Source organism: Aptenodytes patagonicus, chromosome 6 (genome assembly GCF_965638725.1).
Source record: "Aptenodytes patagonicus chromosome 6, bAptPat1.pri.cur, whole genome shotgun sequence".
In the NCBI taxonomy this organism is placed as follows: Eukaryota; Metazoa; Chordata; class Aves; order Sphenisciformes; family Spheniscidae; genus Aptenodytes; species Aptenodytes patagonicus.
Genome location: NC_134954.1, coordinates 49019072 through 49296431, shown reverse-complemented (window position 1 = coordinate 49296431; position 277360 = coordinate 49019072). Strand labels below are relative to the sequence as shown.

The window sequence follows — 277360 nt, the reverse complement described above, 5'->3', positions numbered from 1 at the left end:
TAAAATTAGTCATTTTGATTGTATATAAGCTGATTTCTTATACTGTAACAAATATTGATGAGTACCTTATTGCTTCAATAGTATCTTTCTTGTAATGGTAATAAAGGTGTTTAAATCTACTTCATTTTTCAGCACTAAGAGCTAAAGTTTAGTTACTTCTTAATACTTAACTGGTTTAGCTTCAGAGAGGCAGGAGTTGGTTGGACTCTTTCCTGCAGTCCCATGCAGGGTATGCAGCAGCTGACTCACAACTATCACGACAGCCTGTCTATACCTACCCATCAAATCCAGCCAGTCGATCTATGTGGTTTGTAGATCCTTTTACGGTGAGCTATTCAAGCTGCTATGCTTGTTCTCAGACTCTACAGAAAAGGAACAGCTATTTGCAACATCATACGCCTGCATCTTTCAGCAAAACTGTGGTGGTTCTATTCCTTTTCAGGTTTTGCAAAATTGTGTTTTGAGCTGGAGGAGGAAGCAGAATTTGTACCTAATAAAATGGACATCTGGAGCTAGGGCTTTGCAAGTTCCTTGCTTCTTTAGTGGATGTATTGCTTGCTAAGAGTTTGATACTATTACTGACTTTTATTGCTTATTTCTACACAGGCTCGCATTTCAGCATTTTTGAAACATTTGGTTTAACTGAATCACAAGTATATTTGTAACGTCGACATATTTGAAACAATGCAATAACTGCAGAGCTGTGAGATTGTTTTGCTTAAGCATTTTGCGAGGACTCCGCTAGTTTCCCATGATTTTATGAAATAATTGGTTTTCATTCATTCTTCTCCTAAATACTTTTTCATAGCTGACTGTTGCTATTTTTCATACTTTATCCATAAGTAAAACATGTGTGTCCTCTAGTTATAATCAGCAACTGGAACGAGACTACTGTTTGCCTTTTTATCCTAAAAGCGAATATTTTGATTATCATTTGCTGCCCTGTATTTATGAATGCCTGTATGATAAGAATCTGGAATAAAAAACCTATAGAAAGTTAGAATTCTCAGGACTGGCAAGAAACATTTGAGTTTTCCACGTCTTGACATTGCAGCAAATTGTCCTAATGAACCTTCCTGCTGAAAATTCATGAGCATACTAAGCACGTGCAGTCAGAAGCAGCATGCTTTTAAACCTTCCTTAGGATAAACAGGCCCCATCTGTTTTCATTGGCTTCTGTACCATCTAGGCCATCTATTACCCCTTCACAGAAACACGTCCTTACGCCCATCGGTTGTTGCCACCAGTGCTAGTGCCAACTCCTCCCCTATAGCTTCCTCACTAGGTCAAGTGAAGTCCTTTCCTGAACTCCAAACTTGCTGGCCTGTTTAGTGCCTAGAGTTTATCACTTCAGTGTGGTGCCATAAGGGAAATAAACAGCCTTCTCAGCTTTGCCTTCAGCTAACAGTAGAAACTTTGTTACGCATTTCTCTGTTTTGGTTTCCTCCCTGCTCTAAACATGTTTTGGGTTTAGCTCAAAATTCTCTTACTGCACCCATGCTGCCTGTCTACCCGTGCCTCTGTCACCCGGAAGATGGCACGTGTCTCTCCATCCTCCCACCTACAGGCAGGTTCTCCTCCCTGGCTGGTCATCTCAGGCCAGAGTTCGATAAGCCGTAACTTCATTTGCACCTGCCCCTCTTGCCACTGCCTTTTCATTGTGCGTTCTAATTTGTGCAGCTACACAGTGAGCCAGGCTGGAGAACTGACTAAGATCAAAACCAGCTTCTTTCCCTCCCTGCAAAGTTGGTTCAGCCAGCACTTCCACTGAAGGAAGCATTCATCAAACTCTACCTCGAGTTAAAAAGTAAATCCCTCTTGTTAAGTCACACATGCCCTTCCTTCTGAGTACTCGGTCAGTCCTTTGTGCCTTTCCTGGTATCAATCCTTGACTTCACTAGTCCTCTCTTCAAACATTTTGCTGTTGTCCAGCAAAGTTGATTAGCCAGGGTTTTCTAAGTTGCTGCTGTGCCATTCTTCAAGTGGCTTCCACTTGAGTGCAACCAGCAAAGTTCAGGGGCCCTCCAATATTCCAGTTCTTGAATGTGTGTCAACCTCTGGCAGCATGCAGCAGGTTACACATACGCTGTGATACTTAGTAATACAGAAACGTTTTGAGATCAGTCAGAATTTGTAAGCTGCGCAGAGATTCCCCAGGCCGTTATGTATGACTTCTTCCTTCATTCTTTTTAATTTTCAACCCAATGTAAGAAATTAAACCATATTTGCTAGAATGGGAAGAAAAAAGCCTTTTCATAATTCTTGTTCCAGTCCTGCTAAGCCTCATCAGTATAATTAGTGCTCTTGTATTTATAATTCAAGGTGACTACTCGTATACTAAGTTGCTTGTTTCAGTAAAATATCTGTAGAATTAGACATATTTTTTGCACTGGGGTGCAAATCTTGTAATCAGATCTGCGTAGGTAGCCACTACTGACAAGAAGACTTATTCATTTCAAACATTTCTGTAGCTCCACTGGCAGGACTGTGGTCTGGACTTTAGATCACATATAAACCATGTAAGTATATGAGCGATATAAAAGATTTAAAATCAGATTTCTAATTACCAGAAGTCTTTTGGAATAGCGCAATGAGCTTTTAGCTGCATGAAAGATGAGTCAAACTGACAAACCTGTCTTTGGATATCTCTGTTCTGTAAAGCAGACATTAGAGGCCAGACCCAAGTTGCTCTTAACAAAGGCAGTTAATCTCCCAGAGCCAGAGTGTACAGGATACATCCCAGATCATAACTGAAAATGCACAGCATTTCTTTGCTTCTCACAGGGAGCAGGACACAGATACACAGTTTTAAACATTTGCAGCAGCTAATCAGCAGCAAACCAAAACAGAAAGCAAACAAAACCCTAAAGTCTTTCTGTTGTTGTAGTTGGTAAGTAAAACATTCTATTTGGGTTTAATCCAGATTATGCCTCAAGATTTTCACCCTTGAATAGATTTCAAGTTTTTCTATTCTGCATATTCATTAATATTCTTATTTTTATCAGTGGCTGCCATGCATTTTTTTCGATTACATTTTTAAGCTTCCCTGGCAGAGCATGCCTTCAAAAGTCATTAATAAACTACAGTATCCTGAGTGCTGAGCCACTATACAATCTTTGAAAAATACAATCTGCGTTTCTAATTTCAGGTTTAAATGCAAAAGGGAAGATTTTTCTCTTTGCTTTGCAAAAATCTTTAAGACTCTCCTTTTAAAGAATCAAAAATAAATTTTTTAAAGTGTGCAAAATATTAACTGTTGCAGTAAAAGGATTGTACTTTTTAAATATTATCATATTCTCATTTTTATTATTTTATTAACAGTAAACACCAGCAATAATAAATTTTATATATATAGTAGTTAGGTATAACAAGGTTACATCCAATCATAAGGAAACTAAACAACCTAATAAAAGCATATGATTATTTTTACACTAGTAAATCAATAAATAAGCTCTGCTTATTGGTAATGGAAACAGGTTGCATGCAATTATTTTCCAAACAATTATAGGAATCATACTTCCTTTTTTTATTCTATTTACACATGACAGAACATGCACTTTCTTGCCAACAAATTTCACATCTATTTTACTGGGGAGGGAAATTATTTCACAGTGGTTTTGAAAGCTTAGATGTCTGTAAGCCATTCCAGTGAAAATTCACTTTCTTTTTATTGATCTAGAGGTTTTCAGTTGTTCAGAAAAAGCAGGAGGCTGCAAAAATGTTAGCACAGGAGGAAAGGGAAACAGCAGTTATGGTCACATTATTTATGAACTGCATAATAAAATAAGCCTGATGTTGGCTCAACTTTCACTTTGGCATTTCTTAAAAATAGCTATAAATGACAGTGCTGCAGAAACATCATGTAGGTTTTGTTTGGTTTTGGTTTTTTTTTTTTTTTAAAGAAGAATAAAAAATAAGTAGCTTTACAGTAAGAAAGCTGCAGTGGTGGAACCTTGTGCACAGGAGAGAGGAAAGCATGCTAATCAGCTTCATGTTGTACACTCAGATCCCTGATAGAGCAGAAAAGTGATAATCCTTTCCTGCGCAGCACAGAAAGATATCACTCTCAATCTGAACCTCAATATGAGAAGTATAATGACAATTCAGAGCCCGGCGCTGATAATTAGGAAGCTAGAGGGACTGATTTATGAGGAAATGGCATTGATTAAAATTTGCATTTAGAGCACTTTCTCACAGAGGATCACAACTGCTGTATTAGTGTTAGACCAACATTTTCAAAAGCAAGCGCTAAGGGGCTGCTGTACTCCCATGGCCTCCGGTACTCAGCAGATTTTCTGAGCAGGTGTTTAACAAAGCCTGCTGAACACCCTTGTGCTAAATACTCCATGAGGAAGTGGTGGGGATATAGCTGAAGCAATACACCCATTACTTTTATTTGTGAAAACACTCAAGACAGCCGCTTGCCTTTGTTTCCAGCCAGGTGCTCCTGATTTAAACAGCTCAAAGGCATAAATAAAGTGACAGGAGTGAAGGGTCATTAGGATTGTATAGACGCTACTGGTAATTCAGCAAACTACATACCTTGGAGCCTCTAACAGAAAAACAGAACAAAACAAGCTCTCTGCCACTACTTCCCCAAAAACCTCAGCCAAAAAAATTAAGTAAACTGACTGAATATGAATGGCACAGCAATAGATGAAAGCATGCAGAAGAAAGAAGTGGCCATTGAGAGGTTTGAGTGAAACCGGAGGGAACTGCAATTCAAAGGGTAGTTGCATCAGCACCGGCTGCAGAACACATCCACCTCTAAACGTACATGATGCAACCAAAAAGAAGAATATTGCAGAAAGGGGAGATGCAGTTATGTGATTAGATATAAGATATATCCACACCCTCAAAATGGAGAGTGGAAGCCACAGAGAACTTTCCATGATTTTACCAAAAACTATTGGGAAGACAAACTTATCGACAAAAAGGATGAGAAGGACCTGAAGAAGATCTGTAGGCAGAGATGTGATTTGGGAGTCCTAATAGTGTCACCATAACACTGAGTACACTAATTAACCACCAGAACTTAAGGAAAAAAAAAGGGGGAAAAATAATTCATTTAGGGAGCAGCCAGGCTTCTGACAGATTTATGCTGTACATGTCACGCTCCCATGGCTTCTCCTACCCTTGCTCTCCTCCCCCCACCAATAAATACCTCCAGTTCCTCCCCCTGTTCCTACCCTTGCTATGCAGAGAGTTGTAGTAGAAATGTTAAGATTGGGGTGAGTGGACAATGAACGGGAGTGCCTGCAACAAAGGGCAGGAGAGGATATAAGGGCCCACGTGTTGATGGCACCTAGATTAGCAGGTCATCAGGATCCCAGCAGCTTCTAAGCATACCCAAGTTAGGAGACAAAGGAGAGTGAGTAAATCCCCATGACTCACAGAGATGGGACAGGATGGAGAGGCTGACGACTGTCAGCTCCTAAAGGGTGTATAAAAGGCATACCCAAAATCAGCACATGGAGCTCATTGAGAGGAGTGGAGAAACTGCAGAAAAACTCAGCATGCTAATCCGCTCAGCTAACAGAGGCAAGGAAATACTCAATATCTGCTACAAAATTAAAAAGGGATTATAGAGCCTTTACATTGTTTTTCACGGCTTATTCTGTGGAATAAGTGATTTGTATTAGTGGAAATGAAGACATTGCAAAGCATTATGAAGTAACCTTGGAGAAGTAGAGCTCAGCCTCAACACACAAGTAGTTCTTTGCAGCGAGATGGGTCTTTAAGCCTTGATGTAGGACCGGGGGCAGCTGTAAGCAATTAAGGCATAAGCACATATATCAGAAGATCTAGCACATATGAAGAATTTGTGCTGCTGTTGCTGCCGGTGAATATACATTGCTTTTATTTTGAAACAGATTCATATAGGTCATTGCTCCAGTGAAATACATACTTCAGTAATAATTTTCAAATCTCTCAGGTTCTCATCATTTAACCATTGTTAATTATCTAGCAATTATGCTGATGAAAGGTTAAAAATGATCGCAGAGGCATTTCTTCAGTCAGAGGAAGGAGAAATGGTTTAAAATTAAATCCTTGCAGTTGGTGCTTAATGGTAATGACATGCTATTTTTATATTATTTGAAGTAACAGATGATTACTTAGAAACTTCGACATTGGAAAATGGGCTAGAAAAGTCTGGTGATCTAAATAACAGTCAAGCATTCTCTGCTGTGAGATTAGTACATGCTAGAGGCCTTTACAGAAATACAGCTTTACAAATTAATATCTTGATGACCACTGAAAACCACAAAGTGAGGTTTATGTGTCAAGGTCCAAATGTAAAGTAGGCAGAGACTACAGATAGGAGTGTTAAGAGTAACTTTGCCTTTCTAAGAAAGAACAAGGTATATTTTCACATATTCCTAATACAGTAGGTCATGCGTATTTAAATGAAAAATAAAATTTAAACCAATAGTGGGTGCAGTAGCTTTTTAAAATCATACCGGAACTACCAGTAACTTCTGTTAAGTTGCAAATTTTTTTCTCCTATTTTTTTTAAATTTAGCATAGTTTAAAGAACTTAACTACCACATCTGAATGTCCCATCAGCCATTTCAGACTGCAAAAATGAAAATGCAATCATCTATTTAATTTCTCCCACAAGCAATAGCTGGTATCCAGGGTAGCCACAGGAGCCTATATTTCATGCTTTGTTCCCCTCTTTAAAGGAAAGTTGGAACAAATGAGCCGAGCCTTATGCCTCAAAATGAGTAACTCTAGAATATTTCAGAGCAAGAGCAAGAAAGCATCTCAAAGCCTTCAGCAGTCCCTGTGAAGAATATCCTGCCAAGCACCCACACTTAGATTGAGGAAGGTGTATTATGAGCACCTCTACCAATTGCATCCCTGACCCCACAGGGAGGGAGGTGGGAGGAATGCAGCCTGCTCACACAAATTGATCTCAGGTTGTCAGTCACTTGGTGTCCTTCTGGTGCTTCGTTCTAGACATTACAAAGTCTTCACTGAAAGATGAGCCACTCTTTTGAGTATGGCAGAGGCATTTAACATAAAGCTGGGTGCTGTAAACAACTGTGAGAAAATTGATGACCTTATATTTGTGAGAAATAGCTAGAGCATGTATTCAAGCTGTAGTAAGAAGGGAGGCACGTATAATTTAAATAAGAACAAATTTGAAGAGTCAGTGATGCCCTGCAGTATATGGAAGTACATGGCAGCATATGGAACTTCTCACACTTTTCTGAATACTTATTGGGGCTTAATATCCAAACGTTAACTGCAAAATATTTCAGGAAATACCATATTTATGAAGATGGGGGAATACAACCCTTCTGTCAGGCTTTTACTGACAGCAAAAAGGGCTGGATTCAAACTTCAGGAGTTTCTAATAAACACCAGCTTAAATATATCCCCTGAAACTTGGAAATATAAAACTAAGTGGGCTAATTATTCCCACTTGTAAATGACAGATGAACTCAAATATTAGAACAGTATTTCACTGAAGGGGGGAGGAGGGAGTGGTAACAGAGAGATAGGGTAATATATAATACAAACCCACTCCTTTCCAGAAGTGCAAGTATATAATATATAGTCCTTCTCTTTCATCTCTTGTGCTGGGTCCTGTGGCTGTTTTTCTCATCCTATAGTAACACCTCAGTCTTGCAGGTTATGGCTGTTGGGTTGAGGGATGTGTTGCCCACACTGCTGAGGAGCAAGGCCTCCAGCTCCTGAAGCTCCACGGATCCAAGCTGGTCATCATTTGCTGTCTCTGCTGGTGCCTCCAGCCACTTGCTCCAGCTGCCCCATTGCTCCAAAGGGTCTTTGTAGTTCCATGCTCATGTGAGTAATCACTGCAGCTCTGCTAATGGTGCCAGCTCCTCAGTTCCCTCTGCTCTCCAGCAAGAGCGTGTGTAACACACAGGACTGCGCACAGGTCTTTGCTACTCAAAGGAAGCTTATTAAATAGACTTCCTATCCTGCCTTGTCAGTCTACAACTTTTGCACCCCAAATCGCATTTATGTGAGCTGATTTGCCACAACAGTATTGCAACTACACAATTTCACTCACATTATGATATGTCTGCTTATTGCAAAGAGAAATAGCTCACCTATAACACTGGCAGCAAACTGTGCGTCTCAGAGCCGACCCTTTGTACCTCTCCTGCCGTCAGATGTCAACACAGTCCTCCTCCTCTTCTGGCGGGAGGGCAGCTCTTCCCTTCAGGCCACAGCCATCAGGATTGCATTTGCCTAAAATGAGAGAAAATTTTAGCTGATCTTCCTGGTTCTTTCTTGAAACAGCAAAAGAGGAGAGAAAATAAATGGCTTGACTGAAACCTTATATGAACATAAATTGTGGTGTAGATTAAGAAGTCAGTTTGGTCATAATAGTAGGCAGAGCTTATCATTACATTTCATTTCTTTTAATGGACACTTTCTGCTACATTTATATGAACAGGGCCATTCCTTTTAAGCTGAATTGTATGTGTATTCCTCTGTGATTTAAAACATCCAGGGCTTCAGGGTGCATATATCCAAACTGCACCATACCCTTCCTTTTCTTTTCTTTTTTTTTTTTTAAATTGCTGCAGTGACCAAACTGTGATCTCTTACTGGTTCCAAGGCAATTATACCATGTCTTCTTATTTCAAGAGGACGAGTATGTTAGACACCCCAAAGTTCCGATAGATATTTTTTTAAGTTCCTCTCTGCTTCTTCTCACAGTGTTCATCAACTGTGAAGACATCCCTCATTCTTACTGACACTCAAAAAACTGCTACCCGTTTTCACTTTAGAAACCATTCCCATTTGTGGTTTTTTTTTTATTTCTTGTGGTATGGTTTGTTTGGGTTTTTTGAGATATGATATCTCTAGAATGGGAGCAATTTCCCATTATCTGGGAGACGTTATACATTCATAGCGGCTTGTAAGTAGCATTGTTCTTCTGGGATCATCTAAAGCACATGAAGCTGCACACAGCTATTTCTACTGAGGTTTTTACATTATTGAATTTATCTGTGTAACCCTGTGGTAGAAGTCATCTTCCAAACAACAAACCAGCAGTACCTGCTGAGAGGCTTCAAGGGTGAGATGACATAGCAAAAATGAACCCCACTTATAAGAGCACAGAAATGAATGAGCCCATAATTCAGGGACAAATAACCCTGTTGAGTCAAGTCACTCCCCACACCCTCATACCCTTCTCAGCTAGGTAAGAGCAGATCTGAAAGTATCCTCTTAGCCCCAAATTACTGTCTAAACACAAACTGCTAGTCAGCACTTTGAAAAAGGTGCTTTGTGCTGAGAGTGGCTTTTAATCTATTTCTCTCTCCCCATGCACTCTATTCAAACAACATTTTCTACTTGTCTCATAACACATAAAGCTTGGCAGTCTTCACAGTATAGAGTGGGGCTGAACTATTTCAAATGCCCACAGGACTTCAATTATCCTCCTTGCTCTTCTGCAATGATTAATGCTTTTGAAAACAAAGTCGCACTGGTATGGCTGGAGAAGGCATGCACGTACCCACGTGTCTGCAGACAGCTGTTACTGAAGGCAGGAGCAGAATCCCAATGCTCTGCTGACCACAGTGCCAAATCAATAATCGATGGCAAAAGCATCACAAGCTATACAATATATCAGGGGGGTTGACAGCTGGCAAGTGGCATTGCTAGCAGCAGGATGCCTCAATGCAAATCGGATTTTGGAGAATTTGGAATATTTGGAGGTTTGTTTTTCAAAGAACCTACTCGGTATCCACACAACAGAAATTAGAAAGAGAATTTGTTGGATGTAGTCATTTGTATTGCTCCACCTCCATAAAACTCTGTTTTTCCCAAAAGGAGAAACTGTGGAAATGAAATGATCTCTAGCTGAAAATAAACATGAACATATATTTCAATGTCATTAAAAGGATTAAAAAGGTACATAAGATTTTTCTACAACCTACAAGGAGTAAAATCATACGTGCCAGAAGACTTGTTAAACTGTATCTGCTAAATAAAAGTATGAATTACAGAGATGTAGTTATTTTGTAAGGGTCCTTCAGACTCATACATTTGTCACAAATCTGTGGTTTAGTAGCAGCCAAAGACAGATGGAAGAGAAAGAGAAATGCTTTTGGGGGCATCTAAAAGGTAGCCATGCACCCTCAAGCTGCATTTGGGGATCACAACATGGCAACACACCTGTTTGTAGGCAAAGCATTTTTCAGTTTGCTTACATGCAGCCTCATTTTACAAAGATCCACATTGCTGTGCATCAATGGCATATCAAGGCTTCATGGTTTATGATAATATAGTTTCATCAGAAAGCCTAAGACAAATAGTATAAAACATTCACTGAGTACAGTGTTAGGTATGGCTTTTATTCATTCCATAATTCTAGTTTGTTGATAATTTGTTTTTATTTTCTCATTTTCACATTTTTCTCTTTGGTCTCTTTTCTCATACCATTCTCTATTTGTCCTCCGCATGACTATATTTGTCCCTCTATGATCCAAACTTTTCCTCTGTTGCACAGTTGTTCTTTTCTTCTCTCCTATTCCTCTTTCTTTCTACATCTTTTCTCCAATTGCTTCCTTTATTGTTTCCACGTCTTCTTCCCTCACCCTGTGTTTTTTCTCCTTTGTTTTTTTTTTTCCTGCTTCCTAAGTCTCATAGAGTTGTATGCCTACTTCTTGAGTCCCTTTAAAAGTATTTCCTTTGCCAGCTATCTTTCTGCATGGGCCTCACCTAAATCTCATTGCTTAGATGATAATTCATTGTTAGGTTGTAGAGAGGCCAAGCACACTGATAAGTTGAATTCACATGTACAAACAAAGAAAACTCCAATTAGATTCTTTAGCTGTAACTGATAAATTAACACCACACTGATTAGGTTTTAAGGACGGACTCCTGATAAGCACAAAGAGTCTGTCTGGACATCCCTTCTATCAGTTACCATTTGCTTGTAGTCTCCCTACAGTGCTCAAAATCTTTTCTGGTAAGTGCATCATCTCTCTGAAACTACTGGCATTTCTACAAATACATTTGGTCATGGAATGACAGCCGCAAGCAATTCAGATAACACTCAATTAGCAGGAGACTGCAAATAATGTGCTTGTCAGACACCTCCCAGTCCCACTCTCTTTCTCTGAATGTTCAGGCCAGGGAATATATTTTTTCCTCCTCTACTTTTCTGTGATTTGCATTTTCATTTGCTAAGAGTATTACAATGTCCTATTTATCTTGGACTGCAGCATCAAGATCTTTGTGCATCTTATTCCCTCCAGGAATTTCCCAGGCAAGTATTTCCCCACTGCACCTATTTGTTAAACAAAGACAAAAGATTTCTCTAATGCAAAAAAGTAGAGACTGTCCTCAGAGAAAGCCAAAATCCTTCTGAAGAATAATTAATTTTCTGGATACAATTCAACAGAATGCCATTGTGTGTATGAACATGTGTTAGCAAGAAATAAAAACTTCAAATCGTATAAGCTCTCTCCTAGTTGATTGGAATAATCAGAAAAAGACCAGTTCAATGTATTTCAGGGTTCTTAGCATATACCTTTAGTTCAAGCCCTTAGCCAGAATTCCTAGAACCACTATATATATATATATATCCCCCTTCCAAGCACTGGATTCTTGGGGGTGGGAAGAGAGAGATTATCATTATTAGAGAAACACAGCTTCAACCTGAACACTGCCCCCAGCAATGTGTTTATGATGATAGATAATATATTCCCTTAAGCTAGTTTTAGAAGTAGTTCATTATTTTGATTCCTCACTCACTGGAAAGAGCATGCAGCAGGCATATATGCTGTTAGCCACCACTTCTCTGGCTGGTGTATGGTTTTCATTGTGTAGTACCGTCCAAGAGGGCTCGCAGAGAGGCTTCAGCCCCTTGGGAACGCTGCCCAACCCTGCCCTTTGGTTCAGCTAACAGTGGCCATTTCAGCTCGCTCTGTCTCTGGGAAAAAGGAGGCCCTCATGGAGCTAATCCAAATTTGCTATCACTCTCTTCAGCTTCTGGAAGAACCTTCACTTTGTTTGGAGACTTCTCCTGAAGAAGGACTCCAAACTGAACTCTACATTAAGTTCAGCTTCGCTATCCAAACCAGTTTTTAATTTGCTTCCTGTTATGATGGCTCGAAAGCATCAGTGGGGAAGTGCTGAGTTGAAAGTTGATGCAAATGAAGCTTTCTGATGGCTGACTTCTCCCTGTGTGCCAATAACTAAGAGCAGAGCGCACTTTATTCTCTGTGGTTTTACCCCATCAGGAGTTCTGTGTAAATAGTTTATGCAGATGAGTTAGCTCTCTGCCCATTATTCTCCCTTTCACTGAGAGATGAGAGTCCTGAAGATTCGGGGCATGGGGCTTAAATAAGGTTTATGAAATAGTATTTTTCTATTTTAGAATAATACCTGTCAGAAGAAAAAAAACAAAAAAAATGAAAGGAGTTAAGATTCCCACAGCTGCATCCAAGTATTTTTTAAAATCTCATTATCCCTCCAGACTTACCACAGTGTTGACGATACTGTGTGGAGGTGCAAAGTTCTTCAGCTGAATCACACTCTTATCAGATGCTATACACTCTATGAAAACAAAGAAGTTTCTGTTGATTCAAGGTCAGGCAAGTTCCATTAATACTTATCTCTTACTGACTGGTCCAGAAAGTGCCTCTAGGACTTAAGCTGGTCTACTACAGTTACATTTGAGTGTATTCTCTTCAATTTCCTCAAATATATATAAGTGCTTACTTTCCTTCCCTCGCTTCAGCATCCCCACAAGGCATGAGCCTGCCTCCTCAGCATCCTCCCCACCTTGGTCTGTATCACCACCTACAATGTCAAGAAGCAGGATCAGCTGGGGCATCCTGGGCTGACAAAACATACTCTCATCCCCCATTGCTTTGCACCTTTTAGTGGCACGCCTGTGAACAGTACTCGCCACATTTATTTAGGAAAAAAACCCATGATGATTCTGGTGGTTCTGCTTAGTGTCCTTCTGTGCTATATGATGCTCTTTTGTGTCCTTTCCACCCTTATTTTTTCAATCCAGTTTCGATTCTATGGCTTCTTCCCACAACATAAGGAATAAGCTTTTAATTGCAGGGGTGTCTTAAGCTCACTTATTCTAGGAATTTTCTACCAGGGCATGAAGTCTTTTTTCAGCTGTTATACTGCGTACATTCTCTTTCCCTCTTTGCAAAAATATTGAGATTACTAGTTGCTTTGTCTAACCTTATCTTTTCCAACCCACTAACTCTGTAATCAAAGGTATTTGAGAAAAAACTAAATGGAGTCCAGAAGCAGGGTATATTTGACTAGGGTTGGCACTGTGCAAATATAGCTGCACTCATTCTGGACCAGATCCAGACTGAGTCTTGTGGATTTACAGGCTCAGTTCAGCCTGGTGATGTTTGTACCATATTGTCTTGCACAATCTATAGACATATCCTCCCTCACCTAGGCAGTACTGCAGCTGTGCATAGTAGCCCTTTACTTGGACAGTAGACTCTCTGTGCTCCAGTTTCAGAGTTGCTTTTCTGTCATTGTCTCAATATGGTAGCCATCTCCATTCTTCTGTACTTTTAAAATTTGGACTGACTGTTAGCTCTGTATCTGTGAGCATTTCCTTCAGGCAACTCCTAGCCCAGGTTTCTTGTCTTTTCTGCTTTGCTCCCTTCCTGCACAGGGCAAGTGCTGCATGGGGTGGGACAGTCGGTCCCTCTTCCAGATGCAGCTGCGTAGCTCCTGCTGGGCTCCCTGACTGCTGCCTGGTTCTTACTCCACTGTCAGCAATAGGGGATGATTTTCCTTGGAAATATTCTTCACTGAATTTATTAAAAATGTCAACTACCACTAGCTATTAGTCGTGGCAGAAAGATGTACCTACACACTAATCTGAGCCATAGGAATTAATGAGAATACGAGTCCCCTGCTTAGCAGATTTATCATAATGGGAGCAATTTTAATCCCTCTTGAGCAAAACTGGATTTAAGCCAGTTTAACCAATACACAAAAGACCCTGTAGCTAATTAGCAGGTCTTTGTAGTATCCAGACCCCAATAAATATTAATGTGATGTCCTAAAGAATGAGCTTTATGTTCCTGAATCATACATTTATTAAGTCAAGATTTGACCTTTTTGGAGATTACACAGGCAAACTCCTTCACTCTCTGCAAACACAGGCAAAAATCAATCTCCTGCAGTCAGTGAACAACTGCATGCCACCCTGTGTGTGCCAAGGGGTGATGTGAAATGGGGCAGGATCTTGCTTGGTGTGGGGATTCCTGACTTCCAAGAGCCCAAGGGGATCTGCAGTGGTCAGGGAAATGAATTCAGAAAGGACAACTGTGACATTCGAATAACATATGTGCTACCTGCAAGGAGCCATGCAAACGAGTCAAGAGATTTTATTTTGCCATGATAGCCACCCACATTATGTTCCCATAAAACTTTGGCTAGCACTCTGGAGTACTGTACTGACAAAAGGAAAGGGGGACTTGTGAGCCTCCTTGGGCAGAAATATTAGATCTTGGTCAGTGATAGGACTCATGATCTACCTAGAAATGTTTGCAGAAACTGATAAAAATCAGAGTCCACAATCTTGCAACTTCTGGCCTACTCTGTTTTAGCTTGAGTATTCTGTGAAGAAAAGTCTCTCTCACCTCAGATGCAGCCAGGTGTGACAAGACTGCCTGTATGTCATATCTGATGAGTGTATAAATCTCTGGGGAGAGGTGGTCTTATGGTGGCTGATCCTACTAAAATAACCTGTTGGAGAATAATCCACTCCTCCCAAAAACTATTTCTACTATCAGCTGATGTAATGTATACATGGCTGCAAACATTTGGGATAATGGAAAGCATCTTTTATCAGGCCATCGTTACTTTCAAAATCATGTTTATTTTACTTAAAGATATTTTTTACTTAAAAAATAAAGACCACCATAGTAAACAGATATGCCTATCACACATCTGTAGCAATACTGCTACAGTTACTTAGCAACTAGTAAGATTTTTCTTTCCTGACAGAATTTAAAAAAAACCAATCATGTAAAGGAAGATAAAAATTGGAAGCAAGTTGAGTTTAATAAAAAAAAGCAAATATCATATTAACATTCAACGTGCATAATAACATGGAGATGTCTTTGCTGTATGCACCAGCAACTGTTGCACAGCATTAAGTCAGCTTCTGCTATTAAGATCAAAGACCAACCTAGCTTAAATTTTCCTACCACTAAGATGTTATTTATCATCTTATGACTATATCCTCTTCTCTGTTTCATATTACAGGTAGAAAGAGGCAACAAAAGGAAAAATGTTGTGTTGACTTAAAGTTTCTGTAGGTGAGTACCATCCCTTGTGCTGAGAAGGGAAAGCAACCTCAGCCGGAAGAATTTACAGGGAGAAAAATTCTGCTCCCTGTGTTCGGTAAGAATAACCACAAGTGTTCATGGGCCTTCTGCAGAATAAGAAACTTGGCTGCTGCAGAACAAAGCACAGAGACACGTCTGTACCCCCTGTCCTAGCTGGCCAGTGGGTTTCATGCACACTGTTAAAATCCGCTCAGACGGATGGACAAACAGATCTCCCCCTTCTCCCTTGACTGGATCGCTCTCCTTCCTCACTGCTCCCTACCAGCTCACGCAGGATTTAGAAGTTTCTTTGATTCACTATAAAAGGTGAAGATTTAATGTACGTTTTGGCATAGTGCGAACGTAATGAAATTTCTATACGTTGACCAATGAAATATAACTTTTTGGCCCGACTTTTATGATTTAGGAAGGAACGAATCATATTCTGAAGGAAATTACTGACTTAATTACTAAAAGTAATGATGCTATGAATAAACACTTAGGTTCTCAGCAGGAGGTAATTACGTTTATGGTAGTTTGGAAGATTTAGCACAGCAGTTTTCTTTATAAGACAGCAGTGTTTCACCAGGATGCCATAATATATATTACCTTCCAAGGCAATAAGGGTCTTAAGTATAAAATGCCAGAGACCAACATTCACTTCTGTACTTAATTATTACATTATTTTTTATGTTACATTACATCAAAGGTACTGGCAGGTACGATTTATTGAGCATTTTCTGTGGAATCAAATAGATCAAAAGGAAAAAAATAGTATTTTATTTCATGTTTTCCACTGAAATACTCTTTTGCCAATAAAACCCACAAACTTACTGGGCTTTGTTTTCATATTTGTTTGCAGGTAAAAACATTGCAGGACAAAACATCCCTCAAAATCTTTCTATTACTAGAATTTTTTTTTCAAAACCTTGGAACAAAAATCCAAAGGGTTCTCCCACAGTGTTTGGTGTGCTGCAGGTCTGCCACCATTGTATTCTACTTTTCTATAAAACAGGTTTTTCTTGTCAAATGCAAGAGAGAAATAAAAGGGTCTTTCTCAAGTATCAAAGAGAGAAAAGTAAAGTCAGAAAGTGGTTGTGAGCTGGGGTTTTGTTGATCTGAAATTTCAGTTAAGCATCAACCATTTTAAAGGGAAGCGTGTCCCCACAGAAAAGCCACGGTGGGTGGTGGCATCAGGAACACGATTGCTGTGCCTCGTTACCGAAGCCTGTTTTCCCCTAATTTATTTCATTTGATATCTCTTTGCTTGTACAGCAAATGTTTTATTGCACAATTTTTAATTTTTTTTTTTGTGTGGTGTTTGAAGTTTCTCAAGGGGACAATTCCCTTTTAAAACACAATAGACACAGTTATTGTTAGTGTGACTAATGCAGGTTTCAGGAGACCCATAAAAACTACAGGCTTTGTGAAGGGCATGGGGGCATCATTAGGAGAGGATGAAGTATTGGAGCCATGTCTTTGCCCCGACTGCTAAGTGAAGGCAGCTGATCTGAAGGACACTTATTCTACAGGGTATGATTTCTCCCTCTCTTGTTTCCAAACGTTCCAAAGTAAGGAAATACTTTATTTTGGCTGATGCTGAACGGTGTAAGAGCTGGCTTCATCTCAGCTCTGTGCAACCAGTCCGATCTGCGTGTTCATTTGCACTTTGCAGAAGGAACCCTCTCCACTATGAAGTACCCAGCATCAATGTCTGCTTGCTGCTCTTATCCCAGTCTGTCACTGCCAAAAGAGGCTCTCATTGCCATTGGACTTTAAAAATGACAGATTCCTCCACAGTTTGTCCTGGAGAGCAGGGAATGCCATACAAAGTTTCAGTGAGGTGGAAAGTTCTGATTTACAGTAAGCAGAGGAGCGGAACAAGACTGCAAAAGCTTAGATGAAGATATGAGCATTTTAAGAGGCTCAAATGAGGAGTATCAATGCATACCCATCTCTTTATTCAGCCTTTTGAACACTGCAAGAATTATCACTGTGGCCGTGTAGGTCTGAAAGGCTGCCTGCATGTTGTCTATAGCAATGGCAAACATGAAAGTATTACTGTCAGACTGAAAAGGGCAGGTTGAGTCCTTCACAATAGGCACGGCAGCTGACAGATTGACTTTCAGTGATGATCTTAGTCTCATAAACCTCTAGCCACTTGAGAGACAGATCTTTCTTATGTTTGCGTCTTTATTCATATCACACATTTGCTCTCCTTCCTAGATAATCATATGAAGTTTTTTTACAGAATTTCTATTTTCCCTTTTGTTACTTGCAGCTGGATTAATGTTTTATATAAATCCTGGAAGGCCTGAAATTCATTTGTAAGTAATTCCAAGAAAATAGAAATAGGCCTCCATATAAACAGGTAAATAAAGTACCAGCATCCTAGTGGGAACCAAGTGCTCTGCCTGGACTACTGAAGCATGGAGGATGGTTTGAGTTCCAGGCTGGTATTCTGCCAGTCATGTTTAAAGCCAAGACTACCCGCAGCTGGTTTTCCTCCCCTCTTTTAAGGAGAGAAGTTCATTATCTCTTCTTCGCATGTACAAGCCTCACTCCAAACCTTTAATTAAGGGAAGGATACAACAGATTGTTAAACTTCCGTACTTTAGACTTGCCTCTTCCCCTTCAGTGATTCATCATGTTAGTGAGACTTGCTTATAGAGCACATAACTCAGAGAGCACCTTTTCTGTGCAATTAGCTAAGCAGACTGACCTCTGTCATCAGGAAGGGATGAAAATGACCTTTAAAATAGCAGGCCAGATTCATAGTTACTTATGGCCATGCTGAGGTGGCTACGCCACACTGCAGGGAATACAGGACAAAGTGAGGGTCCTCCTTTGCTGAACAGGACAGGTGGAGGGACCATCTGTACTAACTCCTGCTTGGTAGGAAAATTGCTGCCTGTGAACCTGGCAACCTCTGACGGTGCTCAGAATTGCAGGATGGCAAGAAAGCAGACTGAACAGTGAAACCTCTACTGACTTATTTGGGCCCCTCTGGGGCCCTCAGGAGGAAGACAGACCTTCAAGCCTATCACCTAGACAAACATCTGTAGGCAAGTAGCAGCCAAAGCTAATTTCTAGACTGGCACCAAAACAGTCTCCCTCAGTCAAGCCAATCTATTTTTGTGCTATTTGCTTCTGGAGCCAAAAAAGGCAAGATAAGCAAATGATATTATAGCCTGGTAAGTAATAGTTACCAACTAAACTGTTGTGGTTTTACCCCAGCTGGCAAGTAAGGACCACACAGCCACTTGCTCACTCCCCCCCAGTGGGATGGGGAGAGAATCGGAAGAGTAAAAGTGAGAAAACTCGTGGGTTGAGATAAAGACAGTTTAACAGGTAAAGCAAAAGCCGTGCACGCAAGCAAAGCAAGACAAGGAATTCATTCACTGCTTCCCGTTGGCAGGCAGGTGTCCAGCCATCTCCAGGAAAGCAGGGCTCCATCATGTGTAACGGTTGCTTGGGAAGACAAAACGCCATCACTCCAAACGTGCCCCCCTTCCTTCTTCTTCCCCCAGCTTTATACGCTGAGCATGACGTCATATGGTGTGGAATATCCCTTTGGTCAGTTGGGGTCGGCTGTCCCGGCTGTGTCCCCTCCCAGCTTCTTGTGCACCCCCAGCCTGCTCACTGGTGGGGTGGGGTGAGAGGCAGAAAAGGCCTTGACCCTGTGTAAGCACTGCTCAGCAGTAACGAAAACATCCCTGTATTATCAACACTGTTTTTAGCACAAATCCAAAACATAGCCCCACACTAGCCACTATGAAGAAAATTAACTCTACCCCAGCCAAAACCAGCACATAAAAGTATTAAAAATTCAGTAGAGCTTTGCTACCCAGGAAGTATATACATTCAACAACAATGATGTGATTTCAGCTTCGTTACATCAAGAAAAAGGAAATTGCATGTGAATTATCACAATGAAAGATGTGTCCAAACAGCTTGACTTGGACCAAAACCCGGACAATAACTGAAGTGAGACTACTTCCCAAAGAACCAGCATAAAGACACATAAGCAGTATTATCAGATGTCATGTTTTATTTCTAACCAGCCCTGACTACGCTTCAAGCCAGAAGAGTCTACAGGAACGGACTTTTCCTATGGCACAGAGGCTCAGGCCTCAGGTCCATCCACAGAAATGCCCATTTTATGGTTTAGTTTGCAAGAATTCTGTAGGACAAGAATCACTTCTTCCTCTTTATATTGAGCTGACACCAAACCAGACAAGTCAATACTGATTAAAAAAAAAAAGTCAATAAAGTCCTGCTTTTTAACCCTCTGTTCAAATGATCTTTATAGTAAATATTGTTACTACTTTGGTGCATTTTCAGTCTGATCATGGTCAGAGTGAATAATACTCTCAAAGATGAAATGAAAGTACCAGAAATTTGAGGGTTGATTAGGCAGGGTTTTTTTTTTTCTCCACGGGCCTGAGTAATAACTTTCCTGCTTTCCTACAGCAGTGCCATGAGATAAAAAACACAAAAAGCAAACTGGCAATGTACCACTACTGTCTATGAAAGACACGACACTGATCAAACCATTATTCTGCCACAGGCAATGTGCCTGGGTAAAATGTTAGAGATCTCATGTCAGTTCAATGCAAAGAAGCACAACTCATTCAACTACTCATCAAATATGCATTAGACAAATGGAGAAGCTCTACCTTGCTTAGTAAGGATCCAGCTTTAGAGGTAATAATGTTCTTGACGGAAAACTATTCCGCTCTCGTAGCTGTAAATGAAGGCTCCTACCTGTAAGTGAAGGGCCATGTGGAGAGGTGGCAAGGGAACAGCAGAGAATCTGGTCTTCATAAAATCAATTATTGAGATCAATCTGATTTTGAAGCCTAATCCCAGTCGTGAAAGGTGAAAGAGCCTCTTCAGAACTGAAAAATAAAGAAAATGGTAAATGCTAAAATTGGTTCACAGTTTCAGAGCGAGGAAGACACATCTTGGGACAAGTGAGTGAAGATTCACAATGAGGGCATGACGTTGGAGGTACAATTCTTTACTATTTTGTATCTTATAAAGCACAATGCTAGAAAGCTTGGTGAGAGGGCTTTGTAAGCAAGTGAATGTAAGGTGCTGAGTCTTACAAAAAAGTCTACCCAGGCTGAGGACCAGCAGGAGTGCTGTGTGTTAAAGTAACCTGAACAATTATGGAAAAAGACCGAGAGCAAATGACAACTAAGAGCAAGAGGCACCAATTTCAACTAAGGGAAAATAATTATAAGATTTGATTACTCCAGAAGCCATAGGAAGGACACTCATCCCCAAAAGCTGGATGGGCAAAAGCAGGCAGGTCTTTCTGTGGAAGAAAGATGCGGTCGTGGTACAGTAGTTAAACGGAGTGCCGTTTCTATTATTATCTATTATCCATTATCCTCTATTCTTTTGTCCAATTAATTTCTCTCCAGAGGCCCAAAAGTAGTTTCTTACATCAATTTATTTGTCATATGCCTAAGCTGTAGGCTTTCTGGGGCAAGATTATCTTTTCTGTGTGCAAGCAGTAACGAGCACAGTGGAGGCCTGATTGCTGACTAAGATCATCTGAAATACTAGTAAGAAATACTCGGGGTGGGGAGGAGGAGGAAAGATTGAGGAGTGGCCTAGCCTAGTGTATAAAAGCTGATAATGGATGCTTGAGCCTCACACAGAAGTTTTGCTTTCCCAACACTGTACGTTAAAAACAAGAAAGCTTGCTAGGTTGGCATCTAAACTATTTTCAACCATTTTCTCATGTTGGTTGTGTTTAACTTAAGAGACTACATTTCTAGTTTGTTTAAGATAAGTTCACGTCAGTAGATCCAAAGTAGCGGTGTTTTGACCTTGGAGGAGAGGCTGAAATGCTTTGTTAGAGGCACACAGAACCATCTTCTTACCTGAAGGTATTTTACCTGCAATCATTGCCCATAAAGAGGAGAGTTGCAGAGCTAGAGACTCATAAGGTTAGGTTCTGATGGCCAGGTATCTTCAAAGTTAAGTTGCATGAAAAATATGCACCTGGGGTTTCAAAAAAGTGAAGTGTCAGGCAGAGGATGTTTTTAATCAACTGTCAACTCCTCTTGCCTAGCACAATAACTTTCAATGTATCTGTGACAGACACTGCATTTTGCAAAGCGCAAGTGACTTTTGGAAACCCTTTGGTATACAGCTAGGTGGGGATCGCTGCTGAACCCCATGGTCGTCTTAAAAATATGTCAACTCCAGTAACTATTCTTCTAGTGTCAGTTATTCTAAGCCTTGTTGTTGGTATTCAAAGGATGGTTAGTAAGTCCCCTGCATTCAAGATAGCTTTTTTGGCCAATACAAAAACTGCGTAACATAAATTTCTTTTCTTTGCAAGACTGACACTTATAAAGACTTCATGATTTAGTTCAGAACCATTCCATTTAGTGGACTGATGATTTAAGCCTTCCATAGCAGATGAATCCTAAATGCTGAAGGCTAACTCAGTTTTAGTTTTACTGTTGTGATAGGCATCTGCACTGAACAATCTATAAATAAAAGAATCCGAGCGACTATACCCCATAAATATTTATTTCCCAATTTATGTTTCCCTATCCATCAGACAGACCTGGGACTGAGGCCGAAAAATGTGACAAACCATTCTAGCAGTTGCAAAATGAGCAATGGGGACATCTCGGGGTCTTTATTAATTTAGAGGTAGTGGGAAAGTGGGACTTAAAACTGTGCCCCAGCAGCTTTCCTGACACATTTCACAACATGAGCTAGACAGCTATTCTCATCTTCTCTGGAGACAAAGTACAGATGACTTTTGATATCAGTGTAACTTCTCTTTCAGTTAACAAGCTGTTCCTCTAAGTTAAGAGCTGCCCTCGGTGGTCACTGTCTGTAACTCCACATCAATTCTGTGCTACCAGGTATGTGGCAGGAAAAGGAACAGAAAGGCTTCGAGAGGTTGATGGCCCTGGCAGACTATTAGACTGTTTGGCCGGGGAAAGCACTTCGCGGCTGTTAATATTAACTCGGGCACTCTGAAGTCTTGAATCACTAGGATTTTCCAGGAAAAAGTGAATCCTTGATGGAAATGCATTGATCTAACAGGAAGGCCACAAGCCCTCCTTGTTACGTGAGCAGTTGATGCTGTAATATCTTTCACGCTGCAGCCTTCTGGGAAAGAAGCAGCAAATATTTTACTCGTCGCTCTCAGTTTCTACTTTTTGCTGCAGCGTATTTTTAACAGCATTAATTATTGTTTGGCACTTGTACTTGAAGTGTTCTCTATGAGTCAGGCTAAAAGTTAACGCGCATTAAATAATAATACAGAAGCAGCCAATTAGTAAAAATACATCAAAGCACTCTGTAATGCAACCATACTAGCAGCTGATATAGGACTTTTGATGTAATTACTGGGGCTAAGATGTCAAATGATTGAACAAACCAGCAAATCAATGAACTGTGCATATACAGATTATTAAAATCTAGAGTGGCAGGGGATCTTAAGGTATCAGTCAACACATTACTCTGCAGTGAGTCATTTTTGGCAAAAGTTTGCTGAGAGGTTGTGAAATCTCCTGTTGTAGGTTTTAAGAACAAAGCCTAGGCAATCTATGCCAATGCTTACTCACCCAAACCATGAGAATTTTTTTCCTAACATCTAATTTAAATCTTCCTTCCTCAAATTAAGCTCGTTGCCTCTTCTGCTAGCCCCAGACAACATGAAGAACAGGTTGTTTCATTCTTTTCTGCTGCAGCCTTTCAACAGACTTGACATACAAGCAGATGTTGCATAGCATCGGGTGAGGGCTGCACCCTTCCCTTACACCATAGTGTGCAAACCGCTGGCCTTACAGCTCCTGTAGTGAGCCACAACAGGTCTGAATGGGGGGCTGCACCACTTCCAGGGGTGTAAATAGCTAGTTCAACCCTGAGGGCCAACGTAGCTTTGCATATCCTATCTCCGCTATCTAAGCCAAGACAGGGGCTCTCATTTATCCCATAGAAGAGAGCGCTAAAATCCAGGATTGCTGTCATTGCGTCTTGATAAGGTATTGGCCTTATATAGAACTTCTTTAAGTTGGAAATACATACTTAATTCCCTCCTTACTTGTAAGCACAAATAACTAACTCTTGCTTTAGCTAGAGCTTGGACACAGCCTTCACTTGCCTCTTGTGAGAATATTGATATTTTATTTCTTCTTCACCAATTTTTTTTGTTTGACCTATTTAAATCATATAATTAGAAAAAAACACATGAGCAGGACTGATATGTTATTCAATCTTGGGAAAAAATTTAAATGAGACAAAAAAGCCCCAAACTGGGCTTTTAAAGTTTGAGATATTGTCCCCACAGGGGAAAAATTACTGAGAGGAGGAGGGAAGTTTTTGAAAGTTTCCTGCTTGCTTTCTTTTCCAGCTTAGAGTCCTGAAACTGAAGTAGTTGCTGACCTCTAACTGTGATATTACAAAGTGAAAATGAGGACATTCTGATAGCAAAATGGAGCTCTGTGTGTCACTGTGCAAATCATTAATACTGGTGCCCTCAGATAATTGAATATTTCAACTCAGAGACCCATAATTTGGAGGAATAGTCTTTATCTTCTATAAAAAACCCAGAACAAACCAGCCCAAGATACAAGTTAAGGTAACAGAAAATATATGGAATCGGGAAAGAGGAGCCAGTCATGAAATTTTCAGAGATTTAAAACAAAGAAGAAAACCAACTATTTAATTTCACTGCTTCACTGTGAAGTATGAGTTATAACATTTGTATAATGAATGTTCAATTGACTGAGGAATCTCAAATTGGTAATTCAGCAATAACTGCAGCAGGCTGAATGCAGCCCCAGTGCCTCCATTACATGGCACACAGCGGGAGAGGATAATACGAACAGCAGGGTTACAGCAGCCTCCTTTTCTGTGTACACATCTCCCTATTTATACCATCTATTAGCAGACATCACAGGGGAACTAGAAGCTAAACTGAAGCTCCTTAGGTGATTTCAGGGCTGTTTCCATAAAGCAAACAGAAGATAGCACACAAACATGTGACACAGAACAGTTAAAAAGCAAGGTGCTGAAAACCTTTAGAGTGAAAGAAACTGTTGTGTGAGGTAGGGTAGAGATCTGGAGTATTTTGCAGGTCTGTAACAGCGGTGGCAGACTTCTGTCAGGAACTCGTCTGCAAGGTACAGGAGGAGTATGTTTGAAGAATGAAACAAAACAAAAAGCATTAAACCCTTTCTTCAGTGAAAGGGCTTTCTCAGGGCTCGTACCTGAGAACAGAAATGCTGGCGTTTCACTTTAACAGCCTCACAGATCCAGCCTGGCAATAAAAGAAATAAATAGGTAACATCCTCAAACAGCCTACCCGCAGCTCACTGAAGCTACGGAGGCTTGTGGCTTCTTCCCCTGCCGCTGCGGCAGGTCCCAGCGGTGCTGGCCTGGGGAGCACTGCCCTGGGCAGGCTCCCTTCTCTGCCCCCTTCCCCTCGCCTGCTGCAAGGTGTTTAAAGGCAAACCCCAAAACTTCTGCTCTGAAAAGAGATCTTTCCACATCAAGTTCACTTCGAATGTTTATCTGGAACACTGTATTTGTTACCCTGAAGCTTGTATTCCCAGTTATTTCACATGAACAATGGTGGAAGTTGCTTGAACAAGGAGACAACTTTACTGAACTAAACTGATTAATCTTATCTTATTGCTGTTTACAGTTGTTTTTAAATAGACAGTAACTGATCCCATAGAGCCCATTATAGCTCCTCTATATGGAACACTTTATAATATGTAACACATTTATCAGAGCTGGTTTTGCTTCTTAAAATAATGTTGTCAAGCTTCTCCATTTCATTCATAACACATTATTTTCCACTTCTTGCTGTCAGCCTCTAGTTCATATTATGTTCCCCCTGGATCTCATTTTACTTTAGTTTCAGTAACATTGATATCACCTATATGTGCTTTCTATTTCTGACGCATTATTCCAGTTTTGCCACGAGGTGTCAGCAAAATGCACACCAGCACCACGGCTCTCCACTTACTGCAAGATTTGGGAATTCTGGGGGAAAAAAAAGAGAAATTCTCTTTAGCTGCCAATAAATTGACACAGTAGTAAGGGGGCCACGCTTCTGATTTCCCCATGCCTTTCTCTGTTTAGCTAGACTTTTGTATTACAGCAACAAGATGTGAACAGCACCCTCCAAACCTTTGCACTGCGGGTGATTGACATCAGCTTACCTTTGGTTTCATTAAGAGGTATTCTAAAGTCTGCCCAGGTTTACAGTGCTCATCAGCATGCCTGGAAAAGTCTTCTCCTTGCATCAGGCCTTCCTGGCTTTTCAACAAGCCATTGGAGCTCCCAATTACATGACATCTACAAGATGAAAAAAAAAGCACGAATTGAAGAGGCATCAGATAGGACATACTCATTTATTCCAGGGTTTCACTTAAAAAGCATTTAAACACCGCCCCCCCTCCGATAGATTCTGAAGCAATTTCTTTTTCAAAGCAAATGTATCTCTTCCTCTTTGTCCTCCATCTCTCTCTCCCCAATTTTTTACTTTTTCAACAAAAAAGTTAAAAAAGTTAAATGCTGTTTCTACCTATCACGGTCTGACTGCCCAATGCTGTCACTTGTCCAGCTCTCCATTTCTACATTCATTTACTGCATAGGGGATTTCTTTTTTTTAAACCATCTGGACCAGAAGCTTGAATAAATTTACAGGCATTCACCAGGGCTGTTAATCAGATCCCTGATACAAAAACATTATCTGCCAAGTGCAGAAATAAACCTGCCCTGAATTCGCATAGACGGCCAGGCACTGTAGGACTGGCTGTGTGCACGGGGGAAAAGGAAACCCAGCCAAAGGTGTGCCAAGGTGGTACAACCACCAGACGCCGGGCACGGCCGGGCAGCGCCTGCGGGTCAGCCACCGCAGCGGCCCCATGGGCTGTGTCGTGCTGGCAATGTCCTGCAGCCAGTCGCTGCCAGCTCTGCCGAGCTGGTTTCGGTTTGTCTGGCACCAGCCAGGTGATTCACAAGAGCCGAACGCAAGGGGAGATTCACCCCTTCATTTTCTTAAATACCATCTATAAGCAAATTACAGAGAGCACGTTGCAGTAAAAAAGACCAGCGTCACCAAAGCTTCTCGTATCTTTCAGAAAAGCAAATCAGCTCCAATACACAAATAAACTACATATTTCCAAGTTTGTTATTTTGTTTCAGCTCACACGAGTCAAAACACTTTCACTGATTTATCATTCCTGCAAGGCCTAGTTTTTGGATTTTTACCTTTTGAGGTGGTTTAGCTGGACTGGCTGCTACCCAACGCCTTTTAGCTCAGCTGGCTTCTGGCTGTGTCAGCATGGGATCCTGCTTCCTTCTGGGATCCAAGGGAAACAACCCTATGTCTTCATTTGCAGTTATTCTTGTGTGAGGCAGATAGCAGAGCCTCCTTGACTCATTTAATTCCTTTGGGGGTTGAAAGAAAACTGATTAAACAAGGTTAAGGAGAATCTCAATCTAGAAACCCTCTGCTTCTTTCTGCACCCGTGATGCCCAGAATTGGTACAGAGGAGGGAAGCGCACCAGAGAGGAAGAGTCCAGGGTCAGTTTCAGGTATGTACAGAAGTCTGGGAAATTCTGGCCTATGCCTTTGTCTTGTGTGAGATGGCTACTTACATGAAACTCGGGCTTCACAGGATTCCACAAACTGAATTTACTGTTAAATAGAACCCCTACATTTCACACAGATGGGTTGTTATTAATATTCCATCTATTTGACCTAGATTCGGTAGACTGCAAAGTGCCACGTTTAAATTTAACTTCTAAAGAAAAAATAATTAAATTGAAAAATCAATCACTGGGCAATTTCACATTCAGTTCATTTAAGGTCAGATTGTTGCTGTCTCACGGAACATAAGTTATACTAGTTTAAGTTTTCTTAATGGACCAAGTTCAGAAGTGATGTGAAATTAGATTTAATTATAATTACATATATATATTAATTGTAATTATAATTACATATGGCTAATGAGTCTTAATTGGCATATAGCATACATATTGAGAGGTATGTACCCATTTACATCCCCTTTGACTCACTTATTAGTTGGACCCAAGAAGACAAGGGGCAGGAATTGCCACCAGGGGTTCCGGATGGTTCAAACGGTCATAGATGAAGAGGACAAGTACCTGCCTCCTTCCTGCACAGGCAGGCACTCGAGGCCAGGACTTGGCAGAGGGACCATAGGTTGCTTCCCAAGGGTATTTCTGCTGCTACGCAGGAGCTGCTGTGTTAGATGTGATCTGCTGTGGGTGACTGACCTTTGCAATCCATGTGGCACCATTTCGAGCATTCTGCACCTTTCTAGTATGGTTCTAGGGAAAACCCTAATCCAGGGTGAAAACCAACGTGTCCAACTTGCTACAAATTTTAGTCCTCTTCAATCATCAACTCTGAGTTATGTTTTGAATTTCGGTAGAAAATCTATAGTAATCCGGTTAGAGAGGTTCTTTGGTCTTACATCTAATTGGTTTTCCAGCTGGAGGTGCTTTGGGCTTCCATCTATTTTTTCAAACTGGAATAATTTCATTCAGCAGAACATTTTCAACAGAATTTCATAGTACTATGAAGTATGAAGATTTTCCAACTGCATCATGGTATATGCATCTCCATTGTTGAGAGACCTTAGCCCAGTGTAGTTTGGTTCTAGATTAAGATGTATAATTCCAGATTTAAGGGTTTGCATCTTTGGGTTTTGGACTTTTTTTTCTTTTTAAGTTTATGGGCTCTGACTAATTAAGTATAAAAGTGTTTGCCTATAAAAAAGGATCACTAGTATTTTTATTATAGCATGATAAATGTTAAGTTTTTAACGTGTCTTTAAAAGAAGTAAAATTTTATTGTATATTATATTTTTAAAATGCCTTGTTAGATTCTGTGGCAAACAATTTTATTGACTTGTAACAGTAAACTCTGAAGTAATCTAATTACTTTAGGAAAGTAATTTGGAAAGTACTTTAGAAAAGTGTCTTTTTCTTCTAATGATATATTTCTGATTAATCTGTGTTTTTAGAGAAGCAATGTTGGCACAACTGCTCTCCTAATAAAATCATTCTTTGAGGGTGAAGCATACGTGACATATTTTAAACAGGGCCTTGGTAAACTCAGTTTTGCAGACATGTAGAACTTCTGCAACTTAAAGCTGTAGTTCTAAAAACAAAAAAAGGAAAAAAGAAAGCTATTTGCAAGTTTAACTGCACTCAGAACAACAGCAGCTAGCCATAAGAAAATCCATCTATCATCTGCATTGCTTCCTTTACTCTGAGATGCAGCATAAATCAAATATCTCTAGTGCGACTCGACTGATAGCCAAGAGAGTTACACTTATATTCCTGAAGTTTTGCATTTCAAGGTAGCATGAAGCATCAGAATCACACATTGTTAGTCTTTATCTGCATATTAAGTCAGAATTTCTAATATAAAGATCCTTATTTTTCTTTTCAACAGGCATGCCTATGGGAGGAGCACAGCTGGGGAGACAGCTGCAGTGGGGTTGACTTCATGGAGGTTCCTGCAAGGGTTCTGCTCAACAGACTTACAGATTTTAGGGGTGCAGTTCTTTCCTATTTCCTTCTTTCCTGTTTTCTTCATTCCTGGGTTAGTGAAGAAAAGGAAATTCCTTAGATGAAACTCCTTTATGCAGAAGTTCTGTGACACTTTTGTCCACTGTATTTTTCCTTCAATGGGAAACCAAGCAAAGGAGAACAGAGGCCATGTCAGAACATGGAACTGAGCTGCGTACCTCAGTCACTAGGCTTTTTGTCACAGCCAAGGCTGTATCTCCAAGTGCAGGCACTGTGAAGATCAATAAAAGTATGGGAGGAATCTTTGAAAATACAATTAATTACAAATTCAAGTTCTAGCTAATTAAAAAGCTTGAAGAGTTCTTCTAACTTAGCTGTATCTTGAGAATATTAAAGATTATTTGCAGTACATTAAAATACATTTTAAAAAAAAAGGAAAACCAACAAGCATGATCAATGTGAAATTCTCAGGCAACAGTAAATCATCTTTTTTTTTCCTTTTCTTTCTTCTTTTTTTAAAAATTAACCTGAAAGCTTCTCAGCAGACCAAACTATTTCTATTATAAACCTACATTCAACTGTTCCAGGTGTGACAAGCTCTACTGAGCATTCTTCGGGGTCTGTTGTTGTCCTCCTGGTATGAAGACTCTGTGGGAACTTCAGAAATGCTTGGCATCAGCTCTCAATTTCTTTATAATGCCTACAGAGAGATTTCTTTGGAGGTACATATTTAACCTCTATACTTTCAGTCAGTGCCAAGGAGAAATGCATTTCTGCCGGGAAGTGGTGGTGTTAATTTTTTGACTTCTTTATCCTGTAAAGAGACTCTGGTCAGAGTCTGATTATTCCGAGATTTAACTCTGAAAATACAGAGTCCCAATACAGCAGAAGCATTTTGTTTGTTTACTTGTTTTAATGCTGCTAGAAATAAGAAGATCCTTCCCAGCAAATAGGGGGGAAAAAAAATCCCTCCACCAGCAGTATATGCAGACCAAATATCATGCCTTCTTAACAGTACACACAAATAAGAAAATGAGTCAGGCTGGTCTACTGTTATGAGATGTGTCAGATACAAATAACTTTGAAAATTGTTTTTTTCTCTTTACAATACCTGCACATACTTCCTCGAGATCAGCTTATAAATGGTTCCAGGTCCTCTACCATGACAAGGGAGCCCTGTCTGTGGGCTGGCTGCAGAGTCACAAGCTGCAGGATAAGTGCCAGAGATCAGAGAAGCCAAGCATTCAAGATTTCCAAAAGTTATGGCCAGGGGACTCGGTTGGTTGAAGAGAATGGTGTCACCCCTTCCTCCTTGCCATTTTAAGGCAAAGAACAGAACTGCAGTGTGACCTCCATTTTACTTTAAAAAAAGTAAAAAAAAAAAGCTCTTCCTCTTAATAATAGATAATGGGGGAGAGGCTAATTTCCCATCAGCACAGGGGCCTGGCAGCCTGTTTCACAGACTGCCTTGATTCAGTCCTGGCAGAACTGCCCGTGTTTTCCCCTTTTCAAAGAATCGCTAGCTGTTTTAAAGGTCCCGGTATTTCTTTTCATCAGCAGGCAATATAAAAAACTCCCTTTCTCTCAACTGCGTGTGAAAGAGACGCTCACAGAATTGAAAATTTTCTTATTTTAAATGAAATTAGAAAGTAAGTGGGTGATCTGTTGAAATGCATTGTTGTGTGAACTGCTTGTTGAAAGCATGCAGCCAAGCTTCGAGAAAAGGTGGGAACAATCACTGCTATCAGCCTTCCAAATACCAAGCAAAAAAAGTTTGATTTTCATCTTCTCTATCTGTCATGATGAGAAAAGACAATTCCTGTGACAATGTGGTGAAATATAGTTCTAAAATGAAACAGGATGATCGTAATTTTTTGATTCATATCTTCTTAAAAGAAACCTTATTTGCTATCTGGAGTCCATTTCTATTGACCTTATTCTCTGAAAACCTCTGCACGTATTTTGGAAGAATCAGATACTTTAAGACATGATCAAGGCAGGAATAAATTTTCCACATGAGAGGTTTTAAAGGATGTCTGGTCATGTCAATAGAGTCTTGAGAGGATTGCTGTTTGTAAAGCAGATATGCTGTATTTAAATTCTGTATTGTAACCACTTCAATGTTATTCCTATTTGATACATTGAAGAATATGAGCAGTTACCCCATTCAAACATTGTCATCAGTCCACTTGGTATTTGTATTAGCAGTGGAAGACAGCATCCAAACAATGTCACATAATTTAAGCCTCATGAACAGGTTTCAAATCAGACTAAGAACATGAGGCAAAAAAAGCAAAGGTATTTCTTCTTTATACCCATACTAATATGTCGAGAAGCCAACGTTTTGTCAATGACCTCAAGTTCTCTATCGCTGCCTCCTGAGGAACAACATGCAATAGCATTTTGTGTTTCTTCCTTATGCCAAGGTCAAACACCACCAATGAGTCATGATGAGAGACTTCCTTTCTCTCTCTTGCCAAGAAGAAAATTTCTTTTAGTGAAAACTAAACACTCACCAATATTTTTACTGAAATATTGGAAATATCTGACAAGTTCTATTAGTCTTAAAGTTCTACCTTCATTATCAATGTTCTTTGTTATTAGAGAAGTATGGAGTTGAATGTCTGCTTTAGAGTAAACACATGCAATGAGCATATGAACAGAAAGAAAAAACCATCACCATTCAAGTTTCTTCATTGCTTTCTGGTAACTCCTTGACTTGGAACATTTGCCAACTCTGGAGATGCTGACAGTAAATGTAAATGTTCAACCACCCCGATATCTGTTGGAGGGATAACATAGCAGAGCATAAGCAATCCGGGAGGTTCCTGGAATGCACTGATAACAACTTCCTTTTCCAAGTGGTAGAGGAGCCAACGAGGAGAGGTGCTACGCTGGACCTGGTTCTCACCAACAAGGAGGGGCTGGTGGGGAATGTGAAGCTCAAGGGCAGCCTGGGCTGCAGTGACCACGAAATGGTGGAGTTCAAGATCCTTAGGGCACTGAGGAGGGCGCACAGCAAGCTCACTACCCTGGACGTCAGGAGAGCAGACTTTGGCCTCTTCAGGGATCTGCTTGGTAGAGCGCCATGGGAGAAAGCCCTGGAGGGAAGAGGGGCCCAAGAAAGCTGGGTAATATTCAAGGATCACCTCCTTCAAGCTCAGGAGCGATGCATCCCAACAAAGAGGAAGTCAGGCAAAAACGCCAGGAGGCCTGCATGGATGAACAAGGAGCTCCTGGACAAACTCAAAGACAAAAAGGAAGCCTACAGAGGGTGGAAGCAAGGACAGGTGGCCTGGGAGGAATACAGAGAAATTGTCTGAGCAGCCAGGGATCAGGTTAGGAAAGCTAAAGCCCTGATAGAATTAAATCTGGCCAGGGACAGCAAGGGCAACAAGAAAAGTTTCTATAGCTATGTTGGTGATAAAAGGAAGACTAGGGAAAACGTGGGCCCTCTCCGGAACGAAATGGGAGACCCGGTTACCCGGGACATGGAGAAGGCTGAGGTACTCAATGACTTTTTTGCCTCGGTCTTTGCCGGCAAGTGCTCGAGCCTCACCACCCAAGTCACAGAAGGCAAAGGCAGGGACTGGGAGAATGAAGAGCCGCCCCCTGTGGGAGAAGATCGGGTTGGAGACCATCTAAGGCACCTGAAGGTGCACGAGTCCATGGGACCTGATGAGATGCATCTGCGGGTCCTGAGGGAACTGGCGGATGAAGTTGCTAAGCCACTATCCATCGTATTTGAGAAGTCGTGGCAGTCCAGTGAAGTTCCCACTGACTCAAAAAGGGGAAACATAACCCCCATTTTTAAGAAGGGAAAAACGGAAGACCCGGGGAACTACAGGCCAGTCAGTCGCACCTCTGTGCCCGACAAGGTCATGGAGCAGATCCTCCTGGAAACTATGCTAAGGCACATGGAAAATAAGGAGGTGATTGGTGACAGCCAACATGGCTTCACTAAGGGCAAATTGTGCCTAACAAATTAGGTGGCCTTCTACAACGGGGTTACAGCGTTGGTGGATAAGGGAAGAGCAACTGATGTCATCTACCTGGACTTGTGCAAAGCATTTGACACTGTCCTGCACGACATCCTTGTCTCTAAATTGGAGAGACATGGATTTGACAGATGGACCACTCAGTGGATAAGGAATTGGCTGGATGGTTGCACTCAAAGAGTTGTGGTCAACGGCTTGATGTCCAAGTGGAGACCAGTGATGAGTGGCGTTTCTCAGGGGTCAGTATTGGGACCAGTACTGTTTAAGATCTTTGTTGGTGACATGGACAGTGGGATTGAGTGCACCCTCAGCAAGTTTGCCGACGACACCAAGCTGTGTGGTGCGCTCAACACGCTGGAGGGAAGGGATGCCATCCAGAGGGACCTTGACAGGCTTGAGAGGTGGGCCCCAGTGAACGTCATGAAGATCAACAAGGCCAAATGCAATGTCCTGCACATGGGTCGGGGCAATCCCAAGCACATATACAAAGAGAATGGATTGAGAGCAGCCCTGAGGAGAAGGACTTGGGGGTGTTGGTTGATGAGAAGCTCAACAGGACCTGGAAATGTGCACTTGCAGCCCAGAAAGCCAATCGTACCCTGGGCTGCATCAAAAGAAGCGTGGCCAGCAGGTCGAGGGAGGTGATTCTCCCTCTCTACTCCACTCTCTTGAGACCCCACCTGGAGTACTGCGTCCAGCTCTGGGGCCTCCAACACAAGAAGGACATGGACCTGTTGGAGCGAGTCCAGAGGAGGGCCACAAAGATGATCAGAGGGCTGGAGCACCTCTCCTATGAAGAAAGGCTGAGAGACCTGGGATTGTTCAGCCTGGAGAAGAGAAGGCTCCGGGGAGATCTTATAGCAGCCTTGCAGTACCTGAAGGGGGCCTACAGGAAGGCTGGAGAGGGACTTTTTACAAGGGCATGCAGTGATAGGCCAAGGGGTAATGGCTTTAAACTGAAAGAGGGTAGATTCAGATGAGCCATAAGGAAGAAATTCTTCACTACGAGGGTGGTGAAGCACTGGCACAGGTTGCCCAGAGAAGTTGTGGGGGCCCCATCCCTGGAAGTATTCAAGGTCAGGTTGGATGGGGCTCTGAGCAACCTGGTCTAGTGGAAGGTGTCCCTGCCCATGGCAGGGGGGTTGGAACTAGATGATCTTTAAGGTCCCTTCCAACCCAAACCATTCTATGATTCTTTTGGAAAATGAATAGAACTTCTGAACCTATTGGACATCGGAGCTTTTTCAAGTCACAGAATCAAATTTGGCAGTTAAAATTGTAGTCCTAGGAAAAAAGAAGCTAAAAAAAAAATTAAGGGTTTTAGTGTGCAAATATATTTTATAGGTGATCAAGTCATGGTGCACAGAAAGAGAAATGCCAGTAGAGTGGGTTAGAGTGGCCAGGCGAAGTTCCTGGCACTGAATAGAGTCCTCTCCTCAATGGCCCACTTCATAAGATCTATCAAGCAGCTATCAAACAGCTTTTTAGTTTAAGTCTTTAGTTATATATTCTTTAAGTGACAACACAGAAGTGCATTTCAAATCACGACTGAATGCTTGCTCACTCACAATGTAAAACAAAAACCATCAGTCTGAAAACACACCTTCGCAAACATGTTTTCCTCCTTAAATGCCTGTGAGCGCATTGTACCTCTTAGTAGCTCACACACTATCCTGGTGCAGTGAGAGCTCCCTCTCCTCTTGCAGCCCACCTTGTCCACTCTTGTCTTGCTGCTTCTTCTCTGTACTGGTGGAGTGTCATCCTGGCATACGGCAAGCAGTCGCTACAGGATGCAAATTTAAATATAAAATATCTGAAATGTCCATTAATTACCTTTAAAAATAGATGTTAATAATGGCAGGCAACATATGTAAGGAGTTAAGTATTTTCAGGAAGAGGCTAAAACTGTTTAATGCTTTTTTTCCCCTGACAGGGGACTGCAGAGCAGGCCAGCTCCCATGATTTAGAAGGCACCAGAGCGTTCCCAGCATTCAGTCCCAGAGAGGGAACAGCAAGTCGTAACTTTTAAAATTAACTTTTGCAGTTGAAAATGTGGATGTAATTCTTATCACCCTCTACATTTGAACAGTTCTGGTGCCTTTGCTACCACTAATCAATATCTCCTGCACTAAATCATTTACAGAGAGCAACCACTGAAGCTGATTTACGAGCCTGGTGCCAGGTCTGGCACCACAAAGGGCTCAGGTGGTAGAAAGTATCTGTGCTTGCATGGTCCCCCCACCCCTTATGTATTCCAAAGATGGGTAGCAGAGAAGGGGGAGAATATAACTGGAGTGTGTTTAGCATCAGCAAGGAATTGGAGTCTGGGGTTTATGGTTTGGTAGCTGTCACAGGTGAAAAGCATTCACTAATGAAGTCCAGACTGGTGTCAGATAGACATTGTGTTCCTGTTCCCGTCTCCCTTTTCTTGGGGGCTGAATAATTCATCAGCAAACACTCACCTGTGAAAGTCACAGGTAAATCTCATACTGGACGGTTTTTATACATGAACTCTGATTGCCTCTCCACTGGGGGAGGGAGGCAGGAAGCCGAGACGCAGGAAACAGATCTCTGCCCCAGGGAAGGAGTGAGGCACAGACTCAAGGCACTCTGGAGGATTAACTTTTCAAGATATGGAAGGGGATTACTGTAGCCCTGGACTCAGGGGCAGATAGGCAACAGGAGACAGACCTCTTGTCCCTCTGATGCACGTCAGATTTTCAGCAGGAAAGGAAGTTAAAACCCAGCACACGTTATAAGGCATGCATGTGCCCTCCCATAATATGGCTACACTGCAAACAGTGCTGTCCTGCAGGGTGGGTGGACTTCAGCACAGGAGTGCACCTCTATGTGATCCCATCAGGAGTTATACAGACAAGAAAAAGCAAGGATGGAGCCAGTGTATTTGCTCTTATGTAAATCAACCCCCCACTATTTCCTTTGCCCTGTTTGGCAATGGGTAGGCTCACACTATTCTACCGTGAGAGCCTCAGAGCAGCTCCGCTGAAGTCAGGCAGTGAAGATCCATTTTTCATTCAGCCTTTGCAGAAAATGGTAGAGAACATTTCAAAATTTGAATTGCATGGGAAAACCTGATTTGGCACAGTTGAACATGAAAATTAGCTTTGAATGAAGCTACCACCTGCCTTCCTGAGGAGATAATATATCCCGAAAAGGAAGTGTTTGCAAGCATCACTGACCCTCTAAGGCAAGCATCAGATCTGCCAGAAAATGTGCTTAACACAGTCAAGGCTGACAAAGCTTAGACAGATAAAATGAGAAGGGTCATGGTTATGTTGTCCCCTATTGTTAGGCTTTCTTATGTGCTAAAATCTGACATCACAAAATCTCCTGCCAGTTTTACTCTCCCTGCAGGTGTTGTGGTGGTGGTTCTTTTTTTGGGGGAGGGGTGGGAGGTGGGTTTTTGCTGCTATAAGTGAGCTGTAGGGAAGATATTGAAGGTGGACTGTTCGGTGACTTTATAGTTTAGGGAGCTGCTTTCAAGTTCAAGGGCAGAATGGAAAAATCTCACCAGCACTTGCTGGAAAATGAAGGCAGACTTCACTCAGGAGATGGAGGAGGGAGCTGACATCTTGACAGGCTATGAGAACTGATACTTAAGAGGCTGATAGAGGGCCGGAGAAACAAGTGGCATGGTTTGATGTGGTCAAGGAAGGAGCTAGAGAGAGGATCAAAGAGTCAGCTGATATAATCAGAAGGCAAGGCAGGATGATGCTGCAAGAGGTTCAGACATGGGATGGCAAGAGCTTGGCTGGCAGAAATCGGTCCTTGAATAGTGGGAAAAACCTCCCTCTTACAGCTGGAGGAGAGGAGGTGACTAAATGGAAAAGTAATTTGGGTGGATGGCTCTGGGGAGAAGGCTTAACCAAAAATGACATCTTTTTATGAGCGAGAGACCTCCTGAAGGAAACACAAAATCCTGGGGAAATGAAATGGAAATTTCCCTTGCTGGACGAGAGCCGTGTTTGAGTCTGGGGTGCCGGAGAGGGTGCTCATTGCCTGAAGTATCTTGAAAGCCGTGGCTCAGATTTAGTACTCTGACAGCACCAACTGGCTGCTGCGCGTGTTGGGCATTTAAATCTGCTGAAATTACATCGTATATCTAAAGTGTAAACTGCAGTCTTTGAAAAAGAAGCCTGTGTGCCGTGGCTGCTCCTAGCCTAGGAAAATAGCTCACAGCAGCTAACACCTCCTAACAAATGTGTTTTTCAGCACCACTACAGTCAAATGCTTTCATGTAAGACTGACCTAAACTTGCTGGTCCCTTTCCTGATACAACTTGCTTCACAGGGCTAGATATGGCCATACTGGCACTTGTCCTGTCTGCATTTTGTGGTGGGGAGTCTGGCTACGCCTGTTCCTCTCAGTCCGTCTGATGGGGAAGGCATCCCTTTCCTCCAGGGTGCTTTAGGTCTTCTGTGCAAGAGGAAGCCGTCTGTTGTTTCTAAGTGGTTCCTGAACTAACAAATGCACTGCAGACGCCTACACCTACCCCATCTCCTGTAAAGGGACCGACCTGATTCTGTCCCTTCACGCAACACATTAAAATGTCTTATGTTGATGGAATATGTTTTATTACTTTTTTCTTCAGTCCCACCTAAGTCCTTAACATCTCTTTCCCTTTACAACTCATGGAATTTAGACAAATAGTGGAGGCACTTGAATACTTTTTAACAGTCAGTGAAAAATTGTTGCTAAGGTATGAACTCCACCTTTCAGTTTCGTTCCATTTTCATTTGGCTTGCACAATAAAAATCACAATATTTTCCCTACCTTTATTTCAGGGGGGAGAAAGGCGTAATTTTTGTTTATATGTTTGTATAGATCTGAATTTGTTTTCAGAGAGAAAAAAATCGTGTAGTGGATTTACATCTGACAGCACATCTCTGTTATGTGGATTTTGCTGGCCAGTTCTCCAGACATGGAAGTCTGCCTCCACTTTACCTAACCCTGCTTCTGAGATAGCAGGTGCCCTTTTTTCAGTCAGCATCTTAGCTGCATAAACCAGTGGATATTCATCAGATTCAGCCAACAGTAGCCTTACTGTCTGTTGCAGAGTATTTTTTTTTCCCTATTACAATCTCCCCTGTTGCTGCTACTTTGCTATATTGCCAACATTATCCTTAAACAGTCCATAATACTTTTCTAAAAAATATGACCAATTTTTGCACTGATCTTTCCTTTTTAAGTCTGATAGGGGGCAGAAGAAATATGCAATTCAAAACCCAAACAGTCCATTGCTCCAAAACACATATACCCAGAGACAAATGCAGAAGAGGTGTCAGCCGTGGTGCTTGATGCACTACTAGAAGTTGCTTGGCTGTGAACACAGGACATGAGCAAGATTGGTGAGAAGTTTTTTAGCCACTGAACTGGTTAAATGGTTTCAGATAATCTAAACAAATAACTCTGTGAAAACGTGTTTGTTTTAGCAAAACTCACCAAGGCCTGAAACACACCACATTGCAATTACTGCAAAGTCCTTTTTTTGGCCTGAAAAATACAACCTCAGCCCCTCCAAAATCCAGTCACAACATTGCAGCACAATGATTTCCCCTCCCCGTCACTTTGACTCTCTCACCTTTCCAGGTACATCCATCCTCCTTTCAGTTCCCCTTCTTCAGCCTATTACAGGTAAGATGCTTGTCTTCATTTTTTCAGGCTTTCATAGCAGGTGCCCACCATGTTATGAATAATCAGTCAGTATTTAGGGCTGCAAAGTTTCCTTCAGCTTCTAATTGCCCTGTAACACAATGATTACTTTTGATTTTTCAGCAGAAGACCTTTTTATCTTTTAGAATTATTGACTCATTTAAGATGCCGGGGTCTTCTGGAGGTCACCTAGTTCAGCCTCCTCCTCAAAGCATTCCGAGTTGGATCAGGTTGCTCATCTGGCTGCATATAAGAGCTTCCCCAAGGGTGGATATTGCAATAACCTTCCTGGGCAACCTGCTCCAGAACTTACCCACTTCTACTGGGAAAACTTTTTTCCTTATGTGCAGCCAGAATGTTCTTTCCTGCAGCTTCTGACTGTCGCCCCTCATCCTTTCGTGGGGCTTCTCTGAGAAACGTCTGTCTCTCTTCCCTGTAACCACCTGTCAGACACTTGAGGACAGCGGCCAGAACTGCCACAGCCTTCTTCAGGCTCAACAAACCCATCTCACTTTCCAGAACACAACGTGCTCATTTCCTAACCACCTTTGTGGCCTTCTCCCAGACTTGCTCCAGTTTGTCAAAATCTCGGGGGCCCCAAACTGGACACATCACTCCAGGTGCAGCTTCAAAAGTGCTGAACGGAGTAGTTTCACCACATCCCTTAACCCGCTGGCCATGGTGTTGCTAAAGCAGCACAGTGTTCAGTTAAGCTCTGCTGCCACAAGGGCGCACTGCAGACTTGTGTTCAATTTGTCCACCACAAAATTTAGGTGTCCCCCCGCCCCGCCCGGGTCCTTTCCTGCAAAGCTGCTTTTCTGGTGAGCGGGCCCAGTCTGCAATATTGCACGGGGTGGCTCCTTCCCAGACACAGGACTTGGCCTTTGTCTAAACCCCATGAGGTTCCTGTCAAACCACGTCTCCAGCTTGCTGAGGTCCTTCTGGACAGCAGCCTTACTTTCCAGCGTACCGCCTGGAAAAGCAGGCCCCCCCGTTTGGTATTAAAAGCCACACACTTGCTGAGTGCTCTCCATCCCGCTGTACAGGTCACTGGTGAGTACGTTAGGTGTTACTGACCCCTGAGGAACCGCACTCAACTGGCCGTCACAGACTGCAAATGGCTGCCCAGCGCTTGGAGCTCAGTGGCCCGGCCACTCTTACAGCCACCTTGTAGCCACCCACCCAGTCCATGCTGCCCCCATTTCCCTGCAGGGATTCTAGGAGAGGCTGTCAAAAGCTTGACTGAAGTCAGCGTAAGGGCACCCACTGCTCCCCCTTGTCTGCACAGACAGGCATCTCACCACAGAAACCACTCGGGCTGCTCAGGCACGATTTTGCCTTTGATAAACCCATGTTGGTGAATCCCAATCACCTGCTTGTTTTCATGTGCCCAGATCGTCTTTCTTGTCATTTTTGAAGACAGGCATAAAATTGTCCTTTTTCCAGCTACTGGGGACCTCCCTCAATTGCAGCCTTTCAACGGCGACAGGCTCGTTTCGGCCTCCTCCACTTCTGGTGCTTGGCAGGAGTTGGCTCTTGGCATTCAGCATCTAGCACAGTACAAATCAATACAAATGAATATGAATAGGAAACTAAACCAAATAGCAACATTTCTAAATCAATGTTACTTTAATCCACAAACATTATACCATCTAAGAATTCTAGATACTCCAAAACATATATATAGTTTTACCTGAAATGCTGGTCATTCCAGTAAATACTTGAGGATACTCAGGATGTCACTTGAAACAAGAATGTTAAGAAAAAATGGTTAAAAAAATATACTAGGCATAGTAAGAAAATCATCATGACCGCTGTGACAAGAAGGTGACAGCTGTGGAGATTTACTGTCCAACCAAGCATGAATAAATAGTACAGTACCTCACTTATTCAAGGTGACATGTTCAAAAGATATACAGTGAGGCTCACTGGGTTATTGCCAGATGCATAAAGATAGTGAAATACCTCCTGCGGAGCTTAAAACAACCATGCTCTCTTCTTTTCAGAAAAATGTGACAAATTCTTTTGCAAAACTTTTCTGAGCATAAAATTTATAGTCCAAGATCACAGAGAAAGGGAGTAAAAGAAGGAAATTAATTTTTAATGAAATAATCTCTTTCTTACGGGAAATGTTTATTAGTTTATCAGTAGATGGACCCAGTGTAACATTATCACAGGAGTTCAAGTGCTGATATGGACAGGGCAACGTGCATGCTAGCTTCTTCTTCCTTCTGCTATCTGACCAAAATCAGAGGGAAAGATTTTATTATCATTTTGACCTGCAGAAATGAGAGGCACACATCCTAGTATCCTGCAGTGGTCACAGAAGATTCTATTTTTATTATTTTTCTTAAAAGTATATGTTTATATAGACTACTGGACCATGTCCTCTGATACCCTTTATGGAAATCTTTTGCAGCACAGGGACCATGAGCCAGCCACACACACCAGCAGAAAGTACCTGCTGATGTGTCTGTGTCCAGTCTGGATCCTTTTTCTTCTGCTATGGAAAGATGGCAGCGCCAGGTGACAATCCCTGACCAACACAGCGCCCCTTATAACTTTTGACTTCTCGTACAGGAACAACTTGCAGTGAACAGACCTAGAATAATAGACGTACGAGAGAATGTGATCCTATTGCTTTAGCCTTATTACCTTAGTGGTTTGCACGTTCAATATATTTATTCAAAATGGTAACTGCATTGCAAATATTGTATTTCAGTACTAGTTCTTTGTTATAACAAATCCATGAATTTCATAGCCAGCTGTCTGTAAATGATATTACACCTCAGGAGAAAACATCCTAACATATAAAAAAAGCAGCTTAGCCTTTGTGCAAGTATGATACAAATTTTCCTTCTCATGTAGAGCTCGTTTCCAAAACACGAGATCCCAGCAGGCATAATGAGAGGGTTTGCCATTCACCATGTAATTATCATGTCAAATGCTCAGTCCTGCATGTCCTGGACAAAACTTTGGTGGCAAGTGGAGTTACAGTACACAAAATGTAAGTTAACGCAGCAAAGAGTACAAAGGGTGTTGGATATGAATCTGAACATGAGTCTTCCTTGGCTTTCAGTCACAGACTTTAGCTCCTTGTGTTTCACAGGTTAAGTAATTCCTCTTATTGCTGAATGACATGACCCATTCTTTCACGCTTAGCGACCTAAATATTTCCCCAGTGTAAGATGCTCTTTGAAATAATCAGCTGTCCAAGAAGTCTACACACTCTGGCCGGTCCCCTTTTTAGTACAGGTTTTCTGTATTTTATATGGGAACACTTTCAATTGCAGAAACTTGTAATTGCTTTAAATTTCTCATCACCAACAGTAGGTTATAAAAAGCAGGTAAAATAGTCTTTTAATACATAGACAACTCGTTTCCTGAAGAACCAATTAAAATACACAGTTCAGTAAAACCATCTCACATTGGACAGAAACAGGCTCCTCATGTAACTCCTCTGAAAGCACCTGAGCAGTTAAACCTGACTCCCTACAAGCATGAGTTACAAAATCAGACACAAACAGATGCACATGGAAGAGTGCCCACCCATACTACCTTCTAATTCTCACAGTCCACAGGATTAATACAACTGTACCTGCTTCCCCAGAGGATGCTAAAAGCCCGAGCTCCCTTACCTACCCCTTTGTAGGTGATTCTCCAGCAAATTATCCTCTCACAACACAGTCGACTGCTCCACTGAAGAGTGGAAATTGGGCAGAATTACACTTGCAGAATATGGTCTCTAATATGTTGCAACTATGAGGTATATGTTGGTCTGTAAATTCTCTATTATAAAGTTCCTGAAATTTTTATTCCTTAGTCTTTGTGGATTTGTAACAGCCCTGTTGGCTTTGTATTAACCCTACAGCCTTACAGTTGAGTCTTTTACTCTTGTACTCTTTACTTTTCACTTTGTATTAACAAAGAAAAGATTTTTACAGAACAGATCAAACTTTTCAGCAGGGAAAAAGATAATTTCAAAGCTTCCCCAAACACCTGCCTTCAAAAGCCTGCTGCATCAAGCAGCTGCCTCCTTTGCCCATGCTTCAGAGCAAGTCCTGGCTCCAAAGTGACCTGCTTCCAGTCTCAGGTATGCCCAGGCTGGTTCTGAAGTTAATCCTTAATCTCCATCAGAGATGGCATAACCATGTTGTAGCATTTTGGTGGTGCAATAATAAAACCATAATCACCCACCTGGCTCTACTGCTTCTTCCTCTGAATCTCCGACGTAGTGAATGTTTACAGTCTGACTGCAAAAAAGCCCCCGTAAAGGCTGTAACAGGATGTAGCAGGGAAAAGACGTTAAAACACAAGGGGAGTAAACGCAGGTTCTGTAATTATACTTTATTGCAACTCTAATGCTCTGCCTGCTCCTGAAGACTCCTTTAGCTAAATTTTTTTGTTCCAGGCTTTTTTTTTCTGTACCAATTAATAAACACAAGAAGCATCTATATTTTTCTTATTATTTTATTGAAAAGGTACATTTAAAAAAATACACAGACATTTTACTATTATGGATTGCAGATAAAGATGCTCTAAAAGTTAATTCTATTTTTTTTTTCCTTTCTTCCACCTGTTGTCCCTGTTATCACATAATGACTTCAGTCCGAGTACTGCATATTGATATCACCTTTATAAAAGGGTTGGGGAGGTAAGAAGATAGGTGGGGCATTACTGCAATATAGTCAGTAAACAGAGAATACGGTCAATTATAAATATTTTATGTTCTGTACATTATTGCATTAGGGAGCCACAATGTTATGCAGCATCGTTACAAAGGAAACTAGTTAGAAATGAAGAAAAAGGATATTACGTACAAATACACGGATCCATTGCCATCTTGAACAATGCATGTGAGCTGTGGTAATGTGCAATTGAAAAGCTTTTTTTTCTCTTTAAACATTGCTTAGCAACACCAGTGAGGAAACAACAAAAATAAGTTAAATGAAAGTAGCAAACAAGTAGTAATCTTAAGTATATGTTATATGGCTTTCTATTTTTAATTTCTCTAAATAAAGTGTGACACAAAAGAAATAATTAAAAGCTTCAGCGCTGCATTGCTTTCAAACATTTGCACAGAAACTAAAAATATTAAAATCAGACATGTGATACATCTTTAGTACTACACAAGATACACCAGTACTGGGGCCTAGGACAGTACACAATCCCTGTCAACAAGAGCACACTGAAAAGAAAAAGGACGCAAGTCATTTTTGAGATGTTATCCACAATCAAGCGTTTGGTTCATCTACCTTTTTTCCACATTAGATTATACCCCATTGGTTTTCAGAGAAGTATTTACATAAGTGTGAGCAAGGAAGACCCTAGTTTTCAAGTCTGTCAGGAAAATATTTTACGTTCCTTGATTCCAAGGTGCATCATACACATTGAAAAAAAAATAAAATGCATGAATCTTTAATGGTATAAATTTTATGAGCAATTACGTTTTTAGAAAATCACACTCTATTTGGATTAAAAAAGGAGAGACAGAGAGAGACTGAGAAAGAGTTGTCTAGACTCCAAAATGCAGTACCCTCAATGATGAATTTTATGGTGTGGGCGTTTGAGGTGTCACGCTGGATGGCATTTCAAAAGAGAAAGACATTTTAAAATCTCGACCCCTTTCCTGCTTTTCTTTTACCCTTTTACTGTCCATAGTTATCTCTTTTTCACATCAATAAATTAGTATGGTGCAAAAAGTATGGAGGCAGGTGTTGCACGGATGGGACCATGGCCTGGCCTGAGGAGAGCTGGTGGTATTGCAGGCGCCTGGAACAAGGAGGCAGAGGGACGGGGAGGAAGGGACAGAGCCGACGATACAGCTGCAGCCGCAGCAAGAGGAGATGAAAGGAAAGCAGGTGCCAGCGGCTTAATCATATCCTTCTGGAATGCGAGTTTTGCCTGGAATAAAACACACAAAAGCAATGTAAATACAGTTCTCCCCACACCCACTTTTACATGAGGGAAAAAATGAACCCTGACAAAGGGCACGCTGTGGTTTCTCACAGAAGCCTCATGTCAGCTGCTTAGAAATTTTACCCACATTGTCTTCTTACTCCCAAGGCAATTAAAGCAACCAAGTTGTATATTTAAAGATACATAAATCTCTTGAGTGTAGGGACAGTCACACTGATGTTTAGAAGGAAGCATAATTTTTAAGTGAACAACATTAAATTATATAAATCATAACTATGCAAGAAATATTAAAAAAACATGATTAAGACTGCAGCGTCAAAAGTCAAATTTTCCACTTGCAAAAATGAATTGCAGAAAAGTAGAGTGGCCGAGATGGGAAACTAGTATTAATCCAGTCAGCTTTTTACCTGCCAATGCAGAGCTGCTCTTTTCAAAATAGAAATATTTTTTAAGATCAATACCAGAAAGAATTCTTTCTGAAAGAATTATTACTCAGTTTATGATCTACAATGGTAGATGGTACAATGGTATGATCTGGTGCTTGTGGTGAAAAAGCTAACCAGAAATATATACATTACAGTCTCACTGAAAATGGTTTACACCACAATCACACATTTGTGGGGGCAAAGATACTCATGTCCTTCCTTTATTAGCGGAGGTCTCTCCTTACGCAATAGATTATAAAATGATGTATTACACAAGTGAAGAAGATTGGTGTGTGCAGAACCTATCAAATGGGGAGACTTACAGAAAGCCTGCAGCATTTTCATGTGCCTCTCTACAATTACAAAGGCATATTAATATTTCAGCTTTTAAAGGCTTTTCACATGCTTACTCTTGTGCACACACATTTGCATCTCTCTCTTTCCAACCTATAAATTGTTTTTGTGCCATAGGTGACATGCACTTTTCCCTAATGAATAAAATACAGGCTGAGTCATGAGCAAATAAACATACAATCTGTGCTGTGCTAGAGCCAGCCTGAACTCTGGCTGCAGCTGACTGGCAGAACCAGCTTGGGGAATTCCTGGAAACGCAGGTGGGTGTGAAAGGGGAACGGCTCGGGGCACAAAGGCAGGAGAGGTGTTTTGGTAGCCAGTGACAGACACAGCCCGAGCCTGCAGATAGGCAATCAATTCTCCTAAACAGCTGATAAATCTTTTGCATTAACATAATATGTCCACACAGCACTCTGTTTTGCTGTATGCAGAGAATGAGCATTAGTATTTTTATATCTTAGTATCTTATTTCCTTTTCCCCGACTGCATCCGTCATAACTGAGAGTTATCTCAGGTGCCCAGAAAGACAGAGTATGTACATTGCAGCCTTCAAGGAGCAGTGCACTAGCCCAGCAGAGCCAATACCTTTCCACAGGGCACACGGTTCACTCTCCATTCCACTGATTATTCCCTTCTTCCTAGCAGTAAATAACACTCGCAGTGCTGTCTGCGTGCCTTTGGCTGGGCAGACAGAATACATAACTACCTTCAAATCTGATCCCTGTGCAGATTCAGCCTGCAGGGGGAGAAACGCTGTGGAAGTGTCAGGTCTGTCATGTTCCTGTCTCTGTGCGGTGGGAGTCCCCAGGGTCACAAATTCACACAGACAGTGATGAGAAATAAAAATACTTACTGCTAAAATACTTGGGCTGCGCTGCAGTTTGTTGTAAGGACTATATTTAGGTTTCATAGGCTTTCCTGCAACTCTGTCCTTATGCCTTCGGCTGGAAATGTGCTGAAATAAATATCCTCACATTTAATTATCTGTTTAAACATTTCTCAGTTTTGAGTTTGAAATTGATTTATCAGCAGGATATGCCTAAGCCCCTGTTTGTAAGATAAAGTAGGTTCTTTAGAGAGAGCAAAGATGACTTTTGCTAAATTAAACATAACAATTTGGAGCACATCAAATAGAGAATCAGAAACTAATCAAATACAGTGAATTCCATGATCCGAGACAGGCTCTGCAAATTATTGATATTTTGGTTAGTATTTCCTTTTTCCAGTTGAGGAGCTTTGAACCAGGCAGAGCTGTAATCACTAGGTCATAGGGATACTCAGAAGTAGGAGGTAAATTTCAGTCTCGCTGATGCTGTTCAGGTGTATAAATAATTCAATATTAGCTGAAGGAAGAACCAATACCCAGGGATATGTCTATACCATGCAATTTAATACTATCTTAGAGATAACTGAAATAACAGGGAATGAGAGGACACATCCACACAGCACAGCACCATCCAGTTAGAGATTCCCTTTTGGGTATCAGAAACAACGCATTTGTATTGGCACAGCTCTGAACCAGGGCTAATTGGCTTGGACAGAGCAGAGCTGCACATTCATATTCATACAGCTACGCTGTTAATGATTACGTTGCTCTACACATTTCAGACATATCTACAGTATTACCTTCCTGCCAATTGTCCTAAACCAATAGATTCAGTCAATACTGGACACTCTCCTTCTCACATAGTATTAAAAAGTATCCCAGCAGATTGAAACAGCACCAGAAGAGGAATCCAGGGAACCTCAACCCAGAATTTCTTCCATTTGGGAGACCAAAGTTCAAATCTCTCTCTTGAGCCACAGCAAACTTTTAAACTAGACCTGCTATGTTATTCGTTGATACTGACACCTTGTCCACCTCTGCTTTACGACTCTCAAGCATTTTTTTCCCAGCTGAAACAATTAGGTGAACTTGACCTATGGTGAACTATTTAGAAATAGCTGTGGGATGACAGAAAAGAAATACTAAGTTAACTTTTTGCCAAAACATCTCCACACAGACCTACATCCCACCTACAATATTGCAATGCAACTAAAACCAACAAAGGAGCCCCAGATACATGCAAGCTACCTGTTTAAGTTGAATTTCTGAATTAACATGGACATCACAGATTTCACAATGAAACGTCTTGTTCTGCAGTCCTGAGCCTTTATTGCCGTTCTGCACTTTCAGCCGGGATCCAGGTCTAGGGTAAGACTTGATGGGACCAGCACCGTTCCGAGCCTCGACCATGGTCTTGTGCTTGGAGCCTGATGGGCAAGGAGACGCAGGTGAGTTAATGATCAGCAACATAGAACCATGTCCATTAGCCTTGGGACTTTTTGTAACACATTTATCTTCAAGACGGAATGGTTAAAGTCTCCACAGATCAGGATTAATGATGACTGGTTTTGGTCAGTGTAGTTCCCACTTCCTTGATCTAAAGGGAAGCCAGACAATGGAAGAAGGGTTTGTACAAAAAGGGAACGACAGGCACGCTGGACTGCTGCCTCTCTGTTTGGGGGCAGTGTGTGGCTGTATGGCCAAGGTGTTTGTCGCTTATTCTCCTGCCAAAATCCATATAGCTGGTGAATCACGAAAAAGGGCCAAGCCAAGAGTGGGAGAGGAACCACAGCAATCACTCAAAACTTGCCTAGGAACAGGAATACTTCAATAAGTATCCCTGATTTCGACAAAATGGCTGCTTTGGCCATTTCAAGAATGGATTACTGCTGTAAAACCAGCTTCAATGGTTTGTTAACAAGCTTTACATCACCAGCACATCACAGAGCAGCCAGAGCACATTAGGGATTGCTGCTTGTGGCCTTTTAAAGGGACCATATCTAATTCACGATAATCAAAAGATTCTAGGACATCTAGGAAATCTAAGGACCCCACCCTAAAATTATCAAAAATATTAAATAACAAAAATTACTGTAAGTTGTACCACCAAAAAACCAGACACCAGAGATAGTGGAATGAAATGTGAAAGAGAGAGAGAACTGACATTTTAGAAACCTTAGTGTTACAGAAACCACTATGATCATACTATGATCCTCACTATGGAGGTATGATGCAATCTGATTAGGTAAAATGAACTGTAGGGATTTTGTCAATTAAAAGCTTAGAGTACATGAAGGACAGTTCAAAAAAATTTAGAGAGCACTTTAATAAAATATCAAACACCACACATGAAATTGTCATTAACAGAAATGTTTCTGTAACTTGCCATGTAAGTTTTAACTAAAAGACTCTTCAGTGAAGTGTGGCTACCACAGTGTCAGAAAACCAGCTTGTCACACTGAATTTTAAAAATAATAACACACAACACTGATTTACACTGCATACTCACCTGTATTGTGGGCTTCTAGTTGTGACAGGGAATTCACAGCCACTTTGCATAATGAACAGTAAAGTAGTTTTTTGGCTTTTTCCTCTTCTGACTCAGAAACTGTGTTAAGAGCTCCATTCGTACTCTTGGAGGATGAGGCAGGTGTTACAAGTGCCACTGCTGCCACTCCAGGTTTGGGAAGAAAAGGACCCACTTCTGTACTGGACTGCTGACTTGCACTACTGGGTTTTGCTTTCCCTTTATCTTCTAAAAGAAGCAAAATACGTATGTCATAATATGCTGCACACAAAAAAATCCTACAGTAGTAGTCCTGTGGTTTTAGTGAACCTAACACAACACAGGCCTAATTCATCTCATTTTATAGAGGACCACAGCATCCTTGAAATCTTGTTAAAATCCTACCATGAAATGTGTGTAATTTGACAAAAGGGGTGATCTTCCTGTTTTTAAGGTTACCAGTGAATACCAATGACTTCAACAAATTCATGTCAGCTGTTGTTGCTGTCATGCTGCAGGTTTGGCCAGTTGAAACGAGCCCAAGAAAACCCAAAGGCAGCCAGGGTTAAGGACTGGAGAGCACTCAGAAACATGTGAGCCTTTGCACTGGGGATTACAAAAATATTTCTGAAAAGCAATATATTTGCCTTTGGAATGGCTCAAGTTTCTCAAAGCCACTAGGAGGACACTGAAAGGCTCCAGCACCATCTTGACATATGATATCCCCCATTTCAGTTACAGGAGTTGATTATGATACTACACTACACACATGAACACAGCTGCTAATATTTTTAAGTTTTTCCAAGAACAATTCCCCATATATCTGGAGATCAGATGGCTCTGATGTGCATTCAGTGCATTCCTGTATCACTTCACAAGCACGGGTCAATAACCTGTGCTCCTATGAGACAGGTAGGCAGGTATTACTTTATTTTACAGATGGCCATCGCAAGGTGAGAGATTAAATGTCCCAACTGTGCCTAAAGAGGAACTTTGTGCCAGAGCCAGTATTCAAATGCTCCTCGCCTACGTGTTGTCTACAAGAGCTCATTGCATTTTAAGCTATTCAACTGCAGTCCTTGTGACCACAAGCCATGGTAGTTGCCAGCAGTAAAACAAGCTCATCTATAAAGAATATGGAATGGGAGGAAGACAGTACAGCGGTTCTGGTATGAGCAACCCTGACAAAATGGACGTAAGAAATGATTGCGTAAGTGACCTGTTGTCACTTTGAACAACAGGAATCAAATTTTATTGCCTAAGCAAGTACAACATCTACATAACAGCAACCTCTTAAAAACTACTTATATTCCATTTGAAACCTATGGCACAGTTTCAAATAGTGTTGAACTGATTTGAAAAACTAGGTTCTATTTTGAGCACTTGGTTATTTCTAAGTATGGGCCCTTGCACTTTATGCTTACAGCTACCAGACTCTGTCTTAACATCACTCTGTGTATCAGGCCAATGCTGTGCTACCAAGAATTCTGAAAACAGGATTGTACCCCCTACAACAAACACTTGAGAGTGCATACGAACTATGAACAGGCGTCCTGAAACTACAACCCCACAGTTGTTGGCATATTTCCCAGAAGTGCATTGCAGTACATCAATTTTAGATTGTTAAAAACCAGGAGAAAGAAAATTCTAATAAAAGAATTATTATTTTTTAAAATAGGAAAAAGAAAATTCCAATAAAAGAATTATTATTTTTTAAAATAGCAATAAAAATACTTTGAAATGACACAATATGAACTGTATTAAACATTGAAAATGATCAAGAACAAAGATTACTATTAGGAGCAAATTAATGATAAAACCAGATTCTGAAGGTATTTTGATTGATAAAGTATGACAAAAGTGATGTTAAATCATAGTTCATAGACCATTCAATTTTAATGTCTCTATAGTAATGTCACATCTGCAAAAATCTAGAACGCATTATGACTTGCGAGTCTTCATAAAATACACCGTTTTAATAAATAGCATTTGCTAACATTCTAAATTAAAGAGTTTTCAGTATGGAAAGTTCTCAGAGGTGCTAACACCTACAAAGGAAACACGCCGAACTGCTGCCATTTGTGAATTCACATTACAGGAAAATAGGGTGGTGGTTGTTGTTCTATGCAAGCTGTATGTTAATATAGAGAGACTAAACTTCTAGTTTGGGGTTTTTTTATGTTGTTTCCCATGTATTTTTTTTAATGTAAGCATACAGATTTGGTGCTTTTGAAACGCTTCCTAGAGATAGAAATCATCTCCGCCTGTGAGGGAGAGAACAGGAGGGGGCCAGCACCAACGCCAGCTGATGCACGCCGGGGTGGACCCCCGGCCTGAGAGACTGCCTCGTGCAGCCAGCGCACCGTTCACACTCCTGCCTGCAGCCCCTGTCCTCGCTGTTCAAACCGTCTGCAACAAGAGGGAGCAGATTTTTATTTCTGCCATCAAGCGTCTGTGGAGTGAGATCCTGAGCAACGGAGTAAGATCCATTTTACACAGGCCACCAATTACCATCACAGACTGATGGTTTTCCATCGCTGAATTTAACAGATGACTGAAAAATGACAGATATCATTTCCCACTTCTCCTCACTTAGCCGGCCACCAGCTGATGTAGTACGTCAATTTTTAAACTATTCCCTAGATTTATGGTGTTTTCACTATTCATAATACAAAGCAATTCTAGAGTATATAATGCGTAACAAGAAAACTTCTAGAAAACTAGAGAGAAGTTACCAGCATCCAGCTGGGCTCAATTCTGCCAGTATCTCAGCTTTTGGAAAGAACCTCGGTTCACATAATAATACCATCATTTGGAAAGCTTCCTGACACAAATAAGCTCTTCATCCATGGAGATGTATGCGTATAAGGAGAGACACACGCCCCTCTATGAATTAATGTTTCCTTCCACCATTCTAAATGCTTAATGCAGAACATCTTCAAAGATCATAATTGTAAGGTTATTATACAGTTTAACTCCCACAGAAAGTACACTGAGCTAAGTGCATATTTGTTACTGCAGTGGGGCCAGAATTGGGTTTTCCTGGCTTCTAAAATCAGAAAATTGCACTTCTCCAAATGGGCTTTTGATAACAGCTTATTGTTTTCAATCCACAGAATTCAAAACACCATTACTTACAGTTTTATGTTTGAGACAGAAATGCCAAGTATTCAACTGTGTAAAGCACAGGAAATGCAAATTTCATGTATATATAAAGCACGAAGAAGATTACTCTTTTATTTGCACTTATAGCACAGAGCTAACAAATAAAATCTCCATGCAGAAATCAGAAATGTAACTGTTAATGCCTGCACACATATACACACTTCCAAACTGCAATCACCGTATAAAAGATACGTAGATAGTTAGATGCAGTGGTAGCATTATAGTCCTCTTGCTATTTCTGAAGGCAAGTATTATTGAGAATAGCCTCAAATTTGCTCTGATTTCCACCTGGGCCAAGCCCACGGAGCCAGGCAGAGGCCAAACAAGTGCATGAGTGAGTCCACCCTGCCCAGGATCAGGGCTGTACCGCTGGCTTCTGCTGTAGTGCTCAGCAGAGCACAGCTGGAAGCAGGAGATCACAGCAGTACCAACCTCCTCCCAGAAAACTGCAGCTGTGATTCAACCTGAGTCAGGGTCAGGTTGAAATGCTTACATCGTAACTCACATGGCAAGGGGTTCATTTAAAATCTAACCCATACTGTTGCACTGTATCTATGTTCTTTTTCCACATAGAAAGGCCATATTTCATCTGTGTTAAATTCCTGTCTTTAAATTCAGTCTCCCTTTTCCTCAAGACTCCAGAGAAGTAAATCAATGGTTCATTTCAAGTTCTTACTGAGGCCTGAATTTATTTTGAAATAGAGCCCAAGGAAAAAATAAAGCTAGCTAATTAAGTATTGCTTTGGGCTCAGTAATATCAATGCTCTTGTCGCCTACTTACATTATTTCAATTCTGCTTTGAAGTTGTTTTCACATATTTCTCGTTGTTTGCCTTACGTTTGTGTCAGCACCATGTTAGAATTCAAGACTTATTTATCCAATTAGTACTGCCTCATTTCAGCTGTATGTAGCAAAGTCAGGACACAGCACAGGATAACATCTGACAGGTTCAAATCAAACAGGTTCTAGCTCCCAGAGCAAGACCAGTTTAAGAGATTTACCAATCTTTGCAGGTCATGCCACTCTCACTACAGTTGCGATGGCATAATCTACAGGACCTACCTGTTAATGCTGAAATCCTAGTTCAGCTAAGTGAACGGGTTTTGCCCTAGCTCAAAAAGGGGCAAAAATGTTATCATGAAACTTCTTCCCTCTGACACTCAACCTGCATCTCTTCTTTTCAGTTGTTTTCTTTTCTAGTGAACAACTGAACACGAACGCCCTGTCCCTGCTCATCGTCCAGCAATCAATGCAGTCCATGCAGAAAGTAAAAAGAATATTCCCCCCCAACCATTCTGTTAAGCAGTTTGGTTTATAAGGTACCTTTAAGAGAGATCACTTGGTTTACTTTGTGATTTGTGTGTTGACTATTTTATAACATATATTTGCACATTATAAATTTATGTTTTAAAATTATATCTTACCATACTAAAATGTGCCTATAGGTATGGCTTTCTATCGCTAGGAAATAACTTTTTTTTTTTTCAGTGCAAGTGATGATTTTGGTGCATGTTAGGTAGAAGTTCTAATTTTGACTTCATGACGAACATATATATACTACTTTCAGTGGAAAAGTAACTTAAAATTCAGATTCTTAATTGAAAATTGAGATTCTTAATACAAATAAAAACAAGCAAATTCTAAAACTCCTGTGTAAATCTAGAAATTCAGCATTCACCTTCGCACCTGTCCTTGTGCCAGGTCCTTCACTGCATCCCCCAGCTGCAGGCACTGAACAGCAGCCATACGCAAAGTACTTACAACAGAAGGGCAGCACAGACATTGCAAAGTGGCCACCGCTGCTCTAGACAACCCTACACCAAAGCTCTTTTGAGAGATTTGCTAATTTCCCATCCGAGAAATGGAGATCTGTTTTTATAATTCTTCCACCTGCTCACACAACAGAACATATTGCCAGCTTAGAAAAGAGCATAATGGAAAACTGTTTTCGGCAGTCTAGATATTTGTGATTCTCCTTTGTAAAGGTAAGTAAATAGTAAATACTTGTGCTCCTTTTCTTCTTGAAAAACCTGAAGGAAAGAGCCATGCAATTTCTAATGCAATTTTCAGCCTAAACCAGCTACATTAGGAGAAACACAGCAACAAAATAATTTAATGTATAGCTGAATCACTGCATGGTTATCAACGCTATGCAACCCATGAGCAGAACTGATGCATGGTTAGGTGCAAATCCTTTGGTGCGATCAGCCTTGTTTACAGCAGTATGTTAAAATACCACACCACTACTGGAAGAACGACTTTTAAAAACATGGACAGCTTGATGACCCTGAACACCTTCAATTAATTTCTGACCATGCCACTTCCTATGGTAACCAAAACCAAAAGTGATTTCTGAAAGGAAGGGTTTGTGTTTTATTTATGGTTTATTAGAAATGTGGTGCAAAGATTGTCTTATAGATAGCCTTGAGTTCACATAAGTTGTGACACAGGGAACTGGTATTAGTCTGAAGTGTTGATTCTTGAGAGTAATTGAGACTTTGAGGTAAAGCAAGCATATCTCCCAAACCAGCAGAGCTGTACTGAGTGAAAACAATTTTCAGGTTCTCCCTATAATTTCAACAGCTCCAAATATGCCTATGAATATTGGGCTGCATTAAACAACCTTTGAAGCAGACAGTGATTACAGAACGGGAAGAGGAAATCAATCAGGTTGTCAGACTATTGTATAAAAACTCCTTCCCTGATCAACTCTGTAGCAAAGGTAAAATCAGTTACATTAATTACAGCCATATACAATCCAAGCAATTTTGCTGAAAAGCTTATCACTATAGCTAAATTAACATCAATAAAGACAAAGTAAAAACATGTTTTTTTAAAAAATAAAATTCTCAGTTAAAATTTGACATTTTAGATGCTTGGCACATCTGACATAAAACTAAAAAGTGACACTTATTTCTCACTACACTTTTTCTTCCTACACTTCTTTATAAAATATGCCCATTGACAATGCTGAAGAGAGGCGAGTTAGTTGATATTACTAAAATCTATCATTTGACCTCGCTGTTCTAAGCTTTCTGCAAACAGAACAATAAGGTGGTCCCCAGACCAACCAGTCACCAACACAGGCACCGGCGTGGCAGCCAGACTTCTCACAAGCTTTTTTCTGTTTTTCAGTCCATCACAGAGAAAGAGAAATTTTCAGAAGTGAGAGTAACAGAAGTAAGTTTGGCAGCTGTTTGCAGGGAGCTCTTCACAAACAGGACCAGGAAAAGCGGGAAGCTGTTTGGGAAGCTGGTTTCAATGGCTGATGGGTGGTAGGTGCAAGTCAGCATCTTGAAAGTACGTTACAAAAGACATACAAAGGTACGGAGAGCTTTGAAAGTAAAGGACATGAAGAATTTGGATAGAGAAAAATCAGTAGCTTTAGCTGTACCACAGAAATATTGTAACAAAATTTGCAGCATTTAAAACAAAAGCATGAAAGCAGAGAGATCACAGTCAAAGAGGTTACAAGCCTGACTGAAAGTAATTAAGGGAGATGTTAAAAAACCATGACAAAATAAAATCAAGGTGGGGAAAACTTATTTAGCCACACTGTACTTGAAGGACTGCCTAAACAAACCCTAGGATCTACCCTGGGACACAGGTCTGGGGCAGAGAGAGGAGCCACACGTCATCATATTGGAAACAATAGTTGCTGTACATCTCTTTGCCTGAAATAAGATACGGAGGGAGAAGAAGATCAATGACCAAATTAATAGAAGGACAAGAATAATTTGAATTCCTTCAATATATTAGCAGAAATGAATAGAAAAAGGTAATAGCAGGAAAGCAATTAAATCACTAGTGGTCACAACCTTTACAGCATTTGTAAGCACTCTGTCCTGCATCTCAGCATCACTCAAAAAAACCAACAAAGAGCATTAGATTATTTCTTGACACTCATTAAGACAGAGTTAGCTAACTTTGATAAGGGATTTCAAAATCTTTTTTGTTTTATCTCCACATTTGCTGAATAATGAGACTCTAATGGCTGTCAGACAAAATACCTACTTTCTCACCAGTTGTGCAGTCTACTGAGAAATGAGGCTGAAAAACCCGTAGGGCTCTGTTCTAGAAAAATTCCACTGCAAACCTACATGCAAATCAGACAGCACAGTGTATCTATTAACTCTTTGATTACCTTTAGTTTTGGTAAAGTATACTTTAGGCCTGTCTGAAAAACGGCTAGGTTTCATATAATGAAAGGTTGTTACATGAAATAAATCTGTTTGACTCACTCTAAAGAAAACCAATTTTGTTTCTATACAAAGACGAGAAACAAATGGAAGCTATAAATATAAAGCTTTTCATCTCAAACACAAATGTGCACTGAAATAAGCTACAACGTATTTTCTCAAGGTACTGAAGGTACATCAGGAAATGTCTCTGCAATATTGAGTGAACTCTGTAGCTACACTGATTATTTGATTAACTGCATCACTACTCTCCAACGGGCTGAGCCGAAGTATCTTTTTCATTTCAGAAATATTGCTTGGTTGGCAATGGTACAACAGCGATGTTGATACTTAATTTCTTAGATATTTTATTTCTGATTTGGCATACCAAAGACTGCAGGGAATTTTCTTGCAAAAGGAACCTGTCGTTTTTTCAGAGTACAAAATTATTGCAACTGATCAGATTAAAGATGTAATGTTACAAAAGTTTGGTTTTGAAATTTTGGATGGGTTTAATTTTTATGAAAGCAGACTGATGAGAATTAGAAAATATTCAGAAGTACACACAGTTCTGCAACTGTAAAATCTTGCCCTGCAAAATTTATTTCTGTACCTATTTGTACACCTTCCTGAACAGAGAGTGCCTGCTGTTCCAATTACTGGGGTGTGTGAGATGATCCCACTGTATTACCTATGATTTTTAGTCAATTCCTTGCATAGTTGGGGATTCTTGGAGAATTGTTTTTGGTTGGTCGGCTGGTGTATTAGATCTGTTTTACTGACCAAGATCAAGAAAAATCTGGGTGCACTCACTGGGGGTAAGACATTCATATTTCAAAAATCTCTTATTTAGTATTTCAACACAATGCAATTTCTCTGTGCAAAAGCAAGAGGAACAAGAAGAAGGGTTGATTCTGCACTGTTAGCCAAAATGCAGGAGTGTACATACTATGTCCAGAGCAAACAAACTAACGTCTAACACTCACTTGGAGCAACTTGTGCTGTGTCTCCATTTCACCTGCTTGTCTTCAATTCCGCTTTTTTACAGAATGCAGGTTATATCAGACTTCTCTTTTCCTCATTTGAAAAGAGATTAATACAATTTTTCCCCTCTTTTACAATTTTAGACTGAATAGGGTAAACGGGTAACTATGGTAAATGCAGGGCGTTGGTTCTGGAGAAAACCAGCTCGTCTACAAACACAAATACAGAGCAATTTCCTAGTGTACATTGCCAATATCTAATTTCTCAGTGACACATCACACCCCTGTTATAATAGGTCGGGAAAATTTTCACTAGAAGCTTGTTCATAAAACTCAGCAAGATCAGTAGCACTATGCTGCCAGCAGTTGAAAACAAGGTGGATCTAACCAGGGGACACGTAACAACACACAGCTAGCAAGGGTGGATGTTATTTAATGAGTATCCATAAATGAGACTATCCAACAGCTTAGTCTTCCTGGGTCCTGTTGCTGTATGTCTAGGCAAATTTACTTTAAATCTACCCTAACCTTTCATCTTTTCTGAGCTATGCCAGTCTGTATTGGCTGGAATGGAAAAATTTAAGAGTTGGAAAACTATAATACAGTCTGGGCAAAGTTTGAAATATAGTATAAGCTCTGTTATTACAAAATGTGACTCTCATCTGGGTGAAAGTAAATGGTTTTGCTGGTTAAACTTCTCTTTTTATGACACCAGACATCTATTATTTTGTAAATATTTTATACTCCCATTACAGACTGCCACATTTATTTTAGAGGTCCTGGAACGCAAACTTTCTATAGTACTGCATTGTCTTTTTAACATTTTAATAATGTAGGAATGCTTAGAAAAATAACATTCAAAGATTACAACAAACATACCGTATTCTGCCCAGACATCCTTCACTTCTGCTTAAAAATGACTTGGTTCATCTCCTCAACTATAAAAATAACATTGCCTCCTCCATCTATGAATCTGAAATTTATTACTAGAAACACATTTCTCTTGCCGTTTGTGGAAAAAAAAAATGTTAAAATTCTACCCACAGCTGCTAAAGTGCTTTGGAACTCAATACAAAATTTATGGGTGTCTAAATAAATGAATCAAGAAGAACTGACAATCTGCATGCAAGTACACTCTCACGGGCCTGTGTCTGAACTACTTACTTGGTACTTGCCCAGGCAGAACTGCCATTGAAGTCAACTATGAAACACTCATCTTCATTTCAGTTAAATGACATCTGTAATTGTGCATTCTCACTGATTTCTGTGGCAGGTTTGCCTGAGGACTGTGAGTATTTAGTCATGCCCTCAAGATTTGACCAATGAATTGCATTTCAAATATTACACCAAAATATTTTCACTCTCCTTGAAAACTAGTAACAAGGAAATAATACGTAACCTATTATTTGTATGTATAATTTTTATGCTATAGGAAATGTAGCATGTTTCTCATACGAAGTCAATAATGCAGCAACTGTAGAACTAAGGTGGAAGGATGATAAAGGAAGATTTTTTCAAAAGATCTATTTAAATGCCTGATGTGCCAGCCATGGATATTTTTGCTTTTGATTCAGGATCTCTGAACAATTCTGTATTAAAACCAACTCACCAACTTCTTGGTCTCACAATTACCTGCCATCCCGTACAACACGCATTTTTCCTTGTGTTCTAAATGCTGCTTGCATTTATGTTACAAAAATGAAGATAAGTATGAGTAAAAAGAACATTTACCAAAAAAACCCCAAATCAAGCCACTTTATTGATTGTGTGGATGTTGCTGCTAGACCAGCTTGTACTCTCAGAGGTCTTTTCCTTTACTTAAATAGTTGCTGAGAAATACGGAAAAAAGCCACTAGCAAGACTGTTTTCCCCAATCGTCAGTACATGTTTTCCAGAAAAAAGGTTAAAAAATAGAACATTTATCTCATTTAGAGGCAAAACCAAAGCATCCTGAAGCAACAGCATTGGGCCTGACACATTCTTTAACATTTGGAGACTAAATTCACTCAAAGGCTGAGAGAAAAGGAGGAAATTTAACTCAAATTTTACGGACTCAACACAATCTTTAACTTTGGCACAACTGGACACAGACTAAACTCCATTCAACTACCAATTGTATGAGTAATCACCAGCATTCTGTCATTTATTCTCTGATTATATGAGAAAACTAAATGTCTGGCATCAAAAGAATGGCCTTACTTCTTTAGCAATATATTTCTTTAATAAGCTTTGTGAAAGTAGTAGGTACAGATAAAGCTACTCCTCCCAGGCTTGTTAAAAAACCAACAAAACCAGCCACCACCTTGTTCGGGAGTTTTCCATTCTAATGGATTTAAAGGGCTCATTTCAGTCCTACATAAATAAAGAGAACTTCCACTGATTTGAATTTCTTAGTCATCTAAAAACAAACCTAGGGCTTTGTTCACAAATTAAATTTTTCTTAGGCAAATAATACTGTCATTCATCATCAAAATAATAACCATCTTAAGGTGATAGAAGGGGATATTTTATTTCTCTCATTTGCAATTTTTACAAAATCTCATTACATAACCCTCACTTTTTAGGATACTTCTGGATCATCTTTCTTCCTAAAAGAAAATTGCAAAGCAGATGAGTGACATTTGTATCTCAGTCTGAACTCTCTTTTTGCCAGCTATTTCTTTTTCATCCCACTTTCTCCCCTTCTCCATTTCCTCACCCGAAGACTCAAGAACTCTTGTAATAGTATGTTGTAAAGACAATGATGAGTAAAGAATGATGTGATACATAATAGTTCTGGTAGTGCCACCTCTCTGGTATTATGTCCTCTATGGAAATATACATACATACATTTGCTAGTAATTTTTGTTATTTCATATTCATCTTATTATCATTCCATTATCATCATCATCCTATAAAAAAAAATCTTTGGATATTCAATAGGCACATCATTAGCAGAACAAACAAGAAAAATAGATGCCTGATCTCACAATATAAAAGGGTTGCTGAAAGAGTCAACGTATATAAATGGATTCTTTACATTTCTGAAGGCTTATCTAAAAAATTTTATTGGAGCTATGTATACAAGCCATTCCTTTAAAATGGGTGGAAAACAAGGTGATAAATGGAAATAAATGTTAAGGTGAAAAGGGATTTTGTTAAGAGAACTGGTATCGTTTTTAGGATTACTCCAAGTACGGAGATGCATATGGTAAAGTTTAGAATTTAAGCACTGGCAGAAAGATTTTTAAAATAAGCAATGAAAGCAATACGACTAAGGGAGTGTCCTGATGGTGGACTTGCAAAATACACACTGAGCCCTCCCTTGGGACATTACACCTCATTGGTAGTTGGTGAATAAACAGCACTGGTAATTGGGACACGGGAGAAATCCAACCCATCGTAATCTTCCTGAGTAAATGTGATTCAACATGTTGCACTCTATTTTAGGAATAAAAGGAAAAAACACTCAGTTTTGTTGTCAAAGCACCCACAGAAAGCCCACAGACAAGACCTGAAGGTCAACTTTTCTAAGTCTGATAAAGCTTGGAGTTGCCAGTCCTGTCTAAGGGGCCAACTAATTACCATATGTCTACATGACATTTATTAGGTCCATCAACATGTCTAGGCTGTTTTCAAAATGTGAGCTAGCCCGTTCGGTGTCAGACACTGTACCGCACTCTAGCATGACAATGTTCCTCAGAACAACCTCCAGCTGGTTTTAGTTATACAGCTGTAATAACTGGAATAACTCTTACAGGGCCTGCTTAGGATTGAGAAGTTGGCAAACAACTTTCCAGTCGCATCCCTTTCCTGCCGTACTTGCCATACACAGCAGATCAGCATAGGACTGCTCATATGCTTGAATATCATCACCATAACCCTGTGAACTGCTTGTTGAGCTGCCCTGAGACACGGCTACAGAATACGGCAGTAGTAAGAGGGGTCAGGATTTGAAACACGGTCTAGAATTTGGCCTAGTTAGGTGCGTAATGTTGCCTATCCCTGTACCAGCTGAACAAAAAGGAGTTTTCATAGAGCATCCAAAGGGTTTATCTGTACCTACTAAGTCCCAAGTAGCAGAGCCTTCTCATCTTATTTGAATGACTGAACTTGAAATTGCCATACCTATCATTTCACAAAGAGCTCTCACTGGCACAAAGGAAATAGAGCACATACTGAATGGATCAAAGACAGAAAAAAATGACCTTACTTTCATAATCTGAAACCTGGTTTTGACTCTTTTGAGTCGTTTAGAACAGTTGCATTTACTTCCTGATTTTTGTATCAAAGAAAAATGCAAAGAAGGTGATACCACATCATCTGTCTGCTTCATTTTGAAGTATTTATTTTGATTTGGAAGTACGATCAAAGAATTCCTCTTTGCTTGATAAGTAAACAGTGACATTTCAATCCAGTTATTATCATATGCATTCCTAAAGGACTCATCACTGTAAGCATCTAGACTATGCTAACCTGGGATCACAGACACCGTCTTCTGTTGCATTCTCGGAGCTATATTTAAAACACACTCTAAATATTCTAAACTGTGTTATGTACTGATTGCTACCCCGCCCTTTTCTAAAGCAATGCCATGCATATATGCCATACATATATGTATACTTCTGTGTGAAGCCATCCTGAAAATCCTTGGCTTCCACAGGGAGGGAAGGGAATCTTTGTCCCACATGAAAGAGCAGCTCCCAGGGCTGTTAACTGCTGTTCTGTAACCATGCCTCAAAGCAGCTACAAAAAAGCTTGCAGTGTCACAGTAGTGATTTTCTAGCGTATGAAACTGTTCTATAGCTGTTACTAGACTTTTCTTGGGTGGTTAGAGAAACTGTGCGGGAAACAGGTTATGAAAGGGTCCCCTATGGACACCTCCAATCTGTAAATACCCATCAGGACAAGCAGACATGACCCAACAAGACGTACGAGAACAACCACCTTGTTACATATCATCTGTGGCTTTTTCTTCCTGTCTGCAGACATAGTGAACAGGATAAGATAGTGGTACTTACAAGTACCAATAAACAAGTATTTTCTAAATGGTGAAGAGTTGCGTGCTTAGAAAATAAGATCACATAGTAGTCTAATCATGTTAGGATGCAAAACTTGTGCAATCCAACCCATCAATATCCACTTACCTGAAGTTGCAGCTGACTCAGCATAACGGTACTACGGCTTTATTATTAAATGTTTGCTGATGATCAATTTACAAAAGTCATTTCTGAGTCATAATGTATTATTAACGTCAGCAGGGAAGACCACTGTCTCACAACTTGGGCATCGTTATGCTCAGACCAAGTTCCGGAGTCACCCCTTTCCATTCAGCTGAAGCCACTTGTGTCTGCAGGAGCCCACATTCTTCTGGAAACTTCCCAAAAGACCTTAAAGATTAATTTAACTTTTGTAGCTCTACCAGCAGCCACACTTCTCAAGTTGAAAGGAACAGCTATAGAGACCAGCGCATCATAGCTTTTGAAAAATAAGGACTGGATGAATTTGGGTTTTGCCTTTGACAGATTCATCACACAAGCTGAGCTAACGGTGAAATTATTTTTCCTGTTACTACTACAATAGTGAGTTCTGACGAATAAGTGTTTCAGCTCTCATGCTATGTCTGACCCACAGAAGACATGGCTCTGTAGCAAACTTAACTTGACATTTTAGTTCAATATATAGCAACTGTTCAGTCTGGAGAGCTCCAGATCATTCATCATTATGTCACTCAAAATGGCAGCACATCAAAAAGGCTGCTAGTCGTGCCTGTTGTGTCCTTTTATTAGCAGACCGATATAAGAGAATAGTAAATTCAGTTTATCAGTTTACTATGAGACTCCCTACCCATTCTGCACTAATACCAGTGGAAGTACAGCAGATAAAGGAACACAAGAACTTAAAACTGTCTTCTCTGTTTAGCTTCTTGCTCTCCTCTTCCATACTCAAGAAAAGGACACCAGGAATGACTTATTTCTTGATGAACATTTCTCAGCAACTTAGCAATCCTCCAAAGTACAACGGTTAAACAACAGCTCCACAAGGAGTGGAATTTAATTCCCTTCCTTGATTCCGTTTAGCCCCTACCTTATGTCCTTCTAATGCAATTGTTTCATACCTACACCACCGTACACACTGTCAAATCTCCCATCCTGAAGGCAAACATAGTGCCTGGCCTGTCAGCAGGCCAAGCAAAACAGAGCTCACACAGCAGCATCTCTCAGGATGGACCATAAGTTAAGGCTTCTCTTCTACCCAGGTGCCAATTTTCATCACACTTATAGGAGCTTCATTAAAACCTCTTCCATCTCATGAATTTTTTTGACATTAGGCAATACAGTCAAAGTTGTGAAGACAGGGCCAGAGAATAACAGAGATAAGGATAGATGATGTGACTGTAAGTCTCATTTCCTCAGGAAATCAGGATTAAAAAAACCAAGACCACAAATACACACATGAACTGAAACTCTTAGTATTAGAAATCTTTTAAAGAAACCTAAAATATACCTTTACAGCTCATATATAGTAATAATCCGTTTCTCAGAGAATGAAAGCTGTGTTAAAATATTCAGAAAAAATGGTATCAGTTAATTTCCTCCAAGGCAAAAAAAACCCCGCCACTGATTCCCAGAAGCAACATAGTGATTGCTCTAGCTGCAATAAGCATTATGTTAGAGCTAAACATATGTTAAAGAACAGATGAACAATAGTGTCTGTAAGGGAAAGTGTAGCTGAACAAAAATATTGTTTGGTTTCAAGTCCAGAGCCTGGTAAAAACCCCAATCTCCAAGCCGTTCCTCACCTCTGTGACCAGCATTCCCTGCGTATACAGAGAATTTGCCACTCCAGGTTCAGGTTTTTGTCCCCCCAAACATCCCACCCACAATCGCTTGCAGAGCAGTAACAGGCTCTGAGGAGCCTCCCCTTCACAGAGAATCCCACTGTTCTCCTAACGGGAAGAAAGCGTTTAACTAAATCGCCACTGTGATTTATTTTTAATGTAGAAACACTTGCAGTGGTATAATCCAACTGAGACAGATGGTAATCTGTCTAATTTGTGCAGAGTAATTAATAGCATAAAACAACACGCTGTCAAAACAGGGCAATAGAAAAATATCAAGAGCAGGTTTCTCCTGTCATTGGTTAGATTATTTTATCAAAAACTGAACGTAGAGGTGTGAATGATTTTAGGTACATTGCACAGAGAAGAAGAAAATTAAGTCAGGGACAGATCTCATAGTCTGGCAAAGGAAACACATGACAGATCCAGACTTATGGAAGAGATAATGGAGTTTGTAAACGATGCTGAAACTTTTGTTATTTGACCCTCAGCCTTTGGCATAGGCGGGGGAGGGCATTATACAATTACATTATCACAGAAAGCACTCTTAACATGTTAAATCCTCTAAAGTTTTAACAGATATCTTACTTAAGCAGTTGTTTGAGTTCTTACAGTGTACACCTGGAGCAGTAAGCTCCAAAGCTATTTTTGATATTTCAGAGAGTAAAATATTTATCAAATATTCTAAATCTCTTTCAATTCAATAGTCCACATTTTATTTAGATCAATGACAGTTTGCTACTGTTTTATAGTAACATGGCTTGTTTACCTGAAGATGCTACTTGGATTCATGTTATCTCTCTCAAACCTAAAATGTGATTTGCTAGGTGAATCAACCTCAAATTTGGGACCCATTGTCATTGCTAAGGACCCAAAGACAGTTTTGGTGCTGCCATGAAGAGAGCAGGATGACAAATAGCCACTGATACGGAATTTTTTTTTTTTTTGGTGTGTGTGTCAGAAAAGTGTCTGTGTCATTCATCTTATGGCATGTGAGTCAAGCTCAGCTCTGGTGAAGAGGATAATAAATGCCTACCGAGGCAGAAGCAAATTTATCAGAAGCAGTCCATTAAACCAACAGCTGGGTAACCCACAGAAAGTGCTTTCTCCTGGATAACAAGTACAGTATTTCAGACTGTCAGTGAGTTCAGGAAATTCTCCTGTTTCACTCAGTAACACAACACTGACAGAGCAGAAAGAGACTCAAGCAACTCCACTGCAATTAGCATTACTGATCTTCCTCAGATTACTAATATGGAGAAAAAAAAAAAAGAAGCGATGTTGAAGCACTAATGAGCTGTGGACATCAGGAAATATCCATGCCATGAGTCTTCATTTCTGTAGGTGTGTTTTCCTGTTTGAGCAATATTATCCTATTCAGAAAGGAAAAATTTCTTAAAAAGGTTTCTTGTGCTTCAGCTAAATACATACATCTAAAACTTGCCCCTCCACCCACATCCATCCATTATTATTGTTGTATGAACAACACCCATACTTTATAAGAGTAAATTTCACAAGTTTAAAAAAAATAGACTTTAGCATTCAGGGACACCACGTTTCACAGATGTGAAAAAGTACTTCGATAATATCAAAACCAATCAATTCTGTACAAGAAAGCATAATAAATAGTTTAGAAAACACAAGTCATGGATCACTGTCATGCAACCAGATTCTCTCGTACAAACACCAAAAAAAGGAGAAAATAAAGAATGCATAGAACAAAAAGGTTTCATTGACCTGATTTGTCAGAGATGTTGGCTGTGACTGGCGTGGTGGAGCAGCTTGTGTTAGCCTTTGCGCTGTCCTTGGAAGAACCAACTTTGGGTTTATTTTTCGTTGCCTCTAGTGCTTTGACCTTCTTGGCATGTTTACTTCCTTTGTAGTGGGCCTCGGCCTGGCTCTACAAAGGAGAACAAATCAGGCTCACTTTTTTCTGTAGTTCCATATAACACAATGGATGACAAGGCAGAAGAGTGACACTTTCAATAGTAGGCACCATATTATTCCACCTAGAAAAATTTAGTAGCTTTATACTAACAGTTTTCCTCGATGTACGTTCCTATATATTCAAATGACAGGATTTTAATGAACGGTACATGTTTTCAGTAACTCGGAAAAAGAGGCTTTGAGATTACATAAAGCTCTGTCACTCCTAATGTAATTCTTTGCTTCCATGGCGCTTAAAGATTTAAAGCACTATACAAATGTAAACACTTCCAACTGAGAAAGATGCTATTCAGTTTTCATGTACTGTTCCCTAGTCCTTATTGCTTGTAGTTAGAAAGATGTACCATGCTGTAACATGATTAAATAATCCATTTTTCCTTCTGTTTGATCTAGTACAAATGTCATAAATTATTTTCATCATTACACTAACAGCAATTGAAACAGGCATTAATGACATTACGACTTTACTATTAGATCAAGCAAGAAGGGTTAAAATGAAGAAACACCATACCTATAAACTTCAGTAGACCCAAGTAAAACACTGAAAACTAAATACTTATCAGTCTTGACTGTTTTATAAATGGCCTTGAATAATTTTTTCCAAAAACTAAGAAAATTGGAACCTAAAGGACAGGAATGAGAGGAGCTTATATTTATTATCTAGGGTTTTGGGGTTTTTTGGCTAACGTGCTTTGTATATAATGTACTCTTCTTGGTCTGCCCAAACAGAACAGTGGAAATATGTAGACATGTAATGTTACTTCACCTTTGTCTTAAAACTATCTTCAGAAACTAGGTCAGTGTTTTTGAAGTCGCACAGCTAAAGCTATACACATAAATAAATGCCCATTTTTTCAGTGATTTTGAGTCCCCATTATCATTCCTGACTCCACATAACCAGCTGCCATGACAAATCAGGCCACTTTGTTAGGTACAAAACTAAGAAACTACATGCTTAATACAAACTCCAAAGCTTGGAAATTTCAACTAATGAATTTAAACGTTTTTCTTGACTTCTTAAGGAATTAATTTACCAAAAATGGGTAAGAAACATAATTTTATACAAAACAGTCTATTTTCATAACATTATACTATTCAGCAATAGCTTTACGTTATTAGTATTTCCAAACATCATTTTTAAAAATTACTTCAGCCATACTACTAGGTGCCTCTATTGAAGGTTACATATTAACTAAAAAGTTAATATTGTAGTTTATTTCAAAGTAAAACACTCAGAGAAAGCATGCTTCATGTAACCAGATGACCATACCTTGGCACCTGGCATATAAAAACATCAGTGCAAGTAAACTTTTACTATGTTCATGCAAAAACACATTCTCTCTCTTCAATTGATTAGGACTATTTTATTTAGTTCACTGTGTTAAATGAAGCGAGCCATGAAACAAGTCACATGCTTTTTATAAAAAGCAACTATAACATCTAAGACCTTTGAATTCCATAAAGAGTGCTGCCATAATGAGGAAAATCATTTTAAGATCAGCAGAAATAGGCATTACAATACAGTCACCTTGGGACAGCATGTAATAACAGTTTTATCACATGGCAGAGTGTAAGTGAAGAGTATAAACAGATCGACCAGTCAAGAGAATAGACAGTGTGTTGGAGTCCTCACAAAAATTATATGCACCGTTAAAACTGATGGAGAACTGCCGCTAAAATAGAGGAGTGAAGTTCGTATATACTGAAGCTTCTGAAGTGATTATACACCCTGTGGAACACAGTGCTTTCCACCTCAAAAGGATAGCGTATGTGACGTTGTAGCTGCATCTTGTCTTTTATAGGAGATTTCAGTAAGCAAGCATTCAGTAAGAAAGGCTGCTAGATAAGTTTTACTTTGAATTCCTTTGAAATTGAAATTTAAAAAAAAAACTTTATTATAAAAACAGTAGCGAGTCTACTCATCAATTGCTAGTAAACTATTTCTTGATTTTAAAACCTTTGAAATATTAACGTGTACAAACACAATTTAAGGATTATAAAGAAAGAACTAAACAGCTATACCACTACTACTACGTGCACTACTTAAAGGGACACTTGTCAACTTCTGGGTTGGACCTCGTCAGTTCTGAATGTGGGTAGAGAAGCACAGATCTGTTTGCAGCCTGTTACGTCGATGGGTCTTATGCAGGCACAGGAGTCTCACCCTGTCTCTCTCCACCCTGGCTGGGTTTTGTCCATTTCTCTTAAGCTTTGCTGTTGCTACATGATGCACTAGAAGGAGTGTTCGCCATCAACAAAATCAAATAAACTATTCACATGTTACAGTATACAAAAAGTGAAGCTAGAATTGAGGTGTACATATGCCCTTTCTGTTCCAACACTTTTAACTTTTTAAGATTTTCCACTCAAGCATTCTCAAGTTGATGATGTCCCTTTAAATATTTGAACTCTATGCTCTGCGCATATGTGTGCTGTTGACAGGATCATATGCTGCCTGAGGCCAAAGCTATAACGAGACGTAAGTGCACTCAAGAGAAAGACTTAGTAAGTCAATTCCTTGATAATAAGCCTTTCTGCTGATATTTGCAATAATAATGCCTGCAATATCAGTAATAACCTGCTACAGTCTTTGATTCCCTTCAGTCAATCCTCATATAGTGTACATGAGACCTGTTGAGAACAAACAAGCCCAGCCAGAATTAAAATTAAGATTTCCATAAACACAAAGCCTCATGGAAACATGGTGAATGGACTCACTTTTGATTTAAGTTTTGTAATTATTATAATCTTTTTATTATCAAATTCATAGTTGTACATTATAAGGCCAAAAGATATTGCTATGACTGTCTAAGTAGGGCTTCTGAAAACACCAGCCTTTTCCAAAACTGTTTGAACTAGTCCATATTGCTTTGGGGAAAAAAATTGTCCAACCTTGATTTTAAAGTAGCTAGGGATGGAAAATCTACCTTTGGTAAATTGTTTCAGTGCTTCACTTTGTCAGTTAAGTACATACCATTTATTTCTACAGTGAATTTGTCTAGTTTCAACTTCAGGTGGCTGGATTTTGTTAAACCTTTGTTTTTTAGGCTCTTTCAACTCATCTCTGTTCTGTGAGTAGAAACACAGATACTCTTTTCAAACATGAAGTTAGAGGAGCATTCCTTGAGGTACTGAAGCAATGTTTCCTAGCCACATAAGCGCTATTTTCTAACCCTTTCAGATACACCTGAAGTTCAGAGTTTGCTTATTATCCACTGTGGGATAAATAATTTGATTCAGTTGCCTTTTGGTAACCGAAATGCAGTATCAACACAGAACTGTGTTCTCTGTAACTGTGTTGCAAAAACCATTGGAGTTTTCTGGAGTCATAGTAAGCAAAAGAAAAAAGGACGGCTGTGGGCATCTGAAATTGTAACGCAAGCTCTGATTATTACTGGTACCAATTAATCTGATTATTAATGTCCTGATCTAACCTATTTTTATAAAATATTTGCACAAGTACCACATTAAAGGCAAACATATTTGCTCCAAGTCCCATTTAATACTTGTTTCTGACACAAATACAGCAATACAGTACAGGTTACGAGCTTTGTAACATACATCATTGAAATACTAAACATATCTCTGAAATAAGCCATGACACATAAAAGTTTCATTTTTAGTTAAGACAAGAAGCTGAACATTTATTTTCATTTTCTCTGACAATCCAAATGAAGTTCTGTACACACAAGGTTTAAAAGTCACATGTATAAAAGAAAGATAATTTACTGGTTTTAATATAAAGCCCCAGTAAAATATAAAATGAAATTAAGAGTAAATATCTTAGGGATGCAATATTTTAAATGGATATTGAATGTACTTTTTGATCATCATTAACATTAACTAAGTACAACTAATTCATGCAAATTCCGTATCATCAAAGCAATATTTGAGAAAATAAAAAAAGTTAGGAAAAGCCAAAATAAAGATATGTAAACTTAACGAACCTCTCTGTACTCATGTACTGTGATGCTTTTTAATTGCATAATAATTTATTCCAGTGTATAGGGCTGCATTTACTGTAGGTATGAATCAATTCTACAGTCAAGTAATTCATCTGTGCCACAATTCAGTATTATTGGAATATTTAATTTTTTATTTCAAAAAGTTTAAGTTAAATTTATTGCTTATATAATCAAAATTAAATGTCACCACTGAACTATTATTATTATAAATTTTAAATTAAATGCTTACTAGGTTAAGAAGGACACTTTTTGAAAAAGTGGAATAAGAAAATATTTCATATGAAAGAACTCCCTACCTAAAAGAAAAATCTAATTTCTACTTAGTTCTAAAACTGACTGTGGTCTACTAGCTTGATATATACACATTGCAACATTTTAAAATGGAATCCCCTGACTTATTAGAAAGTATAGAAAGTCATCAAGTACTGGCCAGTAAGATTTAATGAACAGGAAAAACTTTAAGCTGCAATGTGATATTAAATGCCAGAATGCAAAAAACATCTTTGTACTGGCAGGCCAAATTCCACAAAAGTGTTTATGCATTTGCCTGGCATTACTTTTTGATCAACAGGATGCATATTTTAAGACACTAAACATATGTCTAAATCTTTAGAAGACCATGGCTTAGTGAAAAGCTGTATTTTTGAACTCAGTTGCAAATAATTAAAAACATCATTGACAGACAAATAAATATGCAATTTTATCCCATCGTTTTTCAAATTTCTACACCTTAAAATGGTGGGAGGATCTTGTCCTCTCTTTAAGCAATCTAGATTTTTAGTTCCATTCACAGTATTTAAGTAGCAATTAAAACCCCCCAACCAATTAAACCTTATGGTTTTTTTTTTAAGAAAGCCTTCTATGCTATAAGGATTAATGACTTGGTTATAAGAAAGGACAAGTTTTTCCTCTCTTAAAAATATATTTCATTGAGACACACATATGATCCAAATGTTACATTTTATTTAAAATCTAAAGTTAATTGCTACTTTCAACTCCAAAGTATTAAGTTTGAAATCTAAGCATCGGGATGTTAAACTGTGAGACTACATACAATATGTTAGCCTTATATACCAGATTGCATCTAATGAAACATGAACAATGCAAATCTTCATCTTCTACATGTAAACATGCTTTCTAAAATAAATGTATCATTAGCATATTATAGTGATTAAAATAACCTCAGTAGCTTTACTTTGCATAAACTTAAACGTGTATATGTATAGATATGTATATATAGAAAGATACAGAAAACCAAGAAATACACAGATCATACAGATTCATTGATAGTGTTACCTTTAAAAAAAAATTTGAAATTCAGGTAAGACTGCAGTACAAAAGATTACAGAAAATTATCCCTTTCAGGAGCAATGACTGACAGTATATTTGAAATCAGCACTATTCATTTTGACAGTTCACAAGTGACTGAGTTTTAGAATCTATTTGGTGTGTGAATGACTAATTAACTGAAATTACTACTACATAAAGAGACAAAATATTAACCTACCAGATCCCTTCAATGACAGCCTGATGCAAGGTTTGACTAAGTCTAATGGTTCAGCGTGTATGCGTATGATCAAGCTTTTTTCAGGTTTCTTCAGGATCAGCTGAAGTAGCCCTTCAATAGGGCTTGATGGAAATAAGACCATTGGACCGCCAACACTTAAGCTGAATGCTTGAATTTGCTACCACATTATCCAGTCTGACAATTAACATATAAGGTTAAATATATGTAGAGCAGCATGACATTAGGAAGGAGAAATACAGAAATAAAGGGAGACTCAAGTATCCCCATGGGAAGTCTGCGTTCATGCCTTAAGCTCTGCAATACCAGGTAAGTGCCACAACTAAATGGAACTGAACACGGTGGCTTGTATTTCTTCTCCCTTGCTACTGCATCTTTGTAAAGCAGGAATTCCGCCCTGCATGGGAAGTCTTCTCAACAGCAATTTTATCTCAAATGCTGTACTCATTTGGTGTCAATACAATGGTAATCTCCAATGAAAAATATTTTGTTGAAAATACCACAAAAGCTTCTGCCAATAACAGTTCAACCACATAGACAATTTACAACTGGAAAACTTAAGAGATATGTAATAATCCTGAAAACTTCTATTCTGCTCTGGAGTATCTACAAAGATAAATTCTTCCTGCATACCATAAAAAGTTTTACATAATTTTAAGCTACAAAAAAAAAAAAAATCTAACATGTCCTAAATATAGTCATAACATACACTGTAGAATGACCACCTCTCAACATCTGTGTACCTGCCCACTTTTATACATCAAGCTGATTCCAATTCCAGGGGGCATATCATTAATACAGAATTTCCTTATTTTATAATTATTTCCGAATATTTACAACATCCTCATAATATTCAGGTCTTTATCCTAAATTATCAATAGCTTGAATTACCCAAGCTTACTGTGAAATCAGTAGAATTTGTGTCTGAAAGATCTAAATAAGGCCTAAGTAGTGCTAGAAGATAAGTAATAGAATTCTTGTAAAAGCACGGACCTAAGCAAGGCCATGACTTCCAGAATTCCTGATAACTACAGAATTCTATCATAACTACATAGTCTCAAGTACAAAAAGATTCATTGTTTTTGCAGGTAAAGCTCTTAGTGTGGAAGTAGCTAGACTAACCATAACTGCATTCAATCAGGCAGTTAGGACAAGTGGTTTAATGAAGTGTGTGCAGCATCTGTATGAGACCTCTCCTGACATGGCTGCAATGGTGGTGGTCCTGTTAGAGAAGGCATCTAACGGTGCAAGACTGGAGGAGCACAGAAGGATTTATATCCATAACATATTGTCATTTTAATTCACAGCAGGTCCTAAACCACAAAGCTCCCTTTCTTAAAATAGTAAGAGGTTTACCAAACATTTGATCACATAGTTTACCTATTAGAACCATATTGTAAGAGTATGCATATTTATGCGAGTAGTATATAAATTAAGAATTTAGACTAGAATCATAACTTTAATAAAAATTACATGAACTAGTAAATTAGGAAGTGGTGCTGAAAAATTTAGTTTTATCTCATTTGATATTAATAATAGATGCAATTGAAGAAATCTGCAAAACTGAAGTCTTCATACATTTGTTATACCAAAGCTATGCATTATTTTTTCAATTCTGTTCTCAATGGATTTCTAAAACCTAATTGCTCCAAATAGTAAGGTAGGTTACTATTGAAAAGGACATAGAAAAATCAAAAAGCTGTGAAGATCAGCCATGTCATAAGAAGTCAACTCATATTTTAAATATCTAACCAAACTTAGTTAAAAGCTCTGTTAAATAGCTGTTATTTGAACAGAACTTTCAGCACGTTATAACCCTGTACCCTATAATCACGCAATATTTCTGTCATGTTGGAGCTAACAACTTCCATCATTTTGTCAGTTCTGCCTACAAAACAGAAAATTACCTTCACAAGTTCCTGAGATTTATGCTTTTAATTACCTCCTATCCGCTTCACTACCCTCCATACCCAAAGAATCAATATAAATAGTCTTATTTACACGGCAAATGTAAAACATTTGACAAAAGACGATGACAGTTCTGTAGATTTTCATTTGATGCTATTGATTATTTTGTGTGTTATCTTTTTGACAGCATGAGTGATTCATTCAAATTTGCAAAGTTAACATTTGGTAATACTTGCCTAAACTTCAAAAATTTGTCTTCTGGCTTTTTAATTTATCTTCACATCATTTTTATTAGCTATAAATGCATTCAACAATAAGATGTCCTTCAGCATCTCTTAATGCCCGTTACATCTGCTTTTTCTGATCTGCCTACAAGGTGTTTTTTCTCGATTTCTGAGTCTTCACAGGTGACACCAAAAAGCAGTACTGACTTGCAGTCATTACTCACAGAGCAACACACTGCGCAAACACAAGTTTATTTCAATCAAATGATATTCTATGAACAAGATGGTACCTGCCAGGCTGTATCACAGTCAAAGACCTTTCTACAAGAAACAGAAAGCGTGCAGAGGGAAGCAGATACTTCTTTTAGATGCGATCAACAGATGACAAACTCTTGATTTCCAAAACAAAAAAAAATGAACAAAAAACCATGTGGACTGCTGGCATAATGTATTCATGAGTTTGGAGTACAGAGAGGCCTGGCTGCTGAGGAAAGGGACTGGATTAGCACTGACATTATCGTATAGTGCCCAAGCTCCAAAAACTCTGTGGACTATCAATACAAATAACGAAGGAGAAGAGCAGAGAGAAGTTACTTGAACATAAGATGATGATTCACAGATATGGAGAAAAAAGCAATTCTGTTGAAGCCAAACAGGTATCCCTGCAACTGCAACTCGCTTTTCTCTTATGGCTGCAAGCTACCGTGTCAGACGCCACAACAGAATATAATAGACATATCGGGGACAGTCTGGCCAAAGCTCCACAGCTGCTGGAGGGACTTACTGCCACACAGCAGCTGCAGGAGATGCTGCAGATTCATCTGGCAGCCAGAAGGAATGAGAAAGAACAAGCCAAGAGTAGGCAAAGAAGGAATCTATGTGGGATAGAAGACAGCCATTTTTCCCTTTGCCCTGTTGCTACTGGACCCTCTTACGGGTATCATAAGGATTCAGCAAACTCACTCAAGCTGCTTTTTGTTTCTTCTAGAACGTCTGTAATATAAATAATTAATATCAACAAACCAGACCTATGTAATTAATATGAAAACTTATTTAGCAAAGCTTATCTATAGTCCACATAGATATATCATGGGTTTGGAACGAATCCCAGAATTCTTAAAAGGAAAAAAAAAAAAGATATTTTTTCAAAGGCTAAGCTAGATCTTTCTCAGCGTGTCTTGCTTCCTCTTGGTGGAATACAGTTACGTCCCTCACTCCGGTGGATTTTAAGGAAGCGTAAAATCTGACTCACTATCACAATCTGTTCCATTAAGAGAATTCTTCCTCTTCTGCTGCATGGTCTCTGGTGGTAGTAAATATAACTGAGATATTTCTCATTTTTTCTGAGCTCGATTATAACACAAGACCATAGCTTGAACTTTACTGACACACTAGTCATTGCTGCACTGGAACACATACTGTTTCAACATCATGTAGAAATTAAAAGATAAAATGGTGTTAACAGATATTTTGATGCAAAGATAGAAACACCTATGTTTATTCTAATATACTGGAGAAATCCAACTGTAACTATTAATGGATAGAATTGCCCTTTTTTTTTAAAAAAAACCAGTTTTTCATAGATGTATGTTCCTCTGCATAACAGAATAAAGTTTATGCAGGCTGGAATAAGTATCTCATTGACTATTCTGACTAATCAATCTCATCAACTACCAATCCTCATAACACTATTCTTCCTAAATTGAGATTTCCAACTTAATTCAACAGCAGTTGACTCCTGGTATCTACCATCATTAAAAATTAATTTAGGAAAAAGCCCTTTTCTCTATTCCCTCCCCACTTTTTTTGCCATTTAACTTCCCTTGAATTGTTGAGAGCTCTAACAACTTTCCAGTTTTCTGGTATCATAATCTTGAGGTCAGTTAACTTTCTCCTATTTCTTTTAATGGTTTTTCGCCTCACTAAATCCTGCTTTCCCCCTCATTTAAAAAAAGAAGGAAAAAAAAAAGAAAAGAAAGGAAAAAGAAAATAGAAGCAAACCTAATGAGTGGGGATTCAGTTCTAGAAACAGGCATCCAGTAAAATTTGGGATGTCATCAGGTGTCCTGCCTGACCTCCAACTGCAGGTCCTCTGTCAGGTCTACCAGCCTGGTGTGGATGTCCCAGATACTCAAACAACAAGACACTTAGGTTTAGGCACCTAATCCCACTCTAAGTACCAGCTAGAGCATCTTAACTAGAGCATCTTAACTAGATCATGTGATCATGTAAAAAATATTGTTGAAGCAACCTCAGTTATTACTGTTGTCAGGTCAATACTACTATTACAGATAAAATTCCAATTCAAGGACCTCAAATTTCAGGCTATTACAACAACTTTATTTTGGTGTTACTTCACAGAGATGGCATTTTATTTTTCTGTTTTCTGTTTCTCAGGACTTTGGACCATCCAATCATGAGAGGGCTTTAAACTAGGTTCGAAGGGGGAAGGGGATAAAACCAGGCTTGCTAGAGATGAGCCGAGGGGTGGCGTGCCGATGCCAGGGGCGAAATCGATAGCCCAGCGCAAGTGCATCTACACCAATGCACGCAGCATGGGCAGCAAACAGGAGGAGCTGGAAGCCATTGTGCAGCGGGACAGATATGACTTAGTCGCCATCACAGAAACATGGTGGGGTGACTCTCATGACTGGAGTGCTGCAATGGATGGCTATAGACTCTTCAGAAGGGACAGGTGAGGAAGGAGAGGTGGTGGGGTGGCCCTGTATGTTAGGGAGTGTTTTGATTGTATAGAGCTCAACGATTGTGATGATGGTACGGTTGAGTGTCTATGGGTAAGGATGAGGGGGAAGGCCAACGAGGCAGATATCCTGCTGGGAGTCTGTTATAGACCACCCAACCAGGATGAAGGGGTGGATGAAGCGTTCTATAAGCAGCTGGCAGAAATCTCTCAATCGCTAGCCCTTGTTCTCGTGGGGGACTTCAACTTCCCGGACGTCTGCTGGAAATACAACACAGCAGAGAGGAAGCAGTCTAGGAGGTTCCTGGAGTGTGTGGAAGACAACTTCCTGACACAGCTGGTAAGTGAGCCTGCCAGGGGAAGTGCCTCGCTCGACCTGCTGTTTACAAACAGAGAAGGACTGGTGGGAGATGTGGTGGTCGGAGGCCATCTTGGGCTTAGCGACCATGAAATGATAGAATTCTCCATTCTTGGTGAAGTAAGGAGGGGGGGCAGCAAAACCGCAACCATGGACTTCCGGAGGGCGGACTTTGGCCTGTTCAGGACGCTGGTTGAGAGAGTCTCTTGGGAGACAGTCCTGAAGGGCAAAGGGGTCCAGGAAGGCTGGACGTTCTTCAAGAAGGAAGTCTTAAAGGCGCAGGAGCAGGCTGTCCCTGTACGCCGTAAGAAGAATGGGCGGGGAAGACGACCAGCCTGGCTGAAGGGGGAGCTTTTGCCGGGACTCAGGAAAAAAGGAGAGTTTACCACTTGTGGAAGAAGGGGCAGGCGACTCAAGAAGAGTACAGGGATCTCGTTAGGTCGTGCAGAGAAGAAATGAGAAAGGCAAAAGCCCAGCTAGAACGCAATCTGGCCGCTGTCGTTAAAGACAACAAAAAAAGTTTTTACAAATATATTAATGACAAGAAGAGAGCCAAGGAGAATCTCCATCCTTTATTGGATGCAAGGGGGAACATTGTCACTGAGGATGAGGAAAAGGCTGAGGTACTCAATGCCTTCTTTGCCTCAGTCTTTAACAGGCAGACCAGTTATCCTCAGGGTACTCGGCCCCCCGAGCTGGAAGACGGGGACGGCGAGCAGGACGAACCCCCCGTAATCCAGGAGGAAGCAGTCAATGACCTGCTACGCCACCTGGACACTCACAAGTCTATGGGGCCGGATGGGATCCACCCGAGAGTGCTGAGGGAGCTGGCGGAGGTGCTCGCCAAGCCACTGTCCATCATTTATCAGCAGTCCTGGTTAACGGGGGAGGTCCCGGACGACTGGAGGCTTGCCAATGTGACGCCCATCTACAAGAAGGGCCGGAAGGAGGATCCGGGGAACTACAGGCCTGTCAGTCTGACCTCGGTGCCGGGGAAGATTATAGAGCGGTTCATCTTGAGGGCACTCACAAGGCATGAGCGGGACAACCAGGGGATCCGGCCTAGCCAGCACGGGTTCATGAAAGGCAGGTCCTGCTTGACCAACCTGATCTCCTTCTATGACCAGGTGACCCGCCTAGTGGACGAGGGAAAGGCTGTGGATGTGGTCTACCTGGACTTCAGCAAGGCCTTTGACACCGTCTCCCACAGCATTCTCCTAGAGAAGCTGGCGGCTCACGGCTTAGACAGGTGGACTCTGCGCTGGGTCAAAAACTGCCTGGACGGCCGGGCCCAGAGAGTTGTGGTGAATGGAGTTACATCCAGTTGGCGGCCGGTCACGAGCGGTGTTCCCCAGGGCTCAGTACTGGGGACGGTCTTGTTTAATATCTTTATCGATGATCTGGATGAGGGGATCGAGTGCACCCTCAGTACGTTTGCAGACGACACCAAGCTGGGTGGGAGTGTTGATCTGCTCGAGGGTAGGAAGGCTCTGCAGAGGGACCTGGACAGGCTGGACCGATGGGCCCAGGCCAACTGTGTGAGGTTCAACAAGGACAAGTGCCGGGTCCTGCACTTTGGCCACAACAACCCCATGCAGCGCTACAGGCTTGGGGAAGAGTGGCTGGAAAGCTGCCTGGCAGAGAAGGACCTGGGGGTGTTGGTCGACAGCCGGCTGAACGTGAGCTGGCAGTGTGCCCAGGCGGCCAAGAAGGCCAATGGCATCCTGGCCTGTATCAGAAATAGTGTGGTCAGCAGGAGTAGGGAAGTGATTGTGCCCCTGTACTCGGCACTGGTGAGGCCGCACCTCGAATACTGTGTTCAGTTTTGGGCCCCTCACTACAAGAAGGACGTCGAGGTGCTGGAGCGTGTCCAGAGAAGGGCAACGAAGCTGGTGAGGGGTCTGGAGAACAAGTCGTATGAGGAGCGGCTGAGGGAACTGGGGTTGTTTAGCCTGCAGAAAAGGAGGCTGAGGGGAGACCTCATTGCTCTCTACAACTACCTGAAAGGAGGTTGTAGCGAGGTGGGTGTCGGTCTCTTCTCCCAAGTAACAAGGGATAGGACGAGAGGAAATGGCCTCAAGTTGCGCCAGGGGAGGTTTAGATTGGATGTAAGGAAAAATTTCTTTACTGAAAGAGTGGTGAAACACTGGACCAGGCTGCCCAGGGAAGTGGTTGAGTCCCCATCCCTGGAGGTATTTAAAAGACGTGTAGATGAGGCACTTAGGGACATGGTTTAGTGGGCATGGTGGTGTTGGGTTGACGGTTGGACTTGATGATCTTAGAGGTCTTTTCCAACCTCAATGATTCTATGATTCTATGATTCTATGATCCCTTCTGTAGTACAGTTTCTCCTGGAGTTGACAGAGGTTGGAAGGGGTGGTCAATCTGTTTATGACAGAATTTATTAGCAGAAAAACACAATTTCCAAATTGACCAAACTGCAGCTAATGAATTGTAGAAAAGGACAGATAGAGTATGATGGCGAATGCCTATGAGTACAAGTCAAAACCCATCATTTCTTTTTTGGAAGAGGATAAACAGATCAGGCTAAAACTAGACCAAATTTTGAGTTTGTCTGCAATTTTCTTCATGTTGTACTTTTAAAAATTGTTTTAAGTACAGGAGACTGGGAGATCCTGAAGAATTCAGTTAGGAAACACTCTCTTCAAATTATAATATGGTAGAAGAAAAATAGCATCATCCTAGCAACTTCTATTTTTCAAAATACAGAAGGCATCACTTCAACATTAGATATGTTTACTCCCACATTGGAGACAACCTATTTTAAAATTTCCTTCCGTCCCTGATATCAGACTTTTTCTTCTTGCAGATAGCTGCAGATCCCTGCCTCTGAATCTGATGCCAGAACACTCACCAAAGCTAAACCTGCAGACACACTAGCAGAAGAAAACAGAAACCTTTGCAATTTACTGTATTAATTTAGTGGGAGGTTTGACAATTACAAATTGACTAGTCTGAATTTTTTCAGTCTATTGATCCAGACCAGTGAGTGTCCACAGTGTGAGAAAAAGATTGCAGGCAAGGAAACCAACTTTATTCTTCTCACAGCCAAATATCCACTGGTCTGTATGTTACTCATGCAATAGATAAAGCACTACTAGAATCGGGTCAGAATCTTCAAACACCATGCAACTGAAATTCATTTAGGAGAACAAAAGTAAGAAAACTACTTAATAGCTTACTTCTGTCATTTCTATTTCATTTGCTTGCATAATTTAGGTCAAAGGAAGTTCAAAGGAACAAATGTCCATCAACAACAAGGAGCATGTCAGCCTTGTAGAGCTAGAATAAACTGCAAGTGTGAAGTGGCTGTACTAAAAATCTCATTCTGCAATGTGCTGTGCTCAACGTTTTAATGCAGGTTATCACAGTTTGATGCCACCTGAAAGGCTCTCAATATATTCTTAGGATGTTACATGGTGGAAGTGATTCACTGAAAGATTCAACAGTTACAAGGTTCACAAATATCTGACTCCCTTTTCCCCAATCCGCAAACACAGGATAGATTGTAAAGACCATTCCACACCCTAAGCATAATTTCACATTATAAAGGGATCATAAAGAAAAATACAAGCAAAGAGTCCAGATTTTTATTTCTATGAAGGAGCTTTTAACAAGCTAAGAAAGAACTATGCATCATCTTTTCAAGGAATAACTGCCACAAGAAAATATTTGCCTATGCACGTTGTGTGTGTAAGAAAACTCCATCAAGGGCTTACAAAAGAGTCTGCAGAGCTCAGTTGAAAGGCCGTTAGCATTACCTCAGTGAAATTATGACAATACAGATTATGGGAGGGTGGTGGTGAGAATAATATCTGAATAAAAGAAGATCTCACTCTCTCAGACAAAAAAAAAGGCAACAAACACTTAGACAAATAACTCTCAAGGTCAAAAGACTGAACCTGGAGGAAAGATTTAACATCCTATGTAAGCTTTCCAGGAGAAGCTGAATAATCCGATGAAAGGCTAGATAGCTTTTAAAATAGAAGTGCTATACTATGAAAACTCATTCTCCAAATATTCCTGTATGCCGTGGTTATGAAGTATTTGTGAAACTTAAATTTATATTTAAGTATTTTCTAGTATTAATAACACTACTAGAATCTCAGCACATTCTAAAATCAAATTTCCAGGTTGTTTTTGAATGTCCTGGTAAAGCAAACTGCTGTAGAAAGGAAGGAACTGCATTTTATCACTAACAGCAGCGCAGTCATGATACTTCATCCTTTCTTACAACCATCCATTACAAAAGGATGATGATATTTTCTAGTAACTAGAACTGAGCATATTGATCACATTTAGAAAGAAAGGAGCACGATACTGTATGAATACACCCACCTCAGAAGAGGAAACAAGGCTATAATCTGCCATGCTTTTGTGATGTTACTACTGAAAGCAGAATACGATACGCACTTTTTGTTCTACTTTGTGACTAAGTCTAGATAGGAAAAATTGCTTGGCTGGAAGATGTACAGAGTGATACAATATTTCAGCTCTTTTTTTTGTTTTAAGCCACTAAGTTGTGACTCAATCAGTCTGCCTGAAGTGCTGTTTGTCTACCTGAATGCCAGTGCAGACAAAGTGAGCGACTCCTCTAGGGACAGGACCCATCATCAGAGGGACCCTGACCTCAGGAGAAGAAGGAAAAGCAGGAACAGGCTGAGCTGCCTTTCCTGGTGACGGAGTAAGGTCCTGCTCAGAAGCAAGATTCAGATCCATGGAGCCCAGGGAAATTTTCAAAAACTTTATTGGTTCCTTGTTTTAATCAGTAAAAGTAGGTATCTGGACTAAGTATCAGAGCAGAAAGATTTTTTTAACCTTAAATCTTAACCTTAAAGAGGAAAGACAAGTGACCTAAATTTTAAATAACGACTTTTGAAATCAGTTAACTAAGTAGATATTGCCACTTCAAAGAAAGTTTAATAAGCTTGTCAAAAGATGACAGATTTAGAAATCAATTTGAAGGTAAGATAGCACTGCTTCAAAATCCTTACCAGCCTAGACAAGAAAGCCAAACTGGGGAAACCACTTTACAAGACACTTTTCAAAGTGGAATGGTAGAGGCAGAGAAAATCAGAGTAATAGGTAATGGGTGCTTTACTGCAAATCTCTAGGAGCACCAAGTACTCGAAGGCTTTGAGGAGGTGTCTGCAAACTATTCCTTAGACTGAAATTATAACAGCGAAATATATAATATTAACACATCACTTAAGGATTTGTTCTTACACTTGAGATCAAAAAATCTGAGAATTTGCAGGGTTTTTTTATTAGCTTAATGACATTAGTAAGTAGTCTCCAAGAACAAATACATATTTTTAAAGTGTCGAAGATCATAATTTTCTTAGACATAGTTTTCTTGAATTTCCTTAATTTTCAAGCTACTCAGGAAAAACATTAATTGGATATATATTTTAAACATATCAGTCAATATACTCTTTTGTAATGCATTTTTTTAATTGCACCTCAGAAAACAGTTTCCTTGAACTTTATCATACTCAAAAAGACAGCTAGAAGTAAATGTTCATATATATTACAAATGAAAGTTACTGGAAGAGTGACTTTACTAAGAAATTGGAAGACATATTATCAGGAAGGATATAGGAACAACAGGAAAAAGATATTTCTTCTAGAAGAAGAGCGGGTATGACATGGAGAACTCACAGGGAAGATTTTCTGCCTGCTCCACCTCCCCACCCACCCCCCCCCCCCCCCGTTTTTAAAAAAAAAAAAAAAAGATTTCTTTTTGCAGTACCTTTTGAAGGTTACTGGACTGTCAAATGGGATATTGTCAATGGACGTGGCATTGGATATTGTGCCAGACCCTTTCAAGAAAATCAAAGAGCCATGTACCTCTATGGATTTCCACCTCTGAGGGGACAAAATATTAGCCCAGCAGGCTGAGCAGAATGTAGGCAGAACTGGAATGATTTGTTTGGGAAAAAGTGGTTTAGATTAATTATACCTATTGTACCAAAAAAAAAAAAAAAAAAAAAAAAAAAAAGGAATGAAAATAGCCAATACTCACATCAGAGTTAAAGCGAAGCTGGCAGACGTTACAGGAAATTACTTGTTTCTTCTTTGGGGGAATGGACACTCCAAATGTATGGTTTATGACTGCTTTTTGCACAGGATCCATCTGGAGAACAAACAATAATCAATTTACAACTTTTCAGAGCAATATACAGTACAGAAGAAAAATAAAAAATAACTTTCTGCTGGAAGCTTTTTTTCTTTACTTTTTTGAGATAAACAGGAGGAAATAAAATTTCAGCCCTCATAATAATTAGATTTAACACAGGTTAGGGAATTGGTAGCATGCCAGAGCTTATGAAGAAAAGGCAGCACCATTGTTGCTGCCATCCCCAGGCTACTAAACAGTTCCTCCCCCAACCCTGCACATCCTCCGTGCTGCAGGGCCCCACTATCGTGTCTGAATTGCAAAGAGCCCCCGAAAGCCTTCCCCTATCACTTGCTGATCCAACAGCCACATTACGAGAAACCACTTTTGTCCCCTAACAAATCACTGTCATTTATCTCTACTTGTTTTTCTGTTCAGTGATAGATATTAGCATTTATTTGGAAAACATTTTCTCCTGGAGACCTCTTTGTGAGAAGAGGTCCTTTTCAGGCTCCATTAGAAATGTCACTCGCTGGGAAAAAAGGTCGCAATCCCCAAATATTTCCATGCAGAACTGGCGAGTGACAGAGCCCATGGGAAGGCTGAAGTTCGGAGGAACACACAGGGAGTCTTTGCACCAGGAAACGGTACTGAAGTCACCACGCTTCAGAAAACATTTTAACACTGTGAAAAATGCGAGATAAGTGAAGCACTGAATATATTAAACCTAAATTTGACTGAACATTTTCAGGAACTGGGAACTGATTACATCTTTGCTAAATACTAGGACTCCCGTTGGTCACCAGTTTAGAATATCCTCGATCACAGAGAGCTCTGTTGTTAACACTGCAGGAGCTGGGGAATGGCACTGGATGTTAAGGAAAAGAGATTATAACTGCTACTGCATCAAGGCCTCAATTAAGCATAATATGTCATTTTTCCTGATATGGCATGGATACACATTAAAATTAATTTCCTGACTCAAAAAGATTCAAACATGTTTTTCTAATTTATACGAAACAGAATATCTGCTCTGATCTCACAGCTGACCCTGCTCTGAGCAGGAGGTTGGACCAGATGACCTCTGTGGTCCCTTTCAACCCGCATTATCCTATGAGCATCTGTGCATGTGTGGTCCTCCATCCTTATTTAAGATGAGAAATGGGTTCTGAAGAGTAGAGGGCAAAAAATGGCAGTCTACAAGAAAAGATAAGTGCTCATTTCCCAACCCTGTTTTTAAACTAGCACAGAAGAAAATAGTTCAATTTGTTATAAAGTTGTATTTTTCTGAAACTTGCTTTGCAGTCACAGCGATGTTTTTTTTCCTTTACAGTATTATTTGAAGAAACCAAACCTGGCTGTTTAATCTTGGATGGTACACATCACGTATTTGATACTAAGCTGATTTACAAAAGGAAGAGAGAAAAGTTGAAGGTACTGATTCATTAGTTAAAGAATTATAACAGTAAATTAGATGCTTCCAGACTTTCTAAACCTGAGGATAAAGATTGTAACTTTCCCTTCGTACACATTTAAGCTTCCAGAGAAGCCTGCACTAATGAGGATTTTCTCCACATGTATGGACATGCACAAATACACAAATTCAAGAAAAACATAATGCATCATATCTGCCTAAGAAGACATTCTCCGATAATCTATTACCTAACATTAAACACTTGCTTAACAATTTTTTTGGACTACAGCTACATAGGTTTCTTGCTACATTCCTTTTAAACCAAATGCATGATTTTGCAAATATCATTGCTAACATTTTCTAGAGAGATGATATAATTTTTATCAGCTTTTGCCATTAAATACTGTATTTCATTGCCATAGGGGTACCATATTAAGACAATTACCAAAGTAAAAACACCTTGTCTAGAATGAACTACTGAATTATTAAATGACACTACAGTGTTGTTACAGTGAATGTGATAAAGTCTAAAAAAAATCTAAAATAAATATCCTTATTTCCTGTTTCCTCTGTTTCTAGAATATAGTAACAGTCCAAAGTTTAAAAGCTTAAAATGTAACAAAAAAATTCTGTTTCTGACTTATACCATTTATTGCATCACCCTGCATAACATATCACAATTATACATGCAGATTAAAAGTTTTTTGAGCATCCATTTTATAATAGATATGCCAGTCAATATATATTATTACATTTAGAATATATATTAAAAGATTGTCATATCTTTAGGGAATAGCTTTTTTTTTTCTTAAATGGAAGATGTGTTTTGCTTTTCAACTTTACTAATTGTCAGATTGGGTAATCTAGAACAAAAAAGTAATGCTGAAAAGTACCTCAACCATTTGAAGTGTCTGAGATCGGTGAAAAGAAATAGCAAAAATACCCACTAGCGTCTGCAGTCCCGTTTAAAAAAATAAAAAGGCAAAAAGAAGCAGTGATCAATGATTCCTCTGTGCATTCCAGATAACAATCCACAGCATTAGCGTTAGGCAATTCAGTTCAAAGCCATACAATGCAGACTATGCACAAAGTCCCAGTTTCAAACAGATGTAGCAGCACAAGGACAAACTCTCACAAATAATACAGCTCACGCTGCCTCCAGAAAGTACCACTCGGGATCCCCAGGGGAACGGTTAATGATCCTTCCCAAACCGGAGCCCCACATGTAGCCTGGTCATGATTAGAATTCAAGAAGTGCAACATTAACAATTAATAGGTTTTAAATATATCAGAAACTGGGGTGGATTACAGCATGCTGGAAAAATAAAATAGTATCTCTCTGTTAGAAGATTAATGCTGCAGGGTAAACCGATCTCAGATCACCACACAAAATTATCTTCTTCACTGCATGGAGGGAGGGAGTAGGAAAGAGGGAGAGAGAAATTTGTTGAGGTATATATTAGGAAATGATGCGGCACGCTTTGCCCAGTGGGGAACACCGGTATTTAAAAAACAGTTCTATAAAACAAAATAATAACAGAAGCTAACAGCTACCACAAATGCAAATAAAAATCTGCACTCTGCTGTTTATGCTATGGGAAGAATTAATTAAGCGATTCACAGTGCTCTGGTAGCCATAACTAAGTTTAACAACCTTTTAGTCTTGTTCTCCTATCTCAATCGGTTTAGTAAAAAGTTAAATGAAAAAGTCTTTCCAATAAAGTTGAAGATACTATCTTTTTGCAACAAGTCTCCTTAAAACCACCTGAACTATCAAAGTAAGCAAGGATTAACAGAATCTGGACAGGTTTCAGCACTAATCTACTACTAATTCTTCTATTTCCCGATTTCAGAATATGCAAACATGAGAAATACTCTACAACTACTGAGACTGGTGAGAATGACTTTCAAAGGACTTAAAAAATGCAAATGTAGCAACAGACAATCCAAAAGCATAGAAGAACTGCTGAACTCTACTGAAGCTCCATCTAGCCTATCGTTTTATCCCCCCAAACAATCATATGTAGTTATCAAGAGAATAACAGGAGCAGCACAAACATATATGGCATTTCCCACAACTATTTTCACAAGGTCCACATGTTTTTCCAACCAGAAATTTTCCAGAGCCAGGTGTTTTCTGTGTATTTGGTAAGTCCCAGTGACTTTCTCTTGCATAATCACCCCTTGAACTGTTGTAAACCGTTACCTCCACTCTTTGCAGTGAGTTCCAATGCCTACAATCTGCTGTGTGAAGAAACAATTCTTTCTGTTTAAACGTAGCTCCATGCAACTCAATTTTATAACGCCTTTACCACATCCCAAGTTCTCTCTGCGTTCTCAGTCATTCTGTGCCTGGAAACTATTCCATTCCTTTGAGCATCCTTGTTGTCCTTCTCAATTCTACCACAATTTAACAAATTCAATCAAATATTTTGAAGACATGGACAGAAACCATATGCAATACTCAGGGTGGATCAGTACTGAACTCTGAGCTGATGTTTTCATGGAATCACTATTATAAACCTGAGATCTCACTCCCATGCATTAACGGCCAATTCATATCACATTACTTTTTACGTGAAGTTTTGTGAAGATTTCCTTGCGTGTGCATCACTTTACATTCATCTAGATGGAACTTCACCAACCATTTATTGTCTGACTTCTCAGTCTCATTAAGCTCTTTCACAATGTTTTGGTCTTTCTTTGTCCTCGCTATGTTGGAGAACTTCACCATTAGCAAACTTCCTCAGCTCACCTTGCAAGTATCTTTTTGGCATGTAAGGATCCTCTTATGCCAATTTAGTTTTCTTAAAAATATTTGCCAAGGGTTTTTGTGAAAACCCTATTGGAAATTCAAAATATGTCAATTAAAACATCCTTATTTACAAGTTTGTTGGCCCCTACAAACAAGTTTGTAAAGAAGGATTTCTCTTTAAAAAGGAATTACGTTGACACTTTACAGGCAGTTTACAGTATGAGGTGTCCTCTTATATTATTCTTATTGAGGTTTCTATTAATTTGCCTGGCAAAAATATGCCACCCAAAAGCTTACATTCTCCATGGAATGGGTTTTAAAAACTTGCATAATGTTTGCCACCTTTCAGTCCTCATGTACAAAAGCAGTTTTATATGAGCTGTTACACATTACCATCAGTAATTCAAAAATTTCATCCTTGAACTCTAACTCTTGCTACCAGAAACTCTCCCTGCCCTGCTGTATGTCATGGTACCACAGATTCTTCTGGTGCCTTCTGGGAACTGAACCAGACTACTAAGAGATGTCAAAGTAGGCATAGGAAGGAGAAAAAAAATTGAGCAAGTGCATCAGGAGAACTCCTTCAGTGAAACTGAAGTTCTGGTTATTTTAAAATAAATTGCATTGATCCTGTCAAGAGGTAAGTTGCTGCAAACAGAAAGGTTAGGTATGGTTTCTAAGCCTTTTGTTTAAATGAGGTGACACTACATTGCAAGAAAAGCTGCTTTTTGTGATGTTGGAAATCCAGAATATTTGTATTAGTTTTTGCTCAGGGGCAATCTCCAAGTTTAAAGTTTGGATAAACCCATATGCTTATCTGAGTTGAAGCTTCTGGTGCTTGCCTAGTATCCAGGGCTAAACTGCTGGTTACACGTCTGAGCTAGTGATAGTGCACTGATTTATATTTGCTATTTCTACCTAATGACCTAATTTCTAAGCTTTCATTCTCTTCCTGATCTGCTTTTGCTACTGAAGCACGCTAAGCAAGTGTCATACATTCTATTGCTACCACTCCAACAAAAATCTACACCCGAAAGCTCTGTCTCCTCGTAACAGCAGCATAACCTTAAATCTGAGTAAGGTTTATAATTGTGACTGGGAATTTATGCCCTCAGTTCAGTTACCTCTCATTATGATGTAACTCATGGGTCAAATCTAGAGTTGTCTGTTAGAGAAGCATTTGTAAACAGAATATTGGTAAGTGGGTATAAGAGATTAAACTGAGTATCACTCAACCATTGGGCATTAAGAAGCTTCTGAAAAAACACTGAGCGCGGCCCTACGGCATACTGTGTTGTTTTATTCTGATAAAGCAAAATTTTAAACCGTATGTGGAACAAACTGATAATATAATCCAATGTTTCCCTCTGGCAATCAAAGGGAGAAAACAGTGGCATATATAAATTACCAATGCAGGGGCAGCATCTAAATTAAGTTCTGGGATTTTTTTAAACCATTGGACAACACTCCTTATTTGTGTGCCATTATTATTATGATGATGATGATGATGTAAGTAGACAAACAGCAACAAACATCATGTAGATCAGATCTTTTCAACATCCTTCTAGATCACAAGGCCTACATGAACTCATCCTGTGTTTCAGCTCCAGTTGTCAGGAAAGCCAAGCACACTGCCACTGTGGAAAATGACTGTACGCTGAAGCTTATCGTAAATTCTGCCATATATACACAGCCTCCTATCATAACTGTACATATTCTGATGACTAAATTAGCGACAGAAGTGAATACACATACTCAACAGAGCACATATTTAAAATGCCCAGCATAAAATCAGAAACATTAACATTGTGATACAATATTTGGCACACTTGGCCAACACAAACTAGCAAGAATGTGTCCTCTCCACATTTGTGCTGCTTTTGTCCCAACAGGGAACATACTTCTCATTTGGCTAATGCTAAGTGTAATTTACTGTTCAAATGAATGAACATTCATTTGAATGAATGAATACTGTTATAGATTTCCTTGCTTATTTTGCATCACCAGGAACACTTGAGTCAGCTCTACCGATGGAGCTCTACCTGAAAGGATGTTGTAGCAAGCTGAGTGTCAGTCTCTTTTCCCAAGTAACAAGTGATAGGGCAAGAGGAAATGGCCTCAAGTTGCGCCAGGGGAGGTTTAGATTGGACGTGAGGAAAAATTTCTTCACTGAAAGGGTTGTCAAGCATTGGAACAGGCTGCCCAGGGAAGTGGTTGAGTCACCATCCCTGGAGGTATTTAAAAGACGTGTAGATGTGGTGCTTAGGGATATGGTTTAGTGGTGGACTTGGCAGTGCTAGGTTAACGGTTGGACTCGATGATCTTAAGGGTCTTCTCCAACCTAAACGATTTAATGATATGCACAACTTCCTTTTCTTCTGGAAATGTCATCAATGCTCCTCGCGTATCAGCCCTCCTCAAGTAGCACAGGGCATGTCCCCACAGATATGTATTTCTGTATGGTGAGCTTGCAGTTCTCTAAACACCACCTCCCCACATCTCTATATCTATGCTCTTTACAACATTTTGGGGTTTGAAAACCAGGCAGATGTAAATGCCCAATAACGAAGCCAGGGGAGAGCTTCTGTCAGATACCCAGCAGCCGATTTAGAGACTTGTGCGAATGTTTAATTAGAACAGAAAGAATAATTAATTTACAACATTATAGGTGTTTTTACCATAATCCTGTGGTCTAACTGAGGGTTGCTTTAATCACAGTTCGTGATTTAACAGGCTCTCTTAATGTACTTACACATAGCACATTTGCATAGAGCATGAAATCTGGATCTCATTGAAATCAAACCCAACCACACTCAGGTTGCAACAAGTCCATGATTTTATCTTTTTTTTTTTTCTTTTTAAATTTTGAGTAGACGTCTTTCCCGAAGTACAGAAAGACATAAGCATCCACTAAGAAAGAAGTCAGACCACAGGGACTAATATCTCCCTCCCCTCCCACATGGTTCCCAAAATACAATAACAACATCGCACTCTGAAGGCAAACCTCTCTGCAACTTCTCACTGTGTTTGTCTCTCCCCCTCTTCATCAATTTGGCAGCAAGCTCCAGCTTCTCTAAGAAAAACAGTGGCTGTGATAGCTGTGACCCTCCACACACTACTACTAGTCAGTGAAATCAGCCCAAAGGCATTTTAAAACAAAAATCTTGCTGTAATTCACTTGTTAACATGTCAGATACTACAGCTATCCATGAAGAGTTGTTGAAATAACAGTGAGTACTTAAAAAATAAAAAAGGAAAAGAGACACCTTTGGAGTGCATACTTCTACTTCATTGTTAGTACAAGACAACGAAAAGGGCACCCAGAGCTGGGAACAACCTTTTATGTCTTAAAAGAGGTTAAATACTAATAAATTCAGCTTCTTCATTTTTCTTTTAGAGATTAGGTTTAGCTAATTTTATTTTTGCAAATTCCACATTATTTCTGTTAACAGAGTTGCAGGGCTGGAATCCTGGACTTGGGAGACTAATTTTCTGTCTCCGGCCACCAGCAGATAGGCTTTCCTACATTTTTATGTCTAGTCCTGTGGCATAATGCACAGCCACTTGGTGTGCTACCCTCTTGCATGTTTCGTTTTTAAAGTCCGGCTTGCAGGGAAAAATGAAAAAGGGGATGATTCTCCCTCTGTGTCTGTATCCGCAATCACACAGAAAGGTGAAAGCAGTATCTACAGCAATTTACAGGTTTGGTTTAGGTCAGAAGGAACCATTATGTCTGATTTCCTGAAAAATGCATGACACAATTTCATGCACTGGGGAGTTTCAGCTCTTCCTATTATGATGTCCGATAATTTGTGGTCAACCAGAGCCTAAATTTTTTGGGAAAAAAAAAACCCAACACCTTGATTTAGGACGAGAGGAAATGGCCTCAGTTGCGCCAGAGAAGGTTTAGATTGGACATGAGGAAAAATGTCTTTACTGAAAGAGTGGTTAAACATTGGAACAGGCTGCCCAGGGAAGTGGTTGAGTCACCATTCCTGGAATTATTTAAGACATGTAGATGAGGCACTTAGGGACATAGATCATAGAATCACAGCATCGTTACGGTTGGAAAAGACCTCTAAGATCACCGAGTCCAACCATCAACCCAACACCACCATGCCCACTAAACCATGTCCCTAGTAAGATTTGTCCTCCAGACCCTTCACCAGCTTTGTTGCCCTTCTCCGGACACGCTCCAGCACCTCGACGTCCTTCTTGTAGTGAGGGGCCCAAAACTGAACACAGTATTCGAGGTGCGGCCTCACCAGGGCCGAGTACAGGGGCACGATCACTTTCCTACTCCTGCTGGCCACACTATTTCTGATACAGGCCAGGATGCCATTGATGACATGGTTTAGTGGACATGGTGGTGTTGGGTCGACGGTTGGACTCGATGATCTTAGAGGTCTTTTCCAACCTTAATGATTCTATTTAAGTTTCCAACTATGATAAATTTATAACATCTGTAGTCAATTATTCCCACAGTTAAAATCCACATCTTACCATGTCTATTATAAACTGCTTGATCTAGTTGTGTTTCACTATTAAAGGTCACACTAATCTCAGATACTTTCTGAATGTGTAGGCACTTGTGCACTGCAATCGGATAAGCTCTTAACCTTCTCTTTGATAAACCAGTAAGTTCCTTAAGCCTCTCACTATAAAAGCCTTGATTCATTTGGTAGGTTTTCTCTGACTCCTTTTCAGATTTTCAATATGCCATTGAAACATAGGTACTAAAAGTTAGAACAATATGCTCAAATATACTTTCCCTTTACCTACTTAATTACATCCTTTTTCTTTTAACAAGAAATGCATTAATCTTCTTGCCTTAGCATCGAATTGGGAAGCACAGCCCTAAATCTTTACTGACTTGCCCATTTATCCATCTTGTGTGCTAGTGCAAATAATTTCACCATCACACACCCTTCTCTATCTGAGGATGTGCTCTGACCCAGCTTGGGAGAGGGAGCTGGCTGAAATATGACCACATTGGGAATCTTACCTTGAAGCGGAGACTGCCTTCAGCAGGATTTTCACTTAGAAAGTCTAATTTGCAAGACTTTGTCGGACCAAGCTCAGGAGGCCAAAGATGAATCCCAGCCTTCCCAGCAGAATTTTGTTTCTCCTAAACCAGTCCAAAATAGTGGTTTAGACCAACACAAGCAAAAGGAAAAACATTCTACACTGTCCAACTGAAATAAAATCAGGGATTTTCTAATCTTTTGCTCTTCTGCCCTCCTCCGTCTTTGCACTTCTCTGGCTTAAATCAAGAAACTCTGATATTTAAAAAAAAATAAATCAGGTAAATAATCTCTCCCTACCCCCTCTCTTTCTCCCTGTATAATGTGATACGATTAAGCACAGAGATCAAAAGAGAATTGAGAAAACACCTTTTAATTCTTTTTTACTATTATTTTTTCAGTGCTGGGAATATTTCCTCTGCCCTTCCTTCCCTCCATCCACGGATATATTTATTGCATGTTAAAAATAATTTCTGGTTTAGAAAATCATAATAAGGAGAGCCTTAGAAAAAGTGTTCTAAAAATTAAATACCACTGTTGTTTTAGAAATTGTCGTGTCAAAGATTATTACGATTTAATATTTGATTCCTGTAGAAAGACTTAACCCAAAGAAAGAAAGAATTGGTGAGACACCATAGTAAAAAAAATTTCTGAACCTGGTCTCAGTTTCTTGTAAGGCTTATTCTCAAGTGAGGATATAAATACATAAAAGGATTGTGTCTGTAATGTGAACACCAACAATAAATTTAACCCTTATGGTAGAAAAATGTCAAATTTTCTGCTCCAGACAAGATTGGAGATTTTTGTAGGTGAAATAAAGAAACAGAAAGCTGCTGAAAATGTTGTGGGATAAAAGAGAATTCCCCCCAAGCAAATGGAGAATGAGGAAAAAAACAAGTATCTGAGGTTTAATGCTTTTTTTTTATATACTAAACTGAACCAGCTTTAAGTAATCAGTAGCTTCTTTTTTAATCCATCCAGATTACTCCTCTACCATAGTACAAGACTTTGTAAGATGAATTTTTAGGACCATGAGAGACCAAACTTGAGAAAAAGAACAAAGTACAAACCCAATGGTTAAACTAAGAATCAAGGAATATGACAATTTCCCTTCCCTTTGTGGCTCTGCTGGCTCACAAATTTAACAGTACATGAGTCACTTCACCTAAGCCTTATATAATTAATTTGTAAAATGGGGATAAAAATATTTGCAACCTCACAAAAAGGCTGAAAGGTCTAAATAACATGTTTACAACTCTTCAAAATCATCTGATGCTATATAACTGCTATTTATTATTAAGGCTGCTGTTATTCAGAACACTCGGCTGTGTTCAGCTAAATAAAAGAAACACTACCAAAACCATCTTGCCTCCAGATCCAGCAAAAAATAAAAACATACTACAGTTTGAGACTAGCTGAAAATCAAACCAATAACATACTCAGAGAGCAAAGCTATTCTTGTTACACTACCTATTACCATCTGACAGTAAAATAATATGAATAAGTAAAATAATATGAAAAATTACCTTTCGGTAGAATCCCGCCAAAAGACTCAAGCCTAGGAGTTTGTAGTCAGGAAAGCAGCTTAGACAACATGCAGGGTAAACAAGATTCCTGATTTTTGCTTTCATCTTTGAGATGGTCCTTAAATAGGACCCTTTTCTTCTTAAGGGTCTGCTCTAAGTTTTGCTGACAGTTTTCTTGCTCCCAGCCTGCTCCAGAACACCAACACCACAAAGATGAATGGTATTCCCATTAGGTAGATGTGAATTTCTTCTACAGTTCTAAACTGTGCAAAGAGAGGTTAGGGAGAAATTCACGGCCTTGATTAATTCTGTGAACAGGAGAGAATAAAGACACAGGAAGCCTAGTCTTCTGAAATGAATTAATATCATTACCTTTCACATATTGGAAAAAAATATCTAAAAAGAGGATAAATTATATGTGTCTATATACATTTGAATATAAATGTATAAAATGGCTGAATATAAATAAGAAGCAAATCAGAACCGAGAATTGCATAAGTATGCTAGCTGACAGCTGTCATCTACTCTTCACAGTAAGTAAGGAATAATAAGCTTTCTTCATTTAAAAATCAATAACGTTGTTTCTGGTTTGGGTTTGGGGGGGGGGGGGTGATCAGTACTACACACTACACAGACAGCCTTTAAAATGCTTTTGATTAAAAAGCGCTGTAGTTAGATATGATTCTTTAAAGGAACTTTCCATTTCTAATTAACCTGTCCTGAAACTTAATGTAGTATCAAAGTCTGTTGGGTTTTGATTGTTTGTTTGTTTGGGTGTTTTTTTTTTTTCTTTAAATCTAAGTAAATGAGACACAAAGCAAGGTAGAAACGTGTCTCTTCTCACAAATACGTGAGCAAGAAATGTGATCCTCTTTCCCTAGTGTTAACTTGGGGAAGCAGCTGAAGTTCATGGTATCTCTACTGCGAGACCAGACAGACTGAATACAGAGAAGACCAGTTTGAAAGGCACAGATCTTCAAATCAGCCTTGCTCTGGTAATTGAAACGAGCTGGTCAGTGCTTCAAATCTGTGTATCATTGGTTTTCAGGTATGCTAAAGAAAGACAGGTTTCACACTATGACTTTAAATTGCCATACAGTACTTTTAAATTGTCATAAAATTGATTGTATCTAGATTAAAAGACCACTAGCTATATCCACATTCAGAAAGAAAGAGTACAACAAGAATGAATTCTTCGCTACATTCTTATAATTTATTAATTAATAATTATTGCAGTAATTCTTAGTTTCTCATGGAACAATGTGATGAAGGTCTAAGGGAGGGCAGGAAAGCCAGCCATGTACAGCCAGCATGCTGCAAAAGCAGCCACTTCTGTATTCATCAGACACATGGAGGATTTAGATTTCTCTAAAGGTGCTCTAGGATTTTGCTTAGGACAAGACTTATAACTAGAAACTAGCAAAACCTTTATAAGCACAGTGGTGCAACACATGTGCCCTGTTTGTCTTAAACTATAATTTTGCGACTGCTTGCTTTGAGGGGAGACATTTTCCTCGCAGTCCATTTGCAAAACATCCTTCAGTGGTCTAATGCCTAAAATATTTATGGCTAACAACCCTCTCCTTTAACCAGCTTCCTTGTGTCATGAACATACTACTAACTTGAGAAGAAAGCAATTCAATGAAGATAAAAGCTTTTTAGTTTTTCCCTATGCTGACCAGTAAAAGAAATAAATACTGTTGAAGTGTCAGAGAGACTAGCTCCAAGCTTTCTGTAAAGACAGAGATGAAACACGTAGCCAAGGAACAGATTTTCTGGAGGACTCAGCAAAAAGTAGGATTTGTATGCAGAAACTGTATTTCTTTACAGAATTAAGCTGATGACCTAACTACTTGCATGCACAACAATGGAAGTAGTGCAGCAATTTAGGAGCCATTTCTCAAAAGCCACACCATGGACAGCGAGCTCCTGTAAAGCGGTAGGGAAAGGCTACTGCACCTGGCGATTTCTGTTTTTCAGCAGTGCATGTCAGTGCACTTTCTCCTTAGAGACAGGGTTTCCTATCTGGCTGCACATGGGAACTGAGAGGAGGAAGCTTATCCATCCCATTCCTGTTAGAGAAAATACAAAGTAACCAGAAACTTTAAACAATAATTAATGTTTGAAGAGATTCTCCCTTAAAGCCAGCCTGTATTATTTTAAGTAAGATTTTTTTTCCCTGAGGATAATATGTATTAAAGACTAGAAACAAGGCAGAAAAGTACTTATTTAGGCTCACCTATTTAACAAAGAGTTGCTCTTTGAAGAGATTCCTGACAGGAACTAGAAAACATGCATCTTTATGTTAAAACACCACAAACTGTAAAAGCTATCAAAGACTGATTCACAACTCAGAGGTCTGTGCTGCCAGAATTTGGGCTTTATTATGTGGTTCCTGAACCTCTGCTTTCCTCACCTGTAAATATCTGGGCAAACACCTATTATTCTCTTTTATTCCCTTTATAAAAGGTAACAGGCTGATTCTTCATGTTGTAGTTTGGGTGATTCTCGCTATGACTTGGAAAACATGAACTATTATATCCATAATAACTAAAAGTGAAATAGAAATGTTTTTAAGTGCTTGACACAGGAATAGAAGACAAACCTGAAATGCCTTTTGTGCCTGCATGACTATAAAAAAAAGGGTATAAAATGTCTGTAAGAAAAAAATCTTGCCATTTCTTGATTCAAAAAACAACCAAAAACCCCAAGCAAAATACCCAGCTAGCCCACAAAACACCTTTCCTTCTAAGTTAATTGCTTGAATTTCCTTTCTGTGCTGTTAGTTAATGAGTGTAAAGTATAGCTCTTACAGAACTTCACCTTCTGGAGCAGAGTGTTTCAGAGGGAGAGGAGCAGAGCAGGTCAGTCCCCTCCAGCACTTCACAAAAGGGAAAAGGGGAAATCAGAGCACGTGGACAGGCTACTCCAATAAAGAGGACCATAGATAACAGGTTGGCAGCATCCAGTTGGCTGCATCTGTAATTTGCTCCTCCTGTATAAAATCCTGAGCTCCAGAGCGTACTTTGGCACTGCAGCAGGGTGTTAAGTGGCTGAATTCAGACCCTGCTAAGGAAACAGCAAGCTCCTGAGCCACGGCGCTGTGCCAAACGCAGAAGAGGCACTTGGCACAGAGGGGCGAGGGAAGACGGTGATATGAGTGCCCTGCGCTCTTATCTGCAGACCTCTGCTTCTGCCTTGGCTGATTACTGGGCCCTTCAAATGAGAACCAGATAGGTAGCAAATAAAAATGAGGGACATAATTGAAAATGCAAAAGAGGAAAGAGCAAATTAGTTCCTCCCAGTAGTTGTCTTGGGAGTAGGCCAGGGATACTTAGTCCAGCAAGGCTAATGCTAGAGAAGAGAAAGAGATTTCTAAGTTACTAGTCAGCTCCTCCTTCCCTTCCTGTAGCCCATTCCAGCTGGCTCACCTTCATTGGCAAATGTAAAAAACTTCTGGTGCACTTTGCAAGGGGATTGAGGGAACTCTAATATAAAGATTCAGCATAAACCTACTTGAAGAGAAATAGACACCGAAGCAGTAACTAGGCCACATTAACCCCTGTGTCCTCTAAAATATGAAGGTATGAACCAGCATTTAGAAACCAATCATGGGCTAGTTAGATGGAAAATATTTCACTAATGTGAAAGCTACAAGAGTAGCTTTGATCACCCCTGAGGCCATAACAAACTCGGAAGGAAGCATATGAATTGCCGATTATTTTCTATGATAGAATCTGAGAAATTGCTGATACTGCTTTTGTGCAGACTGATGGGTCCCTGGCTGTACCACTTTGACTAAATTTGAATCATGTAGTGCTGCTCTCATTTCAGGACAAGGTAGAATGCACTGGAGTTTTGAGATTTTTTTTCTGGGGAGTATACATCCTTTATAGGGAGATGCAGACAGTGATCATTAAGTTTGCCTTGCAAGACAAACCCTAGCTTTCAGTCACTTCAGCGCATGCATCATGATAACCTTCCATGATGTGATCACAAAGCGTCCTTTCTTCATTCAGTCCACAAGATGGATGACATGAGACAGAAAATCAGGGAGGTGTAGAGAAAGAATGGTACAGAAGGTGAAGCTGTGTAGTGGAAGCCAGTGAGTGTGAAATTCAAGATTACATTATAATAAACGCACAGTGGGGACCACAGTAATCTTAACTTTGATTTCCACTCACTTTACACACTTGACTTTGAAGTCTTACAGATCTTTAAATGTCATCAATATGCAAGATGTTACATGTTAAAGAATCACTAAAGTTATTTTAGCACACTAAAAAAGAGCTCTGCTTAAACAATACCTTTTTGTACACATCCATTCCAAATTGGAGGTACCAATTTGGGAAGTTCCTATAATGCTGTCTCCCATTTTTGCTATAAACAAGAACATTTTAAGTAATGCCAGCTGAGAATTTGATTCAAGCTATGCGTTTCAGACAGAGGGGTATGAGCAAGAGCTTTTAGAATTTGGTGCCAGGACAAACATGATGACACCTTTGGATCCGCTGCTGCAGCACTTCAGAGAGAGGGTTTGTCCTTCTGTGCAGCAACTCAGGTTCAGGCTGTGACAGCCTGATCGTGCCTGTCCTGTTCTGACAAAACTATTTGCTGGTGCTGTGAAAAGGCCAGGAAAGAAGAGAGCACCTATTCTGCAATACCTCTCTGCTTGGAATCCTTCATTCTGCTCTTAGAAGACCCCTTTCTGGCAAATCTGTTGAAACAAAAAGGCACCCTTATGGAGGAATAAAAGTATGTATCCAAGGAGTTAGTGCAATCATTCCCCAATTAATTTTTCCTATATAATAAGCAAGTCCTAAGGAACAAAGACAAATTTAATTGGGGCGTGAATTGGTAAGTACTATATATATGTCCACAGCATTTTTAGAACTATTAATGTTTTTGGGAGAAACAGAAGAGAGGCATTTTAAACTAAATCACACAATTCCATCAAGAAAATAAGATATACTTCGGGTAGGCATTTCTTTTAAAAAAATCAGGGTCTGCTCAGTGCTTCATTTGAAAGTACCCATGTGGAGAGAAGCAAGTGATCAGAACACTTTCACAAACGAAATGGGAACACTGATGTTCCATCTGGTGCATCACAGATGTTTTCAGAATTTAAAACTGTCAAAGTTAACTATATAAGAAAGGGTTTACCCCAGATTTTAAATACATTTCCATAAATAAGAGACGTTCTTTTGGAAACACTGTAGGGGGTGTTCCTTTAAACATGTTTGTAGTTAATATATTTAACCTTGTTTTTCCTGCCCTGGTAGTTACTGTATCAAGATCCTAAGCAGAAACTTTTCTTTTTTCAGGCCACTGAAATTAAGTCAGAAACTACCTCCTGGCAAGGTTTAGAAAAATGTTTCCATACCTGACTGCCATTGAAAATGAACAGGTGGATCCGAAGAAGTTTTCTCTTGAGAACACATTTCTTTTTGCCACCTTCAGTGAACACATGCATGCACGAACAGCGGCCCTGGCACGTGCTGCAGGGTCCCCTCAGTCCTACTGAAGGCAAAGAGATTGAGTGCTGCACACTAGAGGTTTCACTGTCTACAGTCCTTGACAAGTCCTCTTGTGAGTGAAGTGCATAGGTTTCCTCACTGAACCATAAGGCAACTGGTGGCTTTTTTGGGGGGAAGGGACAAAAAGCTCTTCTAATGTTCTGTTCCTGCACTAGATGAAAAATTATGGCACTTTGGATGACATACATTATGGGTCAACTGGATTTAGCTTCTACTCACTCAAACTCGATCTTCTGGAAAAAGGCTTTTTACAAACTTTTACATACTCCCCCCATCACTCACTTTACAGTGAAAAATAAAAAAAAGATTATATATACACAAACATGGAAATCTACATTTGCAAAGGTTGTGCTAAGTTAGAAAGAAAGGAAGTGCATGACAGGTGGCGTTCACTGTGCCTGTCAGTAGATAACCATGTATGATTTAGTCTTCCAGTGAGCTTTAAAGTTCATTGTAAAAGACTGTTAGGGAAAATCAATACCTGGAAGATAAATGGCAAAGTCTCTGAATTAGAAATAGAGTAGTACTGAACCACACTGTTCCTCAAAAAAAGAGAGTTTAAACATGCGGTGTCTGTGGTGCATAGCAGCATGATTTTATATAATTATCAAGAATTCCAAGGGAGGAAGTAGACACAGAGTCAACAATATTTGTCGATTACCCCAGGCCTCTCTTTTTTAATAAAACCCATAAAAGTTTGGAGAGGAATGACAGGTGTGAAGGATAAACACTCCAGGAATTAGGCAAATGGAATGTAACCCAGATAAATGTAAGCTAGTGTACATAGGCAAAACCAGTCTAAATAGCCAAATTACTCTGTCTCTAGAGGCTACTGCAACTCAGAAATTCAATAATACCACCAGTAAGCAAATAATGCTGGTTGACTCTACAACTACAGCATCCCTGAAGAAAAGGTTCTCCAAGTCTTTATGTACAGTTCTGTGAAAAAGCTCACCTATAAAACCAGTGCAACTGAAAAGCAGACAAATCAATAACAAATAAAATTCTTGAATGTATTTGAAAGAGGATGGAAAATGAATATGAATTGCATCATGCCAAGAAGATGAGAATGACACACTGCTTTCTTAAAATTGTATTGAGTTTTGGTCCTGCACTTCAAACATACCTGGACTTTTTTTAATCTTTTATCTCTTTGTACACATGCACATGCATGTACTCTCCCAATCTATACACATGCACATCACCACATCTCCCTCATAAATGCACAATTTTCACATATACGTTTTGCAATGAATTAGAAAGATTTGTTACTGTTTATAATATGCATTGGGCTGCTGACATTTGAAAGAAGCTGGCTGATACGTTACCTCATAACCATGCCACAGCACCACGTGCTGTAGCGCAAGGCCTGTCAGCAAGATTATTTGCAAGTCATGAAAAAAAAAAAATCCTCTTGCTGTTTTAACTTCAGACAGAAGGTGAGTTTGCAGAAGGAAACACTTGGTAGTGATTCAGCCGATCGCTGTCTGGCGGTGGTGACACTGCTTCCCTTTCCATCCCCCCCGCAATTACAGTGACAAGTGCGATGCCGTACAGTTCAGGCAATGGTCATGTACGAACAGATTGTACTTGCTGACTTGGCAGAAATGAGCAGTTTCCTTCCTGTTGCTATTAGCTTACTCTTTGCTGACTCGTTCCATGCTGAATTACCTCCACACATGGAAACCTGAGTGGCAACATGCAAAATACTGGTTTTGGCGTACTCGATGCATTTAAGATAATAATTAATTAAACAAATGATAAAGTACGTTAGCAAAAAAGCATTTTACTAACATTCAGAACCATTTTATGAGCTGTTAAAGAAGTAAGAACTACAGAAGAGAGTATTATTTTGTTACAAACATGGAGAACTACAGAAGCATTGAGCATTATTTTGGCAATAATTTTTTTTTTTTTTTTGCAAAAACCCAAGATGCTTTACCATAAACTAAAAGTAGCAGGTTCACATTTTTCACATTGGTTGGCTTCGCAATTTTAGACTTCATTGTTATTATACAGGCTTAACAAGATCCTCCCGTTGCTTCACTGGCTGTAATAGACTTAGCTTGATTCAAGTCAGTGGAGGATCTAGGCCTTACCTGTCATACCTGTTTTTCCATTAGCTTTTGCTTTTTCCTTTTTTACAGAACGTGGAAATGCACATGCCCAGGCAAATGCTCAAAATTATTCTATCACTTATCAAATCTCTATCGTGGGGGGTTTTTTTCAGTGTGCAAACACCACCCCAACAGACCAAGTTAAAATAAATCGTCCCCATTCACAGTGCGAAGGCTGGGTACCACTCAAGTCTTTCACACAAGGGAATAGCAACCACCACAGCACAGACAAAAAGGGTTCTCCAAAACTGTGTCAGCGATGCACTGTTTTAAGGCAGCTTCAATACTGGATATTAGAACCAGCTTGGAAAGCATACACTGAAACTAAATGTGGAAACACCTTTACTTACTGTGTTAAAATTTGGGAAGAATCCAACAGCAGAGCTGCTGTCCACAGGGAAGGACATAAAGGGTTTGATATCCAGGGAAGGCTGCATCATCAAGGTAGGTGTGCGCACAAGGGTGGGAAGTGTAGTAGTGCCTGCCAAGAGCAAACAAAACCAGGAATTCATAGTACTCTCCTTTCCACATCACACACGGTATAGCTATCTCTTGCTGACACAACCGCCAAGAAAAAATAATACAGCGAGGTAATAAAGTGGCTCTGTAGGAGTTAATATCATTAAAAGAAACCTATTTCCACACACTACTGATGAGGCAGAGCACTTCCCTATGGCCATGGATACTCAGATGCTGAAGAGGAGACATATGGTATATAAATCACACTGGCAGGTAGAATAAATCCTTTCTAAAGCTGAAAAAATCCTCTGTGCCAAAAAGGCCAGGATGGGTACCCATAAAAGTCAGATGCTTTTGCAATTCATGGTCGCCTATTAGATCAGCTAGCACAGACAATACATGCAAGCTGAAATCCAGAGGTCTGTTTCCAAATAGTGAGCTGCATGTTTATTTTTTCCTCTTCTGACAGCATCTGTAACTGTCAGGTGCTGCACAAACATCATTTCACCTAACATTTAAAAAAAAAAAGTCTTCTGTTTTACAGTGCAAGGCAAATATTAGAAAACAGCCAACATTAAATAATCAGCTAGCACAAACGAACACAACTCTTTACATGCAATGCAAACTAGCATTTTCTTAATTGGAACCCAGATCTTTCTCTCCAAACAAGAGCTTTCCAGAAATCTACATGCTGAAATTCTTTCTGTATGCACTTGAGAATCATTCCCCAGCAAGACCCTGAAGGAATGGGAAGGCACAGATGTCCAAATATTCATTTTTAACTAGCTATCTGCCCTATTTACACAATAGTGTGCCTAGTACACAGCTTCCAGCTATGCCTGTGGGAGTATTTTTTTTCCAGAAATCATACAAAATAGATTTCAAATAAAATTTCTCTCATTGAAATAAAAAATGAAAAAAAAAAAAAACCAAACCCCTCAGTTTCTGCTTCCTGGGTTGAATAAATAATTCAACACCTACTGGAGCAGGCACTGGAACACAAGTGTCCCACAACTCTAAAGGAGAGTGAGTCACACTCTTGTCTCTCCTTCCTCTGCCAGAATTTCTCCATAATTACCTCCTTCTCCCACTCACCGGTGGCCAGCACATCAGCCAGGAGCATAACAGTCCTCTTAGGAGTTTCTCTGGTCTCAAGCAGAGTTGACACAATACCTAAGCTTTTTCTCATAGAAGTTGTCTGAGCTTTTTAAACCCAGTTGGGGGGGGGGGGGGGAGGGGTTAAGGAGAAAAGTAAACAAGCAATTTTCCCCCTCTTCTCCCATGAAACCAAATCATTCGCATCTACTTGCAAGATGCCAGGTAATCCATATGGGCTGCCTTAGTACCAGTCTTCCATTAAGGGATCTCCCTTTCTCACTGTTAAGGACACACAAAATTGAAGGCAGAGTAGAAACTTTCCTCCTTTTCATCTCATCATCCTGCCTCCACAGAAACAATTTCAAACCCATCCTACAGTATCCAAGGGGAAAGCTGAGTTCAGAAGCCAGATGGGGCTGCATGGATTTTTTGGACGACCAAACACTTATAACTAGCCCTGAGCTCAAATTTTATAGATGCTGGAGAGACAGTCATTTTGATCACAGCTGCAGCACAGTAAACATTATATTATGGTCTAGCAGATGAATGGCAGGCTATAATCTGTTCTCTGTTTCTTGTATAGGAAAAGTGTGATGATTGCAGAAAGATGGGTCATTTACAAATATGGAGAGTGAACTGCTGAACACCATCCCAACTGAGCTGCACAACTTGAATGGAAAAATGTGCTTGAGACACTTTCCCAGAATATCTTCTCCCTTCTCCTACCTCAATACTTTAAAAAATGTCAGGTTTGTTTCTGCGTAAGCCCATGAAGCTCATTGACAGTTGTGCTTAATTAACTGTAAGTCAAAGCTTATTCAAGTGAGGTCACAAACGTCAAAAAGCTAAAGGCTGTCTAACATGCCTATAGTTTCTTCTTCATATCCATAATGAAAAAAATGCATCAATAGGAAAGCAGTGTGTCAAAGGATTTATCCAAAGGAAGTATCTTCAACTGCAAAAAAGATGAATATTTCTACTAGCTGGTTCTGAAACGGTAGATTTACATAATTTGGATTTCAGAGTTGTATTCAAACAGCAGCTATGTTGTATTCAATTACCTAAAGTCCATAAAGTGCCATCATCAATCTAACTTCTACAAGTTTCTCTTTGAAGTTCATAAGCAATTAAAGATCCATGAAGTTAAAAAAAGACTTGTCCTCTCTTTACATATACATACTTCAATGAAGCTATGGTTACATATTTTAACTAAATTTTACAGAAAAAAAAAAAACAGAATAGAGTTAAATTGTCACTGACATTTAAACTCAGAGTTAAGCTAGGTTTCTGATGCTGTCCTTAACCAAGGTTTTAAAAGCATTTGGCATAAAAGTTTTAATTTAAAAATCAAAAAACAATTAGCATCCTTCTACAAACAATGCAATCTTCTTTGTACTCCTTGGCTGAGTACAGATCATTTCATGCGACAAGACATTTGAAATCTGCCTGCAGTTTTGCAGTCCGTGGTGTTTCTGCTGCCAGAGTAATATATGACCAGTAGACTAGGATACATTTGGAGTCTGTACAGAATAGAAAACATACACACCTGCCAGACTGATTAGTGGAGGCATTAATAATAAGAGATTTGTTCACTTCCGTCTGCCAGTTTACTACTTCAGCTATTGCCGATCAAATACCAGTGACCCTGTTTGACTGAAGTTTGATTTTCAGACCCACCTTTGAAAGCCTCTGGAAGAATGATCAGATAAAGATGACCTAAACTACAGGCAGAAGCACTTCAGGACAAAATCATCAAATCAAACAGAACTGGGCACAGTTTTACACTGGCATTGCTCCCAAAGGTCAAATAGATTCTCACCACCACTCCAGCAAATCTGTATGCAGACCTGAGCTAAGCAGGAATACTGGCACGAGAAAGATGTAGCTGACAAACTTCATTATCTTCCTATGTTTACCATTTCATTAGCATTTTAATGATAAAGATAATTTACCATGTCAAACACAGATTGTTTTAAACTACTTGTAAATCTTTGGCAAATTATAACTGATCTTTCTTGTAAATTCATTTGCTCATTTCAGCCTCATAATTTTTAAACAGTATTTTACATTTGTAACTTCAATTTTGACTCCCACGGCAGGAGTTACCTACGTACTGGAGATGCAAGCAGCAGACAGACTTTGCCAAAATGCACTGATCCTCACTGGTCCCTTTTACCCTTCTCTAAGAGAAGGAAAACAGGTTTTCATCGGAGCAGATGATCCAGAATGTCTCATTTTATTAAAAGTTTTTCTTCCTCCTACACATATTTATCTGAAAAACAAGTCCCTGTGTAACAGGCACTGTTCCTCTTTAGCCACATACATATGGCTTCACGCACACTGCAATGCACTGGGCCACTGATGTTTTTGCAAAAGTTATGAAAGGTTATCATCTTTACACAAATTTGATCTGTCTCTAACAAAAAAGGCACATAATTAATAAGATTATGCAGTGAAAGTGATACTTTGGGGGAGCAATTAGGAAGTCTTGTATCAGTCACTCCCATGGCAAGATGAGTCCCAGGGGCCAGCGAGACACGCTTTACCCAGGAGCCAGAAAGGGGACTGACGACATGGGGACTCAAGGAATCTATACCAACAATCCCCCGCCGCCCCCAGCTCTTCTGCAGCTTCACAGAAAAACTGCAGAAGCCAAGACTGGCAAGATCGCAGTTTTGGCAGAGGCAATCACAGTTAACTTTGGCCATAGTTAACAGTCACTGCTCATCTTTTTCAAGTAAGTGTGGTGTCAAGTTCAGTCAAATCTAAGCACACAACTTCTCCCTTTGTACCTTCCTGAAAACTATTTGTGAAAATATTACTTCTGTGATTTTCTCCCTAAGTGCTTTTCTTTATCACAAACACAACAAAAAATGGTGTAACACCTGCACATTAATTCCTCTGATTTGGGTCAATATTAGACCATTACACAAAAAAACTCAATTCCACCACAAAACTTACTCATCTAAAACATATTTTGTGAACAATTTCAGCATACTTAAAGAAATTAATTACTTTCCAGACTTGAAAGCATGCTCTTCCAAAGTCTTCATTAAAGGCAACTATAGAGAAATCTAAAGCCATACTCAAGTCTCTCCCCTTTTTCTATTACCTAAAGATGCTACTACAATGTTTTAATCCTCAGATCCAAGGAAGCAGTCCACACTCAAAACAAGAACAGTGGAAGAGTAACTGAAATGCTATCAGGAATGAATAAAAGTATCCAGTTGACAAATTTCTGTGAACTGGACTATCTACATCCACCTCAGATTGCAGATGGTTGCCTTTGTTTTAACTTGTGCCATGAACAGTATTTGGGAAAACTTCAAAGGGACCTTGTTTGAATTATTAACATCCACCACTGCTTACGCAAGTTACACCGAAGAATTTTCAGTTTAGGGACAGGCTGTGCTGGCTTTTTCATCCCTGAATTGTCTGACCATTTTCAGCTATGAGGAACCTTTACTTTCTACACCAATGTTGAGTAGTCTTACCTGGCCAGGGAACAGTAGCAATATAACTGATGGAATAGGCGAGATCTGGGCTTTCTCCTCCCTTGACCTTTTTAGCACAGCATTTTTCAGACACTGCTTGAGCCAACAGTATCCCTTCAATGGTGGATGACAAGTTCTCCCTTCTGTTTTGTCCACGTTGGCTGAATTCGTTATGGACCGCAACTAAACTACGCACAGCCACCCCCGCCTTTAGACCTCACACTGTCATCTCCATTTCAGCGTTTTCCTTCAGAGCTCCAGAAGATGGAAGATCAGGCAGGACATGTTTGAAATGGCTCCCTGGAAAGATTTTGAGGTAATTCTGCATCCGTTCACCTACAAGCTTTTTCTGGGACTCCACAGCTTTCAGTACAGTTTATTAATTTGTCAGTGGAAGTTTTGAACATTGTCAGAAATATTTACTTCAGCACGTAGCTCACAACCAGTTTTATAAACAGGTTAGAGCCAGAGGTAGTACCAAGGCTTTCATACTGAATAAAACTCTCTTCATCTCTACTGACTATGCCTCGGAAAAAAACAACACCCCCCAAACAAACAAACAAAAAACCACCAACAACCTCCCCCCACAACAAACTTGCCCAAAACTTTCCTACAGTTGCTTATATGCAGCTTTGTGGGAAGACTGGCACAACAAAATTATGTTTACAACCCCACCACCTAACTACAAAAATGCACCTCATAAAAAAATTAATAGCTTTCTTCCCTTGTATCTGTTGCCCTCATTGCATCATACCCCAGACTTACCTGCTTTCACTACAGTTTTTTCCCCCCCCATAAATGAAAGGCAAAATCAATCCCTTGCAAGTCACTACATTTTGTAGCTTAGGTATTTATATGACATTACCCCTGAGATCTTTCTCAAAAATTAATGTAAATATTAGTCTTTTTTCCTTCTCAGTATGATCAGTTTGCAGGATCCAGAAATTTTCTGATTTTGTTTGTTTAGTTACGGCTATACATGAGTATTAAAGAATGTCATGTGTTTCTGTTTATGCCTAAGATAAACTGCTAAAAACAAGTTAAGTGCAAGTAAAGTAATTCTGAGTTACTGAACAGCAGGTGTTGATATCAAAATGCTTAAGGAAAAAGCTATTCTAGAAGTATTCCATTAATAATACTCATGGAGGTGAACTTTAAGACATTCTCCCCCCTTAAATAAAAAGTGATGTGAATAAATATAGCATTTTAGTAGATTTTTTTTTTCAGAATTCACTCAGCAGAACAAACATTGCTTCCTTATAATATGGTATTATGATAAATGAGACTTATGATATCCATAGGGATTCCAGTCTGTCAAAAGTAAAGTAGTCAAGGAAAGATAAGACCATTCATTCAGCAGATTTTCCCAAATGGCAAATTAACATGATCCTAAGAGATAACTCACTATCCAGGCAATGTAACTTATTTTTAAATATAACTTGAAGCAGAAGCCCAGCATACATGAGACATGGCACAGCCCCCAGTTGACAACAGGAAAAATGCTAAGAACTTCTCTGCCCCCAGGGCACCGTACAAACTAACTCACTAATGAATGAGGATGCAGCTCCTTTGGGAGTTGATATGATTACCACCAGAGCTACTGTTACACATGCATCTTTTACAACTTGGAGACTGCACTGAATTCATACCTCATAAACATCAGTTTAAGAGCAGTCAGACCTTCCATTGACTTTTTAACTGATTTAAACAGCACAAACCATACAGAGCCATCCATGTTTGGCAACTAAAATTGGATAAATCCTCAAAGATGTGGGTTTTTTCAGAAGCCACAAGAAAAGGCAGCAAGAACTAGTGTAGAGCTTACGGCTACTCAACAGCATTAAGCAAGAACCACCCTGTGTAACACTCATAAGACAAGTGATAAGAAAGCATTGGTCCAGATCTAGGCTTCCATAGCAGCATATGGATACAAAAATGACATGCCAAATATCTTGCACTCCATTCTGAGTTTATTTTTTCAGTAGATGTTTCAGCAAACCCAGAAGCATTTGATGCAACTTCACTGCAATTTACAAATTATCTATATATTGCACAGTTTAAACTCTTTGTGCTCAAGAATGACTTATCTAAAAAACATGTCAGATTATGAAAATAATTCTCTCCTTACAAATTAAAACATGATTTCTAGTATGCTTGAGCATGAAGTTAGTATTTCCATTATTATCCACCTAGAAATAAATGTTCTATGAAGGCGTGTTAACAGAATTCCGTATTATCCTTTTGTACAAAATCAGATACCATGAAATGAGGTATTTCTACATTTCAAATACATGTAGGATTCCACCAACTAGGTCAATACCAAAAATAAATTGAAATCTGGTGCTGATGAAACAAACAGAAGCTCTGGCATTTAATCAATCCAAAAAGTCAACCATCACTTACTTACCTAATATTGATAATTATATATAGCTCATTTACAATCAGAAGATAAGTATAGCTATATATGGCATGTATTTCACATAAGAACTCTAAAAATAAAAACATAAACCTACTTGTACTTACAAGTAAGCAAATCTTCATTAGATCAGACCCTTCCTCATTGAAATATTAGGGGCTGTTGTGGTTTAACCTCAGTTGGCAGCTGAGTACCACACAGCTGCTCACTCGCTCCCCCCCCCCCGGGTGGGATGGGGGAGAGAATTGGAAGAGTAGAAGTGAGAAAAACTCGTGGGTTGAGATAAAAACAGTCTAATAATTGAAATAAAATAATAACAACAATAATAATAATGTAATAATAATAACACACAAAGCAAGTGATGCACAGCGCAATTGCTCACCACCCGCCGACCGATGCCCAGCCAGTCCCCAAGCAGCGGCCCCCCCGGCCAGCTTTCCCCCAGTTTATGTACTGAGCATGACATCACATGGTATGGAATGTCCCTTTGGCCAGTTTGGCTGTGCCCCCCCTCCCAGCTTCTCGTGCACCTGCAGCCTTCTCAGTCGGTAGAGCATGGGAAGCTGAAAAGTCCTTGACTAGTGTAAGCACTACCTAGCAACAACTAAAACATCGGTGTGTTATCAACTTTGTTCTCCTCCTAAATCCAAAACACAGCACTGTACCAGCTACTAGGAAGGAAATTAACTCTATCCCTGCCGAAACCAGGACAGGGGCTGACTTGGAATTACTTTAACTTCCATGAATTGTTAATATTCCTCTGCCTATCTAATTGTTTTCCATCTCCAGTGTCTTCTGATTGAAGGTTGTTCATTTCAAAAAATAAGAATGTGGACTATAGATCATAAATACTATGCATGTACTTGATATGAAGACAATCATGGAAAAGCTGATATTGAAAACCTCTATTATAATAATATTACTATTCAAAAGAACTGTATCAATATTTATTTCCTTAGTCTCTACATTTAGTACATCAAAATCATGGAGAACAAATAATGATGTTTACCTGGCTGGGGGGGGGTGTGGAGAGGGGAAGGGTAGAGGCGTAACAATAAGAAACTAGAATTTCAGTATTTTAAAGACAAATACATCAAAACATTAATCAAGAAAAATCTCATTCTTCTTGCAGTTGTACTGCATTTCTAATAGTTTGCAATAACAACAGGAATCCCTGTAGGTTTTGTATAGAAGATACCAGAACAGATGGAGTGGGAAGAGAAGTCCAGTAATTAGAAGTGGAACAGATTATCATGCATTTTCCTTAAATAACTGTGTTACAACTGCCTGATCATAACATTTGGAAGAGCCCTATCCCCCCCTGGATTTGCAGAACGTGTGACCCACACCCCTGTCCTCTTTCTCCTTTAGCCGCCACCCTTGTGTTCTTGCAGTTGAGAAGGACTTGCACACCTGCACAACACACAGTCTAAATTTTACAGCAACTGTGCTACACTGTTCCACACATTTTTTTGCCGTATTTATACTCCCAAGTCAAGTGAACTCCAGAAGTACTATACTAGTATCAAAGCATGTTTGTTAGCACTGGCTCCTTGTCAAGTCTAAGCAATTAAATAAGTTAAGGAACATCCTTCACTATATTTAGAAGAAACATGCTGGCTGCAGTACAACTGCAATTTGCTATTATCTATAGATAGTATGGAAATATTTGTCATCAGTTTCTTAAAAGACCTAATTCTCCAGACTTCTAAAGCAACCAAGACAATTTGTTTGACTGGAAAGCAGAGTGGCACGTTATAGCTTAACACCATCAAGTTCAGTAAGTTGGATTTTATTCTAATCAAACAGTGACAACTATAAATAAACACAACGCTCCTGCCTGCATTAAAGTCAGCTGGAGCTTTGCAGTCTATCTGAGTTTCTTTTTCTCAGAATCTCCTGGCTTGCTCAAGCCTCTCCCTCTGGTATCCACAGGCCAAGCAAGCAGCTCTGCCCCCTCCTCTGTTCTTATCTGCTTCTAGGAAATGCTGCTTTGGAGTTGGTTTTGCTTTGAAGTTTTCCAAGTATGACAGAAAAAACAGCTGCGTCTTTTTCCACTCTCTTGCCATCTGCACTAATAGAGATCTTTCTGAAATCCTTAGGATCCTCCTTCTTGATTTATTCAAACCAGGCCCCCCCTTGCCTTTTTCCACTCTCCCAACACAAAGGCGCAGTGAGGGAGGGTATTTGTTTGCTTTTCTGCTGTCACCCTTAACTAAAAACACGACATCACTACATGCCTACTGAAGTCACAATCTCGTGCAGAGCATGGTGCAACTTCCATGTCAGTCCCCGTTTTTTTCCTCAGTGCATATTCTTAGGTGCTGGGCATCAAGCCTGTGAGTGTCCCAGGATGAAGCACTGCACTCCATTCCCTCTCAGTTCAGGATTCTGATTTAACACAATGTTTCATTACAAACTGAAGCTTCCCTACTGAGGAACAGGAGCAAAAAAGCCCAATTTACATTACCTTAAAAGGTTAAAATCTGGGGGATGGGACTTGGTTGCAGTTAGCTTTTTAGAGAGTCTGTTATCACTTCACCTCTCATATAACCTGATGTTTCTCAAAATCCAACTCTCATCCTGAATTCTGTCACCACTGAGCTCATCTAACCCTCAGTGAGCCACAACACAGACTTTCTTTCAGGAGGTACAGAGTTGCTATCCACTAAAACCAAACAAGTCTATCACCAGGAATGCTGCTGGGTGACCATTTTGTTATTAGTCAGTCAAAACCATTATGCCTTAACTTTTCCATTTGGGGGATTTACGTCTGCAGTTGGCTTCTTGCTCCTTATTACACTTCAGTACTCCAACACACCAGCTCAGCAATGCTGTGCACAAAGGTAATAGGGGTTTAGACCCCTATGCATGCTCACAGATGTGTCTAATCACTTAACCACCTTAGACAGTTTCCAACTCTCTTAAAAGTCATCATAGCTCAGAGAATTTCATGCCTCATTTGCTTTTCCCACATATTACACAATCACGTCTAGAAAATAGAAAAACAGTTACCTAAGTTGCTTCTTGTTTTCTCTTTGTAAGTTCTTCTATTGGCATTGCTCCCTAAATATCCTTCAGATAAAAGATTGCTAAAAAAAGCTAATTTAGGTTGTTTGAAGTGCTCTATTGAAACTATCTGCAATGGAAACCAGGATCTCTACTGAATGAAATCTAGTTTTCCTTCCAATGAAAATTTTCAATTTTTCAGAAATTTCAAAAGAAGTTTGAACATCTAGTCCATCCCCTTTCTATCCAAAAGGTCACAATTTCAGTCACAATCTTCCCCTTAGTTGCTATCATTTCCATAGTTAGGTACATGCTTTTAGAAGAACCAATATCCTTCTGTTTAGAAGTAAGAAACAATGGGACAGGGAAGAAAGGCAGATTTAAAAACCTTCATAATATTGTCCACATAGCCTACGTTCCACACTGAATTTAACTGCTCTGTCACGGCATAGGGCACCCAGCATACACGCATCCATCCAAAAGAGGTCAAACGTGTAAAGGTAGTGGGCAGATTTACCACACACGCAGTTTAAGGTAAGTCCAAGTGATATAATCCTTTTTCTGAGACTGGTTTACTGAAGAAATTCCTAGATGACTTAGAAGTAGTTTAAAGAAAAAAAAAGAACTATTTCATAATTTCCTAGTTAATACTACAGAAGAGAAAAGCTCCTCCCCAAACTTCTCTAATTCTTCCTGGTGCTCTATCTGCTGCCCCTAACTAAAGCAACAAGAACGTCTTCATAGGATTTCCTGGAAGATTTCAACTTTCTCCTAATCAGATGGCATACTACACCTCCTTCTTTTCAGAGCCCACACTCATAAAAGTCACAGCAAGGGACAAGTCAGAGCTCCGTTTCATGAGCCAGTGAAAACAGGCTCAATGAGCCTGTTGCGCTGTACCCGGAAACACAGAAAGCGCAGAGAACTCACCCCACTCAAGAAAGTAAGAGCCAGACTCAGCACTTGTCTCACCTAAAAATACAAATAAAGGTACCTTAACCTGGCTGTGAAAAGAGCACGAGAGTTGCGTTTCTGACCAAGGTTCTTTAAGCCATTTACAAATGGAAGACAGATACTACAAGTTCACCAGTGCCTTACTATATTCAGAAGCCGCAGAGGTTTTTGCTATGACCACACAACCATGAATCATTTTAGCAAAGCAAAAGCACAATAAAACACAGACCATGTAGTCCCATAAAGACTTCCCACTGTTAATCAGTGCCATGACGCTTACCTTAGTCCCTAAGGTTATAATCTACATCCTCTGCAGCGTTTGAACATACACACAGCATAAGACTCAGAGATAAATAACCCTTTCATTTCAACATGGTGCTTTTGTGATGTTAGGTGCTGTGAGACAGTGCGCAACCAGCAAGCCTGAACAGATCTGGGCTGTTGTAATTGTGTGCTTAGCTTTAATTACCCTTGAGGAGAGTGTTTGCAACTTGCCTCCAGAGGGAGGGCAGCCTGCTATTGACATCACCAGATCAAGTATCACCTAAAAGACTGATAAACTGTATTTCAGTGGCATTTTCCCTGCTATTATTCTTAGACCTATACTTAGGGGTCACTGTTTTAGTGGCTGGCTGCTACAGAGCTGAATTTTAAATATCTTCTGGGGAAAAAAAAAAGAAATGGTGTCTGCTTGAATTTTTTAAAAAGTTCATAAAAGGGGACCTCGGAGCACAGGCTTACAGACAGTGCAGGGTCATGACATTCAGAAGATCAAAGTCCACAAATCCTGACTCTCCGGAATTAAGGTGCACTGCTTTACTTATTCATCAATACTGACTTTGAGAATAAGAACTTGAAAATATATAAAACTATAATACATGCTATCTACCCTCTCTTACACAGGGAGGAACAAAGGCAGTAGATTTCAAATTAAAAGATCTGTTAGCACAGATCACCACACTGGTGATCTTATTGAACGTTAATTAACCACTGGTATCTGACTAGAAACCTTATTCTGCTTTTGGGTGCAGCAGTGCACCAGCCCTGCCAGGGCTGGATCATAAAGACTTTTGATGCTGTTATGTTTTTCAAAGACTGCATGACATGAAGCTGGGCAGCCCTACCCTCAGCTACATTCAGAAAGAGAGACCAAAAAAAAAAAAGGGGGCAGTATATAACAGAATGTTTCTGTTAAATTAAATTGAGATTGGACCAAAGAAGAATTTTTTTTGACTAAACATTCACATTGACTTTTAACAGGACTTCAGCTAGTATAAGCCTTTCAAAAAAAGTCACCTCTAATTTCCCAGAGGTAATTAATATCACTTTAATATAATTTATTTCATAAATCTAATTAATCAAACACTATACTGAAAATAAAGAGAAATAAACAAAAGGTGAGCGTTAGTGTAAAAAAAGCATGAAAGCGTTTTTATGAAACGTGCTGTGCAACCTGCATCTACTTTCCATTACCACACTGGGAGCAGACTGGGCAGCCCCACTGCCCCCCCGTTCCCGACATCTCCCTTGAGCCAGCACAGGGAGTCAGACCAGTTGGAAACAAACTGGCAACAAGCCAACAAAAGAGAAATTTGCTTTCAACCACACCAGTGAGCTAGTCGAGCTGAACTCACAGTTGTGAAATGGAGAGTACCAAGATGGGGGTGGCTGAAAAGAATAATTTTGTGAGTGCTGATGCTTCTCATTCTTATCCAGGCTCGCCTGAACTGGCCCTCATCTTTCTTGCAGTGTTGCAGACAAATTTCATGCCTGCCACACTATGTTTCTGGTTATATCTCTCAGGATGCTATCTGTCTCAGTTGATAACATGGCAGTGTTAACTGGCATTCAGCTTGTGATATACAGCAATCCTTTCCTGCATTCACAGAGTAGTGATTACTGCTTATGTGTTGCATCGGTTATTACTCAGCTCCTGCGTTCCTTCGTATACTTTGGCATAATTCATTTGTCCCTTTCTTCAGAGGGAAGATAATCTATTAGTTCTCAAACTCAGTTTGTTCTTTCTTCTCTTTTAAAAATACTGTGACCCCATCGGCTCTCTTCTAGTGCTCTGGGACTCTGTCTTCTCTTCTCAAGTGGTAACAGCTCTGCTTCCATCTGTGCAAATATCTTTGCATCACGTTTGTCAGTACCAGCCTTTTGAAGATTCTAGTTCATGGAGACACTCTAACCTGTTCTTACAGGTTTTTGTTTATATTGATGACTGTCAGGTTAACACAATTGATCTTTCTAACGAAAAATAATGCAAAAATGGCACCATGCAACCCAAACTTCTTGGCTGCCTCTGACATTCACAGAATAACAGTCCACCTTTTTCACTGGTATTCTGTAAGTACTCTAAGTGCACTTACAGAAAGATTTCTTAAAGTTTGATGCTTATTTCAGTCTCATTTCTCTTCTAATTTTGTCCTATATGTTTGTGTTACTCTTTCTTCATCATCCTCAGTAATATAAACTACTTTTCATTTCCTACCTATACCTATAGTCCTCTTGTGCTTGACTCCATAAAGAGCTTATAGTTTAGTCAAATTATCCTTGCCACACTTCCTATCTTTCCTCTGCCATGGGAGTTTGCAGTTATGCTTTTATTAGGGTCTCTTTTAAAGAATTTCCAAACCCTTACAATACACTTCATAAAAAAAATATCCTGATAAGTGTATCTTGAAGAAAAAAATCCAGTCAATCCTCTCTTCAAAATTACTTTCACTACTGGTCATTCGGTATACTACATTGTTTCTATCAGTAAGTAGATGTAGTAGCATTTTGCTGCATAACTTAAAAATCAGGTAAGATGGCTATTCTGTTAATTATTTCTATTAAGAAACAACTCCTTCTCACTTCCAATAAATATCCTTTGCATTATCTTAAAAATAAGTGTAATATTTCACTCCAATTTTAAAAGCAAAAATCCATACTTAATATGGATACTTAATATTTAGTATCCTAAATGCTAGTTTAAAGAGTGAGCTAAGCACCATACAGGCTTCAGCCCGCCTCCTAGAACAGGCAGATGTATTTCCCTCCCCTTTCACTTTCTAAATCCCTGGTTATATACTATAGTAAATAACAGAGCCTATCATTCTGAGAAGTAAGAATGAAGCAACGAACCCTACATTTTTTAACTCTGTCCTGATTCCTGTTTTAAGAATGAGCTTAAATTCCAAAACACTGGACTTAAAATTCATGTTTAAACATTTTTCCTAATTCTCTCAAGAGTACCACATATATTTAACCTCACTTCATACTTAGCTGTTGGTAAGACTGAAGAGAGGCTTTTCTGACTGAAAGGCAATACACATTTTACAGAAAACATATGGTTTGAAATGCAGCTCTATAACTCTGAACTTCTTAAAACTTAACAATGAGAGATGAAACTACACAATTCAAAGAAAATGCGTTTTGCTTTTGTGAGGTGCAAAGAACCTGGCAAAAGACACCAAGGATAGAAAACACTGCTATTGCAAAGGCATGGCTTTCCCTTGTGCTGCTATGTTTCTGGTAGCTATAATGCCACTCACTGCAAGAGAGCGAGCAAAAACCCTGAAATGCAACCCAGATTATTGGAGAGAGAATTATTCGTGTAAGATTTTGAAGTCACAGTTTAAGTCATTTTATAAGAGTATACTTTTAGACACTAAGAAAACTTAAAAAGACTATATCTAAATGTATTGGGTTTGCGTGGCAAGATTTCAGTAGCGGGGGGGCTACAGGGATGGCTTCTGTGAGAAGCTGCTAGAAGCTTCCCCTATGTCCGATAGAGCCAACGCCAGCTGGCTCCAAGACAGACCCACCGCTGGCCAAGGCCGAGCCCATCAGTGATGGTGGTAGCGCCTCTGTGATAACATATTTAAGAAGGGGGAAAAAAAAAAACCCAACCAAACCAGTGCAACACCAGCAGCAGTCAGAAGAGAGAGGAGTGAGAATATGTGAGAGAAACAACCCTGCGGACACCAAGGTCAGTGAAGAAGGAGGGGGAGGAGGTGCTCCAGGTGCCAGAGCAGAGATTCCTCTGCAGCCCATGGTGAAGACCATGGTGAGGCAGGCTGTCCCCCTGCAGCCCATGGAGGTTAACGGTGGAGCAGATATCCACCTGCAGCCCGTGGAGGACCCCACGCTGGAGCAGGTGGATGCCCAAAGGAGGCTGTGATCCTGTGGGAAGCTCACACCGGAGCAGGCTCCTGACAGGACCTGTGGACCCGTGGAGAGAGAGGAGCCCACACTGGAGCAAGTTTGCCGGCAGGATTTGTGACCCTGTGGGGGACTCACGCTGGAGCAGTCTGTTCCTGACGGACTGCACCCCATGGAAGGGACCCCACACTGGAGCAGGGGAAGAGTGTGATGAGTCCTCCCCCTGAGGAGGAAGGAGTGGCAGAGACGATGTGTGATGAACTGATCGCAACCCCCACTTCCCATCCCCCTGTGCCACTGTGGAAGAGGAGGTAGAGAATTTGGGAGTGAGGTTGAGCCCGGGAAGAAGGGAGGGGTGGGGGGAAGGTGTTTTAAGACTTAGTTTTTATTTTCTCATTACCCTACTCTGATTTGATTGGTAATAAATTAATTTTCCCCAAGTCGAGTCTGTTTTGCCCGTCACAGTAATTGGTGAGTGATCTCTCCCTGTCCTTATCTCAACCCATGAGCCTTTTGTTATTTTTTCTCTCCCCTGTCCAGCTGAGGAGGGCAGTGATAGAGCAACTTTGGTGGGCACCTGGCATCCAGCCAGGGTCAACCCACCACACCATAACATACCTCTGCTTTTCCCTTTTAATTGCAAATATTTGCTATTGAGAAAACCAGGGGGAAGCACTGCTTTCATAAACTTAAGGCCTGGAGGTATGATGTGTGATGTACCAAACTCCAGCAAACGGCCCAAACTTCTACTGTTACCCTGGTGCAAATCTGTCATCATTCCTTTTAAGTCCACAGAGTCACTAGGATTAGCAGCAGTACAAGTGTGAAATTTGGCTGATTAACTTCAGCAGGAGGAGCTCTATGTAGAAACAACAGCTGCCGGGTCAGATGCTATAGCTAGCATTTCTCAATGCAAAGGAATAGCAAGAGGAGGTACCATGGTATTTGTTAGCACTGTTCCGCGTTTTCACTTTGATACTACATGACCAGAAACTACTACATGCTCTTCTTTGACTAATACTTCTTAAACTGCTGCACAGAGAAACCCACTGAAGGCATGAAATATATGAACACCAAATGGAAAGGTCAAACAATTATGACATTACACAGATAGCAGCATTTGTAGCAGGAGGACCACAGCAAGCAAGTCATGCAGAATGACTTGCAGTCCAGGGAGGGGAATCACAGCTTACCCGCTCCTCTGTCTATTACCACATATTCTGGACTGCACACTGCAGCTCTCCCTCCATTTCTGTGCAAATGTCCTGAATTGTAACATCTCCTTGCATGAATAGTTGCTACAGTAGCATGCTAAATTCGTCAAGAGAAGTTGGCAAAGATGAAAGACTGGCTCCTTAGTTAAGGTCAAGGCTTATACATTCCTGTGGATACACCCGTCATGGTTTCACAGTTAAGTATGTATTCCAGAGTGGGTTTAAAATATGCCATGTATTTCTGCAATAGATACAGCCTTTCAGAGTGAAACCATACTCCAGAATATACTCACTGCTGTATAACCTAAGGAATCTAACCAAAGTCCCTAATTCAGTAGCTGAGCTTCCTTAAGCAGTGCTGATTAAGAAGTATGCTCTGAACTTGCATTTTCAGAAGTACTCTCTGGAGGTCAATCTCTACGGAAGGAGCCTACACACTTTTAACATGGTCACCTACAACAGACAGCATAAGCGATCTCCCTCCACCTCCACCTGCAGTACCTACACTCTTGGAATTTCTGTGTCATTCTTCAGAATTTTCAAAACCGTTCTCTGGAAGTATTTGTTATTAGAGTCTGGGTGAAACTTGTCCATAACTATAGTATATGCTTGCCAGCACAGGAGAAGATCAGGCAACTGAACTTACCATTAACTTGCTTTTATGCACTTTGATCAGGAAGATACATGATGGCCTTAGCTGCTTCCAAAAGAAAAAATTCCTTAGGTATTTAAAAAAGTGTAGTCGGAGTAGAGACTAGAACAGGAAAGAGAAGAATAAGTCCATTTGCCAGTAGTAGAATGTTTACATTAAAGAGAAAAATGTATGTGAAGTGTTCTAAATCTATCCCTTAAATATGTGGCATGTATTAAGTTTTGAGTTTTTTAATTTAAGGTCCATTTCACCACAAGTTTTGCTAAGACAGTTTTTATCTTACGACTTTCTGCCAACACAGAAATTCAGGCTTCTACAATACCTTTTTCCCAGGACATGAACTTCAAACATCTATTAAACACTTCTAAAAGTTACAGAAAAAAATGAGTCATGAAAAGTGAAATTTAATCCTCGGATGTCTTTTCTATTATAGAAGAACAGAAATGTGTGTGTCATATTTTAAATGCTTTATGGAATGCACGTTTGAATAGAGTACCATTACTGATACCTCAATTTAAAAAAAAAAAAAAAAGATAGGTATGTCTTTAGCAACATTGGAGCCAGAATAGAAAATAGCTATAAACATTTTCTTTTTCCCAGATTTAACAGCACTGTTTGCAACAATGAACTCCAGAAGAGCCATCATCCTACATGAAAAAAATCAAGGAAATGTGTCTCCAACACAAACTGAAAAGTAGTCATCCTATGGCATGAGATCTCACCTGCAGCACAGTATTTAATTCTTGGTATCCATGATGAAGGATAGGAAAAATGAACTTAGGATGGGAATAAGAAGGAATCATAAGAGCAGCTGGATTCCAGTGTGGTAAGAATTAGAAAACTTCAACTAGTTTTGAGATTGTAAACCTCTGTGCCTACAAGAACAGAGGTTTGGACAAGATGAGCCTTGCCCAGTATTTCTATTTCTGTATGTACATATTCAAACAAAACAGTGGAAAAATCTGTAAATCAATCTAAGACCAACTGGTCTTCGTATGTTGGGCTAGGTATAGATTGATAAATCAATCCATCAGGCAGTGGTGCAGAGTTAAAATAAGATTTAGGCAAAAACTGCAGAAAATAAAAATATCTGGACATTTTGTCTGAAAAGTTTTTTTAAAGATTACCTTGGTCATGCAGTGAGAAATACGAAAAAAAGGTATAGATAGTAAAAACATTTGATGTGTTTCCAAATAATATTTGAGTTGCAAGAGCGAGGGATTGACCTGCCAGAGCAGCAATTAAGGTGAAGGAGGAAAAAGCCCAGTTCCCTCTTCTGCATAAAACCATCACACATGAAGCCTAATAACCTGGCCACAGCGTGAAGGACAAAGCTCAAAGTATCAATGTATCCCTTACATGAAGCAAGGACTTATCGGTCCCTGTCTGATAATGCTTATTGTGTTGAGCAGCAGGTACCTTTTACCTTGCAAAAGGATTTACAAATTGAAAAGAGACTGAGGCAAAGCAATATAAGAAGCAAGCTCTGGGAAATCTAGCAAATACAAAAAGTTAAATATGGACACCCTAAGAACAATACACGACAGACATAGAAGCAAGAGGGGGGAACAGGGTATTTGAAAGACTTCTGAAGTAAAGAATTCTGAAAGGTTTGGAGATTAGAGAGAGCTGAAATAGAAGTACATAACTGAGAAAAACAGGTCTGAACATCAGGGAAAGCTTCTTGACACCAAGATTATTCTGAGTCTCATTTAATGTTCATAGCGGCAGCCTTTTTGAGCTGCACCAGACTGTGGAAATAATCTCCCAAGAGAATCTGGGAATCTCAACCACACACGCATTTGTATCAAGACTGAATAAAATGGTGTTATATGTACAAGAGAAGCAATTCCACATTGACAAGGAGAGGATTAGATGACCAGCAATGGGTACTATGACTGCAGTCGTTAAAGACAAATTGTGGTAAGGTATTTATAGCCAGTGTCAAACTTTTCTTTTATGAAGTACAACCACGGCCTTGCTTGATTTCAAGGAGGCTATGTCTTTCAGAAAGAGTTTTATCACAAGTTTTCGTCAAGAGATCAATAAAACAAAATTTAGCAGAAGCAAACAAAAGCACAAACATATGCTGCAAGCTAACATCAATGATGTCCCCAGTGCAGTGTATTTTATCGCATCCATTCTACAGCACAAAAGTGGGTCCTTCCTGCGCAAACCTGGTTGTCAAAATCTTAACATCATAACCTGGAAATATGTAGAAATATCTCTATATTCCTTTGTATAGAGAAATAAAAAGCTTCAGCTTAATAAGAGACAAGAGCACTTACTTCTGTTTGAAATTTGCATTTTTTATTTTACTATGGTACTTGCATTTTTTGCATTCGAAATGCAGAGAACAGTACGAACGCTAACAGAATCACTCTGATAGAAATTATGTACCTATTCCTACGGACAATTAAAACAGAAAAACTTAACATTTACGCTTCTGTCAAATCTGGTTGTTGACAACTGAACATTTTAATACTGCTCAATACAGTAGCAGTTGCAAATTCTGGGAAAAGAAGGTTGCTAAGATTCCCTCTCACTCTGCAAGTGGAATTTTCCACTTTATATAAATAGTATTTTTGTCAAAGCAACTTGTACAGAGCCATGTTACCACCGTACATGAAATGGAAAGTTCCATAGCTGTAATGAAACTGGGAACTTTTGTTCATGGAACACTTTTATTTTCGTATTAAGGACAAACATGCATCATAGGCAAGAGCAGGGTTGCTTATCTGTGCAGTAAATACAAGATTTAAAATTTTATTCCCAAATATAATTTGTATGTGATTTTAAAAGTTAATTTTCCATAATGCATTTCTAGCAAAGTTCATGACAAAACACCCCAAAAGCAAAGCTGCTAGTTACCATGTCCCTTACACCTGCCATAACAATTTGCTTGCATGCAAAGCACTGTGAGCTGAATCTGTGAAAAGCGGAGACAGCTTTTACTTAGGGACATTAGGATTTGTGCAAGTTGCAACAAAGCAAGATATCTATCAAAGAACGTATACTTACTTTTTCTAGGGTGACGGCAACTTTCAGCCATTATTACTAGATAGACAAAGCATTTTGATTGAAAGCTGGTCACTGAATCATGGGAAGTAGGGCTAGACAGTCTCAAGTCATCCAATCCATCTACATAAAATTAAACCTTCTGACAATCTGACAAGAATTCTACCTTAAATCTACAGTGTCAGTTAAACTCCACATTACTTGAAAATCGCTTTACTATAAAAAGCACTCAAAACAGCAGGAAAAGAAGTAAAGGTAAGTGAAAAGCTGGCAAGAGAAGGAAAAAAGATGACTGCTACTGGCTCCATGGAATTTGGTGCATTTTGTGTACATGTGTAGCTCAAAAAAATCAGATCTTTGAAACAGATCTTAGTGAACTGTAAAGAGGTATTCATTAGAAACTACGAAGTCCTTAATACGTCTCACATTTAAAAGAAGGGTCAGCAAGATTATGTGATATTTGCAGAGTAAATAGCAAATAACGACAAGTGTTAAGATCTTGTTCATAGTCTGGAACTTCAGTTACTTGAAAGAAAATGCAGAGGAAAATAATCACATTGATTATAGTTTTTAATTATGCAGACTAATTGACAGAGTTATAACATTTTAAAGTTCATCCTTCAATAGCAACTAGATGTTAAGAGATCTTTCCCCGAACGTCTGGAATCCCACTGCTCCAAGTTTTGCTTACACCGGGAAAGTTAGTTACAAAAGTATAAATACATATTTGGCTTGCAAAAAAAAGAAAAAAGAAAAGGGGTCATCAGTGGTAAATCACAGCAAAAAAGAATCGTAGGCAACTTTCAGTTTTCAGAAGAGCTTATAGATCTGGATTTAGGGGCAATAATAGCTTTGCTTATAGGTTGAGCAACTTGAGAATCAGTGAGATTTAACACACACAACACATCAGAAGGGAAATGTTCCCCAAAAGATTCAAACAAAGGGAAGAGGACTGAAACGGGATATAAAACTTCACTTTAAGACAAGGTACAGAATTGAGCCTGAAGGGATACTGACTTAAGCGGACACTCCTCAGCTTGAGGCCAGCCTGGAGTCAGTTGGTGCGTCTTCAGTTCCTCCTATGACAGACGTACAGTCACATTTAAGACTATTACATGTGTAACTGTCCTTCTTAGGAGAGCAAACAGGTACAGAAAAGCCTCCACTAATGTTATAACCATGCTGCGAAAAGGAACCTGTCAGTCTCAAGTGCTGCTGTTATCCTGTCTCTCATGAGAATAAAATTCATTTTATTAAGTGACCTGGCAACTAGTGTCCCACACTTCCATTGACTCGTACCAATTAATCTCATCAAGTACGTCTGCCGAAGTTTATTTCACTCTCATTTAGATTCCCACCATTCTGCCTCTTTTCTTTTACTGCTTTACAAACAGTTGAATGTATCTGACAAATGAATGAGTAGGTGGCAGCTCTTTACCCTGATGTCCACCCTTCAAAGGTTAAAAGTAAAAATGACAGAAATCTTGACATTTGTGAATTTCCTTGCAATGCTTTTCAGCTGACAGTCAAGCATGTCCAAACAGTTTTCTTAGTTGCTTGCCCTGACATCTCACCAATGAGATGACGGCAGAATTGGTAAGAATATGCAAGATGACTTATTCTTCCCCATCTGACCGGTATCTCTCCTCAGCACCACATGCCTACTGTTCTTGGTAGCTCTCACAGGAAAGCAGGAGCCCCTGCCTCGAGCTCCCATCCCCACCCCATCCAGGGTGGCTTGCTGGCCTGAGAGCCTGCTCCTGTAGACCATTCCACTTTTCATCATTGCAGCTTAACACAAAATAAGTTCAAACACTGATCTGGAAGAGATCCCTTGCAGAGAGCCTGTGTCAGTGTTGACTACAAAGACAACTTCCTGAAGTGGTCCATATTTTGAAGGGTACCTGTCTGTATAAGCTTTTAAAATATATACAAAAAATATCCAAGACAAAAATTTCATTAGTTCATTCAAACTAATCCCAAACTTTTCATGAGCTTACAGAGGTGTTACACCAAGTAATAAATAGCTTGTAACAGTGCGCCCCTTTGAAACTTGCAGTTCCTATGCTAACCATAGCAGTGGCTGTATCACTCCCTTAAGCAGATCTCGTCTCAAACTGTACAGTAGAAGAAACTGTAAGCAAACAAATGAATAATTTCTGTAAGATCTCAGCTTAAGTTTTAAGTTCTCACACAACAGGTTGGCATATGAACACTCGAGGACTATGTAGGTTAGAGTTTCAGTTTAATAAGTTTTAAGAAAGTCTAATACAACTGGGAGCTTCAAAAAAATGTGCTATTTTATTTGAATTACAGGTATGCTTTGGGTTTACCTATGGACTTTCAAAACCAAAAGACTGCTCAGAAAGTTTTTATATCTGAGACAAATGAAAACAAATAAGGAAATCAAGCTTTTTGGATGGAAGAGAAGACACTAGCAGCCCTGAAAGTCTTGTTTTATGAGTATTTCCCTCCCACAGAAAAAGCAAGAAATACTTTTTCCCCACATAAAGCAAGGAAACAGTAAGAGTTGGATGTGTTTCATAGTGAAAACAGGCTAAATTATTTGAATAACACAAATTAAAGAAAATATACTAATGCCGTCTTCATTTAGAAGGGACAGAAACAGGTATAACTGGAGTCATGAGTAACCGAGGACCACATGAGTACCTGTCCAAGTCTAAAACAGACATCAGATGGTATCTTGTGCTGTTGCCAGTGTATGAAGCTGTTCTGTTTGCACTAAAAGAGGGCTTTTGTGATGCTGTCAAGGCAGACTCTGAGTAACAACTGGTTGCAATCTCCATCCTCCATCCTTCTCACAGAGGAGAAAAGCCTTCTTTGGTAACAGACAGCTCAAACAGTCATGAACCCTGGGTTCAGGAAATGAGGTGACACCTTTATAAAATACATAGCACTAAAGTGATACATTAACTGGAGAAAGTAGCACTCAAATTCAACTAATTTAAGACTCCAAAAGGTGTCATGGTACATGCTGCATTGATAGCATACATATGTATTAAGAGCCAGAATTCCCACAGTACATCCAGCACCAACAATTCAAAGAGATTTGTCAAATATCGGACACAAATTACTTAAAATGATATAGTTTTATTCTCATTAACTCATCTGTCACTACTTTTGTTTAAGAATGGATTTCTTCATTTAGTATGTCTCAACTACATAGAAACTACTTTAATTCCTATTCTCCCAGCTTTAACATCAAGCATCTTTTTTTTGGAAATTGTTGTCCTTTCATAGCTGGTTTCCAGCACTAGTCTCAGCAGTGTTCAGTCTGATTTTCTCAAGGCTTTTTCCCCATGAATGATTTTCAATTCTACATGTCAGTAAAATATCCAAGCCCCTGGCACCATAGGGTTAAGATCAAAAACTGATGATAATTCCTCCCAACCCCCTTTTATTTATTTATTTGTAAGAAAAGCATTGCCGTTTCTTTTTTAACATGCTTCTTTTTTCAGATCAAGCTAGACAGGAACTCTAACCTTTAACTTTTACCCACTTTAGGAACTTGACCCCACTTTTCTAAAGTGGGGTTTGTTCTCTGATCCATTGACAAACTGAGAAGAAAGCTTGAGCTCCTCTTTCAAGGTGGCACGTATTGTATATCCAAGGAGCTCTTCGCTTTTCATGCAACTCATTCCATTGAGAAGGTAAACCACGGTTTCCCGTTGAATTTTAAAACCATACCTCACGTATAATTTATAAAAACTGCCAATTGCATCAACCTTACTTTTTCTGGTATGTTTTCTGCTTTAAAATGTCACATGCAATACTTCAGCCATAGGCGCAATATCTATTACTGGCTGTAAGTGACCCTGCACTGGCATCCATTTTGTTGCTATCAACAATCACTTGAGCATTACACATTTTTTTGACTGACAACATCACCTAGTGCTTTGTTGTTACACTTAAAGTTGCCATGGAGACAAAAGAACAGCTGAATAGCAGTTTTAATGCTTGAGAAATGCTTATTCTTTAGTAATAGGATGCTACTTGCCAGTATGGAGTCTCAGGGTTTAATGGAAGCTATTATAAATAGTGATCTTTGAATCAAAGCCTTGCTTAAAAAAAAGACAAAAGACAAAAAAGAGACTTGTGTTTCTTCCTACTCACCCTGGTTCTACTGGCAATGAACAGAGGTGGAGGAGACCACCTCCCTGCTGTGGCACAAGAGACCAGCACAGCAGAAGTTGCCTCCAGCCTCATGTCCTGAAGGATACAACAGTCGCTGCACCAAGATGCTTACCTTATTTTCTCTCCATGTGCCTCTAGGTTGCAAATAACCTCAAAATGGGAATGAATAAGGAAGTTCCATGCTTCATCTTCCTCACCAACTCAGGTAAAGTGCTGCTCCATCCACAGAAACACAAGACAAACAAGGAAAAAAATCAAGGATCCTCTCCTTGAATTTGTTCCTCTAGCCATACAGATCTGCTTTTTCTCTAGCACAACCCTTCCTACACAGAGTATATGTAGGAGCTCAGACTAACAGCTGAATCCCACTGCTCTCTGCTCATAATCCATTAACTCACATTACGATATAACTTGCAACTGATGGGCATTAAGGGCATTTGGCCCTGGGATACTTGGCGCCTTTCAGATTCCAGTCCTAGATGTTTAATTCCTTCCATCTCACCACAGCTCCTGAGCGGACAGAACACATGGGATCAAAGTGAGTATCACCTAAAGACTTTTCTACCTTAAATCCTGTTGGTGAGTCAGAGAATTTCTAAAGATCATTATAAATAGCAGATTATCCCTGGTTTGGTACAGCGAATCAGAGACAAAATGCAATAAAGCAGACTCTTGTCCTGCAAAGCCAACCAGTAGGCAAAGCAAGCAGCTGTCAGGGACAGCTGAAGGAATATTTTCCTATACAAGAGCCTTCCCCTCACCCTCCACTTGACACTGCTGCCCTTCTCCCAGCACCTCAATGGCAGCAAACACACAAAACCTTTTCCCAGGGGTTGCTGTCTGATCCTTCCTCAGCAGAAGGAGCAGCTTTAGCCCCTCAATTTCCTGCCCCATGAGCAGACCCTGACTTGCCTGTTCCCATGAGGTGCAGGATAATACAGTCAGGAGGAAATATTCTAGCAAGACAGCAAGTGGTAGGGGATAATGCACAAGAGGAGGAGGAAGACTGAGATAAAGACGATTCTTCCTCCTCCTTACCAGAGCTCCCTGCTGAAAGACTCCTGCATGCCCTTTCCCAGTCACTGAATTGTCTCTGCCCTCCCTGCCTTTGCTCCCCACAGCCCTGACATCCCACCTGCGGCTCCTTTTACCTCTACAGAAGCCTCTTGCAAACCCACAGCTTTCAACAGCCCAGCCTCTATGCCAAAATACATTTTGTTGACACTTCAGAAAGAACACGTCACACTGAGGATTATGATCTTTTACTCGTGTTGGACAAAATCTGCTTTTGCTAAGCAGCCTTGAATTGACTTTGGAGCTCGCAGAAGCAAAAATATTAAATGTTAATATATGAAAGAACAAGCAGGCTGTGACAGCAGAGGTCTGTTCCTCTAGCTTGGAAGTTTCCAGCTGAGTGAGAACATTCTATTGATAAGCTGAAATTAAACACACAGGTTGATCCTAGTTTTACAAATTCTCTGATCTATAGCAAAGGTGCTTAAAGGGGAAATAAAATTCTGAAAGAACACTACTTTTTGTTCTTTTGAGCAAATACTTTTCTATTACTTGAGGGAGAAGAGGAGAGAATGATGGAAGAGTTTTTATTGCAGTTATTTAATTCAGCATCTCAGACAGCACTCAGCTGCAATCCTAAGGTGTAAGGGACATGATGCAAATGATCACACCAACAAAGAGAAGGAGTGAAAACATAAGAGCAACTTCATCGAAAAGAGGGCAAGACAACATTTTAAATAAGCTCCTTGCCCACCTCTCAGGAGTTTCATTATTCCAACCTCAGTTTTGCCTCAGCAGGTCCTGCTCTAGACTTGTCCAATCACAGAGAGATTGCAGAGCTTAAGCAAGTCACCTCGGCAGATGCCCAGCAAGACAGGAACTTGTTCCAAAAAGAGAGTACTCTCCTCTTATGGCATCTTATTCAGAGGCATCAACAGCCCATGACAGGGATGCCCGACAATAGCACGCAACTCCCGCTTTGGAAGAGCATCCATCAGGGCCAGAGGAGGGCCGGGACTTGGGCATCACCCCACCAACACTGCAGCAGCTGCCGGTTTCTGACAAGTCTGAGCCAACACACTGGTCTCCAGCTACAGACAGAAAAATGCAGCCTGACACATCACTTCTGACAGGTTGCCAAGCCCAAATCCACATCTCTCTAAAAGTGAGGGTTGAAGGGAGAAGATAAATCTGCTAACAAAATGATGAAGTTTCTGATCCATGCGCCCCCACAGTCGAGCCTGAATGGAAGGGAAAGAAGTCCACGCACCATGAAACTAGGTAAAACTCAAAGGGAAAAGAAAAACAGCCGAGTCGCAGCCTCAGCTCAGTCCCATTGGCATTTTTATCAAATATGTTTGGAATTGCTCCCACCTCGGGAGAGAAAAATCTTCTCTGAAACATAATTTAAAGAAATGTGTGACGGGGCAGGAAATAAAAGGCTTCAATTTAAAAGGTTATATGGAAAGACCATTTTATAGGGGAAGACTTTTGGAAAAGATTGTTCAATGAAAAAAATCCCAGATGGAACTCCAAAAAGAAATACAGCAAGAAATTGATAACTTCAACGTCAAGTTGTATTTGTTTAACATATATTCAGAAATTATGAGGAATATGAAAGGGTGTGCATTTAAAGCTTAATAGCTATTCACATAAATTCCTTCTGAGAGACACTATACATCTGTGAAGTCTAGCTTAGTTCATTTAAGGACACCTGAGAAAAACCCAGACATATAACTTCCTCAGACAAAGTATGAGTCTTTCTTTTACATGACAACTAGATTGAAAAAAAGAAAATTAATGCCCTGGGATAAATTATAGACAGTTGACTTGCAGTGGTAGAGGTTTGCCTAGGATTTCAGCTCCTGTATTTCTATTTTAAACATCTTAAATAAAGAAGGACAATATCTGGATAAACTGGGGGGGTGAAGGAGTAGGATACTCAGACTATTCAAGTGCAAAGGAAGAAATGCATTTAAGACAAAGAGTAAACAGAGGTCTAACATATAAAGTTTTAAAAGGGATCCAATCAAATTATGAAAATTAAGAATGATGCAGAAACTGGCAAACACACCCATAGATCATCTAGCAACTTCTAGCAATAAACACAAAAAAGCACAGACTTAACTGTTACCTTGCTATATTAGCTTAGCACCCTCCTCGCTGCACCTTAGTCAGTGAGATGAGGGATTCCTTGGTGTGAAGGCGCAGATGCAGGAAGCCTTCCCCTCCAGAAGTTTGGCAGAGAGAAGCTGCATTGCTGCTCAGAGCAAGGGGCTCTGGGCAGAGCACAGTAAAGCTGTTACAGCCACCATGCAATGTCCTTGCAACAGTTCAAATTAAGAAACCTTGCTGCCCTTCCAGTAAGTCCATCTTTCATCCTGTTGTTTCTTGTGGTGCGAACGACCATTCCAGATGCAATTTAGTAGGAGTTTGTGTATTTTCTCAGAGGTCAGTATCAGGTACTTTATTATTTATGTTCATGTTTCCTTAGGGAATTAATCCTTGGGGTATCAGGGTTTTAAAATTCTGATGAAAGGTCTCAAAATTCCCCCTGGATTTGTATTCATAATTGACAGTATTATATAATTTTTAAGTACTGAATGACTCACAATTGGATATAAAATACTGACTTTGTAGAAACTTTGATATGCTTCTTAATATTTCTTACACTTTCCTTGCTCTAAGGGTCTAGGATTTCAATCCCTGATGTTTGTATTTACAAGAAGCAACTCCTCTCTTTCAAGTAGAAGTCTTTCCTTTGTTTAATTTTAAAAAGCAAAGATGGTGCCGAGATCCTCATTTTTGTTAGACTTGCATAGCTACATCTCAAAGTACTTTTCGAACAGCTGTAACAGAAAGGTTTCCCAAATCTTACAACTAGCCCTCCAACTATAAGCAAAATAAATCCCTAGGTTTACAGACTCAGCATGTTAAATATATCTGGATGAATCTTTCCTATTTAGACCAAGTATTAAAAAGTTTTATTGTTTGTTCTGTGGTTAGTTTTTCTGTAATCAGCCCACCCTCCCAGTCCACAAAAGCTGCACATTTCTTTTAACTCAAAGAGCTACTCAGATCCCAGTAATGTATCTTTGAAACATTAAGACTATTACTAGCTTCTTAAGTATCACTACAGTATAGTAAGTCTTTGCTTTTAATTTAATTGGATTCCTGAAGAGGAAGAAAAAGGGTTATTTAGTTGTTTTTGTTTGCTTGTTTGTTTTACTATTATTAAGCTGTAATAGGACCCCATCCCTTTCATTATCTGATACTATTTCTCGATAGCCAAACTTGAACAGGGACTCAAAAAGTAAAATGATACTGTTCCTAATGTCCCAAGAGCAGACAGCTAAAACAGTAAACTGATACCATTTACAGCCACTAGAAGTAAGCATTTGGCTTAAAGACCTTTCACGTAATCTAACAAACGTTTCGAAGCACCACATATGCACAGAGTATGCCACTAAAAGCAACTCCAAGGTTACTGCACACAAAGGAACAGCAACAACCAAATGGCAGAACACCGAATGTCACCTTTATGCACCCGGTGGCCAGGACAGGAACCACAGACTAACCCCACTGCAGGGAAAGCACTATTCAGAAGGTGTCTATGAGTTGACTGGATATAGACAATTTTGAAATATATATTTTAAAGAGGTTATTAAGACCCTTAAATGCAACCACAGAACACCATTCCTACTGCTATTACTAGGACTAATTTAAAAGGAAATTAGTATCTGTACCCCTCACTGTACCACAAATGTTTGAGGTGTAAATACTGTAAGCAAAGAATGTTCCTTAGTTTGATACCTGGGGCATAATTAGGAATGATGGGATGGAAGAAATGAATGGTATTTCTACGGCTTAATATTGGGAAAACAAATATCCAAAACAACCTATCCAATAAAGCAAAAGGAGAGCGTCCCATGGGAAAGGCAGGAAAGCCAAATAGCTTAGGAGTTCTACAGAAATATCAGGAAATAATTAAATTAGTGAGTGCAGCCTATTTTCAATGTGTTTCAGTATCAGTTTCACTTGTGTTTCAATTGTATTTTTAATACTAAAACTTATAAAATGTATTTTAAATATGATAATTACCATAATTTTAAAATTTAAAGAGCACAGAGCCACAGAGTAACCATGTAGTCTCTAACATTGCTGATCTTAAAGTATCCTTTACTATTGAGTATGCTCCATGAAAAACTGATTGATTTTGTTCTATAGCTGGAGTTCTACTTAATCAGAAATCACACATCACTCCCCATGGACTCCTTTGCACTCAAGATGCAGAACCAAAATGAAAATGCCCCCCCTTCTAAGATTTTACTTATCTTTCATTTAAATTGGACAAAGACCAGATTTTGTGGTCTTATATGTAGCTTTTATCTCTCTCTCTCTCTCTCTTATACCATATAGCTTATACCATAAGCTATAAGAACACTGGGAAAGAGAGATGGACACCCTACTCCTTTACCTCCAAGTGTTCCCTATATCTTTTACTAGCTGAACAGCTATCCTTTCAGTGCAATCGAAATCACATAAGCATAGAAATTACTTTTTCAGTTAAACCATCGGATGGAATCTATCCTTATTCCTCAATCTCTTCAAAAGCTTTAAACACTTTGAATTACCCTCTTTCCATGTCTATAGTGCCCTTAGTTTATTATAGTTCTAAGCAAGCCTGGAGTAAAGTCTCTCTTCCCGCTATTAGTGATATCCCTACTCTGATCCTGACTGCATCCTCTGTGTTGTTTTTTTTCCCAGAAACCCCACTGCTTCCATAATTCTCTATCACAATGCTCTCCCTACCTGTTCTGACATCTCTTCCTCCCTTCAGTTTCAGACAGCACATTAAAAATAAAAAAGTTGCAAACACTTTGCTCATACAATTTTCCTTCTCAGCCCCAGCCATTGACTCACACTTACCCATAACTTGAAGTTTTAAAATGTACATCTCCAAAATGGCCTCTCTTCCCAGGCACCCTAACTAACAAATCCTCTATTTACAGAGAAGCCCTTTACCAAGTTATCTGTAGTTCTAGAGATTTGGGACTACCTGAGAGAAAATAGACCGGCTTTTGGAGTCAACTAAACGAAGCTTCTTGGTTTGGCAAGAACATGGGAAGGGAGGGAGCAGGGACTTAGGAAGGGCTTTAGCTATGGACATTACCTTTCAGGACAGAATTCATATTTTCCTATGAGGTTTTTTGTACTTACCGAAAACCTGAATAGCTATGCAGTACACGTAGGGATGTTCAAATTAAGATCTTTGAACTATTGCTATTTCTTTAGGACTTGCAGCCTTCTTTTTATAAGTGAATAAATTTTAAAAGTTCGTAAGTGAATGTCCTCCAGTTAGATTAATATTCAGCCCTCAAAAGGGACAAAAAAATCTGCTTTCTAGTCAGCCATGATTTTTCTATGATTTACTCAAACATGCAGTACTTCGGTTCTGTGTCAGAGAGAACCTCACCCACGCACAAGGCAGGGCTGCTTTCTTGTTCTGCTGTGCTGCTACCTGTCATTTCAGGAAGTTGGCAGTAGCTTTTCAAAGAACTTTTCAGAACTATTTTTAGACCTATTGTTGACATTTCTACCTAAGTTTCAGCTGTGCCACCATGACATGCTGACAGACATTAATACATGGTATCTCAAGTCACTAAAGAGCAGTTGTTAATATCAACACTGATCAATTTTTACACAGGAGACAAAGCACATGAATGAACCTAAGAATAGCCCTGGAAGCTATTGCCAAACATAATCTCTAAGCTACATAATCCTTTTAAATTCAATCTTAAAAAAAGAGAGAATAAAATTTGTTTTAGTAGTATGGAACCTCCAAAATACCTTCAAACTCTCTGAAGGTGGAATTCTGGGAAAAACTACGCTTTAGATGCTTTAGCTACTTTTCTGGGATTAAGAATTAGCCGCCTTTTCAGAATGCTTCTAATTTGATATCTACCCTTAAGACATGAGCTACCAAAAAAAAAAAAAAAAAAAAAAAAATCAAGGAATGTAGAACAACACTATATCTTTTCACATCTTTATTTTAAAGTAATCATTGGATGTTGCTTTTTAAATATATCACACTTTTTAAAGGAAAAGCTGGCCTACGGCTGACTCATTAGCCTCTTGCCATAACTATTTCATTCTGTCCTCTAAGTCTGGCTTCATGAAGGCCTCCTGATATATGTCAGCAAGAACTACTTTCCTAAGAACACTGTAGGACTGTATCCCTAAGTAATCTTAAGGAACATAAAAGTAATTTAAGTCTCCAGAGTCTGCAGTAGTTAGACTTCTAACAACTGTGTATTATATACAAGGATATATTATATTTTGGGTTATTTACAACAATGAACAAAGCAAAGTGTACTAAATTGAAGACAACTATAGAAATATATGACAAGTTTAGGGTTTGGGGGGGGCGGTGTTTTGTTTTGGGGTTTTACTTTTATTCTTAGCCTTTTCTCAATCAATCAAAACAGGTTATTCTATAGGCTTAGGACAGACACCATCCAAGTTGTTAAGCAATATGGTGTTTTTGTGTAATATGGTAGAAGGTATGACCGCATGCTTTCCTGAGCAAGAAAAAGAAATACAGGTAACAAGGAGCAAGAGATGGCGAGATGAACTTCAGCATTCTTTTGCGTCAAGCAAATGTCTTGACATTCAACAATGCATGTATTGTTGTAGAAAGACAAAGAGGAAGAGTTCAAAAAGAAATTTTCTTTCCTCCATTCTGAAAGCTCTCTCTTTCTTCAGATTCCCCATAAAATCTAGAAAGAACAACCTGACTCTTTAGTCATCAACTTCAGTTTAGTACAAAGCACAGCATCACCAAGGACATACATTTTAGTTACTGTCTAAATATCTGCTAAAAACAGAGGAAAAAATTAAAAATTACTTCAGAATATAATTTAGCTACATATGAAAGTCTCTTTTTTTAATTCTAGTACCACACAAGCACACCCATACAAGCAGGATGCTAAATTAGAAAGCAATACCAAATGGAGCTCTGCATAGACGTGAAAATCCAAGTTGGCCAACAGGTGAGTTTTGAAAATAACATACAGGAAGTACCTTGTAAATGCTGCCGAGATGCCTCATCACTTGTGGATAACTGCACTTATCACTGTTATATCCTCCTCAAATAAAGGAATCTGCTTTATCAGGGAACACCAGATATTGGTTTGGATCTATGCCTGAAGGGTGTATATAAAAGTGCTTTGGGGAGCACTGCCCTTTGAAACATGCAAGTCAGATTCATTTCTCTTTGGTAATAACTGTTAATGAAATTACCTAATAAAACAGAGATTTCAATCACAAAGACTAGAAAATCAAATTTAGTTTCATAGTATAAGCTGAACTTCACTGTCTGGTTTATATTACTGTAATAGGCAACCCATTTAGAGTAACTAGGAGGTTTGCACGATACTTTTTATTGTAAGACAACATTTTTCAGTAGCTTATAATTTGTCAATCTATTAGTTGAAGTTTTCCTTGCCTAGTTTAAATTTTTATTATTGTTTTAAATTTCAAGTCACTTCTAAGAACAGCTATTATAAATAACTGAGGGCATACATGCTCGAACAAAGAAAAACTGGTAGACATCACCCAATCAGGATTACCTGATGCTGTCCATTGTGAAGGATACTTAAAAATTTTTGGGCACTTCTCACATTTCTGTTGACTGTTGATATTTGGAAGAATATCCTAAGCCTGTCCACCTAATCTCTGATTTATTGGTGCACCTTCTAAAGTGTTAAAAATCATCAGTTCCTACCCTCACCTTTTCCCCAGAGAGATTTCAGCAACCTACCAAAAACTCTGACCAACCTCAGAAAGGGCTGTGCTACTTCATGGCTCATGCCATACCCACAACCTTCACACATTTGGTCCCCTACAACCACCCTGGTGGTCTTTTTCATTCCTCCAGTAAGATGGCAGAACGTTCACTCTCAAAACTGAAATTTAGCACAGTGTCTCAATACTCCAGCTACCTTCTCTCCTTCCAATGGACAGGTCTCCTCCAAGAGTATGAAGACAGGCAGGCCTTCTCTCAACCATTCTTTGCAGGTAGCACACACAATTAGCTATCATTCCTACCCACAGAACTTAGGTAACAACAACATTTTTCAGAGTCCTCGCAAGAAGGATGTTGGTTCTTGGAAACAAGAACGACCAAGACAGGTTTAGATTCCTCTTACAAGTTCCTGGATTCAGCAACTTTTTGCTTGAATTGAAAACTGCCAACTTTTATTGTCAGATAATATTATTAGTCCTGCAGACCAGACAATAACAAGAAATAATAAGTATACTGTCCCCTGTCCCTTCTTGTCCCCTTCTGGTTGCACTGAGGTCAGTTGTGTTCTTGCTTCCCTTTGCCTATCTGCCCGCAGTGAGGCAGAACTACTCCATAAAGGCACAAAGGATAAACAGAAATAAACATCACAGCAAAGAATTACAGGAAGATATAAGTAAATCATACATAAAGAAACTCCTTGTCTATGCCAAAGCAAGCTGTATCAGGATCAGATTTTTCCTCGACTAATCTTCTTTAGAGTCTTACGAAAACGCTAATGAAAGACCTGATCAAAATCCCAGAAATTAAAGCAGAAGAAAACTGTTCCAAATATAACATACTTCTAAACAATCCCTTGCTTTAATTGCACAACTCCAAATCTCGGCCAACAAGGTTCCGCAGAATTCAAGCCAAACCCATACTCAACTGTACACGCCTAACGAAAAAGAAAGTTGTTGTTCAGATAGATTCCACCTTCTTTTACCAGTTAAACCAAGTTTTGTAGGAGAGAGTACTGCTTGTCTTTGTCCCCATTACCCTATTGATTGTTGTGTAAATATTAGGCTTCCTGCTTGTGGAGAAACTACTGCAAAGTTTCTTTCAGCTCTGTTTGCACATTTCAAACTTGTGCATGGTTTAGAACAAGGAAGTTTATGTAATGTTCCTGAGAAAGTGCAGTACATCATGGCTCATTTTAATTCAGGTATGAATACATGACACAGATGAATTCACAAAACACTCCTTTCATCTGAAATTTAAGTAGTAACCCTTTTTCCCCAAAGGTTTAAGCAGCTTTAAGTAACAAAATTATTATATTTTCCTGTTTCTTCAAAGCAGTACTGGATAGAAACAGTTTAGGATGAATCCTTCCTGAATTTATTCAAATACGAATATAACATCAACTATAAAGATATTTAAATAAGTCATTCCAAAAGATCTCAATGTTCTCTACAGCTGTAGAATATAATGATTTGAAACTTTGCTCAAAGCATTTTAGTAATAATGTGCTGTAATACAGCACATAAAAGCATCTCTTCCCCAAAGGCCAAATTTTCAAGTAACTGAACAAACCCAAGTATCTGTTTGCAAAACCAAGAAATCTGTACACGCATCTGGGATATTCACCTATCTAAACACAAACCTATGATGCAAATTTTACTTGCGCACTGCCCATTACCAGTGCCGATCACCAAAATTCTTGCTTACCTGTAAAGCTGGTTTCATCTTTCCCACAGAGAAAGTTTTTAAATTACTATTATTAGGAAATATCATTGGGAAAACGATGGCAGAGTACTTCTGTACTTCTGAATTACCCTTCTTTACCCAGACACCTCCCACAAGTTCAGAGTCCTGTTCAAACACCCCCTTTCCAGGACCCTTTCTGACTCCCATTGCTGCCTCTTGCCCCTGTGACTCAGAGCCCTGTACCTGCTTCCCCAAAAGCAGGGTCAGTGGTAATCACTGCCACCAGCAAGGCTTAGACATTTTTCCTCATCTGGCAGCATTTGTGTTGCTCAGCTCCTGCCAAAATTCGTATCATCTTTGGTGCAAGTGTTACTTGGTTTCCCCTCTCAACAGAGTATCTCTCTCAGCTTAACAGAGCTGCATGTTCTGCATAAAGCAGTTTTGATGAGTTAAAACTGGGGTTTTTTTGGTTGGGTGGGTGGGTGGGGTTTGTTTGGGGTTTTTTACACGTTCTGGATAGACAGAATTTTCTCTACTGTTTTCATCACATTGCAACTGCCCCCAAAGGCTTGACACCAATTTTTGGACTCTCACTTCTCTCCCTCAGCTTGCAAGCCATTTTGCCAGGACAGTGTCAGCTTGGGCTTGCCATCCGTTGGCCAAGAGCAGCAGACATCCGATGCCTGGCCAGCATGGACTGCCTATCACCTATGCCTTGTCTCCCAGGAGTAAGGAACAGCCCAAGATTTTTGGGCTGTCTGCACTGTCTAGTAGCCGTTTGCTGTGGACAACACACAGCAGCCTGGCCCATTCTGTGGGCTGTCAGATGAGTCACACTGGAAAACCAAAGAAAAATGTGAATCTAGACATTACCGTGATAACGGTAGCACAGGGAAATTACGACTAGTGATGTTTAACTAAGCATCCTGAAGGCGGCATGGAAGGTATGGACTGCTCCAAGTTCATAGAGAATTAATACATTTCTAAATACAGAATGCTGAAATCACATAAGTGAACAACAGGGACAACCAAATCGCCAGATTTCTTTCAGACTTCTCTGTTAAAACCTTCTACAACATATATTTCTTTGCAACACAGCAAATTATTATCATGACTACGTCTGAATACACAAAATGACACAGAGAAGCAAAGGTCTAGAAAAATCAGAGAGCATTTCCCTACAACAAAGAATTCATCACCCAAGCTGTAAAACTATAATCAAACAAAACATAAGCACAATGTCACAGACACATACATGGAGAGAAAGAGAACAAGGGATAAATGCTTATGAAATAGCTGTATTTGCAGTCCTGAAGCACCTACAAACATGCAACCTAATTTGCTGAAATCTGAACAATATAACTAGACTAAGCTAAATACTGCACTAACCCTAAATTTTGCCTAACAAAAACATCTCCCCAGGCCATTTTCATGCCTTTAGAAAGTTAAAACAAGGTGATAGTAACCGAAGATTATGGTCAATGGATACACACCGTTTTTAGTAAAAAAAGAGAGCGATAAAAGAAGTAGTTTTAAAAGCAACGGAATCCTATGAAACGGAATTTGCCACAGCCCGAAGATGATCATACTTACACAGAGCAGAGGGTATTTTGTAACATTCAATTCACAGCAAATGAGCACTCTATTAGTATTTATTTCAACATTTGAAAAAACTACCAGTGACATTCCTCCAGACAAGGTTGCCTTGTATGAAAAAAAAAAAAAATTAAAAAATGTTTTCTACAAGCTAATCATCTAACTATAAACAGGACTTTGAGGATAGAAGGAAAGCATTTCTGTTTTCGACCTAACAAGGCATCCTAAGAGGAACTTTCTGAATGCATCATGCACATTTTTAACATTGCAGCTAAGCAGTACAGTGTAATCTGCAACATATTAACTTTTCCTAAGCTTAATAATTTGAAGTTGTTCTTCAAATACACATGAAGGCATTCCCTATTTCAAATGCTATTACTATTTATGGTTATTGAAACTATTATATAACATAATATCAGTCAACAGGATTTAGCAGCATAATGCTAAAAGGAAATTAAAGACATATAATAATCAAGCATTAAATTTTTACAGTAAACCATCAGTATGCTCACAAATAAGAAACAAATTTATTTTAATATTTAAGAAAAACATTATTCCAATGGGCTTAATAACAAGAATTTTCATTTATAGCCTTCCTTCAGAAAATGTCACGATTACCATCTGAACAGGGAAAAAAAAAAATGATAAAGTTCAAATGCTGATTTTGGCATTTGTATTTCTCTGACGTAGTTTACCTAAAGATAAAAAGTGTCTAAAAAAATAGATCACAGGCACCCACAGTGCTAATACTTCCTAATTCGACTACTCAGTTCTTAAACCACAGCAAATGAGTACAGCTTTCACTAATGGACTGCTATTAAAAATAAATCTGCAAAACAGTGCATGTATTTCTCCTTCCATACAGCTGGAACAAGCATACAGCATTCTATTATGCAGCTAGTTGAAAGACAGATTTCAACCTCCACATGGAATTACTTACCCAGAAGCATGTTTCTCATCTACAGTTAGTTCAGCAGAATAGAAAGTTCTGCACAATAGATCTAGCAAAGGGAACGTTCTCACAAGCTCCTTTTTGACTCGGTGCAAGTTTTGCGTAGGGTTTGAACTCAAGCTGCTGAGAAATATGCCTTGCCCCATAAAGCTGCTGGGACACTTTACTTCACTCTCATTGGTGAATGCTACCTCTTCAGACTATGTAGAAGTGATGCAGAGACAGGCGGTAGCTCGTGCCACCTTAATTTGAGGTAACAAAACCATAAAAACAAAGTCAGTCATCCCTTCATTAAAGTTTTAAAGTTATATATTTTAATATATCTGTCCTGCAATTGGTTTTAAACTAGCTGCCTATCTTTGACCAAGGGAAAAACTCCCTACAGAACTACTGTATTACTTAGAGTAATACAGTACAAGAGCATCCCAGTAAGGATACTTGATAGAAGGAGTTTTATTTAAAACAAAACAAAACAAAAAAGAAATCTGTATTACTGTATTACTTAGAGTAATACAGCGTATCAAGGAAAAGCTAAATGGTAGGCTAAACCAAGTTCTGCAAAAGCAAATGCCCCATCTTTCCATAGTGCTTGATTACATCACAGCTGAATTTGTCTCCAATACAAAAGACTTCCTTTAAAGAAATACCAGCAGGGAGCTGGTTTGGGATTTTTTGTTTAGCTCAGAAGTCACCTATAAGACTAATTCGGACATGGAATAAAAACATTTAGAATGCTGCTACTACCATGGCAAGTACCTGCTGTCCACTAAAATCTACCACAGACTGTTTTTGCACAATTAAAATTAACTTCTGCTATGAAGAGGAAAAAACCCAACCCTCCTCCTATTATAAAAGCAAAAGTCACGTCATCTGAAAGCTGGAACTCAAATAATAAATTTCTAACCGAAAGAAGTGCCCATGCACTGCATCCCTTCGCTTTGGGATGTGCTGTGTCAGTACACCACAACTGGGGTCTGCACAGAACTTCTGACTCTTCAAAAGAATTTTTCCGAGAGCATCCCAGTAAGGATACTTGATAGAAAGAGTTTTATTTAAAACAAAACAAAACAAAAAAGAAATCCAAGAGCATTAGGGACAGATTTTTATCTGATGCAATTTGCAGTTGCAGTAATGTCAGATAATTCCTCATGGAGAAACTGAAGATTATGGAAGAAACCTTGTGTATAACCCTTCCACTTCAGTGCTTTGCCTTAAATGTATAGAGTTAAGATTTACTTGATTTCCTCGTTTGTTTTGTAAAAAAGTGAAGGGATGGCAGGAGGGGTAGAAGAGGACTTTGAAAAGCAAACTACTTGGAACAAAATTCCACATACCTAGAAATACTAGACAAAATTTTTGTGAACAGATTCATTTTGTACCCAGTCCTTAATAAAACATTGTTCCAGTGACGACACTGTTCTCTAGGGTGTGACTAGTGGTTACTCAAAACAGCACATATGAAACTTTAGCTTAATCTTACCTTATTCTACAACCTCCTACTCCTCATTCTTTCTACTAAAAGGGGGATTACTTCGATAATTACCTGCCAACGTGACTTGGCAGCAATTACATGATTTTGTTACATGTCCTGAAATATTTGGTATTTTGTTAAAAGGTGGGCATTGCTAGCAGAAACGATCACAGAATAACAGTGGAAAAAATGAATCAGCTTTGACATAAAAAGGCAAATAAAAATGAAACCCAATTAAAAATAAACCTCTCTGATTTTTAAGTGAATCTTGTGATCTTGGAAGATGTGACTCATTCTCATTGTACACTTGGGACTGGCAACACCAAACCTCTATGAAACTTTATGTGGGTTTTATATAGACTCAGATGACTTAGCAAGATGACCGGTATTCCCAAGTAAATACTACGTTCTCTCATGCTGACAATAATACTACTACCTGTATTTTCTGTGATGTCTGAAGGATTTATTTTTTTTAAATTTCTCTGTTAACTGCAGAAGTGTCTCACATGTTCCATAAGCACGTAGTATGTTTATGCATTATAGCAAGACAAAATGGCAAGGACTATATCCCTCCCTGAACTGGCAGGCATGCTTCCCCCACTCCCTCTGCTTGTTCAATGACTGTAATGTCTCTTTTTTGGCAATGTTTGACAGTTCCTTGCTAAAGCCATTACAATGTACTAAGCATGCTCAGGTTTAACCATATAGCTGGTTCGATGCACTGTAGCTCCCTTCTATTTCCCTCTCCCTCTCAACAGCATGTAACAGCCCGTCTCACAGAAGACCACTCTTTGGTTGCAGAGCAAGGCCTTAGGACTCACTAATCACAGTTGTAATGTTTTAGCCTGCCCTCTAGCTCACATTTAAAATGTGATATCCAGGACACAGTCACAGTTTTAACTACAGATCTCTCTTCCCCTCCCTTTAAAACAACTATTAACTCCCATCTACTCTACTAACGCCCATCGTCTCAAGATTTTGGAGATCCCTTGGTTTTTCTTTTGTCCAGGAAGGCCCCTTCAGAGATCCATTATCAGTGCTGTTACAGCACTGATGGCCCCTCCACACTGCCAGCATGATGGCCTCTTTGGCTATGAGGGCATGCAATATGTGCAAGCACAACAGGTACAAGCACAACAGTGATGATGTGGGTGAGGAGGAAAGCAGGAGGACAGCACTTTCTTTTGGAGCACCAGTCTGAGGTGATCATGCAGCTACTGCATTATAGATGGTGCTAAAGAGCTAAAGAAGCAACAAGGGTAAGGATAGGTGCTGGAACAGAAAGAGGAGAAACAGTGGAACACAGAGGAGAAACATGAAAAAAAGGGCTTAAACAATATAACGTGAGAGAAGAATGGAATGAAAGGGCAAAATGTTATTGTAAGATAGCAGAAGGCAAAGAAAGAGAGATGAAAAGAAAGCAAAAACATTAAGGAGAAATGAAAGTAAAACAGGCAAAAGAACAATGGTAAATGAAATATGACAAAAGCGAATGCATTTTTTTCCAGCTAGGTATCAGGGGCTGACCTTCCAGAAGACAAGGTGGTACAACATTCACTGCAAGTGTGGTACCTGCTACCACAAATCTAATTAAGGGGAAGAGAGAGCAAATATGAGAGCATGCACACTAGGACCGTAGAGCAACAAGAAAGGAAAGGCCTCTTGAGCACATTATCTGAGGGCAAGTGCACTCAGGTCTCATTCATGAGCAGCTCCTGTAGTCAAAGAATGAAGAGCTGACATACAGCTCAACCGGTAAGATGCTCAGGTGGTGTCTTTTTTTTTTTTTAAACCAAAGTTCATGCTTTAATTTTTTTTCCTCTGTATTTTCCTAGCATCTCTCTCTCATACACAGAGACTGGAGAAGTGGCATTTTGAGCATTTGTAATAGGTTACTTATTATGTCTGGCTAACAAGTTTTAATAACAAACAAAAAAGTCACCTAGAATCCATCAATGCCTACACAAAACATTGTGTTTAGACTTCCATTCTTTCTACATCCACTCTCTACCCCCAGATTGCTTTGATACAGACAAGTCTCCATAGTAGACTGCAATATAACATGCTTATATTTTGGCTGATGTTCAGACACTTGGAGAATTCTACTGTCAGGATGTGATTGACGAAAAATGGACAGTGTATGTAGATGTGCTGTATTTTCAGCTTACGCACAGAGCAAATCATTCTTCCAGAAGTCCAAAATTTAGCACTTTGGACTTCTGTAGAGATTAGTGTCAAACAGCAATAATAGCATCCTGCTGTCAAACCCGTAAGAGGCTTCTCTGCGTGGCCATGCCTGGCTCCTTTAGGTTTGGTCCTTTGCTTTTTATGCATGAAAAACTCTTCAGGCTTGCTGTACCTGTTCTCAAGGTTGTATCTTCAGTGCACCATATACTAGTCACATAAAGAAGTGTTGCAGAAGTTTTTCACAAAAGGGCAGCCTAGGAAAAATGAGCTATAGCTACTACATCTGGTAATATAAAAGTTAAGAAAACAACAAAATTTAGTAGTTAAGGTTTGACCTTATTGTTACTGTAGTACCCATCATGATTCTTAATCCTCAGCTTTGTTCACCAAATATTTTCACGTATGTATTTTGAGCAGAAGAATGTTACTGTTAAGATCTCAGCTAAAATGAGTATCATTAATATCTCAATGAATTTATAATGATGATACATACATGGAATATCACACTAATGAACTACAAGCACTCTCCAGAGACATTGGCTTAAACCAATACCTAGTATGTGAAAGAAAGGACCTTTGTTCAATAAAAAACATACCTATCTTACCTCTTGTAATAAAGGATTCACACCAGTAATCCAAATTTTGCTAAGCAATAGGGAGTGCCAAATCATCCATACTTTGCTTTTAAAATTCAAGGCAGGAATCAAAGCAAAGGCAAGCTAACTTTGTCAGGAGAATACTGAAGCCCTGTCAAACATGCTGGGGAGTCTGCTGGCCACACTTGAGTAGTATTTTAATCCAATGCATTTAATACAATCCCTAAAAATCATCTCAGTTTGAAGGAGGAAAACAGAAGTCAGAAGCAAGGTAGAATAACCTGACCCTAGTGTACAGACACACAGGAACAGGCAGAAGACGTCATCAAGCACAGGGAGTAACAGTTAAATCCCTTTCTTACTAGACGAATTTCACAGGACGTGACAAAATCCCAAGGCTTCTCAGAAATTTCTCAGAACAGAAAAGTATTGAATCAAAGGAGTTCAATTGTTCTCCTCTGAGTCTTTTTTCCACATCAGGTTAATTACAGTGAGTTGTGGTACATGCAGACATGCAGACACAGATTCAAAGCGGAAGCAAGCAACTGTAGTCTTCCAAACTTTCAAATCATAATCCCCACCAAGACATATGCACATCCAGTCATATATGAATTACAGCTCTTCCTCTTCCTGTCATACAGAGAACTGGATCCAGCCCTCACTAGAAGTTTTGCTCTAGGAGGATTTAGAAAAGCAACATTTAATTCTGCCCCAGTTTATGGATAAACAGAGCAGGAGTAGGGAAGTGATCGTGCCCCTGTACTCGGCACTGGTGAGGCCGCACCTCGAATACTGTGTTCAGTTTTGGGCCCCTCACTACAAGAAGGACGTCGAGGTGCTGGAGCGTGTCCAGAGAAGGGCAACGAGGCTGGTGAGGGGTCTGGAGAACAAGTCTTATGAGGAGCGGCTGAGGGAACTGGGACTGTTTAGCCTGGACAAAAGGAGGCTGAGGGGAGACCTCATCGCGCTCTACAACTACCTGAAAGGAGGTTGTAGCGAGGTGGGTGTTGGTCTTTTCTCCGAAGTAACAAGTGATAGGACGAGAGGAAATGGCCTCAAGTTGCACCAGGGGAGGTTTAGATTGGATGTAAGGAAAAATTTCTTTACTGAAAGAGTGGTGAAACATTGGAACAGGCTGCCCAGGGAAGTGGTGGAGTCCCCATCCCTGGAGGTATTTAAAAGATGTGTAGATGAGGCGCTTAGGGACATGGTTTAGTGGGTATGGTGGTGTTGGGTTGACGGTTGGACTCAATGATCTTAGAGGTCTTTTCCAACCTCAATGATTCTATGATTCTATCTCTCATAGTAAACACATACTTGAAATGCGTATGAAAGGACTATTAAAAACTACCAGCTCGTGCTGTGTATCTTATTTGTGCTTACATGAAGTGAATTCTGCTTATTGCTACTTGTCTGTATATCTGCTTCACATGGATGCATCAAACTTACACACATATATTCATGTGTGTCTATACATCCCATTAAACTTACCACTCTGTACTCTGTTGCATGCTAAATGAAACAATAAAACAGTTTACAGTATTGAGAAAAAGAAAATATAATTATATCATTACATTCCAGCTCCTTAGATCTTAATTTTGGCCTTTGGTATGACACTCCATCATGAGACGTGACCTACAGTGCACCCTCAAAGGCAACATTTTACCTTCAACAATGCCTCCTAGGACACAGGTGAGATGACAAATACATTCCCCTATATGTTACCCTTTTATGGAGCACAGAAGTCTTTCCATACTTAGCAACCAGGTGTCACGCTGTTTAAGACATGCATCTTTGTCATGGCAAAGGATGAGGCAGCCATAAGAACTTAGTGACAATTTAATTCTCACCCCTAAACAGGGATCTTCATAGACAAATTCTTAAATCTTCCTCCAGCCTCAAGGACTGCAACAGGTCCAACAGGTATGCAACCCTCAAGGCCCTTACAAATACTGCTGAGAATATCAAAGGCATGCCACTGCAGTTACAAATGCACAGTAAAACCTATTTTTATTCAAGTCATTAATCACTGTTGCCCCAACTCACTTGCTCCTTTGACCCAAGAATTTGTCATTATAAGGTCTAGATGACAGCTGATGTTTTAGGAGCCATCCCAGTAAGTAGTTACTTCACTGCATTTGGAAAAAGAGAACGACAAACTTATGTTCTGGTTTGGATCTTGTGCTTCCAAGCACTGGAGAACAGGATGTTTCCATAGAATCACAGAATCATTAAGGTTGGAAAAGACGTGTAAGATCATCGAGTCCAACCGTCAACCCAACACCACCATGCCCACTAAACCATGTCCCTAAGTGCCTCATCTACACGTCTTTTAAATACCTCCAGGGATGGTGACTCAACCACTTCCTTGGGCAGCCTGGTCCAATGTTTCACCACTCTTTCAGTAACGACATTTTTCCTCATGCCCAATCTAAACCTCCCCTGGTGCAACTTGAGGCTGTTTCCTCTCGTCCTATCGCTTGTTACTTGGGAGAAGAGACCAACACCCACCTCACTACAACCTCCTTTCAGGTAGTTGTAGAGCGCGATGAGGTCTCCCCTCAGCCTCCTTTTCTCCAGGCTAAACAGTCCCAGTTCCCTCAGCCGCTCCTCATAAGACTTGTTCTCCAGACCCTTCACCAGCTTCATTGCTCTTCTCTGGACACGCTGCTGCACCTCAACGTCCTTCTTGTAGTGAGGGGCCCAAAACTGACCAGGACTGCTGATAAATGATGGAGAGTGGCTTGGCAAGCTCCTCCGCCAGCTCCCTCAGCACTCTCGGGTAGATCCCATCCGGCCCCATAGACTTGTGAGCGTCCAGGTGGCGTAGCAGGTCATTGACTGCTTCCTCTTGGATTATGGGGGGTTCATCCTGCTCAGCATCCCTGTCTTCCAGCTCAGGGGGCTGAGTACCCTGAGGATAACTGGTCTGCCTGTCAAAGACTGAGGCAAAGAAGGCATTAAGTACCTTAGCCTTTTCCTCATCCTCAGTGACAATGTTCCTCCCCGCATCCAATAAAGGATGGAGATTCTCCTTGGCTCTCTTTTTGTCATTAATATATTTGTAAAAACATTCTTTGTTGTCTTTAACGACAGCAGCCAGACTGCATTCTAGCTGGGCTTTTGCCTTTCTCATTTCCACTCTGCATGACCTAACGAGATCCCTGTTCTCTTCTTGAGTTGCCTGCCCCTTCTTCCACAAGTGGTAAACTCTCCTTTTTTTCCTGAGTCCCAGCAAGAGCTCCCCGTTCAGCCAGGCCGGTCGTCTTCCCTGCTTCTTCTTACAGCATATGGGGACAGCCTGCTCCTGTGCCTTTAAGACTTCCTTCTTGAAGAACGTCCAGCCTTCCTGGACCCCTTTGCCCTTCAGGACTGTCTCCCAAGAGACTCTCTCAACCAGCGTCCTGAACAGGCCAAAGTCTGCCCTCCGGAAGTCCATGGTTGCAGTTTTGCTGGCCCTCCTCCTTACTTCACCGAGAATCGAGAATTCTATCATTTCATGGTCGCTAAGCCCAAGACGGCCTCCGACCACCACATCTCCCACCAGTCCTTCTCTGTTTGTAAACAGCAGGTCGAGCAAGGCACCTCCCCTGGTAGGCTCACTTACCAGCTGTGTCAGGAAGTTGTCTTCCACACACTCCAGGAACCTCCTAGACTGCTTCCTCTCTGCCGTGTTGTATTTCCAGCAGACGTCCGGGAAGTTGAAGTCCCCCACGAGAACAAGGGCTAGCGATTGAGAGACTTCTGCCAGCCGCTTGTAGAACAGGATCCTGCCATCCTGGGGAACAGGATGTTTCCCATCAGACCCCCTTAACCCTTCCTCTTTATCATGAGCACACAGATTCTGAAAGACTCATCACCTTTCAGTTCTCAAACTGTTTGCATTGCATTTCTGCAAATTTTCAAAAAATTCAGATTTGAAAAAATGGTATATTTGAAAATGGCAAAACTTTAATAGTCATATATATCTCTTCGCCAGCTTTTGCTTCCAAGATTCAAATAGATATTCATTCATCATAATGTTGATGATAAAGAGTTCCTAATGTGAACAACGGTGAATCACAGAGCTTAAGCAGCTGCAAGTTAGTCTAAAAAAAAAAAAAAAAAATCTATAAAACATCCCTTGATGATTTTTAATTATATGTATTACAGTAATGCTGACAGGTGTCAAACAACATCAAGTTCCACAGTACTGAGCTCTACATACACAAGTTAAGAAAGAATTCCTGATCTATGAGATTACAGTTCAAGTAAGCAATACCAAAAAAAGATACGTGACAAGTACATCAAGTTTTATGTCTAATGAATTAAAGCACCTGTGACTTTCCTGAAGTCAAAAACAAAGTATGTGATATGCACTGCTTTATAATAACAAATCTTCTCTACTAAGCATGTTCTATTCTGATAATTTTCTTTAATTCAGACATCTTTACTAGAGCTGGAAAACAGTTATCCCATCACAACAGATAAATCCCAGTGACATTATTCCTGAAATAGAATAGGTTTTTTTAGAAAGTAATGACACACCATTAAAAAAACCAAAAATCCACAAACAAAAAAAAACCACAAAGGCTTAACAGTCCAATGCCATTTCCAAAGCACTTTGTCACTGAGGAAGAAGCAACACTCATGCTCCAAAGATTCCCAAATTGTGGTGCAAAGAATTGCACGGTCAGCCTGGGGAAGCCTTTGTGCTTGAACAAAACCATATGCACTTTCAGGGAGAAAGGGAAGAGGAAAAGGGAGCAGGGGACAGAGATTCAGGCTGCTGAAAGAACTTTCTACAGCTTGGGCAGGGGGAGCATATTGTGGCATATGTTGATACTAGTAGGAGCTACTGTCTGATTTCTAAGGAAAGTATTTGACTTCATTATCATGAATACCTTGAAATAAAATCTTTAGCTATCTTGAAAGCCACCCCTTTGATACCAGAAATATGAAAATACAGTAAAGGCTGTGGGAGAGGGGCAATAAAAAGTTCCATGCAGATACTTTTTTTTTTTTAAAAACAGCGTGCTTCTCTGTTGTTAAGGGATAAGAGATGTTAGCAAACCAATTATCAATTCATATGACATAAATGGAAGCAGAGTAGGTCACAGTTAAAGAAATGTTAGATTCATGATAAAAAATGAGAAAGACACTTGCACTGACATGAAAAAGTAAGTTTAAGACAGCCTTCTGGGCCATTATTTAGTTTGAAAATAAATCCAGATCCTTCCAATGACTCTAAGAGGCTTAGGAATTATTAAAACAAAAACAAAAAACCCCCTAAAAATATGCATACTGTTTGCAAGGACTGATACACCAAAAAGTTTGAACATAGGCAGGAAGTATCAAGAGAGTTTTCCGAGAGAATGAAGCCGTAAGAAACAAACGACACATCCAGGTATATTATAATACGGGGTGACAGCTCAAACTGCGTTAATCCCCTGTTTTAAGGACCATCTCATAAAAATTATTCATGTGTCCTTTTTCCTCTCCCTGGAGTGTTTCAAAACAAAATTTTAAATTAGAAGAAGCAGTATAACAAAGACAAAACCCATTTGATGCACTGATATGTTTCATCTACATTTTTAAGGAGATAATGACACACTGATCAATGTAAAGTTCATATTGTTGGCAGGATAGGCCTTTTTTGTAAATAATACTCGAGTTGATGACAGCACTGAGCCACTGACTTGTTCAAATTTGTGCTAGTAATGGCCCCAATTTACCTTTGATGTTTGAGTGCTGGGTTACGAAAAGAGTAACATCCTGATGCAAGAAGAAACAGAAAAAGAAATGAAACCATGACAAGAAATACCATCCCTGACTCATAGGCTCACTCATTAGGGGATCTTATTGGCAGACTTATCTGAGATATTAATATCTTTCTGTTCAGATTTTAACTTCCCCCCCAAATGAACTTTCTCATTTAATGGCAGGGCACAACAGGAAGTTTCTACAGATGAGAACACTTCTGATAAAACACAGGGCTGGAAAGCTGTACAGTCTAGTCCTAACCCAGGTGTTTCAACAGGACTCAAGTATGACACAGTGCAACTTTCTTAGCATTTGTGTTAATCCAGAGTTGTAAAACAGATGCTGAGAAAAGTCTCCTGCCTTCAGGGGCTGAGTTGCTTAACTGGCACAATCTGAGAAACAGAATTTTCACCCATACTCTGTAAATGTGAAGTGAGATGTCTGTTCTTCTGTGGACTATGTATTGGCTCCAGTCTTCTCCCACACAGCCTCTCCAAGTTGGAGAGGAATTGCACGTTCCCCAGACTCCCTTCCCTTCAATCCTTCCTCTGTTTGCCACTTTCTCTCAGTTTTCCTTTTCTTGGTCTTTCCATCTATCCTTTCTCTACTTAATTCACACTCCACTGTGCATAACTATGAAGATACTGGTCTCTCTTCATTTGTTTTTTCCTCTGGTGATGCTTGAGTTAGCAGCTGGTTTTTTTCCTGGGTTTGCACAGTATCTCATTCTGGAGCCTCTGTTCCAGTATTTCTGTATTTCTGCAATACACCAGATCAATGACACCGACTTCAGAGGCAGCTGGAAAAAAAGCACACTCTTGCATCAGCATAGCTACATTGCAGATCATGGGAAGGGAGAAAGCTGTAAAGGAATGGAGCCACGCAGCACATGAGAATCCATGTCAGGGTTATTTTGGACATGGAAGATGTGTGTGAGAAGAGGACCAATGGCTCTGCACTGCATGAGGGGATCGTTTCTGGGGTCAGGCAGCTGAATTCCAGTGTAGTAGGACACAGTCTGTTGTAATAAATTCCCTCTGAAGCAGATGGATGTGTGTTACTCTACAAAGAGACCAGTCTCTCAGAGCATGGTGACAAGTAGTAGCTCGTTATTATTTCAGCCTTAGGTGTGAAAGCCAATTAAACTGCTTAACTGACACAAGACACAGAGTTAATATTTCTTGGCAGCCAGCCTTCTCTTTCTACGAAGTCATCGAATTGAGTGCATGGGCTTTGCAGAAATGGCATCTGTACAGACACATCAGAACTAGAAGCAGATTTACACCTGTTAAAATCCATCCTGAAAGGTTTGCAGGTTCACAGATGCACATAGTTGTTTGAATATTTGTGAGACTCCGTAAGTATTTATATCTACTACAAATACAAGCATATGCTCCCAAAGCTGTGTATGAACCAGTGCAAGATATACAGAAGGTTGGCTGAAAATTTCCAGGCTTTGGATGGAAGAAAAACAACCCTCCCCGACTCCAGGAACAGCGCTGCAGCAGTGGCTTCACTGTCACATCCCCACCTATACCGTTTTGATGGAAAATTCCATCAGTTTGCTCTGCAGCTTCCAAAGCTAACACTTCTAAAAGCGTCACATAAATTGTGTAGGGTATGTTGCTACAGCTCAAAAATCACAGCGACATTTCAGAGCAATTACTTCATCTTGAAATATTATCTCTGAATCACGTTATATTTGATAAGCTTTCCTCATAGAAGGTTATTTGCAATGTATACATGACATCCTCTCTTTCCAATCTGGATAAAATACTAATCTTGCAATTTTAACCTCTAAGCTTCTTATTTGATACCTTAGTTGCCTTTTATCACATGCATCCAGGTATGTATTTCCTCCAGGGCACCTGAAACGTACCAGTTTCATCCCTTTGGGACAACTTGCTCACACAGGACATCCTTTCTTTAAGGGGGTACTCAGTCAGCTAATACAAGTTCTCTGGAGACATTTAAAGCACTGATAGCATTAAATAAGGCCATTCCAGAGACCTGTTGTGAATTTTTAGGCAACCTAATTTAATTAATCATAGATTGAAGTCATTTGGATTTGCTTAATCAGAATGGCATGTATTTTCACCAATTTTCTTGAAACAAATTTGAATGTTCTTCAAAAGATTCATAGCACTGCAGTCTGCCACCTTTTTGGCATAGTACCAACACACTGCAATGCGTGACAGGATGCAGATTTATGCCCATAAAAACATAATTGAGTTTTTAATTGTCATACGGAAAACTGATAAGCATCACAACATTTTTTTTTTTAATACAACAGACATGCATATGCAGTTTTTCCAATAAAAAAATCTCATTCAAATTAGGTTATTTCAATAGCGTTATTATCTAAATAAAAATATCAGAAGTATAAAGCCATTTGTCTAATCTTTTCCAAATCTGGTGATCATTCCTGAGGGCTATGTCACTATTATCTGCCACTCAACCCAGTTTCCAAGAGCACTGAGCCTCTGAAACTACACAGAAGCCAAAAGAAACTGCAGATACTGTGTCCTCGGAAAACTGGGCCAGCTGTCTTTCTGGGACTTGCAATCCTTCAGCTTCACCTCAGTTTAAGCCTGAGGTACCCTTAAAAGAAATCGTAACTCTAGCTCTCTTTAAATGAATGGTACTGAACCACAACAACTGCAATTACACCTGCTTATACAGTACTAATTTAAGCTGCCATGATAGGCCGGTTTCCTAATAAAAGTATGGGCAAGATCTACTAACGTGGATGAGGCTTACATCTGTCCTACTTGTAAATGATACTACAAGACAGATTTTGTTGAGTAAACCAGTTTGCTAGGGAAGCTTTATGTGTTACCACACAATGAAACACAAATAAACATGCAGGAACAGAGGAACTAAAAACAGTTGCATGAGATGAACTCTACAGTATAGCCAGTACCTCCTTCAGCCACTGAGCATTTAGATGCCTAACAGCACTTAAATACAGTTTAATGGAAATTAGAGACAATTTACATTTTCTTGTAAACATATAAAGGTTTTTTGGATTCTTTCCTTGAAAGAGTACTCTGGATAAATCAAACATTCAGATGAAGTCTTGTCATCATCTCTTTCTTTCCCAATGTACAAAGTTATTCCTAGGTCCCTCACCTTTCCCTGTTATGTCTGGCCTCTTGGGCTCAGGAAGAAAGTGATGGAGATCGCTCAATATTTTCCAGTTTAATAAAATCATAATAGTATTTTTTTTTAAATAGAAAGCTTAAAGTTTAGAGAAGCAAATTTTAACTGCCTTGAGCAGAGGACCACTTTCTGTGAATGAGTCAGTTTTTGAAGCCTGCTTATTTTGACAGCTGTAAAACCGTACCAAACACCTGGAAAAGATAACTTCCATCATAATGATTATGAATGTATTTAAAATAACAATAAGCTAACTTCCATGTCTCCTCTAACAACAAACAAAAAATGATATAATTCCCTCCCCTCTTTTTTTTTTTTTTTTTTTTTAAATATGGACAAATTCCCATATTGTTCTTATGAACTGCTCCAAAAATCCTCAGGTCAGCATCAAGCATTTGATAGGATCACAGTGGAGAAAAACCCTTTCATGCCCACCCTCAGTCCTCCAAATGCAAATCAATTACTGCACCAAGATCAAGATGCTAGCGAAAAAGAAACTACAGGACTTGTTAAAAGCCCTTCCGGGCAGCAGATGGAGGCAACACCTACCTACAAAACTAACAGAGTGACATTAAAGCCTTTCGTTCACTTGTCTTTACATTTGTCTTCAAGTCAGGATAGTGAAGGAGTTAAGCATGTGTATGAATTTGGGATAGAAGAGTCACCTGCTTCTTGTTTCCCCAAACCTTCTGACTGGTGTAGCAACTACCTGTAACTCAGCCCTGCTATTATGTGATCTGCATTACTTTATGACAACTCCAGGTCACTACTTTGGTGGGTTTCTACTTACCTGGGATTTCCCCTCAGGTGCTAGGCAGACATGATGAGCATCCAGAAATATGGCTGCACAGAGCAGCCTGCAAGGCTAGGTCACACTATCTCATTTCAAAGGCAGATAAATAATGGTGGATTGTATTTTTAATCTCATTTTCACTTCCTCCTGCAATATACAGAAATATCTGACTTGTCTGGGAATGGATTAACTGGGTAATTTGGGCTTGCTGTCTGCATTACAGTATTGCCAGTTAAAATAAGTACCTTAACAAGTGCCTTCACTTAGTGAAGGGGCAGTGTGAGAAAGAAGCTCGCCTGCTCCCAACCTATCTGCAATTATTTAAGCACCAAGGTATCATTTTACTATTTCTGTATTTTGCACATATTTCTAGGTCTCCATGCTCATTGCTTTACTGAGCATGTCAGGTATCTTCTTTCATTTCACCGATTTCAAAGGAAAATTTAATGGGTACACAGTAGTTAAGCAGACTTAGTGGAAGATGAGCAGAAATGGCTGATCTTAGGATAACTTAGCCTTAGTTTTCCTCTTCTCAATTTCACATTCTTTAGATAAAAATAACATTTTTCTTAAGAATTTTCTTCAAAAAATTCACTCCTTAGAGAGAAACTTGAGAAAGATTAAAACTGACTTTGGTTTCTTATTTTAAAAACTGGACTTCTAAAGAAAATCTACCACACGTACAAGTAAATGAGTGTTTCATTTGGTATCTCAAATCATTAAAAATATGTGGTATATGAGAAAGTAACTGCTTTAGAAAGAAGTATACGTTTCAAGATGTTTATATACAAAGCAAAAAGAAATGTATTAAAAAAAAAAACCTCACAGAAGGGAAAAGCCTGTGTAATTAACTCAATGTCCTCAAATCCTACAAGCCAAGAACTTTACGTCCTTCAAAACCAGTGGGAAGAATACAGACCAATATCAGTCTTATCCCAGAGCATACTCTCTCTTCAGTGGGTTAACCTGCACAGGGCAGCCATTCTCAAATACATCATGAGAAAGGGGTGAGTACCTCCCGAACCTAGAAAAGAACCCTTACAGAAAAATTTTGTCCTCTTTGTAAATAAATTGGACCTGCAGCCAAACAATTGTCTCCCGTCAGTGTAAGTAAACATGAAAGAATAGCAGTAACAGAACTGTGAAATATGAATATTTCCACATTAAGAAATCAGCAAAACAATAATTCAGTATTTTATCCTTGGACATCTCTGAACAGAGTCACACAAGCACTCTTCTGTCTACACATCTCAAACAGTTCACGTTCATTTGTATCAGTCAGCATTGCTAGCCCCTGACAAAAGAAAAACTGACTAATGAGACAAGGGTTGCTTCTGTACCAGAGCCAGATTCAGATCTAGACTGAAACTTGAGATGCAAAGAAGAGCCAGAGCAGCTTTGTCTCAATCCTTCATATAACCTTTTATTTTCATATAGGAAGGCTGACCAGTAACACAGTTACATAAAGACTAGCACTGAAATACATCTTCTTGCAACCTCACATCTACTTTTTGAGGAAGACCGATATCCTATTTTTTTCCTTACAGGGAAATGGACATTTTCTATCAATAAGAACACACATATAAAGAACGGAATAAAACAGAAACCACGTGTGACATTACCAGCTGTGAATCCAAACACAGAGAGATTGCAGAACAGCATAATAAGCGCTGGTCATTTCAACCACTTTCAAAATCTCAGTATGAAACAAAAATATGTTTAGTCTTAATTAATTAAGATTAATCTTTAATCCTGGATCCACAGGGGCTTTATAAGCAGGGACAGATATGTGAACATCCCACTCTACTCAGTGCTTGTCAGGCTGCACCTAGAATACTGTCTACATTTCTGGTCCCCACAAATCAAGAAAGACATGGACAGACTGGAGAGGTCCAAAGAAGAGCCTTGAAAAGGATCAAAGGGCTGGAGAACCTGCCCTATAAGGAAAGACTGAAGGAGTTGGATCTTTTCTCCCTGGAAAAGAGAAGGCTTAAGGGGGGACCTCATCACAGTATTTCAGTACTTAAAGGGCAGCTACAAAGAGGATGGAGGCTCTCTCTTCACAAGGAACCACATGGAGAAGACAAGGGGCAATGAGTACAAGTTACACTGGGAGAGGTTTCATCTTGATATGAGAAAAAAAAAATTATTTTACAGTGAGATCAATCATTCACTGGAACAACCTCCCCAGGGACATAGTGGAGTCCGCATCGCTGGAGGTTTGCAAGATGCGACTGGACAGGGTGCTAGATAATCTCATATAGGCTCCCCTTCCCAGGAAAGGTTGGACCAGATGATCTTTCAGAGTCCCTTCCAACCTGGGCTGTTCTCCAATACTACGATTAACCAGTTTTGCAAGAATATGCCATGACAAAGGTTATAAGTATACATATATATGCTGATGAAGCCAAAAGACTTATAAAAAAAAAAATTGATGTAGTGAAAAAAAAAGTGTCACAAGAATGTTAAATTAACATAACACAATATTATCAGACCTTATCTCTTCTTCACCCTTTTTCAAAACAGCCATTGAAACTGTGATGATTTCCATGATTCTGCTTGTACAGTGTTTCTTGCTTAAGCAAGTTCCGAGTCACAGTCACTATATATAGCACAGTCCATCGAAGATGAACAGTTTTATCTAGCAACAGATAGGAGATCTAAACATACAATTCTAGAGCATAAAAATAACATCAAGAAATCTCATTTAATCTATACTCATTAAATCAACCTACAAGGGAAAGTGGCCATCTATATTGCTAACAGCCACCCGCCAAAATCCCTGTAGACTATGTGAAATGATTAAGAGTCCATTCTTTGTCCAGAACCCTGAGAGATAGAAAAGCTATTGTTCTTATGACTAAATGATCACAACTCGAAATACTGTGACTTAAAATTTTCAAGATCATTCTTGGAATTTTTAAGAGGCTTTTTAAAGACCTCTATTGCTCCATGTATTCTCTGAAGCTCCAGTGTGAAAGTGACATAGGAAATCTACTTTTATATTCATGTAAAAAAAATTACACATAATATCAGAGTTTGGAAAGGTGAATATGAAATGGCAATTTCATGTCTTCAGCTTCAGTTGCTGAAACATGAGGGGAAACACACAAGCCCCCCCCCCCCCCAGTTTGTCATGTTTTATTTTCTCTCTTATTATTACTATAATATCGACAAGAAAGTGCTTGTGGATTATAACTCGCTGCAATAGCACCTAACATTGCCTTCTCTGAGGAAAAGGAGCACAGAGCATGCATTTTTTGTAGCAAATAAGAATAGCCAGTCAATACTGACCTGGAAATGGGCTCATTACCATTTTGCGTAAGACTAGTGTCTTATTATGAAATTCATTCATCAGTTTTACAAACAGAAAGGTGAAATCCCAAATCCATTACTCATCTTGTACCTCCAATTTTTGTGTTGGAAAATCCAGAAAAAAATTTAATTCTCCAGAATAAAGCTATTATCAATTTTCAGTATAATACATTACCCTGCCACAAGTTTTTTCCTCTTCCCTACCTTACTCATGTGAACTTTATTATTGCAAGATTAGTTACTGTTTTTACTTAAATCATTTCCTCTCTGTTACATGTTAAGATAAAGCAAAATCATGACAAGACAGACCATAATAAAATGGCAGCTGAATCTCCAAGACCTCTACAACTGGTTTTAACTCTTTTCTATGCAGATGAGAGCTAGCACTAGCACTTAAATGAAAAAAAGGCATAGAAATAAGTTGTGCTAAATAATACCAGTTCAGGAAATGAGAGACTAGCCCATTAATACAAGAATCTACCTTAAAATTTAGACATAGCCTGCTGCTCAGACATCTTCAAGAAATGAACCAAGCGGAGGTTGATAAGACTCTTTCAAACATCTCTACTACAATAACATGTAAGAGGTCAAGTGGTTATTTGTCAATATTGTTAAAATGGAGCTTTAATACTGCTCGTAATAGATGGAATTTTATATAGAAGCCTCTACATATTGTTATTAAGCTCACTTGAACTAAAACAAAAATAATTGTAAAAATACAAGTTTTTTCCCTTTATATCTTCCATAAGTTTTTTTGTTTGTTTTTTTTTTAATTTTTGTTCCTTGCCTGTACAAAACAGAGGACATGCTTAAGCATGCTTAACTACCCCTTGCTGAAGAGGATACTAATGTGTAAGTTCCCAAGAGCAGACGTATTTACATAATTTGAATCCATAACAAATAAAGCACAATGCTCAAACCTATTTTTTTTTATTTTATATAATTATATATTATTATGTAGTTTCTGTTTTTTTCTTAACTTTTTAGTAAGAACAAAACACTTTGTGCTTTAATATAATTTCCCCTTATCTTGATTGACTTGAGAAGCTTTACATCAGGAAAGAAAAAAAAGGTAATAACATATGGTAATTACAGCTCTGGTCCTTTTTGTTGGCTACAAGTTTGGGAATCAGAGCAGCTTTTGCTTAATAAAGTAGCTGCTGAATTAAAATCCTGCTCATCTAACTTCAAATCTTTCGAAGGGGTAAGGCTGAAATATTTAAGAAAGTTTTCCCATAATAGCCACTGGCAAAAATCTTAATTATGCTGAAACTATGACATCTCTTTTGTCTTATTTTTTTCTTATGGTGAATCTTCATTCTGAAGCAGATACAGTTATTTGGAAAATTGCAATTACGTTATCCCTTGGTACCTCTTGATCTTATGCAGACTGCTCTGATAGTTAACATTTACTAGAGAGCAACAACCTCTTCATCTATAAAACGCCCAGCATCCAAGTTTTAACAACAACATTATGTATGAAGGTGAAGTTCACCATACCATGTGGGAACTGAAGATTGGGATGTATCTTAACATTAGCTACATGAAATGCTGCACACTCGCTTTTATGTCTGAATTTATAGAAGCTGTGACAATTTTAAAAATCAATTAATGATCTGTCACAAAAGATCGTTCCCTCAGATGATTCTGCAGCCCTACCTTCCCAAAAGTAGAAAGGCTTCCTCGCTAGATAAATGTATCCACAGATACGCATAAACGTATTCCGCCTTAGAAACCACACCATGAATGCACAGCGAGAAACAGGCTGGCTTTTAGATCAATAAGACCCCACTCCTTTTCTCCCCTCCTCCTCCTCCTCCAAATGCAGCTTCATCAAGAATTTCTATTAGGTAAGAGTAAGTACGGCTATTGTAGTTCCAGATGACTTCCAGATCATTAAGAGAAATATATAATTTAACACAGATGAGCTACATTTCAGTCTTGTCTAGGTTATATGAATACAATGTTTTTACTGATTCTACACCCATGCAAATTAAAATACGTATTAAAGATTTAGAGAATGAACAAAATCTTAAGAGTCTGTTTTTCAGCTCTACGTTACTTTCCTTTCTCCTTGACTGGAGACAAACAGGACTGTTCTGCAAACTCTTCAGTCGAGTTTAGAAACCTTTAACTCTAACTACAAGGTCATCAAGATAAGAATAAAATCAATAGGATTGTCCTTCTGGGCTCTTTTCAGATATGGCTAATAAGCCTCTACAGCACATTCTTCTCTACGCTGGTTCCTTTTTACTCAAATATTTACCCTGGTTGCAATTTAACTTATGGTTTGCTTTGTGATATGTCTGTTCTGGTTTTGACTATAGCACCATTTCTTGCATCTGGTGGGACTGTACTGCTGTAAGGCCTTGCTCAGATTACACAATGTCCAAATCAAGCCTGGGTAATGCACGGCTTGCTGAAGAGAACAGGACAATAATGCTCAAATAATGGAAGACAGCATCTGGACATTATAGTTGAGACCACCATTATAAGCCAGAACGAAAGTCCACATTAGGTTTGATGTTAATTCATTAAACACAAGTGCAGAAATTGTACTCTCTCGAAATGCAGCCAACGATGATTTCTCCTGAACAAACCTACTGCACAGCCTGAAGGAGGGGCTGGACTCCAGACACCACCAAAACTTGCATGCATGAGCTAGTGGTAGGATAGCTCCCATCAGACGATGACGAGCACTAGCACAGCTTATGTCTAGATGTTGAAAGGTAACTTTTAAGGCCCTTTGCAAAGCGGTCTCTCTACCCCCCTTGCCAATCCTTCTGCCGATAATGTGAGCATCAACTCGTTCATTTCCCACAAGCCACTGTGGGTGGCTTTTTTTTTCCTACGCCTGACACTGGAAATTTCTGTCTAACATCACCCTGTTTGCCATCATAAACTTTTTAATAGATTATTTTAAAGAAACTGTCACCTCCTAGTAGCTAGATAGATGGTTCATGAGGGGATTAATATTTAACCTATTTATACCGTACAGTTTGTGAAAAAGCAACAGCGCTACATATCTGGGCTATATAAACCTCAGGTATTTTCTACATAATCTTCTTTATTTTGGTCTATAACCATGTTCCTTCCCTCTATCTGTGATGCCACACTTCCTGAGCCTGGTTGTAAAGCACCCCGTAAATCAGGAAATCAGTACTGTCTTTTGCCCTCTACCACCAGGGAGACTACCACAACACAACCCTGACTGCCAAAATGCAAAAAGGACACACAACATTTTTACCAGGATACTGAAGCTACTGCCATGAACGTAAGATACCAAAAGTAAGAATTTGAGGAAAAAATGAGGAAAATTTAACAGATACAGTCAGATGTACAAACTTTGCATTATTTAACTCAAAGTTGTTTTCTTTACTTTGAGGATTCCTCCCATCCTTTCAATAGCACATAACCTCTAATAATGGAATGCGCCTGCTTAATTTGATCTCATTTACTTAAGTGCTTGTAAAAGAATTCAGAAAATATGCTACACAAAGCATACTAATAATCTTTGGAAATTCAAAAAAAACCATAGCATAAATGCACATGATTAAATTCACATTTTATTTATATAGGAATGTATATAATGTGATAAAAGCAACATTCATGTTTTATCCAGGAAGAAACTGATTTTCAACAGCAACAACTGCAAGGTGAACAATCTCCCAAAACACAACTGGACACCACTGAAATAGTATAAAAAGATTCTTTTCAAATTTTATTTTGTAAATAATTATGGAAGTAATTCAGCTATTTGTTCTGATTCAGAGAGACGTGCATGTATTACACATGCTGGCTGGGAAAAAATGACAAACCTATGACTTCTGAAACTCTCAGAGTCTTAGTTACAAATATGGTAAATGAATGGAAATATCCTATTAATATTTGTACCTCAAACACAGATGACAATTAAGTAGATTATTACTATACAAAACCTTTTAGCTCCCCTTTGGTTAATCTAGATTAACGTGTTGTAGATTTTTTTAGGAGTAACAGCAAAGAAAATTTCTAAATGCCATGTCATTCTAATGAGCCACATATTAACTGACTACATAAATCTTACAGAAGTAATGAATCAAATTTCAGTACCATAATCATAAAGCCTGCAAATGTTTATCAACTAAATGAAATTCCCCCCAAAAAACGTGCACCTAGTATTGTAAGGATTCAAAACCTTATGAATGTTCTGGGTTCAAAGGAAGGGGAAAAACAAAAACGTTACTCTAAGAAATGTATACTTTTAATAAATGTGAATGCTATTTATTGAGAAAAGAGGATGATTAGGAGATAGTCTAGAAAGTGTGCAAATACAATTTCTCACACGGTATGTAGATTTTTGGTGTATCTTTGCATAGGTGCAATGATAAAAGCAGCATGCAGCAGTGCTACCTACTTCATTCACATCCATTCAGAGCAGACATAAGACTTGTTATTTCAACATATAATGAATGCAATCTTCCGCACTGAAGTTCCATTCTTTCTTTTGAAATTACTCAATGCAATAAGATTGGATACAGCTAGGATAAACCTTTAGGTTTATTGGTTTATAAACCAATTAGGTGATTAAACTTTTAGGTTTTATCACCTAATTTCAAAACTTGTATGTGACTAAAGAAGACAGAAAATATCGCCTTGATTTGAGTAGTACTGCCAATACATTTAGACATGCTAATACAAGTCAAGGTTTATTAAGTATTAAAAATCCAAAATCTTCTAAACTACTGTAGAAATTCAATCTACTACTTTAGCCTTTAATTATTTAAGCGGCTTTGGTAAATGAAAATAGACAGAACCTAGAAACACATTAAAAGTAAGTCATGCTCCATCAACTGTGTAGAGCTTAATCATATCAATATCTCTTCATATAGTTATTGATGGCAGCATGTTTCAATAAAATCGCATGTCAAAGTCTTACCTAAAAACACATAAGTAGTCTATCAAAGCAATAAACACATGAAAACACTCACAAATCAAGAGAATTAGCTGACTGATGTGGGTGCTACAATCTGAAAAAAGTTACACCAGTTCCAAGCAGTCTCTAAGCATGACACATTGAACATACCAAATTTTCCACATCTTACTGAGGATTTGCCAATAAAAGCTGGAGTACTGCACTTTGCTCACAGAAGTTGCTTCAGTGTTTGACCTTGCTCTGATGTACAGCTCTAGTGGCAGCTGGTACCAGTGGTGAAGCTCCCGAGTACAAGGCATTGTGCTGGTTTTACTGCCTTTGAGTCACTGAAGAGAAACCCATGTTTAATCACAAATCTTCAAGACAGTTACTTAAAAACTTATAGTTAAGCTCTCAAGTGCTCTGTTGGATTGCAAACTCAACACCTTGCCAGATTAAGTCCTTGCTGAAACCCAAATGTATGCTGCTTTGTTTAATCATTAAGCTGTTATGCATAGGATGAACTATCATACAAGTTTACCTTGAGTTTTCCTGGCCTTGCTAATTTTAACATCCATATTGCTGATATGCATCTTCAAAAGGTTTTCAGTGAATACTTTTACCCCAACAGTAACTTGAAGTACAGTTTTTAGAAAAAAAACAAGTGCATTGCACGTTAACAGATGAATTATTCGTATTATTATGCAAGATATTATTATGCAAGAAACACAGGGTTTTTTTAAACACAGATTGTAAGCCAACATGCCCTGTGGTATCACATTTATCTGATAAGATTATCATATTAGTAGTTACTGTAGTCTATCACAAATGAATATAGCTATTGACTCAAAAATCAGGACCTAATTCAACCATAATGTATAATTTCACATTATACAGGTTTCTGCCAATTTAATATTCATACACTGAGATAGTTTAATGTTTTCCACATGTGTTTGAAGACAGTCCAATCTGGCTAAAAGCAGACATTTCAAGCTGTTCAACTCAATTCTTTGTACACTACGATCTTGAATGGGGAAATCAAGAACACATTTCTGGAGTGGAAACTGTTTCAAGACTCCTACTGGATAAAACAAGTGAGCCACAGAAGCCTTCCCTGAGGTGCGCTCAATATAAAGCAGCTTGGCAACAGATAATTTTACAAACCTCTCAGAAATCTCAGAGGCTGAAATGCAGAATTCTAGATGTGGGACACGTGGGTTTGCAACTCCGCCTCAGAGAGACAGAATTTAGAAACTAATTAAATGATGGCAGTCAGCATAATCTAACATTTATTCTTGTGTAAAAGCTTAGCCATGCACAGTATCTTTGTGTGACAAACATGGAGCGATTCAGCTTGGGTTTCCTGAAGTGGCAACTTGATCGCAGCTACACTGGAACATTTTATCACAGATCTAATTTTGCAAGTGGTAATTCTCCTTTGATCAGTTGCTAAGTTGAGAAGATAATTGAGGGACAGTGAATATCTGGAGGCAATGATATAGGGCATGTTCAAAATACAAACAAGCTATGTAAACAAGAGCAGCTCATCTTTAATAAACTCAGAATGGCGGTATTCCCTATAAATGGACTAAGTACCAGCAATGCCACCACAGCGTGCTAATCACATGCACACCCTTAAACAGCCATTGGTGGGCTAAGCTTAATGACACGCCAGAAAAAGCATTTGAGGAATAGACAGCAACCTGTGATGGATGCAAATCAGCCTACCTAGCTTCTATTTTCAGCAATATGGTGCTTAACCGCTACATTTGGAAAAGACAAAAGAAAAAATCAGTTTGTTTTTGTGAACTATGCAGAATGTTAAAATACCTATTCAAACAAATAATCTAGACAGAAAGTTCGACTCACGACAGTGGATAAAGGTTTTATTTGGCAGCATGGAAAAAAACAGTTATCATCTAAACACAGGTCATTTCGCATAAGGAGAGAAGCTCTGCAATCTCTCGCACTTGAAGAGATGCAGAAAAGCCTTTATCTAACATACTAAACAAGGAAGGCAGTCACTGCCTTTACAAATGCAGCAAAGGACCATCTTAGTCCTTCAGAGTATAAAGGCACCACGAAAATGCTCAGCAATATCTACTCCCTCAGTTGAAGCCATCTTTGCTCACAAGGAATACTATCTGGAGGAAGTTTTCCTAATGGCATATGAGTCTGAACCTCCTCCAAGATGCTGACAACCATAGCCAAGTCATCATTCTCAACTGACAAAGTAGAAATTACTTCAATGGTTGACGGGGGCCATAAAGGTTACTAGGCTGAAAAAACCCCAGAACAACTCAACCACAATGCCACAAGCGCAAGACAGACACACTCACATTTGTTATACCTAAAGCCCCCCCCCCCCCCCAAATATATCATATACCTTTATGCATTTACTTCATAAAACCTTCCTTGCAGTTTCCTCCTGTACACAGGAAGGAAGAACTGCACACAAAAAATGCTCAAAACATCTCAAAGTAATTCTAAGGGCATTTGGTATGACAGCGATAAGGAGTGTATAATATCATGAATAGAACATATAATTTTATACACACTTGTTTAGCTTACATATCAACAACTGAAAAGTAACTAGCAAACAATTCTTATTGGTTGGCAGACAAATAAAATTGTAGTTTTATTTATGGTTACAACATACAAATGGGAAAAAAACCTGCTTATTTTGAGGTTATCCTAGAAAAGCATCATTATTTGAGCTAGTCAAAGACCCAAACTTTTGACTTTCAAAACACTTCCAGATGTTCCTCCAGAAAGATTTATTTTTTAGTAGTTTATGTTAATGTTACAAAAAGCTTGCCATATTTTTGAACAGCTGTAATTAAGATGCTGCAATATTCTATGAAAGGCATCCAGGTGTTACATATCTCTCTCAGTGACTTCTACTAGCATGTCTTTTCCACTCTTGCTTGATCCTGTGGTCCTGAATTCCACATATTCCCAAGCATATTTCCTCTGCTTAGGCATAGCAGGAAATAAACTGAAGTGAGAACCAAATAATTTATGCTCTCATTATGAATACACACAATTCTAAATTAATTGCAATTCACTGAAATCATCTATCACTGCTTAGACGATTAGTATAGCACTTCTCAGCCCACCTCAGTTTTGTACTCTGGAATTATCTTTAGTTATTTTTTAACTCTACATGTGCATATACTGGGTACAAGCATACATATCCCTATAAAAGATTATAAATTGAAACACTGCTGATTTAACCCATTAGACAAAAGACTAATGACCAAATCATTCTGAAAAAAAAACAAATCATGCTTTGAACAATGGTTTCAATAATAGATTAGGTCATTTCTTTATCCTTGAAGGCCCAGCTATGAAGAAATAGGCCTTGAATCAGTTCCACATGCCCATAAAACTGCATGCAGAACTTGATTTTTTTTTTTTTATTTTTCAGTTCTGTAATAGTGTACTCCACTTATTTCTAATATCTCCTTGGGATATGTTCTTGCACTCAGGTATTTCCTTGAGTTACATTCACGTACTTTAAGTGTTTTCACTTTCAGACATTGCTTAGGCCTTACTTCCCTTTTCTGTTTTTTTCATTATTGAAATGTTTAAAAGCATTTCAGAAGTTTCCTGTGATACAATCTTTACCGCCTCCTATAAAAATAGCAGTTTTTCTTTATCCATGCCCTTTCTATATGACCTCAATCTCCTAACATTTGAAAGAATCATGTTCTTAGAACTGCTTAGATCTTATTTTCTTTTGGTGTGTGAGATTTATTAACTGTGAAATATTTTATTGCCTTATTTACTGGCTTCAGTGTCCCATTCTGGGAAAGTAGGCAGAACAGCTACAGGCACCCCTAAAGACAACGATATTAATGACTCCAGCTGATGTTCCTACTTTTCCAGCCAATGGAAATGTGAGCCCTGTTCCTGCAAGCAGCATGTTTCCTGAAGCACTGCCCCAGCTCACTCCAAGTGCTCACTACCTGGAGCAATGCCAAACATATAGCCTGGTCTGTTTCACAAAACTGTAGAAGATTACACTCAGTCGCCTAACAGAAAAGGGGAAGAAAAGAAAAAAAAAAAGTCATTTATATTTTCCACAAGGAGGACTACTCAACATAAAAGCAGGTGAGTCATGAGAAGGAAAAAAAAAAACCAAACAACCTAAAGCTTATTCTCTCCAAGGAAGCAGCTTAAGACAAAGATAGTTCCGTAATGGGAAAATAAAAATCAGAATCAATATATTTTTGATATAAAAACCCTTCACCTATTCATATATAAACCCTTCATTTAAGGATCTCCAAGTCATTTAAAGCTATTAATTCACTGAGCCCTTCAATATGTCTTTTCTTTGTTCACGTAGCACTGAAAAATGAATGTGCAAGCTTTTGTTCACAAATTTGACACAAATAAAGCCAAGAAAATATATTTCAAAAAAATGAATGTTTTGGAAATAGTTCTGTTGCACACATCAGAAAACACCTTAACAAAGCTAAATTTCCTTCACCCAGCAATATGAAATTGGCCGATCAATTACCAAATAAACAAGTGAAAAGAGAATTCATGCAACAAATACCTATGACTAAGAAATTCAATTTCCCCCTTAAGCACGGAGAAATAGGTGCCAAACTTGAAGGAAAACATCCTGCTACTAGCTCCTTCCAATTACTGTGCCATCCCAGACATACCATGTAGCCCTATCAGCGGTCATTCCAACTTCCTTGACAGTCTCTCGTAGTTACATTCTATTTATTTACGATATACGGACCAAATGTTTAACACCATCCCAACATCTCCAGATCAAAAAATAGTTTAACAGCATTTGACAGATGGAAAGAATGAACAAGCAGCGTACAAATCCATGTTAAAAAACTCCAAATTTATGCAATTGCATATTTATATTTCTATTGAAATATAACAGAAGTTTAAGATTCAGCAAGCATAAAATTTGGACACTCTGCATTTAACATTGAGGACCTGGAATTGGGTTGCTGAAAACCTGGACGCATGCAACATGCATCACAACCTGAGATAGGGAGTTAGGAGGTCTCTGACGCTTCCTATTTCATTCTTCATAGCCTGTTAGACTGCGTACTCGTTTTCTAAGGGTGGTTCATTGATTCATTCTTCCTTTTCAAAAGCAAACGCCCTCATGGCTGAGTTTTACTTGCAAGGCATGGAAAGAAACAGCTAGCAACTTGTATAAAGAAAAACACCAGTTTTTTATAGCTGTATCATTAACATATCGGCTACACTGTGTTTAGCCCATTAAAAAAAAAGCAACCCTGCCCAAGCCAAAGACTGTCCTACAGGAACACACAAATTTAATATGCAGCAAAACAGATTAATCTTCAGGAAGCTGCTCTGCTTGTTCTTGTTCATACATTAGCCATTTTTCTATTATGATATAATGAAGTGTTGCCAAAAAAAACATTCACTTCCATGAGAAACATCAAGGAAATCACCTGACTTTAGCAGAGTGATTGTTTCTAGATCATTCTCTTCTTCCAATGTGCTCCCCTGTCTTCATGCATTATGTTTCAAAGCAGACTTTAAAATTTTGGGGATATGTCTTTCCCATAATTCTGTACAAGTCTAGCATAATAAAACTGTGGATCTTAAGACACGCCTGCAATACAAATAATCATTCCGTTAATTACCATAACATAAAAGAAAACAAACTGAGCAAAATGCCTCTCATTTGTAAAGATGATCGCGACTAGTCCTGTGCCAAGACAAGGCTGAAGATTTGTTTTAAAAACAACAACAAAAAACCACAGTGTAAACTAAAATCTTGGTTAAAGTTTCTTTTTGCTACAAGGCTATATTGAACAACTACATGATTTTTTTCATCTTGAAATCAAGAATACAGTACCTACGTATGTAAGATTTCCTTATTGTACATTCATTGGCAGGCAGGTATTTTTCATTATAATTCATTATATCAATTTTTTTTTTAAAAGGCATTTTATTAAGCCTCCATGCTCCACATCCTCTCCAATTCTTATTACCATTTTCATACCCTATGGTGAGGCTGAAAAGAAGCAGTGTAGGTTTGACAACCAGAAGTGCAGGAATCTAGCAAGAAATTACTATGCAAATGTGTCTGGGAGAAGATAATATTAATAAATACTTGCTGATAGGCCTTTTGCTCCAGTAGGTGGCACATTTATAATGAAAACTTAACAGTAGCTTAAGCAAAGATCAGAAGCCTCAGATGTACATGGGGCTGATGGACGACAAAAAGAGGAAAAACACTTCTATGTGTTGTCATTTTAGAGGAACCAAGCCAAGCTCACTACCTTAGATGAAAATATTTTCCTTCCAACTTCTCAGATTCTGTAACTGTTTTATTTACCAAAAAAGAAGTCTTTTTGTTCAGCAGTTACTAGCAACTTCCAAAACTGTGTTTCAAAATACTCAGATACTCTCAGAGCTGAAACATGAAGCAGAATAGGCAACATTAGGTTTGTCATAAAAAAAAAAGACCTGAACAGTTATTTATTAAAAAAAAAAAAAAAAAAAACCTTTATACATGTTAAACTTAAGTTAATTCTGCAGCTGAAGGAACCTAAGTCACAGGAAAGCACACCACATTTTTACTTCACTGTAGAGAAAAATCAGTTATAAACTCTGACACTAAAAGAAAAATATGAGGGGAAAAAATACTACCATGTGATTACATAAAATTTCAATTTAGACTACAAGAGTGTAAGATGATGTTTCAGAAAAAAACGTAACCGACCTGGGGTAACTACTTAACTTCAGTAGGGGGAAGCAGAGGGAGGGCTTACACAGCAGGAAAAAAAGCAAGCAATTCAGAAGTGACCAGCCTTCCCAGACGTTCAATGATGTGCAGAAGAGCAGAACTCTACTTTTGTTTTAGTTTGAGTGTTTCCACTTTAGATAATGCTACAAAACAACTTCCTTTTTTAATTCAAACCACCCTGTGATTTTCAGTTATTATAATACAAAGTTGCAATGTATTTTTGTATTTGTTCACGGACAGCACTCTCAAAACCCTGACTACAGGTACATGTATGGATGAGGGGTCATCCTGACGCAGAAGTGAGAAGAGCTTAGATAAAGGTCAAATTTGCAAGCAATACAGAAATTACAGAAATAAATTCCAAGCAATACTTAAATTCATAGAGCTTTTCTACTCCCACTTCTGTGGGAGAAAGTTTGGTATCAGGAAAAAAAAAAGCCATATTCTGGCAGCACACTTTTTGGAGTCGGAAATCCTGAACACCAGCTTGCAAGATATCAGAAAGATTAGTATTATGTATTACAGTCACGGGCTTAAGAGCAAGCCTGTTAACAGCAACATCTTGTCAAGACAATTTTGTGCAAGTAAACTGTAAGAATTTTACCTTAAGTAAAACAGGAAGGAATTAGTCATCCAAATAAATTAGTCTGCTTACGCTGTGCTTCCAACTCTTACCACAAACTACAGAAAGAAGTCTTTATGGATAGGTGGATGTGGGTGCTGGGGACATGCTCCAAAGGAGTTAAAGACATCCCAAGGATAATAGTCTGAAGACAACACTGTATGATAGTGTCTCTAAACAGTCCCAATGCAGTGGGAAAAAGACAATGGCTAATGGACATGCCTGTCAGGTACTAGTACTAGTGTACCAAAAAAGACAAAGGCTCAACAAAATTATTTACATTGTTAAGATTACCGATAGTTACAAAACTTCAGGTAAAACTGTAAGAAAATACTTGTCAGGTAAATCATATATGCAGTGTCTTTATAAGCTGGTTAGGAAATAGGCAGAAGATTCTGTATTCCCCATTTTCTGCATCTTCACTGAAGGTATGCTTTAGATAAATAAAAGTCTTTGAAATTAATACCAAGAAAATCAGGTGAAATAAGCACACCCCATATAAAGGAAATCAGACTAAAACTACACCACCACCACCCTTGGTATTAAGCTTCATGCATTTGCAAAGAAAATGAAACAATCAGTAAAATAACTTTGGGTGACAAAGGTCACTGCACATCCTGGATGGTATCAAGAAGTGGACATACAGCTGCTGCATGGCTGCCTTTCAGTATTTAACATACAGTTTTAGAAACGGAGGCCAACCTCTACAGGAGAGGAAAACAAGCAGCGTATACCATAAGCAAGGGATTTGACCTGGAAAACGACTTGTCCTTTCATGAGTGCTCACTGAGAAAAGTGATGCCAGCTGAAAATTAACTGGAGGAGAGGAAAAGACAGCCAAAGTCCAGAAAAATCTTGAGAAGTATTGGTATCATGCTCCTAACTTGATGCTAAGAAAGAGGGCTTTATGAACTTGGTTCTGGCTGAAAGAGTGTTTGTTACTGTTAAGAGTATGTTGTGGAGACTTTAAAAACCAGGACCCACCAGACCACTATTGCGGAGGCAAAGTTGTTGTTCTGGTTCATCAGAGTCACTGAAACCACTGATGCGAACCATGTTATTAAAACAAAAAAGTAATACACACTCTTTCCAGATGTTACATGATCTGTGTTTGTAATTGCACACTTAATTCAAACAGTGCTGGACTTTAAATCAAGCTACCTTGCCATTTTAAAAGGAGAATGTATCTAATAATAAGAGTTCTTTAATAGTAGGGAAGAAAAGGCACCACCTGGCTCATAATTAGAAAATTCAAATTGGCAGCAAGATGCAGTTTCTTAACTGCAAAGGTAAGGGGTTATTTAAACAATTCAGGATGTGATGAATTTACTTGTTACACTGTTGAAGTCCTTAAATTGAACTCGGATGTTTTTCTAAATAATGTGTTCTAGTTCAACTGCAGATTTATTGGACTTAACAGCAAGCACAAGCATGTTAGGGAAAGCAATTTCTTCTAGTGAAGCAATTAATGCTTGAGATTATTTTGTCTGGTATTGCACAGGAGATAAGACTCGGTGATTTCTTTAGTCCTCAGAGTCTATAAGCGCCAGTGGATGCACTGAGTCTGATTTTGTTTATACCAGAAGAGTCAAGCTAGACCATACATGGCTTACAAATTTGTTGACTTCTAAATTTCTTGGTAACAAGTTCACTTTGATTAGTGTAACAAGAAGATTTTTTTCATTATTTTCAGTTAATCGGTAGATGTCCCTTCAGACTTCACTTCACTTCACTCTGGCGGCTGATTGCTCTACACCACAACAGTACTGTCATGTTCCACTAACGTTCAGCAACAAGATCAAAGAAACAAAAAAAGACAAAAAACCCCCGACCATTTCTACAAGACTGTTCCTTCAAAGAGTCCTCCACTGCAAGTCTGCACTGTTACTGGTTGTTGCTCTTAACAACTATGTAACACCTGAAACCTTCAGTTTGCAGTACAATTTCTACTGACCCTAAAACTCTATTAAAGGTAGGCAACAAACATGTTCATGCAATAGATTGCTTAGAAAATAATATAGTGAGTAAAGGGATTTCAATTTCAGGATAGGTAGCGTATTTACAGTAGCATATCAGTTTCTTGCAGATTATCACCACTCAACTACCCACTAAAAGCTGCTATTCTGACACATTTTAGGATATATCATTTCTAGCTAGATGTTTTTGACCACTCAAGACAGAATAAAAATTGCCATTTTTTCACCCAGATTCCATGCATGCTCCATATCTTGTACATGGGCACCTCATCCAGCCTTTCTAAACTCCTCATGTTTTTCCAGCAGTATGCCTTTACCACAGAGGGATCGGTGTTGAACTAACAAGGCACAGCCTCTTTCAGAGGGGCTGGATCAGCTCCCTTCTGCGTAGTGTGCAGCTGTTGGTTCTGAGAATGATAACCCCTCATACGGGATGAATGAGACTCTGAGCAGTCGAACAGCCTGCTAATCGACAACCAGCAGAAAGAACACGCTCTTCACTCCATAGTTACTCAATTAATGCATGACAATTTCTGTTATTAGGATTCTTCTTAGTTATTTAAAGCAGTTAAAGTAACTTTGATGCATTGCACCAACCTTGCAAAGGGAAGACTGGAAGCAATCAGGGTAGTACGCTTGCTACCTATCAAAGCAACCCCAGGTTTTCAAATGAAGAAAACAGTATGAAGTAGAAATACTTTAAAAGTATAGATAGCTTTATTTGCCCAATTCATCCACTGACTTCAAGTCTGGATAATCGTAACAAATATTTCTGAAGCAAAACTGTAAAAAGATGGAAAAATAACTGCATTTAGTCTAAGGCAGAAAGTATGTGTCTGTCATTCCATCACCTCCCAAGAATTTAAGCAAAAAATAAGCACATCGTGATTGTAAACACGGGGCCTGTCTTTGCCAGGGTAGATGTCCAGTGCAATAACGTGCAACAGACGGGATCATTATCCACTAAAACCTGCTCTTTCCTTCTGCCATTGGAGTCTCGACATAAAATGCGACTGAAATATATAACTTCAATTTCAAATTAAATTTAAATTTCAGTGATGTTTGGTATTCACTAAATTAACGGCCCTTCAAATATATTTCTTATATAAAAAAGAGACCACCACCCAAAGAAACCCACACCAGCAATTAAAGAACTCAACAAAGCTTCTCTTCAAAAGAGGCTTCAGTAAAGGTGGCTGGAAGTTTTACTTGAAACAATGACAATACAAATTAAATCATCTGACAAAAATATTATTTATAAAGCTATTTTTAACCTTTTGAATTTTGGTTTATTTAATAACATGCCTATTACACATAAAATGGACTTCTGATGATAAAACAGGTTGGTATATTAAACTGTGTTTCTAAACACAGATAAAAAGGTGAAGTACACCATATTTATTCAAATACTAGTCTCTTGCTATAAAAATATAAAGAAACACAAAATACTTAAATAAAATGTTTGTGCATTTCTTCAGAATTATTTTTCTGATGAATTGTGCACTTCCTCAAAACAAGTTTTATCCACAAGGTTTTCTAGATTTAAAAAAAGTTTTAAATTAAAAACCAAAACAAAACCCCCAAAATACACCACAGAATTCACACTGTCTAGTCATTTGCCTCTTCAGCTGTGATCAACTTCACTTCCAGTTTACAAGCACAGTTGATGGCGACAAAACCCTGGGATGCTCCAGCACCCCCACCTTCTGGGGCAGAGTACTGCGCTGCTGCACACCTCACATTAGCTTCACTTTCTGCAGGCAGGAAAATAAGGGAACTGATCAAACTAGCAGCCAGAAAGTGAAAAACAGAACAACAACAACAAAAAAAAACAACCCAAAATCCAGTGGGCACCTCTTCAAGTAGTATTTCTTTAGGCCTACCCCAAAAAATATCATGTGTTACTTCTTAATGCAACCTTTTTTAAGACCATATTTTCAACAGCCAGAAGCTGTGTTTTCTTCTGCCCCAATTCAAACTCCTATTCACAAACCATACCAAACGACCTGTGAACACTTACACAAACATTCAACCTTAGGTGCATAAATAATCATCACTAAAGTCTCAGATAAAACGCACGTGTGAGGGTAGGTGGCCTTTGAAAAGTCTGGAACACCCTGACTCCAGCCACGTTGCTGTTTCATTTCATGCATCAGGATGCAGCAATGCCTTCTGCTCTCACAAATTCCTTCCTCTTACTTTAATTTACTTCTTGAGTTAATTGGTACATCATACTTAAGCTCTAACCCAAATCTCTCCCTCTTCACCACCAAGCCCACTAACATCTTTTCAACAAGTGAGCGTGTGCATGAAAGACAGCAGGAGAAGCCGTGTGTTTAGGTTGCAGAGCACCTGCAGAACATGGAAATCCCCAGCGGCTTTTATCCATTCTTGCAATAGCTCATTCCATTTTGTCCCATTTCTCAGAAGACTCTAGTAAACTTGGGCTTGATCAATGAATAAATATCATGTTGTGAACAACATGACAGTTTTGGGTAAAAGCTGGTCAAACTATTTGACAAATGTTTACAAATCCAGTATCTGTTTATAAATTCAAAATTACAATTATATACCTGTACTTCACAAATCACATATGAAATTATGTCAATTCAAAGCTTTTTTTTCATAATTACTTAATAGTTTGGATACGTATTTCAAACTAATCTTTCCATGAGTTATACTTTTCTCATTTTTACCAGTTCTTTGCTGGTGGGTATCCTGATATACTTATCGAGAAACAGGCTGTTTCTGCCTCTTAACTGAATAACCGTTAGTGAACAATATGAAACACTAAGTACCAAACACTATTTGAAACAGAAATCTTCTAAAATTTGGGATTTATAAAGTATTTTAAGTAAATAGCTTTGTCACCCAGATATTCATGGGTATTTCCTTACAAAGCATAACTAGATTACAGACTTAATTCATTAGCTGCTGGTAAACTATTACTTTATTGATTTGGATTTTAAGCTTCATGGATTATCCAATTGAGAAACATTACCTACAGAAGGATAGGAACAGCACAGATACCATGCAATGACAATAACTTCCAGAGTACAAGTCTAGTACACAATTAAGAGAACAATGTCAACTCAAATATTTGTTTTCCAGCAAAGGTAATCTGAAGTAATCTCTAAAACAAAGTCATTTGACTTGTTTGGTCCGGGGGGGGGGGGGGGGGAATTTCCCTCAAAGGAGAAATACTTGTTAGAGAGAATAAATTATTAAAATGGACAAGTGTTTGCAAATGACAAACAAAATGAAGGGACAATAATATTTTTACTTGTTTCTGACAGAGTTTTCCTTGTTTCTGTCAATAGTTATTAACAAAAAATCTGGTACTACACCACTTTCATGTAAGCATTCTTTATAATCATGTCTACAAAAAAGCCTGAGGATGTTTTCATCATGATTTAATCTGCAGCAAATAAACTTCTGGTGTTCCAGCTTTGGCTTTTGTGAAAGCCTGTGTCCTGCTCACCAGACAAAGTGACTGAAAAGCTTATTTTCAGAAGTAACCTGGGTACACAGGTGCCAAGTGCTATTTATGTTTCCTTAAAAAGAGGTTGCTACAATGATTATTTAATAGAGGATGGATTTTTACTATTCAGAACCTTACTAAAGACATATTAGGTTTCAATGGTACCACTAACAAAGCTGGCCACAATACACTAATTGCAATTCCTAACAATAAACTTCAGTTCTTTCCAACTAGTCTGCTTTTTCTTGATGAAGTGATTTCTGTGACTTTTTATCCAGATGTGCCACTCAAAAGCCTAGAAATCTTCCTCACCTCTTTATTTTCTCCATGTTCCATTAAGTGAACATTTCTCCATTTAAGTGTGTTCTGCTGACTAAAAAAAAGCCTCCTTTTCTGTTCACATTTAAATGCTCAGTCCCAGAACTATGGTTTCTTTCTACCTATTACAAAACAAAACATTTCAGGATGTCATCATTGCAAACACCCTAGGCTGAGCAAGAGGAGATCGCACATATGTGAAAACTTTGAATCCAGTTTGAGCAGAAAGACAGACAATTCCTTCATGGATTTCTTCCCTCCCGTTTCTCTCTCCGCTCCCCCTACTATGAAGTATCCTAAAGAAAGAAAATGGAGGCCCCTGGGTGGAAGTCACAAACTTCCAGATGATATGTTCTGACTTCTAATTATGTCATTACAGAACGCTTGAAGAGAACAAAAGGGAAACCAGCACACTAGAGACCTGCTCCCTCTGCCTCTTCTTCTAGCTCAGTAAAAGTATAAATATTACCCAAGTGAACAGCTAACAAAACAAACAAAAAAAAAAAATCAAAAAAGAACACACCACCACAACCTCAGAAGTCCCTAGACCTGGAAACATCCTTTAATCACCTGAACACAGGTGATCTGAACACAGATCTCATACACCATCCAGAGCAACCGCATACACTAACAAGTGGTATCACCAAACGCATCATATCACAAATTCTCGTCCAGTCAAAAGTCTGACACTTTCACAAGCTGCCTATCAGGAAAAGTTTGCCCACTGAGATTTCACAGTCATATCCTTTCCCTCAGGTAGCTCCTGATGCACACTATACGAATTTGAAAATCTCAGTCCTTAAAGAAGCTGTATTTCTCTACTCACAGAGTATTAAAAAGACTTCCTCATCTCCTCCTGAGATCTGCACTGCTCAATCACAGACAAAAAACTTTTTCAGGGTAGGTCTTGGACCTACCCAAGGCTAAGAAATTTAGCCTTTCATCTGCCCTAACTGCTAGTGTCAATACAAAAGCACTCTCCTTACACACAAGCAGATCAAAAAGTACCCTGCTTTCCTCACTTCAAAAAAAAAAAAAAAATCCTTACAGGAACAAAAAGCATGAAAGAAGGAAGTTACTCAGTTCATTTTCCCTTCAAAGACATGTTATGAGCACTGCTCAGAATCCAACAGAACAGAAAGCGTATGAAAAAACACACAATTTCTTGGCTTAACATTCTGGGTGAGACCTCCAGAACATAGGCTCTTTAGCCTACAGACAGGGAAAAACGTGTATAAACTCCATCTTCAGCAGCAGGGCTTCAACAGGGCTGCCACAGTGAACTACAGCTCTCAGTTTACTCTGCTCCTCTGGAAGGAATCAACAGTGACCTTCACTAAAAAAGGCAAATTCAAGATTTCCACGAAGAGCTTGGCTAGACTTGGGTCCCAAAGTCAAGTGATCAACATGGAATTGCTCACAACCCCATACCACTTGCCCAATCATTTTTTCCTTTTAGCTTACAGTATCGTCTTCTCCTTCAGAATCTCCTTGTAAGTAACCTTGCAGTAGTGAAGCTGCTATCCCCCGAACGCTCTCAAACTGCAAAAGATCACCATACATTAACACTGATGTCTTCTAAAGGAGAAGAAATTAAAATTATGGTGCCATGTGATAATTGGCAACCTTATATAGAAATGGCTCTTGAAACAGTAGAGCTCCCTACCAGGAAGCAAAGTAGTTTTGCCCAGTGTAACTAGCACACTAGATCTTGCTTCTCACTTTACCTACCAATGTGAAACGGCAGGAGGGGAAATACGCAGCAATAAAGACACTTGGAAGAGGATGCAAGATCTTTGAAGCTGAAAGCACCTTATAAACAACATCATCTTGGAACAAAGAACTAGCCAGCTTGAAATGTGACAAGCTTGTATTTATAGCGATAAAAAGCACGGATAAAAAGAATCCCCAAAAGAATATAAGGACAAGGAGAGGCATTCTAGCTCAAGCACTTAAAGAAATAAAACAAGTTTTATATGTCATGGTACTGACACGTCACACATTGTTTTCCAAATGTTCATAACAATATTTTCTGCCTGGTAGCCTTTAAACACACACTGAAGAATAGCAAGCAAATTTATTCAAAGGTCCTAAAATGACAGAAATAGTTGTTCTTTTTCAAAGCTATATAAAAAACAAACTATCAGTCTGCATCTACTTCGTGACTACAGGATGATCCAAACAACATGGCTTTGAGAAAGGAGCTCTGTTGAAGTGATACTCTGCTGCACCTTCCAAGCGTCTTTCAAAGAGCAGTAGTCTCCATAGCTTCTACTCCTCTTCCTCCTCCATGATGATGGAATAATACAAAATTGGTACACCAGCTTAAGTTTACTTCTTAAGTAAACTTCTGGAAGCTATGGCCTCCAGCTCCTGCTTTCCCAGGAAGGCATATCAGTAGCTGATCAGGATCTCTCCTCAGCCATTAGAGAAGAAACATTACCAGTTCTAGAGCCCACCACATCTTCCACACAAAACACAAAGTCAAATTTTGCCCCTTGCAGACAGAACTTAGCAAAGCAGCAAATACTGTATCATTAAAAAAATGCTTATTGCAGGATCAAGTCAGAATTATGGAGCGCAATTTAAAATTACCTAATATATGAGTGATTAATGTAAACTGGACAAAGTAACCCAAGTGAAGCCTAATAGTGCACGATGTTAACCACCTTCATCTTTCACTAAGGGTAGCTGCTAGTGAGGGAACAGTTAGCAATTTGGCAGAGTTAGAATGCCCTCTTCCAAGAATGAAACTCGGGTAAAAAAGTTGGCTCATTAATTTATGAATTATATGTATTAAAGGAGGTTTTACAAAGATATTTACTAACAACTTATTTTGACTCCTATGGATTTCCAAAGAAAGAGAGAAGTCTGTAACATGTTCTAAAATTGCTTTCTAAAAAGCGTCTCTCCTGAATGTTTAGGGTGCTTCATATACATTTTTCAAGTGTATTTTGTCCTTGATCATTAAATAAGCACACAGAGCAAATTTGCATCAAGGGATAGTAATTTTCCATGTCATGAAAAAAAGCTTATTGCAAAGTGATTATAAAACTCTGTATGAAGTGTAAGAAGGTGACAATGAATTTAGTAATTTTATGTCATAAAAGACAAACGTATGCTTACAAATGTTATCTGAAAGACTACAACAAAGTAACTCCAAAATGCTATCAGAAATGTGAGTAGTTTAGGTCATTGGGGAAAATTTTCCTTTATTAGGGTCTCCCTAGATCCCCACCACAAACCGCATTTTTGTTGGGGTTGGTTGGTTTTGTTTTGGTTTTTTTTTTTTTTGGGGGGGGGGTAGGGGGTGGGGGTGGGGGTGTGTTTTGGGTTTTGTTTGTTTTTATCTCTAAAGAACACCTTAGCAGAAGCTATCAGCTTTGACAGAACACCAAAATTGTGGCACTGAACCATAAATTGACCATTACCATAAAAAGAACTGCTAAATGAGAGACCATGTGCTCAGTATAAAACTAATTTCATGCTTTCAAAAGCACACAGTGGCTTCTAGCAAGATAGTGGCCCTGGGACTTGCAGACAGATTGGCTAATACAAATGGTGTGTGCTCCTGATGCAGTCTGCTTAGCCAAGCTTTACATGTACTGGCAGTAAATGGAAATTCTCGAATCTTCTGTCAAACAAATACACACTTATCTATAACTTTAGAGCTGAAAGCTATAAAACAGCTGCCTCATAAATATATTTAGCAGGAAAATGCATGAGCTGTCCTAGTTCCTCATTAAAAAAAAAAACTCACAGCAGTCTTTACATAGTAAGCATGGACATTTCTATAGCAAGCAAGAAAAACATTTTAATAAATATTTTTCAGCATCTTTCCTTCTTTTATTAAAAAAATTACTATCAGCAAACGCAAATATAATCATAGGTCTCACCACAAACTAAACATATTAGCAGAACAGTAATGCTTAATAAGTAACTCAGTGGAACTAATTTTTTGTGTTCTGCTATGGGTGAAATGCTCAATAAAAAACTTTATTTTTAAACACATAGGTACAAAGTCTATTTAGTTTATGATAATGCTTCCCTCAAGCTTAAAGATTTACTACTAGAACTTCACAGGCTACCTTTAGCACACTATTTGTTCCCTTAAATAAAACTTAGTGCACTAAATCTCAAATTTAACTGGTTAGGGAGAAGCGACAGTAATTTTATACCCTTCTCAAAGCAAGTTGTCAGCGCAAGTGAATTACTGGAAGCTATCCTAGGCATGACAGGTTATAACTTTCAATATTAACAATGACAGACATACGCAAGATGTCAGATCCAGTATACAATTTATTTCATTCTTTACTTTCTTAGTTTATCTGAAGAATCCGACAGCTCTTGCGTTTTACATATCATTATAACTATAATTTGAGATTTAACAAGCCAGAAAGCAAGCTCTGGTAAGAGGTATTTAGTCACACTGCTAATTAGCTTCTTTCTATAACAATAATACAGCATTACTGACATGTTCCAAAAACATTTAAAATGCATAGGAAGTCACCTACTGGAAAGGTGCCCTCTGCAAACAGCAAGCAAGAAAAGGGAGCTTGCCACATATTTAGAGTTACTTTTAATACTGAAATAAGATGAGAAGAAAAATATGCATTATATGCCTTGCCATTTTTCTTATCCCTTCCACTGGAATAACTAAAACACAAAGACATGCACACAGAAATAATGCCAAACACGTAAGCATCCACTCTTAATATCCTATCACAAAGCAATTCAGTGAAGTTTAATAATAAAAATCATGCTCACCTCTACTGGGAATCCCACTCCACATTATGGCAATACTATTTAAGCAGCTTAAACAGCAACCAAGTTACATAAACAAAACTTCCAGTATGTGACCAATATGATCTACGGTGCTACAGAGACTTGGCTCCAGCCCTGATCATCTGTGTGACAGTACACTGTTATACCAGTGCAGCCTCAAACCTTCCCAGATGCCGGCTTATTGCATTGCTCATTGAAAATCCTTCACACGCTGGCAACATTTTAGGGAAGGACAAGCACGCTCTGAGTCATTTGTAAAGAAAGCAAAGCAATTTCAGTTCTGTATCTTCATGCGTACCGAAACACAGAGCACTGTCAAAGTAGAAGTCTGAGGTGAATTTATGCTGAGAAACAGGCAACCCAAGCCTTCATTATCAATGCATGGAATCAGCTACAGTGATAAAATTCAAACGAACCATTAAAAAAAAGGATATGATTATGAAAGGCTCTACAGATTCAGCTCCAAACCACACAGAACGAAGAATCATCTATCTAGACTGGGTAAATGTTAAAAATAGCTCTGTCTTTTCTACAATGAACACAAGACAGAGGAGAATCAGTAGCCTGTATTGTGATGGGGTTCGTTATTGGAAAAAAATCCAGCAATGAAAATTAATGATTCTTCACAGCTTTTCTAAATAAGATTAATTTACAATTATACAAATGAACAAATAAGTACTTTTTAACCACAAAGTCTATTATATATAAACAAATAGGATATCTATTACAGAGAAGCATAAATATTTCGATGAAAAATTTTAGAATACTGACCCAGCAAAGATCTGTACAGTCCAGCAGATTAAGTATTTGAACAACAACAACAACAAAAAAAAGATCAACAACTAAAAACATGACATTACACGGCCAATGCCTTTTTCTTTCAAAACCAACAATAATTTTTAATTACTTACTATGAAAAACCTCCATGGCTTATTAAATCCATGCTCTTCCTACTCCCACACAGACTTCCCACTATGTAAATCTTTTTGTCTTTTCAGATACTTCATACATTTTCTTTCCCAAAAAAGGTAAGAGGGCATCTGTTGCTGTGCATACTCACACCCACAGAGATACACAGTATAATAAGAATCAGATGTAATCACAACTAGGTTAAGTTTGCAAAGAAATAGAAAGACATTGGAGTTTTTATTATAATACCTGTACAGTTATCCAAATATACTACTGTGTCATGAGACAACTATGAGAGAAATTTTGGCAGGATCTGATCCCAGATGAGGATACTTACCATACAGAGAGAGTATCTGATTTACTTTTGCAAGATAACAATAATAAAAACATCTTGACTTTATTATTTTTTTTCAGTCATTTTAATACAGAAATCACTGTTGGAAATGCATACTGAATAAAAACAATGACTCTGCATTTATAGATCCCTTTTCATCTCAGCCGTCCACACCTGTAAACTGTGGATCATATCCTTCAAAGAGACTGAACAAATCCTCGCAGCAACATAAACTCAACTAATTTCAGTAGCTCTCAGGCCATTGAGCTGGGCTGTTTAAATGACAAGGGAGACCCCCCAACCTGAGCAGAAGTTGTGTCATCACCACTCCTGCAGCCATTCTTAGCTTGAAATCATGGCTGGTGAGCAGCTGTATTTTTGGTCCTAGACTCTAGAACATCTGATTATCTGATGTCTTAAATGCTGGTTCTTTACCACAGCATAATTGCCCCTGAAGACAGGTTAAACTCTCCAAGAAAGAATTTTGCAGAGAATTTTGATACAAGAATATATTTATGCAAACTAGTGGTAAAGAGTGCCAACTGTGGTAGCCAATTTTAGTTTGAAACCCTTCCCCACTCCACCCAAAGCAGCACACCCCATAAGCTGCTTTTTTCCATACTAGCCACATATTCCATTTGATTGCTTACAAATGTCATTCATGTGTGCTCCCCACCTCCAAGAGAATGAAGTGGAGGCTACAAATAAATAATTGGTCTGATAACCTTTACCAACTTCAAAAAAAGGTTGGGTTTTCTTTTTTCCATTAGGGAATTTTTTAATGTTTTGCTCTAATGCAACTTGACAACTACTTAAAAACAACCAACCTCAATGAAACAGTAACTTCCCATTTTTTTTTCCTTGAAGACTACCAGTAAGTACACATATCATCTACTTCTTATTTTTATGAGTTTTACCACTACTTTCACAGTGCAGCTACTCAAATGGAGAATGAAGTATTATAGATACAGTTTGTAGTTATTTGCAAACAAGAAACCATCTTTAATGTCAGCTCTGTCCCTTGATATTAACTCTCATCATCAACATTTTGTAAGGAGTATCAAGTGCACCAAAGCAATATAATAAATCCCTTTAATTTCAAAGCAGCTAATCATGACTGCTGTGACAGAAAAATAGCAATCACTTATCATAAATACATTTCATATTGTAAGAAAAATGTTAACTTATGTAACATTACATATTTCTTAAGTTGTGGAAGATATTCAAATGATGGAAAGAATGTGGAACCATCTACCAAATGCAATCTCGTTCAAAAGACCACTGAATAAGAAAAGAAGTCAACATATCCTGTAGTGAGAAGCAAAATACTAACAGTTTCTCAACAGCTCACTGATCTAAGTTGCATTACAGAAAGGTAACTCTTTTTAAAATTATTATTATTATTATTATTATATTGGAAAAAGGTAATAGTTTTGCTTTTTAGCAAAAGAATCTAATCCAAATAGAGTAGTAAAATAGGATAGCAAAATGGGGAGCAACCTCCCTTTCACACAGGGGGCAGAGGGAGAAAGCCCCGAAGCGTTGCTCCACTTTGTGCCCCCACAGCAGCAGCTTTTTTCAAACTGCTTTCCAAAAGGTTGGGCTGTAGGCAGCAGATGTGGAAGGCAGAACAAGCACTGACCTTCTACAAGTCTAAAAAAAGCTTTGGCGTAACACAAGAAAGAGTAAGCTCACAGTGCTTTCTACTATCCTCCTCCTCCTCTTCTCTATACACACCAATTCTTCTTTTACACACCAATTCTATAGCTATGCACGCACGCATTTAGTAGGACTCAGGTCACAAACTTTTTCAAGATACTTCTGGTTGCTGCTTAGCATTCCTCTGAATACTTGGTAGAATAATTCATAAATATCTTCTGTAATAAAAGTCAGATTATCCTTGTTCTTTTTTTTTAGAAAAATGAAAGACAAACATTGATAAGGAATTTGAGGACCTAGATCAAGAGGCTTAAAGTAAGCAAAAATTCTGTTCTCCATTAAGTTGGCACAAAGCAGTCCTAGATGGCAACTAAGCTACCTGTCAGAAAGCTAGTCTTGGCCCAGCTAAGGATTCAAACCTACATACAAAGACCTCCATTTAGGATCAGATTCTTCTGACAATTAAAATCCAAGGAAAAACTCCACTGAAATCCGAGTAATGCACTGCAGTTTCTTTCTGTTGTAACAGACCATCGTTTAATCCTGCACCGACCTAGTCTCCTGGCAAAGTAATTTTTTACAGTTTCATTTTAAAAAAAAAAAGTCTTCCTCATATGCACCAGGCCAAAGGTGGGCGTGTAGATTTAAGACTAGCTGGAATAGTTTCAGAATAATTTCTCAACATCTACCAATAGTCAGTTTTACTTTTTGAGAGAAAGAAAAAGTCAAATGCTTAGAAAATTAATTATTAATCTAAATCAGATATTTAAGAAGGTCCATTTCATTTGACATAGCTGAAGACACTCTTCACACTTCCTAACTCTAGACATTTGGCAAACTAACATGCAAGTTAGCTATATAGTCCATGGATCCTCTGAAGGATAATTCTGAGCACTTTAACTGTAAGCCTCCCTGCCTCCATTAACCTGAAAGGATGCCTAGACTTCCTGTTTAATATGGCATCGCACAAGGAGGCAAAGCAGTTCTTATCTCTATTGCCAAAAGTGAAGATCTGCCTTCTCCATACTTCCTTGTTCTTCTCCCATGTCCAAGATTGCTGTTTTACCTTCTCCCTTGCACTAGCATTACCAAGCCCTTTTTGTGACCTGATCTAAGTGATGAACACAACAGAAGTCTAGTCATTTATGTATTTATTTTGCTAGTTTAACAAATCCCTGGCTGTCATTGCTGTGAGCCAGATCGCACAACTGTGTGTTGATAATCTCTCAGGAAATCATCCTGATTATTTCCTCAGTATCACAGGGAACACATTAACCTGTAGGACTCTTCCCTACAAAGAGTCACAGCATAGGGGCCCGCAACATTTTCAAAACTGTCCTGCAAGGTCAGAGATTTCAAGAGCAAAAAGGCAGAGCTGCTACCAGAATACACTGCCAGAGGACTGACATCCCAATCTCACTTCCAGCCAAACCTACAGAAAGATCTTCAAACGGGCATTAATGAGAGGCATCTGGGCCCTAAAGCACATTTGCTGTTTAAAACAGCCTAGGACCCAGGAAAAAGTGATTCTGCTTTGCCCGCTTCTAGAATTCAGGCACTTTCTGTAACAAAAATGAAACTACCCTACCCATTTCCAGGGATCTGTAAAATTTGGACTTCGATAGGTATTTCTAGTACACTCAGTCTTAAAACTACACCAACCGTTCCCATGGGGGCAAAGGAGAGAGAATCAGGAGATTCACCACAAGATACCACCGCAGGGAACAAGTAATGAGAATTCAAGGAGCAAAATCGGTGTCATCTCCAAATGAGAACTGGGGGAAATATAACGAACTCATCCACAAAACTGGCCACAGCATATATTAACAAACAACTCGCTGTTATCCCTACAGTCAGCTTGCTTAATAAAAAAGGCTTAAGAAAATAATAGTAGCAGAACAAGCCAACAAAACCCACGGCCGTGGCTCATTCGCTTAATCGCCCGGGCTGCAGCACCATCTCGTGGAAGCCTTGCGATCCCGCAGTCACGCCGCCTTTCCTGCCTGCAAAATGCTGCCCCCTCCTATCTTTATTTCCTAAACAAGTAACTCATTAGCTATCTGTCAAGCAGCTAAGGAGGCAAGCAATCTTAAATTAGCCGAGTTCGTACCACACTCTTAAAACTGGTTCTTCTCCCTTTGAAGAGCAGATACCTCAGCCCTTGTTTTCAGGGTGGCAGGTGGGATTTCAGGTACCCCGAGAAGCTGTGACTGTCAGGTCACATCGCCGCTGCAGGCTCCAGCAAGACGTGCTGCTGAAAAGCTTTTAACAGACCCACTCCACAATACGTTTCCCCAAGGCTGCAATAAACTACCCTTTCTTTTCCTGCTTATAGGAGATAACTGAAATAATTTCCAATTCAAGCTGCAGAAGCAAATACACGCTTTCTTATTTTCCTGAAACTTCATTTATTTCCTTCTGGCAGAAGCCTGGCCGTACATCAGATATGCCTGGCACAAGGGTAGGAATGGCCCTTGGGAATGGTATCACTGACAAACTTCAGCCTGAGCTGCAGTAAGACAGAATGGGTACGAATGGTAATGAACAATCACTAACATAAGCAATAGCGAAGGCTCTAACATCGTGTGCAATGTACTTTTCCAGTAGAATACCGTTTTCTTCACACACAATTTTTAACACCAATCTAAAGAAAATGAGGAGTTCAATGAGTGGATCAAATCATCAAAGCCTTCTCATTTAGTCAATTAATTTCTCAATTTGGTCAATATAAAGAAAAGCAGCTGTAAACTTTATTTTATATGCAATTTTACTTGCTATGAAGTAACTGAAATTGCAGGTACAGGTACAATAGCAAAATAGCTTCTAGATTTCATTAATGGGGTGGAGGAGGCAAAATAAACAAGACTCTATAGAAACAGAGTAGGCTTTTTAGAAAAATATGTTGCTAAATACCTTTTGAAATCTATGACAATTGTACCCTTACTCTACATATAAAAAACACCTTTAAAGTTATCTCTAAAAAGATATTTAGACTTTCAATATATAAACCCCCTCATCTATACATTGTATAGTATTTTTGCCAAGACCTAGAATTCCACAGTTATCAAATCTTAGTAAACTTTTCAATAGCGGTACAACAAGGACCATTACCTATTACTGAAAGTTACAAGCAACAAATTGAGGTTATAGTTGTAAAACACAGTGGAAGTCAACAATTAAAAGGATGCTTTATAACAACCTGAGGCCACCTGTCAGAGAGGACCTCAGAAGAGGATGAATATGAAAATGTCTCATGACTCCTTTGTGTTCATCCCCATTTGGAAGAAAGCCCACCAAGAGCCAAGGAGGCTGGAGGCAGTGATGGTGTACAGATCAGTTCTGTCACACAGGATCAAGACAGTTCTGGCAGGTCCGTAATCCTGGTTTCTGTACTGTCAATGAGTATTTACAGTCATGTATATTTTATAGTCACCTTATTTTCCTGCAGAAATATTATTAATTTCACATTCATCTTATGAAGACAGAGGAAAACTCCAACCACAGATTAGCAGGAACCTTTACAGAAAGCTTCCTGAGGTGTGCTGAACTGTTCACTACCTGGCTCATTAGAAGGGATTGTAGTTATAACAATGGAGTATGAGAGGGGCTATTTGGTTCCTTCACACGTGGAATAAGGTCTGTTCACTGATGAGGTGAGATGAATATAATTGTTCTCAGAATTAATTCTGTTTACAGTGTTAGCCAAAGAAATGGGAAAGGCAGACTTCTATTACAAGGGGTAATAACACTCCAGGGGACATGAATTAAAACTGAGCCTGGATAATGTCAATTTATAAGAAAATCAGTTTCTACTTACCTTTGGAAAGTGTTCTTTGAGAACTACATTTCAGTAAATCTTGTTCTCCTACTGGCTCTTAAGCAGTATATTAAATTGTCTATGTAATAATAATAATAAACTGTCTATGCAAGGCATTTCTTTCTTTTAAATGCTATGAAACCAACACCCTTCAGCTATGAAAACAGAATGCCTATTTCAATGTGCACTGGATAGACCAGCATAACTAGTAAATAACTTAGGATATAGTCTAATATAGAGATCAGTGAACAAAGCACAAATAAACATGAATTTTTACTCCTAAGCTATACAGTAACCCCAAAGCATGTGTTCCAGCAAACGTAAAATATTCTCAGCATCAGAGCATTCTTTGAGCAATGGTGCCAGAGCATCAGCTGCGATCCCCAGGAATGACAGCAAAGACATCAGGTGCAGGGGTCCAGCTAACAAAAAGCAACAGAAAACATACAGTGCAAACATTTCAAAGGTTTTCTATCAGCACACAGAGGAATTCAAATTAAATTAGAACGTCTCATAGATATTAAGTTATTTTAAGAATGCACACAATTAAGTAATTTAGGTGTTACTCAATAGGAATTTAATCTTTTGGACCACGGGCCTTACCCAAGTGATACCCTTACACTACTTGGTGCTAAACCAAACAAAACAATACCACAGACTTCAAGAAAAGTCGAATTCAGGTAACAAGAATCAAAATCAAAATCAGAAAAAAAAAAAAGAAAAAGCTTAACCCTTTAATGCAGAGTTTGACTGTTTCTATACAAAAACAAACAACCCCAAAGCAAATCCCCTCAAGTGGCTAATAAAAAAACCCTCCAATAAAATTAATAAAACTTTTTTCATGAAGATTTGAGATGTTACTTCAGCAATACTGTGTGTTAATAGACAGCAACTTTTGCTTCTTCTAGACAATAATTCCTTAAACCTGCAGCATTTTGTTTATCTGAGAACCAGAAAGGATGACTTGCTATACTTGCGTAAGATGTAAAGAATACTTTTTAAGATCAACTTGGGCCCTTTTGGATTCTACAGAATGTCAACCCCCCCTGAATTTTCTTTAACAAGATAAATGGAAAGGAAAAAAGAATCTATTTCAACTATCAGTAAGAAAAGCATCCTTAAAGTACTCTAACAAATTCTCTTCAATCTGGAAGAGAAAAAGGATAATCCTGCAGCAAAATCCTTAAACTATGAACATCAAAGCAAGAGACCATATGGCACACCAGGACCCCTTAAAAAAGGGAAGGAGAGTCACAGCATCCTTACTCTTACAACCATATCATTTGTTCCATGTGTTCACTTTCCTATATGTGTAGAGAAGTAAGGAAATACTACATTTTTCTCAGAATAGCTACGAGCTGAGTCTTAACACTGAAATAAAAAACCCTAGCAAAAAAGCACATTATGTGTTTGCACCTTTACATTATGCACGTTAAAATGCATTTTGCCCAAGTATTTGGGACCTTTGTTTTGCCCAGTAAGTAAAAATTATTATTTCAAATTACTTCTCACTTGAATGAGAGTAATTAAAACCCAGACCACTGAAAGCAGAAACAATGAAAGGGCCAGGCCTGTAAATTCCAGCTGTCATCCTCCTCTTCCCACCACTACACTTCTTTTAAAAGCTTCTCCTGTACCTGTAGCATCCTTCCAGAACTTTGTTTTGGGAACAAAAGCAGATGACAAAATACATGACTATTTAAACCCACAACAGCTACTTTTAAATAGACCATGTCTCAACTACATGAGGCCCAACACAGCCATTAATCATGCATTAATGCAATATTGCCTTAATACAAGTTGGCTTCACAGGAAAAGAAACACACCAGTAATTCTGAACATGGCAAACTATTATTAACTACTAGTATCAATTTATATTAAGTTTAACGGTTATGTTGGGTGGGGAAGGTAGAGCTTAAAAGCTTCCTCAGATCTCTTGACCAAAATCCAACATCTCATACTAATCATGTACCTGTGCTTGTACTTGCAAACAAAGCACCAGGAGCTGTACTTGTAGGGAGCTTTCCATTATTTAGCTGCTTCACTCTTTTCAGGTGAGACTTCCCATTGTAATGAACTTGAGCTTGTGCTGCAGAGTTCAGCTGTATATTGCACACTTCACAGAAGGAAAACAGTATCTTCTTTTTTTCTTTGCTTAATTGATAGTCCTGTCTGTCATTCCTCAGCCCTTTTTCTTCAAAGCCCCGTAGAACAGCTGGTTGATTCATAATCCCATCTTCAAAGACATGGTCAGGACTTAATGGACGCTTCATACCTACAAAGCAAACAGACAAAATTGTTACTAGAAGCCAACTAATAATGCTTACTACTAAATCAGCATTTTCTTTTTTAAAATGCTATACAACATGAACCAAAGACCAGTTCCAACAAATAAGGTTCGAAATTGCAGAGGCGTCGCTTAATAGAGAAATAAACGCATTTGTGACACACCGCAGAGCTCAGAAATGATAAGTTTGCAATATATCACAGTCTGCGCACAACGACAGCTCACAACAGCTCATTATTTTGTTCTGCAAGCTCTCTATTTTAAAGCAGGTTTATTATTGCATCTCTAGCAGAGGTTAAGGTTATTTTCAAATACATTTCCTCCGCCTCACTAAGCACTGGTTCCAGAGCTTTTCACTTTCCAATGCCCATAGCAGTACCCATTGCCCCAAATACAATTATTCAACAAACAGGATGCTGACAAGAGATGTTACTGAAGCACTGGAAGACAGTAGGCTGTTCAAGTGAGACTAACGAATACCTTCCGCTTTTATATACACCCAAATCTTCAGCCTTCAAAAAAGCAGTAAGATGTCATCTATAGTAGTCCATCAATACCTTCACAGTTAAAACTACTATACAGAGAAATGCCAGCTAGAAGTTAGTCTTGAGAGAGCTACACAAATACACAGTAAATGACAGTCCCTGGACAACAATCCAAGACCCTGAAATATGCACTTGTCCCTAGAGAATAAAATCCTCATCATGATAAATGAACTGAGCTGCACAAAGAACAGTTTTATATATCTGGGGGGAAGGTAGTAGGTGTGTATTTTATTGAAGGTATGCTGCTCAACCAGTAAAGAAGAAGGTGAGAGGGCTCTTTATAAGGGGGAGAAGGGTCTAGGGTAGCTCAAATAGAAAATATTTCTGTTTTCTTGGCTAAACAACTTGCTGTTTACTCTTTATTCTTTCCCACCACCACCCAAATATTCTGGATCAGACGAAGACTGGCTCAGGGAGCTCTTTCCAGACAAGAGTGCACCTATATTCAGCTTTCAGAAGCAAAGAGGCTTCAAATGCAAGGTCTCTTTTTCAGCCTGGGAACCGGAGCAGCACAGATCTTTGTGCATACCTACCACTCTGCTAGACAGGAGGAATGAGAGAGACCACACCCCTACGCACACAAAACGAAACACAAAAGCAGTCGTAGCAATCCTCCTCAAAACAGTGTAGTATTCGCAAGCAATACTAGAATACCCCTCTCGTTATCCAGACAAGCGTATTACCAGGAGAAAGTCTGTTTGGTTCTTTGGCACAGGTATGTAAATGGAAACAGCTTCAGAAGTAGGTTATTTAAAGAGTCATTTATATGGCAGATGGAGTATTTCATCACATTCTTAACTCTAGCCCATGCTTAGAATTTTAGTATTTGTACAAATTCCTCCTCAAGCATGATTCACCTATCAAGTATTCTAAATAAACAATTCATAGTCGTAATCATGTATTTGTTTCATATAACTGACAGTTCTGTCATCAAATAAAAAAAAATATAGACAGTACATTCATTAAGATATATATCACATCAAATATTAAAACAAAAAATGATTATTAAAAATAATTGTAGGGCCCAGGCACCTAATTGCTTTTAAAAACAAAATACTAGTGATCCTGAAAACCTAGGCTAGACACTGTCACACTAAATCATTTAAGCGTAAGTATCATATTTCAAGGCAAGCAACCAAGATCCTCCACTCAGCTGAGCTTAGATGACATTTTCATCTGAGAATTTAATCTGCTTAGAGCTTTGGTATTTGTTACTTTTCAATGTATTTTTTAAATCATAAATAACTTCCCCTATTCCCTTTGTTTTCTGTATATTTTTATTTCAACAGCACTTTTGTAGTTTTTGTTCCCTGAAGTAAAAGGTTTTGAAACAACAGTATTTGTTGTTTTAGATTGTTTTAGATGCTATAAACATAGAAACATAATTATTTAATAATAAAATAGGTAAAAGTTTAAAAATCCTGGCTTGTCAGAAATCTCATAAGTTTGATTGCAGAAAGCAAATAATAATTCAAAATATAATTCAGTAAGTATTTCAATAATCTGTAAGATCTTAATGGAACTCGGTTTGGATACATTTAAAAGTGGCAGGGGCGAACATCTGCATTAGGAAGCTGCATGGACCAGAAGGCAGACTGATGGAGCAGACAGCTGCTGCTGAGTGCCTGTAACAGCACCAGAACCTTTCAAAGGGGGTTTATTTTGGAAAGCATCAGCCTGGTACTGCATTAGCCCATTATCACTGCAGCACAAGACACATGCACTCCTGGACTGCACGTTTTGGTTTACTTTCATCCAAAGAAACGAAACCTTTCAGTTGGTAAAGTCTGAGACTGCTGAAATATGAACGAAAGCAGGGTTAATGGGGAAAATCAGAACACTTGCCTCAAAAGTGCACTCCTGACATGACCAAAAATGTTTTTAATATGGACACACCCAGAAAGAACAACTGAGCATAGCAAGGACTCAAACACCACACCTACACCCTAAGGCAGCATCCCAGCTGCCAGCTTAGAAAGAAAATTAACCTTCAGACAAAAAAAAAGAAACCACTGTCCAAATTTCACCTTTTTTTTTTTTTTTTTTTTTTTTTTTTTTTTACAAACAGAATAGTTTTAAACTCACTTTTACGACAAAGTACTGTCTTAGTTGCATGAACACAGGACAAATGAGTCCTTAAAGCAATCTCTTGCCATTAATTTAAGAATTAAAAACCACAAGCTGAAATTTTAAAATAACCCTGATCGCCTAAAGCTCTGCATCTAAATTAAAAGGTGACCTGATTATAAGCAGCACTGACCTCCCAACAACTGCTGGGAGCAGCAGATACAAAGCACTTCTGAAAAAATACCTACACTGAGCATCTTAAACCTTGGCTTTAGGAGGGCATGCAGCAGCATACACTGAGTAGTCCAACCCTGGAGAGGACCTGTACTTGCAGCCAGAAACCAAACCATGCTAGCCCTCAGAAGCCTGCCTGCTCGCATGCAGAAGTCCAAGCCCTCATCTTCCTGGGATTTCACAGACCTGAATATTTGGTATGGCAAATCATCTGTGTTTGAAAAGCTTTGTCCAGTCCCTTCTAAATTGTTTAAGAACAAAATGTTGATGGCAAACATCCACCGAGATTTTACAGCATACACATCTTTCACACAGTAATACAGCTTTTACCATAACTGATCACTTCTTGTGGTGTATGTATTTGTTCAAAAAATGAAAAGGTTATTACATGAAAGGTCCCATTTGTCTTTGAAATTCTATCTCCTTCCCTTCTTCTTTTAAAGTTAGGGTTGGAAAAACACACCTTTAAAAACACCTTCTGAAATGTCCTGGCTCTAGAATATACAGAACAAGTACAATTCTGCATTGAGTCAGTGTAAGAATCTCAACATGAATGCAGATGTATTTTGTAAGAGGTAACCTTTCTTTAGGCGGCTACCTGAATGCTTTACACTTATGAAAGAAACTTGTACATACACATTAAATTGTAATTAAAAAAAAAAAAAAAAAAACACAAACCAAACATCTTGAGCATTCTTCCTATTCTCTACATTTCTTAGTCACTCAAATTTATGCAAGCGAGCATCTGGCAAGTGTCTTTTTCCTTCAAAAAGAGCTTTTCAGTGCAGACAGATTTTGAAGAGTTCTGGATGGTACTTATTCTCACTCACCAGGAGTCAGATATGAAATGGGGCCATTTTGTTCCTCAGGCTTACACATAGCTCAGTAACATTATCACGTAACAGAAACAGCTACTTGAGACTATAGTCAGTGAACTGAGAATAAAGAGAAGTTACATGATCATTACATTCTGCGAAATCAAACAAATCATTTAGAGTAATAGTTATAGATGGAATTGTTAAGTATTTAGAAGTAGGTTTAAGACTAAAAACAAGAGTAGGAGTTCATTAAAAGGGAGAAAGGATGGAAATTATCATATGGGGAAAATACAACAGATCAATCCTGTGAGTTCCCGCTTTTGTATAACCTGGATACAGCACAGTATAAGCCAAGTTGCAGCAGCAGCTGATACATAACAATATCCACAAATTAAAACGTCCCATACAAAAAGGACATGATTCTGTGAATCACACTGGAGTGACACACACATTACAAAGGTAGTGCTGTATCACTGTAGTTGTATTTACCCAATGACTTAGAGGACTAGACCCAATTAAAACTGAAAAGTGAGAACGTGAAAACAAGAAAAAAAGCAGGAAACAAAGAAAAGCATTCAAGTATGTTAGAAAACATCCAGCTGAAATGATCTGGAAAAATCTGAGTCCGTAAAGGGATTGTATGCCATATTCATCTTTCATAGCTACTTCTTACAAACGTTAAGTTTCTGCTTCAAACCAGATATACTCATTTTCACTCTGATCAAAACCGCAAGAGGAAGCAATGCAAGTATAAGAGCTTTTCAGGTATTTGACATAAACTGTTACCAGGCTAAACAAGTTGGTCCCCCCCCCCGTCACGTTTCCTCCCCAGTACACAGAACTGTGATCGATCTGAATAGATTATGCAAACAATACTGGTGCAAGAATAAATTAGTGATTTATGACACCACAGTAAAATTCTTAGGTGTCATGAGAAATCCCTGTTAGGATTTCTGAAACCACATCTTCTCAGCCTCTTGCAGCTGGCAAAGAAATGTAAGTGTGGACATCCTTTGTACTTGAAGCTCAAGGCAATTAGCCTTTCAATTTAGCTAATTTACTTTTAAACAGAGTTGTGCTTTCAGAGGAGCTACAAAGAAGTATTATATATAGTACACTGCTGTAGGTGAGAATGTACAAATCTTTACTCAAAGGAAGTAAGTTTTCGTTATCCTAATGAATTCGTGATGGTTACGTGAGGCATTCTTTTCCTGAGTGCTGGTCTAAACTTTTGCAACGCCCATTCCTAATTAGTTGATACTTCAAAGAACCACTATGCTGGAAATGTAATTAGACTGCCGTCCCTCTGTGGATCTGTGCCAGGTAAGCAAAATAGAAAACGTATTTTAACAACTTACATATGGGCAAAGAGAATTTTCTCCTTTAGCCTTTGGAAATAGTCAAATGAATTACCAAAGACACAGGAACTAATATAAAAATTAACTGGCTTTCTATATTGTTACATTCCCAAAAAGGTTCATTCAGACAACTGGGGGAAAAAGAGAAAGAGAGAGAGACCCAAGACTGAGCGCTTATGCTGTACACCTCTCAAGCACCTCCTATGGGGAAAAACTATCTATGCAGATGCACCAGTGAAGTCTGCATGCATGCCTTAAGAGCTGTGGTCTTGCACTGGAGCAAGTATGATTCCATAGTTCCTCATCTCTGCCATAAAACACTTGCACACACGAAAAAAAAAAAAAGAAAAAAACCCAACCAGTTTTAATGCCTCCAGAGCATTATTCAAAAGAAACTCACTAAAGGCATTATTTAAACGAAACTCACTAGAGCTGCTTTTGAGAAGTCTTATGACCTTTCTTATATTTTTAGACAGTATTTCCCAAACATAGATAAACTATCGAGAGGCATATGGTTTGCACCATCTGGGCAACAAGTTCTATTGGGATACTGTGGTGAACAGCATATGCATAGTGCCTGGTGCACAGTATCCTACAGTGTTAAAAAAGCACTAGAGACTATTTTGAAGCCAACCTTGAAAAATCCCCCATATGTTTAAGGGACCATTTTCCTTTCAGAAGATGTATTCCTCTTTCTTTCAGTACAAATCAAAACAGAGAACTGCCATATTTAATCTTCATCTTGTTCTGAAATTCCTCAAGGAGGCATCACATTCTGCAATGTTTCCACTTGTCAAACTATTTATTACCCATCTATACAAATCCAATGAACTCTTCCTTATTTCTTTCATCTCTGCTCACAAAGCACATAGAATGTTTTAATTCAAAGTTACAGTAAAAACTGGATAGTTCCAAAAAGTACATACATTTTTATTGCTTGTGACAGATAAAGAATAATCAGTTAATCATGGCACACTGACCAAACCAGGTTAAGTAATATTTTAGCCTGTATTTTGATGCTGGTTTATCAATGCAAAGAGGAATAGGAAGTCAGCTTGCTATTCCTGTGCATGAAAAGTTTTGAATGATGTAGTATGACAAATGGCTGACAGCCTCTTCACTAACACATTTTAGAATATTTAACATTTGAAGGAGATTCTTTTTAAACTACAAAAACAGATGGTTGTTTCACAACATAAACATTAGCTGTTCAGTACAAGGTAATTCAGAAAACCGAAAACATTCAAGTAGCTAATATTTTGCTTTGTTCTACCAGCAAATTGTCCATGTTAAGGAAACCTAAAATTAGACCTACTGTACTAGACTGTGAGCTCAGCTAAACTGGAGTAAATAAAATCACTCTCGACTTAGATTATCACAGACTGTGGTTGCATGTGCCCATGTTTGTAGCTAGCTCTAATTATTAGGTTGATCCTTTCCTCTTTAGCCCCTGTACTTACAGATTTCTGCATGCTTAACATTAACAAGAATAGATTTACACATCAACTTATTTGCAAAAGACATATATCCTCACCTGACATAACATATCTGACTGCTGCCAAGAAAGTTAATCAAGTTTGGAGTCCAGACAGCTATCTTGGATTATGCTTCAAGAGAAACAGATAGTTTTCCAGCATTATCGTAACATGATTTTGCTTGATGAACCATTTGACAAGTTGGTGCCTTCTACTCAGGAATCTGTCACTAAGCCATTACTTACCTTCAGTTAACTTGCACTCTACTTTAAGTACTCTTATTTAATTGTAGAAGAATGTCTAGATGCCCAAAGTGTCCAACACATGGTTGTCCATGTCATCTTAGACTTCTGTCCTCCCCTACCACATGCATAAGTCTATCAGAGAGAACAGACCTGCCAGGAAAATGGCTGCTCAGCTCCCTCAGCTTTCTCCATCAGCAGGTCTGTTGTATAAATCCATACAACTTTCCTGATAACACACCAGGGGTGGCAGTGTGGTTATCTGCAACACATTCAGCCAGGTACCACATAGCCCAGTCTCTGTGTTTCAGTGTCCTCATGTGCTGGTTTTGGCTGGGGTAGAGTTCATTTTCTTCACAGTAGCTAGTATGGGGCTATGTTTTGGATTTGTGCTAAAAACAGTGTTGATAATACAGGGATGTTTTCGTTACTGCTGAGCAGTGCTTACACAGAGTCAAGGCCTTTTCTGCTTCTCACCCCACCCCACCAGCGAGTAGGCTGGGGGTGCACAAGAAGCTGGGAGGGGACACAGCCGGGACAGCTGACCAAAGGGATATTCCACACCATATGACATCATGCTTGGCATATAAAGCTGGGGGAAGAAGAAGGAAGGGGACCGGCAGGAGATGTTTGGAGTGATGGCATTTATCTTCCCAAGTCACCGTTACGCGTGATGGAGCCCTGCTTTCCTGGAGATGGCTGAACACCTGCCTGCCGATGGGAAGTAGTGAATGAATTCCTTGTTTTGCTTTGCTTGTGTGCGCGGCTTTTGCTTTACCTATTAAACTGTCTTTTATCTCAACCCACGAGTTTTCTCACTTTTACACTTCTGATTCTCTCCCCCATCCCACCAGGGGGGGAGTGAGCAAACGGCTGGGTGCTGCTTAGTTGCCAGCTGGGGTTAAACCACAACACCTCAAACAAAAGAGTCCACAACATACCAAACATCACTGATTGTCAATATCGGGTCATATTTACATCTTATTTCATCCAGGAACTCTAGTTTTCTATCAAAGACCTAAACCCCAAATATTCTGGAATTTTAAAGCAACATCCAGGAAGGAGCAAAAAACCCACAAAAATATAGACAGACTTAAATGAGTTCTTTGTTGGATAAAGCCAGGATTAAAACTTCTCATGTGCCAAAATGGCAAGCAGCCAGCAAAAAAATAATAATAATTAAAAAAATAGGTAGGATGCTTTTAAAAGGTTAAACGTAAAAAGTACAAGCTATTTTAATAGCATCCTCAAAAAAGTAGATCAAAATTTAAAAAAGCTTAATTTTTCCAAGTAGAAATTAACAAAGTGAGTTTTCTTAAGTGCATTGCCAATTTTGCCCATTTTCACAATCTGCTTCCTTGACACTAGGGAACTGTGGATGTGGTCTACCTGGACTTCAGTAAAGCCTTTGACACCATCTCCCACAGCATTCTCCTAGAGAAGCTGGCGGCTCACAGCTTAGACAGGTGGACTCTGCGCTGGGTCAAAAACTGCCTGGACGGCTGGGCCCAGAGAGTTGTGGTGAATGGAGTTCAATCAGTTGGCGGCCGGTCACGAGCGGTGTTCCCCAGGGCTCAGTACTGGGGACGGTCTTGTTCAATATCTTTATCAATGATCTGGACGAGGGGATCGAGTGCACCCTCAGTAAGTTTGCAGATGACACCAAGTTGGGCGGGAGTGTTGATCTGCTCGAGGGTAGGAAGGCTCTGCAGAGGGACCTGGACAGGCTGGACCGATGGGCCCAGGCCAACTGTATGAGGTTCAACAAGGCCAAGTGCCGGGTCCTGCACTTTGGCCACAACAACCCCATGCAGCGCTACAGGTTTGGGGAAGAGTGGCTGGAAAGCTGCCCAGCAGAGAAGGACCTGGGGGTGCTGGTCGACAGCCAGCTGAACGTGAGCCAGCAGTGTGCCCAGGCGGCCAAGAAGGCCAATGGCATCCTGGCCTGTATCAGAAATAGTGTGGCCAGCAGGAGTAGGGAAGCGATCGTCCCCCTGTACTCGGCACTGGTAAGGCCGCACCTCGAATACTGTGTTCAGTTTTGGGCCCCTCACTACAAGAAGGACATTGAGGTGTTGGAGCGTGTCCAGAGAAGGGCAACAAAGCTGGTGAAAGGTCTGGAGAACAAGTCTTATGAGGAGCGGCTGAGGGAACTGGGACTGTTTAGCCTGGACAAAAGGAGGCTGAGGGGAGACCTCATCGCGCTCTACAACTACCTGAAAGGAGGTTGTAGCGAGGTGGGTGTCGGTCTTTTCTCCGAAGTAACAAGCGATAGGACGAGAGGAAACAGCCTCAAGTTGCGCCAGGGAAGGTTTAGATTGGACGTGAGGAAAAATGTCTTCACTGAAAGAGTGGTTAAACATTGGAACAGGCTAAACATAAGATAACTTAATACCCACTGTAAAGCAAATGGCTTTTAACTAGTTCGAGAACTGGTACAAGATATAAGGTACTTCTAGTGAAGCATCTGTTTTAATTATAAAAGAAAGTTTTAGGCATGAACTTCTGTGAATAAAGATCGAAAAGATCAAAAGATCAAAACCCACTGACATAATGGGAGATTCCCACAGGGTATTTGTACCTGACTGTTGCTTTATCTTGCTTAAGCATAATCACATTTGAGGAGTACATAAAGCTTTGGTCTCAGGAAGCAAAAATCATTTCCTACCTTTCTTAAAAATATCAAGAGTTCACCTGAACATAAAAGGAAGCCACAACGGAAAGCCAGGCAGAGTAGAGTGCCTTCTTGTTCATATAGCGTTAAGTCTGACAATGCTAGGAGCTGAATAAGTTGTACTGGAAACCATTAATTCAGGATAAAGCCTGGTAATGCTGCAAAAGAGCTCTTGGACACAAGAGCAAGAACTTTGAGGACTGTGTGAAAAGAATAGCTGGGCATGAACAAAGAACAAACTACATACAGAAATAGCGTGAGATTGAGACACATCAGCTTGCTTGACAGCACTAAGAATTCTAAGAGAAAACCCTGCTCAAAACTGCAAGCATGATCAGTGGCAGTGAACGTCAATCCTAACATGCTCCTGAAAAGATGGTCCCAGATTAGTCATCCGTAAGAGACTGTCAATGTCCATGTAAACTATTGATTCTCTTTTGGAACAGAAAAAATATTGAAAGCAGCGTTCCCTTATAGTACAAAGGTAAAGGGACATAACATGTTTTGTCTTATTAACTACTTAAGATTTATGATCAACTTATAAGAGAATTATCCAACTGGTAGTGACAGACTATAAGAACAGGCAAGCGAATCACCTAGTTTGAAATCACCTGCCAGAACAGACCAGGTTAAAATTGGCATTGCCTTGAATGTAACCCTTCACTTCCTGTTTTCCTTGTTTAAAGGAACCATGGCTAAGCATATTTTGTGCTGGTACTGAACTCAGAAAGGCCTCTGGCGGAGTCGAAAATACGGTCACTCTCTAATTCCTCCTGCCCATCCACAGACTTGCACAGACCTCTCCTAAACTCGAGCTGCCAGTCACCTCAGGCTTTAAGCGACTGCTGTCTGCAAAATCCATTCTGAATACCTATCTTATTCCACATTAAAATACACGCTTCCATTCATAAAGAACGAGGCAGCCTTTCACTGTTTTTGCTGACGTTTCACACCCTGATCCAGAAATAACACATACATGTGCTTCCATGCTGCAGATAATCCACCCTGCTCTCCCCTCAATTAAGGGCCTGTTAGAGTGAGTGCATTTGCTCATACAAATTTGACAGACAAACCCGCCTCATTTCATTGCATTCCAGCCAGTGCAACCATACAATTGCATTAATCTAATTTGGGTTTGATAAACTTTTGGACATACCTCTAACCTTTACATTTTAATTTTAAGCTGAAAGGTAGTACTTGAATTAAGAATTCATGTGGGGTATTGTTTGGGTTTTTTCCCTTTTCTTATTCATTTGTATAAAATCAGTATATTATTTGCATATCATACTTAAGAAGCAAAAACACTTGAAGAGACTCAGATAGTATATTCCCTCTACCCCAAAAGCTTCATACCAAAGAACCACTGGCAATTCCAACAGCACTAAACTGCATAAACATTTTAAGACCCTCACTCTTGTAGATATTCTGCACCAAGTATCCTGAAGGTACTGAGAAAAAGAATAGTCAAGTCAGTTATTTGAATCACTGAAGTAGATGCCATTTCATTAAACTGTTGCTTCATACCCATTTCAGCAGATACACAGACCAGCTAAATGCGAATAAAACATGCTTTAACACAAACCAAAACGGATGTCTTAACTACATTATAAAGCAAATTGATGCACAGATTTCTTCCTTTCAAAGATGCTGATACAGCCCAGAGCTTCCTACGGGACCAGCTTTACTATCTAAAATACTCTATGTAAAGAACCTGTCACATGAATGACAACCGACCCAACCAACCAAAACTGGTCTAAATAGTATTTCCTCAAAGCACGTATGTCCAGAAGAGAGGCTTAGAGCCAGGGGCAGAGAAGATGAGGGACGTGGCCTGTGGGTATCCTCATGGTTCACACACTGTGTATCACCCACCTGGGAGAAGGGAAAATGGAAGTAGACAAGGGCCAGGAGATGTGCATTTCCACTCCTGCATCTGCAACAAAACTATGGTGTGTTCTTTTGCAAGTCATTTTACACCTTTGTATCCAAATCATCCCCTCCCTTCACCCATCAACTCAGACTACACTGTCAAAAGGGCAAGGGCACATTTTATAGCATGCATTTGTGCTCATTATCAGCGTCACGTATGATCTGATAGTAGGCTTCTAAACATCACCTCTGACACAGTACCTAAGAAACAGAAAAATTATTTTTATCACAAAAGCACCAACAAAGATTAAAGGTCTGCCAAAATAAGGGCCATTCCAGTTCATCATCAAAATGAACAAACTATGGAAGAATCACCTTACACCCACCCATATTAAAGGGACCCGAGGCACACAATTCAGTTTTTGCTGATTACTGCATAAAGTGAGCTTCTCACAGTGTTGACTGCATACCAACTGCCGCGCTAACAAGCAGTGTCTTCCTTCGGACATTTACAAACATCAGAATGCTTATTCATGCATGACAGTCCCAGATATCATCTGCCATCCCAGATGGTGACTGGTGGGATGCTGATTTTGTCCTAAGGCAGTTACCACCCACCAAGACAGTATATGCAGGGCTAAACAAAAAGCATGTGCCATCTGCTGTCAAGTTTATAAGACTTTTGAGACCTACTAGGTTAGTTTAAGTTTATTTTAGGTCAGACAGGTTAGGAGGCTATAGCTCTCTAAATGCCCAATAAAAGAAGGGTAAGTTGCACTGTAACAGGCATGCAGTAAATCAAGAACACGTTACAATGTGCTGCTGGGCCCATCTCTAAACACGCTGAGAGCAGCAAAGGATCCTCACCGTGGTCAGTGGCAAAAGGTACACACAGCCTACAAGCTCAGAGGGAACCACAGGGAACCTGAGGCCAAGAAGCAAGATGAAATTCTGCAGAACTTACAGATTTCTTTGGCCTGAAGAAATTTTAGAAATTTTCTTTCTTGCTGAAAGAATGTTTTTTCTGCCTCCTTTCTCTCTACTGCTATCATTTTGACAGCTGTTCTCCATCTTATGATTTCTTGCCCAGCCCCAGCTCTTTTCCTACCCCCGTATCTCCGTAGATTTTTCTCATCCTCCTGCTCGTGTGCTGTCATACTATATACACATAGAGAAAAGAAAAGTCAATTAAAAAGCAGAACTAGTGTGACGACATCTGCCTGCCTCACAAACCACGTAAACGTCCTCTTACTCGCTTCATCTGTCATATCCATTTATAGATGGTTAACAGAGAATACAGCAATTTCCCCAATCTGGGGTCATTAAGCACTCAAACTTCATAAAATAATTCTACACATTCTTAAATCTTCTAATTAAATCTCTTTTTGTACATTGATAAAGATCTAAAGCAAGCACAGAAAATAGAAAAACACATCTACTGGTGCTTTTTTCCAAACATTTCTAAATCACCAGGTACATGAAAACCTTTCACTGAGGCAAGGAATTAACCCTTGCACAAGTGCAAAGGTTACATCACTGTCTGCACAGGTGAAAAAAAAGTATTGCTTAAGCTCACCCCTCAGGAAGTGGAATTTCAAAACACAGCCAAATTGCCTTTAAATCATTAACATCAGAAAAACAGGACACAAAGGAGAGAGCTCCTAAAGGTTTGTACTGCACAGTAATGAGAGAGAGGGGTTGCAAAGGTCTCTGCAGGGACCCAACTCTGTAAGAGCCCCTGGTGCTACAGCCCACGCTAATATGGCTGCATCAGCAGAGATCCTCCTGGAAGCCCAGCAGTGGATGCTGAAGGAAGATGCCTCCAGCCAGCACGAGTGCATCACCTCCTCCAGCGTTCATACCATGTGGGACAGAGGCAGGGCAGAACAGAATACACCAGTCACCTCCAAATGACACCTTAGCTCTTAAGAAAAAGTAGAGGCCATCTAAAGAAAGAAGTCTGGAAAAGTACATGCAAAGAGAAGGGTTTGTCATTCCTCTCGCCCTACACAAGCAACCAGAGGCAATGAGGGGCACAAGGCAGAGTTCCTCCATGCTCCCTAACAAAAAGTTTCCTTACTTTCCTTTAAATGAGTGTTAGTACAACCGTCAGTTGCTTTAAATCATCCCAGACTGCTTCCTCTACTGCAGAGACCGCAAATACCAATCTATGCATCCTACTGCAGCTATCTGCAGAACACATGGCTTTATTAAATGTCCATGTAATCATAAATGTAATTAAAACTCAATACCACAATAAAGTTATTTAACACAAAAAGATCTGACAAATAAAATTACACAAGTCACAGTCTTATACTGCCATCCTGCACAGAATACAATTCTGGCATCTCCTTAGGGATATAAACATTTCTCCACCTTTCATTTTACAACTATGAATCTGAAGTCTTCACAGAAATTCATGCATACTGCTCCCATAAAAGTAAAAATGTCATTCTGTGAAGGAATAAACTTCTGATGAAGGCAGTCACACTGAAAATTGGCCATTAATCTCCTCTGAATAAATACAATCCCCAGAAAGATGCAAGTGTGAGCAGAATATATAGTTTTTGCACTTGAAAATGCTGAGGTGCACAACAAGCAGCTTTTACTTTAGCATTTACAGCTGAAGTTACCCTTCAGAAGCCCATTTTACTCTCATAAGATATTTCTCTCCGGTCATTCACTTTTCAAAGCCTTTTGCAACTTTAAGGTTGCAGTAAAGCTAACTTTTATACCTTATTTCAGTAGATCTCTCTCCCTTGTCCAAGCTGTCAAATTCCTTGGAGATATTTGGTGGTTTTTCAACTTCCTAAGCATTTTATTAATTAAGAAATAAAAAAATATTCTTTTTGCAATATCCCAGTTGACTTCATAATGCAAAACATCCTTGTGATAAACAATTCCTCTAACAGATCCCCTGATTAATGAAGACCTTGCTCTCTCACACTAGCTTACCTAGTTGACCTGTGCTGAAGTTATACTTAGCTGAATAGCTGATAACTAAACACAATTTCTGCTAAAAGACAGTTTTAAACACACTTGCCTTAAAAGATCCAGTGGATTGAATACGCCTCCTGCGCTGACATCACAAACATGACATTTTGAAACATCAAACATTTGGAAAGGTTCATTTAAGAAAAACTAGTTTATCAATCTGATGTCTCCCTTGCTTATGACGCTCCACTCATCAGTTCAGGGCTGCTAGCTCTCAGAATTATATCTTGCAGTATCAGGCATTTTTCTTAAGCCTGGCTCATGCAGTCACAAAAATCCCTAGGAACTCTAGCTTTTTAAATATCCCTCTAATCCTTACAGAGATGGCTGAAAATATGAACCCTAAAGGCTCAAAAACTAGAAGGGAATAAAAGAGAAACCAATTTCAATTTTCTTCTAGGACTTGACAAGATTTTTGAATGTTCAGAGCTTACAATATTTCTGGCAGCTAGGCAGGTGTGTTGATGTTCTCTCAGCCATGCACTTGATCAAGTCCTGTACTGCTGCTATGCTTTACCACTGTAAGAAACACAATACCAAAAAAAAAAAAAAAAAAAAAAGACCTTCAAGTTCAGTCCTCATGTACCTCAGCTAGGACAAAGCTCCAACATTCAGACCTGTATTTGTCCATACAAGGTTTTCCAGGGTGATTTCCAGCCACTTGTTCTGGGCCAATGCTGACTGGTTTAATGTTTCTCTCTCCCTGGTGTGTGCAGTCCATAAATTCATCAGAAGGCAGGTGTTTCCTCTTCCCCCATGTTCCCACCACCTCCCCCTTCCCTTAGCCTTTATTTTCCAAGACTAAGGAAGTCTCCCCATAAAAAAAACAGGATCTCTTTTTCCCCAACCAGAACGCTTCTCTGCACCCATCTCAGTCTGAACTTATCACGAGCAGTAATCAAACCAGTTCCCTGAACTCCAGATGGGGACTCATCAGTTTTGCAATTGCAACATTAATACTTCCTTATCCCTAAAAAGCTGGAAGGTTAGGCATCACTAGTTCGTTTAACAGAATACTTATAAACAATATACAAATCAATTTTTTAATTTGTTTAATCATGTTTCATTAGGTATAGCAATTAAATAACTGGCAAGTATCAGTGAGAGTTCTCAGCTATTGTAATTCATTCAGCTTATGCTAAATGGCCAATTCAATCAGTAACCCAAACTGTCAATTAAATGCTACTTTATTGTTTTTAAATATTTATCAATCCTTAGCTAAGAAATGAACAAAGAAAGCCCAGTTCAACTGTCAGCAGCAGCAGACTGTCGTCTGCCACAAGAAACCAGACGTGAAAGCAACTATAGTTCAAAGATCCTACAAGATAGGATTCCTTGCAAAGGAATGGATATTAAGGACTTAGTTTCCGAAAGAAATTTCCAAATATATACAGCTGCAAATTTTCCAATTACATTTTCTACTTCCCCTTGGAAAATCCTGTTCTGTAGCCAAAGCTTTCTCTAGAAAAATAATTAATTTAGTCAAAAGGCTATTTTCAGAAATTGCATAGTCATTAAATAGCACCATGAGCAACTGTTTCAGCACTGTCAAACGAGCATCGCAAATGGAAAAATTGAAAATTTAAAAACTCCAAATTTTACAGAAGCAACTTTCAAAGGGTTTTTTGTTTGTTTATGTTTAACATTTAAAGACTTTTCCCCAAATTTAGAGCAAGAATCAAAATTGACACTGAGAAGTTAAGTGAGGTAGCAGCTTTGGTTTCCAAACACTTTTAACCAACAAGGTCTTTAATTCAGAGACCCTTCGTGAACTAGGCTGCTACTGCGAAAGTCTCCTCAATCCTGCTCGTGTTTTGATCTGGGGCATGGCTCAGGTGGCAGCTGTAGCTGTGCTAGAGATGATCAACAAATATTTTTCAGGAAATGGGGCTGTATCCTAATCCCCACTCTCCCCCTTTGATATCTGAAAAATCTCTTCTAAAAAATAAGCAAAACCCCCATAACAAAACAAAAAATAGGCACTAGGGAGAAAGAAGCATCTTAAGGGCTAACTCTGTAACTCAGTGCAACTACAGATGCTATAGCAGAACCTTCAGCCACAGCACAACAATATCCTGGTATTGATCAACCTGGAGCTCTTGACCTCTAAAGATAACTCAAGGTTCACATTGGATCATGACAAATTCTCAGGAGAAAGTCATGGGACAGTCACCATTTTCATTTTATTGAGTTTCTCATTGCATACTTGTGGCCCAGCCTTACATTCCTCACACGGCAAAAATTCCCAAAGGTGACTGGAGCGTACAAAGAAGGGGAGCAATCTCATGTTCACCTTTGGGTTTGCCCAGCCTCATAAACTTCAAGACCAAAAAAGTCACACAGGTAATCACCTATGCATTTACCACATTTCAAATGTTGAAAGCCGTAAGACACGTTTAAGTCTGTCAACACAAGAAACAAAATTTAACAGGTTACTCTATCCTATCTCCTATCCTATCCTAACTTTGGGCAGACCAAAGTTCTTGCACAAGTCCTTGAACAAGTATGACACATGACACCATTATATTCCATTGCTACTGCTGTGCCAAGCTTATACACACCCACATATATATAAAACATATATGGGCACCTTGTCAGATTCTCTTGATTTACCCTTTCCATGAAGTAGCAGTAAAACAGACATCCTGTTACCCAAATGCACAAGCCAATACTCAAATAGTTTTAACTCTCAAGATAGCACCTGCAGTATAGTTACCATTTATTGGAAGTCTGTTTTATCCAGCTTCTCAGTGAGAAAATTCTTGCATTTCAAGAACTAAGCAGTATCTATTACATTTATAAGAAAACAAATTAAAATAAGACACTTCACAGGCTCCAAAACAAAGCAGAGGTAGGTCACAAGCTTTTTGTCATCATTTTCTAAAGGCATTTCAGACTGCTCTAACATAACTGCGTTCAAGGTCTCCTTTCAACATGCACTGAACAATGTCCTCCCAGTTCTGCAAAGGTGTTCACCAATAACTTCTGTACCAGGTAAAGTTTTCCTAACTGCATTTTGAATTATACTGCAAATCCAAAGGACAATATCCATACGACTTACACTTGCTATAGCATTAGGTGTGTCTACATCAAAAGGACAAAACACGACTTAGGTACTTATGACTCCATTTTTGCTCTCAAAACAATCTGTAGGTACAGTACACAGGCTGATCTAATGCCTGCTCCTGCCATGAGGGCCTATCTTATCTAGATTACCTGAATAACGATAGAGGAATGGTTTAATCATGCAGATTTTCTAGATACAAAGACAAACAATAAAACAGTATCATTTTAAAGGACCATAACTCTTTTTCCTGTGTCTGACTGCTTGGACTGTAAACTAATTTAGGACCACTTCATCTGTTCTCTTATTGACCTTCCCAAACAAAATAGACAGATGGACCAGGGAACCACAAAGTTAAATTACTTTCCTTTTGCAGTCATTCATCTGATTCCTTTAATGAGCATGCATATTTCAGGGTAAGCACAAATTTTTTTGGGAAAATTTAAGACAGAACCTGAAACTTTGCAGAGTTCTTATTGCAACAATCAAAAAAAGTAGTATAGCCCCAACACTGAGGTCATTAATAAATACAGCCTGCCTAAACTTTTCATTTCCCATCCTAAACAATGTTACATTGTAGTCCTAAACAGCTGCCACTTCTCCCTCTGAGTATCATAAATTCATTATTATGTGATGCAAGTCCCATTTTTAAAATACATATAGACCCTCTGAAATAAAGCATACTACACAAATTCACATAATTTATTATCAGTAATAAGCATTTACTTGCCATTCTTCAGCATTAACATCAGTAAGCATTCTGGAAACAAGTTCATATGGAATACCAGTTATTCAGTTTGGCCCCCCCCCCTTTTTTTTTTTTAAATAGTTAACTAGACTTCATGCTCTGTTGATAAAGACGTGAACAAGGAAGAATATCAGCTGATTTTCCTACACCAAATCGCACTAACAATTTATCCTAGCATACTGCAGAACACCGAAATAAAAACACTGCAATTTCTCCAATGTGCATAAAAATCATACCAAACTCATTTACTGAAAGTAGAATAGAAATCTAAGCAAAGCTGTATGGAATAGCTATACTCTATATAGGAATAATGAATTATATTTCAAATTAATACTTGTGTAAGAGAAATAGGTGGGAACAAACAAATCGGTGTCCTAAAACTGTCGGAGAGTCAACTCATTTGGGAACTACAGCTGTTGTGCTTTAGAGATTTGGATTAAAATCCATCATTATCTTTCAGTTAATACTCTTTCATTGACCAATCAGCAGTCATATGGTGTTTACCAACCCTGGTCACTTAACCCACTTGAATGGCCTTTGTGCTATAATTTGTACTTCAATACAATCAGATTACTTCTAATCTAAATGATGTGTCCTTTATGGGACAGATAAACACTAATCCCAAGGTTCCTAAAACACAGCAAGCCTGAACAGTGCCAGTATGGCATCCACTGTTTGCCGTTTTAACGGAATATTTCATTCAAGTTGGGAAATACTTGATTTGATCATACTGACCCTGCCTTCTTATATAGACAAAGACAAAAGATTTATCAGCAAACACCACCACTCAGATATACAAAATCAGCAGCAAATAATCAATATACTAATACTTAGATACCACTTTTTGATCAAATTATTTCACAGGAAAAAATATTTATTCTTTAAAAGTAGGCTAAGCAAGGTGGAACTTTTTAGAACTCCTTGTTCAGCAAAGAGTTACACATGGTAATGGCCCACAGTCCCCAGTTCTCAATTTAAAAACTCGCCTCTTCAGAATGGTTTTCCAAGGATTCAGCAGTTAAAGGGTCCTCAGTCATTCCCATTCTTCAGTTAATTTTGGGTGACACTTGGAAGAAATTGCACTACAGTGCAAGTCTAACATCTAATTACATTTAACAGTAATACACTTAGGCTCTGATCTCACAAATGCTTCTGCACAGGTGGATCAGTGAGCATGCGACAATCTCCGTAGAAAAGGAGGGACCCACAGATGCAAATATATTTGCATGATTGGAGCCAGGTACATCGATGTATCTGTACCTCAAAAAATGCTGAGTCGGGAACAAGAACAATTGAATAGTTCAGTAATAACCTCATGGTGACAGCAAGTATGCAAACACCTTTGTACAATATCAGTGTTACCCTATTATATTCACATATTCACCAACATATATATTTCTTACCTAGAAAAATGAAATGCGTAACTAAAATTACAACTCCCTACAAAACATATCACCTTGCAAAATATAACTGATCATATCCCAAGTTAAGCCAGGATAAGCCTACTCAGAATTGGATAAAACATTCCCAAAGAAAAATTAAGATGCTGGATGATCTTAATAGCATCTGTAGCTATTACCTTATGCAAATCTAAACATGTTTACTTACAATACCTCAGCACAGGTGCTTATATTTCATATTAACTAAAACTCTTTCCTAGTTGATGACCTAAACTAGAAAGTCCATTTTCTTATGGTCTCCTCATTCACATGCAGAGCCACTCTCAGTAAGTGACCTCAGCCTACCTCGTAGCGATGAGCAAGCTAACACACACACACAGATAATCAGGAACCACCACCATTGCCAAAATTCTGTTTTACAACTGAGACACAAGCCTGACACATAAACCTTTAAAAAGCCTCCATCCAGATTTGGGAGGAGTGAGGCAGATCATCTTATATAGCAGCACATAGGGCATGAGGGGGATTGCACTATGAAATTTGCCATTCTGGCAGCGAGCACTTCCAGGATTATTTAGTGAATGGCACATACACTCCTTACTCCACTCTGGAAATGGCTTTTTTGATGTTCCTTGCACTTTGAGCAGATCCCTATTACATATTACAAAACAGCCTCCTTGAAAGGTCTAGCAGAAATTACAGCTTGTTTGAGATTTCTCAGAAGTTATAACAATCTATAACAAAAGCTTGCAAACAAGCTTCTATAATTCACTTATGGAATGACAAGCTAACACCTCACCAAATACAGAGTTTAAGAGGACTGATCTACCTTTCCAAGAGCAGTAATCTTTGCTTTTCACTAATTTCTCAAGCTCTGCCACAACCTCAGAAGGTTGCATAGTTCCTTGCATACTGTATTTCTGTTATCTTAACTGCAACCATGAAATAAGCAAAAACTGCAATTGTAAAATGGCAAGTCACAGTCATTCTACTGACGTTTAAAAGAATGATGAGAGTCCAATGCCCAGAAGCCAAAGATACAAATACAACAATTACCCGCAGAGCCCACTTGCACAATCAGACCCACTGTCAGTGCTTGGAGGACACTTGGAAGAGGGGGAGTGTTGGGGTTTTTTTTCCCAGATACGTAAAAATTCATGGACCAGCTGCCCCAAAGACTGCTGGTTCCAAAAGAGATTCTAAAGTCCACAAACACTGAACAAATATTTATGAATATGAGAAAGTGATCAGAAATTTGAAGGAAGAACTTGTAAATTCTACAAATCCTTAAATACTTGATTAATGAATAAACACCTGGAAATAGCAAAACTTTACCCTCTGTGAACCCCAAAATACATGTCAGAAACCGTATCTCCCATCATGGGAGTAGGCAACAGTCTTCACTTACAAACTCAGTAGTTCATGTATACGGTATCGTATAAACTGCAAAGGTACCACACAGGTCTGAAGATTAACAGCAGTAAGTCCAAACTTCACGGGGGGGGGGGGGGGGAGAAAAAGGATGGACCTACAGATGTCTTAGAACAGACCACAACACTCAGATGCGAGCCAGCAAAGGCTCTAGCCTTTGTGGCTCCATAGATATAGGACTACAGACTAAATAAGGAATGGACACTTCCTGGAATATGTAGGAAACGCCTATAGATCACAACAGGTTCAGCATTAAGTATGTGTGTGTAGATGCTAGAAACAGGTATACCTGTAATGTTACTGCACTCTTGGCAGAAGGTGATAATTCTTGAACTTAAACTATGCAGCTGCACAGCAAAATAAAAAGGACCTCTCATTCCACTCCCATATTTCAGATGGCTCCCCCCAGCGATTACTGAAAGCAGCTGCCCCAAATAGAAACCAAATGATTTCTGGAGGTCAAAAGAATCCTGAAGTCAGTTCATTTCTGTGATATCCCTGATTTTTTTCCCCTCCCAACTCCAGAAAACATACTTAGACCACTTAAACTATTAAGAATCCAGAATTAATGACTTTGAGTTTACAGTATTGTAGGTAAGAATATCAGAACCACCATATCAAAGATGTTGTAAAGCCAAGTATTCTGAAACTAACAGAAACGTAACTAGAGAAACTTCAAGTGTAAGAGTAACACAGCAAACAATTACCTCTTTCTTCAAAAGAGTTACTTAAGTAGTCCAAGTAGCCATTTGAAAAAATCCTCCCCAAAACCCCTTAGCTAACAAAAACAGTTGGCCGGCTAAGGGTTTTCCCCCCCGTTATTGGAATTAAATCACGCTGGGATACTGTTTCTCTAGTATCAATAAAAAGTTAGAGCTAGATTCCAAATATGTGACACAGCTGCATTAAACTAGGTTTGAACAAGAAAGATTACATCTGCATTTCTATTCTTACCTGCTATTTTTATGCTTCATGGAAGAGCCACATTCCCTCCTTGCTCCAATGAATTGTATACGTGACAAGGAAACAAACAACCATAAGTCACAGCAACACAGACTTTTACGTCCTTGCCATAATAAATGAGAAGATGCTTACAACTGCTTTCTCCTCCTCCAGCACACCAGTCACCTAGCTAGGGGAAACCATTAAACAACTAGAGCTGTGAACCCATTCCAGCTTTCCACTTCTTTAAGTCATATATCATTTTTACATAGGAGTCATGGAGCTATAAATCATGTGAGACAGAATGAGAGCTAATTAAAGGGTCAGCTAAGCATATAATTTTCCATTGTTGCATATCAGAGAGCTCTAAAATTGGCCATTTTGTATAAAATATTGTCAAATACTAAAAGACATTTCAAGCGGATAGGTATTTTCTTCTAAGAGGTGGGAATTGCTATCTGAAAGACATCGATATTTAATTTCCTACTGTGGAAGCCCCAAGAAACCCCAAGTCAGCCTTTTTTTCTTTTTTAATAACAGACTTAAGTCTGCCTTGCACACGTGTTGCAGTGCAGTCTTGTATACAGCCTTTGAATTTAGTAAATTTTTTTCCAGTTAGAGCAAACTCCTATGCTTCTGAAAACAGAAATTCACAACCCAAGAAATCTCTCCATGCACTAAGGCAAAGCATTAATCAAATGCACCTAAATCTAGTAGTTAAACTTAAGTGTGAGCACTTCAGGCTATTACAGGATTCCTTTGCCAATAAGGTATGGCTCACTTGAGAAAAAACAATCTGTTTCCTGATACCAGATTTCTTAGTCAATGCAATTATGTGGTAAAAGATCTTCCTTGAAGGGTTAGAGGTAAATCTGATGCAGACATGGTAACTGAAATATATATCTCGCAACCCAAGAGGGCTTTTAAATATGCATAATATTACTGTGACACTTGCAGCATCCGTTAGTGGGTGAGAAACCCATTATACCAAGGCCATATTAAAATACAGCACGAGGATGATCCTCTAACTCAAAGAGCTTTTTCTCTAAAGGATTTTTATAGAGATATGGATATATGTTTTATTCCTTCTTCACCTTCTTTTTAGTGACCTAATAACTGTAGCTACTAAAGCAATTCATCAAACGCAAGAAAATTAATCTCAATCATTAACTATATACATTTAAAAATATACATATTCATCAGTCTCAATAATGTGTAACTGCAAGGAATAGTCAAGTGCTTATATGGCAGTCATACTCCATTTTTGTAACTTTGGTTTCCCAAATACCTTAAAACAAGGAAGAACAAATGTTTTTCCACTCTGAATATATACACAGGCTTGACAACTAAGCTTTAAAAATAAAGAGCATCATTCTTTTATTCTACTGAAGGAAAAAAAAAAGGTATGTGAAATTTTTTAAAAATACTTTTATTTCAGGCTTGACTGATTGGAAAAGGGGCTCAAAAACATTTTTATTAACAATGGGGCAGCATCCATCTGAAGATTAACATTTTACTTGGGTATACCAAGTATCCCAGCGAGTTGCTGGCCACTCTTGCAATTTGTAGAGGTAGGCTGCAATCAGGAAGGGGGACATGGATCAGATACACAACTAGGTCAAATACTAAGTTTACCAAGCCAACACAGGGGTTAAGAAATTAGAAAAGCCAAGAAATACAACTACTGAAGGAAAGGCCAAAGACCAAGGCATTAAGCTGCCTGAGGGGACAACAAAGAGGCAGGTATGGAGGATGACCAGGAGTGGCAGGAACAAGCTGCAGGGGCCAGGCAGGGCTGCCTGCAGTCAGCCCACGAAGCCACAGCTCACTCCCACAACCTTCAAACCTGAAAGATCCCAAGCAATCTTGAGGAAGTTTTTCATCTTCACACTATCCTACTAACTCTAAGAAGCATTTGGCAGTACTCTGATAAGTGAATTAAGTTCTGCCTATGGCTTTTTGGAAAAACATGAAATACAAATCCTAGTAACAAGCATTCTACAGAGACTCTGACAGTGCTTAAAAAACCCACTAACGCCCATTTTTGAAAACCAGCCCATTCAGAAATGCAAGCTGAAATGATCCTTTTAAACAACATAAAATACTTCCGTGGCCCAACGCCAGCTACTTCAACCTTATAAGTAATTTTAAAATATATTTGGTTTTTGCAACAAGTCATTGACATGAAAGGAATTTGAAGGTTCTCACAAGAAGGAAGAAGCAGCATGACAGTAGCAACATAACAATAAATGGCAGGAACAGATTCAAAAGTGTGTATATATATAGTCAAAAATACATAATCAGAAACATTCAGAACTTTGATGCAGTGTCACACAAAATGTGATCTCCAGCTCTGTAAAAACAAGACCCACTCCATACCAAGCATCATGGTAATACTACACATTTATACAGTAGTAGTGTACAAAGCAAATCTGCCAAGACCCCCACGCTCAGCATGAAGCATGCTGTTGACTCCTAACTCCCCATGACAGTTCCCATAGTTATCACAACCACATGGTCAAATAACCCTCTGATCAAGTGCGTACACCACATGAGGCAGGAAGCAGCCGCAGTGCTGCATGTAGAGATTACAAACCCCACAGACTCCTCTCGGCCACAGGCTCCTCACAGCCCTTCTGTGTCATGTCATCTGGAGTTCAACATCAGCATGTCTTTTTTTTTTTTTTTAAACATTCACCAAATCAGATTAATATAAATCTTTTCCTCTGAACAAGAAGGAAGTTTTCCTATCCTTGCTCAAGATCTAGCTGTCCACTTTACAGATGGAGAAGGACATTCAAATCCTTTCTTACAAAACTACTATACAGAAACTTGATCAATATTCTAATTTACAGTTAAGGAGGCAAGGTGAAAAGCTTCTGAGAGCTACAAATAACACACAAGAGATCCACGGGGTTCCTTCAAGGGCAGTGTTTTTTCCCGCTCTTTTAAACTGCAACAACAAACCGCCACCAAGGTATATGCAGAAATATTGGCTAATGCAAATTCACTGAAAGAATTAAAAACAAGCATTACAGCACAGCATTCCTGTTTTGTCTACCTCTCGCTTTCTCCTCCCTGTCCTATTTGAGTTACATGATAAATTTTAATTATGAAGGGGACAATTGAGACCCATCAAATTTACAGAGTTAACATATGGCATTGCAACATAGTTGACAATATAACCAAATTATGAAGTTGACAATATAATCAAATTTTGACATTAGTTCTGTCAACATTTGTTACTACTGATCATCAATGCAACTTTCTCTGATGCTTGCTGAAGTTTGTAAAGCTCCATTATCTAGTTTCTGAAGCTATTTTTGTAGCATTCTTGAGTCGGTGAGACTAACCCACATGCTGAGGAAAGACAGCAGAATTTGACTGGAAATGTTTTCTCAAACCTGTTTGAAAGAGAAATAAAATACCAGTGTAGGCAGCTCTTGTCTAGCCTTTCAGGAATATCACTTGCTCCAGAGCATCTATCACCTGCCTGCAGTAGAGAAGGGGTCCCGAGTACAGTGGATTTAGTCTTATTCAAACCTAGATCAGTAAAACTACAGCAGTCTCAGATACTTCTAAGAGAAGAGTGATTTCCATATTCAAAACTTATTTTATACATTTGCAGACAACATATATTAATTTTGAGCAGTTTAATACTATATAGAATAAGGCAATAGCACCAAACATCCCTACCCATATGTTACAGTACTTCATATTTTTCATATTGCCTATGGGACTAGGAGCGTCATAACTCCATTTTGGCTGCCCAAAACTGTCTATAATAAGGTTCTGCTGCTTCTGATGTCACCTGTCTAAAAGAATGTGCTGAAGTTCTCCAGACTGGGATCTGACAATATTTGAGCAAATACCAGTGAAACACGGACAAAGCACATCAAGCCTCTAATGCTGCTCCACATAGTAGTACGAAGTTAATTTCTTCAATCATTCCATAAGCTCCAGAAGCCAGGCTCTGGATCTAAACATTTGAAAAGCATTAACGAACAATTCAAGATTTACCATGATTCCTTAGGACAGAATTTACGGATTGTATAGCTTGCTTTTTTAAAAAAAAAGCTAATAGGCTCTTTAAATTACAAGATCATGTTTTGCCTCTCCTCACAGACTGGAGATGAATCAAGACAATCAACGTAAGTCATAAGAACAGCTACCTCCTGAAAAAAAACACCTAATTTGCTATAGAAGTTGGAAGAAAAGCGGGAGACTGCAAGACAAAAAGATTCTCTCAAGGTTAAGGCACTTGAATGCTGCAGTGCAGAATCTATCTGTAGCCTGGGCTCTACCACAGAGCTGCTAGTAATGCTAGGCAAGTTGCTTAAATCAATCCTTCCACAGTCACTAATTGTGCGTGCCTTTTCTGGGAGCCTAACTTGATAACTGTGAGCTCTAGTTTAGAGAAGTGCTGAATGCTCATGCTGCAATTCAAGGCAACAGAAGCTCTGCTGTGAACACACACTACATCATTCCAAGTGTTGACGTACCAGTCCCCACGACTCTCAAATTGAGCATCTAATATTGATGAAGACCTCTCTCTGTGCTGAAGCTCCCCCCCTATGTCAGGAGAAGGCCATTCATTTATGTCATGGAAGTGTTGCAAAGATTAATTTTATTTTTTTTTTACTGTTTGTGAAGCACACAGCTACTGTAGGCTGAGCACCAGTGAAAAGCCCACATTTTCAAGATAATGTTCAAGTGACAAGCCATGCACCAAGAGATCCAGGAAGAGTCATTTGTCAGTAAGCAAACATTACCTATCCTGTGCACAAAGCCTGGTGAGAGACCCACAGAAAAAAACAAAAATGACTCGTGATTATACACAACTGGCTCAGTTAAGGTTGTATAGACAACACTTTCTGGCATTTCCTAATTTTCAAATAGATAACTTTGCAACTTTTAAGTTGTCTTAATGCTGTTTGATGTCTATAATACAGGTATTCTTGTTTTTCTGATTAACAAAGGACCAAGTTCAGCATCAAACATGGTATTGACCATGCACAGGCCCCACAATCTACCAAATATGCAGCTTTCTGGCCTAGACTGCACCTACATTGCAGATAACAGACTGCAGAAATGGACAAAGGCAGAATCTTTTTCCATAAAGCTTTGACGCTGATTTATAAGGGGTTTTCTTAATTAGTAACATGTATTAAATATTCTCATTTTAAAAGAAAGATGAAGTGCATCTAGGCAGTTACATGGATTTGCAATTCCAAGTCAAAAATTCACCATCCAATTATTAGCAGGTGGCCAAAGGAAGAAAGATTATGCAATATTTTTTTTTTTGTCATATGCAGTCATGCAGAGATAGAGACTAGTTACTCCTCTGCTAGCTTGTATTAGCATTTCCACTATAAAATTCCCTTAGGAAGTTCCTATACCTTCTTTGGAAAGGTGCACAGGGCAGAGTAAGAACTTTGAGAATGTTTACTTAATATCTTACCCAAACTCATCTTCTCTGGGATACGTCTTGATAATGAGTCTCTACGCTCAAATTTTTTTTTCCCAGGCTTAGGAAAACAAGCTCATTTTTAAAGCTCAAAATTATGATAGAGACAAATAAACACTGTAAAGTGTAAACCAAGCTACATAAAAATCACATTATACTTTTTTCCCCCCTCTCCTCTCATTTTGAAGCATACTGTACTAATGCTGCCTGTCACATCACTGGTCCTTAAACTAATTAATCTTTGAAATTGAATCAAATTGTAATAGGACTAAGGAGACCTGATAGTCTACTGTATTTAAATGGGATGTAGTGAGAAGTGTCAAATTAAAACTCAAGAGCATGAGCTGTTAAACAAAATCTCCTACCATACGTTTAACTTTCTGGTACCTACACAAGTATATACAGAGAGAACAACGTGGCCTACAGCCATAACCACTTATGCTATAAACTCATTAGATCTTACAAGTTTAGTAATACTGAGTAGTGTGAAAAATTCAGTAGGTGGCGTCCTCTGCTGGGAATCAGCACTACACCGCCACCATTAAGTAGATCGATTATAAACCACTCGGTATGAGAAGACACTGGTTGTAGAATGGCAGCATTTTGGCTGCCATGCTGCACCAAAAGCCTCACAAAACATAAAAATACCATGGCACATTAAAAAAAAAAAAAGTATGTTTTAATGTCACAATATAATTCAAGCTTCACCTCAGTTAATTTTACTTTGCTCTCCTAACCTTAACCCTATCATTTCAGTCAGGTACAGAGTTGTTCTTCAGTGCCTGTAGTAAGCAGTTACATAGTCTTCCTTTATACACAAGACTTACCTTAGTCCTATAAGGATTGCCTTCCCTGCCACACAGATGCAAGTAATGGGGTGAAGGTCATCATATTATCACAGAGTGGACTGGCTTTGAGCTTTGTTTGCAAGAGGAGACTTTGTGAGACATCTCTCAGTATGATTCGGTGAGCTGTAGGAGACAAGATTACCCTACTTCGCACGCAGAATGAATGACTGTTGTGGTTTAACCCCAGTCATCAACCAAGCACCACACAGCTGCTCACTCACCCTCCCTGCCCCCAGTGGGATGGGGGAGAGAATGAAAGAACAAAAGTGAGAAAACCCGTGGGTTGAGATAAGAACAGTTTAATATTTGAAATGTAATAATAATAATAATAAATTGTAACGAAAAGGAAAACCCAGGAAAAACAAGTGATGTAACCGCTCACCACCCGCCAACCGACGCCCAGCCAGTCCCCAAGCAGCGATCACCACCCCCTGGCCAACTCCCCCCAGTTTATATACTGAGCATGACATCATATGGTATGGAATATCCCTTTGGCCAGTTTGGGTCAGCTGTCCTGGCTGTGCCCCCTCCCAGCTTCTTGTGCACCTCCTCACTTGCAGACTATGAGAAGCTGAAAAGTCCTTGACTTAGTATAAACACTGCTTAGCGACAACTAAAACATCGGTGCGTTATCACATTATTCTCATGCTAAACCCAAAACACAGCACTATACTAGCTACTAGGAAGAAAATTAACTCTATCCCAGCCAAAACCAGGACAATGACTTAGTTGCAGGTGTGCCCCAAGTCCTCCATACTTTCAGCACTGACATGTCTGCACCAGTTTGCCAACAGAAAGCCAAGAGTAATGAAATGTTGTTCAGTATATTCCAGAATCACAGCATTTTACCAATGCCACAACCCATCATCCTGTCACGCAGCAAAATCACCAGGAAAAGGTCTAGAAAGTTGTGAACCACGATGCATAATTAGGCAGATCCTGCATTCTGCCATAGAAGAAAGTGCATTTCAGCTATCTGTAAACTGAAACCTATTTATGCAGTCTCTGTGTTCAACACAAGCTCACAACATTTTAAAACCTATGAAACACTTAAACAGAGAAGGCTATGTAATTGAAAAGAATTTAGGTATATAACGTGAGGTGAAAAGGACTTTGGGTGTCTACAGCTTCTGCCTGTACTCATGTTTAGCTAAACCCGCCCTTCAATTCCTTATTATAAACGTTTAACACCTAAAAAAGTTGTTGTCAATAAAAAAAGTGTTATTGGATAATTTCACTGAGGAATGAAGTATTAGCAATATTTTCATAACAGCCAAACTTGCTCATATCCAAATAATCATCAATAATGTAAACAGCACAGTTCTAACATGCCTAGATATGTATTAGCACCACCTGTCATTACAAGATCTGTCTGGCAGTTCAACAGCAGCAAATTGGTAAGGTACCAATATTGATAAGAGAAGGACTGGAACTGCACTGATATAGTTAGATTGGTTTACAAGGCTTCTATTTTTACAAGCCTTGGCAGCTCAGGTTCTCTAATGAATTTTTAACGTGTCAATTAATATGTTTATAGAAAGCAATGTCGGCTTTAGCTCATACATAAGAAAAATCACAGCTGCATGCAGAATGTACAACACACGTGTTAAGATTCTACAGTTTACATTTGAGAGATTCAAAAGAATTATTGCAGACAATCTGATGAGAACACTCATCTAGAAAGGAAACACAATAAAATTGAGAAAGTTAATAGGCATGATTCACCGCTCTTGGAAATATTAGCTCAACTTCATGAAATGTGATGTATTGCAGGGCATAAGAAAAAAAAAGCTTTCATTTTGGCAAACAGAGTAAGACCCTGACCTCCTGTTATTAAAAGCCACTTTATACCAAAACAAATTACCAAGTATTTTGTTATTTTTACCAACATACTATTGATGCCATAAATTAAGCAATGCTTACTTAATAATATATGCTTCCGCTGAATGTAACTGTATTAAAATACTAATTACTGTTTTGCAGCACTTTCTCCAACAATGTAGAATGACATCAAATGACTGCACTGTGCAGATGCAATTTTTGTCGTAATTCCCCAGTTTGCTCTGTGGGTTACGTAAAACCAGAAAACAGATTAATTTTATGAAAAACATTTTTAAAAATCCTTAGGACACAAATTTTCAAAATGTTTTAGATGTTTTGTTTTAAAAACATTGTCATTTGTTAAATAAGGAAAAACAGACTTTCTATGGTATGATTATGCATGCTCTGTGAAGCTGCAGTAAAAAGAGAAATTTTACTTTTGAAAAGAACCCGTACATTTTGCACTTGTGGGCAAAATAACAATAGAAAATAGCCCTTCAACCAACATTTGAACTGCATCTGTAAAGTTAGCCAAGCAGAGCATCTGGTGAAAGTCTACCAACCTATGCAGCTAGAGGGATATTACGGTCACACAGGAGAGTGAAGTTCCTGTAATTCCTTCAACTCTCTGTGCATTCATCAGATGAGGATAAAAGATGCAAGCGCAGTCTATAGATTTGGGTAAATTTCCCTTTTGTTAACTGGGATATTATGGCATTTAACATCTGCTTCTACCTTCACAGCATCAGAGGTAATACAGGATCACATCTGATAAGATACTCATGCTTGTATCTTGACGGGTGACATACATTAAGTACTACAATTTTCTGAATGAAATGCAAAAGTTACAGGACTAAAATATTTATCTGCTACAAGTTGACATTCAAGGAATTTCAACGGTTTTAAAGCATATAACAAAGTGATAGCAGAATTTCAGAAAGCAAGCTATTCAGACTGCAAAGTCATCTTTTCTTCCCATTAACTACAGACAACCTAAGCTTTGCAGCGTATTTCAGTACACTAGAGAGAACCTGGCACTCCAGTTCCGTACTCTGTTACATCCCAACACAGCCTGACGAATGTTTCAGGATTTGAGACTACCACAGCTGTACCATATGTTCATTTTTAAAATAACACTAATGCCTCATTTCATAAATTCCTCAAACTCTTAGAACAAATATTCTCAAACCACAGTCCCTTGTGATCACCTGAAGAGCAAAGACTGCAACAACGGTTAAGCATCTGTTATGTTTTATGCAGCAATCCTCATTGCTGTTTGAAATCCAAGGACTTGCAGAGCTAATTAACTAAGAAGCCTACGCTCCCCCAAAAGATTATCTTCCACAAGGCTTTTTCCTGCTTTTATATAGCCTTATCCCTGAGCAACTGTACTCAAGTACGAAGACATCCTCTCAAATAAAACTTGGCTGAAGAAGTCCAAAAGAGGAAAAAAGAGATGCAGACAGTTGAGAACAGTTGGTTAAGAGAGATTCATGCTGAAGTGAGTAAGTTCATCCCTGGTGAGAGAGTGCACAGTGCAGACAGAGCACAGGGGCGATGGACAGCTCCCACTAGTGCGGAAAGAGGCAAGATGGCAAAATCTCTTGATACCAGCTAGTTTTTGTTAATACTTTTGAGTTTAACCAAGCATCCATTATATTATTCATCAGGGAAAAACACAAGAACTTGGTAACTTAGTGAAGATACCATGTAAGAAGATCGCTTCCTTTCTAATTTCTCACTACCTTATGGATTATTTAATCAAACAACAGAAAAAGAAGTTAGTAACGTGACCAATTTCACAACTCCCAGTTTCTGTTCCGCCTTCAGGGTTCACACAATCATATCAATCCCTGCTCACTGGAAAAGGTGTGAAGTGTAGAAAACCCGTATCTGAGGAGACCGAACAGCAGAAAAAAGCTTGAGGCCATGAAGGAATTCCTTAGCAACCAAAAAGAAGAAAGAAAAAAAACCACATCCCTCGTCCCACGCTCTAAGCAGTCTACTGACCTGGGGAGTTGGAAGGAGTAGTAAGATTACTTATTTGGAAAAGGAGAAGCAGCATAACCCATTCAAACCCATCTAGCATCAGCTCTAAACTGTGCAAAGAGACAGCTTTTTCTCCTTTTCAGAACTGAAGCAACAGGGCAGGGGGCAGCTGCATCCACTGGTGAGCACGATGCTGCCGTGAGAGGCAGAAGCTGCACAGAGCGGGTCCTCCCTGCATTCACCAGCCTGGGCATCTCACCAGTGCCCTACCATTACCTCTCATTCTGGACCTGCAGTAGCAGTGCTTTATTTACATCTGTTGCAACCACACAGAGGCGTCCTCATCAACTTAAGGTTTTTACACTACCATTTCATATTATATTTCATTCAGATAAGAAAACTTACAGGTTCTTGACAGTAATAGAGGACTTGTTTTGCACCTCATTTTTATAGTTTGTAAAAGACATCACTGAAGTAGCAACAAAGAGGATGGGAAACAAAACTATCATCTCCCTCCTCCTGTAAGTAGTAGTTAGCTGCAGTTAGATGTTCACTTTGAAGATTTACTTAAGCTTTTGAGTGGTGACAGTGCCACACTTTTCTAACTTTGCCAACTTTTCCATTTACAGACTTTTCCATTTGAGCTTAACAATAAAACCTAGTGCCCAGAAGATTTAAAACCCATGAAGAGAGTTCCCTAGTTTGTTTAGGAGTCAAAAGTCAACAGAAAACAAACATGAGCATTCAAGCATGTATGAATATTCTAACAATTCCTCCAAAACAAGGAATTTCGTGTCTGTACCCACAGAAAACACAACCTTGCACCTACTGCTCCTTTACACGCTTTAAAACATAGCGTCACCAGGGCTTAAAGTTTAATATTTTAAGCATGCCACCACCATGCACGGGCTCGTGATGAAGAAGCTTGTGAAGCCAAGCACTTACACTTAACGGGTAATTAGCTCATCAAGGATGACTCCTTCATGTAGGTTAATTCCTCCTTTGCTGAAGAAATTTACCTTTCCCAAAGTCGTCCTGATTTATAAAACAAGAAATCTGAGCTATGCTCATGCAACTGTTTTTTAAAAAGTCACTCAGTATGGAAGGAAAACAGAGCTCCGTCTAGCCTGGAAGCCCGGGAAAGAAGCCCCGTACCTTTCCGAGGTAAGAAAAATTGTTACGCAAATCTCATACACTGCTGAAGACCCTGACCTATTTAGAGGCGCGTCTTATCTTTTCTGGAAACAAACGCACAGCTGCGAGAGACGCCGATAAACCCCCTCCGCCAGGGCAGGCGGAAACCCCGGGGAAACCCGCTACCCGCGGCCCCACTCCGCGCCCGCAAAGTTTGCCCGGCGGCGCGGAGCGGGCGGGCTCGACCGAGGACTCCGGCTCTCCCGCGGCCGGGCCGGGCATCCCCGGCGCGCAGAGCGCTCGCCTCAACTCCTCCTCGCCCTCCGCCGCGCCGTGACATTGAACAAGGTCCCCGCCGGCACCTGCCGAGCCCCGGGACACCGCCCGCCCCTTACCTCAGCTGCCGGCGAGAGGGAGGGAGGGAGGGAGGGAGGCAGGGCGGCGCCGGCGGGCGGGCGGGCGCGCGCGGCAGCCCCGCTCCAGCCGGACCGAGGCGTCCGCCTTCCAACTCTGCCGGACCCCGGCGGCTCGCCCGCTACCGCCGTCCCGGCGCATGCGTCCGCCCGGCCCCGGCGGCCCTCCCCGGCCCCGCCGCCGCCCCGCCTCAGCGGGCTCCGGTGGGGCGTGCGGGCCGGGGGGGTCGCCCGTGGGGGCGGAGCCTGCGCGCTCGCGCCGGCAGCGGGGAGGCCGTTGGCACCTGTGGCCGCGTGTCTTCCCCCGCTGAGGGTAAGGGCTGCCCCCGCGCCTGCGGTGAGGGGCGACCTGTGACAGCGCCGCGGACAGAGGGCCGGGCTCACCGCGGGCGGCCCCGGCTCGGTCCCCGCCGCCGCCCGGGAGTTCGGACGCAGCGTCTGGGTGGCTCCGCTGAGGGCTGAACCGCCCGAAGTTGTGAGCGCTGCCCCCGGATCGCCGGCTCCGTCGGCGGGGTGCTGCCGCAGCGCCCGTCCCGCCGCTGAGGAGCCAGCCTGGGGCGAGGGGGCGGCACGACCGCCCCCCCGGTCCCGCCGCGCAGCGGGGCCCCGGGCGTCTCTCAGCGAGGGGGAACGAAACCAGCTGCTGCTGGAAGTATCCTCCTGGAGCACAGCGTGTTTATTTTCCCTGGGCAAACCCAGAGATGGCCGATCACCGTTACCTCATTATTTTCCGATTCCTCTGGGACTTCTCGTGCCAGAAGTACCACAGCCGTGTCGCAGAAGCAACAGCTTTCAAAAAAAAAAAAAACAAAAAAAACCAAAACACCAGCTGAATCACTTGCCCCGCTTCAGTTTCTGGTTGTCAGGGGTTTCTCTTTGTTTCCTAAATTTAAACAAACCGTTAGTGAGATTCCCAAACCTGTGAGTGGTGCAAAACAGTAAGCACTACTAGTATGTTCTGTTTTGTAAACTGTACAAAACTGTATCTTAAATATAATCATTACACTAGAAAACAATTTTTGTAAGTATAAATAGAAAAATAACAACATAAGTGACAGAAACATTAAAATCAATACAAACTTAAGTATAAACATTTTTATAGTATCAGCTTTTATAATTCAAATATCCCTCCTGTAGAACATGATGCAAATGGGGGAAATCCTGCAGTCCTTAATTTGTTGTTCCTCTGCAGAAAGGAAAACAAGAACATTTAACATCGGAGAAAACTTCCTTGCCATATTTTAATTTTAGCTTTTGGAGAAGAGCAGTGCTACTTAATACCATTAAGAATTGCATCATACCTTGTTTACAGTTTTATGTTCAATAAGTTCTTTTATAATTCAGGACAGGACATTTTCAGAGTTTGCATTAATCATCCTGTGAAAACATGAATATAGGCCTTCTTCTGGTGCTTTACCTACCACAAACTTCTTGCTCAGAAGAAATCTGAACTCTGAAGCATCACTAAGTGTTTTTGAAAGACTTGCTGATGTCTCCTACAGAGAGGAGGAGAAGCTGAAAACAGGACACATTTCATTTTTCCCAGAAATTCTGAGTTCGTCTGAATCTATAGTGGCAGAACAGATGACACAGTAGGAAGAATCCACTACTGAAACTGGCAAGGTTGGACCAGAGGAATTATGAGTGTACACAACCCCTTCCGTAACTCAGCTCACAAAAAAAAAGACCTGGGCTGGCAGGATTTGGAGTCAATCAGACACCAAATTGATTATCTTGAAAATGAACATCCATGTATGATCACACATTAGCAATATCCAACATTTTCAAATTTGATTATCTTTTGTCTATCTTTTAGCCCTTTTCAAGACAAACTTTCTGTAATCTGGAACAACAGTCTCCAAGATATCTTCAGAAATCTCAAAATATGTATCAGGACTGGAAAAAACATCAGCAATTTTCTCTTCATATCCAACTGTTAAGTCCTATTGTAATAGAACTAAGAATATTATGTTCACGCAATACTATTTTTCTATATAAGCAGCTGTTGCAGTTGCCATAGAGATGTTATTCAATCTCAAATCGAAAGGTGGTCTACAATGACCATGCACTATATTCGCTGTTAAGATGAAAATATTTTAAGAACCCCTGTGAATACTATAACATTTTTCAGAACAAATACATTTCTGTTCAGTAGGCTCATGAATTACTTTTTTTTAAAAAAAAGACATTTCAGTGAATGCTAACCATCAACCTCCTACAGAGAGATGTAATGGCGGATAGATAATTGTATATGGTTTTGAACACTTCATGTGAAAGTATATCTTGGATCTGTCTTTGAAAGAACTGTCCTCATCAGAAACAGCAACATTTAACCCATAATTGTAAACATCTTTATGTTAAAGATGTAATTGTAAACATCTTTATGTTAACGTTTCAGTTAAGTCTTCCACTGTGCAACCCACCGTTCTTGACTCCAGCTCCCTATCAAATGCTGTGCTCTAGAAGATGGTATAGGTGGGAAAGATGGAAAATTTTAAATGCCCTGTGATCAGTATTATCAAAGTGTCACGCTTCATCTCTGTCAAACACTGAAAGCACACTAGAAGTTATGAAATTACAGAATTGTTGTACAATTAGCATTTCTTAGGAGTTGAAGAATATCAAAACAACTGTAAAAGTGTGAGCAAAGGAAGACCATTTAACCTAGGAGAGCTTATAAGGAGAGGAACTCAGAGGAACCTCAGGGAAAGGAGAGGCTGCTACTTGCTGCACTTCCACTGAAAATCTGCATAAACCAGCTCACACATAAAAACAGATGAAGGAAAGGGAGGTGGGATCCTATCCTGAGTAAAGAATACGTAAAGTAGGAAGAAGAGATGCTGAGTGTGAATTAGAATCACATTTTATCATTTCAATTTCTTCAGAACTTTAAATTTTGCTCTACCAAAATAAACTTAGATGGTTTTGGTTTTTTAAAACATCTGTCATCGAGAATAGATACAGTGTGACGCGAGTTTGTCACTGAAAGGAATAATCCATGCAGAATGGTGTGTGCAAGCAAACCTCTTAGGGATGCCTGCAAGCCAAAATCAGTTAGGGAAATCCCAAGAGCTGGGAAGTATTTCCGCCCAGACTGAACAGTAATATTAAAGGCAGATGACATTTCGTATCAGATTATGAGGAGAGGTCACCACTGGAAAGCTTCAAGCAACCCTCACAGACGTGATTCACCCTGTAAGCTATGGTGCAAGAAATCTAAGTAACTTTTTATCTTTCCTCCAGAAAACAAGGCAACTGCTGAGTTCTCCACACTAATCAATTTTGTATATATGAAAGGCCTACTACTTATTCTGAGGACGGCTTCCTTTACTTGGCTGTTGTACTTTTTATGAGAATTAAGGCTCAAGAATTATTATCGTCCATTTCGAAAATAAGCTGCCTCTAAGCACCACAGAGCATTTGAGGTATGAATATAGGCTTTTTTTTTTCCTTTTTCTTTCACTTTTTTTTTTTTTTGGTGCAAAATATGAAATTAGTGTCTTAATGCTCCAGATGGGGATTTGCCTCTTTGGTGATCCCATAAGGCCAATAATGCAAGGAACAACAAGAAAAAAATACTTCCAAGGCACATTCCACATGTCTCCCATTACGGAAATAAACCCAACTGTTTCCAATAATCCTTTCACCTGCCTTTTCCAGTAGCCTATTTGATGTTAGTGGTGAGAAATGTTTCAGTAAAAAAGACTTCAGAAATTGGGAGACCAGATGTAGAAAGAGAGACTACAGGGTAGAGTTAGTTCAATATTTCCCCTCCATTAAGTACCAATTCTTCTTATAATGGGAGACGTTTCTACATGATTACCTCAACATGCCTTCTTTCCCAGGGTAATTGGCCCAGACTCTCTAAACATATTCTCTTGATTTTAACTGAATATGGGCAGCCTTCTGTGTTTGCTTTGCACTCTACCCGTTCCAAGACAGCAATAGCCTTGTTGCCATGTAGATGTGAAGAAAAAGCTTGAGAGGTGTTTGCTTTTTTTTTCCCCCTGAAGATTTCCACACATTTCTATGGTCTTAAAAATTAACATCTGATAACAGAGTTTTAATAAAACACAGCTAAAAATGTAACTGCTTACTTTCATGCATGGAAAAAGTATGGTGAAGAAAGTCCCTCTGATGACTGAAGTATGTATGATCTTCCATGCCTGAATTCATGTCCCTAATCAAACAGATTTTCCTGGTATTTTCTTAGAACATTGCTTCAAAAGACTTTCTAAGAGTTTTTCCCACTGGCATGCAGTTCCTTGTTTGTTGCCTGTTTGGTTTTTTTCCCAGTAAAGAAGTTCTTTAGAGGTGTTTCTGGATGAAGTATTTTTTTTTAAGACTTTTGAAACTTCATTGATTTCCTTACTGAAAATTCGCAGCTGTATGCATGTCTTGAGTTTCGGTTCCTCTAAGGGATTCTGACATTTTATAAGCAGATATCATATGCCTGTACATTTTCTAGCTTCCCTGTTACTGCCTCTGGGGAAACAATCCCAGATTTAGTAGACCTCCATCTGCCTCCCCTGTAAAAACAGACAAAGCAACTACTTAGCCACCCTGCTACTTGCTAACCATCTACCTTTTTTTTTTTTTTTTAAGGAGGGCAATGATTTATTTTGTTGTTCTTTTGTACCTCGCGTCTATATTTGATGGAGTCCTTGTTACTTGAGATGCTTTTTGCAATTTGCTATTAACTCTTTACTGCTTTTTTTTATTTTTCTCCACAGATTTTCAGTTTCCTGGTGTTTTTAAAGTGTGTTTAAGTGTCCCACTTGTCTTCTTAACTGCTCAGAGATACCCCTTTTTAAAACTTGTGTCTGCTAGCTACAGCTAGAATGCTCAGCATCTGATGAATTCAGCTTGGGGAGAGTGCCTTCAAATTATCTGCATTGTTCAAAATTATTTGATAAGTTGTTTATATGAATATACTTTACTCTGTGAATTATCTGCCAATCATTCAATCTTACATAACTATGCTATTTGTGACAGGTCAGTTAATTCCCATGATAGCGTTTCTATTTCCTGATTGCATATTGAGTAAAATTACGTGGATTTAGACTGTAAGCTGTTTGGCGCAAGGAATTCTCTTTGTTATCTGTCTACATCATGCTCAGAAAACCACATCTATGAACTATGATTAGAGTTGTATGTGCACATTCAATATAAATAATAAATAACAAACAGAATAACTGGATAGTCATGAATGCTTCTTCACAAATCTGTTTTCATTTATATACTCACAATTCTTTTCAAAAATCACTTGTGAACAAATGTTTGTGTTTTATACTAAGTAAAAACAATATTAAAAGTTGCAAATCAGCAATAAATATTTTGTTTTAATGAAATATTTGCATCTGTACTTCATTACCTTCCCAGCTATGTTAAATGTTTTTATCTTTTTGCAGGATGTCCTTCCTTTGAGAAACCGAAACAGAAAAAAGTGATCTAAAGAAAAACATGTGACATCTTTCCAAGCACTTGAAAAGCAGCTAAACCCTTCCTTTCAGTCACAATCTGTTCTAAGAATGAGAGCTCACTGGTACATGTTAAGACTATTTAATGTTATCCTGTCCCCTGAGAATATCAGCTTCACGGATAACATGGAGGCCTATTCCTCTGCATAACTGATTTACTGTGAATGCTGGAAACACTAGAGACTTTGTAATTTAGAGGATAAATAATTCCAACAACAGGGAAAATCTTTGCAAAAGAGAGTCAGATTTTTTTAAAATTCTAATTCAGTTCAAGGAATAAGAGAATTCCTAGACAGGGAAGAACAATTGGGTAAAGAAAGTACATTAGTAATATAGGACTTAAGAAGTTGTAAACTGGCAGGGGGAATGTCTGCTGGTAAAATACCCAGGTAGGCTAGCCAGATGGCATACTATTTGTTTTCACTACTTCATTTAACATAGAAACAAACTGTTCTTCAGCTGAAAAACAAAACCAACTAGAATATTTCTTTATCTCAGTGTTCTAAACCAACGTCCATTACAAATCACCAGGGATTTCCAGGTAAGAACTATGCAGTTTCTCTTCTAAAGTACAGGTGAAAGATCAGAGTCACCTCCTGAGTTCCCATCTGTTTTTAAAAATAATACTACCTGCACAGCATAGGAGATGAGGAACTGTGAGAATGGTAGTATAAGGAATTTGAGCTAAAGCATTTGTTCTTTGGTGTCACTGAGTCAAAAATAAGGATGATGTATCATGTATGCTTATATATTGGAAATTTTTCTATTAATATAAAAATAGTGCGACAAACTATGATTCCAAGAAAATCTGAATTGAAAAGATCATTCTTCAGCTAGGGGACGGGCTCTTCTCTAAGAGATCTGACACTTCAAGGACAGACAACAAGCCAAGCATACGCAGCATAACTTTGCCATTTTTCCCCTAATGGAAAACTATGAAGTACAAAATCCAATGTAAATGCTAGTGGTTTAGATCACATGGGAAACTAGTCATCTTCTACCTTATGCTGTGGATTGAAAAAGGTACCAAGGATAAGAGTAATCTTTTATTCTTTACATAGCCCAAGCTTACCTTGGAAGAGTTAGTGAGGGGCAAAATAAGAAGGATGGTGGTGAAAGACAGACTCTTTTCTTTACAACAGCCTCAGGACCTTCTCTGAACAATGAGAATGAAAGAAAACATTATGAAAATGCATTGCGATCCTTGATTGCAAGTACTTGAATTAACACTATTCAGTATGAAATCTCAATGCCTCATCCAGAACTAAAAGAAAAATAATAGTCCTTCTAATTCTCCCCAGGGAGAATTATTCTAGTGACAACAAGAATAGGATTTGGCTCTAACTGCAGTTCCGTCTATATCTTAAACAAGATTACCAGTGCAAATTTGGCAACACAGGCAACACTCAGCTACTTAACTGAATTGGTATAGCATGCCGTAAAATTGTATGTATGGGTGTAGGCATATCTATTAGGTGCTTTACGCTGGTATTGCAGCATAGTCCAGTATAGGAAGGCTATGCAAGTACATTACTATACCAGGATATATGTATACACAGCAGCTCTACTGATACAAAGATCCACACTAGAAGTTTGTACCAGTATTACCTGTGTTATTGGACACTGTGTGCCATACTATTATTTCTGAAAATTGTAAGTATTTGACTACTGGTTTGTTGGTTTGTTTTTTCCCCCGCCAGCAAACAGACCGCATATCAAGACTTCTCTCTCATATAGAAACTTTTTCTTTTCCATACTAAAACTTCTTTTTTTTTTTCCTTTTCTTTTTCTGTCAAAAGATAACTGTTTCAGAAAAATACAGGACAAAACCCAAACCTAACTTAAATAGTTACATCCATACAAAATCTGAATGGAGACAAGGTCTAAGAATGTTTAAAGGACAAGCTGCAGCTGTGCTTGTTTAATTTCAGCAGAAATGTGAGAAATTGCATCAACAGGGTGGATGTCTCTTAGACACACTGGATGAGTCATATGAATCAGCTTACAGGGCACAGTGATTAGACACCTGCAAGAGCATGCTTGTGCTGTAAGAACAGCACGGAATGAGAAACAAAAGGTGACCAAGAACAAGTTTTAGAGTATTCTAAAGTATTTCCTACTTTCATAGGCTTTTTATGACTGCATACATATATTCCTTTGAGTTCCAGAAAGTTACTTCTGCTTAACCAGTAGGAGGGATGGTTATATTATGTGGACATATCATTTTTAAAATACACAGGGATTTCATGCATAGTGTTGAGACTGGATTATACTATTGATTAAGGAGTAATATTGCGATTACTGAATTTTAGTTGGCAGATAATGCAATAAAATAACTTTGGGAAACTTAAGATGGGTTCCTCATTTTAAAGATTAATTTTAATATGCAGCCTTGTAATTACACTGTATATTTAAAAAACCCAACACAATGTATAATTAAATAGCTGTTTATTAAACATACAACCCCACAGCCTTACAAAATTATACCCCTACAATTACTGTATTTGCCACTAAGTCCCACAACAATTTTTAAATAATCTTTCCTTAGGTTGTTTGTATGGACCCTGTACATTAAGATTTTAGGAGGCGATTAATTCTGATAGAATAGAAATTACATCAACACTTCAATTCTACATCTGATTTTCTCAGGGTTTATAACTCAGCTGAAAAAATAATTGTTTTTTTTCCCATCACATTTTCATTCATTTGTTTACTTGCTCATTCTGTAGAAAAAAGACAGCAATAGATGCAGCTTAATTATATACTAAACAGATCAAAAGCTGCCTCTGTATGATTACACAGTTCCAAAAAAGAACAGTCACCAAAATAGTATCCACCAAACCAAATTACATCTGATGTAACCACAGAGAAGCAAATCGAACCTCATGTGCAAGGTAAAACCTGCGCTACTGTGAGATCTGCCTTCTTTCTAAGAGGAGGCTTCGCGTGTACCAAAAAAGCATAGCTTCAGCACTGTCAAAAGAAAAAGCGGAATGGGAAGCTCTCAGAAGCAAATTGCTTAGACTATAGTTGCAAAAAAAAAGCCGCCCCTCGTCTTGTACTGGTGGATTTCATACATCAAGCTCCTCAGATAGCAATGACGTTGTTGGAGCAGCGGGAAGGTGGTCTCTGTGAAACCCTTCCCATCACTGTGCCAGATGCGGGGCTGAGCCACCCTTGCGGTCAGAGATGTCTGTAGGGCACACAGGCCTGAGGCACTGGTTTATAACATGTGCCAGGCACCGTGCTTCCTCAGAACTAGTAAAAAATATATCTTGATGTTTCTATTTCATGAAGCCTCTGTGGGCTGTAGAACAAATCTCTCTCCTGGGTGTTGTGAGTGCCAGCGACAGGCTGTAAGGAAATATAGCAGCAGTCCCAGGGATAATGATAAGGCTCAGGGATCTCTGGGGGCTTTTCAAGGTCTGTTACAGGTTTTGGAGAATGTGCAGATTTTAGTACCAGATTTACTGCCTGTGCCAGAAAGGGGAAACAAATTCCCCCTGAGCTCCTACCGTGTCCATTTGATGGAAGCTCCAAGGGGAACCACTAATGAATGTTCTGCTTTCCACGTGGATAAGAGAATGCTTCAGCGTGCAGATACACATTTATCTACAAAACAACAAATGCAGTTTATATATTAGGGAGGTTTTATCAAAGTTGGTCCACCCTGTAATTATGCTGAGCAATTAATTGAATGGAATTTGAATAACTTAAGGTAAATGAGCTATTAACCTACAGGATGTTTCACCAAATGATTCATGTGCACTCACTCTTTCCCTCTTCCCTCTCACTTCATTGTAAAGGTGAAATGAATGACTAAGTTGATGAGGGCATCAGCAATTGTGGCTGCAGCAGTGTTCAGCAGAAATGAAAAACAACCTTCCTTACACTAAACAATCTAGATGTAAAAAAAATCCTATTGTTTTAATATATTTGCACAACATGGGCAAATAGGAAAGAATCAAGCAAGACACTGGGTAGTCTTCATTTTCTTATAACAAGAAATCCCTATTGGAAACAGCCATAGAAATGAATGAATGAATTCTGGGATCAGACTGAGAGGAAGACAAAGTGATGCTCTGCTCAGATCTACACCCACAAAGTCCCTATCTCTCACAATTTTTAGCTCATTAGGGATAACTTTTCATATTTATTTTCCCCGTAGGCACAGGAAGTCAGCTGTTTTGAAAATATGTGACAGTCTGGGAACTGCATGGCACAGACGGGCTGTTGTGTCTCAGCAAAGGAAATGATACATGACACGACTGTCTCTACTGCCAGCCATCGTCCCACAAAACTGTACAACCTCCACCGATTCCCTTTGGAGCTTAAAATCTTCATGACAGCAAACGTAGCAGGGAGACGGGCTCCCCCTAAGAGCCTGCATTCGTTCTTTCTTCACAGTAGAATGAGGAATACTAAATGAGCAAGAAAAAAAAAATTATTTTCTCAAGAGCTCTTTGCAGCTGCAGCTTGGGCGCTGCCTGCCAGCAGTCCTTGTTGCACGAGCCGGCAGGGCAGCATCAGCCCTTCTGGCCAGAGGTCAGTCATACCTTGCTCTCAGCTGATTAAAGCAAGCGGAGTTTCTGTGTGAACCTTGCACCAGGTGGTCCCTTCTGATTGAATAATATAGTTCTTTAACAAAAAATCCCCACTCACCCTACAGAATTTTGCTATGACAAAAAAAATATTTCAATCATTTTTTCTCTACCCTATGTACTTCTACAAGAAAACTGGTATCAACTGGGGCATCTCCTCCCCTCTCCTCTTAAAATCAGGCTGTATTTTGGGAGGTGGTGGTAGATACCTGTCTCTTGGGATTATGAACATGTGTTTCCTGGTTTCTACCCCAAATACACCAGTCACATCTGAAAAGTTAAGTATGCATATTTTGCTGTTTCATATTGTAAACTACAACCCTGTTTAAGACCAATCATTAAGATTAGGACCTAGAAATAATATAAAGCACGATGAGAGAACTTGCTTACAACTCTGTACGAAGAAGAGAGCGAGGAATATGCAGAACAGACTAGGAAGGCACAGCCAGCCCTGGCTGTCCAGCTCTGAGCTTCTCCAGCACGGACTGTGTGCATGAAGAGCATGTGTGTAACCTAAATAGAGCATGTTGCATATATGCAATGTTGTTGTCTGCAGTAAGGGAGTTTATAGCCCAGGAGATTGTTTCTTGTTCCTGCATGAGCTTGTATCAGTCACCCCAGGGGTTCCCGCATGCTCTCCTCAGGGCTGCATCAGGTAGGATCTGAGGAGGACCCAGTGCCACAGACCAGCGCTGGGCTCCAGCACCAGCCTGTTTCTGGACATCGCCCTCCCTCCCAGCAGTCTGCTTCCCTCGGCTGCCAGCCAGTCCCCTCATCCTGCCATCGATTCAGCTGACTGGAGGGCATGGAGAAGGGCCCGGTCAAGCACTTAACAATAAAGGAAGGCAGAGAGCAAGCAAAGGAGATATGGCAGTGCTGTCCTCGGCCTTGCACTCAAGCCTTTTTGCATGTGACATTCTCCCTGTGCTGCGTGCCAGGCTGCTGCATCTCTGCGTCTGGGGTAACACATGGCCTGACAGTGGATTAGTAAATCCAGAGGGACTAATGCTGTGTTCACACTTCCTCCTGCTTTTGTCACCTGCTGTAGCAAGTCAGGGACACAGCAGCTCTGTAACGTCTACTTGTGATTGAACTAAGCAGTTCAAGGGATTAAGAAAGTTTTCAACAAAAGATATATTATTTCACTGCTTTTTTTGGTCCTTGGCATGAAACAAATTAAACTCTAGCTGTTCCTGAAGTAGTTTCAAACGAAGCTGCTCAACCACCTGGAGCCAAAACAAGAGAGAGGATTTTTCACACCCAGTCTCTTTAAATGAGTAAGATAAATACCTCTCCCTTTAAATACCTTTTTAAATGTATTTGAACTTAAAGTCCTTGAATTATCCCCTTGGAAAGATTTTCATCTTTTCTTCAACCATTTAATCCTTTAATTCAAGTTGTCAGTTGTATAAATTGTATCAAAGGTCTTTAGGGGAATTAATTGACCTCATTTTTAGTTATGTGATTGTCCTGGTTTTGGCTGGGATGATAGAGTTAATTTTCTTCCTAGTAGCTGGTACAGTGCTGTGTTTTGGATTTAGGATGAGAACAAAGTTGATGACACACCCATGTTTTAGTTGTTGCTAGGTAGTGCTTACACTAGCCAAGGACTTTTCAGCTTCCCATGCTCTACCGACTGAGAAGGCTGGATGTGCACAAGAAGCTGGGAGGGAGCACAGCCAGGACAGCTGACCCAAACTGGCCAAAGGGATATTCCACACCATGTGACGTCATGCTCAGTATATAAACTGGGGGGAGTTGGCCAGGGGGCGGTGACCGCTGCTCGGGGACTGGCTGGGCATCGGTCAGCGAGTGGTGAGCAATTGCATCGTGCATCACTTATTTTGTATATTCTTTTATCATTATTATTATTATTTTCCCTTCCTTTTCTGCCCTATTAAACTGTCTTTATCTCAACCCACAAATTTTCCTTTTTTTTTCCCCCGATTCTCTCCCCCATCCCACTGGGGGGGGGGCGAGGAGTGAGCAAACAGCTGTGTGGTGTTTAGCTGCCTGCCGGGTTAAACCACAACAACAATAAATATTCAGTAAAAATTAAAAGTATTAACTTAAATGTAATTAAAATTATAGGAACCACCAAAAGATATAGGAGGGAACCTACTTGGAACAATCTCATTCATCTGGACTTTCAAAAAGCCTTTAACAAGTCCCACACAAGAGGCTATTAAAGAAACCGACCAGTTGTGAGGTAAGAGATCAGGGATTTGAAACATGGTACTAGAATATAAAGTATACAAAGACATGGTCAATATTCTGTATGGCAATAGGTTAACAGTGAAACAGTCCGAAAACCATGTTCTAACATTGTGTAGTACTGCTAGCTATCATTCAGCTTACTTGGAACAAAAATGATAGGAAACTAAAGAACTTGAATTAGTTGAAAGGAGAACACAATGACAGCTGGAAGTCATTGTTGACAAGAACATGGTAATGGACATTAGAGGAAAGCTTGTAAATGATTCATACAAGTTTGGTGTACCAATTGTGGAAGAAAGACCAGAGCATCACTGTGGACAGCTCAATCTCCCTGTCCAACGTTCAGTGGCTGTCAAAAAGCAAACATACAGATTGTTCCAAAGCATAAGGAAAAGCAAAAAAATAATGCAGAAGATACAATATCATTTTGAAAATTAGTGGTATGGTCCCATCACCCATCAACTGGGATGCTGTGTTTGATGGCCCCAGAGTACAGCGAGGAATCACAGAGGACAGAGCGAGAGAGAAAGGAGAGGGAATAAAAATTATTATAGGCTGTGAAGGCTTTCCTTCCGAAGTGAATCTCTGAAGAAGTGTTTACAGAAAAGATGAACAGAAAAGCACTTAGCCCTGGACATTGGCAATAATGAATGTTATATGGAAGAGAAAATGAGCACTTCTTACCCTGCCTCGTAACAGGAGAGACATTCAATGAAAATGAAAACACATTTAAAAGAGATTACAGCTTTTTTCTTTTAACATTGTAGATTATTCCATAATAATAGTCTGCAAGATTTGTGGCATCTTCTTCTGAAACACTGACTAATAAGGAACTAAATATTTCACATGTAATTCAGAACAATCAGATGGAACAGAAAGCTTATTAAGAAAATAAAAAGGGCCTTCTGGAGAGATGAGGTTCCCCCCGCCCCTTTAATTTCTTTTTATAAAGAGAGATTATAATGGTCTTCACAGGAAAAGGAGAGACTGGAGTTACCAGGAACAAGACAGAGTTAAAGCCAATGCTAGGGTTAAAGTGCAAATTAAACCTGTCATTCAAAATGAGAATTTCACAGACTGATGACAACTGCCACGCAACTAACCTTGAAACTCACTCTCCCTCAACTGGAATATGACATACAGATCATTAAAACAATTGGTCTTCACGCTATATTTTCTTTATAAAGTACAGTGAAACTGCAATTATGGAAATAAAGCCTTCCTATAAATACTGTAAAACAAAGAAAGTTTTGATTATACATGCACCCAAAATGAGGTAGACCTCGAGTCTTGGGTAGAAACCCTGTCTAAACTAAACAAACTCGAGGTAAACCTCGAGTCTTGGGTAGAAACCCTGTCTAAACTAAACAAACTCGAGGTAAACCTCGAGTCTTGGGTAGAAACCTTGTCTAAACTAAACCCAGTCATTGCTCCTTACCACATTGGTGATCACAGTCACGCAGACCACAGGATGCGCCACCCATCTTCCCCTGGCACACTGAGGCAGAGCCTCATCTTGACATGCATACCATTCTAGTTAAGCTTCAACTTCAATTACTCCTGGAAGGGAAAGTATAATTGCATGTATATAAAACATCAGAATGTTTTATACACCAAAATATACACTAACAATGCTGGTATCTGTAATCCCACGTTTTGAAGTGCCTGTCATTAGGTGCTATAAAAAAAAAAAATACACATTTTTCCACTTTGGTGGCGTTATATTACAACATATCTCACTACAGAACCTTAGTTAATGTACTGCGTATAGGTTTTTTTTTTTTTCCAGACAGGTTTCACAACATCAGGATATGAATAATTTGTACTGTTTAACAGGATATAGATGAAAAATAACGTTTGGGAGTTATTCAGATAGTACAGTGACAAAGCTCATCACACAAATAGCCGAAATTTATCCCAACGAACTATATTAATTCACACTTACAACTAATCTTAAGCTCTTATGTACAAAGAGAATGAAAATAGAAGACTTTGTATGCAAGTGTAAGCATGTGTTTAAATATGTGTGGAAAACTGAAATAAGCTTTTCCAATGTGTTTGTGCCTCTGTAAATAGAGCGCTAAAAATGAAATGGGAGGAAAATGAAACAAACAAACCGACTCCGCATGCATAGGGATGAATTTAGCCTGAGGTTCCACGAGGAGCACGGAGACTGCATCTTTCCCGGCCATGGGCATAGCAACGAACCCATCCTCACAGCCATAATCACATAAATATACTCAGCAAGAGTGGAGGAAATGATGGGCTGTGAAGCACTTGCAGATGACATCTCAAAGAATTCCTGTTTCAAACAGGTACAGTGATCAAAACAGGCTGATGCACCATCTCTCTTCTACAAAGAGGTATAACAAGGGTTTTTTTTCTGTGCAGAGAAGAGAGGACAGGAAGGAACGGAGCTGCCGAGGGACATTTTTTTTTTTTCCAAATGCGTATTTTCAGTTGCTCATTTCAATCACTGATCAAGTAAGTCACTTGGCATCAATTTTTTTTCATAAGCACTTTTGTGTTCCACCTCTGGTGACTCATAATAAAGCATGTAGCACAAGAAGAAGGGTGCCCTGTGAATCTAATCAAAGAATGAAAGCCTATGGACCAATCATCCAACCTCAAGGCCTGAACAAAGGAAGCATATTCATTAAAAGTGTGTTTCCCATTCCAGGTAGTCATCACTTAAGTATTCCTTCCTCATAGGAAGCCACAAAGGCTGTCTGCACCCCTAGCGCTATATGATCTACTGTATCAACTTTTCAATTGGCTATTTCAACCACTAAATTAACGCAACTTTCTGTTCACCATGGAAGTCCCCTGACACTGACAGGTTAACAGACACAGAAGACCCAGAAAAGGCCACACGAAACCCTATCAACTACTTAAGCCTGCTTCTTAAGGTGTATATACACACACCAGATTTGGGGCATGAGATGCCATTTTTAAAAGGGAACAGAAAGAGGTGACCACCTCTTCCTCTTCAAGGGACACATGGGAGATGGGAAGGGGAGGACGGTTTGAGAGAGATCTGTTGTGCGTTTCCTTGAAGAAGTGTGTTTAACACGCCCAGCAGTAAGGGGTGATGGTAAGGGAGGAAGGATGGCATTCTCACTAAGACTGAAACAGCAAAATAAAGGGCTGCTGTCAGCCACCTAACTGGGACCAGTCATGAATTGGCATAATCTTTCTCCCTTCAGTGCCACTGGCCCACATTATTTTTCCAGGGGAATTTTCAAGTTCTTTGACTGTTCAGGCACTTCTCCTCATTACCAGATGAAAAATTGGGACACTTCACAATTTCACATGAGACATCCACCTATGACTGAGAACCAGGAAGAAGATGAAGGAGGAGAAGAGGAAAGTATTTGCAAAAGCTAATCTTGGTGTAATGAAGCTATTTCCTCTGGACTCTATAGCCAAGAGAGGCTCTTTCAGTTCATTGTATGCTGCAGAGGTTTTCTTTGCTTATGACCCATAAAGCAGCCGCAGTAGGTTAGGCTCACAGGGCTCAAGCCAGCCATTGTGAAAACCTGAAAACCGTATGTTTTCTGTGCATATGAACAGCTGACCAGACCTACCGTTTACCTTGCTTGAAACATTACTGGAGCAGTGATCACCAAAATGGACATCAACATAACATGCCCAGCTCTGAACTTGCATGGTGAGGGATGACAGGGAGGGGACTATCGGATGCATCTTCCTCCTAATAGCCTTGCCCAGGTATAGGGGATGGGTAAACTGGCTGACCAGCGGACACCTCTCTCCATGAGCTGCTGCATGAGCCTTTACAGCCAAAGGACTAAGGCTGATTACAGTCTGTCAGAAAGAAGATAGCAACTCTTAGTATTCCCTACAGGCACACAGAAGCCTATGGGATTCAACCCTACACTGTATGTTGACCCCTCTTTACTTTTTCTGCTGTCAGTAGTACCGCCACAGCTCCTCTGAGGGAATATTGCCATTCACAAGACCCTTCAACTGCCTCTTTATCTAAATTCAGAAGTTCCATCAATGCTTCTTCCTAGCAAAGGTGGTGCAAAATAAAGGCAATCAGAACGAAACGTTTACAAATATAAGACTGATCAACCTCATCAAATTTGCAATTGACCTGTAACTCACCATTCCGAGGTAAGAAGGAGAAGGCAAGAAGCATGCTGCATGCTTGTTCTTTATGGTATGTGTGCGTGCACGCTGTTCCTTTAGCCAAGTTATCCTTTAAAGATCATTTTTTGATGCATTATGCAAGTGATATATAGTAAGTTTTTGATGTGTATTTTTGGCATTATACTTTTCTAAGTGGCTAACACTGCATGTGATAAAGAACAAAGTTCAGAAGTGCTAGAAAAAAAATGGAAAAACTGTAACTAGAGCAGAAGAAAATGAGGAAAAGCCTAATAAGAGTAAAAATACTGAGCAATGCAAATACAGTCAATACAGGAGCAGCATCTGTAACCAACCAGATGAAAGGTCTTAATCCTCTCCCTTTTAAAATCAATGGGCATCTCTTCAATTAGCTTAAGTATTACTCCAGAGCAAAAAAGGATGCTGAAAATTTCCAGTCTTTATGAGATGGTTTGGGCTTATCCATGGGGACTTGAAAATACAAAGAATCTTCTTCAAGTTAAACCAAATTTAGATGGTAGTGACGAAAGCATTTTTACACAGCTTTTTATTATACAAAAATCCCAGAATCTGAAATTGCACAAGAGATTTCACAGCTGTGACTGAGGCATGAAGTACCTCCAAAAGCAATAGGTAAACAACTGAAAAGAAGCCAGGGGCCCAGCAATTTTAAAGGCAGAACACACATTTCAGTTAAGCAATTAAGGAGCAATACCAGTTAAGCTAAAACCAATTAGCATTGCACCTACACACGTCTGTCAGTCACAGCTTTGACCTCACTTCCTTACCTGCCATGAGCACCCTGTCATTGAAGACAAGTCCTCTTGTTTCTTGGAGCTTTGCCTCCTCTTCCACCCCCTTGCTCTTTCCCCCACCCCTTTCTTTTAAGAAATGTTGCAGCTTATTTTCTCCCTCAGGAAAATTTTTGGTCCCCACTTTATTTTAGAAAGTAGCACAAAAAGATAACTCAAAATGGACATAGCTTAAACAGAGTAAAAATGTGACAGTTTATTTTGTTAATGGACTTGACTGTTTTATGGGTTAACCAACCGTTTTCCTAACACTAAAGTTTTAAGTTGCACTCCCTCCCCCCCCCTTTTTTTTTTTAAGTTAGAAGAAAATGCTTGATGATAGTCACGAGGAGTAGACAAGAAAAGGCAATCCCTGACACTAGTCTCAGCCAAATTATAGACTTGATGAGGAAAACTAATAAAAAGCAGAACATCTCTGAAGTGACCTCCATTTTTTTCAGCATATAAAGTAGTATTTTGCTCATGCCACTTTCAACCTAGTAATAAATGCTTTATGTAGAGTTTTAATTAAAATATCCCTTTATTCTACATCTTGACTTCACAATTTCTTAAAAAAATATTTTGTCTAATAAAAAAGCTTTTTAAAAAAATACTAACTTATCTAATTGAAAATAAATTGAAGGACAAGTTTCCCTGCTTTCTGAATGTTATTAGAGAAACTGGAGTCAATCCTCTCTGCTAGCATAACAGACTCTTGCTTTTTCAGATTCTCCAAGAAAATTAGCCTTATAGCAAGGCACATGTCCTTAACAGTGTAAGATAATTCAAAGCAGTTTAAGAACAGTGAATGAAAATACGCCAGTGTCATCTTCTATATTCATAAAACTGTAGAAATTTAATGACAGGGAGGACTTACATTGCTTCTGGAGCTTGAAGTGTCCACCCTAGCTCATGTATTTTTTGGTGGCTGACGTGCTAAGCGATTTTAGAGTATAGCCTGCTTTCAAAAGTTAAGAAGAGTTATGTTACTGGAGCCTTAAGTAAATTAAAGAACACCATACTCCTAGGCTAAAATAATATACCATGTAAATCTAATTAGTACTACCAGTAATTTTCAAAATTTAATTTAATTTTCAATATGTACATCATCTGTTTGTCAAATTCATTTAACATGAACAATGCAAACAGAAAAATATTTTTGTAGTCAGGTTCCCATTCCCATGCAGAACTGTGGAGACAAACTATCTAGAACTTGAGGACTGCAATACTGCTTAAATAGCAGCTAAAACTGCTGTAGAAAGCATGATCTGTTGCTGACAATTTTAAAGTATTTTTAACAAGGAGAATGAATAGTTTTGTCCCAAAATGTATCCAACTACTCTCGTACTATGATTTATATAAACAAGATGGCCTAAACAGTGGTAGTCTCTCCCCCCCCCCAAAAAAAAAAACATTCTTTAGAGTATATGAATAATCAAGGTTCACAGACCTTGCTCCAAATAAAATAATAGTTAGAGAACAGAATTGCAGTTCTTACAAATACCACAAACACTGCAGTCAAGACTTATTCCTACAGGGATGGTGAATTCACTGGGTGAGTCAGCAGCTCCTCTCTACAACACCTAATGGCACCACCGTGAGGAAACTCGGAAACTCGGCCAGGGAGTCCTAGCAAAAGGGATGCGGTCTCTCTTACTGTATCTATGGACTTGGATATTACAACCACTTTGGAGAGGTAAATTTTAAGCATACAAGATCAGAACAAGTCGTCACAAGTTCCTTCCCAAACATCTTTTTGTTTGTACCAGCTCAGACCCAGCCGAGTCTGGGTTCCTCTAGCAGCTGCTCCCCTCGACAGGTGAAGGCAGTTAGTACGTACAGCCCTGTCTGACAGTAACTCAAACCTGAGGGCTGACCAGCGCGAGGGACTGTGGGAGCCAGCCCAAGAAGCCGACGGCAGTTCTATGTTCAAACACACCGCAAAGACCAAGGCCCAGATGCCCAACACCGCATCGCTATGAACACCCTCACTCGTAACACTTAAGTCCAATGGTATAGGTTGCTAGTTATAGGGCCAAAAAACAGCACATTTCTCTGACATAACCTTTTCACTCTTCTGAGTTGAGCACTTGTGATTAAAACTTGCAGTTCAGTAAGACCAAAGCAGCTTAGTATTTATTTTATCTGAGAGGCAGCCAAGCCATTACCTGAACACCGCCCAGAGGCACCTACCTGAGGTGACTTTGGATAGCAGAGGTCTAGCAACAAATTCATAACCAGACCCAATTGCAGAAAGCTAAGGCTAGGCTGTTTCAATCGTGCTTTTAGGCAACAAGGATTAACAACTGAGCAAAATAGTGAAGAACGTCATAGAACCTCCACTTCTTGAAGTCTTTCAGTCAAAACTGCTATTCAAAACACAACCTAGAGCTCCAGTATTAATTACAGACTAGATGCATGAGTCACTTCATTACTGTGCATGGTCTACAATTAGCTGTTACTGCTGAGGAAAGCAAGCCCAGGATCACTGTGGATCACTCCGCTCCACAGCAATTGAGAGGACAGACTGAAAACAAACAACCCCCCAAAACTCTTGTGTCACTCAGCAACTCCTGGAATACCCTCATTTTGAATACTACATAGTATTTTGACTTCTTGTCCCTTATAAATAATATAGTAAAATAAATAAAGGGCCAGAGGACTGACCAGGGCTATAGAGCAGTCCCACACAAGGGGAGATTACAGCTGAATTTAACTTCTGGAAAAGAAATGGCAAAGAATATACAGGTTTAGATCTATAAAATCACACACAAGATAGCAAGCAGTAAACAACTACACACTGTTATTCAGAAAACACATCAGAAAGCGGCAAATGAAAGTGTTCTGGCAGAAGCTATAAAGGAAACAAACTTTTACACATACTGTAGAGTAAAATACTGGAACTCCTGGCACAGGATGCCGCAGAATCCCCCCCAAATGAGTTAAAGAATTAGGCCACTCAACAGGCGAGGCCTTATTCAGAGATGCACATAGTGCCTCTGGCTCAGGAAGTCCTTAAGCGACAGTCTGCTAAACGCTAGGAATGCTCGCGGCATTACTGACCACCGTCAGTACGGGCTCTGGGCTGGAGACGCTTCCGGTGTGCCACAGCCCAGCCGTTCTCCTGAGCGCCCACCTGTTAACAGGCACACATCGGAACTCCTGCTCTTTGTCTTACTGCTTTTGCCTAACATTAACCGGCTCGTAGTAGTAATGGTAAAAATAACAGCTACTTTTAATAGCTTATTCTATCGAATATCTATTAATATTTCTGGAAATGAAAAAAAAAACCACCAAGAAATTGCAAATGCAGCTAAGACCCCAGGCTCAAGTCCTCATCTCACCCTCTCCATTTTTTCACCAAAGAACATAATATTTTTATCAGCTTGTATGAAATAACACAAAAAATTGGAGATGTTTAAGCTGGCATTTCCCGATCAGCACGTCTGAGATAAAATGCTTTATTTTTTAATAAATGTTTTATGTTTTCACATTTATTGTTTTAATATATTTCCATTTATTAAAGATGTAATTAACAAGCTTTTTAACTTGAACAGAATATCTCAAGAGTTATGGGTTAATGAAATTTATGCTATTAAACCCATAACTAGTAAGGAGAGTATTACTCTAGATAAATTAAGTACGTTTGTACAATTAAACCATTATGAAGTACAGATCATTTTCAATAATGTTCGTAGAGAGCTACCAAAGAAGCATAAAAATTATCAGCAGAATTCTTTTTAGAAAGCATTCTTTCAAATTAAGTTTTCCTGGAATTAACACACACTGCCAAAATGCACAAATCATTTTGAAAGTGAGAAGTGCGTTGGGCAAAAAACCACCACAGTTTAAACAACATATACCTCATGATGCCACTAAAGCATTTTTAGCTGTGTGGTATAACAAGATAGAAACCTTATTTTTTCTCTGCAATATGAATTTATTTTCCATGAAAATGTTTTTGACTAAAAATGATTTATTACATGAAAGCTTGCAGAAATAAATTCTGTCAAATACAGAATTCTTTTTTTAAAATGTGACATTTTTCTTAGAAAAATGTTGTGACAAGATTTAGGAAAAACTGATCTATTTCCTTAGGAATTGTTCTATTTTCTGTTATAAAACAGCTCAAATATATGTTCTATGCTTTATATAAGATGAAATATGATTTACACATGAAATGTGTAAATTCTCATATGCCCAGCAATTGTGTTCATTTCACAAAGTAAAAAAAAAAAGTAGTCTTATGGCATCAACAACTGCATAATGTACAACTATCACCTCGGTCACTCCCACTGACCACGTCCACACTATTTCTTATTTCATGCCGAAAGACTTTCAAAGTTTTTCTTAGTTACTAATGAGATTTAGAGTCTTAACCAGATGATTTTGATTCATTACTCATACAAAGAATGTTGAGCTAGTTGCTTCAAATGACTTCAGGTAGAACAATTTCTATTATAAACTGCTGCAGCAACTTAATTTTTTTTTGTAAACTTTGCTTCCAATAAACTTGAGCACTTCAAGCCATGTAGTTCAAAATGTCTAAAAAGATTTGAAACACCTCTTATTTTGATTTCTTTTTTTATATACTGGGAAAGATGTTCCTTAAACACTTCCTTTGTAGGGCTAGAGTTGAAGTCTATGACTTTAAAATAAAATTCATAGTTAAAAAAAACAACTTTTTTTCCCCTGTCTCTAAGATCACAAGTGTAACTAGCTCAGGATGTTACAATATTAAAAAACATTGTGAAAAGTAACAGAACAACTTGACACACTTTCAAATGTGACATTTAAAACAGCAATATTGCTTTTCCAACTTTTAACTCTTGAAGGGAAAAAAAAATCAACTGAAGTATTTCCTGAAAATTTTGGTCAAACTTGTTTTCATGTTTGCAAAGTTGAAAGAATATACAGCTATAGAATGCCTGAAGTGCTCCTGCTGATGTTTAAAAATGTTTATAAAACCTTCTCATGTAACATTCACACTGTAATCTGAAAGTTTTACATTTATCATCCTAGCCCCAGTATCAATTTACTGAATTAACTGAATTAATTTCAATTAACAAGCAAAGTTAAAACCCAATTTTTTTTAGACTATAAAAGTTACATTTATAAATACTTGAAACTAAGTGACAAAAACAGCCATTTCACTTAGATCTTAACGGTTTTATTCACAAAATAAACAGCTTCATCTTTCCAAAGGAAGAATTTAACAGAAAGACTCAATGCAAGAGTTATTAAAAAAAGTGGTACTGAAAATTTGAAAAAGTCTGATAAAATTTACAAATGCAAACTATCACTTTGTACAAAATTTTTTTAAAGAAAGTTCAGTAATAGATTTTAAAATACAGTTTTAACAGCTCAGAAATACACATTTATTTCCAACTCTGGTTAGGTATTATTTTCGTCTGTGTGGGGAATTCTCCCTTCGTCTGTCCTCGTTCTTTCTGGATTCTCTGTACTGGTCAGAATAACGGCTGTACTTCTCTCGGTGCTTCTCTGAACCATTTCTGTATCGGTTATCTTGTTCCTCCTCTCTTGGACTTGAATTATTATGGGCTCTCTCTCCGGATTTTGATCTTTCTCTTTTTCTACTGCGATGTCCATTATCTTTGCTCCAGTGTCTGTAATTTTCATCATCAGACAAAGAAGCTCTCCTCTCTGCTTTCTTCGGTTTTGAATTACTGTGTTTATTTTCTAGATCCTTACTTCTTTCATGGTTCTTATCCCTTCCACTATGGTAACCGTCTCTGCCATTGGACTCATCTCTCTGATGATATTTTGATACGTCATCTCTCCTGTGTGATTCTCTCAAATTTCGGTGATTTCTTTCTGATTTGCTCTCAGTATCACTTCTTTCCTCTTGCTGCCTCCTTCCCATTTTCTTTTCAAGTGATTTCCTTTTCCTTTCTTGCTTTTTCCTGGAAACTTTATCAGATTCTCTATTTTTCTTTTGCATTCTCTTTCTTTTGGCTTTAGGAACATCTGAAATTATAACAAATTACGGGAATAAGGTTGCATTTTAATTTATTACGCTTAACTTGTTAAACTACACAAAGTTCTAGAGAGTTATTCCTTTGTCAGAAACGTTTTGTGGGTACGTATCTGGACGAAGGTTTCAAAATAACGAGCTTTGATTTTATCAAAATCCCTACCCCCAGCTGAGTGTCTCATGCAACGGGGGAAAATTCACCCATTCTTTAACTGAGCAGGTACTTTTTATTTTTAAAAGTCTGTCTGCATTACAGGCTTTTTATTTTACATAAAGAGAAATTCTCCATAAAAGTGTGAAATGACTATCAAGCCCAAGACTACTCTTCATTTTTCCTCTAAGCTTCAATATTTCTCAATAACTCCACTGTTATCAACACAAGAACCTCACGTTAACAAAAGCAAGGTCACAACGCATCACCCCAAAACCTTAAGAGCATACAAATAAGAAATTAGGGAATAGCCTTCTGCATTTCATCCCATTTACAATGCCTATACAGGTATTGAGAACATGATGCAGCTCAAACCAAGAAGAAACTTCTTCCTCAATTTACAAAAAAACCCCAAACCTGCACTTGAATGCAAAACATTACTAAGCAGTCCTATCAGTGTTAAAACAGAGTAACTCCCTAAATGGGAATCTGACATAAGATCTGCAAACCTGTCAATCCAAGAATTTTTTGGTTATGTAAGATATGCTTCCATATTTGAAAAGATTTGTAATTCTATGTACTGACAAAACTCCAACAACCTTGCTTCCCCCCCTCCCCCCCCAGTTAATTGCTTAAGAGGGAACAACTCAAATTTGTACAGACATGGCTGCCACTCAGAAGTATCCATCAGCAGGGTTTTTATCCCTTAGCTATCTGCAAGCGATGCTCGATTTCCGAGAACCTCTACCCATCATCATAATCTCGTTGACCTGAATCAAAAGGACCAGGCACAGGCTGTAAAGTCACATATCAAAGCACTCTCAGAAGTATTTTTTTTTTTTAGAAAGATCACCTTTCCCAGACCATCCAGTCTCAAAGTAATTTACTTTTCCAATTACTTCCTGGAAAAGCTTATCAGTCAATGGAGATTAAAAACAGCAGATGGGGAAAACCTCCAACACTATCCTATGAGGAAACAGAGGCATGCTGAAATGGCTTGAGATAGCGATACCGCAGCAACACAGAAATGGCCCTCTGGCTCATTTTCAGGAGAAATAGTGACAGCTTTGTCAACAATTTCAGATTAAAACTTGTGTATTTCTAAATGCACAGTAGCGCTCATCTCAGTGGAAGAGGCCTTACTCTTCCTGTTTGCTCTTTATAAGGAACCTCTAGATTTCACTCGACAGCGTTTATCAGTAAACACTGAAGTGACAGCCATTTAGAATAACCATTAATTCACCTTATTGTATGAACTATAGTATCATATCAGCTAACTGTTTCTAATCACTTTTTGAAAATACCACAGCCGTTAATTAGTTTAATAGTACATCACATATCTGAGTCCTACAGCAGCTGGCTAGTCTCATGTCTGAACTAAGGCTTCCTGGCATTCTGATAAAATGCGATGACGGATCACTTCAGCTAGATTTTAATACATTAAGTTTTTTAAACAGTATTTTCCTTATTATTTTACATCCACTAGAATGCAGAAAAAGACCTGAGAAAGTAAATACAAAAGGAAAAAGCTGCTTTGATAACAGAGAAATTTCATCCTCTGCTGGTCCTGTTTTGGTTGGAACGACCTCTCCAGAGCAGTGCTGAGCTAGCTGGTGAAGTTCCACACATTAACGTCAGTAAGACAGTAATCTCTAATATAGCTCTAAGCTCAATTTCTAATCAACAGTTTTTCTATTTTCTTTTTTATATTGCACTGTTAAAACACTGAAATACTGTAGCACATTCCTCTGAAAAATGCGTTTCAACTCTATCAAGTTATTTTAAAGATTTAAAAAGCTGCAAACACAGGAAGACCTGGAGTTATAACCAGTAATGAACCTCAACCAAGTTTACCATTAAAGAATATAGTTATCTCCAATTACTGTTCTGACCACTGCATTTAACTACACAAGAACCAGAAAAAAAAAAGTGAGACCAGGCTGCAAAGATGTCAAAATGCAAGTTTTAATGAATGTGTTCCTGAATGGAGAAAGGAAAAGTACTAAAAGGGAAGGTCCTAAACTTACAAAAATAAAGCGTTCATACTAGCAGACTGCAGACTCAGTTGGTTTGTCACTAAGGACTTACCTCTCTGGTTCCTATCAAGCAGCTCAGCAGAGCTGCAGCTGTCTATGCAGGAGCCATCTGGCTCTTCACTGAACTAATGCCTCCTCTGACCCTGTTTAACTGTGCCCTCCTCTAGTGCTTTGTCATCATTAATGCGATTAATGTGATGACACACAAATCAGACTTTGTACAGTAAGATTGCAATGGAGAACAAAAATGCATTTCCAAAGCATGAGCACTTCACACTGCTTTTATTTTATTAATCAACATTTTCATTTCAAAGGCACATGATAAATCAAATTAACTTTGAATCAGCAAGCTTCTGTACTATAGAAAGTCATGCTGTGCTATCATCTGCTCACGTTATATACAATGGGGGAGACTGCACACACTAACTCATACTAGCATGTACTTTATAGATTAAGCAATGTTTATGACACTTCATGACAAACAGAAGGTTCTACATCAGCAGGATGGTATAAGATGCCAAACACTAATTATAATGCAAAAAATTACAAAATACTAAGTTGTCAGCAAAAGCTAATTCTTCCTTGGAGATTTCCCTACAGACCTTCACTCTATCACCACACAAACTCTTCCTGAGGAATTAGAAATGGTAGACTCAGAAGTAGAATAATTCAGCTAGAACTGAACAATGTCATTTCTGATCCATGAAAAGGCACATATTTACAGGGAAGGACACAAGTAGTATCAAGCTCACACAATCAAGCCAAGCAAAAAAAACCAGTTGTAGATATTAGTCTCTACAGTTCACCAGTAAGCATCCCGCAGAGATATTAATAGGGAATGACTCTATCTAATCCCTCCACCCTCCACTGAAGTGATAGTACTGTGCAACAGGTATCAACTGTGTAAAAAAGTAATCTACAAAACAACGTTCCTCAGATATTTAAGTCTCCAAAAATGGAACTCAGTTTTTCTAAATTCTAAAATAAATTTCCATGAGCAATATTTAGTATTTTAAAACCTGTAAGTTTAAAAAAATTGATTAGTTTTTAAAGCAGAGAAACTAACTCTGTCTATAGCTAGCTTTTCCTCAAAACAAGCATACATTGAAATAGAAATAAATAGCTGTATAGAAGTAAATAAAAGAGAATTAAAAAGTTATAGTTAGTGTTTAAGTACCTGAGTCACTGCTGTTGCCACTGCTAGATGAGGAGTCACTGCTGCTGGATGACTCTGAGCTACTACTGCTGCTGTCAGAATCAGAATCTGAGGAAGAGTCTGTCTCTGAAGATGAAGAGGAATCTGATGACTCAACATCTTGTTTCTGTGTCATTATCATCTTTGGTGCATTTTTAAGATGCTCCCGTAGTTCATCCCTAATTAACAAAAAAAATTTTTTCAATTTTTTTTTTTGGCGGGGGGGGGGGGGTAAGGAAGGAAAGTAAATATAAAAATCAGAAAAGTGTTCCTCACGTTAGTCCTCCAAGGCCAATAGAAGTGAAGAAATTGATGGCAAAGCGAGTGTTTCTTGGGTTATCCCGAGGCAACAATCCCTCAAAGAAAGGCTGCAATGTTCTGATGAAAACAAACATCTAAATTAAACACCATGCCATCTTAGCACTAATTCTCATTAATAACTGAGAAAGAAACTGTATGGATCTCTTCATGCATTTTTCAATATTTTCATTTGTCTATATCTGTGATGTATCTGACCAAAATGCTATTTAAAAACTTGCTCTTTTATGAAAACATAAGCTTCTTCACACACACAGAAGAATTACATACGTACTGTCAGATTATGACAACAGAAAGCCTGATTTTGTGAAGCCCTGAAGAGAGTTGTGAAATCGCAGTAGCCTGGGATAGCAAAGGATAATTACTTGTTGACCAAGAAGTTCAAAGATCCAAGTATCTATGCTGAAATCCCAAACAGGGCCCTAAGTATAGTTTCAAGTTTAAGTTTACATGAGCTAAAGCATCTACTAAATTCTTCATCATACACAGAAGAAATCCCAACTCACAGGAAACAGCTCAAGCAACTGAAAGGAACATTGCCAGAATGTTCAGGCATTCTCAGGCATACATCACATACATCACATACAGGCTTAAAAGAATGCATTATTTACACCATATTTAAGAATAATAAGCAACTAATCCTAGAAAAACTGGAATTAATAGTTATGTGTTTTTTTCTAAGTTTTGTCAGAAAAAGAAGCCATAGTAACATTTATTACAGAGCTATATAGCTGACAATACTTAAAAATAGACTTGCACTTGGAAAATTCTTATACAAGCTGAACTATCATAGGGAAAAAAAAATATAAGATACATCTTGCAACTAGTCATGCACACACTTGAACCCAAATTGATGGTAACACACTCAGCTTAACGAGACTCAGCAATGATTAAATCTATACATGAACTTATTCTTGAAGTACTGCAGCTACAGAACTGCAGTCTTAGTTGAACTTGAAAACAGAGTTCTTATCTGTACTTTTTCAGATAAAGAAACTAATTAAATTTACAGTTTTCAAAATAAAATTTCAACTTACTCATCTTTTAATCTTGCATTTAGATTAGGAAGTCCCATATATTCGCTGAGTTCCTGAAAGAATATTTTGACAAAAATTCTACTGGAGGATGTGGTAGTTTCTTCACTCAGTATTATACATTCAAGGACCTGAAATATTTAGAAAAATATTTAGAAAAACCCTTAAGTTTAACATACATTATTTTATTTATCTTAAAAACCTTTGTCCTCCTGACATAGCCAATAAAGACCGATCTCCCCCGCCCCCGAACATACACCCTGTAATTCCTAGTCAAGACTTTCTTCCTCAAAAGTTCTTTTCTACCACCTGGGAGCAGTTTCTGATCATATTTATAATACTAATTCTTTAAGGATTTATTTTATCCAGGAAAGCTTCACAAGAGAAAATAAGGTGTGTGAACTTCTGGGAAGCTAAAGATTTGGGACTTAAGTTCTAAAGAGGTGAAATATTTGGACTGACTTGTGTGTGCCTGAAGAATGACAATTAGACTAGACTGTGAAACAAGAATAGAACAGTAGGAAAAGAGAAGTTACCTTGATATAATAATATAACATTAAGAATGAAGAAATAAATATATCAGAATGCAAGATTGCCTTTATTTATTTGGCACTTAAATCACAAAATGGCAGTATTTTTAAATTTCTTATAATTATATAAAACAATTTCTTATATAAAACAATTTCATATATAAAGATAATTTTTAAAGGGTTCTTTAGGCTTGTTTTTTAGAGACTGTTCTGCTATTTACGTTGCTGATTAAAAGTTCAAAATTCTAAAAAAGTACATTTTAATTAACCAATTCCAGCTGAGCTCCACAAAATAACAGCTTAAAACAAGTACTTAAGAACGGGGGAGGGTGGGTGACGATGCACAGGGGACAGAAAGAGAAGATGGAGCAACACAGAATTGTTCAACAGTGTCTGAGAAGATACTTAAAATAATCCAGTTTGCTACAAATACAAGTAGTTCCAAATTGTAGAATAAATACTGAAATGAATGTATTATATATTATTTCTGAATACTGGAGATGAATTATTGAAATAGAAATCTAGGATAATAGCCTTTTTTACTTACACTCCAGGGAATTGAATCGGTGTACAGTAGATGAGCAAACATCTTGGCAACATTCCTCAGTTTGTTTGTTTCCAAACGATGAATAGTATCATATTGTTCTTTGAAAATAGCTTCAAAGGATTCCATATATTCTTTTTTTAACATGCAGAAACGCTGAGACAACATTGTACAATTTAAACAACCAGATTAAGCAAAATATTAAACATGCAAATAACCTGCACCTAAGTGACCTAATGGTGCAAATATTTACTGCAAGACTTTCCTTTTAAATAACACTTAGAGAAGAAAATACCTTCAAATGTATACATTTTATTGCTTTCAGCAGTTTGTCAGAACAAGAAACTCATCTGCATTGCAAATTAGTAATCATCAATTTTGAACTACAGCAAATTATCCAGCAATTTCTTTTACTTCTGTACATCCAGTGTTTTCACCTGATGTAACCCTATCAAATATAACTTTTTTTCATGACATCACTGAATGACTATTTAAAAATATGAGAGGCAGCAGGGAACACAGCTAGAGGTAAGACATTTTGGATGTAAACATTCCAAAGAACATGGAAATTAACATTTCTATTCTACTGAATGTGTAGATTCATATGGTTAGTGCTTCATAACTGACTATCTGCAGAAGTATTTTCCCAAATATTGGATAAAACATACAAAGGGAAAAAAACATTCAGCATAACTTGCTCCCTTGAGAAGACAAGTATTTTATCTTAACTAGTCAGATCTGTCAATATCATAGATAGGGAAAACTTAACTAAGAAATAACTACAACTAAATCAGCAATTAGTTACACAAAAACAAAGAGCTAGCTGTTTACTGAAAAACAAACAAGCAAACAACCAACCCACCCACAACCCCAGGACAGTAAGTATTAAGTCTTGTGCTCTAAATAAAACCTACTAAGCAGTTTTGAACAAAGTAGTAGAAGACAGGAGTCTCCAAAATTAATCTTCAGCACTGTAAAATGGGTATTTTCTGGTAACTCATAATACTTTTACCTCTTTTTAGTACCATTCCTTTGCCACTGATTTATTGTTCTACAGTAATGAAAAAAGAGGGAGGCAAAAAAGCGCAACAATATAAAGAGAAAATGAGTTCTCTCATTCTGCATTCACTATGCTTATTACAATCAAAATGTTAATTCAATCAACTAATACAACCCATCAACTAATATAACCATTTTCAGAATGATAAAAAGACTATTAGTTTTATTTATCCATTAAAATTTAAGTTTGACACACAAAAAAAATAGAGTAAACCAGTGAAATTATCTACCATAAAGTGTAAAATCTGAAAACAGAACTTACCCCTGCCAGTAACCCAAAGAATTTCTCGTATGTTCTTTGCTGAGCACAGCAGTCAAGTATCATATTGCAGAGCTCTTTCTAGTTAAAGGAAAAAAAATTCTCTAGGTAAATTCACTGTAGTAATGATGTTTTTTTGCTGCTAAGTACCAAAATATTGAAGAAAGCCTTACATGAATGTGAGCTTTGAAACAAGAGCATTTACATAAAACTTTATTGGCAGCATCAGTAGTTTTCTGAATTTCTCATGTTTTAGAAATTATCTGGGGCATGAATACGAACTTTTGCCATTCAAATTCCCTCTTCTGCTTAAGCTAAAATTTATGAGTTAACACACTGTACATCTCACCAAACAACGTCAAAACTAATTTACAAACTGACTTTACCACAGTACAAAAAAGGAGGTATAAGATAAAAAGGGAAGGTCTTGAGGGCTTTTTTGTGGTTTTGGTGGTTTTTGTTTGTTTTTTTGTTTTGGTGTTTTTCTTTTTTGTTGTTTTGGGTTTTTTTTTTTAATAGCACCAATCCCTGCATTTATGGAAAATGAAGATTCTTTGCAACCTCCAAATGTCAAAATGGCATATAGACAAGCCATTTGGAAACTCAATTATAGTGTGCATGCTTAGCAGTGTACTTCCAAAAATCAGAAATATCTATAGATTTTAGTATATACTAATATCTTTAATTATTCAGCCATAATTTTCACCACAAGCTCTGCTTACCATAAGCAAGCAGAAGGCAGTGCTTTACTGCAATTGCTTCAGAGAGGCCCGAAGGTGACGTTCAGAAAGACTATACTCAGCCTCAGGAGGCTGATCTGCCTAGATTTCCTCTATAACCAAGAGAATGAGAGGAACTTTTCCAAAGAAGCTGTTTCAGGCTCATGTCGTGAATCACCCTCTAGAAGAGCATCTCTCCTTCTTGGCTAGGAAGGAGCAGAGGAAGCCTAGCTAGATTAGCCTCCCAAAACTTTTGTGCATCCCCCATCACCGACAGCCTGTCTTCTGTTTTTCCTCGTCTCCATGGTGGACATGGATGTAAGCACCGGCTACGGCAGTCCCGCAGAAGATGCTCTCCCTCCACTGATACCAACTGTCTAGAACAGTTAGCCCCAGTCTTTTTGGAACACAGGTTGTCTGGCTCCCTTTCTCCTTGTTCCCCAATACCGTCACCCCAAGATCATTATTGAATCACCCTCTGGCAGCTACCACCTCCTATTCTTTCACACACATCAAACCAAGAACCAGAAGGAAACATGCACGGGTGGATTCTGCTTTGTACCTCGCCTCTAGGACCAGAGCCCTTCACCACCTGAGAGCAGTGACCTAGGCAAGTACACAAGTTTAAAGACAAACTTATTACTCTGCCCTACTATGTAAATTATAGATTGTAATACAGCTATGAACTGGTTTAGGGCACATTTTGAAACAGTAATTTAGACAAGTGAAGCAAACACTTCTATATAAATTAAGAGCCATGAAACACACACGGCACTTAAAGAGAAGTTAATGGGAAAAACTGCAGTCCTGTTTATTACTACTTTCTCATAAGACCAACTTCATAGCCTAAACCAATTTATGACATTCCCAAATAGGTTTTTGGCTGTCAGTCATGTATCTTCCACGATTAATTTAGTTTCTCTTTACACTAATAACAAACTCCCATAAAATATTGGATAATTTCAAGCATTTTGTCCCCTTTATATCTTACACCAGTTTACTGTAACATATACCAGATTTCATATTCTCCCACTTGTACCATTCTTCCAAGCATGTATTCCGAAAAGAAATGTTTTGCCCATCACAAAAACTCAAAACAAATAAAAAGCCAACCATGCTGAACAAGAAAAAATACCCCCTCCAAATATCAAGGCAGTAACGTATGAAACAACCTTACAGATGTGTTTAAAAGCATTCCTTTCAACGCTGTCACACTGTGTTAGTGTGATGTATTAAAATGCATATTAACTTTTTATATTATTCTGTTTTACAGTAATGCTGCAGTTAATCAGTTTTTAAACAATAAAAAGGGTAAAGTGCTGATGCCACTGCTAATATAGTCAGCAAGACTTGAAAAAAATTACTTTTCTTCCTCATCTTAAATGCAATTACAACATTGGTATCCCCTGTGGTTTACAGTAATTAAATATTTTAACATTTTAATTAAATACTACAGTGATTTCTAGGAGGGTATCTTGAATAATCACACACATGAAAATAGATTTGCCCACAAAGACATTCTTGCTAGTGTTACCAAAACAACTCAAGGTTAGGTCTAGAGTAACTGTCTTCCAAATTAAAAATTAACAAACTTCAAAATGATTTAATTATTTTTTGAGAGATGCGACAAGTTCTCATAGCAATTCTAGCTTCATTTATAGCTTTAAAGGATAGTTAACTAATTTTTACGCTCCCAGTGATAACACTTCTGGTGTTATCTGTTATCTGGTGTTTCCTGTTATCACAGGAAAAGCCTGTGTGTTTTTAGTCCATCACTTGCTTTAAAGAATGCAATGAATTTGTTTCCCAATTTTACAGGCAATTTATATACTGTATTGTTCAACAGTTCTCATACAATGCTCAACAAGTGACTATTCAGCTTAGTTAAGAAAGTATGTATAGCTATCCAATCATGAAGTAAAACGCTTTGAAAATATCTGACATCCCATACAGATGGTGAATGATCTTTTGTAAAGATCTTGAATTCATTATTGTATCATGGAAAAAAACAGACTTCAAAACTGCTAAGACAGAAGATAAGGAGAAAGCTCCCTCTAAATACACTGTTTTTCGTACCGGTCTCCCTAAACATTTCCTACTAGCTCTTACCCAAACAGGATAATGGTTTAGATGGACCGTGGCTCAATGTAACATGGCAAGTATAACGATACATTTGAAGATGCTAAAGGGTAAGCTAGGAAAAGACAGAAAAATCAGACTTGCTTTTTTCCCCCAGCTTTACCATTTTAAAAAACAAGCACACCCTGCCCACTCTATATTCTCTCAGCTTCACACAAAGGCTATGTTCACTGCAGATAGAAGAGCAACTCAGCTTTCTCACTCCCTTCTGATCCTTTTTTACTGTTCCTTTTGACAGTTATGACTTTTTTTTTCCCATTTCTTCTTTCCTTTTTTTTCTATTTCTTTTCTTTAACATTTGCATTCAGCTAAGACTGCAATTTTGGAGCTGCCCCACAGGCTGCCTCCAAGAGGAGGTCTCACTCTCCCCTCCCTAGCTGGAAGCGATGTAATTTCCACCTCCCCTCCCTTGCCAGCCACACAGCTCTGTTCCATCCATTGCATACACAAGCTGAAGCAATCATAAGACATTCCCACCCTGTAAACTAATGTAGCTTCTTAAAATACAAAACTATCAATCCCAGCACTTGGTTTCTACAATCATACAAGGAACTAAAGGAATTGATTTGCTGGAAGCAAACCTAATAAAGGACATAGGCTGGTTTAAATCAAAGTGAAATTGGAATTATGTGAAATTAGTGCCTTGCATTTTATACATCTGCACTGCTTTTACAGATGCTACGTTTTTCCTTTTTCCTCTCAGCTGAAGTGTATTTGACTTCCACTTACTACCTTAAAGCTCTCTCTACAGCTGCATATTTTAATGTGTAACTGTCACATGTACCTATTTTTCCAGCACCTCTCCTCTTTCTCTTCTTCATTCGTTGAATTACCACTTAAGAGCCAAGGCTGGCAAAGCCATGGAAGGTGTTTCAGTAGCAGGTGACCTCTTGGCAAACTATGTGCAGCGCTTTCGACAGCTACTACACTGTCTCCAGGTCTGTCCTGTGTTTGGTCAGCTAATAGTCCTTCTCAACTTTTACTGTCCCTTTATTTACCATTTTTTACCTTGTCCTGTTTTATGTTTAGAGCAACGATGCTTAAAGCTGAATATGGTTATCAAAAATCTTGCACAAATCAGACCTGTAACTGTTACACAGGAATCATTAACTGGATATAAGGATAGATATATTTTTAATCATGATGCTACAAGTCTGCAACACACACACACACAGAGTCTGGTGAAATAATACATTAAAGCCCCATAGTATCTGCTTCTCTTTCACCTCATGGCTACACATGCAAAACTTAAAATTAAGTGATGCCACTGAGGTAATCTGAGCAATTCCATCTCCTTAGGTTAAATGCATACATTCATACATATTTGGAAGATCAAAGTCTAGTCAGAATTCTAGCTAACGCCTGTTATCAGTAACACAAAAATATAGCATACTTCTGTCTTCTATACCTTCGTTTTGTAGGCATCGACATATACTACAACATACACAGAAAGGGCAATGAGCTTCCTAATTATATAATGAAACTGGCTATTTTTACCTCATTAGTATCTTTAATGTCATAAAGAGATGCAATTATAGAAAGCTTTATTTTATGTTTATTGGAAATTTGTTAACATAAATATCACCTGTCACATTTATAAAGCCCATGCAGCCTACTTTCCAAAAACTACAGTTAAGCTTTAAGCACTCAAGATAGTTGAAAATTAGTCTTAGATTTTTTAAAAAAAAATTATTTTCTGGTAGAAAAGATCAGTAAGAGCTGAAAAATTTAAACTCATTAAAAGTTATGAGCATATGCTTAAAATAATCTTATCTAATAGATATCATGTAATTAAAGTACTTTTAAAAACTTAAGTTGTGCTTCTGGGACTTCAACCCATATAGGTATGGTTTTAAAGACCTCTTTTAATCCATTACTAACTATTTCAAGTGATATTTTGAATAATCCATCTATGTTTAGATGATTTCTCTTGTCAAAGCTCAGCCCCTTTGTGCGATCCACAAGCCTATTAAGAGTAACCCCTATTTCATCCTTCAGGTCATTAAAGAAATCTCAGGTCAGCCAAAGCAACTAGTTCATTCACACCTACTGAACTATTTAGAAGCTGTTTTCAATTTTAAATATGTGATCTACGTTATTAACTGGAGAGAATGAAAGAGGGTAAACTGGTTCCACTAATGGGTCTTTCCAAATTTTAACTCAATATCCAGATTCTGCACCTATATGTGCATTTTCTGATGTTCTATATCTTCAGGGATTACACTGATGTCAGTGGCACTGTATGTTACACAAATTAAAGCCACTGAAGAAGCAAGATTTTGTCTATCAGAATTTTATATCCTAACTATAGGGTGTTCAGAACCAGGTTTTGGTTGGGGTTTTTTTATGTTGTAGTCTTCTGAGGCTCCTACATGTGTGAAAACCAAGTCAAAAATACTATGTAATTTGTAAAAACTTTGACCAGTGTAAAATGGCCAGACAGTAACATAATATAAACAAGTATACAAATCAACACTTTGACTTGAAAAATGTCAAATTCTTACTGGGATTGTGGACCCACCTCAAACTCAAGGCTATGGATAACATTAATAATTCCTTTCTTTCTTCAACACCTTTTGAAGACTCCTGAGAAACAGACTTCAGATTGCTTTTCAACTTGCGATCTACACATCTCTGGCATCAAATATATTATTTCCATTTTAAAGATACAGTTCACAAGCCATATAATCTAACCTATGTATCTTATGTACTGAATAAACACCCTATAAATTGATGGACTGTCAAAAGTATTCCCAGGATCACACAGGTCATAGAGATAGCCAAACAGTTCAAGAAACTATGCCCTGTAGGTAGGGATTAGTTACTGCACCTTGGATTAAGAAACAGCTGTAAGCACACACAGTCCTTTTCAACACAAAGGAAATCAGGCTTGAGGGCCAGCTTCTTTCAAAAGTTTTGAAACATATTACAAACATTCAGCTATCAATGTTTTTAAAGAATTAAGAATTTTAATATATTAATTACATATTTTATATAATAAATTCTTATTTTACTGTTATTTATGATACCAAAACATCTGGAAACTAAGACAACTAATACCTTGAGCCGAGATGATGTTCAGATGAGCAGTTTGAGAGTAAGATCATTCTGATTTTGATGGAAATTGACGGTTTAAGGCAATGTATTTGAAAAGTACAGTTAAATTTAATGAAAAATCTGAACTAAATGCTATGATAGTCCAGGCTGAAATAGTATATGGTTCAGAAAATTAGATATATCCATGTCATCAGACTTATACTTCCAGACATTAACAACAACAAAAGAAGCAGGGAAATAAAGGAAGCTTATGCATTAATATAACTCCAATTAAACATACTTTTAACCTCAATGTCAGAGCTACTGCTATGTACTTTTTTTTTGACAAATTATGAAAATTCAGATTGATCCAGCATCTCAGGCCCACAAAAAGTCCTGCTTCAAGAGACAGGAAATCTACTTGAGGATGATCATCTTTCACAGGCAGTAGCAAGTCTGTGAACTAATCATGGTGCAGTTGCCAGACCTACAAGTTGCAATGCCGTACAATAACAAAGGAAACTGATGAATATAAGAAATCATCAACTTGATCAGAACATGATTATCAGTTTTAGACCATTCCACTCTATACCAGTTTCCTGGACTACATTCTCACTGAATATCAAGTCAAAATAAGTACTTCTGTTATCTTCAAGACTCGATGCATAAATAGCACAAGAGAGACACTGACACCCACCCCTCCAACTAGGACTGTTTTGAGCAAGTGTGACACCATCCTGTAAAAATGAAAGTGTGTCAAATGCATGCATAATTCTTTCAAGAAGGCTATGCCTACAATAACTTTTCTCTTTTTAAGTTAAAAAAAAAAAATCCTGTGACCCATTCCTTTTGTCTGCATTGAGGGGCAGATATTCTTATATAAGAGGCTTTAATTTAATTAAACAAAGTTCAAAGCATTGCTGTATACAAGTTTAGTTCTCATCACAACCCTGATTGATCACAATCAGCACCCAGTACTAAACTGCAATGCCAAAAAGCAGTATTTTGTTGTTCTATTCTGTAGATGATCCATTTGAACCTTAATCCTCTTTCTGCGAGTCAGAGCTGTGCGACAGTCCATTACCGGTATTAACCATACAAACACTTGGGTTGCACAGCAGCTAACGTGACATGATAATCTGATAATTCAACCACTGATAAAAACTGCTAAATATATTCCTGAACTCAGCCCTGCTAAATCATGCCAGAAATCTCTGTACATAAAGATTTCCAGAACAATTAACCTGCAAGAAAGTCGTTAAGACTGTATTAGTCTCAAAACTGTCGTTCATGTCTGTCTTCAGGTTTTGAATATTCTTATTAGTTTTTTAGATTGTATTTAATTGACAATTCACTACTCAAAACCTGTGGAAAACAGTCTTAATGACAAAAATTAAAGAAAGCTGATTTCATTAACGCCTTCCAGAAGGAAAACACGAAGTTACTGTGAAATTAGACTTAATCTGAGCAGAAATTTTGCAGCTAGAATTTTAAGTTTCACCTGATTTTTAAGGAATAGAAACTGCATTAAATGATACTTCAGTCAAACACTCTAGTACCTGCTTCTCATGATAACCACCATTCATAGTAGGAATTGGCATAGAGAATGGGCTCTTACCTGCAGGGTCTTTTCACTGTAAGAAAAAACCAACCATGACATTATCACCTCTCCTACACTCGAACTAAATCACAATTTTCTTACAAGCATAAGCAAAACTTCGAAGATTCACCCAAGAGTTCAGCAAACATTTCAGGAATTTCTCAAGATTGGTTAAAGCTTTGAATCATAAGGTGCAAAGAAATTATAGATAAAGACACATCATCCTGCAATACAAGTTGCTGAAGCTTTCAGTAAAACAGACCCCCCAAAAAAAGTGCTTTATGGCTAAAAAAATAATCCTGTGGTTTGTTTTGATAATGAAGGCAGTGGGAATCAATTCACTAACGGCTTCAATCAGAAGATATTAACTTGAAAGAATAAAAGATGATTTTTCTTCTTTAGAAACTGGCAGTTAATTCAATCAGAAATTCCTGCTGAGTGCATTCAGTTTTTTATCCACATGGACAGACTCGAGCCCCATAAATCCCTGAATAATTTTATTGTCTGTATCTGGTTGTTCTTTCTGCTTTCACACTGATCAGAAAACCTCGTTTCTTTCTTTTTGCCCCCATAAACACTCCTTAGGGGCTATAAATCTATACAATGAGCAAGTCAAAGCTCTCACATCTTTGATTAAGGTGAGGTGAAAAGTAATGATGATTATTAGGGAAAAAAGAAAATCAGCACAAAGAAGATGCCTCGTGATAAGATGATGCAGTTTTACAGCAGTTTTGAATCTTGAATTGTAGTAATTCCTACAACTAGTACTGAATCATAGGTTGATACTAATTTATTTTTATCTCTTTAGATAGATACATATTTGCACACGCACATAAAATGCCAAAAATAACACTTCTGCATTTATTTTAAAAGCATCTCATTCATGGCAACTGCAGCTGGATCATAATTACATCACCTCGGATTCTTCTTTTTTTTAATAGGGTGGTGTGCTAACCAAAATACATTACCTAAGTATCACAAACTGTAATATTCAAATACATAAATTTTTATTCATCTGAATGTAGTAGTTTTCAAAGAATGCTATACATTTTAATATTGAAAACTGATGCTTAGTGAATTTTACACATTTTCCAAAGCACAAAGTGATAGGAAAGGATCTGTTGGAATAAGATGTCAAGGGAACAAAGTAATATTGTCTAGAGACTTGACTAGACAGCTAGTAGGATATTGTATTTTGTCTCCTCCAATCATTTGTTCTCTAAAGAGACATGAAAGTCAGTAGCAATGTTTCAGAGACTATAGTGCTGCTGGTCACAAAGCTACTGTACTCTAAATTAGTTAGCATTGTATTTAATTGATTCCCAACAGTTCCATATATATTCAATTTACCCATACTTTAAGTCTCAAAACTAGACCTGGGAGTTGCTCTGAGAACTCTCCTACAAAATTAGGAGTAACAATTTGTGTTTGCAGTGCAACAGGAAAAAACAAACATGTTTGCACATTTATTTTTGCATACAGTAACATTCATGTATTTTTAATCTGTGATTGATAGGGGAAATATAGTTTCTCAAAGCTGAGACAGAAGTAAAGCCCTTCACAGGATTATGTAATATAAAAAGATTCATATTCAGTAAATTAGCACCCCATAAAGTATATGAAAAGTAGCACCTTAAATTCATCTGTTTATGTCTGGTTATTTTGATTTGCAGCAAGCAGAGGATTCACAGAAAGCAAAAGAAAATAACCTGGCAGCAAATATTAAGCCAAATCTCAAAAAAAACCAAATAAAGTGGTGAAAGAAAATCTACTTTTATGCACCTAAGATTCTGACTAATGAGTTGGTTTTTGGGGTTGTTTCTTTTTCCTTCCCCCATTAAATTTATTTTTTCTGAGTAGATCTTGCCCACAGAATAGTTTGTAGTTGACAGAGACTCCAATGGTATTAAATACTAACAGTTGAGTAGTTCTCTGAGCAGTTACCTAACAAGCAGTGTTACGCAAATTATATCTCCGCTGTATGATCTAGCACATATATTCTAGATTGTTCTCTCTATTCTTTATAGCTGAATTGATATGCTGGAAAACAGGATTTTTTTCTTTAGAATTCTTCAGGTTATGCTTCACTGGGAATCATAATCCTATACATGCTTAGTATTGCACTTCTTGCACAGAATTAAAGAATTAGCTAAAAAGATACACAATCATCTGAGTTCTTAGTTTACTTCCATGTAAATTGCTTAGTAACAAAATAGTACAAGAACTGAAAAAATAATACAAACCATTTTCTGATTACTAGATTAAACCAAGTTTTCAAAGAACACTTAACTGTAGCCGAGATCCCCACTTACTAGTTACTATTACACTAATAAGGTTACTTCTACACACATTGTTTCAAATAAAACAGAATATAGTGATAATTAAAGCCACAAGAAAATTAACAGCTCTGTCAAGTGCAACTCTCATTATGATAGCTTACAGCTGACTGAAAAGCTGTTTATAAAATTAGATGGATATTTACATTCTACCAGGATCTAGTATAAGTACTAGCTGAAGGAACTTCCTTTACTTGAAAACATACCAATTGTATTGATCTTACAAAGAGCATCTGAAGACAAAACAGATTTTGTCTGATGATCTCCAAGATTACAACAAAGCAATCATACTTACAACTGCTTTAATTCAATATACTATTATTCAAAAAGGACTGTGAAAGCAACAAAACAACACATTCTTTTAGCACTATGCTAAATTTCAAGCCCCACTGATAAAGTCTACAGCTGCCTGCAAATATGATCTTCAACTCTGAGTTCTTTCAGAGACAGAGCTCTGAGAATGACTGCCATGCCACAGTAATTTTGTCATAGGGTAAGTGTTTCAACAGTCCAAGCAACAAACCTTTTCAAACAGGCTATAAGCAAACATTTGAGCTGCTTGACAGAAAGAAGCAATTGCATAAGACAAATATCTTATGGAATATGTGTCAGCCTATTTGCTCTAAAGATTGTAAGACTCATTTTAGGGAACGCAGCTGTAAGGAATCACTCGTTCATCTGCTTGCTATACAAACTAGGTCCCAGGACAAGAGTAAGGATTCTAGATACTACCATAGTACTATTTCTTAGTATTGTTAACAACAAAAAAGAGTAAGAAGCAAGGCTCACAGTCTGACTTTCAGGAAAGTCCATCTTCAGCAATTTGTGAGCACATTCTTCAAAGTCTAAGCTGCAACAATAGAAAAAAATACTTATTATTTGTGCAACATACGCTACGCTAAAAACATTTCAGAGTTAGATTAATTGTTGGTGCTGAAGCTTCAACTGCTTTGAAATAAAGTCTCTCATTAACATTCAGAAAGCTGTTTGTTTTGCTGGGTTTTTTGTTTGGTTTTTTTAATAAACATTTTTTATTTCATGAGTTCATATCTGAAAATTAATCCAAAGTCATTTGCAGACAATCTGAAAACAAGATGACCCAGATCATTATTACTATTACATCATCTTACAAAATTTAGCAAAACACAAACATGTGAGCTCATTTTGCACATCCTGAAACACACTGAAATGCAAGCACTGTACATAAGCTCCAAAAACAGTATATACCACACTCTTCTCTTTGCACTCCTGTTCTTGCATATTGAAAGACTTTAGCTACCAGTAAGTACCTCCCCGCACCCAAGTATAAGATGAACAAACTTAAGTATGGCAAAAAAGCATTGAACAGTAACTTCAAGAAATTTAAGAGCCTTTCATACATCTCAGCATGGTATTAATTAATATGTCTAATGATCAATACCACAACTACATTATCTCACTCCTCATGCAGGTTCAGACCTGCAGAATATTGTGGACCATGTGTACTTTTAACAACAGAATTGAGTGGAATGCAACAGATGAATCTCTCCTTTTACCCAGGCAACACAGGAGTTATACCATCATGTTTTGATTATTTGTGCCATGTACTGCAAGGGGATTTCATTCTCAAGATGAGTACAAATACAGTACACTTCAGGGTTGGTATCTGTATACTTATTTTCCAAACAATGCAGATGGCAACAGGCCTGAAGAGTACCACACTGCAGAACTCCTTACTCTCAGAAGTGGAGAAACTACAGCATCTCTACTTCAAGCGTGTCACACATTTTCTTCAGAAATTCTTAAGATGCTGTATAAACTGAAGATCACTGACTTTCGTTCACTCAGAAAATTTTGATTACAGCAATCCTCATAGAAAAGTCCCAGTGCACTCCTCAAACATTTTGAAACAAACAGGATTTATCTCAGAATGAGAATTTGGGTACCTATTTGTCAAAATAGTCTGCTTTATACAATTAGGTCAGGCTCCATAAAGAACACTTCCCTGCTTTTTTTTTTTTTTTGAATTGCACACTAAAAAAAGAATTTGAAAAGAAAGAATTCCAGTTCAGCCATTTCAAAAGAATTACACTCATAGGTGTACAAATTATATTTATTTACCTTGACTGAATAGCAAGATAAATTGTACGACGGAAGGAGACCAGGTTAATTTCTGTTTTGTCATGGACAGTAACTTTCTGACCTGGGAAAGAAAAACATGGTTTTGTAAACATTAAGGCAGATATATGTAATCTCTCAGAACGGCTCTATTTACTAAGTCTGTAGCACACTACATAATAATTCTTCTAGAAATATTTAGGACTGTTTAGCAGGTTTATGTATTTTTTTTAATTTATTTTTACAGAGAAGGAAAAAATAAAAATCAGTATTTGCCTCATGTGTAACTAACAAGTAATTATTTAGAGATACAGTTTTAAGACTGTATCTTAACAGTCTTAGCCACTGCAACCTCTGGGTTTAACATTTCTTGTCTACATTATTAGCAAGGTATTTTCTGCATATTTTAACTATACAATGCTTTATGTAGCCTCCTTTATTTTAACAGGAAATTCTTTGTTTCTGTAGTGTGTAGGATCTACGTTACAGCATTCTGCAAAGTTCTGTTTTGTCCTGGAGCAAGTGTAGAAAAATCCATTCCGAACCACAACCATTCTGGGAACACCTTCATTCATAAGATATTCACTATTCCTTCATTCTTTTAAAGTTTGGCAATAGCAATAAATGATGAAAAGTTATGTGAATTCTCATACTTTTCATCAGCCTGGAAGCTCTGCTGTTCTGTGAAATACTCCAGCAAACTGGTGAGGAAATCCATTCTTGGTATTCTACAAGAACCAGATTTGGCTGGCTTTTCAATTACTCACACAGTCTGCACAAACATTTCAGTTATGCTTATCCATCAATTTTTTTCCCTGGGAATCAAATACCTTCTTTGAAAATGCGTAAACGCTGTCTGTTTCCACTAAAGATCAAGAAAGGGGGCTGAACTGAACTGAGAGAGATACAGAGGATGTAAATACAGTTGTAAGAAAACCCGTTCTGATTTTGAAAGTGACTTAAAAATATGATAGAGCACTAGAAAGTGTCCGCAAAGGTTGCCTTTGCTAGTTTTTTAAAGAAGTGTTTTCATGTTCATTATTTTTAATGTCTTATGTTTGCAAGGCTTTTCTCACATGAAACTGGCGTACTCAAGAACAATCAGGCAAAGTTGCTTTTCATTTTCTGCCTGTGCCGAATGCTTCCTTTTAGACCATTACTTTTATACTATTTGCTAGTAAACACTTAGTTCTGAGAATAATTTAAGACGAAAACATCCCTTAACATTTGAACATTCTTAGTTTCGCAAAACATGTAACAAGTTAAGCTTTTTCCTGTTTCATCTACAACCAAACAATCACTAGTAAGGTGCCAGTCATACACTTACCATCTTCATCCTCCTCTTCATCCTCCTCTTCATCTTCCTCACTACTTCCAGCCTCCTGATCTGCTTCAGATTCACTGTCACCTTCATCAAGAATTTCTGAAAGAGCAGTATCCCAGATTAAAGGAATACAAACCACAGTAGTTTCATTACCAAAAAACCTGATCCAACACCTAAGAGTGGAAGGGTGTCTAAGGTGGAGAATGTGGCAGAGCCAAAAAAACCCAGGTGTATCATAACCAAATGAAAAAATAGCTGGAGAAACAGCACTGAACAAAATAGCAGGAATACACTGGAAAGGTCTATGATGAACTGACAGTTATCTGGGACACAAATAGCGTCCACTGTTAAATAATAAATGTTGGTAACAATAGTTGGATAAGTAAACGCCCTATAAATAAGTGTTTAAATATATAAATATTTTATATAAAACACATATACACACACCCCCCTACCTTTCTTCAGCATTTTGTATTTCTCTTCATTTTCCATAAAGTTTGGATCCATCTTGAAAACATCTTTAAAATAAAAGAGAATCTTTATTTAAAATACAAAATGAAGAAAACAACGAATATTTAATTTTAAATTTGTTTTCACGGGGAATGCAGTCATAGAATTATCTTCTGTTTCTAACATACTAAGAACATCCTCTGGGTTGTAGTCATCTTCTAACGGCAACATATGAGTAAACTGATCCTCCTCTTCCACTAGATCTAATCCCTCTGGAATGATGGGATGATCCTTGAAGCCATCCTTCCGTACAGCAAACATGACTTCTATCATATACTGAACACGCATATCAATTTTAGATTCATGCAGAATGTGTCGAAGACGGTCAAAGATTGCTTTGAAAAAAAAACAGAAATGTAAATATGAAAAGGATTTACTAATACAAACACCAAAAAGACAAGTGGTCTGGCTAATTATACTTACCATTAATACCTCTAGGAGAAACTTCTGTTAATTTGAGCCCACTCTCTTTAATAAATCCAATTGCTACTTCAATACTGTCATCAGTAGGCCTTTCAAGAAGCAAAGTGAGCATTTCCAAACATAAAACCTCATGAGCCTATGGAAAGAATATCAGTAAGGAATTAAAATGTACCATGTTACACTATTATTACAGTGATTTAATTGACGGAGCAGTCCAGCCTTTGAGGCTGCCACAACACACTTGTTTAATCACACACACTAGCCAACAGTAGTGGGACAAAGCTAATTAATAGGAAGTAAAAATTTCAAATACAATTTTACCGCCTGTATTTACACCAACTTTGTAGTGAACGTGACTATGCTATTGAAATGAAAAAGCAAGCAATGAAAAACATTTTGCCGTTAAGAAAAAAATAGAATGCATTTCCAAGAAGCAAATAAAACAGCACTTATGTTACAGAAACTAGTTCTAAGTGCATTGCGCCTATAATTAAATCAGGTCTTCCAGGATCAGGCATATAAGCAAATGGCACATCTCAGATTAGTTTCTTTACTAAAATGCTGTATATTGCCAATGTATGCCTGAAACACTGCTTCTTGCCATTATTTAGAAATCAGGATACTCCAATTTAACACATAAAACAGTGGCATAGAGCTGGATACAAATTTGATTTAGATGCAACAGTCTAGTTCTGCCTACACAGAAGTCAGATGACAGTGTGGCAAGAAAACTCTGTTTAAGATCTGTGGGACAGAGCCTCAGGTGAAGCTTGCTTTGCATCAAGATTTGCCGGAATACTAACTCAAACATATTTACGAAGTCTGCGGAAGCCCTAGAGTATAAGTGCAATGGTAAGCGATGATAACTGCATAGGCAATTACCAATGTCTTTTTAGAAAAGGTCCTAACAACTTACAGCAGGCATTAAAAGGACACCTGAACTCGGATTTTCAGTAACCTTTAAAACAGGGAGAGCATCTTCACTTAGGCTACTGCTGTCTTGAAACTAAAGAAATAGCCATATAGGGTTTGGATTGAGTAGAAACATGAAGTAACATACCACGTTCTGATTCATCAAATGTGCAACAAACTTTGAAGATGTTAGACAGAGTTGCTGCAAAACAAATAAAATAAGAAATTTTAACACAGCTTATATGGAAGAAAAAAAAAAAATCTACTTACTAAAATTTGTGCATCTCAATCAAATTAAGTCATGAAACTATTTTGGGATACTGATAGTTGTTCACAGTTAGGACTGTAGGCGCTTAAAAAAAACCTAATCACAGTAACAACTCAGAATAGGTTGTCAAGCTTTCATGATACTCTAATACTACTATACTTAATGTACTAATGATAGGTCCCGACCCACAGGTCTTGGTTGTGTTCCTTTGAAGTATGTAATTTGAACACACTTGATACAAGGTTAACACAGCAGAATTACAAGTTTCAGCATGTTGCTGCTTCACATTTTACATACCTTATCATTTCTGCGATATCCTTTGCGAAAATTTAGTATCAACCTCTTGAGAATCAATTCACCAATATTTGGAAACTTTGAATTGATAATTGCCACAAGAGCTGCATAAACATGGGTAAAAATTGGAGAGGCACTCTGAGCTTGCAAAATAGATCTAGACAGCAATCCCCTGTAAAAATACGTAAGTTTAAGGTTTTGCTGGTAACAAAACATTTGATATTTTTATTCAGTACATAACACATAGAATAGTATCACACAGTTGGAATAGTCAGAAGATACTAGATGGTCGTTTTCAAACTATTGTTTATCATGCTGCAAATGCAGTTTTGCAAAATATGCTGCTCAAATGTGTCTGAGCCAAAAAAATTCTTAAAATGATACCTTATCTTTCATTAAATACTATTCCTATTAGAACTACATTTGAAAATAAGCACATAAAAAGTCTTCATCTTGTATCCTGCAATTATCCCTTTTTAACCCCAATGCAGGCTCTTCTTAGCTTTGAAATTTGTATGATTGTGCTGCTTCTTTTCCTCGGTTGAAAAAACAAAATCCTGTTTGTGACTGAAAAAATATCTGATCTGCAACTATTTATGAAAAACACAGAACTGTGTTCTAGTATAATGATAACTTAAACAAGCAAAACAAACTTCCAAGAAATAAAAATTACATTTCCATAGAAGGTCCCTAACAATAGAGATCTACCTAGCAGTAATAAAACTGAATGTTCGGTAAAACCAGAATGGGCAAAGTAATGCTTTTCAATGCTTTTCTCAAATGAAACTGCGTATTTTCAACATAATTATTATGTTTTGGAACTGAGAACTGATTATAAAAGACTACTACTTAGAGCCTAAATGAATGTAAACACAGGGCTCATGAGATAATAGCTCTTCTATTGTACTAATGGTCTCTCTTACATTTATATCAAGACTAAAGTCTAAAAAGAATCTGAGACTTCTTCCCCCTCTCAGTTTTGCTTTTCCTAATGCTTTAGCACATAGAATTTGACTTTTGCTGTATTACTCCATTACAAATGGGTGAGGCAAAAAAAAAAAGCCCTCCAAACGTGAATCTTCAAAGTGCACACTGGTATCCAACTCTATCTTCCCTGTGATCTATTGAAGTCTTCCAAAAAACCTCCTACATGGTACTAAACACAAACTGCATAAGGACCTTATTCCTACTTACTCTGGAGTTGACAAATGGAATAGAACTCATTTCATACTAGTGCACAGAAACAGAATATTTCATTTTGAAACTATTAGTTCCTTCTCATTTACAAACTGAAACTGGTCTGGTTCAGATCCTATTTACCCTCTAGTTAGAAAACTCAGAAAAGCACTTTACAGCTAGGTAAAACTTCATGTCATTACATTTATACACACCTTTGTGCAAATTTGGAAGTCAAAATTAAGTGTAAGAAGAAGGGAAATGGTGCCACTTTCCATCTACATTATTTTGAAGTTAATAAGCTTATAAGCCACACACAAAACTTCCAGAGACAAGTGTATTCTAAAAATACTCAATAAGCTCATTTTTAAGCTAAAATATTACTGCTTGTATGAAAATTAAGTTTTGGGGACATGAAATGCAGGCAAGTAAAAAGCAGTTCTACAACAGACTGTTTGAGATTTCATTATTACTTTCAACAGAAATCACATTCAGGAACTACTTGCTCACTCTCTAGATTTTACTTAACTCTCTTCTGTTATTTTTATGCTATTTGCAGGATTCTGATCTTCCCATCAGGTATGACATACATGAAAGTAACACATTCCTTAGCTATAACCTCCTGAAATAACAGTGATTAAGTTGTGACAGAAAAAGCGTTGCTATCTGTTTGAAATCTAACAGAATTATTTCTGGATATTTTGTTCAAAGGCTTTTTTTGGTGGTGGTAGTTTGGCTTTGTTTGTTTAAATGGTAGCCAATCCAAGAAAGCCATACTCCTTTCAACTAGCGTATTTAACCTCTATTGACATCAAAATTAAAGCAAGGAGAGTCATCATACAGTACTTGCAGTCACCATGACTGAGTACTGAGCTCAGATAACATAATAATCTTTTCTCTACATTACAACAATAAACAATTCAGCCAGATTAACTGTAGTAAAACCTTGTTTTGCTAAATACTGGCTACAGATATTATTTGTCCCACAGAAAAAAACTGCGGAATACAAAAGTAAATAGACAGAGACACCTGTAAATTCCAAGTCATTCAAGTAAAATACGTAGGCAAAACCTTTAAGAAAAGGAAACATATACTATCTGTTGCACTCCTCTTTCTCCAAGCACACAATCCCTTCCCCGCTGGCCCCTTCCCCAAGTAGGGGACTACTCTGCACAGGACAAAATAGCCTAAGGTTAATTTTCAAATCTGACTAGCATCCATACACTACACATAGCACACAGTGATGTATGCATGAACAGTACACATATTAGCAGAAAAGCAAAAGAATTGTTTTAAAATACTAAGACTTACCTTCCCCGAACAATATTTTCCTGAAGGAGCTCATGAATGATATTTTCTATATTAGAAACGTTCACTTTATTGACAAGGCCATTGATCGACTTCTTCAAGGCTTCCCAACTCATCCTCTGATATGCCAAACTATTACAAAGGTATCACAAATTATTGATGCACGAATTTGAGGTAGCACCGAGTGAATTTTTATATAAATATGAAAACATGAATGTAAGTTGTAATAAGTAAAATAGGTAAGAAAACATTCACTGCATAAATTTGAAGACTAGTTCACAGTTATACATTTAACTACTAGGAAATCACTGAACCAACATGATACACCAAAATGTAATTCTTCGCAGATATGGTATAACCCACTATGTTCAGTTTTCTAAGATATTCTAAAAAAAACCCCTTGTTATGTTCTGTATCCCACTTTTCCATTTGCACTTTGCAGCAGAAGCAGGTACAGTCATAATCCGATTCTTTTACCTTTCTTCTGATAACAATATACCCTCAAAGGAATGATCACAGCCCTCAAGAGGTATCCTATTTTCACCAACATTGACTATAAACCTTTTACTGTTTTACTTTTCAGTAAAAATTCTAACATGTTACTTTCGACTCACCTATTTTTATCAGTGATTTGCTCTTGCATCATCCTGAGCTTGGCAGGCGGAATATACGCACCACCTGTGCGAGTAAGGATTGGATCCACTTCTTCTTTCTTCTTCTTTGAAGTGGTCTCATCATGAGCAACCGAGCTCTGGACTGTCGACCTCTCTGGACTCCTACGATCAGGTGATGAGTATCTTCTCTGCTTCTTTCGATCAGATTCTCTCTCCTCCCATTTCTCATGATGCCTCTCTCTCCCCCTTTCCATCCTTCTAAAAAAAAAACCCACAAACAACCACAAAACACCCAAGGGTTCATGAAAAGTTTTCACGTATTACTCTAAAATGATTATTTTATTACTGATTAAGAAAGGGCTTGATACTCACCTTCCTTCTGAAGTTCTGTCATCATAGTATTCCCTTCTTGAATATTCCTGATCATATCTGCTGTCATCAGAGTACCTTCTCTTTCTGGGAGATGGAGACCTGTCACGCTCTGTATCCCTACTTGCAACCCAAGACACAAAATTCTTAGTAATAGGCTTAGAAAAGCAATGCTATTAATATCTACTTGCAACACAACATTACACATATACTAACTGTTCCGCTTCTGCAACCTGAGTTTCAATATACACATCGTTCAAATAGAAGATGCTCCTCTTATAATAATTTGTCAGCAAAAAGTAATCAAAAAATCAAGAGAAGCACCGTAAAAGGAAGCTCCTCCTAGAACTTAAATGCTAAATGGTAAGAACATCAAATACCAAAGGTAAATTCAGAACTGTGCATTCCTTGGAACATATGCATTCATTTGTTCCACCTACTTTTGCCTGTGTAGCATGAAACAGAATAGACACTATTAGAAAAAAATGATATTGTGTTTAGTACAAGAGGTTTAATTCCAATTAAAATATAAAAGTAAACGGGTTCATCTCATGCCTTGGTAGATTGCACTTGAAATGATATTTCTCCACCTCCTGCTGGCATCAATAATCTTGCTCTAAAGTGACAATTGTGGTATCAGCAATATGCGAGCCCAAGCAAAAAGCTGGCATCTAATTTCCATTTTCAAGTCCCGTGACAATTTAACTGAATGTTAAGGATTTTTTAAAGATTTAGCTTTAATAACAAATCTATTTAACTACTGCTATATTGATGTTCAAGTATTTTATTAAACCTACACTTATTTTTCACTGCTCAGTTATGGTAACATATAAAGAGAAACAGAACCCTATTTTTTTTTTTTTTTTTTTTTTTTTAACATAGCTAACTCACTATGCGAGTTGTATATACAGAATTGTAGGGTATAAAAATCAACCATTCTACCTGTCCTCTGGAGACAAACTTCTTTGGCGTGAACTGTAGTTTTCCTTCCTTTCGTAACTGGAACCATGCTTTAAGAAAACAAAGAAAAAAAAAAATCAAGCTCCAACATATGTTAATTACTGTAAGCACATATATCTTGAGATCAAAGCATTCCATGTCTTGGGTTCCTTACTCCTTCACAAGAAGTAAGGGTCATCAAAGAAAGCTGATGGCAGTCAGTTATGACAAGGAGAGCTGGTTCTAAATAACAAGCAGTTAAGCAGCTGGACTCCCTGCTACAGGATGCTGCAGATGCCAAATGCTTACATGCGTTCAAGAGACCGGACAAACACTGAAGAAAAATTCACATGGGTTACTGAAGAAATTATCTGGCTCAGGAAGCTGCAAATAGGCAGACACTAGGAGAGTATGTGGGTTGAGTACTTTTTTGGTTGCCCTGTTCCTAAACGTTTCAAGGCATCTGCTATTGATTACTGCCAGAGACTAGAATAGATAGACCTTTGGTCTGCCTTTCCTGCTTCCTTCTTCAATACGCCATTTTACACTTTGTTGCATCACATGCAATACCATTAACAGAATTCTACCACTTCTTGTTTGAAGAGTGTCTTTCTTCTCTCCTAAAGATCCCCTTTATTGCATAATTTTTCCTTACCTTCCTCCTTTTCACTAACCATGATTTATTTTCTCATGAGTTATTCCTAGCTTTATACATTATAAACATCTAAGTTACACTGTTCCGCTTGACAGATCCTGGAAGTAAATTTAATTCTGGATTTTTGAAATGTAAGTTTGTAGGATTGTTTAAGCGATAAACACTTAAATAGTTTACAGTAAATCCTGTAGTCTGAACCATGACATATAATTATGGAGTCACACACAAAAATTGGGAGTCTGACAGCATCTACAACACACATAGAAAGACACTGACCTCATCAAGATGTTGAAAAACTACTTTGGTACAGCTAAGAAGCAGCTTTTATGACTTCTATACTTCCATTGTAAGGGCCCTCTCTTCCCTTAAAATATTATTTGTGATTTTTCAGAACCACAATCTTATGTTATCAGCCAGTGATCAGCTGTGAAATAGGTAATACTTTACCTTGATGCAGAAACTCAACACAAGGACTTGCTTATGCACCTTGACTGAACTTTTTGCAGAAATATTCATCTCATTTGTTGCAGTGGCATTCTATCCATTACATGCTGGCACACTAGTTTTTGCCCCACTAAAGAACCAGTTAAAACTGTTGGTTAGTAGAATACAATGCCACCTTCTTCATAAGCTGTCATTGTTTAACCCCTGCCAACAACTAAGCAGCACCCAGCCACTCGCTCACTCCCCCCCAGTGGGATGGGGGAGAGAATCGGAGGGTAAAAGTGAGAAAACTCCTGGGCTGAGTTAAAGACAGTTTAACAAATAAAGCAAAAATTGTGCATGCAAGCAAAGCAAAACAAGGAATTCATTCACTACTTCCCATCGGCAGGCAGGTGTTCAGCCACCTCCAGGAAAGCAGGGCTCCATCACACCTAACGGTGACTTGGGAAGACAAATGCCATCATTCCAAACATTCTCCCCTTCCTTCTTCTTCCCCCAGCTTTATACACCAAGCATGACATCATATGGTGTGGAATATCCCTTTGGTCAGCTGTCCCAGCTGTGTCCCCTCCCAGCTTCTTGTGCCCCCCCCAGCCTGCTCGCTGGTGGGGTGGGGTGAGAAGCAGAAAAGGCCTTGACCCTGTGTAAGCACTGCTCAGCAGCAACGAAAACACCCCTGTGTTATCAACACTGTTTCCAGCACAAATCCAAAACATAGCCCCACACTAGCCACTATGAAGAAAATTAACTCTGCCCCAGCCAAAACCAGCACATAAGCAGACCCTGATGGGCAGTAACACCCAACGATCTCCAAAAACTTAATTAGAAAGAAAAGTATCTTTACTAAGTGGCAAGTGTGGTGTTTACAATGAGCTGTGCAAGTAAAATCAACATTGACTGAGGCTTCCTAAAGAAATAATAGCAACACAAAAATTATGAGCATCATCCTATCAATAGACTGATGAGACTGACTTGCTATCACTCAAACTGGTGTATATATACATGTAAATATACATATTTATATTTTTCAGGCTGCTATAACATATCCTAGAATATAGTCTTCTCTAGGGTACATTTCTAACACTGTGTTAAAATTATTCCCAGTATTATCTTGCCTGAACCAAGACAATGGTACAAAACAAATGCATTGCATCATTTACTGGGTGTATGCATCCCTACAAAAGAACATCCATCTGACAATTTAATTCCAGAGTAACATTACCTTTGATGACAAAGCTAGTACAAGAAATTCTCATACTTTCACCATGGTTTTCTTCCCCTTTCAATACTCATTTGTGGGACTATACCATGTAGCAGATCACTGAAATAATTCAAGGTTAAAAAGAGTCCTTAAGTTGTTAGGCTTTTTTCCCCAAAATAACATAATGCAAGACCATATCCTAAGCTTCCAAGAAACTGGTAATTAAAGTCTTTGAAAAACACAGAACAGTTACTGTATTTGAATAATATTTAGCAGATGGGAAGAGGTGGGCCTTTTTAGGATGATCCATTCTCATGAGTTCTACATCATCTACCTTTGCCCAAGCAGACCAAAAAAGGCACGTGTTCACAGAAATAAAACAATGTTACAGACATCTCTGTATTTGGCAGTTCTCATGTCTCTTGCAAAAGGAGCTATGTTTGCTGAAGAACTTGTCACCCTCGGCTCTTTGTGACCAGGCTTTCTGCCACAAGTTAGCCTTCTTCCTTGTCCATTTTGATCAAAATTATTAATGGAAAGTGTCCAAACAGTGTGCTTTCGCTAACTGGCTTATTTTGACAGATGAGGGAGCACTACCATAACCACCAGATTGGGAAGATATGAGAAGGTATCAAACCTGTCCCTCAAGCATCCCTATTAAAAACCACTTCAGTCAGAAAAGTTGGAACCAAAAGAGTGAAGAAGCCTATGCAGGGTTGAACTCTAGAAACACAGGCAGAGAAAAACCATAGATTTGAGACAGCGTATGAGAAGAGTATTGCTCCGCTAACCTGTCCCAATTTTAGTGTACTTTACAAATATGGCATTTCTAAACCACCATTTTAGAAGAGTAATTTTAAACCCATTTTTTTCTTCTTGCATTCTAAAAATCATTCCCATCCATTCAGAAACGTACCACACAGCTTTTAAAAGGGAAAGCTTTAACTTTCACAGTAAGAAATAGTTGCCACATTAACTGCTACTTCCTACCCCTTTATCTTTTCATTTTAACATCACTGTTAATTTTTCAACACCTCTTTTCTTCATTCCTCCACGTGCTTATGTTCTTTGTTGAGCCATCATTCATTCAGTCACTTTTCACCAACTACTTTATGTCATTACATGCTAATAACGTTCAGAACTGCCACTGTTCGGACAACAAGCATTAGAGACAACAGTAATTCACTGACTTCATAGTAATATTTCTCTTGTAAACAGCTGCTGTCAGTTACAGATATTGTTTGCTTTACATTCAGGGAGTTTTATTTAACACAACATCAACTGCAAACCTAATCACCAGCAATAAGGGAATAATCAAACCCCACAATTTAGGTTTAAGAACACTTACATTTACTTGTGTCACCCTGCTCTTCATCTTGACTTCCTACTTTTTATGAAGTTCTGAATGCACAGCAATGAGACAATCCAAGGCGGAGTTCAGCGTATGAAAAGCATTTCATCTATAATGCACAGAAGACAATCAAAACCTTTCTCCTGCACCCGGTGCTGGAACCTGCACTTCTAATTTATTCTTTACAGCTATGCTTGCATAACTCCTTAAAACAAAACAAACAGGCCCCCCAAACCTAGTCAGATCTCTTCAAGGCTATACAGCACCTGTCGTAGGCGGGAGTTCACCAGCACCACCGCCGCGGCCACTCGGCACAGCCAGCCGCGAGACACGGCGGCCAGGCCGCGGCAGAGGATGCCCAGGCCCTGCTCACAGGCCCAGCCACAGGGCGCCCAGCCCCGGCCCCGGCCGACCACCGAGCTCTCCGCGGGGCTGCGTCACCGCCCGACCCGCGTCCCCCCGCCCGCTGCTGAGCTGCGACCTGAGAGGGGAGGCCGCGACCACCCAACCCGCAGGCGGACCCGGCCGGCGAGCGGCGCCCGGGGGCTCCCCCCCCACTCCCGGGGGAAAAGGCGGGAAGGGGAGAAGGGCGACCCGCCGCCCCGTCCGCGGCAGGGCTGTCGCCAACCGCCCGCGGCCCACCGAGCTCCGCACCTACCGCCCACGGCCGCGCACGGCCAGAAGCAGCGTCGCTTCCGGCGGAACGCGGCGCACAATGAGCGCCCGGAGCCCAGGCCCCGCCCGGCGGCGGCGTTCGGCGCGCGCACGTAGACGGCTACAGCCCTGTGAGCAGCGCAGGGGGAGCGCGAGGTTCCGGTCGTCCGGGCACCGCTGCATGACGGGAAACGTAGTTCTGCGGCGGCGGCGCGGCCGTCGGCCATCTTACGGGCCCGGCCGCGGCGTCGCCCGGGAGCTGCGCGGCGGGTGCGGGGGGCCGCGTTCACCGGCCGCGTCCCTCCTATAAAGATGTTTGTCGCGGTTGTTGCAGGGGAGGAAAAAAAAACGAACCAGCGGGAAACAAGCCGACAGAGTGACTCCTAAGTGAGTCGGAGCCTACAGCAGGCATATCGCTCCTTTCGGTTCAGCCTGCACTTCCCTAGTGCCGACTTCTTCTCGGGTGAAGGCATCTCAGAAAAAACAACCCCATTGCTACCAGATGTACGAGGTTCCTGTCAGAAATATAGGTAATGGCAAACAAGCACTCACCTTGCATCCCTTAAGGAAGAGAAGTTGTCCAAAGTCTTCCAGCATCTCTGTAAAATTTACTGAATTAGTACTGAGTGAATTCAGTACACCTGCCCCTTGAATAACACCTGTAGCACACAATTCCGTCCCTTAGGCGTGAGCTGCTGGTTAAACATTACTTGAAATATGTCCAGGACATACTTAACACATTATACCATGTTGAGAGTTACAATGCTGTTAGGATACCTGCTTATTAGAGGAGGTTTTTTTGGCCTCTAAAAGTTTGAAGTAATTGAGCACCACTGATTCACGCTAACTGAGGGCCTGTGGCTTATTATAGGCACAAATCTGTTTGGATTGTGGAAAGTAATTAAATGCATAGGAAGGGGAAAAAAAAGGAAAATGCTATGTAAGGTCTTAAAATGCTTACGGTTCATTTTCAGCTCTTGTCAGATAATGAAAAAAACCTCTTAGAGGACACAGCAGATCAGGGTCAGAAAGGCATTAATTCAGCCAAGAGCCAGATGGTTTCTGCAGGGACATCTATAAGCGAGCTGTGCGGCAGCACCGCTGCGCTGCAGACCGCCAGCATCCACGTGCAAGTCCCTGTGCATGCATATGTAGTGGGACACAGTATTTGCTAAGGGGAAGAAGGTGGCAACGAGGTGGGAGCAATGCTGGGAAAATGCTACTCACAATTTCCCCTTTCAAACAGAAGGGAGAAACACATCAACAGCAGAGTAATTCTGATGAGCTGTAGTGTACGTTGGCCTTATGCTGACTCACAGCCAAAAGTACGTTGTTATCTGCTAATGCATTCCTTGCATTCCTCCCACAGCTGAAATTTGCTCAACTATGATATTCATAGACCAATCCACAAGATTGTTTCCCAGGAGTGGCAGGTATTTGCCTGCAGCATCCCTGCAAGGACCAGGGAGTGAAAG

General features: G+C 38.9%; 2 protein-coding genes across 15 annotated transcripts; both read right to left on the bottom strand.

Moving 5' to 3' along the window:
• Positions 1–43008: 43008 nt before the first annotated feature.
• ZNF385B (zinc finger protein 385B) lies at positions 43009–221213 on the bottom strand. 9 transcript variants are annotated; one of them, XM_076342501.1, is made up of 9 exons: positions 221158–221213; positions 187328–187630; positions 101221–101351; positions 82405–82515; positions 65468–65630; positions 48588–48833; positions 47327–47505; positions 46106–46207; positions 43009–44458 (listed from the first exon to the last, which is right to left on the bottom strand). In XM_076342501.1, exons 2-9 carry the CDS (start codon positions 187626–187628, stop codon positions 44240–44242), a joined length of 1452 nt encoding a protein of 483 aa, XP_076198616.1. In that variant the 5' UTR covers positions 187629–187630; positions 221158–221213; the 3' UTR covers positions 43009–44239. The 9 variants fall into 9 exon arrangements, with proteins under 9 accessions (XP_076198616.1, XP_076198615.1, XP_076198620.1 ...); XM_076342500.1 differs by lacking the exon at positions 221158–221213 and adding an exon at positions 215798–215889; XM_076342505.1 differs by lacking the exons at positions 187328–187630; positions 221158–221213 and adding an exon at positions 179548–179705.
• A 20653-nt stretch (positions 221214–241866) lies between these two features.
• On the bottom strand, positions 241867–275957 carry CWC22 (CWC22 spliceosome associated protein). 6 transcript variants are annotated; one of them, XM_076342494.1, is made up of 20 exons: positions 275890–275957; positions 275229–275340; positions 271584–271651; positions 270645–270764; positions 270273–270530; positions 269662–269790; positions 267178–267346; positions 266761–266814; positions 265701–265836; positions 265406–265612; positions 265223–265285; positions 264771–264866; positions 263447–263528; positions 262136–262196; positions 251520–251597; positions 250202–250354; positions 249128–249255; positions 248049–248150; positions 247755–247951; positions 241867–244383 (listed from the first exon to the last, which is right to left on the bottom strand). In XM_076342494.1, the coding sequence occupies exons 2-20, from the start codon at positions 275253–275255 to the stop codon at positions 243797–243799; spliced, it is 2715 nt and encodes a 904-aa protein (XP_076198609.1). In that variant the 5' UTR covers positions 275256–275340; positions 275890–275957; the 3' UTR covers positions 241867–243796. The 6 variants fall into 6 exon arrangements, with proteins under 6 accessions (XP_076198609.1, XP_076198613.1, XP_076198612.1 ...); XM_076342498.1 differs by having other exon boundaries at positions 270273–270527; XM_076342497.1 differs by having other exon boundaries at positions 270645–270761.
• Positions 275958–277360: the final 1403 nt, after the last annotated feature.

Excerpts from the sequence above, each read along its gene's own strand:
- CWC22 (XM_076342494.1), bottom strand. The coding sequence starts at position 275,255 with ATGAAGAGCAGGGTGACACAAGTAAAT. Across the intron at positions 270,531-270,644 it reads GACAGAACTTCAGAAGGAAG|AAGGATGGAAAGGGGGAGAG; the intron begins GTGAGTATCAAG and ends TTTTTTTTTTAG. Across the intron at positions 247,952-248,048 it reads ATTGGCCTTGGAGGACTAAC|GGATGAACTACGGGAGCATC; the intron begins GTGAGGAACACT and ends TTTGTTAATTAG.
- ZNF385B (XM_076342501.1), bottom strand. The coding sequence starts at position 187,628 with ATGAAGCGTCCATTAAGTCCTGACCATGTCTTTGAAGATGGGATTATG. Across the intron at positions 82,516-101,220 it reads TCTTCCCAAATTTTAACACA|ATGGATCCTGTGCAAAAAGC; the intron begins GTAAGTAAAGGT and ends TTTGTTCTCCAG. Across the intron at positions 65,631-82,404 it reads AGCTTCGCTTTAACTCTGAT|AGCCAGGCCGAGGCCCACTA; the intron begins GTGAGTATTGGC and ends TCTCCTTTGTAG.